At 39.0% G+C, this 288,358-nt stretch overlaps 12 protein-coding genes and 3 long non-coding RNA genes across 75 annotated transcripts in view; 9 read left to right on the top strand and 6 right to left on the bottom strand.

The window, feature by feature from the left end:
• LOC124180462 (calcium-activated potassium channel slowpoke) overlaps positions 1-8,751 on the top strand; it is a 110,534-nt gene extending 101,783 nt beyond the window's left edge. For 34 of the 50 annotated variants that reach the window (XM_046566017.1, XM_046565999.1, XM_046566011.1 and 31 more), the window contains 9 exons: positions 731-790; positions 1,552-1,948; positions 2,566-2,749; positions 3,297-3,362; positions 3,457-3,593; positions 3,671-3,783; positions 4,425-4,586; positions 5,351-5,444; positions 5,924-8,751. In XM_046566017.1, the coding sequence (XP_046421973.1) occupies positions 731-790; positions 1,552-1,948; positions 2,566-2,749; positions 3,297-3,362; positions 3,457-3,593; positions 3,671-3,783; positions 4,425-4,586; positions 5,351-5,444; positions 5,924-6,004 (1,294 nt within the window). In that variant the 3' untranslated portion in view covers positions 6,005-8,751. The remainder of the gene's footprint in view (positions 1-730; positions 791-1,551; positions 1,949-2,565; positions 2,750-3,296; positions 3,363-3,456; positions 3,594-3,670; positions 3,784-4,424; positions 4,587-5,350; positions 5,445-5,923) is intronic. The other 16 variants (XM_046566036.1, XM_046566034.1, XM_046566047.1 and 13 more) reach the window with 2 other exon arrangements.
• Positions 8,752-10,798: 2,047 nt separating this feature from the next.
• LOC124180461 (protocadherin Fat 4-like) lies at positions 10,799-19,743 on the bottom strand. Of its 2 annotated transcripts, none has more exons than XM_046565992.1 (33): positions 19,663-19,743; positions 19,133-19,316; positions 18,879-19,028; positions 18,538-18,794; positions 18,327-18,416; positions 18,100-18,240; positions 17,595-17,714; positions 17,448-17,523; positions 17,090-17,370; positions 16,733-16,906; positions 16,469-16,662; positions 16,164-16,368; positions 15,920-16,089; positions 15,689-15,849; positions 15,439-15,604; positions 15,160-15,313; positions 14,940-15,081; positions 14,659-14,853; positions 14,456-14,574; positions 14,138-14,365; positions 13,899-14,030; positions 13,700-13,817; positions 13,518-13,621; positions 13,202-13,439; positions 12,956-13,128; positions 12,753-12,854; positions 12,492-12,687; positions 12,302-12,411; positions 12,067-12,233; positions 11,782-11,985; positions 11,551-11,709; positions 11,363-11,468; positions 10,799-11,277 (listed from the first exon to the last, which is right to left on the bottom strand). In XM_046565992.1, the coding sequence occupies exons 2-33, from the start codon at positions 19,197-19,199 to the stop codon at positions 11,176-11,178; spliced, it is 5,001 nt and encodes a 1,666-aa protein (XP_046421948.1). In that variant the 5' UTR covers positions 19,200-19,316; positions 19,663-19,743; the 3' UTR covers positions 10,799-11,175. The 2 variants fall into 2 exon arrangements, with proteins under 2 accessions (XP_046421948.1, XP_046421949.1); XM_046565993.1 differs by having other exon boundaries at positions 19,133-19,256; positions 19,663-19,734.
• Positions 19,744-20,875: 1,132 nt separating this feature from the next.
• On the top strand, positions 20,876-25,946 carry LOC124180468 (lipid storage droplets surface-binding protein 1). 5 transcript variants are annotated; one of them, XM_046566052.1, is made up of 8 exons: positions 20,945-21,182; positions 21,251-21,380; positions 21,768-21,953; positions 22,798-22,993; positions 23,078-23,259; positions 24,180-24,437; positions 25,040-25,150; positions 25,286-25,946. In XM_046566052.1, exons 2-8 carry the CDS (start codon positions 21,252-21,254, stop codon positions 25,412-25,414), a joined length of 1,191 nt encoding a protein of 396 aa, XP_046422008.1. In that variant the 5' UTR covers positions 20,945-21,182; position 21,251; the 3' UTR covers positions 25,415-25,946. The 5 variants fall into 5 exon arrangements, with proteins under 5 accessions (XP_046422012.1, XP_046422011.1, XP_046422007.1 ...); XM_046566054.1 differs by having other exon boundaries at positions 20,949-21,182; positions 22,801-22,993; XM_046566056.1 differs by having other exon boundaries at positions 20,876-21,182; positions 22,798-23,259.
• A 314-nt stretch (positions 25,947-26,260) lies between these two features.
• Positions 26,261-29,413, top strand: LOC124180469 (lipid storage droplets surface-binding protein 2-like). Its single transcript, XM_046566057.1, has 4 exons — positions 26,261-27,238; positions 27,919-28,240; positions 28,324-28,570; positions 28,955-29,413. Exons 2-4 carry the CDS (start codon positions 27,929-27,931, stop codon positions 29,215-29,217), a joined length of 822 nt encoding a protein of 273 aa, XP_046422013.1. The 5' UTR covers positions 26,261-27,238; positions 27,919-27,928; the 3' UTR covers positions 29,218-29,413.
• A 31,942-nt stretch (positions 29,414-61,355) lies between these two features.
• Positions 61,356-84,181, bottom strand: LOC124181684. The gene is made up of 8 exons (XR_006870538.1): positions 83,916-84,181; positions 69,602-69,762; positions 69,398-69,524; positions 69,169-69,297; positions 68,903-69,082; positions 68,492-68,635; positions 61,829-62,371; positions 61,356-61,510 (listed from the first exon to the last, which is right to left on the bottom strand). It is a non-coding gene; the product is annotated as an uncharacterized LOC124181684 (long non-coding RNA).
• On the top strand, positions 62,365-71,636 carry LOC124181682 (serine protease nudel). 3 transcript variants are annotated; one of them, XM_046568466.1, is made up of 24 exons: positions 62,365-62,709; positions 62,773-62,928; positions 63,101-64,170; positions 64,354-64,639; positions 64,719-64,925; positions 65,003-65,163; positions 65,244-65,374; positions 65,449-65,976; positions 66,074-66,372; positions 66,466-66,610; positions 66,677-66,807; positions 66,878-67,171; positions 67,262-67,547; positions 67,626-67,795; positions 67,893-68,006; positions 68,076-68,250; positions 68,308-68,640; positions 69,120-69,308; positions 69,391-69,538; positions 69,646-69,808; positions 69,889-70,080; positions 70,145-70,388; positions 70,470-70,577; positions 70,655-71,636. In XM_046568466.1, the coding sequence occupies exons 1-24, from the start codon at positions 62,604-62,606 to the stop codon at positions 70,959-70,961; spliced, it is 5,943 nt and encodes a 1,980-aa protein (XP_046424422.1). In that variant the 5' UTR covers positions 62,365-62,603; the 3' UTR covers positions 70,962-71,636. The 3 variants fall into 3 exon arrangements, with proteins under 3 accessions (XP_046424422.1, XP_046424421.1, XP_046424420.1); XM_046568465.1 differs by having other exon boundaries at positions 64,318-64,639; XM_046568464.1 differs by having other exon boundaries at positions 63,101-64,639.
• Positions 72,592-78,913, top strand: LOC124181686. The gene is made up of 3 exons (XR_006870542.1): positions 72,592-72,663; positions 78,532-78,678; positions 78,774-78,913. It is a non-coding gene; the product is annotated as an uncharacterized LOC124181686 (long non-coding RNA).
• LOC124181681 (sushi, von Willebrand factor type A, EGF and pentraxin domain-containing protein 1) lies at positions 79,939-116,565 on the top strand. 2 transcript variants are annotated; one of them, XM_046568462.1, is made up of 37 exons: positions 79,939-80,423; positions 91,228-91,312; positions 93,941-93,974; positions 98,919-99,000; positions 101,182-101,348; positions 101,891-102,031; positions 102,118-102,347; positions 102,437-102,790; positions 102,875-103,249; positions 103,327-103,495; positions 103,581-103,943; positions 104,029-104,211; positions 104,298-104,474; positions 104,544-104,746; positions 104,832-105,455; positions 105,534-105,657; positions 105,745-107,067; positions 107,142-107,594; positions 107,677-107,894; positions 107,991-108,243; positions 108,327-109,168; positions 109,255-110,138; positions 110,217-110,464; positions 110,548-110,679; positions 110,769-110,934; positions 111,015-111,266; positions 111,355-111,896; positions 111,988-112,200; positions 112,290-112,445; positions 112,531-112,654; positions 112,933-112,995; positions 113,616-113,806; positions 113,886-114,523; positions 114,632-114,981; positions 115,087-115,289; positions 115,391-115,507; positions 115,667-116,565. In XM_046568462.1, the coding sequence occupies exons 2-37, from the start codon at positions 91,232-91,234 to the stop codon at positions 115,696-115,698; spliced, it is 10,707 nt and encodes a 3,568-aa protein (XP_046424418.1). In that variant the 5' UTR covers positions 79,939-80,423; positions 91,228-91,231; the 3' UTR covers positions 115,699-116,565. The 2 variants fall into 2 exon arrangements, with proteins under 2 accessions (XP_046424418.1, XP_046424419.1); XM_046568463.1 differs by lacking the exon at positions 112,933-112,995.
• Positions 84,511-109,783, bottom strand: LOC124181685. 3 transcript variants are annotated; one of them, XR_006870540.1, is made up of 6 exons: positions 109,671-109,783; positions 109,429-109,589; positions 109,247-109,345; positions 104,025-104,483; positions 101,873-102,095; positions 84,511-84,827 (listed from the first exon to the last, which is right to left on the bottom strand). It is a non-coding gene; the product is annotated as an uncharacterized LOC124181685 (long non-coding RNA). The 3 variants fall into 3 exon arrangements; XR_006870541.1 differs by lacking the exon at positions 104,025-104,483 and having other exon boundaries at positions 84,511-84,621; positions 84,703-84,827; XR_006870539.1 differs by lacking the exon at positions 104,025-104,483.
• An 88-nt stretch (positions 116,566-116,653) lies between the features above and the next one.
• LOC124181683 (ER degradation-enhancing alpha-mannosidase-like protein 2) lies at positions 116,654-119,513 on the bottom strand. Its single transcript, XM_046568467.1, has 2 exons — positions 118,580-119,513; positions 116,654-118,408 (listed from the first exon to the last, which is right to left on the bottom strand). The coding sequence occupies exons 1-2, from the start codon at positions 119,257-119,259 to the stop codon at positions 117,049-117,051; spliced, it is 2,040 nt and encodes a 679-aa protein (XP_046424423.1). The 5' UTR covers positions 119,260-119,513; the 3' UTR covers positions 116,654-117,048.
• A 4,930-nt stretch (positions 119,514-124,443) lies between these two features.
• Positions 124,444-211,712, bottom strand: LOC124179404. Of its 2 annotated transcripts, none has more exons than XM_046563720.1 (16): positions 211,624-211,712; positions 209,554-209,676; positions 151,204-151,368; positions 139,314-139,450; positions 137,733-138,021; positions 137,323-137,597; positions 135,940-136,092; positions 134,704-134,898; positions 133,261-133,655; positions 132,004-132,021; positions 131,397-131,633; positions 131,089-131,268; positions 130,227-130,374; positions 127,861-128,130; positions 127,403-127,737; positions 124,444-126,491 (listed from the first exon to the last, which is right to left on the bottom strand). In XM_046563720.1, exons 2-16 carry the CDS (start codon positions 209,558-209,560, stop codon positions 126,149-126,151), a joined length of 3,147 nt encoding a protein of 1,048 aa, XP_046419676.1. In that variant the 5' UTR covers positions 209,561-209,676; positions 211,624-211,712; the 3' UTR covers positions 124,444-126,148. The 2 variants fall into 2 exon arrangements, with proteins under 2 accessions (XP_046419676.1, XP_046419677.1); XM_046563721.1 differs by having other exon boundaries at positions 211,640-211,676.
• A 12,886-nt stretch (positions 211,713-224,598) lies between these two features.
• Positions 224,599-233,357, bottom strand: LOC124179403 (phosphatidylinositol 4,5-bisphosphate 3-kinase catalytic subunit delta isoform). Its single transcript, XM_046563719.1, has 11 exons — positions 232,788-233,357; positions 232,477-232,705; positions 231,758-231,987; positions 228,267-228,701; positions 227,744-228,174; positions 227,344-227,625; positions 226,996-227,274; positions 226,640-226,900; positions 226,240-226,554; positions 225,400-225,865; positions 224,599-225,104 (listed from the first exon to the last, which is right to left on the bottom strand). The coding sequence occupies exons 1-11, from the start codon at positions 232,929-232,931 to the stop codon at positions 224,973-224,975; spliced, it is 3,204 nt and encodes a 1,067-aa protein (XP_046419675.1). The 5' UTR covers positions 232,932-233,357; the 3' UTR covers positions 224,599-224,972.
• Positions 229,027-231,729, top strand: LOC124179406 (protein Spindly-like). The gene is made up of 6 exons (XM_046563723.1): positions 229,027-229,523; positions 229,688-230,003; positions 230,214-230,334; positions 230,430-230,742; positions 230,825-230,981; positions 231,077-231,729. The coding sequence occupies exons 1-6, from the start codon at positions 229,252-229,254 to the stop codon at positions 231,674-231,676; spliced, it is 1,779 nt and encodes a 592-aa protein (XP_046419679.1). The 5' UTR covers positions 229,027-229,251; the 3' UTR covers positions 231,677-231,729.
• Positions 233,358-233,476: 119 nt separating the features above from the next.
• Positions 233,477-238,698, top strand: LOC124179405 (28S rRNA (cytosine-C(5))-methyltransferase). Its single transcript, XM_046563722.1, has 7 exons — positions 233,477-233,741; positions 233,829-234,226; positions 235,124-235,391; positions 236,653-236,909; positions 236,974-237,089; positions 237,181-237,353; positions 237,464-238,698. Exons 2-7 carry the CDS (start codon positions 234,101-234,103, stop codon positions 238,483-238,485), a joined length of 1,962 nt encoding a protein of 653 aa, XP_046419678.1. The 5' UTR covers positions 233,477-233,741; positions 233,829-234,100; the 3' UTR covers positions 238,486-238,698.
• A 38,615-nt stretch (positions 238,699-277,313) lies between these two features.
• Positions 277,314-288,343, top strand: LOC124180136 (echinoderm microtubule-associated protein-like CG42247). Its single transcript, XM_046565243.1, has 14 exons — positions 277,314-277,626; positions 277,796-278,029; positions 278,717-278,833; positions 279,865-280,093; positions 280,387-280,682; positions 281,092-281,256; positions 281,621-281,716; positions 281,831-281,968; positions 282,421-282,681; positions 282,906-283,163; positions 283,913-284,075; positions 284,228-284,410; positions 285,273-285,368; positions 286,211-288,343. The coding sequence occupies exons 1-14, from the start codon at positions 277,606-277,608 to the stop codon at positions 286,477-286,479; spliced, it is 2,526 nt and encodes an 841-aa protein (XP_046421199.1). The 5' UTR covers positions 277,314-277,605; the 3' UTR covers positions 286,480-288,343.
• Positions 288,344-288,358: the final 15 nt, after the last annotated feature.

The raw sequence follows: 288,358 nt of genomic DNA, 5'->3' as shown, positions 1-288,358 counted from the left end.
CCCTGACAAACAATCGCTCTCGAATTGTTGCGCGTGCGCATTAAATCGTAGCAGACGACGCGGCATTCTATCGATAGATAATCGTTCTGTACATCTACATCTACTACATGCGTAACATAGACATACCTCCTCGCTGCAGGCTTATAGTAATGAATTTCTCGATTTTCGACGAGTGCATCTGTACGATGAATAATCTTAATTAATAACTTTTTGCACCAAAAAACAGCCAAACTGACTGAACTGCAATTTTACACAATAAACCCTGTTAAACCAAGTTAAAAAAAAAAAAAGCATGCAATTATACTTAAATTGCAAATACATTTTTCATAATTATCATTATCATCACTGTTGTCATAATTACACATGCGTTTATTATTTTCAAGCTCACTAATGGTATACCTATACGTTCAGCTTTGTTGCAATCCTGAATTCATTATATGCTTGTTTATGTTCATCTCGTTCTCAAATTACTGCGATTTTCATTAAAAAGAAAAAAAAAAAAACACCTGCACTTCAGACGTAAAGAGCAATGGTTACGTAGAAAAAATTAAATTCATCCCTTCTCCCCCCGCCCCGTCATTCATATCCACACGATTCGTTCCCGTATACTATCTGAATATGTAAATTGAATAATCGGAGGATGTTATGTCACGCAGAGATTGAGCTGTCGTAACTATACATGTACATATATTAGGAGGGACCAACGTGAAATCACACCTTCTGATTCCAGATCGCAAGAGGAATCTGCATACTCTGGTTACCATCTCGCCTACGAAGTCAAAAAACTCATGTACGCTTATGCTGTTAACACTGTTGTTGGTTTATTTTTTATTTTTTAAAAAAATTTATTTCTTATTATTGTTATTATTGTCATTATTGTATATACGTTGTATACGTTGTAGGTGGAGAGAAAAAAAAAGTCCGTCTGTGTTTTTGTGATACGTTGGTACATCTAACCACTCTAACGATTAATACGTTGCATTACGTACTGCTTGCACACTCTATTGTATGCCAATGTATACAGTAGCTAAAAAGCCCGCGTGTCTTGATTCGTACGTATGTACGTATAACAATATCTTGCATGCCTTTGCCGCTTTTGTAAAACTTTCCTAAAACTCTACCCTTACGCCACAAGTGTGCTATATGGAAAAAGGTATCGTAGAGTCGAATATCGGGTAAACTGATTGGCGATGAAAAGTATATAAATAATAGAAGGTGTAAAAAACGAACGATAAGAAAATTTCCTGCATGCGTTAAAAATTTCTCGGAATTGTGAACGGGTAGCCCTAATTTAAATTTTTCCACATATCGCGTAGATCGGATTTTTAACGAAGACGAGAATTCACGCGTATGGATTTCGGGATTACGTTCCGACGGTACGAAGAACGAGCATAATTATGTGTTTTTTTTTCTCTACCTTTTTTGTACTTTGTTACGCACTTTTACCGCGTGACGAGTCTCTTCCGCTAGATCGAATGTCGAGTATAATGATATCTATTACAAGGAGAGCACCGACGGATCGGTAAAACATTTCCGGCGCATTCGTTTCAGGCCGACGAGCCGGGGCTCGGGCGGTAACAACGTGAACAACAACGGGGGTCTCCAGGTCGGGATAGCCGACGACCAGGCGAAGGACTTCGACTTTGAGAAGACGGAGATGAAGTACGACTCGACCGGAATGTTCCACTGGAGCCCGGCGCGAAACCTCGAAGACTGTATCCTGGACCGGAACCAGGCGGCGATGACGGTGCTGAACGGGCACGTAGTCGTCTGCCTCTTCGCCGATCCGGACTCGCCCCTGATCGGACTGAGAAACCTAGTAATGCCACTGAGAGCTTCCAATTTTCACTACCACGAGCTTAAACATGTAGTTATAGTCGGTGCCGTTGACTATATACGGCGGGAGTGGAAGATGCTGCAGAATCTCCCCAAGATATCGGTTCTGAACGTGAGTGAAACGACACTCGCGAGCCTCGGGCCTCCCCGAGGGGTTGATCGCTCGTGAAATCTGGTGTACACTTTTACAGAAGTCTTGTGGAATCCCTTGAAATCTTTGAAATCTCCTGAAATCTTTAGGAATCGCTGTAATTTTCCCTTCTAAAAAATCCTTTGATATCCCATGAAGTCTCTGGTAATCTTTTGAAATCCTCTGAAATCCCTGAAATCTTTTGAAATCTTTCGAGATGCCTGAAATTTTTTGAAATCCGCTGAAATCATCGGTAAATCTTTCGAGATCCCTGAAATCTTTTAAAGTTCTTTGAAATCCTTGAAATCCCATGAAATCTCTTGAAATCCTTTGAAATCCCCGAAATATTTTGAAATTCTTGAAATCCTTCAAAATTCCACCAACTTTGTTGTAACCTTTTGAAATCCTCTGAAATCGCCTGTCGTTTTTTGAAATTTTTTGAAATCTTTGAAAATCCTTTAAAATCTTTTGAATTCCCTGAAAAATTTTCAAATATTTGTAATCTTGAAACGAGGTGTCCATCAAATCGATGTGTAATCAACCCCTCGGTCCTCCCTCTACGCTTCGTCGTCACCTCATGTCCTTCCTTGTTGTTTCAGGGTTCGCCGCTCAGCAGAGCGGATCTCAGGGCCGTGAATGTCAACCTTTGCGACATGTGCTGCATTCTGTCGGCTAAAGTGCCTAGCAACGATGACCCCACCCTCGCCGACAAGGAGGCCATCCTCGCGTCCCTCAACATCAAGGCCATGACCTTCGACGACACTATCGGCGTACTGAGTCAAGGTTCGTCCTGCAATTCTGGCCGGGCTCCCTTGACAATCAGCAGAGCCCTGTTCCACGTGTCTTGAGTACGGGATCACGTGACGGTTTTAAATATTTACATGAGAATCCGATCCCTGTTTTCCATCCAACATCGGGTAGATTTAACATTTTTCACGCTATATGATCATTTTGATGCTAGCAAGTGCGTTCCGATCAATTAGGACCGATCAGTTACTGCATGAATTCATAATCGAATAGTTTGCAAAATGTAACCTCAAACGACGCCCGTCTCGCGACGAAATTAATTGATAAAAAATTTGAACATTTTTTGTTCAACCGTAACCGACTAGATCGCATTTTCTGACAACGGCACGATCATTTTGCGATAATTTCCAAACAAATTCTTACTGTCGATAAAAAATTGTCCCGATACTTGTAAATGGTATTGAATCGGTCACGTGACACCGTGCTCAAGATCGATTGGAAAATATGATCGTTTCTATCCGACGTTACGTCAAGTGTGCTCCGAACTCAATCGCGCTGTTCAAATATCGTTCGATTGTTCCAGTTGGCAGTCCGATAGTTCTACAAAGAAGAGGATCCGTCTACGGCGCCAACGTGCCGATGATCACCGGTAAGCTGAGAAACTCTGAACGTTTAAACGCAATTTCTATACCGTATCCGGATCACTCAAATTCGACCGTCATTCCGTGTCCGTTATATTTAAGAATTGGTGAACGACAGCAACGTCCAGTTTCTCGACCAGGACGACGACGACGATCCGGACACTGAACTTTACCTGACGCAGCCCTTCGCCTGCGGCACAGCCTTCGCAGTCAGCGTTTTGGATTCCCTCATGTCAACGGTTAGTTTCCCTCGACATATTGTTATTTTTTACTGAAAAAAACGAACGCCTGGTGCTCAAATCGAGAATCATTTCAGACCTACTTCAATCAGAACGCGTTGACGTTGATTCGATCTCTCATCACCGGAGGGGCGACTCCCGAGTTGGAACTGATTCTTGCCGAAGGTGCTGGGCTCAGAGGAGGATACAGGTGGAGCTTTATTACTTTCAGAGCCATTGTTGCCCATCTACTTTCTCAATACTTGCACTGTAGACCTGCAAGTGATTTTTCTCGGTTATAACATACTAGATACTTACAAGGAAGTTATCCCAAGTCGAAAAATGAAACTTTCTCAATTAAAAACAAACAACTGCCAAATCGCCCCTTGACATACCTTACTTTGGAGGGTGGTTTCACTCCCTTAGAGCGTCCAGTGGCAGATCAAAAAAAAAAAGAAATAAATAAAATACGTTTCGCTTAATTTTTAGTCTACTGTAACATATTGCCAGAGAAATAAAATCGGAGAGATCGACCTTGGACACCTTCCTTGTTAGAAAATTCAGTCGGAAATGAGATATTTTCACTCTGGCAACTTCGGATTGTCATTTCAAGGACCTCCGAAAACCATTTCGAAATGGAGCTGAAATCAACCGCTGCAAATCCGTTAGTAAATTAGGTTCCACCCGACGGATATAAGTCGTAAAATTGAAAGATTCGCTTCAGATTTGGAAAAAGTATTCCTCCAGATCTTTTATACTCTTTGCCACGATCCCGGTGTATTGAAAAAGTAAAATTTCTCCCGTCTCTTCTGTTATTACTTACACTCATTTCCCACTGACCCTCTTCTTCAGCACGGCGGACAGTCTTTCGAATCGGGACCGGTGCAGGGTGGGTCAAATATCGTTGTACGACGGGCCGTTGGCTCAGTACGGCGAAGGTGGCAAGTACGGCGACCTCTTTGTCGCGGCATTAAAATCGTATGGAATGCTGTGCATTGGTCTGTACAGGTACAGGTACCGGACTTTTTTTATCTCGATGGTATTTATTGGATTTTCTATTTCTTATATACAATATATCACAATATATATATACATATATTGTCTAACATACGTTACGTCTTTTATGTATGTCACACATACTGCTGCGTATACATATAGACAATTATCCATTTTTTTTTTGTCAACATTATACTATATATTGTATTGTACAATTTGTTTCCTCATATCTTTTTTTATATATATATATACATGTATATAAAACATACATGTATATATACATATATTGTGAGTATATATATATATATGCATAATGCGCACAAATTTTGTATTTTGCATTTGTTTTTGTTTGCATCTCGCTACGCAGCACCGATATACACGCGTGTGCAGAGTTTTGCGTAAAAGTAAGAAAATGCAAAAGCCTACGAAAAAAACAAACAGAAACGAAAAAAACCGAACAAACAATGTTTGTAAGTTTTGCTCATCCAAAAAATATCATTTTTGAATTTTTGATCGCCAATTTATTTAGTCTTTAGTCTGTCGTATTGATTGTGTTTTTTTTCTTTCTTTTGAAACAGTTTTTTGTTGTTTTTTTTTTTTTTTTTTACACATATTTTTTCCTTTTTTTTAGTTAGCTGCTACTGGTTCCATTTTTTTGTTTTTTTTTTTTGTTTTATCCGTACTGTTAATTATTCAGCTTGTCGAATTGTAACGCAAACTACCACTCCTCGTTATCCGCTATTCTTAACACTTTTCCATATGTTTCCTCACCGCGCGTTTAGGTTTCGCGACACGAGTTCATCCTGCGACGCATCTTCGAAACGATACGTCATCACCAATCCACCTGACGACTTTACTCTGTTACCAACAGATCAGGTAAACACATTACATGTTATACATATATTACATAAAATGCACAGTAAGTCTGGTTAACAAGAAAAGGAAAAGAAAATCACTAGCGGGGTTACAAAAAGTAAAATTTCAAGTTAAATCTAGTCGAATTTTCTATCAGTTCTTTTATCAAATCTTTTTTATAAAAAGCATACAAAAAAAAAAAACGAAGCATACTCAACTAAGTGTATTAGTATACCAATAGATATGTGAAAATGATATAGAATTCCGATTGTTCAATATTTTGTTTTTCTATATACTTCGAACCTTTACACATTTTGTGATTACTCTGTGATAAAATTTCGGGTTTTTCAAAATTCTATATCACCACCCTCGACTTACATCGTGTCGACATATTCGACCTTTACATCCGCCAAACGAAAAAAATTCCGTGCGATATCGCTTGAGCGTCGATCAAATCCTCTGGTTGAGGTGGTAAAAATTCAAATACAATTTTCGCGCAGGTATTCGTTCTAATGCAGTTCGACCCGGGTCTGGAGTACAGACCGAGCAGAGGAGCCCGAGGGAAAGATGACGCCTCCTGACTGTTGCTGTGTAGCGCCCTCACCGACGGACCTTACTCCTACATCTAAATGAAACTGGTTGAAATCGCGTCGAAATCTTCCCCGTTATTTCATATATATACATATATACATATATACATATATACATATATACATATGTACATATATATATATATTTATATATTTAGATTTGTCTTAAGTTTTCACCACGCTTTAGGGTGTTTCTCATGCATCGATGATGATTGAAAAACTTGGTAAAGAAAAAAACGTTTAATTAGAGGAAAAAAAAGAACACACACACACACCTATATCAAAAAACGAAAAAGATAATTTTATTTATTTATTAATTTATTTTTTCGTTCTCATTCCTTTGAAACGTTATAAAAGCGGAGCTGGTTTTCTCGCGCAAAAAAATACCTACATCTATTACCGTATGTACCTACTTTCTCAAAATTTTCTCTTGTCACGCAAAAGAAGTGTTTTTCTTTTCACGTCATCCCCCCCCCCCCCCCCCCCCTTTCCGCCGTTAGCGTAGACAGAAATCAACGTTGAACGGTTTTTTATTTTCTATCGTCATCGCTAAGTACTCGCGTTTTTCTCCCTGTCATTTTCATTTTTCTACTTGTTATTATTTACGGAGAAATGAAGGGGAAGAATTATTGGCAAAGTATTTCCGGTCCGAGGGCTGCTACACGCTGCGAAGTGTCTCGCAAAGATATCGAGATTCTAAGGACAGCTGTACAGTAATAATAATGATATTATTAATATTGATAATACTAAATAATAATAATAATAGCAGTTATAATAATGGGTGAATAATGTGACAATGAGTTGACTGGACAGTGTGTGAAAAACAAAAAGAGAACCGATAAGAGCAAGAAATATAGAGGAGGGGAAGAATAAAAGTAATAATGATGATAATAATAATGATTTATGATTTAAAAAAAAAAAAATTAAAAAAAAAAAAAAAAAAAACGAACAAAGAGAGAAATTATCTAGTTTAAATTACCCTAACGAAGGTGGTGATGCTATGAGGAATTGGTTCTTAAGTAGAACGCTACAACCTGCAACCGCGTGTCTGCACTGATAATACCCGGTGGCGATAGAAAAAAAAAAAAAAAAAAGAGATAAAAATGGAACAGTGAGAAAGAAAACGAAGAAGCAAAGCAGCGTGATAAAAAATTAAAGAGAAGGAAGGAAAGAAAGACAATTTGAAAGTTAGGTATTGAATAGTGTATAGAATGATTATAATACTTTAATTATTATGTAGATAAAACATAAAATTATCGGCAATTTACGGGCAGATCTGAGACCGTGCTAAAATTATTACAACAGATTATACAGGTATATATACAATATATGTTGATGAATTGCAACTATTTTATTTCGACAAGCTACGTAATGATGTGTACGTACGTATACATGTATATTTGCAGTACGCATGCACAATTGTCGAGACTGAAAGTTAATGTAAAAATGTTGTTTATATATTTTCAAATCAACTTTCGGTTGTATTTTTTTTTTCTGTCTTTTGTTGCGTTCTTCTTTCGTTCCGTTCTTAATCGCCGATTATCGGTAATCCCTTCTCTCGTGATTCGGAGATCGAGTGAATTGCCGTAATAATTATGAAATAACAGCGTTCAGTGAAACGAGTTTATATAATATGAGTTATTGCAGCGAAAACAGAAAATTTCAAGATACTACGTGTGGAGTATTACACACGCATACACAGTCCGCAGCGGCGTATGCAATAACCGTGGGTAAATAAATGATAAGTAGGAGAGAAAAAGAAGAATACAAAGAATTTGAATGGGAAAATAAAGAAGAATAAAATAAAATTTAAATATATATATATATATATGTATATATATATACGATGTGCCACAAGCATTGCGAAGTTATATAATTACACACACACATGCATTATATTATATTACATGTTTAATAAGAAGTGAACTCAAGTGCGGGACTAAATGCAATCTTACCTCGTGTGTCTTGTTTACGACTAAAACTAAATAAATGAAGAAAATTAAATAAAATAAAAACTAATGAACAAATGAAAACAAAACAGAAAAAAAAAAAAAAAAACTATCAGAAATTGAAGAACTTTGTACAGGAGATGTGAAAAACAAATTATACGATATTATTATTATTATTATATATATATATATATAAAGAAAACGAAAAAAAAAAAAAAAAAACCCCTTTTCCACACAATTTTTAGTAAATCGATATGTAATATTGTAACTAGTCATCACCCGCAGAAAAGAGAGAGGAAAACGGAAGGAAAAAGAAAAAAAAAAAGAACAAAACAAAACCCTCATCGACGACATACTTCTCTTTTATAATAATATATTGTATATTATACGCGTATGTATATTTTTTTTTTCCTCGTCAATATCGCGAACGGTTCGACTATACGTACGTATTACGAATACGTGTACACAATATGTAACACACAAGTAAATAACAAATTACACATGTAAATGCGTATGCGTGCGTTTGTTTAAATGTATATACACGTATAGCGAATACGTACGTATATATCTGCCAAACTTATGAATATATACCTAATTGTAAAACGTATTAGGCGCTCGGCGAAGTTCAAAAAGCTCGCTTGTTTATCGCAAACGGCGCCCGAAATGAATGACGGAATCAACGATAGAAAGATTGCGTGTGCGAGTGCGTGCGTGCGTGTGCGTGTGAGGATATGAAGAAAATTTAACCCTCCGTTGCGTTGCTGTTCTAAAGAAAAAAAAAAAAAACAAGTTGAAAAAATAACTCGACGATGCGAAGAGGAGGAAAGAAAGATAAGTTGCGAATACGAATGAACAAGGAGGAAGAAAAGACGAGGGGGAGCGAAAAAAAACAAAAAACAAAAAAAAAGGAAAAAAAAAAATAAACGATTTAAACAATTAATTAAATGAAATCCATTTCGATTAAAAGACAACTAGCTGTGGTAGATGCTGCCGTGTTCGTATATTATGTATAACGTGTATTAACGTGTATAACTGCGCTGTTGCTGCTGCCGCTGTCGTTGCTGAATGCTACCGCTGCTGCCGCCGCAATTATAATATTCACGTGCACTGTTCACTGCCACTGCAGTTCATATTATCATTATGTATGTATGTATGTACAATTTCACATAACGATATGGTTTCATTAAGACAAGGGAAAAATAAGCGACGCTATACTTTGCGAGATATGTATGACGTTAATTATTATCAATGTGATACCTGGTTAAATATATCCGTGCAATGGACAGAGCGGAGCGCTTGTCTTTGTTTTCTTCTTATTCTTATTCTATTTCTTTTTATTCAGCACATGTATTACATTAGTAGAATTTTTCAACAATTCTTTATTCGTGTATAAACGCAGGTCGCGAAACGTTGTTTCACCTTTTTTCCACAAGTGACACGTCGTGATGAATATGTAAAAAAAAAAAAAAAAAATTAGAGTAAACACGTGATCCAAATAAATTGTCTATTTTAAAGATGATAGCTACATATATATATATATTGTTTTTTCCCTATCTTAATCGAATTATATCACCTCATACGCATTAGTGTTACGTACACAAATCGTTAACATTGAATTTCCAATGACATGTGGTTCTAGTATTTTACAAATGAACAATTTTGTATCTTACAACCAGCCAAAACAAGTCACGTCTAACCGTGAAACGTGTCGGGCATTGATTTTCAGGCACTATAAATTGACCTTATACTTGATACGTTCGCTTCTCACTTCGTTATTTGGTTTTATTGCCAATTGCATAAATAACTCACCCGTGGTATGGAAAGTATAAGATGTCGTTTGAAATAAATTAAAAAAGAAAAAAAAAAAAAACAAGCAAACAACTTTTCACGTATTCACGCTAATGCGAAGAGATCCTTGTTGATTCCACCTATGCTTTAATATAATCTCTTGAGAATTATTCAATGGAGGATGAGGTCGCCATTGCAGATATTAATAATCCGATTCAATTGATACACGGGAAAAGGAAAGTGAAGTTTTATTGGCTTGTTGTGAGGTACATAATTTATTCGCGCACTCTCTTAATAATATTAATATTAATAAGAACACTAAGAATAATGAATAATGATTAATAATAATAACGATAACGATAATAATAATAACATTAAATAATGTCATACTAATGATAATTATATTTCATGCACCGATTCAAATCAAGTTCATCGCATCTTTGTTCACATTCTCGTGTATTATGAGCTCGTGGTGCATTTTGCCTGTATGTATGACGTATGTATCTAAAAACAAACAAACAAAACCGGAAAAGAAAAAAAAAAAACAAATGATTTGGATATAAATAATTATGGTCACTGTATTAAATAATGTATAAAAAAGAAAAAAACTAAAAAAAAAAAACGAAGATGAAAAAAAATGCAAAAAAAAAGAATTATAATTAAGGCACGCGGCGTGCTTGCCACCTTCAATGCCTCATTGACCTCATCTAATGCTTTTTTATCTGTACATTTACAATTTGTGTACCAATGAGGAACGTTGTTTAATCATGTTGTTGATGTTATTGTTAAAGAATGAGATTCAATATTGTACATAAATATATATTCATTATAATTGATGATATAAATAATTATATACATAAAACGAAAGAAAAAGAAACAAAAAAAAAGTGAAAGAAAAAGAAAAAAAAAGAAAAAACTCGCGTTCTCGCTCATTTTCAACCCGCCTGAATTTAACAACCAGCTTTTCTTATCACCGTTAAGTAATCACACGTATATGTATATATGATTTTAATCGCCGGTATTTAATTTTATTAAGAAAAAACAAAAACAGGTATATAGTAATAATATTGTGTATAATATTTACATCGCTTCAAAATTAACAATATTTACAATTATGTCTTACGAATTTAATTTTACTTTGTATTCAAGTAACTTATACGTATATCACTTTACGAATATCCAGTGCTCACCAACTCCGTAATGTTTTAACTACAATGACTACAAAAAGAGTTGTATTGACTTTTATGGGGGAGAGTATTATACTTCATCCGAATGTTCTAATTATTTATTACCAGGACGATAAAGGTCTATTATTAGGTCCGTAGGTAACATTATCATTATCCCCGAATCTTTCACCTCTTAGATGTACGTTATTTTTTTATATCAATGCATCGTATGTACATACATCGGGTATTACTTATACTATCACAGCTCCGTCGTGGGGACGTTTCTGTTCTGCTGCAGAAACATCGGCATTCGATTGTCCGACCTCGCCTCAAATTGATTCATTACCGGGTTGACACTTTCCTGAAACGGAGAATGATGGAAAATTGGTAAAGTTAGAAACGCATCGAAAGTCACAGCGAGTTCTCCGAACGAATCAATTAATTACCCGCGGTCCCTCGGACCATGCGTTTTCCCCTAAAAATCCGTTGTTGGAGTATGAGAAATTCGGATGATTCTCAATCCCGATCAAGTCCGAATCGTTGCTGTACTGGCTGTGATTAGAAAATGAATAAAAAATTAGTTTCACGTTCGGTGTTCAGTTCGATCAATTATTCCGGTAATATTATATCCTACCTGATCCTGTCCTCGGGCATTTTTTCCTGAGTATTCCACATGGGATTCGAACCTTCTAAAGCAAACTTATTCGTCATTGGAACAGCTCCGATCTTGTTCAATCCCGAATTCTGCGAGCCGAAGTTAGTAACAGCCAGTTTGTCGAGCCGGTCGGTCAGCCTGAAATTGGGATAAATTTATGACACGGTGAAGAGGGATCACCTGAGGCTTACAAGTCGTTTCTTTACTAACTGTTTCGTCTTGATGATGTAGGCCGTGAGAAGAGCTATGCAGCATACGAATAGAAGGACGCAGAGGACTATGAGGACTGATTGAATGATGTACTCGACGGTGTCAGTGGTGCTGGAGCTGCTGGAAGGCACGTCGATCAGGATCAGCGATCTGGTGAGTAGGGTGACCTTCAGGTTGGTGATGGTTTGGAGATCGTTCGACGCGCTGAAAAGGCAAGAATCCTTAGTTTCTGAAACTCATTCCATCCGCTCCGGTATGCATAGTATATAAATCACGGATACTCACAGGATGATAACGTCGCTCGTGACCGGTAGATTGGTGTCCTCGTTTATAAAGTGGGTGGTAACGACTGTTTCGTTGTCCAGACTAGTGACCTCGTCATCGTCAAGAGCCTTCGTCACGTAGTCGATGTTGCATATGTATCCGAACGCGTCGGTGAACGACGATATCACCTGAAACGAGATGTTTCAACGAATGAGAATAATACTGTCAACCGGATGCACGAAGATAACAAACTTACGAAGGCCGTTTCCTCGGTCAGTTCGGTAACCGTGTTTTGGAAGGTGAATTCGACTCGGTTGCTCTCCGCGATCACGTAAACTTTGATATTTGCGGTATCGGTATTATTGACTGGAACAGTAATAACAATATCGATTGAGAGGAATGGCGCACTTCGCTTCCATGTTTGTTCAACGATGGTCAACGAATACCTGCGTCATGAACAGTGACAGTAAAGTCGAAGTACCCAGCCATGGTGGACAACGGAACAAACTGGAGCGTCAGTTCGCCGGTTTCACTGTCTAGAATGAATGGATCGGTGATGGAGGAAATCGAGTCATCTGAATAACTCATGGAATCGTCGTCCATGTAGTAGGTCAGCGTTTCGTTCAGATCGGGATCGGTGGCCTGATCGAAAAATCGAAGTGAGAATCAATCCCGAAAAATGTAAAAATCAATTCCTCATCACCTACCACGACGGTAAGAATCACTTTGTCGACCTCGTCTTCCGGTGAAACACCACCGTAATAAGCGCTGCTTTCAAAAGTGGGAGGATTGTCGTTCACATCGACCACCTAAAATGTACAAAGAAAAAAAAAAAAAAAAAAAAAACGAAAAGACAAATTGAATAACATCTTCGTGGATCAGATTAAAATTCGGATCCCTTAAGACTCACTATCACGGTGATGTTTAACGTGGCAGCCTCACGTGGACTTTCGGGAACTCCTTCGCTGCTTGTTGTCGCAACGACAAACAGTGAAAGAGTTTCCTGTTCTTCCCTATCCAACGCGGTGGTCAAGGTCATGTTCCTTGTTTCCGAATCCAAGTTGAAATACGACATGTCACCGTCTGTAAATCGGAAGGAAATATTGTCGTGAGAGTGTTTGGCGGTCTCAGTTCGGTATTGACACCGAATCGTCACCTTCGCTAGTGAAGTAGTAGTAGATGGTGACCAAGTCTTCCTCGTCCGCATCGATGTTTACCATATCCGTAGCTTCCGGTATAGTGACCGAAGTTCCCACGCCAGTAGTATTCTCTTTGAACCAGACGGTCCAATCGTTTTCAGAAAACTCGGGGCCTTCCGTTGAAATGAAGATTACCGTGTTGGTTTGTGTCGTTGTGCGATTCGGAGTTCCACCATCAGTGACAGATATCTCGATCTATAAATCGGTAAGACGCGACGCACAAAATTACTCATCATATCTTGATAGTGCAGGCATCATTTTATCTTGGCATACCTCGTAAGTGTAATTATCCTCGAGATCGGTTGGTACCGTTAAAAGCTGAAGCTGAGCGGTATACGTGCCAGTTGATACAAGAGTGAAGTATTCAATGGCAGTGTCTGTAACGTGATTTAAAATTTATGCATATGGTAGTACGTTTATCGCCAGCGTAAGAAAAATTGAAAAATAATCGTTACCCGAGCCGGTGAGAGCAAAGGTGACGGTACCACTGAGACCACTATCTTCATCAGTGGCCGTGAAGTCACTCAGATAACTGAGGTCGTATGAATACAGTTGTGAATTTGCCGTTTGAGTCTGGTATTGTGAAAAGGAAAAGTCGTTACTTATTTATATTACTATGAAACTGTAGTGTTTCAACAGCAGTCGAATACGTACCCGGCTGAGTCGAATGCTTTTGTTGGCAGTCGGGTAAGTTATAACTGGGTCGTTGTAGTTGTAGTCCTCGACGTAAATGTTGTACGTTCTGGTATCGTTTTGCGAGGAAGGATCAGTTCCTAAATCCTCGGCCTGTAATCGGAAATTATTATTTTAACCAGTTATTGCCGACTGCGGGTGATCTATCCAATCGAAATGCATTGAAGGGTGCAAATTTATTCTATTATCTTTCAACCTACGTATAATTCAACAGCCCAGGTACCATAGTAGCCTTTTAAACTGCAGTTCGCATATATCAACGCAGTTGTCTGATTTTGAGTCTCAACTATGAACGGTACGGCGCAATCATCGTCCAACACTGTGGAATTATCTTCAGGCGTGACACTGAGTATCTCATAAAATACTCTCGTATTATCCGTATTTGGTTCGTCGTAATCCTCGGCTACTACGGTCAGAACGAGAGTGCCCTAAAAGCGTTTACAATACTGCGTTAAAGTATAATTCTGTGAAAGTAATCGAAAATTTATACTACCGTGTGACATGAAAAATAGACTTACAGCCTCGGTACTTTCTGAAACGGTTGCCGCGGGATCAGACAAGTCAGGAAGTTCCGGGATTTGATCATTGATATCCGTAAGGATAACGTTGACGCTTGTCGTTATTGAGTTAGAATTCCCTAAATTGCAGTTAATTAAATGTCAAAAAACTATGACGAAATAACTGGAAAATAGGAGTCACATATAGGCTGTTCTGTACGCACATGTCACGTCCTCGTCCAAGTAGTTATCTCTGAGAACCAAATAGACCGTGAAATTCGAGGTTCCAAAGTCGCGATCGAGTTCGTATCCATCAGACAATGACACCTCTAGGAGGCCGGTGTATTTCCCCATACTGAAGTACTGCAATAGGGAACTGTAATCACTGTTGATCAGGTAGGATACATTGTTGTATGGAGCTGTAACAATTCCCGAACGAGGAATAATTATCAAGTGTCCATTCTCGAAGCATTCCACATTTAATGCGCGAGAATTTTAAACTCACATGTTCTGTCGTCATCTCCGGCAAAAACAGTCATTATCTCAGTTTCACTCTCCGATTTTTCCCTCAAATATACCGTGCTATTGTACTCGTCAGTGTTCAAATAAGGTGTCTCATCGTTCAAATCTGTCACGTATATTTCGATCTGAAACCGTATTACAAAAGCATTAGAGAAATTAAATACCGCGATAGTCGAGTACCGATTAAATCGTCACCAACTCACGTCCAGAGAAGTGTTGTAAAGGCTGTCGGATGCGTAAACAGTGAAATACAAATATTCGTAGGTCTCGGCATCGATGGCACCATCCGTATCTACCCTTATCACTCCAGTGGTAGAATTTATCCAGACAAGATCTTCAGCGGTATCGTTTGCCGGCCTGTGGTGGTAAGTTATAAAATCAGTTAATCGATTTCCTTTTGACATTCGCGTAAACGTTGAAACATCGTCGTGTCACCTGAAGCTTTTTTCGAAGACCCCACTCGTGGGAGTGGTAAGACTTACACGATATAATACGTAACAGTGTTGTATCCAGAGCCATCAGCATCCGTTGCATAAACGTTACCAATCAGCGTGTTAGTCACCTGGTTCTCAGTAACACTCATTGCGGTATAATCGTCAAATATCGGAGCGTTATCGTTTATATCGAGGATGCGGAGGGTTAGCAACGCTACGAAGGTTAGAGTCTTGTTAATCAGGAATCCGACTACAAAGAGGGGAGTGGAGATGCAAAACTCGTAGATGATCGGCTTACCAGTGGTGTAATTGTCGTTATGGACCGTCGTCTCGTCGGTGACGATAATCGTGAGGTACATGACGTCAAACTGTTCGTAGTCTAGTCTACCGGCCACCACCAACGTCGCCTCGGCATACAGGGTGCTGTTTTCTGGATAAGAGGTCTCAATTTCCAAGGTCCTATAAATTTTATGCCGTAAAAATTCCCGCTACAATTAATTCATTATTTACAATATACTAAAACACGCACCCCGTGTAAACGTCTTCGTCAACGATAACGCCACTCTTATAGGCGTACGAGCTGTCCCAGTCAATACTGAAGACGAGATAGGCGTCAGTGTCGACATCCGTCGCGGTGATCGTTGTGTTCACCTCTTCCCCGGTATCCCCTTCCTCGTATATTGTCGGGTTGGTCCTTGGCTGATTGTGAAAAAGAATTAATTATTGCGAAATTGATGGATTGAAGCTGGTAACAAGCACCACAGACCACTTACCATGGTAAGCGTTGGCGGTACGTCGTTCACGTCAATTACATTTATCGTAAGGGTGGCATAAGCAACGTGACTCCCAAGGTCGGTCGCTGTGACCTGGACAATAACGATGGGGATAGTTTCGTAATCCAAAGCTGCGTCCTGGGCTGTTGTGATGTTCCCTGTTACCGCGTCGATGGTCAAGGTCCGCTGGGATACAATCGCGTGTCTGTTTCATCGTGGAATTTACAAAATTTCGTCATGAGATTTGTCCGAGCTTAACCAGTTGTTGATTAAAATTGTTAATACGTAATCATTCGGATACTAACGTAACGTTATCGTCGACGTCGCGATCGGTCGCAAGCATACTGGCTATGTAGTAACCCATTTCGACGTCTTCGGCAACTTCTACCGACATTTCGGAATCTTCAAATATCGGGTATTCGTCGTTCCAATTTATCAGCTCGATAGTTACGTTTCTTACACCAATGTGAGAAGTGTTTGCCACTTCCGTAGCGACGATCTGTTAAAATTTGTGCGTGTATAGGCTATTTTCTTTATTAATAATTAACAGGAAATTAGCTGCGTCCTACCTGAAGAGTCATGCTCCTCCAGTCTTCATCCTCGTAATCTAACGCGGATGAATTTGACACAGATATGGTGAAAACACCGGATTGGTACCCACTCGTTGGTATGATCAAAAATGCCGAACTCCATCCAACCTCTGACTCATCTGTCAGCGCTACGGTGAACTGAGCGTTTTCAGCCTGTACAAAAAGCTCGCTGATAGATGAAAACGTCGCAGGAAAATAGTTTGTAAGGAACATAGTAATTCTTAATAATAATAATAATAATAATAATAATATCATAGTTGCGAGTACAGTCGTTTGAAATCAACGAATGACATGTTGAATTTGAAGTTGGTACCGTTGATTTGAAGCAAAACTTACGAGATCTGGGTCTGTGATTGTGATGGACTCGTTGAATGAAAGGGTCATATAAGTTTCCTCTAGGATTGATATGGATAGTTCGTCGGGTGCAATTTCGGGCGTATGATCGTTTATATCCTCGACGATGATGATGATCGTGGAATTGACCGACGAGGACTCGTCCAGAGTTTCGTAGGCTACTATGGTAAACCTGAATACTTCAGTCGCCAAAGTATCCCGGTCAATTGGATTTATCGTGATCTCTCCACTCGTCGCATTCACCACAAAGTACTCTTCTTGTCCTGGGATAAAGAGTATCTAACGTTTTGCCCGCCTTGGGAATAATTTCGGAACGTGGAATTTTATGGAACAAACTTACCGTCGGCTGTGGTGATCGAATAGCTTATATCCGCATTGATTCCGATGTCACCGTCAATGGCTGACACTTCAAAATACTGTGGAAAGTGATGTCTTTATAAAAACCCCGCGAGATTAATTCAAATCTAGATATCACCGTTTTACTCACATTCGTCGATTTCTCATAAATATTTGCCGCAGAGAATATGTTCGTCCATGTCGGTGCTTCATCCGGCATATCAATAACTTGCACGATGTAAGAAGCACTGCCCTGGTTTCCTGCCCCGTCCTGTTAAACATATTAATCATTGATCGAAGCCGATAATGATAGTGGAGAACAATTGAAACGTGAACAAATAACACGGCTGCAACCGCAATGTAAAAGTAAAAATAGACTATGATCAATTAATCGATTAAAACTAGAGCTTCAGGTTTCAAATACCCGTCCATTGTTAGACGCATCGGTAAATTAATATCAACAGCAGAACGTAGCGTGATTCGACGGTGTAGCGGATAAGAGCTGATCGAGTTTCAGATCAATAAAAACACGCGAATAAACTAAGAAAATAATCACAGGAAAAAGGTGTTTCCACATTGAAATATTTTCTTCTACAATTTGAAACAGCATCCCGAAATAGTGATCGAAGCAAAAAATATAAATGATAGATAATCACCTCTGCGACGATAACCAGCAGGTACATGGTGATAGTTTCGTAGTCAAGTTCTTCGTCAACTTGCAAGTAAGCATTTATCTGCATGGTTGTCGATGCGATTGCTTCGGTCACCATACTGAACATACCTGTACCACTTGTTGGCTGCAACAAACGTCAATATCGAGGGTTGCGTTAGAGATTCGAAAAATGCAACAAACCGAGGTACTTAATTAAGAACGAAAGCTCACAGTCGCGGTTATCGCAAAGGTGACTTCGTCTATCCACCCATCGGCATCCGTGACCAGAAACGAGCAGTTAGTTGTACCGCTCCAATTCTCCTGTAAAATATCGGGTGAAAATTATTTCTAATCACGCGTTGGGCCTCAAATGACGTCACTGATATCGTCGCGTCTGTATCGGCGATCACCTCGTCGTAAATTTTGCATTTTCAGACGATACCTCGACGGAGCAGCTCGTGCCGTCAGCTTGTATAACGGGAGCGTTATCATCGATGTTCTGAATGTTGAGAGCGATCTTGTGGCTTTCCTCGCCAGCGACAACGTAGAACCTGTAGTTTTGCATCGCCTCTGTTTCGTAGTCCTGGGCCTCGGTGATTACTAGCTGCCACACACCCTCTGTGTCCTGTTCGAAGACGGCTCCTAGGAGCAGGTTACTCTTGCTGTTCTCGAATCTCCCCAAGGTCGGTGTGTCCGTTCCTGCGAAAGACCATCGAAATCAACCTTGCGTGATTCGGTAACATTACCAAACAAGTTTGGATCCATCGAGGGAACGGTCGTAACCTGTATAAGCGAGCTGTGCGATCGTTACATTGTAGCTGACTTCTTCGTCCAGCAGAATGTTCGTCTGAGACTGAGTCGAACTGTAACCTGAGAAGGTAACCGCATCGTCGATGGGGTCTGGACTTACGAAAGGTGGAGTGCTCCAGTCAGCTGTGGACACGAGAATATTACGAAGATTACCGATCGGGTTTTGTGTTGGATTTTTACGTCACTCAATGCGACGTTACAATCAAGTGAGAAAGAAGAAGACTCACACGCCGTAGTTGTTCCAATACAGAATGCGAGGCTTATGAGCAGACCGAGACACACTTCGGCCGCCATGGTCTTTTGGTACTGATCTTTGGAAGAACTTTGTATCGCGCATATGTCGTCACCTCACTTGAAAAAAAATCAAGTGATGGAAGTTCGCAAACTCAGTTTTTAGCGAGTATTACGTACCTGTAAGTTTACGGTACAGTTTAGTTTCTTATCAAAAAATTATCTGCACATCCGACGCACTGCTGTTCGCAGTGTAATCTGCTAAAAATTCCTTATCTCGCGAATGATTGATGAAACAAAAAAGAAGAAGAAAAAAAAAAATAGAATACGAAGAGAAACAAGAATAAAAACTATAAATCTAATTCTACTGAATGCATTTGACAGCATGTCGCAATAAGTTGACTGATTCCATATTTCATCTGTCATAAGTCACCGTTTTGTTGCAATATTTTATTATTTACTCCGTTATAACGGCACTGTTGACCGTTATCTGTGCACTTGTAGAATGCACTTAGAAACTCCTCACCTTCTAATCAACGTATCCAAATTTTGCAGAGGAAATAACCCATACACCAAATACTTTGGCAGTTTAAATATGACTAGCAATATTATCGCTCATGTTCACTAGGTGCCAAAGATAACGTATACGTATAACAAAGCAGCGATAATGGGTTCGCTGATTATTGATATGGATGATATCATTCCAAGGCGAGGGGAATATTATTTTGGACTTTATCTATAGTATCTAAATGGCACCGCGAAAAGTAGGAATGCCGCCAATATCTTGCGGTTCCGGTCGCGATTCGCGAGATTAGCGCGTATTCACCCGAAAGTATCGCGAAGAACAAATTCTAGGGCATTCTGGGCATCTTGTTTTCGTTGAAAGAAAATTACAAATTTAGCGACCGTCTCGAAAAATCTCGACTAGTCTCAGAAATGGATGAAATTATGAGACACCTATATATATACATATCTATCGGTAGGATGTATTTGCAGATTGTCGGAACACGAGTCCCTGAATGGACTGTGATCTCTGATATGGGAAGGAATGGAAAAATTAAGTGGATCGTTAGAGGAAAATCTTCCGAGCTAATTAGTACGATTACGTATATTACGCGTATATTTTATTCGTCAATGATAGTGATGATGTTATAAAGTATATTAATTAACGTATCTATGAGCTCGTGTGTAAAGAACATTGTTCACAGAAATACGCCGTCCTGGACTTTGTGTTGTCATTAAAACGTCTGGAGGTGATAACTTCCGTCTTTCGCGTTTTTTTTTTTAAACGGCCCCGTTAGTCCGTCATGGTGCGTATATTTTTCCATCTGCTTATAACGAGATTGATTCTGCTCACGACTCTTCCCCGATTCACCGACCGATTACAAGAGTCCGAAGTTAGATAAGAAAGTCCAAAACAAAGGGCGCAATCGGTTAATCGTTTCGGAATTACCAGCCCAACGACCATGTTTACAAATGCTTTTCACAGTCGAGTTTGCAAACGACAGTGACGGAGCGTTTCAAGTATAGAGATAGGGTGTTTTTTTGCATCGGGCAAATCACCCACTCGAATCCACTCCGCAACTCGTGATATCCGTTTAAACAAAACCACTTACAGCCCAACCGGCAGAGATAATCGACGAACAGTAAACGGACATGCAGATGTAATACGCACAGTATGTGCCTGCTGCAGATAGCAGAGTACAACAATTTTCAGGATCTTTTAACCTCTCGTTGATTGCTGGTTGTAATCGACGAACGAGTTATCGACACAAAGAGGAGAAGACGTTGCCTTCCCAAGTTCAACGAGAATCTCGCATGCCTGCACAAGTGGCTGGAGCCTTCGGGCGTCATCGTCGCGCGTACATCTAGAGCGCTGGACCATTTAATCGGCAACGGTCAGAGGTCAAACCAAAGAGATATCTGCTGCTCGACGTCCCCTCGTTCTGCAGTTGCACGCAAGTCTCTCGTCCGTGCGACACGATCAACCCTCGGAGAAGCCTCAGCGGTATTTTCTGGATTCCAGAGTTGCGTTCCGAGCTGCAGGTAAGGATCGTTCGTTTTTCGCCAACTATTCGATCGTCGTGGAATCAAATTTTTCTATCGTGTCGCAGGATGACCCGGCCAAATGTGAGGAGGAGACACTCCGAAATATCGCAGTTGGAGTCGGTCATTAAAATATCGAGCCTACCGATCGTCGAAAGCGGTATAAACATAGCCGGAAACGTTTACCACAGGATCAAGGTACAGGATCCTGCCTAATATTTTCTACTCTACTTCTAGTGTCTGTATTATTAATGAGTTCACAGTTTCCCGTATTACGTTTTCGTTTTATATGATACAGTTAGCGTTAAAATATTCCTACAAGCTATATTTAATCCGTGACGCATTTTTGAACTTTGACCAGTTGCACAAGTCGTAAATATCCCTCTTTGAAATATATGTTGTATACCAGTATCGCCGACTGCCAAGTACGAACACAACACGCCGCAGTAAAAATTCTAACTGCGACAATTTCATATCACGGGGTATTTTGTCAAGTCATAGGCAAGACGGATTACTGCGTCTCTGTATCAACGATACCCTCCCCTTTCACAAAACACATTCATATATGCAATTCTCGCTCCACAGCGTTCGAATTCTCTCGTGAACTGGAGCCTCGATACTGCCGAGCAATCTCTAGCTGCGGCAACGGCTTCGGCGAAACCGGCTCTCCTTGTGCTCAATGGACCGATATCAACGATCGATCAGTTTCTCTGCAAAGGGATAGACATCGTCGAGCAGAGAGTGCCGGCGTTGAATCTACCGCCACAGCTCGTAAGATCAAACAAAATGAATAAAGAGAGACATAGCTCATGATCGATTCCAACTCATTATTCGCGGTCCTTTGTACAATATGTCTCAGCCAGCGATGAATACCGAATAACAATCGAGATAACAATATTCGTATACGCGTGGTGCAAAAGACTCTGCCACGGTGGTGCTCACGATACTTCACGTAGTCAAAGTCTGGTTTGCAACTTTTTTTTTCTCGTAGCGGAGTACGAAAAAGAGAATTATTAATAGTAGGACGTAGAAGGTCTTTTTAATTTTTTTTTTTGCACTGTCGCAGAAAATATTACACTGGTCGACAAACATTTACCTTTTGTATGTAACGTGAAAACGGTTGATAGTGTTATGTTAGAAACAAGGTTTAGTATAGCAGAATTGATATTAGAATGTTGTAGATACGAATAGTTTTATTGTGATACGATTTTTTTAGTTTTTACAAAAATACAGTTCTTATGTACGTAAATGAGATTATTCATATCGTTACGGTACATTGGTTAACAGAATTTTGTAACAAGGAAGGTGCTTTCACTGTAACTAAGTAATTGGAATTTGAAAATAAGAAAACACCTTGAATCAAACAAAAAGGTAGGTCAACACGATAAACATTCAATTTTACCGTTAGTATCTGTAACACAAAAACTATACCCGATCGAATGAAAATAAATATGATTATATAACGAGGGTATATATATATATATATGTATTTGAAAATTAGCGAGCACCTTCGGTGTTACGAAATTTTGTTGACCAGTGTTACCTTACGTACGGTAATGGGGCGAAGGAGTCGCGTGAACCATACTATTGTTAGATAAAATTCTGAAATTCCAAGCAGATGTACGTCAATACAAAACAATTCGTGAGCAAACGATTGGTCAAACCAATGCTGATGCGGGCTGGAAGCGTTAAGCAGATGGGCAGTAACGCAGCTAATCGTGCTGCGGATAGGCTGGACGGCGCCCTGACCGTCGCCGAGGAGTACGTCGATCGCTACTTGCCCCCTGACCCCTCGGACAAGACGGCAGACGGTAAGGATGCCACCAGCAGCACAGTCGTAGGGCTACGTGATCGCGGAAATTCTGTTCAACGCGACATTTTACGATTGCTTGAAGGCACTTCGGACCGCAACGACCCAACCGAGGGGGTCAGCAAGACGGCAAGGACGATACATCACGGGGCCCGTTTCTCAAGGAAGCTGCAGCGTCGGCTGACGCGTCGCACCCTCGCCGAGGCTCGCGCCCTTAAGGAGCAAGGAACGGAGTGCATTCACGTCCTTCTATACGTCGCGGAGTTGGTGAGTTACCACGATTTAGGAAGCATCGGCAGGGGTGGGGTGCAAAAATGCGACGGGACGGTATCCCGAAAGCCAAACTACCGGCGGAAAAAAATTTAGAAAGACCGAGAATACGAAAACATTAAACGTAAAAATGTATAAATTAATTTATACCGACATTTTTCTTTCGAGAATGATCGAGATTACGAAGGGTAAAATATTGAATTGCGAAAATACCGAAGAGTCGAAACGTCGACTTTTCAAACGTCAGACTCGTGCCTTTGTCGAAAATCTACGAATCCGAATTTATAAATAACCGTTGATTAAAGACTCGACATGTCGAAATCCCGAAACCCCCTAAAGACAGAATGGCCGAAATGCCGAAAGGCTGGACGACGTTAGAAACACGTATGTTCTTTGCAACGCCACAAGCATTCGATGGTCGGTGTATGGTGAAATCTGACATAAGTCTACGTAACTGTGACAACCGTATCGCGGCCTTTCGGCTTTCTGGCCCTTCTGCATTTTGCGGATCGTAATTTTACCCCTTCTCAACTCTGATTTTCCCCAACTAATTTTATCGGTTTTGCGGTTGTTCAAAGTATCAACCGTTCTCAATTTTTAATTTTGGAACTTTCATTTTTCTGTATCTCCACATACTGTGATTTGGTCATTAGGAATGACGACTGTTCAGAAAATACTTTTTTCTTTGATAACAGAGCGTTCGGTTAAATGAATTTTCGGGGAAACAGCTGGGTGATTTATCGAAAATCCAAACTTCGGTACGCTGATCATTCGTTGTTTTAAAATCTGTAATTCGACAATTTGGGGTTTTCGACCAGTCGACTTTTTGGTCTTTCGGGATTTTCACCCCCAAATGTTGGCGGTAGTGACCGACGGAGAAAAGAACAACACGTAACATGCTTACTGAAAAATTGCAGGTCGCAACTGACCCAATATTGGCGCTTCAGAAGGCCCGGGAATTGTGGAAGTCGCTCAGTCTTCCTGAACCCGAAAATCAGGCCCGTCCTGCGACCCTGGAACAGCTTCTGGTTCTTTTGACCAGGGAATCAGCTCGCCGTGTCGTTCATCTCGTTAACGGAACAGCGACAATTGCGTCGAGAGCGCCTCGACGAATCGCTCGAATCTTAGTCAGGACTTCGCATCAGCTTCTAGATGCCGTTGAAGCCACGGTCAAGGTGAAATACCATAACTAAGCATCGTGTAGGTCTATTTTCGGATTATTCCATAGTTTAACCGGCCATGATACAATTTGTTAGTAATTTTCAGTGCAAATAAAAAAAAAGAAAAATAAACGAAAATAACAATCGAAAGGAAAAAAGAAGGAACAACTCGTTAATAGTAAATCGTGACGTTAAAAACGCTTTGAATTAAAAATATTTCGGGGAAATTTGCGGAGCGGATTACTGTGCGTGCATGTCTGTATGATTAATTTCCGTTTGTTCTGTCTGTGTCAATGAAGCTTGCTAGAAAATTTACTTCCGATTAAAAAGCTGTGTTTTTTATTATCATAAACCCTCCGAGGGGCTCAGATCTCCCTGGTCTCGGAATGTTGAGTGTGAAGTGAGTCACTCAGCTAATTGCAGGTGAAAAAACACGGCTCATATCGGCTTGACGATAATCAGCCATTGAGCCTTCAGTGAAAGGTTTGCCTTATACACATATTATCACACAGAGTCGTAAATTCGAAGCTACCTTATCAATCGTATTTTCGTACAGTACGATAAAGCCGTTGGTATATTTTCGAACTGATTGTGGACGTTCATTTATTGTTATTCAGATGTTACCGATTACCAACAACCGCAGCAACCCTCTTCCTCAGATTTCTGCCATCCGTGCCGCCATCTTCAGGCTTCTACAATTTTACGGTTCTACGACTAACATTGCACTGGTAAGTAAGATTGCTGCAAACGACTCGCGGTATAAATGATTCTACTCTCGATTGTATAATTCGAAAGTCAGAGATTCGTGTACAGATTTTTATAATCCTGTTTCATTCTGCTAATTTCTTTTCTTTGTTCGACAGGAACAGTTCGCAGCATTTTTGGCTGGACGTCCGAATTCTGGAAAGGTGGTGAACGCTCAAAACCGGCAGCAAAATCACAATAATCACGTTATCGTTACCACCGACGTTTTGGCCAACGGTGTCGAGTAGTATCGTGACCTGCAGATTCATCCTTGTCGAAAATTTTCTTTATTCAAAAATTTGACGCCAAGGATTTCGGAAAGACACTTGTCCTCTCTGAAATCCTCCGGCTTATTTCGAAGTGCTGTTACTATGTTGTCTTTTTATGTTGCTGCGCTGATTTATTCATAATACTCAAGGATATTTTTGAAGGACGAAATTGCAGGATTTTGTAATTTAGTTTCACAGAAAATTTTTCACACAGCTATAGATCACTGAGGGTTCACACTCCTTTTTTTTATAATCGGTTTCTCCTTTGACTCACGATTATATAATCTGTCAATGGATGTGACTGTGGATACTTCGAGCGGTGGAAGTTCTGCTACACGAGCTTCCACTCACTTGAATCTTATCAACTACGCGTATGAATAGCTCGTAGATACGTAGCAGATACTAATATAAGGGGGGTAAAAAGTAGATAACGAACCCTAAGTAAAATATCCCGAGAGCATATTCTAATCAATAAATGCAAGACGTCAAAACGTCGTTTTTAAAACTGCAACACGTTCTGGTTTTTTTACTTTTCTTCATTCTTTTTACTTTATTGTCGGAAACTGTGAATTAAATATATTGTTTAGATGCGGAAAAAATTAGCGTGCACACAATGGATGGGCATATTGAAATCGCTGGGGACTGAGAATAAATACTTGCACGAAATTTACTTTTTATTTGGTACATTCTATTTTGTTTTTTTGACGAATTGGGACAGACGGATTTATACATTTGTATCATTACGATAAGAATTTGCCTGACTCATCCTTCGGTTCGAATTGTCGAGCTAAAACGACGGTTGCAATACATTGTCATGCCTGTAATCCTGTACGTATTTATCCAGGCGTCAGACTTTGTCCATTAGATAGCGAGATCCATTTACACCAATACCATTTTCAGTTTGCCTGATATAAATACACATTCAACCGCATCCGGCGTATCCTGACAGTGAAATGCGATGCTGACTGTAAAACTCGATCCGGGCAGAACGCCTTTCTATCACGTTCGTGCATTGAATCAAAAACCAATTCCCCAACGTTCCGAATAAGCGGTTCATTAACACGTGACAATATCCTAATAACTGACAAATCGAATTCCTTGCTTCATTTTGTTTACAGATAAATTTCACTGGTATAACTGCACTCCGTACCTTCCAAACTCCAGATGTAAGAACATATCGTATATGTAACAAACACGACAATTTCTAAAAAGATCATTTAGAATCTCGCTTCTAATACCAGACCTTTGTAACCATCTAAGAAGGCCGAGATGTCGTCTAATACGCAATAAATCTCTGAGTATTGATAAGGGCTGAAAGGTCCACGGTTTATCGGAATTCACGGCTGATAACAAGGCTCGCCTCCAAACCGAGGAGTCGGAGACCCGACTCTTTTCGGTTTTGTAAGACTCGTACTCCGGGTTTAAATAGCCCAGACAGAATAATCGTGTCTAGGTTTCCGCTATCGCATACGAGTGTTGCGCAGCAATGAAATTATTTCCAACACAGATTCGCCGCTGGCTAACTCAACTTCGGCGACGTCTTGTGGTGGAGGACGATAACACCGGTCACGTATTGTCCCCGAGTCTTTCCCGACGAGTCGAACTTTGTACCTGTTAACTGTTGAGCGACCGCAACGCTGGAAAGGATCGCCCCGGTCTGTTCTCTGATTAGCTCATTCAAATTCTATCCGTTGTCGCGCATGCTCGTTCCATCTTATAAACGTACAGAGTGCCGAGCCCCTCGTATTCTCCGTGCTGTCGTGATACTGTTCACGTGTTCCTCGTTAAAGCGTATCGCATTACGTAAGTACCGCTACGTGGTTCGTACCGCCTTAATTCGATGTTAATATAATCACTGATATTGCATGGATGTGAGTATGCAGTTCACGTGATTTAACGTACTGGATAAGGGTCTTTATCAGGCTAGAAATTTGTCGTTTTATTTTATTTTTATTTATTTTTTTATTTCAACTCGCCAACAACTTTCCTTCCTTCAAATCAGAGTTTACCGGTCCGCTGTATCGTTATTACACCAGTTTATTTCTCCGTTTATTTATTTGCCGCGCAGAAATGTTAGAGATGAATTGAAAAAATGAGCAATTCAATTTCTCACAAAATCGCAACGATCCTTCGAAGCAGATTCACGAACACCTCGGATTTTATACTTTAACGAATACGTTCGTTATAAATTTGTACGAGAGTCGTTAACGAAAGTGTTATTGATACGAGACGAGGATTATCCGAAAGTCAGACTTTGTTTTTCTCCGTAAATTCTGTGATCGGCGTGTACGCGCAATCACACGTATTAAAATACGTGACGTATAAGTCGTATATTGTAAATATTTTCGAAAATATTATGTGCCATGGCAGAGGGTGTATACAGATACTGACCCGACACCGTAACACTAATGTTCTCAATCGCATGTGTGATGTGACATCTTGGCAAGTCTCAGGTTAACGGATAAAATAAATTATCTGATTAGCACTTTTACGATGGCGTCCGAGACGGTTCAGCTACCTCAAATGGAATTGTTCAACCGGGTTTTGGGGCTGCCAATGGTCGAGTTTGCGCTGACCAAGTCGGCATCGACGTACTCTCGAGTTAAGGATTCTAACCAGCTGTTGTATTGGGCACTATCGAGTGCCGAGGCGTCGCTGTGCAACGCAACGACCCAGGCGGTGCCGATTGCAGCACCGATCGCGAAAAGGCTTGAGAATTCGATTCACCTGGTTGACCAGACGCTGTGCAAAGGACTTGACAAGATCGAAGAGAAGGTTCCAATTGTAAAGGAGAAGCCCGAACTGGTAAATACGAAAAACTCGAGTCTACCTTTCTTCTTTACAAATAATTTTAACGAGATATTTCATCCCGTTTTCGACGTTTCCAGATCCTCGAATCCGCTGTCGGACTCGCGAAGAGGACCGTCCAGCCAGCAGTCTCTGGGATTTCATACGTCAACGACGTTTTGTCGGCCCAAGCGGTAAGCCTGAAGACCTTAAGCTGGAACAAGGCGAACGACATTCTTGGGACTCAGATTGGGACAGTGGCGCTTCAGGGATTTGATAGCACCGCTGCGGTTGCCGACAAGTTGATCGACCATTATTTTCCGGCTTCCGGAGAGGAGGAGGATACAGGTGATTTTGCACGTCTGCATAGTTACTCGCAATTTGAAGATCGGACGTTCGGGTCATAGATTGGGGTGGAGTTTGAATTTCGAACTAGAAAAGCTCCGAAACCACCGAATTCCAAGTATTTTCATGGCGAAACTTAACGTAAAGAAATCAAGCTTTGACGAAAGATCAATTTTCGAAATTTTGCTCTATCGGAACTTTACTTTTCGAAACTCTGCGTATTTTGGAGAAAAGAAACACTTCCATAGAAGTTTCAGCACGATTCGTGTACCGAAGGTCTCATACTCTCCGTGTCAGTAATAACTTTTCGTTTCTTCGACGGTCCAATATTGTTTAGATTATATTTATTTAACGTCTTTTTTTCTGTATCTCCCCGTATGATTTCAGTTCCGGTTTCGTTGGAAGAGGATAAATTACTGCATACTGTACAGACTGTCGGGCGTCTATCCAACAAGGCTGCTCGTCGGGTTTACTTGAGTATCAGCCAGCGCCTCAAAACTCTAGGCACCGACGATTTGAGGGAGTACGTGAGTCAGATTGTCACTATTCTGCATCTGACTCAGTACCTCCACGCCATTAATGACAAAGTCCAGGCGATGACGGGACCAAAAGAGGGAGAGAAGAAGACTGCATCCCGGAAATCCTTATAATTGATATTTATTTTTAAATTTCATTTACATTTATTTTTCCTTGGCCAATGATTACAATTTGAATGAAATTTCTTAGAGCGATGTTTTCTGTTCATGTAATATTTTCGCATCAACTAATGTAGAATATGAATGTGACATTTGTCTCTTTGTTACTGTTACTCTACGATTATATTTCATACATTACATTTCACATGAATTGCTGTTGTTGTTATTCCGTTTGATCATAGTCTTAAGATGAGGTGATCAAATTTGTAAAACCGAGTACTTTGTTCTTTTGTAATTACAATAATCAAAAGTTAACGATTTATTTCACTGGGAGAATATTGTTTTAAAAGTATATTTTGCGATCCTCAAGTAACAATCAGTAAATAATTATTAAATATAGAGGGCAGCGGATCAATGGTAAAAGAAAAAGTCTCCTGGCCCCAATCATACCGGGGCTGAACAGATTTGACTTTTACAAAATTTTCTAACGGTTTCGAACTGCGCTAATATCAATTTTTACACTCGGTTTGTCAGCGTGATATTTCGGGAAAAAGAGTTGAACGAGAGATGTGTGAAAGACTTTCTTGTGAATGTGACTTGTGTGATTGAAAAGCTGCATGAATATGGTGATCATGCGTTGGTATTGTGACTCTGGATTACATGAATGTGTAAATCGCTTGGTGTAGGTAAAGAAATGAATGAAAATCTCTCATTTGACATTATCTTCATTTACCTTGAAACTAAGCTTCCACTTATGGTGAAGGCTCCAATTTACATAGAGCCTGATAGGCATCTCTAGGCAGAGGGCCTGATAATGGGCTATAGAACTTGAAATTTCAACTTCCGCATTGTGGAAACACTTTGTAACAGTGAGAGTGATAAGCATTTTTGTGCCGACTCTTGCGCTTGGGTGTATTTTTGATACCAGATGCAGATTTGTGTTCGAAATTGTGGAAACTTTGAATTCTACCACGATTGAGCGTTTGAAAGTGCGTTTATAGTAAGCTAAAGCAAAAGAAATTGAGGGGATTCATAGCACATGTTTATGGGGGACGCTATAGCAGGCACATACAATACGTTGTGGCGCTGATCATACAGGAACAGATCGGTGCTCACCTCTGACGGTCAGAGGCGCTCGACACTGGAACTCTGTACCTACCAAACTCCGGTCTGTCTCGACGCTTGCTGTTTTTGGACGCGATCTATGTCAGCATCTCTTCCGGACGGAAGAGACCCGCTCTTGATGGCGACTCGTCGTCTAGTCTTCACCACTTCCTTTTTCGCACGTTTCTTTGTTGCTGCTTTCTAAGCTTTATTCTGCTTTCTAGTCTTTTCTTTTCTTTTTCGCTTTTTTTCTGACATTCTCTTCACCGTCTTTCTCTGTTCTATTCTCTGTTCTAATTTTTTTTATCCCTAGATCTTGAATAGTGATATAGAACTAGGTTAAGGATTAGGAATTAAGACTTTGTTTCTTTTTAATGTTGCAATAATGTTTTCCAATATTGCCATTAAAGAGATAAAAAATAAACCATTTAACCATTAAACCCCTATGCATTTTTGACGAAAATTCTCAGGTTTCAAAATGTGCTGAAATAAATTCGTTCATGCACTATTCCGACGTAATTTTGCGAGAGGAATCGATTGGGCGCAGTCCGAATACGCTGCGAGCAACAGATAAGAAGTTAGAGCCGAAAAACAAGAACCTGAATTTTCGACATTTTTCAGCAGGTGCTTTTTCCTCGTATCTTCTCTCCTGTTGATCCCACGCTCCTATTGCTGCGTTTTCCGAGTTCCATGGGGTCCAATTGGTCGGGAAAGAGTCATACGAATCGATTCTGAGACGAAAAATTTTTTGGTCAAAAAAAAAAGAAGGTTAACCCCTTTGTATTTTTGGCGAAAATTTTCGCCATTTTCAAAAGTGCTGGAATGAATTAATTGTGGCACTATTCCGACGTAATTTTGCGAGAGAAAACGATTGAGCGTAGTCCCAATAGGCTGCAAGCAACGGATCAGAAGTTAGAGCCGAAAAACGAGCACCTGAGTTTTCGACATTTTTCAGCTGGTGCATTTTCGATCGTAACTTCTGTGCTGTTGATCCCAAGCCACTTTTGCGGTGTTTTCTGAGTTCCTTGGGGTCCAATCGGTCGGGAAAGAGTCATACGAATCGATTCTGAGACGAAAAATTTTTTGGTCAAAAAAAAAGGAAGGTTAACCCCTTTGTATTTTTGGCGAAAATTTTCGCCATTTTCGAAAGTGCTGGAATAAATTAATTGTGGCACTATTCCGACGTAATTTTGAGAGAGAAAACGATTGAGCGCAGTCACAATACGCTGCGATCAACGCATCGAAAGTTACAGCCAAAAAACGAAAACCTGAACTTTCGACATTTTTCAGCAGGTGCTTTTTTCCTTGTATCCTCTCCCCTGTTGATCCCACGCTCCTATTGCTGCGTTTTCCGAGTTCCATGGGGTCCAATTGGTCGGGAAAGAGTCATACGAATCGATTCTGAGACGAAAAATTTTTTGGTCAAAAAAAAAAGAAGGTTAACCCCTTTGTATTTTTGGCGAAAATTTTCGCCATTTTCAAAAGTGCTGGAATAAATCAATTGTGGCACTATTCCGACGTAATTAAGCAAGAGAAAACGATTGAGCGTAGTCCCAATAGGCTGCAAGCTACGGATCAGAAGTTAAAGCCGAAAAACGAGAACCTGAGTTTTCGACATTTTTCAGCTGGTGCATTTTCGATCGTAACTTCTGTGCTGTTGATCCCGGGCCAATTTTGCTGTGTTTTCTGAGTTCCTTGGGGTCCAATCGTTCGGAAAAGAGTCATACGAATCGATTCTGAGACGAAAAATTTTTTGGTCAAAAAAAAAGGAAGGTTAACCCCTTTGTATTTTTGGCAAAAATTTTCGCGATTTTCAAAAGTGCTGGAATAAATTAATTGTGGCACTATTCCGACGTAATTTTGAGAGAGAAAACGATTGAGCGCAGTCACAATACGCTGCGATCAACGCATCGAAAGTTACAGCCAAAAAACGAAAACCTGAACTTTCGACATTTTTCAGCAGGTGCTTTTTTCCTTGTATTCTCTCCCCTGTTGATCCCACGCTCCTATCGCTGCGTTTTCCGAGTTCCATGGGGTCCAATTGGTCGGGAAAGAGTCATACGAATCGATTCTGAGACGGAAAATTTTTTAGTCAAAAAAAACGGAGGGTTGACCCCTTTGTATTTTTGGCGAAAATTTTCGATATTTTCAAAAGTGCTGGAATAAATTAATTGTGGCACTATTCCGACGTAATTAAGCGAGAGAAAACGATTGAGCGTAGTCCCAATAGGCTGCAAGCTACGGATCAGAAGTTAGAGCCGAAAAACGAGAACCTGAGTTTTCGACATTTTTCAGCTGGTGCATTTCCGATCGTAACTTCTGTGCTGTTGATCCCAGGCCAATTTTGCGGTGTTTTCTGAGTTCCTTGGGATCCAATCGGTCGGGAAAGTGTCATACGAATCGATTCTGAGACGAAAAATTTTTTGGTCAAAAAAAAAGGAAGGTTAACCCCTTTGTATTTTTGGCGAAAATTTTCGCTATTTTCAAAAGTGCTGGAATAAATTAATTGTGGCACTATTCCGACGTAATTTTGCGAGAGAAAACGATTAAGCGTAGTCCCAATAGGCTGCAAGCAACGGATCAGAAGTTAGAGCCGAAAAACGAGTACCTGAGTTTTCGACATTTTTCAGCTGGTGCATTTTCGATCGTAACTTCTGTGCTGTTGATCCCAGGCCACTTTTGCGGTGTTTTCTGAGTTCCTTGGGGTCCAATTGGTCGGGAAAGAGTCATACGAATCGATTTTGAGACGAAAAATTTTTTAGTCAAAAAAAAAGGAAGGTTAACCCCTTTGTATTTTTGGCGAAAATTTTCGCGATTTTCAAAAGTGCTGGAATAAATTAATTGTGGCACTATTCCGACGTAATTTTGCGAGAGAAAACGATTGAGCGCAGTCACAATACGCTGCGATCAACGCATCGAAAGTTACAGCCAAAAAACGAAAACCTGAATTTTCGACATTTTTCAGCAGGTGCTTTTTCCTCGTATCTTCTCTCCTGTTGATCCCACGCTCCTATTGCTGCGTTTTCCGAGTTCCATGGGGTCCAATTGGTCGGGAAAGAGTCATACGAATCGATTCTGAGACGAAAAATTTTTTGGTCAAAAAAAAAGGAAGGTTAACCCCTTTGTATTTTTGGCGAAAATTTTCGCCATTTTCAAAAGTGCTGCAATAAATTAATTGTGGCACTATTCCGACGTAATTTTGAGAGAGAAAACGATTGAGCGCAGTCACAATACGCTGCGATCAACGCATCGAAAGTTACAGCCAAAAAACGGAAACCTGAACTTTCGACATTTTTCAGCAGGTGCTTTTTTCCTTGTATCCTCTCCCCTGTTGATCCCACGCTCCTATTGCTGCGTTTTCCGAGTTCCATGGGGTCCAATTGGTCGGGAAAGAGTCATACGAATCGATTCCGAGACGAAAAATTTTTTGGTCAAAAAAAAAGGAAGGTTAACCCCTTTGTATTTTTGGCGAAAATTTTCGCCATTTTCAAAAGTGCTGGAATGAATCAATTGTGGCACTATTCCGACGTAATTAAGCGAGAGAAAACGATTGAGCGTAGTCCCAATAGGCTGCAAGCTACGGATCAGAAGTTAGAGCCGAAAAACGAAAACCTGAATTTTCGACATTTTTCAGCAGGTGCTTTTTCCTCGTATCTTCTCTCCTGTTGATCCCACGCTCCTATTGCTGCGTTTTCCAAGTTCCATGGGGTCCAATTGGTCGGGAAAGAGTCATACGAATCGATTCTGAGACGAAAAATTTTTTGGTCAAAAAAAAAGGAAGGTTAACCCCTTTGTATTTTTGGCGAAAATTTTCGCCATTTTCAAAAGCGCTGGAATGAATTGATTGTGGCACTATTCCGACGTAATTTTGCGAAAGAAAACGATTAAGCGCAGTCACAATACGCTGCGATCAACGCATCGAAAGTTACAGCCAAAAAACGAAAACCTGAATTTTCGACATTTTTCAGCAGGTGCTTTTTCCTCGTATCTTCTCTCCTGTTGATCCCACGCTCCTATTGCTGCGTTTTCCAAGTTCCATGGGGTCCAATTGGTCGGGAAAGAGTCATACGAATCGATTCTGAGACAAAAAATTTTTTGGTCAAAAAAAAAGGAAGGTTAACCCCTTTGTATTTTTGGCGAAAATTTTCGCCATTTTCAAAAGTGCTGAAATAAATTAATTGTGGCACTATTCCGACGTAATTTTGCGAGAGAAAACGATTGAGCGCAGTCACAATACGCTGCGATCAACGCATCGAAAGTTACAGCCAAAAAACGAAAACCTGAACTTTCGACATTTTTCAGCTGGTGCATTTTCGATCGTAACTTCTGTGCTGTTGATCCCAGGCCACTTTTGCGGTGTTTTCTGAGTTCCTTGGGGTCCAATCGGTCGGGAAAGAGTCATACGAATCGATTCCGAAACGAAAAATTTTTTGGTCAAAAAAAAAGGAAGGTTAACCCCTTTGTATTTTTGGCGAAAATTTTCGCTATTTTCAAAAGTGCTGGAATAAATTAATTGTGGCACTATTCCGACGTAATTAAGCGAGAGAAAACGATTGAGCGTAGTCCCAATAGGCTGCAAGCTACGGATCAGAAGTTAGAGCCGAAAAACGAGAACCTGAGTTTTCGACATTTTTCAGCTGGTGCATTTTCGATCGTAACTTCTGTGCTGTTGATCCCAGGCCAATTTTGCGGTGTTTTCTGAGATCCTTGGGGTCCAATCGGTCGGGAAAGAGTCATACGAATCGATTCTGAGACGAAAAATTTTTTGGTCAAAAAAAAAGGAAGGTTAACCCCTTTGTATTTTTGGCGAAAATTTTCGCCATTTTCAAAAGTGCTGGAATAAATTAATTGTGGCACTATTCCGACGTAATTTTGAGAGAGAAAACGATTGAGCGCAGTCACAATACGCTGCGATCAACGCATCGAAAGTTACAGCCAAAAAACGAAAACCTGAACTTTCGACATTTTTCAGCAGGTGCTTTTTTCCTTGTATTCTCTCCCCTGTTGATCCCACGCTCCTATCGCTGCGTTTTCCGAGTTCCATGGGGTCCAATTGGTCGGGAAAGAGTCATACGAATCGATTCTGAGACGGAAAATTTTTTAGTCAAAAAAAACGGAGGGTTGACCCCTTTGTATTTTTGGCGAAAATTTTCGATATTTTCAAAAGTGCTGGAATAAATTAATTGTGGCACTATTCCGACGTAATTAAGCGAGAGAAAACGATTGAGCGTAGTCCCAATAGGCTGCAAGCTACGGATCAGAAGTTAGAGCCGAAAAACGAGAACCTGAGTTTTCGACATTTTTCAGCTGGTGCATTTCCGATCGTAACTTCTGTGCTGTTGATCCCAGGCCAATTTTGCGGTGTTTTCTGAGTTCCTTGGGGTCCAATCGGTCGGGAAAGTGTCATACGAATCGATTCTGAGACGAAAAATTTTTTGGTCAAAAAAAAAGGAAGGTTAACCCCTTTGTATTTTTGGCGAAAATTTTCGCTATTTTCAAAAGTGCTGGAATAAATTAATTGTGGCACTATTCCGACGTAATTTTGCGAGAGAAAACGATTAAGCGTAGTCCCAATAGGCTGCAAGCAACGGATCAGAAGTTAGAGCCGAAAAACGAGTACCTGAGTTTTCGACATTTTTCAGCTGGTGCATTTTCGATCGTAACTTCTGTGCTGTTGATCCCAGGCCACTTTTGCGGTGTTTTCTGAGTTCCTTGGGGTCCAATTGGTCGGGAAAGAGTCATACGAATCGATTTTGAGACGAAAAATTTTTTAGTCAAAAAAAAAGGAAGGTTAACCCCTTTGTATTTTTGGCGAAAATTTTCGCGATTTTCAAAAGTGCTGGAATAAATTAATTGTGGCACTATTCCGACGTAATTTTGCGAGAGAAAACGATTGAGCGCAGTCACAATACGCTGCGATCAACGCATCGAAAGTTACAGCCAAAAAACGAAAACCTGAATTTTCGACATTTTTCAGCAGGTGCTTTTTCCTCGTATCTTCTCTCCTGTTGATCCCACGCTCCTATTGCTGCGTTTTCCAAGTTCCATGGGGTCCAATTGGTCGGGAAAGAGTCATACGAATCGATTCTGAGACGAAAAATTTTTTGGACAAAAAAAAAGGAAGGTTAACCCCTTTGTATTTTTGGCGAAAATTTTCGCCATTTTCAAAAGTGCTGGAATAAATTAATTGTGGCACTATTCCGACGTAATTTTGAGAGAGAAAACGATTGAGCGCAGTCACAATACGCTGCGATCAACGCATCGAAAGTTACAGCCAAAAAACGAAAACCTGAACTTTCGACATTTTTCAGCGGTGCATTTTCGATCGTAACTTCTGTGCTGTTGATCCCAGGCCACTTTTGCGGTGTTTTCTGAGTTCCTTGGGGTCCAATCGGTCGGGAAAGAGTGATACGAATCGATTCTGAAACGAAAAATTTTTTGGTCAAAAAAAAAGGAAGGTTAACCCCTTTGTAATTTTGGCGAAAATTTTCGCCATTTTCAAAAGTGCTGGAATAAATTAATTGTGGCACTATTCCGACGTAATCAAGCGAGAGAAAACGATTGAGCGTAGTCCCAATAGGCTGCAAGCTACGGATCAGAAGTTGGAGCCGAAAAACGAGAACCTGAGTTATCGACATTTTTCAGCTGGTGCATTTTCGATCGTAACTTCTGTGCTGTTGATCCCAGGCCAATTTTGCGGTGTTTTCTGAGATCCTTGGGGTCCAATCGGTCGGGAAAGAGTCATACGAATCGATTCTGAGACGAAAAATTTTTTGGTCAAAAAAAAAGGAAGGTTAACCCCTTTGTATTTTTGGCGAAAATTTTCGCCATTTTCAAAAGTGCTGGAATAAATTAATTGTGGCACTATTCCGACGTAATTTTGAGAGAGAAAACGATTGAGCGCAGTCACAATACGCTGCGATCAACGCATCGAAAGTTACAGCCAAAAAACGAAAACCTGAACTTTCGACATTTTTCAGCAGGTGCTTTTTTCCTTGTATTCTCTCCCCCGTTGATCCCACGCTCCTATCGCTGCGTTTTCCGAGTTCCATGGGGTCCAATTGGTCGGGAAAGAGTCATACGAATCGATTCTGAGACGGAAAATTTTTTAGTCAAAAAAAACGGAGGGTTGACCCCTTTGTATTTTTGGCGAAAATTTTCGATATTTTCAAAAGTGCTGGAATAAATTAATTGTGGCACTATTCCGACGTAATTAAGCGAGAGAAAACGATTGAGCGTAGTCCCAATAGGCTGCAAGCTACGGATCAGAAGTTAGAGCCGAAAAACGAGAACCTGAGTTTTCGACATTTTTCAGCTGGTGCATTTCCGATCGTAACTTCTGTGCTGTTGATCCCAGGCCAATTTTGCGGTGTTTTCTGAGTTCCTTGGGGTCCAATCGGTCGGGAAAGTGTCATACGAATCGATTCTGAGACGAAAAATTTTTTGGTCAAAAAAAAAGGAAGGTTAACCCCTTTGTATTTTTGGCGAAAATTTTCGCTATTTTCAAAAGTGCTGGAATAAATTAATCGTGGCACTATTCCGACGTAATTTTGCGAGAGAAAACGATTAAGCGTAGTCCCAATAGGCTGCAAGCAACGGATCAGAAGTTAGAGCCGAAAAACGAGTACCTGAGTTTTCGACATTTTTCAGCTGGTGCATTTTCGATCGTAACTTCTGTGCTGTTGATCCCAGGCCACTTTTGCGGTGTTTTCTGAGTTCCTTGGGGTCCAATTGGTCGGGAAAGAGTCATACGAATCGATTTTGAGACGAAAAATTTTTTAGTCAAAAAAAAAGGAAGGTTAACCCCTTTGTATTTTTGGCGAAAATTTTCGCGATTTTCAAAAGTGCTGGAATAAATTAATTGTGGCACTATTCCGACGTAATTTTGCGAGAGAAAACGATTGAGCGCAGTCACAATACGCTGCGATCAACGCATCGAAAGTTACAGCCAAAAAACGAAAACCTGAATTTTCGACATTTTTCAGCAGGTGCTTTTTCCTCGTATCTTCTCTCCTGTTGATCCCACGCTCCTATTGCTGCGTTTTCCGAGTTCCATGGGGTCCAATTGGTCGGGAAAGAGTCATACGAATCGATTCTGAGACGAAAAATTTTTTGGTCAAAAAAAAAGGAAGGTTAACCCCTTTGTATTTTTGGCGAAAATTTTCGCCATTTCCAAAGGTGCTGGAATGAATCAATTGTGGCACTATTCCGACGTAATTAAGCGAGAGAAAACGATTGAGCGTAGTCCCAATAGGCTGCAAGCTACGGATCAGAAGTTAGAGCCGAAAAACGAAAACCTGAATTTTCGACATTTTTCAGCAGGTGCTTTTTCCTCGTATCTTCTCTCCTGTTGATCCCACGCTCCTATTGCTGCGTTTTCCAAGTTCCATGGGGTCCAATCGGTCGGGAAAGAGTCATACGAATCGATTCTGAGACGAAAAATTTTTTGGTCAAAAAAAAAGGAAGGTTAACCCCTTTGTATTTTTGGCGAAAATTTTCGCCATTTTCAAAAGTGCTGGAATAAATTAATTGTGGCACTATTCCGACGTAATTTTGCGAGAGAAAACGATTGAGCGCAGTCACAATACGCTGCGATCAACGCATCGAAAGTTACAGCCAAAAAACGAAAACCTGAACTTTCGACATTTTTCAGCTGGTGCATTTTCGATCGTAACTTCTGTGCTGTTGATCCCAGGCCACTTTTGCGGTGTTTTCTGAGTTCCTTGGGGTCCAATCGGTCGGGAAAGAGTCATACGAATCGATTCTGAAACGAAAAATTTTTTGGTCAAAAAAAAAGGAAGGTTAACCCCTTTGTATTTTTGGCGAAAATTTTCGCTATTTTCAAAAGTGCTGGAATAAATTAATCGTGGCACTATTCCGACGTAATTTTGCGAGAGAAAACGATTAAGCGTAGTCCCAATAGGCTGCAAGCAACGGATCAGAAGTTAGAGCCGAAAAACGAGTACCTGAGTTTTCGACATTTTTCAGCTGGTGCATTTTCGATCGTAACTTCTGTGCTGTTGATCCCAGGCCACTTTTGCGGTGTTTTCTGAGTTCCTTGGGGTCCAATTGGTCGGGAAAGAGTCATACGAATCGATTTTGAGACGAAAAATTTTTTAGTCAAAAAAAAAGGAAGGTTAACCCCTTTGTATTTTTGGCGAAAATTTTCTCGATTTTCAAAAGTGCTGGAATAAATTAATTGTGGCACTATTCCGACGTAATTTTGCGAGAGAAAACGATTGAGCGCAGTCACAATACGCTGCGATCAACGCATCGAAAGTTACAGCCAAAAAACGAAAACCTGAATTTTCGACATTTTTCAGCAGGTGCTTTTTCCTCGTATCTTCTCTCCTGTTGATCCCACGCTCCTATTGCTGCGTTTTCCGAGTTCCATGGGGTCCAATTGGTCGGGAAAGAGTCATACGAATCGATTCTGAGACGAAAAATTTTTTGGTCAAAAAAAAAGGAAGGTTAACCCCTTTGTATTTTTGGCGAAAATTTTCGCCATTTTCAAAAGTGCTGGAATAAATTAATTGTGGCACTATTCCGACGTAATTTTGAGAGAGAAAACGATTGAGCGCAGTCACAATACGCTGCGATCAACGCATCGAAAGTTACAGCCAAAAAACGGAAACCTGAACTTTCGACATTTTTCAGCAGGTGCTTTTTTCCTTGTATCCTCTCCCCTGTTGATCCCACGCTCCTATTGCTGAGTTTTCCGAGTTCCATGGGGTCCAATTGGTCGGGAAAGAGTCATACGAATCGATTCTGAGACGAAAAATTTTTTGGTCAAAAAAAAAGGAAGGTTAACCCCTTTGTATTTTTGGCGAAAATTTTCGCCATTTCCAAAGGTGCTGGAATGAATCAATTGTGGCACTATTCCGACGTAATTAAGCGAGAGAAAACGATTGAGCGTAGTCCCAATAGGCTGCAAGCTACGGATCAGAAGTTAGAGCCGAAAAACGAAAACCTGAATTTTCGACATTTTTCAGCAGGTGCTTTTTCCTCGTATCTTCTCTCCTGTTGATCCCACGCTCCTATTGCTGCGTTTTCCAAGTTCCATGGGGTCCAATTGGTCGGGAAAGAGTCATACGAATCGATTCTGAGACGAAAAATTTTTTGGTCAAAAAAAAAGGAAGGTTAACCCCTTTGTATTTTTGGCGAAAATTTTCGCCATTTTCAAAAGTGCTGGAATAAATTAATTGTGGCACTATTCCGACGTAATTTTGCGAGAGAAAACGATTGAGCGCAGTCACAATACGCTGCGATCAACGCATCGAAAGTTACAGCCAAAAAACGAAAACCTGAGTTTTCGACATTTTTCAGCTGGTGCATTTCCGATCGTAACTTCTGTGCTGTTGATCCCAGGCCAATTTTGCGGTGTTTTCTGAGTTCCTTGGGGTCCAATCGGTCGGGAAAGTGTCATACGAATCGATTCTGAGACGAAAAATTTTTTGGTCAAAAAAAAAGGAAGGTTAACCCCTTTGTATTTTTGGCGAAAATTTTCGCTATTTTCAAAAGTGCTGGAATAAATTAATCGTGGCACTATTCCGACGTAATTTTGCGAGAGAAAACGATTAAGCGTAGTCCCAATAGGCTGCAAGCAACGGATCAGAAGTTAGAGCCGAAAAACGAGTACCTGAGTTTTCGACATTTTTCAGCTGGTGCATTTTCGATCGTAACTTCTGTGCTGTTGATCCCAGGCCACTTTTGCGGTGTTTTCTGAGTTCCTTGGGGTCCAATTGGTCGGGAAAGAGTCATACGAATCGATTTTGAGACGAAAAATTTTTTAGTCAAAAAAAAAGGAAGGTTAACCCCTTTGTATTTTTGGCGAAAATTTTCTCGATTTTCAAAAGTGCTGGAATAAATTAATTGTGGCACTATTCCGACGTAATTTTGCGAGAGAAAACGATTGAGCGCAGTCACAATACGCTGCGATCAACGCATCGAAAGTTACAGCCAAAAAACGAAAACCTGAATTTTCGACATTTTTCAGCAGGTGCTTTTTCCTCGTATCTTCTCTCCTGTTGATCCCACGCTCCTATTGCTGCGTTTTCCGAGTTCCATGGGGTCCAATTGGTCGGGAAAGAGTCATACGAATCGATTCTGAGACGAAAAATTTTTTGGTCAAAAAAAAAGGAAGGTTAACCCCTTTGTATTTTTGGCGAAAATTTTCGCCATTTTCAAAAGTGCTGGAATAAATTAATTGTGGCACTATTCCGACGTAATTTTGAGAGAGAAAACGATTGAGCGCAGTCACAATACGCTGCGATCAACGCATCGAAAGTTACAGCCAAAAAACGGAAACCTGAACTTTCGACATTTTTCAGCAGGTGCTTTTTTCCTTGTATCCTCTCCCCTGTTGATCCCACGCTCCTATTGCTGCGTTTTCCGAGTTCCATGGGGTCCAATTGGTCGGGAAAGAGTCATACGAATCGATTCTGAGACGAAAAATTTTTTGGTCAAAAAAAAAGGAAGGTTAACCCCTTTGTATTTTTGGCGAAAATTTTCGCCATTTCCAAAGGTGCTGGAATGAATCAATTGTGGCACTATTCCGACGTAATTAAGCGAGAGAAAACGATTGAGCGTAGTCCCAATAGGCTGCAAGCTACGGATCAGAAGTTAGAGCCGAAAAACGAAAACCTGAATTTTCGACATTTTTCAGCAGGTGCTTTTTCCTCGTATCTTCTCTCCTGTTGATCCCACGCTCCTATTGCTGCGTTTTCCAAGTTCCATGGGGTCCAATTGGTCGGGAAAGAGTCATACGAATCGATTCTGAGACGAAAAATTTTTTGGTCAAAAAAAAAGGAAGGTTAACCCCTTTGTATTTTTGGCGAAAATTTTCGCCATTTTCAAAAGTGCTGGAATAAATTAATTGTGGCACTATTCCGACGTAATTTTGCGAGAGAAAACGATTGAGCGCAGTCACAATACGCTGCGATCAACGCATCGAAAGTTACAGCCAAAAAACGAAAACCTGAACTTTCGACATTTTTCAGCTGGTGCATTTTCGATCGTAACTTCTGTGCTGTTGATCCCAGGCCACTTTTGCGGTGTTTTCTGAGTTCCTTGGGGTCCAATCGGTCGGGAAAGAGTCATACGAATCGATTCTGAAACGAAAAATTTTTTGGTCAAAAAAAAAGGAAGGTTAACCCCTTTGTAATTTTGGCGAAAATTTTCGCCATTTTCAAAAGTGCTGGAATAAATTAATTGTGGCACTATTCCGACGTAATTTTGCGAGAGAAAACGATTAAGCGTAGTCCCGATAGGCTGCAAGCAACGGATCAGAAGTTAGAGCCGAAAAACGAGTACCTGAGTTTTCGACATTTTTCAGCTGGTGCATTTTCGATCGTAACTTCTGTGCTGTTGATCCCAGGCCACTTTTGCGGTGTTTTCTGAGTTTCTTGGGGTCCAATTGGTCGGGAAAGAGTCATACGAATCGATTTTGAGACGAAAAATTTTTTAGTCAAAAAAAAAGGACGGTTAACCCCTTTGTATTTTTGGCGAAAATTTTCGCGATTTTCAAAAGTGCTGGAATAAATTAATTGTGGCACTATTCCGACGTAATTTTGCGAGAGAAAACGATTGAGCGCAGTCACAATACGCTGCGATCAACGCATCGAAAGTTACAGCCAAAAAACGAAAACCTGAATTTTCGACATTTTTCAGCAGGTGCTTTTTCCTCGTATCTTCTCTCCTGTTGATCCCACGCTCCTATTGCTGCGTTTTCCGAGTTCCATGGGGTCCAATTGGTCGGGAAAGAGTCATACGAATCGATTCTGAGACGAAAAATTTTTTGGTCAAAAAAAAAGGAAGGTTAACCCCTTTGTATTTTTAGCGAAAATTTTCGCCATTTTCAGAAGTGCTGCAATAAATTAATTGTGGCACTATTCCGACGTAATTTTGAGAGAGAAAACGATTGAGCGCAGTCACAATACGCTGCGAGCAACGGATCAGAAGTTAGAGCCGAAAAACGAAAACCTGAACTTTCGACATTTTTCAGCTGGTGCATTTTCGATCGTAACTTCTGTGCTGTTGATCCCAGGCCACTTTTGCGGTGTTTTCTGAGTTCCTTGGGGTCCAATCGGTCGGGAAAGAGTCATACGAATCGATTCCGAAACGAAAAATTTTTTGGTCAAAAAAAAAGGAAGGTTAACCCCTTTGTATTTTTGGCAAAAATTTTCGCGATTTTCGAAAGTGCTGGAATAAATTAATTGTGGCACTGATCCGACGTAATTAAGCGAGAGAAAACGATTGAGCGTAGTCCCAATAGGCTGCAAGCAACGGATCAGAAGTTAGAGCCGAAAAACGAGTACCTGAGTTTTCGACATCTTTCAGCTGGTGCATTTTCGATCGTAACTTCTGTGCTGTTGATCCCAGGCCACTTTTGCGGTGTTTTCTGAGTTACTTGGGGTCCAATTGGTCGGGAAAGAGTCATACGAATCGATTTTGAGACGAAAAATTTTTTAGTCAAAAAAAAAGGAAGGTTAACCCCTTTGTATTTATGGCGAAAATTTTCGCGATTTTCAAAAGCGCTGGAATGAATTGATTGTGGCACTATTCCGACGTAATTTTGCGAAAGAAAACGATTAAGCGCAGTCACAATACGCTGCGATCAACGCATCGAAAGTTACAGCCAAAAAACGAAAACCTGAATTTTCGACATTTTTCAGCAGGTGCTTTTTCCTCGTATCTTCTCTCCTGTTGATCCCACGCTCCTATTGCTGCGTTTTCCAAGTTCCATGGGGTCCAATTGGTCGGGAAAGAGTCATACGAATCGATTCTGAGACGAAAAATTTTTTAGTCAAAAAAAACGGAAGGTTAACCCCTTTGTATTTTTGGCGATAATTTTCGATATTTTCAAAAGTGCTGGAATAAATTAATTGTGGCACTATTCCGACGTAACTAAGCGAGAGAAAACGATTGAGCGTAGTCCCAATAGGCTGCAAGCTACGGATCAGAAGTTAGAGCCGAAAAACGAGAACCTGAGTTTTCGACATTTTTCAGCTGGTGCATTTTCGATCGTAACTTCTGTGCTGTTGATCCCAGGCCAATTTTGCGGTGTTTTCTGAGTTCCTTGGGGTCCAATCGTTCGGAAAAGAGTCATACGAATCGATTCTGAGACGAAAAATTTTTTGGTCAGAAAAAAAGGAAGGTTAACCCCTTTGTATTTTTGTCAAAAATTTTCGCGATTTTCAAAAGTGCTGGAATAAATTAATTGTGGCACTATTCCGACGTAATTAAGCGAGAGAAAACGATTGAGCGTAGTCCCAATAGGCTGCAAGCAACGGATCAGAAGTTAGAGCCGAAAAACGAGTACCTGAGTTTTCGACATTTTTCAGCTGGTGCATTTTCGATCGTAACTTCTGTGCTGTTGATCCCAGGCCAATTTTGCGGTGTTTTCTGAGTTCCTTGGGGTCCAATCGTTCGGAAAAGAGTCATACGAATCGATTCTGAGACGAAAAATTTTTTGGTCAAAAAAAAAGGAAGGTTAACCCCTTTGTATTTTTGGCGAAAATTTTCGCCATTTTCAAAAGTGCTGGAATGAATCAATTGTGGCACTATTCCGACGTAATTAAGCGAGAGAAAACGATTGAGCGTAGTCCCAATAGGCTGCAAGCTACGGATCAGAAGTTAGAGCCGAAAAACGAGAACCTGAGTTTTCGACATTTTTCAGCTGGTGCATTTTCGATCGTAACTTCTGTGCTGTTGATCCCAGGCCACTTTTGCGGTGTTTTCTAAGTTCCTTGGGGTCCAATTGGTCGGAAAAGAGTCATACGAATCGATTTTGAGACGAAAAATTTTTAGTCAAAAAAAAAGGAAGGTTAACCCCTTTGTATATTTGGCGAAGATTTTCGCCATTTTCAAAAGTGCTGGAATAAATAATTGTGGCACTATTCCGACGTAATTTTGAGAGAGAAAACGATTGAGCGCAGTCACAATACGCTGCGATTAACGCATCGAAAGTTACAGCCAAAAAACGAAAACCTGAACTTTCGACATTTTTCAGCAGGTGCTTTTTTCCTTGTATCCTCTCCCCTGTTGATCCCACGCTCCTATTGCTGCGTTTTCCGAGTTCCATGGGGTCCAATTGGTCGGGAAAGAGTCATACGAATCGATTCTGAGACGAAAAATTTTTTGGTCAAAAAAAAAGGAAGGTTAACCCCTTTGTATTTTTGGCGAAAATTTTCGCCATTTTCAAAAGTGCTGGAATGAATCAATTGTGGCACTATTCCGACGTAATTAAGCGAGAGAAAACGATTGAGCGTAGTCCCAATAGGCTGCAAGCAACGGATCAGAAGTTAGAGCCGAAAAACGAGTACCTGAGTTTTCGACATCTTTCAGCTGGTGCATTTTCGATCGTAACTTCTGTGCTGTTGATCCCAGGCCACTTTTGCGGTGTTTTCTGAGTTCCTTGGGGTCCAATTGGTCGGGAAAGAGTCATACGAATCGATTTTGAGACGAAAAATTTTTTGGTCAAAAAAAAAGGAAGGTTAACCCCTTTGTATTTTTGGCGAAAATTTTCGCCATTTTCAAAAGTGCTGGAATGAATCAATTGTGGCACTATTCCGACGTAATTAAGCGAGAGAAAACGATTGAGCGCAGTCACAATACGCTGCGATCAACGCATCGAAAGTTACAGCCAAAAAACGAAAACCTGAATTTTCGACATTTTTCAGCAGGTGCTTTTTCCTCGTATCTTCTCTCCTGTTGATCCCACGCTCCTATTGCTGCGTTTTCCAAGTTCCATGGGGTCCAATTGGTCGGGAAAGAGTCATACGAATCGATTCTGAGACGAAAAATTTTTTGGTCAAAAAAAAAGGAAGGTTAACCCCTTTGTATTTTTGGCGAAAATTTTCGCCATTTTCAAAAGTGCTGAAATAAATTAATTGTGGCACTATTCCGACGTAATTTTGCGAGAGAAAACGATTGAGCGCAGTCACAATACGCTGCGATCAACGCATCGAAAGTTACAGCCAAAAAACGAAAACCTGAACTTTCGACATTTTTCAGCTGGTGCATTTTCGATCGTAACTTCTGTGCTGTTGATCCCAGGCCACTTTTGCGGTGTTTTCTGAGTTCCTTGGGGTCCAATCGGTCGGGAAAGAGTCATACGAATCGATTCCGAAACGAAAAATTTTTTGGTCAAAAAAAAAGGAAGGTTAACCCCTTTGTATTTTTGGCGAAAATTTTCGCTATTTTCAAAAGTGCTGGAATAAATTAATTGTGGCACTATTCCGACGTAATTAAGCGAGAAAAAACGATTGAGCGTAGTCCCAATAGGCTGCAAGCTACGGATCAGAAGTTAGAGCCGAAAAACGAGAACCTGAGTTTTCGACATTTTTCAGCTGGTGCATTTTCGATCGTAACTTCTGTGCTGTTGATCCCAGGCCAATTTTGCGGTGTTTTCTGAGTTCCTTGGGGTCCAATCGTTCGGGAAAGAGTCATACGAATCGATTCTGAGACGAAAAATTTTTTGGTCAAAAAAAAAGGAAGGTTAACCCCTTTGTATTTTTGGCAAAAATTTTCGCGATTTTCGAAAGTGCTGGAATAAATTAATTGTGGCACTGATCCGACGTAATTAAGCGAGAGAAAACGATTGAGCGTAGTCCCAATAGGCTGCAAGCAACGGATCAGAAGTTAGAGCCGAAAAACGAGTACCTGAGTTTTCGACATCTTTCAGCTGGTGCATTTTCGATCGTAACTTCTGTGCTGTTGATCCCAGGCCACTTTTGCGGTGTTTTCTGAGTTCCTTGGGGTCCAATTGGTCGGGAAAGAGTCATACGAATCGATTTTGAGACGAAAAATTTTTTAGTCAAAAAAAAAGGAAGGTTAACCCCTTTGTATTTATGGCGAAAATTTTCGCGATTTTCAAAAGCGCTGGAATGAATTGATTGTGGCACTATTCCGACGTAATTTTGCGAAAGAAAACGATTAAGCGCAGTCACAATACGCTGCGATCAACGCATCGAAAGTTACAGCCAAAAAACGAAAACCTGAATTTTCGACATTTTTCAGCAGGTGCTTTTTCCTCGTATCTTCTCTCCTGTTGATCCCACGCTCCTATTGCTGCGTTTTCCAAGTTCCATGGGGTCCAATTGGTCGGGAAAGAGTCATACGAATCGATTCTGAGACGAAAAATTTTTTGGTCAAAAAAAAAGGAAGGTTAACCCCTTTGTATTTTTGGCGAAAATTTTCGCCATTTTCAAAAGTGCTGAAATAAATTAATTGTGGCACTATTCCGACGTAATTTTGCGAGAGAAAACGATTGAGCGCAGTCACAATACGCTGCGATCAACGCATCGAAAGTTACAGCCAAAAAACGAAAACCTGAACTTTCGACATTTTTCAGCTGGTGCATTTTCGATCGTAACTTCTGTGCTGTTGATCCCAGGCCACTTTTGCGGTGTTTTCTGAGTTCCTTGGGGTCCAATCGGTCGGGAAAGAGTCATACGAATCGATTCCGAAACGAAAAATTTTTTGGTCAAAAAAAAAGGAAGGTTAACCCCTTTGTATTTTTGGCAAAAATTTTCGCGATTTTCGAAAGTGCTGGAATAAATTAATTGTGGCACTGATCCGACGTAATTAAGCGAGAGAAAACGATTGAGCGTAGTCCCAATAGGCTGCAAGCAACGGATCAGAAGTTAGAGCCGAAAAACGAGTACCTGAGTTTTCGACATCTTTCAGCTGGTGCATTTTCGATCGTAACTTCTGTGCTGTTGATCCCAGGCCACTTTTGCGGTGTTTTCTGAGTTCCTTGGGGTCCAATTGGTCGGGAAAGAGTCATACGAATCGATTTTGAGACGAAAAATTTTTTAGTCAAAAAAAAAGGAAGGTTAACCCCTTTGTATTTATGGCGAAAATTTTCGCGATTTTCAAAAGCGCTGGAATGAATTGATTGTGGCACTATTCCGACGTAATTTTGCGAAAGAAAACGATTAAGCGCAGTCACAATACGCTGCGATCAACGCATCGAAAGTTACAGCCAAAAAACGAAAACCTGAATTTTCGACATTTTTCAGCAGGTGCTTTTTCCTCGTATCTTCTCTCCTGTTGATCCCACGCTCCTATTGCTGCGTTTTCCAAGTTCCATGGGGTCCAATTGGTCGGGAAAGAGTCATACGAATCGATTCTGAGACGAAAAATTTTTTAGTCAAAAAAAACGGAAGGTTAACCCCTTTGTATTTTTGGCGATAATTTTCGATATTTTCAAAAGTGCTGGAATAAATTAATTGTGGCACTATTCCGACGTAATTAAGCGAGAGAAAACGATTGAGCGTAGTCCCAATAGGCTGCAAGCTACGGATCAGAAGTTAGAGCCGAAAAACGAGAACCTGAGTTTTCGACATTTTTCAGCTGGTGCATTTTCGATCGTAACTTCTGTGCTGTTGATCCCAGGCCAATTTTGCGGTGTTTTCTGAGTTCCTTGGGGTCCAATCGTTCGGAAAAGAGTCATACGAATCGATTCTGAGACGAAAAATTTTTTGGTCAGAAAAAAAGGAAGGTTAACCCCTTTGTATTTTTGTCAAAAATTTTCGCGATTTTCAAAAGTGCTGGAATAAATTAATTGTGGCACTATTCCGACGTAATTAAGCGAGAGAAAACGATTGAGCGTAGTCCCAATAGGCTGCAAGCAACGGATCAGAAGTTAGAGCCGAAAAACGAGTACCTGAGTTTTCGACATTTTTCAGCTGGTGCATTTTCGATCGTAACTTCTGTGCTGTTGATCCCAGGCCAATTTTGCGGTGTTTTCTGAGTTCCTTGGGGTCCAATCGTTCGGAAAAGAGTCATACGAATCGATTCTGAGACGAAAAATTTTTTGGTCAAAAAAAAAGGAAGGTTAACCCCTTTGTATTTTTGGCGAAAATTTTCGCCATTTTCAAAAGTGCTGGAATGAATCAATTGTGGCACTATTCCGACGTAATTAAGCGAGAGAAAACGATTGAGCGTAGTCCCAATAGGCTGCAAGCTACGGATCAGAAGTTAGAGCCGAAAAACGAGAACCTGAGTTTTCGACATTTTTCAGCTGGTGCATTTTCGATCGTAACTTCTGTGCTGTTGATCCCAGGCCACTTTTGCGGTGTTTTCTAAGTTCCTTGGGGTCCAATTGGTCGGAAAAGAGTCATACGAATCGATTTTGAGACGAAAAATTTTTAGTCAAAAAAAAAGGAAGGTTAACCCCTTTGTATATTTGGCGAAGATTTTCGCCATTTTCAAAAGTGCTGGAATAAATAATTGTGGCACTATTCCGACGTAATTTTGAGAGAGAAAACGATTGAGCGCAGTCACAATACGCTGCGATTAACGCATCGAAAGTTACAGCCAAAAAACGAAAACCTGAACTTTCGACATTTTTCAGCAGGTGCTTTTTTCCTTGTATCCTCTCCCCTGTTGATCCCACGCTCCTATTGCTGCGTTTTCCGAGTTCCAAGGGGTCCAATTGGTCGGGAAAGAGTCATACGAATCGATTCTGAGACGAAAAATTTTTTGGTCAAAAAAAAAGGAAGGTTAACCCCTTTGTATTTTTGGCGAAAATTTTCGCCATTTTCAAAAGTGCTGGAATGAATCAATTGTGGCACTATTCCGACGTAATTAAGCGAGAGAAAACGATTGAGCGTAGTCCCAATAGGCTGCAAGCAACGGATCAGAAGTTAGAGCCGAAAAACGAGTACCTGAGTTTTCGACATCTTTCAGCTGGTGCATTTTCGATCGTAACTTCTGTGCTGTTGATCCCAGGCCACTTTTGCGGTGTTTTCTGAGTTCCTTGGGGTCCAATTGGTCGGGAAAGAGTCATACGAATCGATTTTGAGACGAAAAATTTTTTGGTCAAAAAAAAAGGAAGGTTAACCCCTTTGTATTTTTGGCGAAAATTTTCGCCATTTTCAAAAGTGCTGGAATGAATCAATTGTGGCACTATTCCGACGTAATTAAGCGAGAGAAAACGATTGAGCGCAGTCACAATACGCTGCGATCAACGCATCGAAAGTTACAGCCAAAAAACGAAAACCTGAATTTTCGACATTTTTCAGCAGGTGCTTTTTCCTCGTATCTTCTCTCCTGTTGATCCCACGCTCCTATTGCTGCGTTTTCCAAGTTCCATGGGGTCCAATTGGTCGGGAAAGAGTCATACGAATCGATTCTGAGACGAAAAATTTTTTGGTCAAAAAAAAAGGAAGGTTAACCCCTTTGTATTTTTGGCGAAAATTTTCGCCATTTTCAAAAGTGCTGAAATAAATTAATTGTGGCACTATTCCGACGTAATTTTGCGAGAGAAAACGATTGAGCGCAGTCACAATACGCTGCGATCAACGCATCGAAAGTTACAGCCAAAAAACGAAAACCTGAACTTTCGACATTTTTCAGCTGGTGCATTTTCGATCGTAACTTCTGTGCTGTTGATCCCAGGCCACTTTTGCGGTGTTTTCTGAGTTCCTTGGGGTCCAATCGGTCGGGAAAGAGTCATACGAATCGATTCCGAAACGAAAAATTTTTTGGTCAAAAAAAAAGGAAGGTTAACCCCTTTGTATTTTTGGCGAAAATTTTCGCTATTTTCAAAAGTGCTGGAATAAATTAATTGTGGCACTATTCCGACGTAATTAAGCGAGAGAAAACGATTGAGCGTAGTCCCAATAGGCTGCAAGCTACGGATCAGAAGTTAGAGCCGAAAAACGAGAACCTGAGTTTTCGACATTTTTCAGCTGGTGCATTTTCGATCGTAACTTCTGTGCTGTTGATCCCAGGCCAATTTTGCGGTGTTTTCTGAGATCCTTGGGGTCCAATCGGTCGGGAAAGAGTCATACGAATCGATTCTGAGACGAAAAATTTTTTGGTCAAAAAAAAAGGAAGGTTTGTATTTTTTGTATTTTTGGCGAAAATTTTCGCCATTTTCAAAAGTGCTGGAATAAATTAATTGTGGCACTATTCCGACGTAATTTTGAGAGAGAAAACGATTGAGCGCAGTCACAATACGCTGCGATCGACGCATCGAAAGTTACAGCCAAAAAACGAAAACCTGAACTTTCGACATTTTTCAGCAGGTGCTTTTTTCCTTGTATCCTCTCCCCTGTTGATCCCACGCTCCTATTGCCGCGTTTTCCGAGTTCCATGGGGTCCAATTGGTCGGGAAAGAGTCATACGAATCGATTCTGAGACGAAAAATTTTTTAGTCAAAAAAAACGGAAGGTTAACCCCTTTGTATTTTTGGCGATAATTTTCGATATTTTCAAAAGTGCTGGAATAAATTAATTGTGGCACTATTCCGACGTAATTAAGCGAGAGAAAACGATTGAGCGTAGTCCCAATAGGCTGCAAGCTACGGATCAGAAGTTAGAGCCGAAAAACGAGAACCTGAGTTTTCGACATTTTTCAGCTGGTGCATTTTCGATCGTAACTTCTGTGCTGTTGATCCCAGGCCAATTTTGCGGTGTTTTCTGAGTTCCTTGGGGTCCAATCGTTCGGAAAAGAGTCATACGAATCGATTCTGAGACGAAAAATTTTTTGGTCAGAAAAAAAGGAAGGTTAACCCCTTTGTATTTTTGTCAAAAATTTTCGCGATTTTCAAAAGTGCTGGAATAAATTAATTGTGGCACTATTCCGACGTAATTAAGCGAGAGAAAACGATTGAGCGTAGTCCCAATAGGCTGCAAGCAACGGATCAGAAGTTAGAGCCGAAAAACGAGTACCTGAGTTTTCGACATTTTTCAGCTGGTGCATTTTCGATCGTAACTTCTGTGCTGTTGATCCCAGGCCACTTTTGCGGTGTTTTCTGAGTTCCTTGGGGTCCAATTGGTCGGGAAAGAGTCATACAAATCGATTTTGAGACGAAAAATTTTTTAGTCAAAAAAAAAGGAAGGTTAACCCCTTTGTATTTTTGGCGAAAATTTTCGCCAGTTTCAAAAGTGCTGGAATAAATTAATTGTGGCACTATTCCGACGTAATTTCGCGAGAGAAAACGATTGAGCGCAGTCACAATACGCTGCGATCAACGCATCGAAAGTTACAGCCAAAAAACGAAAACCTGAACTTTCGACCTTTTTCAGCTGGTGCATTTTCGATCGTAACTTCTGTGCTGTTGATCCCAGGCCACTATTGCGGTGTTTTCTGAGTTCCTTGGGGTCCAATCGGTCGGGAAAGAGTCATACGAATCGATTCTGAAACGAAAAATTTTTTGGTCAAAAAAAAAGGAAGGTAATTTTGGCGAAAATTTTCGCCATTTTCAAAAGTGCTGGAATAAATTAATTGTGGCACTATTCCGACGTAATCAAGCGAGAGAAAACGATTGAGCGTAGTCCCAATAGGCTGCAAGCTACGGATCAGAAGTTAGAGCCGAAAAACGAGAACCTGAGTTTTCGACATTTTTCAGCTGGTGCATTTTCGATCGTAACTTCTGTGCTGTTGATCCCAGGCCACTTTTGCGGTGTTTTCTGAGTTCCTTGGGGTCCAATTAGTCGGGAAAGAGTCATACAAATCGATTTTGAGACGAAAAATTTTTTAGTCAAAAAAAAAGGAAGGTAAACCCCTTTGTATTTTTGGCGAAAATTTTCGCGATTTTCAAAAGTGCTGGAATAAATTAATTGTGGCACTATTCCGACGTAATTTTGCGAGAGAAAACGATTGAGCGCAGTCACAATACGCTGCGATCAACGCATCGAAAGTTACAGCCAAAAAACGAAAACCTGAATTTTCGACATTTTTCAGCAGGTGCTTTTTCCTCGTATCTTCTCTCCTGTTGATCCCACGCTCCTATTGCTGCGTTTTCCAAGTTCCATGGGGTCCAATTGGTCGGGAAAGAGTCATACGAATCGATTCTGAGACGAAAAATTTTTTGGTCAAAAAAAAAGGAAGGTTAACCCCTTTGTATTTTTGGCGAAAATTTTCGCGATTTTCAAAAGTGCTGGAATAAATTAATTGTGGCACTATTCCGACGTAATTTTGCGAGAGAAAACGATTGAGCGCAGTCACAATACGCTGCGATCAACGCATCGAAAGTTACAGCCAAAAAACGAAAACCTGAATTTTCGACATTTTTCAGCAGGTGCTTTTTCCTCGTATCTTCTCTCCTGTTGATCCCACGCTCCTATTGCTGCGTTTTCCAAGTTCCATGGGGTCCAATTGGTCGGGAAAGAGTCATACGAATCGATTCTGAGACGAAAAATTTTTTGGTCAAAAAAAAAGGAAGGTTAACCCCTTTGTATTTTTGGCGAAAATTTTCGCCATTTTCAAAAGTGCTGGAATAAATTAATTGTGGCACTATTCCGACGTAATTTTGCGAGAGAAAACGATTGAGCGCAGTCACAATACGCTGCGATCAACGCATCGAAAGTTACAGCCAAAAAACGAAAACCTGAACTTTCGACATTTTTCAGCTGGTGCATTTTCGATCGTAACTTCTGTGCTGTTGATCCCAGGCTACTTTTGCGGTGTTTTCTGAGTTCCTTGGGGTCCAATCGGTCGGGAAAGAGTCATACGAATCGATTCTGAAACGAAAAATTTTTTGGTCAAAAAAAAAGGAAGGTTAACCCCTTTGTAATTTTGGCAAAAATTTTCGCCATTTTCAAAAGTGCTGGAATAAATTAATTGTGGCACTATTCCGACGTAATTTTGAGAGAGAAAACGATTGAGCGCAGTCCCAATAGGCTGCAAGCTACGGATCAGAAGTTAGAGCCGAAAAACGAAAACCTGAACTTTCGACATTTTTCAGCAGGGGCTTTTTTCCTTGTATCCTCTCCCCTGTTGATCCCACGCTCCTATTGCTGCGTTTTCCGAGTTCCATGGGGTCCAATTGGTCGGGAAAGAGTCATACGAATCGATTCTAAGACGAAAAATTTTTTGGTCAAAAAAAAAGGAAGGTTAACCCCTTTGTATTTTTGGCGAAAATTTTCGCTATTTTCAAAAGTGCTGGAATAAATTAATTGTGGCACTATTCCGACGTAATTAAGCGAGAGAAAACGATTGAGCGTAGTCCCAATAGGCTGCAAGCTACGGATCAGAAGTTAGAGCCGAAAAACGAGAACCTGAGTTTTCGACATTATTCAGCTGGTGCATTTTCGATCGTAACTTCTGTGCTGTTGATCCCAGGCCAATTTTGCGGTGTTTTCTGAGATCCTTGGGATCCAATCGGTCGGGAAAGAGTCATACGAATCGATTCTGAGACGAAAAATTTTTTGGTCAAAAAAAAAGGAAGGTTAACCCCTTTGTATTTTTGGCGAAAATTTTCGCCATTTTCAAAAGTGCTGGAATAAATTAATTGTGGCACTATTCCGACGTAATTTTGAGAGAGAAAACGATTGAGCGCAGTCCCAATAGGCTGCAAGCAACGGATCAGAAGTTAGAGCCGAAAAACGAGTACCTGAGTTTTCGACATTTTTCAGCTGGTGCATTTTCGATCGTAACTTCTGTGCTGTTGATCCCAGGCCACTTTTGCGGTGTTTTCTGAGTTCCTTGGGGTCCAATCGGTCGGGAAAGAGTCATACGAATCGATTCTGAAACGAAAAATTTTTTGGTCAAAAAAAAAGGAAGGTTAACCCCTTTGTAATTTTGGCGAAAATTTTCGCCATTTTCGAAAGTGCTGGAATAAATTAATTGTGGCACTATTCCGACGTAATTTTGAGAGAGAAAACGATTGAGCGCAGTCACAATACGCTGCGATCAACGCATCGAAAGTTACAGCCAAAAAACGAAAACCTGAACTTTCGACATTTTTCAGCTGGTGCATTTTCGATCGTAACTTCTGTGCTGTTGATCCCAGGCCACTTTTGCGGTGTTTTCTGAGTTCCTTGGGGTCCAATCGGTCGGGAAAGAGTCATACGAATCGATTCTGAAACGAAAAATTTTTTGGTCAAAAAAAAAGGAAGGTTAACCCCTTTGTAATTTTGGCGAAAATTTTCGCCATTTTCGAAAGTGCTGGAATAAATTAATTGTGGCACTATTCCGACGTAATCAAGCGAGAGAAAACGATTGAGCGTAGTCCCAATAGGCTGCAAGCTACGGATCAGAAGTTAGAGCCGAAAAACGAGAACCTGAGTTTTCGACATTTTTCAGCTGGTGCATTTTCGATCGTAACTTCTGTGCTGTTGATCCCAGGCCAATTTTGCGGTGTTTTCTGAGTTCCTTGGGGTCCAATCGGTCGGGAAAGAGTCATACGAATCGATTCTGAGACGAAAAATTTTTTGGTCAAAAAAAAAGGAAGGTTAACCCCTTTGTATTTTTGGCGAAAATTTTCGCCATTTTCGAAAGTGCTGGAATAAATTAATTGTGGCACTATTCCGACGTAATTTTGAGAGAGAAAACGATTGAGCGCAGTCACAATACGCTGCGATCAACGCATCGAAAGTTACAGCCAAAAAACGAAAACCTGAACTTTCGACATTTTTCAGCTGGTGCATTTTCGATCGTAACTTCTGTGCTGTTGATCCCAGGCCACTTTTGCGGTGTTTTCTGAGTTCCTTGGGGTCCAATTGGTCGGGAAAGAGTCATACGAATCGATTTTGAGACGAAAAATTTTTTAGTCAAAAAAAAAGGAAGGTTAACCCCTTTGTATTTTTGGCGAAAATTTTCGCGATTTTCAAAAGTGCTGGAATAAATTAATTGTGGCACTATTCCGACGTAATTTTGCGAGAGAAAACGATTGAGCGCAGTCACAATACGCTGCGATCAACGCATCGAAAGTTACAGCCAAAAAACGAAAACCTGAATTTTCGACATATTTCAGCAGGTGCTTTTTCCTCGTATCTTCTCTCCTGTTGATCCCACGCTCCTATCGCTGCGTTTTCCAAGTTCCATGGGGTCCAATTGGTCGGGAAAGAGTCATACGAATCGATTCTGAGACGAAAAATTTTTTGGTCAAAAAAAAAGGAAGGTTAACCCCTTTGTATTTTTGGCGAAAATTTTCGCCATTCTCAAAAGTGCTGGAATAAATTAATTGTGGCACTATTCCGACGTAATTTTGCGAGAGAAAACGATTGAGCGCAGTCACAATACGCTGCGATCAACGCATCGAAAGTTACAGCCAAAAAACGAAAACCTGAACTTTCGACATTTTTCAGCTGGTGCATATTCGATCGTAACTTCTGTGCTGTTGATCCTAGGCCACTTTTGCGGTGTTTTCTGAGTTCCTTGGGGTCCGATCGGTCGGGAAAGAGTCATACGAATCGATTCTGAAACGAAAAATTTTTTGGTCAAAAAAAAAGGAAGGTTAACCCCTTTGTAATTTTGGCGAAAATTTTTGCCATTTTCGAAAGTGCTGGAATAAATTAATTGTGGCACTATTCCGACGTAATTAAGCGAGAGAAAACGATTGAGCGTAGTCCCAATAGGCTGCAAGCTACGGATCAGAAGTTAGAGCCGAAAAACGAGAACCTGAGTTTTCGACATTTTTCAGCTGGTGCATTTTCGATCGTAACTTCTGTGCTGTTGATCCCAGGCCAATTTTGCGGTGTTTTCTGAGATCCTTGGGGTCCAATCGGTCGGGAAAGAGTCATACGAATCGATTCTGAAACGAAAAATTTTTTGGTCAAAAAAAAAGGAAGGTTAACCCCTTTGTAATTTTGGCGAAAATTTTCGCCATTTTCGAAAGTGCTGGAATAAATTAATTGTGGCTCTATTCCGACGTAATCAAGCGAGAGAAAACGATTGAGCGTAGTCCCAATAGGCTGCAAGCTACGGATCAGAAGTTAGAGCCGAAAAACGAGAACCTGAGTTTTCGACATTTTTCAGCTGGTGCATTTTCGATCGTAACTTCTGTGCTGTTGATCCCAGGCCAATTTTGCGGTGTTTTCTGAGTTCCTTGGGGTCCAATCGGTCGGGAAAGAGTCATACGAATCGATTCTGAAACGAAAAATTTTTTGGTCAAAAAAAAAGGAAGGTTAACCCCTTTGTAATTTTGGCGAAAATTTTCGCCATTTTCGAAAGTGCTGGAATAAATCAATTGTGGCACTATTCCGACGTAATTAAGCGAGAGAAAACGATTGAGCGTAGTCCCAATAGGCTGCAAGCTACGGATCAGAAGTTAGAGCCGAAAAACGAGAACCTGAGTTTTCGACATTTTTCAGCTGGTGCATTTTCGATCGTAACTTCTGTGCTGTTGATCCCAGGCCAATTTTGCGGTGTTTTCTGAGATCCTTGGGGTCCAATCGGTCGGGAAAGAGTCATACGAATCGATTCTGAGACGAAAAATTTTTTGGTCAAAAAAAAAGGAAGGTTAACCCCTTTGTATTTTTGGCGAAAATTTTCGCCATTTTCAAAAGTGCTGGAATAAATTAATTGTGGCACTATTCCGACGTAATTTTGAGAGAGAAAACGATTGAGCGCAGTCACAATACGCTGCGATCAACGCATCGAAAGTTACAGCCAAAAAACGAAAACCTGAACTTTCGACATTTTTCAGCTGGTGCATTTTCGATCGTAACTTCTGTGCTGTTGATCCCAGGCCACTTTTGCGGTGTTTTCTGAGTTCCTTGGGGTCCAATTGGTCGGGAAAGAGTCATACGAATCGATTTTGAGACGAAAAATTTTTTAGTCAAAAAAAAAGGAAGGTTAACCCCTTTGTATTTTTGGCGAAAATTTTCGCGATTTTCAAAAGTGCTGGAATAAATTAATTGTGGCACTATTCCGACGTAATTTTGCGAGAGAAAACGATTGAGCGCAGTCACAATACGCTGCGATCAACGCATCGAAAGTTACAGCCAAAAAACGAAAACCTGAATTTTCGACATATTTCAGCAGGTGCTTTTTCCTCGTATCTTCTCTCCTGTTGATCCCACGCTCCTATCGCTGCGTTTTCCAAGTTCCATGGGGTCCAATTGGTCGGGAAAGAGTCATACGAATCGATTCTGAGACGAAAAATTTTTTGGTCAAAAAAAAAGGAAGGTTAACCCCTTTGTATTTTTGGCGAAAATTTTCGCCATTCTCAAAAGTGCTGGAATAAATTAATTGTGGCACTATTCCGACGTAATTTTGCGAGAGAAAACGATTGAGCGCAGTCACAATACGCTGCGATCAACGCATCGAAAGTTACAGCCAAAAAACGAAAACCTGAACTTTCGACATTTTTCAGCTGGTGCATATTCGATCGTAACTTCTGTGCTGTTGATCCTAGGCCACTTTTGCGGTGTTTTCTGAGTTCCTTGGGGTCCGATCGGTCGGGAAAGAGTCATACGAATCGATTCTGAAACGAAAAATTTTTTGGTCAAAAAAAAAGGAAGGTTAACCCCTTTGTAATTTTGGCGAAAATTTTCGCCATTTTCGAAAGTGCTGGAATAAATCAATTGTGGCACTATTCCGACGTAATTAAGCGAGAGAAAACGATTGAGCGTAGTCCCAATAGGCTGCAAGCTACGGATCAGAAGTTAGAGCCGAAAAACGAGAACCTGAGTTTTCGACATTTTTCAGCTGGTGCATTTTCGATCGTAACTTCTGTGCTGTTGATCCCAGGCCAATTTTGCGGTGTTTTCTGAGATCCTTGGGGTCCAATCGGTCGGGAAAGAGTCATACGAATCGATTCTGAGACGAAAAATTTTTTGGTCAAAAAAAAAGGAAGGTTAACCCCTTTGTATTTTTGGCGAAAATTTTCGCCATTTTCAAAAGTGCTGGAATAAATTAATTGTGGCACTATTCCGACGTAATTTTGAGAGAGAAAACGATTGAGCGCAGTCACAATACGCTGCGATCAACGCATCGAAAGTTACAGCCAAAAAACGAAAACCTGAACTTTCGACATTTTTCAGCTGGTGCATTTTCGATCGTAACTTCTGTGCTGTTGATCCCAGGCCACTTTTGCGGTGTTTTCTGAGTTCCTTGGGGTCCAATTGGTCGGGAAAGAGTCATACAAATCGATTTTGAGACGAAAAATTTTTTAGTCAAAAAAAAAGGAAGGTTAACCCCTTTGTATTTTTGGCGAAAATTCTCGCGATTTTCAAAAGTGCTGGAATAAATTAATTGTGGCACTATTCCGACGTAATTTTGCGAGAGAAAACGATTGAGCGCAGTCACAATACGCTGCGATCAACGCATCGAAAGTTACAGCCAAAAAACGAAAACCTGAATTTTCGACATATTTCAGCAGGTGCTTTTACCTCGTATCTTCTCTCCTGTTGATCCCACGCTCCTATCGCTGCGTTTTCCAAGTTCCATGGGGTCCAATTGGTCGGGAAAGAGTCATACGAATCGATTTTGAGACGAAAAATTTTTTAGTCAAAAAAAAAGGAAGGTTAACCCCTTTGTATTTTTGGCGAAAATTTTCGCGATTTTCAAAAGTGCTGGAATAAATTAATTGTGGCACTATTCCGACGTAATTTTGCGAGAGAAAACGATTGAGCGCAGTCACAATACGCTGCGATCAACGCATCGAAAGTTACAGCCAAAAAACGAAGACCTGAACTTTCGACATTTTTCAGCAGGTGCTTTTTTCCTTGTATCCTCTCCCCTGTTGATCCCACGCTCCTATTGCTGCGTTTTCCGAGTTCCATGGGGTCCAATTGGTCGGGAAAGAGTCATACGAATCGATTCTGAGACGAAAAATTTTTTGGTCAAAAAAAAAGGAAGGTTAACCCCTCTGTATTTTTGGCGAAAATTTTCGCCATTTTCAAAAGTGCTGGAATGAATCAATTGTGGCACTATTCCGACGTAATTAAGCGAGAGAAAACGATTGAGCGTAGTCCCAATAGGCTGCAAGCTACGGATCAGAAGTTAGAGCCGAAAAACGAGAACCTGAGTTTTCGACATTTTTCAGCTGGTGCATTTTCGATCGTAACTTCTGTGCTGTTGATCCCAGGCCAATTTTGCGGTGTTTCCTGAGTTCCTTGGGGTCCAATGGGTCGGGAAAGAGTCATACGAATCGATTCTGAGACGAAAAATTTTTTAGTCAAAAAAAAAGGAAGGTTTTTGTATTTTTGGCGAAAATTTTTGCCATTTTCAAAAGTGCTGGAATAAATTAATTGTGGCACTATTCCGACGTAATTTTGCGAGAGAAAACGATTGAGCGCAGTCACAATACGCTGCGATCGACGCATCGAAAGTTACAGCCAAAAAACGAAAACCTGAACTTTCGACATCTTTCAGCAGGTGCTTTTTCCTCGTATCTTCTCTCCTGTTGATCCCACGCTCCTGTTGCTGTGTTTTCCGAGTTCCATGGGGTCCAATTGGTCGGGAAAGAGTCATACGAATCGATTCTGAGACGAAAAATTTTTTAGTCAAAAAAAAAGGAAGGTTAACCCCTTTGTATTTTTGGCGAAAATTTTTGCCATTTTCAAAAGTGCTGGAATAAATTAATTGTGGCACTATTCCGACGTAATTTTGCGAGAGAAAACGATTGAGCGTAGTCCCAATAGGCTGCAAGCTACGGATCAGAAGTTAGAGCCGAAAAACGAGAACCTGAGTTTTCGACATTTTTCAGCTGGTGCATTTTCGATCGTAACTTCTGTGCTGTTGATCCCAGGCCACTTTTGCGGTGTTCTCTGAGTTCCTTGGGGTCCAATTGGTCGGGAAAGAGTCATACGAATCGATTCTGAGACGAAAAATTTTTTAGTCAAAAAAAAAGGAAGGTTAACCCCTTTGTATTTTTGGCAAAAATTTTCGCGATTTTCAAAAGTGCTGGAATAAATTAATTGTGGCACTATTCTGACGTAATCAAGCGAGAGAAAACGAATGAGCGTAGTCCCAATACGCTGCGAGCAACGGATCAGAAGTTAGAGCCCAAAAACGAGAACCTGAGTTTTCGACATTTTTCAGCTGGTGCATTTTCGATCGTAACTTCTGTGCTGTTGATCCCAGGCCACTTTCGCTGTGTTTTCTGAGTTCCTTGGGGTCCAATTAGTCACGAAAGGGTCACAAAAATCGAATCTGAGACCTAAAGCTTCCGTAGATCAGCAGAAGTTGGAAGGTGTACTTCTGTCAGTATTTTTCTCATGGTACTCTTAAGCCGCAATTAATCTTCACACGTACCTTGGAGTTATTAAGCACGTTGTAAAATGACATTCGTGATAAACAGGTTTAGCCCTTGTGCTGTTTCATGAAATTTACGCACGATTCTGGTTAGGTGTTTTATTGATCATTTACAAGACTCACATAGAAATCAAATCACTTGACAATTACATTCGATTCATTAGTATCTACATCAATAATTCACTCTCACAATTCGTCATTCTCTGGATGCTGTGGTTTTCCTATACGTATCGACAGGCGGAATTCTCACCATCATTCGAACGTTCTGCAATCAAAAATATCGCAAATTTGCTGTCAGTCGATAAATAACGTACCTTAAACTCATAATAGAGATTCTAACCTATTCAGGAAAGTTTATATAGTTTCTATTCTTAAGCAATTTTCGATTGTGTCCTGAAAAGAATGCGTGAAAAATTTTCATCTTTCGAAAAGCTATGTATCAAGAAGCAAATTATCATTTTCCAAACATCCCACACTGCTTTCGATGTTATTTATTTCCATGTACTCGTACCAAATTTGAGAAATGTCCGAAGTTGCTTATATTTGTTTTATGCCCATTAAAAATTTAATACACCGCAAGTACCTTAGCCTGCTTCTCCAGTGCCAATAAGTTGACTTTCCACATTCGAAATTGTTCCAGTCGCCTTCATGAGCACCACCATGCGCCGCTGTTAGCCTCGTATTTTGTACATTGCCGCGCTGTACGATCTGCCGTCGAGGTAGAAGTGTCATGTATCTCGAAAAATATTAAAAATAATCGTGTAATGTACAATTTGAAGTTGACAAAATTCCGACGTATCCGAAATATGTATACGTCTTAGGTTTTTATTAAGAGTATGCAAGCCTGTTAGTATTGCTTTATTAAGACACAGCGTCAAATTACTAATGGCATGCACAAATATCACGCTGTGATATTACGCAAAATTCTACTCTCTCGGAGGCTCGCGGTAACACCTACCTACTTTAAAATATACTACATCCAACCCGTACCCTGTGTTGGAATTCCGCTGTCTATGACCTCCGAGTAATTGCTGACTTGTTTGAAATCTGATCGCTATAGTTTCGCTCTTTGAATTTCCCCGGTTAGTTACTGCATTTGGTGCTGGACAGCGCGAGCTGACTGGAGCTTGAAATTTAATCACAGAACAAAAGGTTGAATAAATATTTTAAGCGTTTGAAAACATTTAATCATATCATATGCATAAAGTATTAGTTTCATGTCTGTGAACTAGAATCACTCAGTGCTTCGAAATACATTTAAGTTGCTTCAAATAAACGTCTTCGATGTTCAACATTGTTGCCTATCAACAGTAATATACGCGTCCTAAGTTCACGGTGAATTTCACTCCAGTGGAAAAATGACAAAAAAACACGCCGGATATATGGTACCATCGGAAGAATTGGCCGAAATTCCAATCGGTAATTGTGAACCGACATGCCTGGGTTCCGGTCTCAACAAAAATGGTGAGTATTTATACATACGCGTATATCGATTAGAAGAGTGTTAGTACTGTAAAAAATTCCTAGGCAAAGGCACTGGTCAATATCCAAGAAAACTGACGGACGCTGAAGATAACTTGAAGATTCCAATTCGGAATCAACTTTCCACTATTTTCCGCACCCTATTGATCGTTATGCTTCTCGCCTTCATTGGATTCCTCATTCATGTGACTGTTACACCATGTATGTGAGACGCTATTTTTATTTGTAATAAATTAAGCTACGAATTATCCGATTAGTTGCGCATAGGCCGATCAGAAGATCGACAAACTTTTCCACTGTTCGACACATTGGTAGACAGCATGCTAGGAAAAAAGTGATGCGACGAAAGTTCATTTTCCTTATAATCTTCCAGATAAAAGTTACACCGAGGTAGAACTTACGAAAGTAATAGAGCTGGAGACTCCTGAAAATGAAATGACAACGGTGGACGATTCCGAGAACAACATCTTCGTTCAAATATCACCCTTTAGCGTAGAGGACGAAATTTCTGACGATATGGTCAGTACCCTCTACAAAGAGGCTTATGGAAATATTCCCGACCACCAGTCATCACGTTTGAAGCGTCAAGTCGAAGCTGAAACCATCGAAAGTTGCAGAGAAAGACATGAGAAATGTAAGCTTCTCTTGGGTGAGCTGAAAAAGGTGACAAAAGATGTCTCGCACCAAATGCACGAGATTCGGAAGTTGATATCGCAGATCAACTCGATCCATAAACAAGAAGTACTCACTATGGACAGTACAAATATTACCGCGTTGGACTTTGTAACGTGTCTGAAATGCGAGAAGCTGGAATCCCAAACCACAAACGTTAATTCCATCCCCGAAAATTCACAAAACAATAACGAGCCCAGTTCATTTTCATTGATTACCAATTCAACAAGTCCACCGTCGAATGAACCTTCAACGATTCCTGGTCATAAGAATGCTGCCGAGTACTCAAATCATTCTCGATTGAACGATAAGATACAGCAGGCCAAAGTAGTCCAAGACTCAAACACGGTACCGGAAAACGTCCAAGTCCACAGCGCCGAAAATGATTTCTTTTTCACGCACAGCCAATCAAATCGAACCTCAGGCTCGAAATTTCAATGGCCAGATAAACTTACGATAGATCCGCAAGTAGTCAATCCAGGTAGGAGCGGATTAATCGTTCCCGAACGTATCTCAACAACAACGGAGGATAATTCAGCGGTCTTGCCAACGTCAACCGCGAAGAATGACAATAATCCATCGCTCACTACCTCAAATTTTGACAGACGTATGACGCTGCATGAGCTGAAGTCGAACTACGAACCAAATGCAAACGTCATTCCGACGGCTGAGACGACGAAGACCAGCCAACAGGTAACCTACACCCCGAATGTGAGCTGGATGCCGTATCCTCTTTGCGTCTACGGGTCACCGAACCCTCCAATTCAGTCGGTAAGACAAACCTCATCTGGAGCAATTACGTTCCCAGTATCCTCGGCTTCACAAGTTGATCAAATTCATTACGGTCAAAACGTGGCCATCACGCCTGCAGTGACAGCATACGGAAAAACTTCATCTTTCCACTTCAACTCTGTTCAGCCTGTAATCCAGCCCCTTCAAAATCCCGGCTTCCAGTACGTCCCGGTGCAGTATCAGCCCACCTCGGTACCGGTTTTGCCGCAGCGATACGGACCCACGGGATCCGGAGTTCAGTATTACCCCGTTGCTTCCGGTGCTCAACAGACCAGGGCCACAGGCCCAGCTCGACCGTTCTATTGCACTTACGTTCCTACTCCATCATTTCAATTCCCGACGGTCCCAGGAGTGTCAGAGTTCCAAAGGTCCGTGCCCGAAACAGCAGTCCCAGAAATTGACCTCGTCAGTCAAGTTCAGTTCGAAGATGAACGGCCAAGGTCAAGAGGTAATAGTTCTTCTTACTTGCCAATTCGTCTTCTGACCACCGCCAAACGTCTTAATGTAAATCCCTACTGTGTGAATAGATCACATAGCTGGATGTCCTCCGAATACGCAAGCATGCAGCGATCTCAGTAAGTGTATTCCAAAATCGGGCTGGTGTGATGGTTCGGTAGATTGCATTGATGCCAGTGATGAGACTCGGTGTTCCTGCAGAGACCGGGTCGACAGAGAGCGACTCTGTGACGGCTACTTCGACTGCCCTCTCGGCGAAGACGAGCTCGGATGCTTTGGTAAGGGATCCAATGATCGGAGCGTTGTATTCTTTCAAAAATAATGGCACTGTAATCATCCGTTTATGTTTTTCCAGGATGCGACATCCATTCATTTAGTTGCGATGACGCGGAGAGGCGTCAACGCTGGGGTAATTGCTTGCCACTCGTTCAGCGCTGCGATGGCTTCCCACAGTGCTCTAACGGGAAAGATGAACTGCACTGCAACATCATAACTCACTTCATCGAAGAACGCAATGTGAGTTCCACAATTTCCGATGGATTCCTTTCCCATTGTACAAATGATAAGTTCAATCTAAAACCATGTGTCTCGTTTAGATGTTCGCAGTTGGTTACACAACCGGATACCTTCACAGGAACTGGAAAGGCATATGGTATCCGGCTTGCACCCCGTCAACAATATGGGCCAACGATGCTTGTCGAGCTGAAATCGGTGATGATAATTATAGGTACTTATTGCTATCATTTACGCTTTATTATCTTTGAACAACAATTCTAATTTATGTTCTTCATATTTCCGCAGAGATTTTCCATACGTCGAACAAATTAAGCTTCGACAGAATTACGCCGGTCCGTATGTTGTTCAATTATCTTCCAACGAAATTCAAATAGCACACAACTGTTCGAACAAAGCAGTCTTCGTCAGATGTCCTGAAATACCGTGTGGTACTAAAGTATCATCAGAGACAGTTAATCCGTTTTTCAGTTTTCTGCATTCTGTGCAATTTCCAAAGTCCAACCCATCGAATCAAGATTTTCGCAGTAAATTAGAAGGTCAAGAACTCGATGATTCAAAACAGCAAGAGTTAGTGAACGGCAGCAGGATAGATCCACTTGAAAATCACTCGGCATCGAGCCCTGATCGAAACGCCACCAGCGTAGCAAGTGACGATGATATTATCGTTAGTGAATCGAGAGTAGTTGGCGGTCATCCGAGTGAACCTCAAGCTTGGCCATCACTAGCGGCCGTAAATAGAGACGGCAGCTTTCATTGTGGTGGCGTAATTCTGGACGAGATATGGGTCCTAACAGCGGCCCATTGCATTGATGGGTGAGCCTAATGTCAATTGTATTTCAAAAGTACACAAAGAGTCGCGATTCTTTAGCGACACTGAATTCGATTGATGATTCTTCGAACAATTATTCAGCTTCGAAGGACACTACTACGACATACAAGCTGGAATGCTGAGGCGGTTTTCCTTCTCACCGATGGAGCAATCCCGTAAAGTTAGCCACGTTGTTATGTACCCGACTTATGACAGAACGGTCATGAAGAACGACTTAGCCCTCCTACGTCTGGAAGCACCCCTGCACTTTAACCGTTGGGTCAGACCGGCTTGTCTCCCAGAAATCACGACAGCTGGAGCGCACTGGAGAACAGGACCAACCCCGGACGCAACCTGCGTTACCGCAGGCTGGGGATCACTAGTTGAGCACGGACCTGATCGTAAGGAATAAATCTTATTAGTATAAAAAATTAGGCAGTAATCGAACACCGAAGAACTTTATAATTTTCAACCCATTCTGTTATTTATTCCAGCCGATCATCTTCGGGAAGTTGAATTACCAATTTTGCGGAACTGCAAATACCCGGCCGATCAGAACGAGGCGGAAATCTGTGCAGGATTACCATCAGGCGGGCGGGATACGTGCCAAGGTGACAGTGGCGGTCCACTCATGTGCAGGTATGTCAGTTCTTGTCACTTTAGCACTGAAACCGTGGTGTTAATTTGATACTGTTATTTAACCAGGAATCCGAATTCACCGTCTCAATGGTACGTAGCGGGAATCGTGAGTCACGGAGAAGGTTGCGCACGTCCAAACGAGCCTGGTGCATACACAAAAGTGAGCCGATTTGTTGAGTGGATAAACAGGACCCGCTGTAAGCATTGAAACGACTGATAGACACATGAATTTCTAGTAAACGGTTGGCTTATCGTTTCTTCTTGCAGTTCAACGCGAAATACCGAAGTACAAACCGCTTGCACGGTGTCCTGGATACTACTGTCACAGTGGATCGCGGAAGTGTTATTCGGCGAAAAGACGCTGCGACAAAATCGTCGACTGCATGGATGCTGAAGATGAGTTCAACTGCCATATGTTCCCAGATTTTTCGATACATCGGAATACTGATTCCAGTGACTTTGATTTTGTCGCGGCTACTCGGGAAGATCTTTCCACACAGACGGAAATAAATCAGGAAGAAACTGTTGATGCGGAGATGAGTACTGCAGCTTTGACTACAGGTAGACTTATCGATATTCGATAGAAACTTGGAGTTTGACCATATTTCCTCTGCTTGTCATTGGCAGTTCAATGGACGATTTTATTTTTAGAACCATCAACTACCCCTCAGAGTGTTATAATATCAACGACAACTATCGAGCCATCAACAATACAGCCTATAAAACAGATTGTTACAGAAGATGACATTCCGGAACAGAAGGTTATAGATCAGGACATTATCAAACAGAACGTTACACAAAAGAATATTACAGAAAAAAATGAGGAATATATTACTACTACTCAGCTAACTGACGAAATCATGACGACCGTTCCCGCAGAAGTGATCACTACTACTATTTCACCGCCAACAAACCGTCATCATTTCAGCTGTAGGATGTAAGTTTTTGTTTCCAGTCTGATCATGATGTAAGAAGGGTAGGGCATGAATACTTTGAAGAAACAATTATTTTTCAGAGTAATACAAACTATCAATTTGATAAAGCGGTGCGACAGGATAGTCGATTGTCAGGATGGTACAGACGAGGATGACTGCACCTGTAGAGATTATCTTAGTAGAATTTATCCGACGTCAATTTGCGATGGCCACATAGACTGCTTCGACGGTACCGACGAAGAAAATTGCGGTTAGTTTGCAATTTAGTGTCGGTAAATTTTTAATAGCGATGTTAAAAAGTGGTAACTCCCGGAGTGCATTTGTTACGTAACGTTGAATGTTTACAGATCTATGTTCACCGAAAGAATTCCATTGCAAAAGAAGCGGTGAGTGCGTACCGATGGATAAGAAATGCGACCGAATAGCAGATTGCGCATTCAACGAGGACGAGCTGAACTGCTGTGAGTGAATTGTCGATAGATAATGATCCTTTGATGCGAAAATCTTTAATACCGAATTTTCTTCTGCAGTCGCTTTGAGCAACGGGAAGTACGTGATAACCGATATCGACGGACTGCCGCATCACAAACGAGAAGGTATATTGACGTTGTATCAAGATCGTGAATGGGTGCCATTCTGTATCGATACGATAACAGAAAAACCAGCCGCACTTGCGAAACAAATGTGTTCCTACTTCGGGTTCGGGTGAGTCGATTCGTGGAATGGGTGAGGAAGCGTGAGTTGCATTGATCCGATTTTCAGCGCCTGCGAGTCTTTCAACGAAACACGGATGCAGAACGCGCCACTGGAGGTCAAAGCGTCGACGGCGATGAACTTGGTACCCTACGAGTACAGCACTCCCTACATTTTGTCGATGGAGGAACCCCAATGCACGGTTCTTTACCTGCGATGCCTGCCGACGATACATTCGATATCAATGACCTACCGACTGAAAGGCATCGACGGCCAGGAGGAGGACACTTATCTATGGCCATGGCACGCTGCCGTTTTTGCCGATGGCCGGTACCAGTGCTCGGCTGTTCTGCTTGAGCCAAGTTGGCTTCTGACAAGTCGCTACTGCGCCATGGACCTGGAGTAAGCAATATTCGCAATGAATTGAATGATGAAAGAGATCGAGAGACTGTTAGTTACGTTAACTGTAATCGCAAATCCATTTATATCGATGACTGACAATGAGTACTGATTATCGATTCAACGCCACCGTACAATCCATACGTCTGTCGATAGGTATACATATGCGTGAGTTCATTTACAGTTAAACTAATCGATCACTTCGAACCATAAAAGAATATTTTTCGAACGAATACGTAACATGAATTATTCAGTAAATACATACCGCGATGGGCAGGCTGGTCGCTTCACTCGATGTGCAAGCCGGACGGAAGCTACTTATGAGGGTAACAATATGCCAGACCCAAAGACTAATCAGATATCTCGGTTATTGTACTCAAACGCTTAGGACTGATCAATGTTCGTTGCACATTTTTATTTATTCTACTTGAGCTCGACCATGTTCCTGAAAAAGGAGAGTAAAATTTTAATCTGACTCACAGCTTGCAGCAAAATTACACCACGGCACTTATGGGTGTGTCACGCTCGTACCTGCAGGTCGATGGACCACATCAGCAGAGGAGTATAGTCGACGAGATAAGAAGCGTCAAGAATTCGGATGCGATCTTGATGCACCTCAAGCAGCCTGTTAATATGACTCGGCATGTGCAGCCGATGTATCTTCAAAAACGGTCGGTCAATATTGTATGCCGTAAGCTCAGAACTTGCGTTGGATTTACCGAACTTCCTTTATCATCTCTTATAAATTTTCAGAACTCACCCAGCTGCAGAATCCGATACTTGTGTAACGGTGGGTGTAGACAAGGATGAAGGAACGAGGAGCATTTTTCTAAGGGCGGTCCTTAACAACTGTCCCGCAAATCGTCGCTGTTACGAGAATGCCAACCCTATAAAATGCAAGGTGATATCATAATTATCACTACGAAAGCAACGTGCTCTATAGATCGGTGTAAGAATGACGTACCTTTGTGTCATGATCACTGACCATCGACAACCGAACTGTTTCAGAACGTAACATCAATGGCGTGGAGCGGGACGGTGGTTTGTCATGGATGCAGTGGATGGTACCCGGCTGCTGTTTATCACGTGAAAGAGGGACCATGCAGCTTTGAAACGAAGCAGAGCCTGTCCAGCATAGACTATATCAACACAAATTTGATCACCGGGATGCGTGAGTAATCAACTAGCATTTGTCTCTGTGAACCAATGTTAGTCGGTGATCTATAGTCAAAGATGTAATCCGTTCCACAGAAGAAATTCCGCAGTTAAATATGTCTGAGCCGAATTGCGATGGGTTCAGATGTCTGTTGGGAGAGTGCATAGGATGGCCGAAAGTCTGTGACGGTGTTCCAAACTGCAGGGATGGGGCTGACGAGGATCCAAAGTATTGTCAAGAGATAAGGGACCATTGCGCGAACGGAGTCGACGATACGATCGGATGCCGTAAGTTTCAATTTCCTGCTTATCATCATCACGATTTAACGAGTCTTCATCTTCACTTTCTCAGACTGTACGCAGACCGAACTTCGTTGTGGGAATGGCCAGTGCGTACCGAAGTCAATGTTTTGCGACGGAAAAAGTGACTGCGCTGACGGGACTGACGAGCCGGAAACTGGATGCAGCTGTGCTGCCTACCTCAAACTGACTGCGCCGAAACTGATTTGCGACGGAAGACGCCACTGCTTTGACAAATCCGATGAAAATCCTCAGCTGTGCTACTGCAAGGACGCCAGCTTCAAGTGCGACGGAAGGTCAGCAGAGTCTTGATGAGGCTTTTCTCCACTTCTGCATCGCATTCCTCATCGTATCATGTCTATTATGTTTTTTCGCAGAGGCGAGGAGTGCGTGTCACAAGATTTCGTCTGTGACGGTGATCAGGACTGTTCTTCAGGGGAGGACGAGAAGGAATGTCAGGCTTTGCGAGCTGTGCCATCATACTCGTGAGTTCATTTCGTCCACAACAGGCTCGCCACTCTCTGGCAACCGGTCGACTATAATGCTCGATGAATCATTTCAGACCCGGTTACGGTGAGGTTGTTCAAAGGTCGTACGGCATCTGGCACTCGCAGTGTTTCCCTGCCGGTTCTGTGGCCGAAAATGAGGGAATCGATCTTTGCACGGAGTTGGGCTACGAGTTTGCGAAAAATGTCACCGAGAGCGACGCCAGCGACTCGAGAAACTTGCCACTAGTTCCTGTCCTCGATAAATTTTACATGGTACGGTTGAATATGAAGGCTTGGATCATCATGCGAGATGACAAGGCCCTCGTCAGTTTACATCCACCTGAACAGACATGCTACCGTCACTACGTAACGTGCGCATGAGCGTTTGATCTTTTCTTTCCTTCGTTGCCTAGCTAGGTCTATCACCTAAAGTAAAATTTGAAAAGTAACAAGCCTCGGGGTGTTCACGTATCGTCAAAGCTGATATCATTGTTTGTTACATTATGTAACGTTACGCAACTCGCAACTTCGGGACTTATCTAATGCTTCTATTGAAATACACGTACTGACACCTCGAGCTCGCACGTTGATATATTAGTATTCTAAAATTGTTTTCGCCTGAGACGATTCTGCAAAAATTGCTTCACGTGTTTCTTTCTTTCGTCAAACTACTTGAATAGTCGAGCATTTTTGACAACTCAATTCAATAACGATATACGTTTACGTAGTTTCTTAAGCGTAATATTAGGAATTGTTTCCGTTGCGATAACAAGGTCACGTGTTATAGACAGGTACAAACGGCATCTGTTACTTCTTAAAGTACGCATACGACATATTTATTTATTTAAATTATCTATGTATTTATTCTCCTGAGTTTCAACACATGAGTTATTCCTCGTGTTGGCGCTCGACGAGCGACCTGCAGATCAAGTTCGTCGACATTCTTAAACACGATAAGGTATTTTCGTACTCACCGGTATAGTACCGAAGAAAAATATTAATATATTAGTAAGCTATAAGTGTATTTGTAGTATTCTATTATTTATATATATGTATTTAAAAAATTGTTTATTCATAATATGGGGCATCTAAACAAGATAATAAAAATAAAAATGACATGTATATGCCAATCCACGTAGACAAGAATTCATACAGTTAATAAAATTTTCGAATCTGTTTACAAATCGCATACAAAATCGAGCCACGAAAATTAGTAAATAATAATCGATCGCCACGCATTAGTCACCTGAGAATGTGAACGGATCCCGGAGCGAGCTGTTGGAATTGTTAGACTGTGAGTATTATAAGCTACACACAGCAGAGTGGTTCACCTTCGGCAGTGAAGTGACCCCATTTACGCTCTGCCTCAACGTTCCAAGACTTCGATAGCCGTTTCGATATCTCGTCTCGAATTTACCTCAACTCGTTTCCTCCCACTTTTCTTGCTCTTCCCCCTTCGCTGATGGTTTTTGGTCCGGAGTATACTACGGTAAATCTGTGAAATTCGCCAGGTGCAGCTGAGCATTAGACGTGGATCAACACGGCCACTTCGCCAGACAAGAGCTTCGCACATACCTTGCACTCATACATACACCTCCAATGTGATAATTTAGTACCCAACTGAGTACCGTTGCAGGTCCCCCGAGTTTTCAGCTTTTAGTCGAGCTTCGGTCACTCGGACGCGAAGGAGGCGAGAGAACGATAACGAGAGCAACGATGTAGTAGCCTCACGGCAAGACGAAGAGAGAAGGAGGGAGAGAGAAAGCTGGGTACAAGGAGGAATGCGGGGCCTTATTACGTGTCCGGTTGATCGTTTGTTCCTTCGTGCATATGGGGTTGATCTTTACATTCCATTTCCAGGCACCGCGGTTTTCTGGAAACCGACAAATTCGGCATAACGATTTGATTCAGGGTAGAATTAGAAACTTCCGAATCCAGTATTGGTCTCACTGCAGTCGTTGTTCAGACGAAGCTTGCAAAGTGGAGAACGGGAAATGATGGTTGGGCGCAATTGCAACGTTGATAGTGAAAAATCGGCAAAAGTGGCAGAGAGACTGCGGATGAATAAATCAAAATCCGTACGGTATGTGTGCATTAAACTTGTCCATAGGTTTATAAGCGTGCTGAGGAATGTGCGAAGAGCCTTTAACTGCGGGGCCACGTTGGCAGTCCCGTTATACTTGGCAGCTTCCTGCCGGCCTCCACCACCGTCAAGAGTCCACTTCTGCATACATAACGCGAGCTATCGATATCGAACGCGTCATACACGAATCACGTGACCCCTCCAGTCGTAGGAAAACCGTATTCAGAGTCATGACTATTCCAGGTGGATATTACGCAATTACAAATTTCCGGGACAAAGCGGTCAAGATACCGCAAAGAATCGGATAGCGAAATGCGGAAGGATGTCGCATCGCATGATATCACTACGGATAGTTGTAACGCCCGTTGCGTAACGAGGAAGATTTACAATGGGCAATTGGTGTTTCGATTCCCGTTCAATATTCGTTGTCTCAAGATTCCGCGGGAAAATGGTTACTTTTCTCCGACTGCTAAATCGAGATGACGGTGGTGCAATTTGTTCCACAGTTAACCGAGTGTTCGCTAATTTCGTACAAAAGACCATAACGAAACTGTAGGATTAACTGTAAAATTATAGTCGACTCGCTAATCACGGTGCATGGTGAAATCGACTGAAGAGTCAGCAAGTGGTTATTAGCCAAAAGCGTTTGTCGAAAAATACACAGCAGCCACGTCGAGCAGGTCTTACGATTAGTCAACCCACCTGATCAGCATCTGACACGGAACGTGAGAATACGCTTGTTAGATAATCGCGGGAAGAGATTAGTGAAGGAATGTGTGACGCGCGGTATTTCGAATGACAACGAAGCAGTTAGAGTCGAGGAGATTGTACCGCTGATCGAATATGCAAATTGGGTAAAACTGCTGCCAATTTAGGCGCGTGCAGCATGGGGTTACTTTGAATAGATATTTATATGGTTCATGGTGCGCGAGCATGTGAAGCAGTTTGCACTGCACATATCAAACAACCATCGAGAGGTTGTATTGTGCGAGAGATGTACACCAGGGTAATTGGTTTTTAACTTTTTTTTAAGGTGCCACCCGAAAAACTTGTAACAAGTATTGAAAAAAAAATTTTCTTAAGACCTGGCGAGGGTAGGAAAATATTTAGATAATGCTAACCAATTATTGTAATATTTTTTATTCATTTTTACGTGTATACTTTACGGACACATATATACATATATTAATTTATTTTTCGCGTATCATGGTCCAATTAATCATTATTCATAAAAATTAGTACTGAAAACGAAATAGAGACATTGAGGTGATGCGATACTCCTATTTCGGTATCAAAAACTGTTATAAAAATTTCTCCAAGACGATTAATTTTTCGTATAAAAGACGATAACGGCCAACTGTGGAATTGTTAAGTGCGGTTTGCTGTTGATTGGTGAACGATTGATTGGACCGCAATAAAAAAAAAAAAAAAAAAAACTAATATATATGTACGTCCGTAAGGTGTGCCTATAAAAAGAAATAAAAAATATTACTTATGATTGGTAGCGATCTTTAAATATTTTCCTACCTCCTACAGGTTTTACGACAATGTTTTTTTTTCGGTATTTGTAACACATTTCTCGACTGGCACCTTAAAAAAAAAAAAGAAGTAAAACACTAACCACCCTAACGTAAACTTTGCACGAGTACAGACGTAAGATTCGAAAGGAAACGAACGTGTCGTTGAACCGTTAACCGATTATGGAAACGTGCGACTATAATGGGTAAGGAAAAACGGAGACGTGCCAGTACCGCATCACGAATGTAAACCGTGTCCAATGGAGGCGGCATTGCTTAGATTGCCTAAGCTGATCAGTTTACTTCAGTCTGACGTTGACTGACCAGATTCGTTCCGAGCTTAGGCTAGGGTAAGATTGAGTTGGTTTTACGCGTCCTTTTATGTAGACTCGGTGATTACGATGATGCTTTGTTTTTGTACAATATTTGTGATCAATCGACACACGATAGATTTTCACATGATTATTTCTAACAGTGAATAATCGTCACAAACAGCAATCATTGACTGCAGCTCAATTGCACTACCAATTATTTACATTTACCTGCACGTTTTGATTGAACGGTGCGACGCTTCGATGCGGTTTGTAGGTTTTCGGTAACGGTAACCAGGCAGTTTGCCGTAAATAGATGGGGCCTAGATTATCTAATAGGTTCTGGAGTGGCTCTTGATCGTCTGTTTCTAGCAGAATAATTGGCACGTTGTGCGTGTATGGTTATAATTTTGTCGAACCTACTGACCCGAAATTACACCATAAATACAACAGGCAAACATAGGATCGTCGAAAAGAAAGGCACTTACGGAGAGAATATCTGCACGGTTTTGAGATACGCGTTCGGGTTACAAATCTTATCCAAAGGCAGTTTTACTTTACGTACGCCTATTGCTATATATATGTAGAATATTCTAAATAGTAGAGACAAAAGAGCCGCATGCGGTTTTTAACCCTGAAATCTAGGTGGACAGCGTACGTTCAGTCACGTGCTATGAAACGTAAAACGAACTGCAAAACCTGTAGAAAGCAGTCTGCTGCAGACTTTACGCGGAAAATGCACGAGCCGTATGGAGCCCGTCGTGTATAAATGCGTGCTAAACTGTAAAGTAGTTCCGGTGACACCAATTTCATCAGTGATTAATCATTGAAATACGGAAATGAAAATACGAAACTGACTCATCTTCGATTTTGGATATATCAATGCGTACCTGCGTTCGCAAATTAATTTAAACTATTTCTTCGGATAATCTTCATCTCAGTCAATCGCACAAACGTAATACCATTTTTTTTTTTTTTTTTTATTCTACTTTTCCATTTTCTTTCATCGAAATTTTTTTTTCACGGTTACAAAGCGACTGGAACATTATGTAGGACGTTAAAAAGTAGCACGAAGAATAGATTTTCAGCGTTTCGTTGTACTTCTTCAACGTTCTCCCCTTTTGAATTTCTACGAGAAACGAAGAGGGAAAACAAGAAAAAGTAAATTAATTATCCAAAGCAGGTGAAAATCGTATATCGAATTCGATTGGCGAACGATGAACGCACACAAAAGTGAGATCCACATGCCCACATGTCACGTTGCGATCAACGGCTTCTTTCCAGGTCGACGCCTCATGAACGCTTTCTGTCTAATCGCAAGTCGCGGAGGTTAATCGTTGCCAGCTATTCGTATTCTCGATTAGCTCTTGTCTTTTAGGGTCAATGTTAAACATATTTCTGTACGACAGTACTGCACAAGGTACACTTAAAACTTTATTCTTCTTCTTCGTCTTCACGGTTTATCGTTCTTATTCAATCTTTTGAGTAAAAAAATTACGTCCAACTCTTCGCAAATGATCCAAGAATTTACAGTCAACCAGGAAACGCTTCGGATCAGCGTTTAGATCCGTGCGCTAATTGTAAAAGGTAACTTGGCGTCGGCCTCGACGTCAAGGTCGGACGGCCATTACCAGTTATTTCTGCAAGCCCGACGTCGAAGACGTCAAAGAAATCTTCAATCGATATATATATATATATCTGAGTATAGGTATACACCAGACGTAATCCAGCTACATCGGCGAAGAGCGAAGCGATGCACCGTAACGAGTACTTATAAACAGTCCGTAACTTTGACTTGAATGAATTCCGTCACCGCGTCTCTGTATTCTGGTTCAACGAATGTGTTTTTTCAATTTTAGTGCATTTAGGATTACACGGGATCCATGAACTGCAAGTTCAGCTAGGGTCCAGCATCGGAGACCCGGAAATTAATCTCACAAAACGACTATACACGTAACATTATACTATAGTCGCATACAAAGAAACCTTCGAGCCGAATCAAAGCAGTTAACCGTGTCGAAAAATTAATCGATTTTTATATACACGATATTTTATAGTTGTAAATACATATAAGGACACAGGTATAATGGAATAGCTTGCTGATAACGGCTCTGATGAAAAACGTATTTTAGAATTCAGTACTTTTGTAAAAGAGGTCAGAAAAAAATGCTCCAATTAACGGCACAGTTAAGAAAAGAATGTAAAGGAAAAGTGTTGGAAAATGGCGACATTATTTGTAAATATAAATTATCTTTGTATTTGTAAAATGAAATAAACCTTTATGTTTTCTTTTTTTCTTTTCTGCTCGTTCGGTGTTTTTACTACGGTTAATCAGAAGAATTATGTCAAACTAACGAAACGTGTATTTTAAGCAAATCGAAATTCTTTTGTATCATTATCTATGACCTAATGGAAAGCAATAAACTTTACTATACTATAATAAAATAACGGTGCGTGACAAATGAATGGTTATAACGCGTAGCGAAAAATTACAGTCAAATTTTTGTAAGATGAATTAAATCCAACAAAAATGGGACAAACGAGACTCCGAAGAATCAATGGATGCAAAGAACAAACCGATTATCGAATTGCGATCCGATCTCTGCTTTTGGCCCACGGCGATGAAAAAGATGGGATAGTAAAAGATGAAAATACCGACGTACAATTTAAAGGCAAGGAAGGCATCGGTATGAGGTGTCTATTTGCGAACGACGATCCTAGAGGCGATGAGTCTTTCTCTCTATTCGAGATCTCATTGCCAGATGGTCACGGGTGTCGAGGAAGAACCGGACATGCTTTCTTTTCCCCATTTTACGATTCAACGTACACGCATAAACGCATGCGAAATTTTCTGTCTCCCTTGAATGGGGACTTCGTACTTTGTACGCGTACACTGGGAAAAAATTCATTTGTTAAAGTAGCTAGAAAAATTGAGTAAAACAGGTATCGTTAAAAAAAACTGTTTGAATATTGTTGGGATTACGAAAAACGAGCTACGCCTAACCATTTTGCGCTATGGTCGATCATTTTTTGGTTATTGCAACGCAAAATCAGTTTCTGAGGTTTACTATACTTTTTTAGCTAAACAAGGCTTTAACGTCAATTTATCGTTGCGCGAGCATTAAATTTTCGCAACAGTTGCCAAGAAAATATAGCAACAGCGATCGTAACGAGAAAGAATAGTAACGGATACTAGACTTTCCGGTAACAGCTAGAAAACTAATTTTCGTTTTCTACTTAGAACTATATTTCTCGATTGTGGTAAAAAATGAAAATAGTTAAGGACTGAGCGGTAACCGGAACTAAAAATTTCTCTCATTGTATTGAAGAATCTTTAAAAATACGTAATATCCGCATATAAACAAGGATGTAACGTTGATTCACTTCCTTCTCGGTTTTAGGCAAATTATATCAGAGGGATAGAAAAAGAAACTGCGTTACAAGCGTAAAATTATATTTTCTCAGCACTCATTGTCAGGTGCAAGCCCGTACATGGGAATGATTAGACACTGCAATTAAGTGCTGCTGTATTATATAACAACGCGTGAGGAGGAGTGCAGTGTTAATTGCACACTTGAGATCTGGAAATTGAGATAAACGATGCAAACAAGGAACTGCACTTTTAAAGTGTACCTATGCGTGTACAAAACTATACTTGTATAACGATTCGCAGTTGCGTTTTATCGATGAATTAATTTATTTTGCTATAAATCTCCTTTTTACACGAAGCTTCAGTAATTTCCGAGATTCGAAGACATATTATACATATATACAGGTAATTAAAACCAAATTAACGATGCATGTTTTTAAATTTTGGCTATCCAGAAATTTAAATGTTGTCATCAATATTATCACATATCCATATTGTATTGATACACAAATTATCTGTTATGAGATTTTAATTTTATTTTTAAAAAAATTCCCTCCTCGCTGAGAGAGACTTGGAGAAATATGTTTATTCCTTGTATCTCGACGAATTCCAAGCACTGCACGAGAGATTAAATTGTCTTCACTGCAGGTATGAAATGATATTTTTTCAGGTATTTGGCCAGAGAGGCTTTTGCCGAAAATAGCCCGTCTATCGTCACCTGCCAGTCAGTCCCACGGCCCTATATCTTGTTACGCACCTTACTGCAACGTCCACTATACAGGATGCAGTTTTACCTGCGACAAGGAACGCGTAAAAGGTACCTGCTCTCCCTACCTGCACCTTAACTCCGGTGCTGCCGGGTCGTTTGTTTAAGCCGTAGCATTATATTACCGAAACATTTTCTACCTGCAGTTTAAGAAAGGTGAATCACCACCTCGTCGGGTTTATTTGCATTTTACCAGGCGTCAAAGACCAGCAAACCTTTATCAACCGTAAATCACTTCGATATGTATCGGCTTATAACGGTTATGATCGGAGATCGTGGGGACAATAACAGCTGTGAAAAAAAATAATCTCTGTGAAGCGACAATTATTTTCTTGGTAATTTTTTTTTCTTCCTTTTTTTTATAATAAATCCTTATATTTACAGCATTCAGAGGTTTTAACGATAAAGAAAAAAAAAAGAACTCGTTTCATATCACGATGGGGTTGCAATTTATCTGGAAACTGTAATTTTTCATATCTAATTGGTTGACCAACGATGTAATATCGTTACAAGATTATCGTACGTTAAGAATTTATTAAATTATTGTGTTCTCGAGTTATTAAGGATATCTTTAATAACATAATAATAGAAAATACTGGAGTTATAAATGAAATTATAGATGTTGTCGACGTTTCATTTCAAATCGTTTCAAAATTGTTAAAACATAACAAATAATTCGTATGATTTTACTGTTCGACGTGAGATTTTGAAAATAAAAATAAAAAAAGGTATCGGTCTTCGGCAGATGAAAGAACGTAAATACCTGGATGGGTGTTAACAAAACTTGCAAAGCGCCAACATTTCAAAATAAGGATCAAAATAACGAAAGGTGAACTGATCGAAAATCGAGATTATTTTATTTTCACATGCTTGAAATCTCGATGTGTTCACCCTTTCCAAGTTTTAACCCCCACCAAAATACCCACCGTCTACGATTAACTTCGACGAAGCAGAGAGGGGAAAAAAAAAAAATAAGGGAACCCCACGAACGCCAGGCGCATGGTACGTTTGCCAGGCGGTGAAGTCCGAGTGCTCGACGTAGCTTACTCGGGCATCGGTATCTCCAGGATGAATGCCGAGGTGAAGGTAGGTTACACCTATACAGCACAACGCAGATGCAGCCGAGTTCGAAGCTCGCCTCTGGTAGGTACACCAGAGAGAAGAATCGTTCCTGTACGTGCAGAGTGACAAAGAGGAATGGTGCCCAATACCAACAAGCTCACCTGCGTCCATATAGGTAGCACAGTTCTTGCGGGGCCCAAAGAAGAAGAGTGGGGCCCTCTTGCTTTGCAGGCAGGCCAACCAGCCGAGCGACTCAGGTAGCGCCGTTCACTTGGACGGAACCATCATCGCGGTCCCCGTTCTTTAGTCTCGAGATGGTTGCCCGCGGGTAAAGTTCTCTCCATTATATTGGCCGCAGTGTGGTGACCCGGACTCGAATATTATTCGCCAAAATTCTCGTCCGTGATACGGGAAAAACATCCCCCCCTCGGTTATTGCAAGTGACGTGGTCAGGGGTGGAGAGTGCAGAGGACCTTCTTCTTCCGACAGCGTTCACCGTTTCGTTCTTTATTTTCAACTGATTTACACGACGGAGTGTTGCAGCCGATTCGCGGTTCTACCGAACGCACGTTTTGAGATACCAGAGTATTAAATTTGAATGCAATATATTGTACAGTGGTGGGTGAAATCGATCCTTCGGTTTTGCTGCAACGCGCTGCAGGTACAACAGGCTGAGTGTTAATGTGCTCAAATAAAGGACCGTAACCCAGGATCTAGACTAGCGCCAAAGAAACGTGAGTTCGGTATCTGTGTTACTTATAGCTTTCCATTCGTTTCATCATAAAGTAAGAATATTTTTCTTGTATGTGTTACGCGCGACAAATATTTATCGGCGTCCGTATGACACGAATTTTCGCAACGTGTTTGGCGAGCATTTTATCTCAGGGGAATTTCGCAACTTTTAATTTTCTTTTAGCTTTTATTCTTCTTATTATTTGTCGCCGAGGCCGACGAAATTTTCGGACCGCTGCCAGCCTGGCTTCGAACGGTAAAATTGCATCAAATGTTTGCGAACCGGTCCGGTGCCGATTTCTGTTGCCTAACTCGCTTTAGATATGTATGTTTATGCTAGAGAAAGAGAGAGAAACGATCGGTTGCGTTTGATGAATCCCCGAAGGTCCACAGAGCTTGCAGTTAATTACAGTAATCGACTCACCGGTTCGTTATTTGACACCAATTTTTATGTACGATGCTTGGATCCTGGCAGGTACATTAAACAAGTGCTGTCCATCATCCGACTGAATCATCGTACTTACTTGGAATTGAAAAGGAAAATTTCACTGGAGATGACTGTGCCTACAGGATACCGTACCGTGACCATTTTACAACATTTATCGAAACTTTTAAAGCCGCAAATATTATGAAGACAGTTAATGATCCGCTTTAACACGGTTGAGTAAAAGTAATTAAATCAGCCGCGTCTATTCGACTCGTGTCGAACAACAAATTAGTTAGACAAAATCTAGCTATCAAATGGTACTGTACGAAAATCTGTTGCTGAAAAGACTTGGCGAATGAACGCCAAGTTGCTCAACCGACGCTCCGAAGAGACTGAAAATCATCTCATTGTCAGAACCGATCATAAACCTGCAAACCCAAACCCTAGCTGGTCGGAAATTGTTGTCTATACTGAAGTTTCTAGAAGATTTCCAAATTTCAAAAAGCGGTACAGGTACCGAGAAATTCTTTCCAGCAATGAGGAAACTCTGCGACAGGTATTGGGATCCCAGGAAATCCCGCAAGTTTGTTATTGCAAAGAATTGATCGGCAAGCCGCAAAATCGAAGAGAAGATCGAAACGAAGAGTCAACTTTCGTGCCCAGTGTACACATCGGTGCGCAACCCTTTGTTCAGCTTCTGAGGATAATCATATGCACCGGAATTCCAAGGTCTGACTGTACGTGTTGGCGGCTACGGTTGTTGTACCGGGTAAATGTCAAGGCTGCGTACGTTCTCGGTTGACAATTGCCGCACAAGGCGTGGAAACCATCTGAGGTTAGCGAGTCGATTGAACATAGATATATATTTTGGACGAAGAGATTCCGTGCATCTAGTTGGTCTCATTTAACCATAGAAATAGGAAGAGACCTTCTTCCAAAGACAAGTGAAGAAGAAGTTGATCTCCAAGGATTCAAAACAAGACTTTTCTCATCCACCATGCATCGATGGTGATTTTCGTAAAGGCTTAGACAAGCCAAACTGCTTCACCGATTTTGGATTTCACATGGACGACAGTGGCTCCGAGTTAACGTTGAACGGTATCTTGCTCATTAGCGCCGCGCGTCGATCGAGTGAGTGGGTTAATTTGGCGGCTTGAGTTAATTTCGGTGACTCCACAGTAGTTAGGCCTGTAAGGTACGCCTCTGCGCTGCGGCACAGTTAAGGAGACCAAAGACTAAATATTAATAAGCGCATATACACTAACGGTATTGCTCGGCGGCAATTAGTGTTACATTACATTGCACGTTGAGGAACGGCACAATCGAGGCATGAGCATATGCGAATAACACACCAAGCCATTACCAACACGTAAGCACAAGTTACAGTTAAACAAACCCATGGGCAATTAGAAGACCATATTAACTTCGCGACGGTGAAATGAGCTCGCCAACTTGGTCGTTCCATCGAATGATACTTTCACAGCCTTGTTACGATTCTGCAATTTGATATCGAGTTAAAACAACCTCACTCTTTGACACATTAGGAACCCATTGTACAAACGTCTGCAGGGTTCCTTTTTCAGAAGACACAAGTTAGGCAGTTCTTTGAGACTATTCGACTCAGAGGATTAATAGACCTTGGACACGGTTTTGGCCATGTGTTAATAAGTGACGGCCGAACATTCTTCGCCCGTGAGATCGAACCGCGGCACTTTTGTAACACCATTGCATACATAGAGATTAGTTTGATCCGAAACTCGACATTGGAATAACGTGTCGGGTAAAGACGTGTGGGCGTCTCGTTACAGCGAGGTAACTAGCCATTGGAATTGAAAAGAATATTCAGAGAAATCACTCCGGAAACCGGCCTCGAAGGATTCTTACATGTGAAACGATGTCACGGTCGAACTGCACCTTTATGAATGACGGAAAGGGTGCCAAGATTTCGGTGATGAGAGTTTAAACTCCGATTTCGACTAGTCGGAACTTTTTTCAACTTCCAGACACGCGATTACGATGTTCGTTGGACGTTTGCCCTGTGTAATCATGCACACACGAACATGTACCTAAATATGTGCCTACTCACTATATATTCACAGCCACTTACTTCGTCAGTGACAAAAAGTAAGTAGACTTCCAGGTCGTTTATGGTTAACGCAAGTAGTTTCCTACCGGCTGCCCGTCACACAGTCATGTGTCTTAAGTCACTGCCAGTAAGGCTTATAAACCGTGTCACCGTCAGTCGTGACGAATTGCGTTAAGGCGTGGGTATAACGTGTAATCCGTCGATCTTATGTATTACACGCGTGAAGAAAGTTGGGTATTTGAAGAAGATGCGGTAAAACGAGCCTCTCGATCAGGGTACGGCGACCCTTCTACCGAGCAAACCTGCACTCCGAGTTTCATGTTTGTCGTTTCTTATTTCCCTCTTTTCTCCACGTTAACACCGCTCATGAATTCCATTCCCAGACTGAATCATCATATCAAAAGACCTAACGACGAGAGTATCTCGTTAGTGTTGACAAACGGTGAAAAGTGGATCATCGTCGCTGTGTGGAACAGGTTGCAGGTCCGTTTTACCGCTATACATGTTACAATCCGCTCGACGAAACTCCTCAAAAATAATTCGGCGCAGGTCGTGTTGTACGTAGTACCGTTTTTACATACCTCCGGATTCGAGGAGCCATTCAAATGTTGGGTAGTGGAGCGATATTGTGCCGGCGTAAAAAGTGTTCAACCAAAAAGTGAATTATAGGATGAATCAGTCGGCACGATCTTGTACCTTGACGTTACCGTGAAGCGACTCGGTCTGCGGACGAGCGGCAACAAAACCGAAATACTTTTTGATGGCACACTTTCAAAGTCAAACATAACGGCTATCAAGTGCACGAAGCACGGTATTTCTTAAGATGAAAAAAAAAAAAAACATGGATGTCGAGGATATTCATTCGTTGCTCGAGGATGAATGTCCTTCGACCATGCGATTATATGATCCTTCTTTCTCGTCGTGCGGGCTGTTGGAACTTACTTGATAGAAGAGCCTGCCCGGTGGACTGCGGATACCTACCTCTCTATATAGTCAAAGGCTGTCCAAGGGCTTCGGGCGAGACCATCTAAGGAGCCGGAAGCTCGTGGAAGCAGACAATGCCGACCCGATCGTTTGAGTCGCATGGGGATAGTCGTCTCGCTTGACACTTTACCCGCACATTCACCTTGCCTTGGGACTCTATGCTGGAAGTCATGTGTCTCGAGGCGAGAACAGGATGCAGTGTGAACAGCAATGGGCTTCCACCTTCTGCGGTCCGTGGTGAAAAATGGACCTTCGTCGTAATGATCAGCTTGGAAATTATGAATTCTGATAACGATATTTCGCTATTTGCGTGTAATAGCAAACGACAACGTGAAGTCTATCGGATGAATAAATACTTTCTTATCTAGAATCGGTCATTTCACCGTGTTTCATCAGCATAAATGTACGTTTATGTGCCTTGTTGGTTAATAAAACATAAAAATATTTCATATTACGTTTATCATAAATGTTTAGTTTCAGCTTTTGTCAATTCTATTACCAGTACGAAATATAAATAGCTCTGTATCCTGGTTACTAATAAATATAATGTAATCTTGTATACCCTTGTACATTTTCAATTCTTTCCGTAGTTACACCGTGTGTAAGGTCTGTAGATTTTGTTATTCATCGATGGTACAATTACACTTCGGCCGTGAGTATCTGTTTCCATAGTTCTTTCCATCACGTACATGTATAGAATTTGCTTAGAATTGTAAAACGCGGGAATATTACTCATCCGATGAGTGGGAATGAACTACTTTTCATATATATATTCGCTACTTACCGCCATCCACAGGTACTGGGATCATTGACATTGATCATTGCGCGCCGAAATCGCAGAGAGGATTGAGCAATTGTAATTCACATCTTGATTGTCCGATGCTACAGATGGAAAAATTCGTAGCTCATCTGCATGAAAAAATATATTATTTCTATTTATCACACAAAGGAATTTCATTCATTCATTCATTCATTCATTCATTCATTAATGCGTGACCCCGCAAAGTTGAGTAACACGTTATACGTACCATGATTATATATACGCTCATGCAGATAAAATAATTATACATCCAATCGCACGTAGGTTCCTAAGGCGTAATATCCTGGCATTACGGGTCATTGGCATGTAATTCCACCTCTTGCAACGTAATATCAGGTTGAAAATATGCGAAGCGTTTTCATTTTTATAAACTATTGGAGTATTTTTTGACGGTTCATCAAAGTATCGGAACAAAGAACCCCCAAAAAACATAAAAAAAATAAATAAAATAAATAAAATACAAGTCTAGAAAAGCGCGCTTGTGCTAATAATTTTGTCAGAATCTTCGAAAACATCTCATTATACTCGAAAGTAAAATACTGGAAGTACAAGTCTCTTACTACTTCGGCATGCATCTCAGATTCGAATTCGTCAAACACTTGCGTGGGTATACATCATACCTTAATGTACCGGGTAAAGGAATTAGCTTTCTCCCGTTGGAAACAAGCCCGCTTATATGCACAACCTACTACCATACATAACCATAGTATTTAATTATTGTAGGTACGGTGGGAAGGTATGCGAGTTGCGTTGCAGAATAGGTTCATTTCGTATCACGTACATACGTGATACAGGAACCGAGCTCGCCTTCCGAGATACGCGATTCTACCCGTATTTGGAGACAATTTAAAAAGACTAATCAACGACCGGTTGCATCACGGTTTGCTTATTCAAATCTTCACTGTCGTTATTTAAAAAAAAAAAAATTCTTTTTTTTGGTTTTTAAAACGTGATTGTTCAATGCACACAGCATCCGTGTTTCCAAGCGACCTCCATTCGCACCAATAATTACCATCTGTCTGAATGGTGCAGTTGAGGTGGAAAGATTGACATCGGTTAGTTTATTCTTGGCGTTAGCATCCGCGTTGGTGTTTCACTACTCTCAAGGAAGAATCACCGTTGCTTGTCCCACTGGCCATTTGACAGTTATTACTTATGACTTGAATGACTTATGAATACACGTTTGCCTATCGTTTGACTGCGTGAATCTCTTAATTGTCAAATTATATTAAATGCCGCGAGGGTATGAATATACATGTTTGTATTATGGTTTCAAGTTTAGGAAAACCTCGATTCGGGTTACATCCACCATCTCTTCTTTCTTTGGGACAGTTCCGTAGAGCTTTTGAATTGATTTCCATACCTCCATTTTCACAATTCGATTTTTTATTTTCTTCTCATTTTCCACTTCAATTAGCACTGCGTTGTTCAAATACTTTCTAGTCTTGACCTACACCGCACGCGCAGATGTTGATACACACGAATTCAGAAACGAAATGAAACGCCTCGCCCAAACTAGCCGTCTAACCAACGCCACCGATTATTGCCCATACTAATCATGTACAACGATTTCTATTTAATAAGGAATCACGATATTCAGGTTATGATTTTAGAATTTTTATATTCGTTCTCAATTCTAAGATCGTATGTATTCGCTTACCCTTCAGAAAAAAAGAGACACACGCATGTTAAGGTACGTAATACGGACAGTACCCCGTAAGTCGTAATAAAAACTAGATTTTCTTTTGCCCAAAATGAAGAATGTAGGCTTGAAAATTAATAACTTAAATTTAGATGTTAACCGAGATAAATTCTAATCGGATTAATATGATTATTTATTTACTAACAATAATAAGTAAATGTATTTTGAATCAAGTATTTTTTTCCATAAAATAGATCTGGCAACAGCGCATCTAATAGCTGTGCATTGTTTTTGTCAGTGCTCAGTTGAACTTCATTAGCAAATTTACAAAATGAGTAACGAAACAAGTCAATTTCACAACGGACGATTTGGAGAGACAACAAAGTATAAAATGGAACCAAAGTTTTTTCATCCGACGTTCCCACATTTCCACAAATCACATTCTCTAACGTCCGACCAGCCTTAATAAGCTTAAAAACTGTTACCAAGTTGATGATTATCAGAAACAAAAACTGTGGACCTTGAAAATCAAATAATTCCTTGGTAGGATAAGATGTTGGAAATACAGACGATAGAATTTTAATCGATGAAAGCCCGCTCGTGACCAATGAAAAGCAAATACGTATTTCTTGAATCTCGTTAATTATACAGCACGGGTATATTCATACCCTTAATGAAATAAATAATTATCGAGGACGCGTGCCTCGCCGCGTTGTAATAAGAATACAGGCGCATCATGTCCACCACTTGTTCGTTACCCCGTAACTATTTCAAGACTCGTGTTATATTCTCCTCGCTCCAGTTCGCCCCTTAACGAAGATCAGCCTAGCAGCAGCAGCAGTAGCAACAGCAGGAGCAGCAGTAGCAATTAACCGCACCTGTCCGTGGTAACGAATCGAAGGTAATAAGTTATTCGCACGCGTAGAATAAAGACGTCGAGCAAGTAGTTTCTGCGTGCTTAGATTGTTTGAATTTGAATTTTTTTTTGTGACCATGCATCGAGTCCCGAATGACATATTCCGGAGAAAAAAGCTAGGACCGGTTACTCCTCGAGGCTTTGAAGACTCGCTGCTAAACCGGCAGGCTCGAGGATCCAAGAGTGAATATTATTCGAGCCCAAGCGAAGCGATAGCCAAGCCCCGTTACTCCTCTACATAACAGCCTCGGAAAACAAGAATCGGAGAACCTTTTCCCCGTTTTAATTGTCGGCTAGATGCAACCAATCGCAGGTACTAGAACAGTTTTACAGTTGCACCGATTTTTATTCTACATTTAGGTAGGTATACTGCTTTTTTACTTTTGCCAAACCGCAGGGACTGTGCAAGCTCTGATTTTAGGGTCCAAATACCGAATTTGGAAAGTTCCGGAAGCGAATAATTTCGAATTTTTTGACGGCGAAACTCGAAGTAATGAAATCATACTTGGACAAAACCATCAAAGTTCCGAATGTGCGAAAATGAGAAAATTTCAAAATCTGAAACACCGAAATTCTGATTGGTGGAAAATTTTCAGTTCTTCAAATTTCACAACTTTGATCTTTCTTCGTTTACGTTCGGAATCCTGGTACCATTTTGATTTTAGGTTGTGAGTAAACTACACTGTGTGAGGATATATTAGATTTTGAAATTTTAATCCATCGGAACTTGAGTTTTCGGAATCTTGGAATTCGGAACTTTCTTTGTTGTTTCTCCAAAGTTTGATTTCTTTACTTCAAGTTTCGCTACGAAACAATTCGGAATTCCGCGCTTTCGGAACTTCTCAAAATCGGAACTTCAGCACCACCCCTGATTTTATGCCTTCGCGTTTAGACATATTTTACCTTACAATACCTTCTGTCAGTCCAATCTCAGTTCTGGGGCACGTAACGACTACGTGCTAGCTGTTTATAAACGGAATTGCCGGCAACTTCCTGCTTTGATTAGATCTAACGGACCTGCCTGCGTGCCTGCATGAAGGCACGGTATTTACGGCAATTCGCTATCAGTCTGACCGACCTGCATGGTCTTTGTATCAGGCATAATGGTACCTGATCATTTTTTCACTTCATTTCGTCGCCGCGCAGTCATCGCCATTTCGATCGGGCATTTAAATACAGTCCCTCGATACGAGACATTCATTTGATAAAATTTTTCATAGACGAATTTCGCCACAAATGTTGATGTTGAGAAAAAAAAAGAATAAAAATCCTTTAAATAATACAGAGAGATTAATTAGTCGAAAGGCGTTTTAAAACGTAATTATAACGAGCGACGAAACTGCAGGAAGATAATATCGTCGAACAGCCGTGAGATCGTTCTTACTTTTCGTATCACACTGTAAACGTGTTCATATATATATATATAGTTAAAACTTCTCGGTGTTATACGTACCTAGAGCGATTGGGCACGATTAGCTTTGAGACAAGGAGTCTGTGTTAATTGTGAATCCCATCAGGCACCGGTTATTATTATACGTATATGTATATATGCATTCGTACACGGTACGCGGTACGACGATTCTGAATCGCAAGTGTAAAAAAGAAATTCTCCTTTGAAAAACAATGGCGTTACATAAAGGAAAACCGATTGTACTCCGGGGATACGGGTGTAAGAGAACTGTGCGGGATGCACGAAAAGAAGAACTTTCGCGAGTAGGTATTCGCAGTGTGTGTAATGTGTTATATACAGCATTGTCGCGATTGCGTCGCGAGTTTAGACAATCCCACGCTCTGCGAAGTAGGTATCAACCACCATATGTTAAATTAACATTCGCCTTTCAATCTCTTGCGTAACGATGATCCAAACGAAACGAGCAGTCCTTTTTGCTCTTTTCATAAACGTCTCGTCATTAAATGTCACTCGATAGCCGAATTGTCCATATTTATCTTCGTCACTCTCGGTTAACCACGTCGAATTCCATTTTACCATCAGCTTAAGACTTTGGCAAGGCTTGTTTTATTCCGTGTTTCATTCGTAAGCATATTTCTGGCAGTCAAACGTCATTGGATTATTAACGATATTGATTTATCAGAGAATTTAACCATTGCACAGAGTTATCGTGGTGAATTAATATCAAATAACGTAATCGGTTCTCCTCTTCTGGTCCGATTGCCGAAATTTCAATCGAAGAAATTGACAAGATTTGAAAACCTTGGGACTGTCTGATTCGATCGTACGAACGAAAACGAATCAGGATCGAAGAGTCGAAACCAGAGATTGAATTTATCTGCCGAATCCTGCACCTACGTGTTTTAAGGATGAGTGGACATAGCCGAGGTCAAGGAACTGATAAGGTGGAAGCAAAGAGGCCGAGCTGCAGGCGAGCAGCCAACCGTGTGGAATATATTGGAGGCTGGAGGCCGAAGGCGCGCCTGTAGAAAGTTTTCTGATCTCGGATTCCGACGTTGCGAGCTGCTGACGGTGTTGAACAAATACTCGATGCCTCGAGAGTTCTGCATTCTGTGAGAGGCACGGGATGTATGCGAGGGGCAAATTGGCGAACCGCGAATTATAGCGTGATGGTGCCGTTTCACCGAGAACGCGATTTTCCATCAGACGCGCGGCGGAAGTTACGGGGAAACGGCGAGAAATCGGTATTTGAAAACTGAGAAATCGACAGAGACAGAGAGGGAGATTAAATTGTTACGGACCCAAAAGTTCCAAATTTGAAGAGTCCCGAAAGCGCTTAATTCCGAATTAGTCGGTGGCGAAACTTGAAGCGAAGAAACCAAACTTTGAAGAAACAACAAAGTTTTGAATGGTCGAAAAACCGACGGATCAAAGTTCCGAAATGAAAGATTCTGAAAATTCAAGTTACGATTGAGCAAAGTTCTGAAAACTAAAGTTTCGATAGAGTAAAATTCCGAAAATTAAAATATACTAATACACACAGCGTAGTTTACTCAGCAAGTGGGAGTAAAAAATGAGAAAAACAAAAATCAGAATGTACAGGATTCCAAACGTAAAGATATCGAAAATCCAAATCAAAGAAAGCTGTTTCGGATCTTTCAATTTTCTCAATCTCGAATTTTCGGAACTTCGACTTGTCGGAGTTACGCCCTTTCGGAGCTCTGAGCGTTGTGTTTCAAACCATTCGAAACTTAGATGTATCGTCGGAGTTTCATTTCCTTACGTTAAGTTTCATCGCCAAAAAATTCGGAATTAACTGTTTTCTTAATTTTTCGAATTCTGAATTTCAACCCCGCTTCTTCCTCTCGTCACTTGGCGCGTGCGAAAATGCGATTTTCCGTAAGTTTCTCGATGAAATGGGTTCCGAAATGCCGACCAGCGATCGATTTCGAACACGCCCGAGGCTGGCAATGAGCGTGGCACAATGTCTTGCCAATCGCAATCCCCGATTCTTGTTATAAAACTCTGACACACTCGCCTCGAATGAAAAAGAGAGAGCGGAATAAGGGAAGGAAAAAACGTACAAGTGCCACATGATGCGGGTCGGTTCAAAGCTGGTGCTGCCGTAACGTAACCGTGATACGATATAGGCGAGAGAAGAGATAATCAAGCTCTAAATCGAGTACAGTAATTAAGAATTACGTGTTCCGTCGGCGCTGTTGCGCCTTGTATGTATAACGTGTAGCTATGCGAATAATACACAAAGGTTGAAAAAAAGGAAATGACAGTCTAAGCTCATTAAGCGGAGACGTGTAGACAGCTAGTGAAGAAATTTTCTCCCGAGTTACGTGTTACGTTGTATCTATATTGTTACGTTGCGTTTTTAATCCGCCTACGATCGCTTCGACGATCATTGCAACTCTTCGTAATAATTAATTATATTCACTTGACGAATTGATCTAGCCACTCGACAATGTCGACGTTATTTTAATTCCTGCCCTTTTTTTTCATCTGTTGCAGAAATATGCTGATTAGAGAATTGGCGACCATCTGGTTCGCCATCCTCTTATCATCCTCACTGAACTTCCGGCCGTCCGATGCCCAGGTAAGACATATATGTACATATAAATTATTTATATATATATTTACACATAAAAAAATATCCGAGAATTTGTAACTCGGTCGCTTTTTACAGTTTATTTCACTATGCTATAAAATTATAAACAGCCAGCCGATAGGTACGATATTTTCTGAATTGACGGTCACGATTTACATCGAACCGAAAACTGTGCAGTAAAATCGATTCCGTACGGTTATAAAAGTACAAGACTCGAGATTCATTTCCTGCTACCGTAACTAACTCCGCGGTTTAAAATTCTCCCGTCAATATATCCAGAGCATATATACCAATCACAATTATTATATACAGGCGATTGACGGAGTGAATAATTTCGCCAACAGCGGTGATTACGATGTGAGTAAAAAATTTGAAAAAAAAAGGATGGGTGATTTCAAAAGTGAAAACTTTCCTGCGCGTAAGAAAACACCTGTGTAAATTTTCCCGCGCGTTTGCTAAAGAGTAAGACTAACACGAGTCGGAATATTACGCAAGTCGCTGGTTTGAAACCGCGAGAAATGAACTGACATTATAAGACACAGCTGCAGAGGTTGCGGCTAGGCGATTACGCACACGCAAATTCCTGAAGTTTGCATTATTTATTTACAAACCATGCAGCAGCGCATTTATTATCGAGCCGACATTCTTTGGCCCCGATTGAATATCGCTGATTACAAAGCGCAATTGGCCACAGTGACCGGCTCTTATACCCCGTTACTAACTGTACAAAGCTCTGTAGGTACCCGGTCAACTCGTAGGATTCACTTTGCTTTGCTTTACATTTGAGCCGTAGGTTTGAATAACCGCTACGCAACGCGTTCGCCGTTGTTGCAGCCGCGAATAAACTCGTAAGTCAAAAACCGTGTTACAACTGTAAATCTGTTCACCTATTCGCTTCCATTTACAATACGAACCTCATCCTTGACCCCCTTCGACGAATCGTCTGTCACAATCGCTAAATTTCGATTCGTTTCTCGGGGTTCGTACACTTTTTGGAATATGAAATTACCTCACTTTTCAAGGCATTCCGACCTGAAAGTTGGATTTTTCCAGCAATCTTTCAAGAAATATACAACTGATTAATGATAATTTTTTTTTTTTTTTTACACGTCAATACCAATACCTTTAATATTATCTAGTGAATATTCTGACTAGCAATTTGCAAATAACAACCTGTGATTTTCCGCAAGAAGGAAAAAAAAACGAAAAAAAAATTGGTATCAAGTAATATGCATAGAATGTATGAAGTTGTGGCAATTTTTTTTTCTTCTCAAGATCGATAATACTTTTTATAAGAACGAGTTCATTTCTTCCACAGACTCAAAATTCCACTCTTATTTTCGAAATTCCCTGAGTTTTCTCGATTTTCGAGGTTTGCCTTGTTTCTAGATTCAATTATTATTCAATCTTACTTTTTCTTCAAATTTCCAACTCGAAAATCGTTATTAAGTTGATTTTATGAACTCCACGCACCTGATTCGAAGTGCAATTATCAACATATGTATATCGACTACCGAAATATTAATAAAAAAACAACGATACAAACGTTATTTCATCTTACGTACGCACGTTCGTCGGTTAATGATCGTTGTATTTATCACACTCGCATTGGTTCGTTTGTTGTCGATTGTGAGACAAAGTGTGAGGCGCGATTCCGCGGCTGTTGTACCGGATCTGTGAGTGTAGATACACAGAGTGAAAGTAAACCCGTCTGCAAGACCTGCTCTTATGACCGTTCGTTCGTTCCTTGTCCCTTTACTGCCGACCGGCTTCAACCGCGGTTGCATGCAGCATGAATATTTGCCGCGAGATAAGCGGTCCAGCGGTTGTAAAAGAATATCGAAACATTTCACAAGACGCGTGGACACGATTGAATATCTTTATAATCTCTGTCGCGGAGAATATTTTCAGACAAAAATTAATCTCTTCCATATAGGAATCGGACAAGAGTTATTTTTTCGATTTTATTGACTGGATTAATCGATGCATGGATCATTCTTAGCTCAGTGACCATCGCTAATCGACAAGTTTTTCGAATAATTGTAACTCGATGTATCACCGTTAAATTTTTACTGAGAAACTTTGTTTTTCTGCAGAATACGTAAATCACCGCAACTCCTTCAAACGAGTATAGATACAAAATTGGTGAATAAAAATACGTTTGAATCGCTTTCGCCAACGGATTAACAGGCGTACCGATAATTACGGTGACTATGGGTTTCGGATTTCCCGATTAAATTCGTCCCTGGAAGCCGCATCGAGCGAGTATCGTCGTAACAGTAAAATGTTTATGTTGTACACTTTCGAAGACCAAGAATGTAATAATTTTATCGTTTACCTTAAGCGTAAAAAATTGCGGTGAAAAACAAACGCAAAACCGCGTCTGTAAAAGGCGATATAAAAATACCTTGCAAGCATATCCGGCACATCTTCTCCAAAAATAAAATTGATTAGCCACAATAAAATCTCGCACGTGAAATCTTTGTGCAGTTTCTCTCACATGCCGATGTGACTTAATTCTTCGCCATTTTTCCTCCTTTATTCATCGATTATAATTTCCCTGCATTTCTGGCGTGAAACTTGATAATAACTAAATATCTTCGTTTTTGATTTCAGGCTTCGGCGTCGAACATATTCACGTGTCCAAATGGTACGTATAAAAAAACCGTCCGATCTCCAAGGGCATAGCGAAAAAAGAAAATTATCATAAAATGGGAAAACTATTATATGTATAGCGTAGATAAAAACGGGAAGGTTATACACAAGGGTCACGGAAGAATTTACCTGCAGGAAATTGCAGGGGGATAAAAAGGTTAGATGATAAAAAGCTGAAGATGAGAAGGGAAACAAGGGATACAATGGGGGATTTTGTTCGTCGGTTCAACCGAGCAGACGGCGCCAAAGTGGCGGTAGTACAAGGTCGCAAACCGGATAAGAGAAGATCCACAAGGCGTGTAGCAGCATCCCGACTCTTTTTTCCTACCGCAGGTTCCTTCGATCGACTCCGAAGAAGGAGAACTCGTAAAAGTCGCGAATAAGCGTTTGCCAAGCCCTAAATTACGCGGGTTAAAATATATGATGTTAAAATTTAGATGACCTTCGCATTGACCTGAAGGGTGACCCTTAAACAACCTTCAAGGATCCTGTGTCCCGTTCTTTGCATTTTAGATCGACAATTAGAGTGACGAGAATATCGCCGTCTGACAGAATTATTTATACTCGCAATAATCTGCACGGAGAAAATGTGGTATTTTCTTTTTTTTTATCGCGTTTCTAGTTACATACAAATTTATATTATCGTGTTATAAGTTTGTGTATATATATATTTATGCAATAAGGTGAAATGAAAATGAAAGAGGAACTAGACTAAGAAATATACGAATAGCAAATTTTACGACTGCTATAAATGAGGTTCTGCACAATGTAGATCGTATTTTGACGAGAAATCTTCAACCGTGGTTTGGAATTTTAAACGTTTATTGATGCCATGTTAAATGAAACCGCTAATTGTCATTATGTACGTATAATTTATAACGGTTATTCAATTAGTTTTTCGCGATAAGTGAATCGTAATTACACGCATCGCATCATTCCTTGCGCCGTTATTTGTATAGGTGTCGGATATATGTATAATACATATAGTATATATATATATATATGTATATGTATATATAAGGCACAAATGTGTAAAGTGGGACAGTGGCGCTGAATGTTCATGGGTTGTAAGTTATTCGGTAACGGGATCGAAGTGAAGCAACGCGGGTTTTATACCCAGGATTCCGTCTCACGACACGCCCTCTTCTTCTTCTTCTTCTTCTTCTTCTTCTTCTTCTTCTTTTTCGCCCTCCTTGCAGATTTTATACATATCCAGTTACTTATTTCTCGTCTACGCTTCACGCGCGTTCGGTTATCGCGGTTTATATACAAGGTAATTATTCCTGAGTGCATCCGCGACGCAGTTATACCTGTATTAAACTGATTCGATTTTTATTTTCTTTTGTTGCACCTTTAAATGACGATTCTTGAGGATTTTCATTTGGATATCCAATTATTACAATTACAAAACTACCGACCTTAATGTAATCTCAATGTTTTGACATTTTTAAGATTTTCATATTAATACATATGTAAATTACGGTAGTTTTTGATTCCATTTTCTTTTTTTTTTCTTCCTTTTCTTACGCACCCTTCAAAATGTTAGTTCTTAGCCTCGAAAGAAGCCTCGTTTAACCGGAACTCGGTAGCAGAATAGCTCGGTGGCGATGGGGACGTAAAAATGGGATTGACAATGAATAAATCTTTATTGTGTATGTAAAACACATCAGATTTTTAAAAATGAAAAATCATGCATTCTGTACCATGTCAAACGATTATTCTTAATTATATTCTGAACCCTACCGGGTCTCGTGATTAATTGGAATAATTTAACGATGCGTTCAAGATCCGTCGGACAACTTGTATAAACTTTTCCATAATTTTCGAAATCACGCATGTTTTTTTTGTGCGCATATGAAATCAACAGACAGTATAATGTCCGGAAATCATAAGCGCGCGTCACCAGCAATCGATTCAAACTATTTATCAATATGTATAATATTCTCTTAGTAGGTATATGCATAAACTATACATCGTAAAACGTGAATCATACGGATCGATAAATTTAACCTTTGGGAACGATGTATCCTGGTCGAGAACCCGCATAGATATACATGTATACAATATTTATCATAAATGTAAATTGGCATGCGAAAAAGAATTGCCAGAATCACTCCTGCAACGCGAAACTTCAAGGTCAAAATAGACGCTACAACTACGGAATGTAAAAGATTTAAAAAAAAAAAAAAAAAAAAAAAAAAAAAAAAAAAAAAAAAAAAAAAAAAAAAAAAAAAAACACGTAATAAAATAAGAAATTACAGCATCAATAAAAATACTTGGAAATATTCGTACAGACTTCTTCTTCTCGGGACTGCGAAGAATTGCAATTTGACGACACAAGGACGCAAATGCATTTTTTTTTTTATTGCCATCGTTTTTTTCTTTGCTCTCTCTTGATGGTTGTATTTTTTTCCCCTCAGATCATAGTTCTCGCTGCAATTTAGCAATTGCTTCAATATTACCGACAATCACTCGGTTGCGTCATCGGTGCAATTCGATCATCCGCATCATCAGCGTTTCTCAAGATGCCCGATGACAAATTACTTAGCTCGTTTTATTTTGCTATTGGATAATAGCCGGTCTGCGAATACTCGCAAACTATGAAAACATGGTCGTTGAGAAATACTAAGGAAGACGTGCGCCGCGAGAAGAAGACACTTTTAAAACCGGGAGGACGAGACTGCATTCCACAACGATGAACACGCGCTCAGTTTACCGAACGAACGGTCCGAACCAACGATCGCAGAATTTTGTCTCGATTCGCATGGTCGAAAATACTCAGCATTAATATTGTTGTTGTTGTTATTATTATTATTATAATTATTAGTATTATTGTTGCTGTTGTCATTATTATTATCATCATCATCGTCAATCCGACAGTCGAATAGTGAAAGATTGCAAAGAGGAAAGAAAGGAAAGAGAACAAGAAACGCGCGTAATTCATTCTTTGCGGACGAATGAATGTAATATACAGTTAACTATGATTTGTCATTATTACTGTGGCCGGTGACACGTAAGCGTGAAAATATATATTCAAATAAACTCAACTCGCGAATCGATGCGTAACGTTATTCCTATAATCGAGGTGACGGATTAACCACCAGAAGTGAAAGTCGTACCTACATCATCTCCTATTCCAGCGGCACTTCGAGCTGCTTCCTCGACCTTTTCGACGATTAGGTAATTGTGAAAATCTATGCTCAACTGTGAAAAGGCACATCATCGCGTCTGTGAGAACCTAGGGAATGATTTTCACACGTTCCAGTCGTTCAATTGCAGGTTCATCGACACCGACGACAGTCGATCGGCAATTTCGTTGAATAACTGACAATTAATTTACAATCGATTAACAATCGGTTCATGCCAAATCGGAGGCTGTATAATCCCGTCGACATTTCCGCTGGATCGGTCCTTTCCCAACGTTCCAAGTCTACGTACCGGTTGTCGTGGAGCAAATGCGGGCTGGTTATTTCCGGAGAACTTCGGAGGAATGAAATGGCTCGATAGTGGCGCCACCATAACTGTACCGTTAATCCAACCGCGTCACGCGATCGTTGCCGATTCTTGGATAAAAGGACTTTTCAAATTGTCACCGGGATAACAAAAGTACGAGAATCTCTGAATCCGTATGATGAAAGAAGATTGATTTTTTTGTCTTTTTTTTTTATCAATAAACTGCTGAAAAATAATTCCTTTCCGCAACTTCAAACATCGTTTGTAATCCGTATCGGTGAAAATCGGCATTTAAATCGACTCGCTGTGCGCGGAACGTGCGCGATAAAAAAAAACAAAAAAAAAAAAAACCCTCGGCATCGAATCTTCTCGCTTACCTACCTGAATATAACAATTACGGCGTGGGACAGGTTGAAGGTACGGTTCAATAACGCCGGAGTCGAGGTATAAGGTATGTGTCTCAATGGGGCGCGCAGCATACCTTCGTTGCCGGGGTCCCTGACACGGATAATTTTCTCAGAAGCCTCCTGCACATCTCTGATCTCCTTCGTTCACTCTTTATATGTACACGCGCCTCTGACTTTCGGTCGCCACGGCACACTGTCACCGCATTTCCCCGGACGAAATACGAACAAGAAATTCGTTCCTGCAGCTCCGGCGACTCGCCCTGCGGCAAGTATAACTTTGAAAAAATAATCGAGGTCGTCCGCCTGCTCGTAACCACTATTTGAAATCCGATTTGGGGAGGAAAATGACATTATAGGTACTCGTTTCTGTGGATTCGAAGATGAGGGCGCCGTCTGGCGGCGAAAACGCGCAAGTAACCGCGTCGTATTTAGAGATAAAAGTTGTTTTTCTTCCCGATTTTTACTCCGAATCAACTCAACGCAACGAAACAAAGCTCTGACAAGATGCACAGAGTTTTACGTGCATCGATATTCGCGTTAATCGGTGATAACCGCGAACCGGTTAACCTGTAAATCGGTGCCATATTGGACGGTGTTGATCACAACAACGACGATAAAGTATTTCGACGCTAAATTTGGACGGATAACATATTTCATCGGGATTTACAGTTATCCACGTCCATCGACGATTATATTTCAAGCCTATATTTGCCCTGTCACCAATCGCAACCGGTACGCGTACCTACACCGATAGAAAAGGCCTACGTGATCCTTGTGCTTAATTATTTCCTTGACCGTGATATCGTTAAAAGTCTCCTCAGCGTCACTTCGACTCCGCGTTGGAATTGTAGTCTATTGAATTTGTTCAGGGTGTGACCGAGCCTCGCGCTATAAGGCCGCTCGTTATATATCCGCCGCTTAACGACTGGGCAGGGGGCTTCTCGCTCTAAATTTTTTCCGTCGCAGAACCGTCCGGAGTTTTTAGAACATCCAAAGCCCCGCGGTTGGTCTTATAACGAGAGCCGAGAGCGGAGTTGCCTTCGTACCTGCGTCTAAATCCTTTGTACTTTCCTTTTCAGGATGGGAGCTGAGGGGTATTCACTGCTACAAATTCTTCAACATCAGGCATTCTTGGGAAAAATCAGCCGAGCTATGCAGGAGGTAAGATTTACGGAAAAGGTTTTAGTCCCTGATGCTATAAGGGTGCTGCTCACATATACTAAGATAAATTTTCCGTCATTTCTATTGGGCCTAAAGACCACCTTCAGCGGTGGGTCTCCTTTTTATCTACCGATCGCCCCAGGCCGCAGGTTATAACCCATCTGAAAGGAGCCATTCGCAAAATGACAAGGCACCTTCTCTTCATTATTTTATTTTTGTTTTCATATTTTATTAACACGAATAGACATTTTTGAAATCCGTACAAGTTCTCACGATATTTCGCAATTGACAATGGAAAGAAATAAAGCGAATGAGTTTGTCTTCTGCGATTGGATTAATTATTTGCGAATGTTTCACGGTAAGGATGTTCATTTCTGCACATACGCAGCACGCTTCTATTTCCCAATTCATTGCCGAGGAGGCAATCGCATGGCGGATGTAACGTAATCTTGACAATCGTGATTGCAGTATGCTGGAATTATATAGGTGAACATGTACTTGGACTATACGGTTCTTGCCAGACAAGAATACGTTGACCTCGATAGTGCCGATCGAGTCTCGTCAGCGTTTCTTTTATAATCGGCTCAACTGCGGTTAAAAAAGTGGGATTCTATTCTGCTCAGATTGCAGGCTGAATCGCGTTTTCTATACATCTGTGTACATTTTTAGGCATTTCTATGTACGACTTTGTTTAGTCGAGAACACGTGCAAACGAATTTTCTGTATTAGCAATATTTACAACGATTTGGACATTTTTCTTCTACTTCTTTTTACAATTCCGCAACGAATTTCAAGACTACGTTTCGTCGCATGAATACCGTACGTGTGTAATCGCTGTAAACGCATGCTTGTACGAATTGTGTTAAGTAGATACGCATGTGACTCGAAAGAAACGAAACTCGTAGCGAAGACGAGGCAAGGAGGTCATTCCTCCCAGAAAACAGGCATGTCGACGACGTCCAGGCGTCCATCTACAATCCCTTCTTTTCTGATATCTTCCACATGCTACATACATACACACACACACACGGGCAAACAAGTTACATGAGTTGTATATACTCATACATACATCGCGTTTATTACAATCTGTACGAATATCTAATATATGTATATGTATGAACGCGTGTGACAACTTAAAGAAGATTTTTTTCCCCGTCATGCTCAGATAAAATACCGTAGATTGTATATATTTACTGCAGAAAAAAAGGAAGACGAGAAAAAACGAACAGATGATGTAAAAAATTCAGTATTCCACGGAATTTTCGGTTGTTTTGGACCTGGTTCAGGACCGGTTTCTGGTTTATTTCTTTCTACTTGTTTTTCTCGTTATAATGTTAAAATGTTATACGAAAAAATTATGATCGTTCGACAATTTTACGTGCGTATTTCATTTTTTCAAGTCCAAATCCAAAGTTTCAGGTCCATCAAAGCCTGTATCTAGATTGAAAACAAAAAAAAAAAAAAATTTCTCGCATAGTTTTACGCTTTCCAAAACATGGTTACTTAGAAAAATTTACTTCTTCAGTAATGGCCAAAAAAAAAATTCTCCTCAACCGAATACTAATGCGTGAGATGGAGAATATTAATTTGCGCAAACTAGACGAATGTTTGCCAGAATTTCTGTTAGGTTAAAAATCCAAGAACGTAGTCTTGGAAGGTGATGAGATTCGAATTGAGGTAGTAAATAAGAGGAAAGAATTTTTTTACTTCAACCTTTTATCAAAACAAGGCATAAGGACTGCCGGTATTAAACCGTTAGAAATAATTTCCGAGCTATATAGAGTTGTGCTAGGCATGACCATGGTAACGCTTCATTTAACATCCAAGGCACAGCGTTCTGCACGACGGGGATTTTCGTGTTGGGAATAGTACAACACAGTACGTAACACGTAGGGGGCTCGTTATAGCGTAAAACAAAAAGCAACATAAGAAAAAAAAAAACATGCAGATGTATTAAAAATGATCCATTATCCGATTAAAGTAATTTAGACATTAAACTGTCTCAGTTCGAAGACGAGGCGTGCTGCAAGACTAATAGGAAAAAACGTCTTGTAATGACGGAAGTAGTTTGAGCTTGCAGGTACGCACGCGACCGCGTTTTACCCTGATTGGATGGATAAACAAGGGATTAAAAAAGTAGAATAAAAATTGCCACTCCTTCTGATCCCTCGATATTCGCAGGTACGGCAGCGAAATGATGGTCGTCGAGTCCTACGCGGAGAACAACATGACCGCTGGTATGGTCGGTCGCAATTTGAACAACTTCTGGCTCGGTCTCGCCTCTCTCGACGATCTCAGAACCAACACCCTGGAATCGGCCGCTGGAATGCTCGTCTCTCAATATGCTGGTCCGTACAACGTTCTATCCATCTTATATACTTATGTCTACTCGGGCAAGCCCACCCACTCGCAATTATGCTGCGATATAATCTAAGGGGGCGTTGCTTACACGGAACAGTCACGGGGGAGGCAATCAGACTTACAACATGTACCGGAGAGCATAATGCTGCATGGATTGAATGCTGAAGAGCCAGCACACGGACATTTTTCAGCTTCGACTACTTCAATATCATTGCTGTAAAACTTTGACCGAAGTTGATAACTAGAAATTATCCTCGAAGTTACGCAGTTCTTTATTACGTGGACCATTTATCCAAATTCATGCTTATCAAAATCTCATGAATCGTCTTAGTTAAAAATTTGCAACTTCAAGGTCGAATTCGTAGCCAGCAATTGGAAAACAATTAACAACGTACCGTGAAAATCGATAGGAAAAGATTTCCAAACAATTATTTCAAGGCACCAAGATTTTCTCACCCTTGTTCACATTTCACTCACATCGTCACTGAGCCCAATTTTCAGAAAATCATACCTTTCAAACTGTGTTCAGGTTTCTGGGCTCTAAAGCAGCCAAATCCGCAGTCCGGGGAATGCGTTGACGTTTCGATCTCCGACGAGCAGCAATCCTGGGCGTTGACCACGTGCGAGTCCTTGTTGCCATTTATGTGCCGAGCTCGAGCTTGTCCTGCAGGTAATTGAGCCAGAGAAAACCAGTGCCACAGGATTCTCTATTCAATTGTGTCACTCGATGCACCCTGAAACATAAAATTATTTCAGGGTCTTTCCACTGCTCGAATGGAAAGTGCATAAACTCGGCTTTCAAGTGCGACAAACAAGACGACTGCGGTGATCTGTCCGATGAACTTGACTGCCCGGCAAATTGTCAGTTCTACATGGCCAGCAGCGGAGACGTCGTCGAGAGTCCGAATTACCCGCAGAAATACGCGCCACTCAGCAACTGCAAATGGACTCTGGAAGGACCTCAAGGTCACAACATTCTTCTGCAGGTAAAAAATCAGCTGCATAAAAGGATGTCTGAATTTTTACGGTCCACGTTCATCGACTGAGAAGTTCTTGACGATTGATCCATTTTCAGTTCCAAGAGTTTGAGACCGAGAAGAGTTTCGACATCGTTCAAATTTTAGTCGGTGGAAGAACCGAAGACAAGTCTGTAAACCTAGCAACCTTGTCTGGAAAGGAAGACCTAAGCAGCAAGCTGTTTGTATCGGCATCGAATTTTATGATCATCAAGTTCAGCACTGACGGATCAGTAGAAAGAAAAGGATTCCGCGCGTCATGGAAAACCGAGCCTCAAACATGCGGCGGTACTCTGAGGGCCACTCCTCAAGGACAACAACTCACTTCACCGGGCTACCCCCAAAACTACCCTGGAGGATTAGAGTGTCTCTACATCATTCAGGCCCAGCCTGGAAGGATTATATCTTTGGAGGTACGCATTGTATACGCTGAAAATAAGCTTTCCGTTAAAATTCCTGCAATTAACGACTTCTGTCTATTTAATACACCTAATAAGATCGAGGACCTGGACTTGGAAATGAATCGGGATTACATGCTGATCAGAGACGGAGACTCGCCCAAGAGTCGATCAGTGGCAAGGCTGTCAGGTGACATTGACAACAACCCACGCGTAATTATGTCAACGGGAAATCAGCTTTACCTTTACTTCAAAACCAGTCTTGGAGACTCCAAACGTGGTTTCAACATTCGGTACACCCAGGGATGCAAAGCGACAATAGTAGCAAGGAATGGCACCGTCGAATCGCCGTCTTACGGTCTCAGCAATTACCCCAACAATCAGGAGTGCCTTTACAAAGTGAGGAACGTAGACGGTCGACCACTGTCGTTAAAGTTTGACAGCTTCGATATCCACAAGACGGACGTGGTCCAGGTAATATTTTAAAAGAAAATTCCGAGTTCCAAGATTCAGCAAGGATGAGTCACGTTGTTTTTTTTTATCTTGCCCAGGTTTATGATGGGTCGAACACAAATGGCCTGCGACTTCACTCGGGAAACGGTTTCACTTCGAGCACCAGACCAAGGATCACACTGACCGCTGAAAGTGGAGAGATGCTGATTAGATTCGTTTCCGACGCTCTGCATAGCGGTCTCGGATGGCAGGCTACTTTCTCCGCAGGTTTGTGCCCCACACCATTCGGTTTGCAAAGAACCAGGCAGGATGGATTCTTCTTTCAACGCTCACATGACGTTCTTCGTTCCAGACTGCCCACCACTTCAGCCAGGCGAAGGAGCACTGGCGTCGAATCGAGACACAGCCTTCGAAACGGTAGTGACATTCTCGTGCCCGTTGGGTCAGGAATTTGCAACTGGAAAGTCGAAAATTTCCACCGAATGTCTGCCAGGCGGCAATTGGTCTATAACGTATATCCCAAAATGCCAGGAGGTCTACTGCGGACCCGTTCCTCAGATCGACAATGGATTTTCCATCGGTTCGACTAATGTTACGTACAGAGGACTCGCCACTTACCAATGCTACGCCGGCTTCGCATTCCCTACCGGCAGACCTGTGGAGAAGATTTCATGTCTGGCTGATGGTCGATGGGAAAACAAACCCTCTTGCTTGGGTGATTAATAATTTTCATTCCTCTGCCGAATAAAATCGATTTTGTGTTACTTATGAACAATTTTCTCATTCTTTGACTTACTCAGCTTCTCAATGCGCTCCACTGCCGGAAGCTCCACATGCGAATATGACGATATTGAACGGAGGCGGGCGCAGTTACGGTACAATTGTGAGATTCGAGTGCGAACCAGGTTATATTAGAACCGGACATCCTGTAATCCTCTGCATGAGTAATGGCACCTGGTCTGACGATGTTCCAATATGTTCCCGTAAGTGATGACAATGATTGTTCAATGTACTCTTCGTGAAGTTGCCAATTTCTTCATACATCAAGGTTCTCGACATTTGTTTCTAGGTGCACAGTGCCCAATATTACCCGTTGTCAACAATGGCTTCATTGTTGACATGTCGAAGGAATATTTCTTCACTGACGAAGCTCGTGTTCAGTGTAACAGAGGATACAAGCTGACCGGTAACAACATAATCGACTGCGGTCCCAACCAGAAGTTCAACAACGTTCCAACTTGTGAAGGTGAGTAGCCTGCGGTTACACAAAAAATTATGGAATTAATACATGACCACCTTACTTCTGATCAATTAGACATCAACGAGTGTGCTTCAAGTCAGTGCGATCTGGCCTCTACCGAGTGTGTCAATACTCCCGGAGCATTTAGCTGCAAGTGTAAGAGTGGTTTTGCGGCAACAATGGATTGCCGACCGGTTGGCGATCTGGGATTAATAAACGGCGGTATTCCTGACGATTCTATAACGGTTTCAAGCTCGGAGAACGGATACTCAAAGAACGTGAGACACTTTGCCTCAAGTCAATACCGCATTCCACATTTCTTGTTACGACAACCAAGCACTATTCCCATTATTTTCAATACAGGGTGTCCGTTTGAACAACGGAGGCGGTTGGTGCGGGAACAGCGTCGAGCCTGGAGCGAACTGGGTAATGATCGACATGAAGGCACCGACGATAATTCGCGGCTTCCGGACTCAGAGCGTGGTCAGAACTGACGGAAACATTGCATTTACGTCCGCGGTGAGAATTCAGTACACCGATGATCTGACGGACACCTTCAAGGACTACACGAATCCGGACGGAACAGCCGTTGAGTTTAGAATTCTGGAGCCGACTTTATCGGTTCTGAATTTGCCGGTTCCAATCGAAGCGAAGTACATCAGGTTCCGCATACAGAGCTACGTAGGCGCTCCGTGTGTGAAACTGGAAGTTATGGGCTGCACTCGGCTCGAATGTAGTGACATCAACGAGTGTGCAGTCGACAACGGTGGGTGCGATCAGAAGTGCATAAACACACCAGGCGGTTTCTCGTGCGGTTGTAACACTGGCTTTGAGCTGTACAAAGCGAATGGAACCGCTGGTTTTTACGTTGAAAAATCTGAAGACGGTCTGCGTGACGGTGACATTTATCAAAAGAATAAAACCTGCGTTCCTGTTATGTGCGCGCCACTGCCTCCCCCAGAGAATGGAAAAATCTTGTCCACCAAGGTAAGATGATTGACAGTGATGAGGTAAAACAGGACAACACCCGAGAGTAGCTGGCTCAAACCACATTCTCTTTTACAGTCACAATACCACTTCGAAGATGTCATTAGATTCCAATGCAACTTTGGATATGTTCTGTCAGGTTCAACTGCAGTGGTTTGTACCTCGACTGGTATGTGGAATGGTACTACACCTGAATGTCAATGTGAGTATTAAATGAATTCCATAACTATTAATCTTGGTTAATTAAATTCAGATAATCTCAACTTATCTTTTTCTTGCAACTCCACAGATGCGAAGTGTGTATCTCTGCCGGATGATAAGAACGAAGGTCTTACGGTGATTCGTTCGAACGAAGCGAGCGTGTTGGTACCGTTCAAGGAGAACGTTACTTTGACTTGCAGTAACAACGGTCGCTTATTGAGAAACACAGCAACTTCTGGCTTCCGTCAATGCGTCTATGACCCCAAGCCAGGTTTACCAGACTACTGGCTTTCCGGTCTTCAGCCGGCATGTCCTCGTGTTGATTGTGGTAGACCTCAGCCGACACCTGGTGCCGAGTACGGAAAATACTTGGATACTAAATACCAATCATCATTCTTCTTCGGATGCCAAAATACATTCAAGCTAGCTGGTCAGACCAACCGAAACGACAACGTGGTACGTTGTCAAGCTAACGGCGTCTGGGATTTTGGCAACCTGCGTTGTGAGGGTCCAGTTTGCGAAGACCCTGGAAGACCCAGCGACGGTATACAGATATCTCGCAGCTATGAGCAAGGTTCTGAAGTTCAATTCGGCTGCAACAGACCAGGATATATCCTGATAAACCCACGACCTATAGCTTGCGTAAGAGAGCCGGAATGCAAGGTGGTAAAGCCTCTGGGTTTGGCGTCTGGCCGCATACCTGACTCCGCGATAAATGCAACTTCAGAGAGGCCAAATTACGAGGCGAAAAACGTGAGGCTTAATTCGGTGACAGGATGGTGTGGCAAGGAGCAACCATTTACCTACGTCAGCGTTGATCTCGGCCAAATATACAGAGTCAAGGCCATCCTCGTGAAGGGTGTCGTTACTAATGATATAGTCGGAAGACCAACGGAAATTCGTTTCTTCTACAAGCAGGCGGAAAGCGAGAACTACGTTGTGTATTTCCCGAATTTCAATCTGACTATGCGCGATCCAGGAAATTATGGAGAACTGGCCATGATCACACTGCCCAAGTACGTTCAGGCGCGTTTTGTCATCCTCGGAATAGTCAGTTATATGGACAACGCATGTCTCAAATTTGAACTGATGGGCTGTGAGGAACCCGCCGTCGAACCACTCCTTGGATATGACTATGGATATTCTCCGTGCGTCGATAACGAGCCCCCAGTGTTCCAGAACTGCCCTCAGCAGCCTATAATGGTCCAAAAGGGATCCGACGGTGGTTTATTACCGGTAAACTTCACGGAGCCAACGGCAGTCGACAACAGCGGTAGCATTGCTCGCCTTGAAGTAAAGCCACAGAATTTTAAAACACCAATTCAAGTTTTCAACGACATGGTAGTCAAATACGTAGCATTTGATTACGACGGCAACGTAGCAATCTGTGAAGTGAACATTACGGTACCTGGTAAGTGTAGCATTGGCTCTGATTGCGATAGTAGATTCGTACAGAAATTCCCATCGCACGATTGATCATTTCAGATGTAACGCCACCCAAGCTGAGTTGTCCACAGAGTTACGTGATTGAGCTTGTCGAGAGGCAAGAAAGCTACACCGTAAACTTCAACGAAACTCGTAGGCGTATCAATTCTTCGGACGCTTCTGGACCAGTGAAAATAACTTTTGTACCGGATCGTGCCATCATACCAATTGGCGGTTTTGAGAATGTCACTGTCTTCGCTACAGACTCTTCTGGAAATAGAGCTTCTTGCCATTTCCAAGTTTCGGTACAAGCCACACCATGCGTTGATTGGGAATTGAAACCACCAGCCAACGGTGCACTCAATTGTCTACCTGGCGACAAAGGACTCCAATGTATCGCCACTTGCAAACAAGGTTTCAGGTTTACTGACGGTGAACCCGCGAAGACTTACAGCTGTGATGCGAAAACTCGCTGGTCACCTTCTTCCCTCGTTCCCGATTGCGTCTCAGAAAGTGAGTTGATAAATATTTCTACATTTTCAAGTCACATACGAGATCAAACGTCGAATTTTATCGTCAACTTCACTTTTTATAGACACACAGCAGGCCGATTATCACGTCGTTGCTTCAATCACGTACCGCGCCAATGGGGCTGTCACCAGAACATGCCTTCCACAGTATCAGGACCTAATGGCTCAGTATTACGTTAATTTGAACACCCTTTTGACGCAGAGATGTTCCGCGGTTAATGTCAACATGAATGTGACGTTCATTAAATCCATGCCAACTCTTATCGAAGAAAACGTTCTGAAGGTACGGACTTGATCCAAAATTGATGTAGTATTTAGCACTAAATCAATGGCGGTTAATTGACATGACGAGAGAATTAATTTTCACAACAATTTCCAGATGGACTTCATAGTGGCAATCGTTCCCGCAGTTCGTCAACCCCGATTGTACGACTTTTGCGGTTCAACCCTGAACTTGATCTTTGATTTATCAGTACCTTACGCGAGCGAAGTGATAGGTCCGCTATTGAACGTGTCATCCATAGGAAACCAGTGTCCACCATTAAGGGCGCTAAAATCTTCAGTAAGCAGAGGATTCACATGCAGTGTTGGCGAAGTGTTGAACATGGACACAAATGACGTACCTCGCTGCCGTAAGTGCGATGTCAGATAGTATCTTCTACATACAAACATGATCAAACTATTTACTTTATTTACTATTTTCATGATTTTTTAGTCCACTGTCCAGCCGGTACGTTTGCCGGGGAGAAGCAAAAGCAGTGTACATATTGCTCCAAGGGTTACTACCAGAACAGCGACCGCCAGGGTTCCTGTCTGCGTTGTCCATTCGGCACATACACTAAGGAAGAAGGGTCCAAGAGTATTGATGATTGCATCCCAGTTTGTGGGTACGGAACATATTCCCCGACGGGTCTGGTGCCGTGTCTTGAATGTCCGCGAAACAGCTACACTGGTGAACCCCCGATCGGAGGATACAAGGACTGTCAGCCCTGTCCAGCGAGCAGCTTCACGTACCAGCCGGCAGCGACAGGCATAGATAGATGCCGTCCAAAATGCTCACCAGGAATGTATTCAGACACTGGATTGGCGCCATGCGCTCAGTGCCCGAAGGACTTTTACCAGCCACAACACGGGGCCACAACATGTCTCGAATGCCCGACAAACATGTACACGGAGAGAAGTGGCGCCCTGGGTCGCGAGGAGTGTAAGCCGGCTCAGTGCACCCCAACTGCTTGCCAGCATGGAGGACTTTGCGTACCGATGGGTCACGGTATCCAATGTTTCTGTCCGGCCGGATTCTCAGGTCGCCGTTGCGAGATCGACATAAACGAGTGCGCTTCTGAACCGTGCTACAATGGCGCCAGCTGCATCGATCTTCCTCAGGGCTATAGGTGCCAGTGCGCTAACGGATACTCGGGTATAAATTGTCAGGAGGAAAAGTCCGACTGTCGTAATGACACCTGTCCCGAGAGAGCAATGTGCAAGGACGAGCCTGGCATAAATAACTACACCTGCCTGTGTCGGTCTGGTTACACCGGCGTCGATTGCGATATTACGGTAAATAAAACTTCTCGCACTAACGAGCGCAGGATCTCATGATTTGTATTTTGGTAGCAGTAGCTTAAATTTTTCTACCTTTACAGATAAATCCTTGCACGGCTAATGGAAATCCCTGCAACAACGGGGCAACTTGTGTGGCTCTTCAGCAGGGCAGATTCAAGTGCGACTGTCTGCCTGGATGGGAAGGACAAAGTTGTGAAATAAATACCAACGACTGCGCCGAGAAGCCTTGTCTCCTTGGAGCAAACTGCACCGACCTGGTTGCCGACTTTATGTGCGACTGCCCGCCAGGATTCACGGGTAAACGTTGCCACGAGAAGATAGATTTGTGCTCAGGAAATCCCTGCCTGAACGGTATCTGCATAGACAAGTTATTCAGACACGAGTGCATCTGTCATCCAGGATGGACTGGTCCGGCCTGCGAAACAAACATAAATGAATGCGCTAGTAAACCGTGTCGTAACAACGGTCAGTGCATCGATAACATAGATGGTTATACCTGCACTTGCGAGCCTGGCTACACAGGTAAACAGTGCCAGCACACGATCGACGATTGCGCATCTGAACCTTGTCAGAACGGTGCAACTTGCGTTGATCAGTTAGATGGATTTGTATGCAAATGCAGACCAGGTTTTGTTGGCCTGCAATGCGAAGCAGAGATCGACGAGTGTCTCAGCGACCCTTGCAACCCAGTTGGTACCGATCGTTGCGTTGATCTGGACAACAAATTCATTTGTCAATGTCGCGAGGGTTTCACTGGAGCCACCTGCGAAGTCAATATCGATGATTGTGCGTCTTATCCGTGCTTGAACGGCGCCTCGTGCAGGGACGATGTAGGTGGTTACAAGTGCAGCTGCCTCGACGGATGGGCCGGTGCCAACTGCGAGTTTGACATTGGCACTTGCCAGAATCATCCCTGTCAAAACGATGCCAACTGTATAGATTTATTCCAAGACTATTTCTGCGTGTAAGTAGAAAACATTGTAGACAAGATGGGCTTGTTTCGTCTCTTGCGTCTTACCCTGCGTCATTTTCTTCGCAACAGATGCCCGTCCGGAACAGATGGAAAGCAATGTGAGACAGCACCCGAGCGCTGCATCGGTAATCCCTGTATGCATAATGGTCGTTGCCAGGACTTTGGGTCTGGACTAAATTGCTCATGCCCCGAGGACTACACCGGTATCGGGTGCCAGTATGAATACGATGCCTGCCAAGCTGGCGCATGTCAGAATGGCGCTACCTGTATAGACATTGGCCCGAGTTTCACCTGTATTTGTCCTCCGGGATACACAGGTACAGTTCTCACCCTGGCGTGTTGAAAAATTAGAGTATGATGTTGAGAGGAATTTTCACCACCATATCACATCATTTTTCAGGTAAAAATTGCGCCGAGGATATAGTCGATTGCAAAGAGAACTCCTGCCCGCCGTCAGCAACATGCATCGACTTGACTGGAAAGTTCTATTGCCAGTGTCCTTTTAACCTGACCGGTGATGATTGTAGAAAAAGTAACCACCCATTTTTATGATTACAAAGCGAGTGATTTTCGCCGTTCTAAAACAGAACAATGAAATTTATTTTGTGAAATATTTTACAGCTATACAGGTTGACTACGACCTTTACTTCACGGACCCAACCAGGAGCAGCGCCTCGCAAGTCATACCATTCTTTACGGGGGCCAAGAAGAGCATAACCATCGCAATGTGGGTGCAATTTACGCAGAAGGATGAAGCTGGTATTTTCTTTACATTATACAGTGTCAGGTAAATTGATTTCAACCACTTACCTAAAAGACTCGCAACTGGTGGGACCCAGATCATCACTGTCTTAATTTCTACTTCAGCTCTCCACACGTTCCAATGAATCGTCGACCAATGGTCCAGGCGCACAGTAACGGTGTCCAGGTGTCACTGTTCCCAGATCTCCAGGATGTATACCTTTCATTCAAAGAGTACGCAACGATAAATGACGGACAGTGGCATCACGTTGCGATTGTATGGAACGGCGATAACGGTGGTGAACTTATCTTGATCACAGAAGGATTGATCGCAAGTAAAACAGAAGGCTATGCAAGCGGCAGAGTTCTTCCACCTTAGTAAGTAGTGAACAATACTAGTGGTATTCACCTTCAAACACATGCAGTCCATTAATTTTTGTACTTGAACAATTGTTCTCCCCTGCAGCGGTTGGACGGTGCTTGGAAAACCCTTGACCGAGAACACCAAAGGTTACACGGAATCCGGCTTCCAGGGTCACTTGACCAAGGTGCAGGTCTGGGGCCGCGCTCTTCACGTTACGAACGAAATCCAGAAACAGGTACGCGACTGTCGCACAGAGCCCGTCCTGTACCAGGATCTAATCCTGACGTGGGCTGGATACGACGAGATCGTCGGCGGCGTAGAAAGGGTGGTTCCGTCTCACTGCGGACAGAGAGTGTGTCCGAACGGATACAGCGGTAACAAATGCAAGCAGCTTGAGGTGGATAAGGTTCCTCCAAAGGTTGAACATTGCCCTGGTGACCTGTGGGTTATCGCCAAGAACGGATCGGCGATAGTCACATGGGATGAGCCGCACTTCAGCGACAATGTTGGAGTTACAAAGATCCAGGAGAAGAGTGGTCACAGATCAGGTCAAACCCTCCTCTGGGGAACCTATGAGATTAGTTACATTGCTTACGACCAGGCAGCAAACTCCGCCACGTGTAATTTCAAGGTCTACGTTTTGTGTGAGTGTTACAAGACATCGTTTGCGAATATTTTTCATCCAGTGTGAGGTAACAAGTATACTTAACCAAATTATTGCTCTGTGATTTCCAGCTGAATTTTGCCCAGAGTTAGATGACCCTGTAGGCGGAAGCCAACAGTGCAAAGATTGGGGATCTGGTGGTCAGTTCAAGGTATGCGAAATATTCTGTAACGCTGGCCTTAGGTTCTCGCAGGAAGTTCCTTCCTTCTATACTTGCGGAGCCGAAGGATTTTGGCGACCAACGAATAACCCAACACTGCCGCTGATCTATCCAGCGTGTACAAGTGAGTAAAATTTGATGATTTACTGTTGATGTTACTATTTTGCTTGCGCACTAAACGCGTTTATAACTTCTTTTTTATCTCTGCATTAGGTGCCACTCCGGCTCAAAGAGTATTCAAGATAAAGATGAACTTCCCTACCTCTGTTCTCTGCAACGAAGCTGGTCAAGGTGTTCTCAAGCAGAAGGTCCGGAACGCCGTAAACTCCTTAAACAGGGATTGGAACTTCTGTTCTTACGCTTTCGAAGGTATTGATATTGCCCCGTTTATCTGTAATAATAAGATATTGCGATTAGTATTACACAATTACATAAAAATATGAACATTTTTCAGGAACTCGAGAGTGCAAGAATTTGAGCATCGATGTTCAATGCGATCACCGAGTACGCAGCACCAGGGATGCGAACGATGACGATGGCGGCACTTACATCATTTCAGCTGCCGTACCTGCTGAAACGTGAGTATTCAGAAATTTATAAACATTATAAAGACAAATTTAAATATCTCTGCAATACCTTACAGTTGATTATGTCACATTTTGATTGAAACTTTCTCTAATTATTTATTTTAATGATTACCTTGTTACTTGTACTGTTGGACATTCGTACCCTTTTTGTCTATCGCTATAGCTATATTCTTCACGCAAAATATCGTAGTCTTCTACAGTGGTTTTAAACCTATACTGTATTGTAATGAAAAAACAAGCATGACCAAATTACTCATTTTATAATGTAGAACGAGACAAGCGCGCCAAGGAAGCGATACATACGAAGTGGAGATTTCGTTCCCAGCAATAAAGTAAGAATTTCTCGCAAATCTCAGCACAGCCACCAAACATTCAACTTCATGCATTACATCGATAACAATAATATTATTTTACAATTGAACACTCTTAATGCCAATAATAATTTCTAATATCCTCCCATTTTTAATACCCACAGTCATTCGTCATATTCGATTAAAATTTCGGCAATGGGTAGCATATTATATATATATAGCGTTAAAATGCATGTTTTACGTTAACTTTCAGGTACCGGTGGGATGCATGAGCAGCAACTAATTATTACTAGAATTGATATGTTATTTAACTCCTGACCCTACAACTGACTTTACTTAATTGATGTCTGCAATAGCAATCGATACAATATACAGATGCGATACCATATGCCATTTATTCGCGGATGACATTTTAATTTCAGTATTAGAATTTTAGAACCACGTTATAGATCAGAGTATGTTATGCATCTGTATATTATTCGATATAATCCAAATATTTAGAAAATGCATTTCCACGTTTTCACGGACGATGCCATCACTGTAAATACTTGTAAATATATCGCAACAACAAACCGCTGAGATGTTCAGTGATGCATTGATCGCAAAAAAAAAATTGTCCAACACCTTTTGAATCATTCCAGCGATCCAGTGCAAAACACGAATTCGAACGAACGAGCGAACGTCCAAAATCTCCTCGAAAAATTGATATTGGAGGAAGATCAGTTCGATGTTCACGACATCCTTCCTAACACTGTGCCTGATCCAGCATCTTTGATACTTGAATCCGACTACGCCTGTCCGATCGGACAAGTAGTAATGGCACCTGACTGTGGTGAGTACCTGCTCGATCTTCCGTCCCCCTTTCCCAGGATAGATAATAAAAAGATAACACGTACTTTGGGCTTTTCCAGTACCATGTGCTGTTGGAACCTTCTACGACGAGACGACGAAGTCCTGCAAGCACTGTCCAATCGGAACGTACCAGAGTGAAGCAGGCCAACTGCGGTGCAGTTCATGCCCAGTGATCGCTGGAAGATCCAGTGTGACGATTGGACCCGGGGCTCGAAGTGCGGCCGACTGCAAGGAGCGATGTCCAGCCGGAAAGTACTACGACGATGGCGATGGTCTCTGTCGCAACTGCGGTCACGGGTTCTTCCAACCGAACGAGGGAAGCTTCTCCTGCCAGCTCTGTGGACTTGGCAAGACAACGCGAACCGCCGTTGCCGTGTCCAGAGAAGAGTGCCGCGACGAGTGCGGATCCGGTCAGCAGTTGGCCGTCGAAGGAAAGTGCGAACCCTGTCCTCGGGGAACCTACAGAATGCAGGGAGTCCAAGCTGCCTGCCAGGCTTGCCCCCTCGGAAGGACGACTCCCAGCATGGGATCGGCGACCATCGAGGAGTGCTCGCTGCCGGTCTGCATCCCCGGAACGTATCTGAACGGAACCCTGAACGAGTGCATTCAGTGCAAGAAAGCCACTTACCAGTCGGAGACGCAGCAGACTTCCTGCATCCCATGTCCGCCGAATACCAGCACCAAGGGTCCGGGTGCTGTAAGTAGTACTATATGTTAAGAGATGATGATGCGATGATGGGATAGTTTTTGGGTATGTGTATATCAAGTTGACAAATTGATTGATTACGTTATGTTTACTTTTTAGACGAGCAAGGACGAGTGTACCAACCCTTGCGAAATAAACGGCGAAGAGATGCACTGCGATGCGAATGCCTACTGTCTCCTGATGTCGGAAACCAGCGACTTCAAGTGCGAGTGCAAGCCTGGGTACAACGGTACCGGTGAAGAGTGTACCGATGTCTGTAAGGGATACTGCGACAACGAGGGAACCTGCGTCAAGGACAGCAGAGGCCAGCCATCGTGCAGATGTATCGGAAGCTTCACTGGTAAACATTGCACGGAGAAGTCGGAATTCTTCTACATCGCCGGAGGAATCGCCGGTGGAGTTATACTGATCATCATCGTCGTACTCCTAGTATGGATGATCTGCGTAAGGTGAGAGACTAGAGTGAAATCAATCGACATGGGAATTGTATTATACCGGTTGGTGGAATTCAACATACCTCAAAATTGTCTTTTTGGTAACGTTTCTCCTTGCAGGTCGTCACGCAAGAAGGAACCAAAGAAGATGCTGACGCCTGCAACGGACCAGAATGGTTCTCAAGTGAACTTCTACTACGGTGCACCGACTCCGTACGCCGAATCAATCGCTCCTTCTCATCACAGCACTTATGCTCATTATTACGACGATGAAGAAGATGGCTGGGAGATGCCGAATTTCTACAACGAAACTTACATGAAGGGTATGACGATTGACTTATTGGTGATATATATTCATAATAGATCAACATGAAATCAACTTACCCCCCCCCCCCCCTTTTTTTTTTGTACGTCAAATTTTCAGAGAGTCTGCACAACGGTGGTAAAATGAACAGTCTTGCAAGATCCAACGCAAGTATATATGGTACCAAGGATGATTTGTACGACAGACTGAAAAGACATGCCTACCCGGGAAAGAAAGGTACATAATAATATGGTTTAAACAAGTTGATGTTAAAATTTAAGTATACAGCAAGAATCTAAAATTCAAATGTTGAGCAATGCAGGTATATGATTTATGAATTATATTCATATACGTGCAATAAGAAACTGTTCTACTAATATGGAGTTTCTCTTACAGACAAAAGCGACAGTGACAGTGAAGGCCAGTGACTTTGAACGTTAAATGTTATGTAAGTTTTTTTTTTTTTTTTAAATTATAAGTTGTGTAAAAACAATTATGACGCAACTAGGTGAAAAACATGCTCAACAACGAACAATTATTGTAAAAGTATATCCGTTCAACATCATGTAGATTCTTTTACATATATTATACGTACATTTTCATTAGGACGATAAACTGTATTTATTTTTTACGAGGATCATTGTATTCGCTAGAAGTTTATCAAATTTTTCGCTTCTTTTATATTGTATATTTTTTCTTTGCCCTCTATTTTATATAAAAAAAAAAAAAACATTCATTTATCGCGACAATGAATAGAATCATGCATTGTATAGGCTTCAAGAAATAATATGGAAGCATAAGATGAAAAGATATGTTTAAATTCGGATAAATGAGATACCTCATATTTTCGTTTTACAAATTTGATCAGTAAACTATGAGTGAATACAATTCAAGTCCCGGAGTAATGATTGCACGCGACAATCATTACTTTGGCACGTCTTTTTAATTTCTATTGGTATTTTCATTATCATTTTTTTTTTTAATTTATTTTTTTTTCTTCTCTTGGCGAATACGTATCTATTATAATAATAGATATGTTTGTAATAGATTAGGCCATTGATTTTCTTTCTTCTATCTTTTACCAATTTGATAAATTCATAACGGGAAAACTAGGAAAGTAGAAATCTTGGAATTTCAAGATTGAATAAACCGAGAACTGAACATATCCATTACGCGAAGGGTTTTTTTTTCATTTAAAACTCATGTACATCAGAAACATGGTTACCGAAATTTGTAACTTCATGTTTGCACAAACCGCATATTTTTTATCTATATATTTTTTATGTAAATATGAGGTCTGGACGAAAAAAATCATACTATATACTAAATACCATATTATTAACATGAACAAAAACTACACTTATAGATGTAATTTTTGTATTCAAAGAATACGAGTTATTGTGGCAATACACGTTTTTTTTTTTCACTTTTTTTTTCCTCAATCTTACCGACGGCTAATTTTAATATTACGTGCGAATGCGAGAGATATGTGTACAATATTAATACGTAAGTGGATTTATATTTTGTTATTATAAAATATGCATTTGTTTGTACAATACTTATATTATATGTATGTGTGACTTTAAACATATATAAACATATTATGTATGTATATAATATATACACACATAAATATAAGAATTTAAACATCTACACGCCTATTTCTTTCGTTGAAAACCATGAAAAATTTGATATTCCTACCCCGCTATTATTTTTAAATAGCTATCGACAATATATATATATATTACAGTACGCGAATATTCGTATTACATACCGAATCAAAAGAATTCACCGATAATCGATATACGTTGGAGAAACGGTTGAGACTGGCACGACAATAGTTGGTAGTCAAATCGCATTGAGTCATTGATAGGATACATATTACTGTTTCTAATATTCTCCAACATTACATCCGGCTCGACTTTGTTTCTCTTTGAGAATTTGGGCTTATCGTAAGAAGTTTGTGTATTGTTTTCCTCTGCCGCCATCGATGGATACTCTCCATTTACGCCGGCGGGTGCTTCGAAAATGTCTATCGTATCGCTGTCGTCAGCTCTGTATATGGTGTTTGGCGGAGCGATGACTTCGATTTTGGGCAATTCAGATCTGGATATATTTTGGCTATAATTTTTCGCCTCGGGTAAGACCTCGTTGTCCGCTTCCTCAGCTTCGATTTCTTCAGTCTTTATCGAAGGCGGCTCTTCTGGGTCAAGTTTGATCTGCGAGAGCTTGATCACTTCGACGGGATCGTTTTCGGCATCCCCCGATCCTTTCTCGGGCTCTTTTCTCCCCTCGTTATTGGCCACGACGAACTTCTTCAGCATCGATTTCTTGCTAGGAAAAATACCCTGGATCTTTTTGCAGCAGTGAAGAGATCCGGGATCGATCGGATGCGCCTCCGTGTTGAAGACGTAGCCACCGGCGTCAATTACGCATTGACCAGATTTGGTCTTGATGACGGTACCTCGTTGTCCGTCATTGTGGATGAAATTATCAGGGTCGAAAAGCAGGTAAAGATACTTTGTCGTCTCGGCAAGAAAGAACGACTCCATTCTGTCCGCCTTTCTGTGATCCCTGACATCGTTTATGGTGGCGTATCCGCAGCTCGTTTTAGCGCTGTGCTGTAAACTCCTGAGAATATCCACCCCGACCTCGATTAAGTACGGATCTTTCGTCGCCCTGTAGAGATACATCACGGACTCGATCAGCTCCGGCCTCAGAGGATAGCCCTCGCGATTTGCCCCAGCGTCGGCCTGCGGTATGTTGTAAAACTCTGGCGTGAATCCAAACTGCTTCCACACCTGATGGTAGTTGTGGAGAGATTTCATGGCGCTGCTTATGTCGCCAAAGAAGCTCAAAACGCCGGGCCAGTAGGCCTCTAGGGACTGAAAAACAGGCAGAGTGACCTGGCCCTTTGACATTGAGACCCATAAGTGCCAGTCCTCCTTTTTCATGTACTTCTCAATCGCCGCTTTGTGGTCGTTGAACATTGCGACGAGTAACGGATCCTGAAGGAGCAGCGCGCCTTTCGCCAAATACTCAAAGTATGAGTCGATTCCAGCCCCAATTCCCGAGTCCTGAGCCGTCCAATGCCCCGTCAACACGTCGATGTGGTTTCCGAGGAGCCCGATCTTTGATCTGCAAGGAAAAGAGAGTTTTCCTTGAAACAATCTTGAAACGATTTAAACTATAGCATTTGGGATGCGGTGAGAGCTTATGGGTTTACACGTATATTGGACTGAAATTCATTTTTCCGTTGCTTAACTTCCCATAACAAATAAATAACCCATGAATTAAAAAAATACAGACCTGTGATGATGCAGGGCCTTCATAGCGTTGAGGGCGACCTCCTCGTAGAGAGGATTCCCAGTCAGTCTCGATAGCGTTCCAAACTCAAGGATGAAGGTGCCGATACCGGCGGTGCAGGTGATGCTAGTTTCTCCGTCGGGAACACCGTGCTTCAGGTTTACAGTGCCATATGGCATTCCAGTCGGGGTATCAAAGGCAGGAATAATACGCTTTGCTACGTCTTCGGCAAGACGAAGCAGCGGACCCTTGCACGGCCATTCGTCGTCGAGGTCGAGTCCAGCCTTGTGAGAGAGAAGGTGAGCGCTGAGAAGACCGCCGACGACCCTGATGTTCGTCTCGAATACGGAGACGTTTATGTTCTCCTCGAAGTCCGAGCGAGAGCTCAAAATATCTACGACCCTCTTGAACTCCGTGTAGTTTCCCATAACGACCAGCGTGTCGAGCGCGTCTATCAGCGTCAGTGAGTAGCTGCCCCACGTGTCGAATCCGTCGCAGCTAAGCGAGCGAAGCTCGTCGTAAGGATAAGCGTACGTCAAGTAGCTCGAGTACGCGTGATTAAACATGGTCCGCACCTCCTCGCGGAGTGTCAGAAGGTCCGCTCGGGCATAGTTCCTCACTGCTTGACCCGTCCCAATGATAAATAAAGGGATGATCAGCAGCTGCGATGCGATGCGATGCATTTTCCATATGTTTCTAACCTCACAGTTTCCTCTTGTTGGAGGTTAGTTCTCAATCTTTTTCACCGTCTTAAATCGGTAATAATGAAACAGTTTTCTGGGTGAATGACGGACCGTACTTCTCTTATCGTGCATTGTTTAGACCGCACACAGAGATGGATTTTTTCCCGGTTATTATCGCATTTTCGGTACGATCAGCTGCACTCTGACAGTCGCCTCACTGACAGACACCGCAGCACAGTTTTGATCTAGCAGACGGAAATAGCAGACGACATTTCGCCAGGCGGACCGAAACTTGACGATTAGTTCTAGTTCCTGCCGATAAGTAGCAGCACTAATCGGGCATTTAAAATTCGCCCGAAAACGCGTTGGCAATTTTCGAATTTCTGCCACGCTGTTATTCGCGTTTTTCACGAGACATGTGAACGAGATTTAAGATTTAGGAAACTTTGTACCTGTTGAATGCACTAAACGAGCTGTATAAGGTAAATTTCAAGCAAAATATTATTTAAATTCGATCCGCGAAATAAAGATGCGTCTGAAAACAGACTACCTTACATTCGCATTTGCATATTTGTAGGTTTTTCGAAATGAGCGCGGTGCGTAATTCAATTTATTGCAAAGAATTCACTCTCTCCTAAAAGTGAATTCTTTTTAAGACATTCTTACAAAAAAACTTCGTAAAAATTTGATCACAAATTAAACTCATCGTTAGTAACGTTCTAATTAATTTTCGTACAATTTATTCGGGTATATTTTACTTTGACATAATTCTGTTCTTCTCTTTGCAGATCAGCTGAGGAGTGGCTGAATAAAAAGTTTGACAACCAACCTTCAAAATAATTTATTAAAAATGTTGAGTACTTGATATTTTTTTGGAATCGTCAGTAATATATGGCATAATATTATGTAGTAACTATGCGTATAGTGTGAGCATGTGTGTTGGCTAGTGGCTGTTACGCGTATGAACATATACGTCTAATGATAATAATTGATTATTATCGGTCTTGTTATCATTACAGTTATAAGATCATTGCGGTTACTATTATTGTTATTATTATCATTATCATTATTATTCATTTCAAATACACATTATCATTTTACAATCGTCGCCGCGTATAGTGACTGTTACGCGCTATAATAACAATTACTATTATCATTAAACTAAAGTAATCATTCAATCATAGTTGCAAATATTATTGGCGTGTGTGCGCTTCTGTATAATATATTATATAATTATAGTAACTTCTACATTATCATAGGTGTATGTCTGTCTGTCTGTCTGTCGCTATAAGTTTTTCTTTTTTTTTTTTTTTTTTTTTTATTGTCAGTATCTCCTGACCTCTCACATTGCGGGCCGCGATCCAGGTAAAGATTTTCATTATTCATCACGATGTGCTCCGTGCGCGAAAATTTTCTATGAAAGCAATATCTCAAGTGTCTACTTTTGCCATGGAAGTTAAAGGAAATACGCGAAAGGAGCCCGGCTGTTACGACAGTATTGGTCGACGAATATTTAATTGAAGGGATGCTGCTTTTTTATTTGCAAGTAATAATAATAATTACTACACCTACTATTTCAGTGATCAAAGGACTAAATGATTGATTGCTATATTTGTTAAGAACTATTATAATGATCAGCGTGTATATATTTTATATATATATATATATATATATATATATATATATATATATATATATATATATAACTATATAAGTAACTTTTTTTAAACTCGCACATACCGTTTAATATAGAATTGATTTTAAAACTTATCGTGTATTATATGTCACCTTATTGATTTACAATATTCAACAATTCTGACCGCCTCTGACTCGTACAATTGTACATGGAAAACGTGTAATAATCACCTAATAAAAGACTATTCATATGACCTCGTGATCCATATCTTTAAAAATTCAATTTCTCTCCTAGTTTTTTTTTTTTTTTTTTTCTTTTTTCACTTCTTACCTTTTTTTCTAGCATCAAAACCTTAACGCGTCGATAGATATGGTTTATATATATATGTGTGTGTATATATATACATATATATATATTATATATATATATTTATTAGGGTGGGCCAAAAAAATCTACTATTTTCTTTTTTTCACTTTATACTCCGAAAACTTGGTTGGTAAAGACCTCAAAAACATTCTCTCCAAGTATGAGCTCTTAATTTTAATAGGAAGGTCTTCCGCCTCGCAGTTTTCTATTCTTTTCTTATGGCGAGGAAGAAAAATACATATCTAATACAATTTTTTTGTATACCTCACTGTTCAGAAGTTATTGAAGGTTAAAGTTTGATCATTTTGAAAATTTGTACAAATTTTCCCGAAACTTATGAATTAAATTGGAATTGTTTGAATTATCAACAAAAAACTGTTGAAAATAGTGTGCATCGAAGTCTGACGGTGAATATCTTCTGAACGGTTAATTTAATCGACTAATCGTAAGAGACCATTATTGTAGAGCAGTAAATTTCCGACACAACCATGAGTTGCGCGTATTACAATGACTTTTTGCTGAAGAGTTATAAAATTCATAAAAAAAAAGACACGTACCTTAAAATGATCAAACTTTAACCTTCAATGACTTCTGAATAGTGAGGTATACAAAAAAATTGTATCAGATATGTATTTTTCTTCCTCACCATAAGAAAAAAAATAGAAAACTGCGAGGCGGAGGACTTTCCTATTAAAATTGAGAGCTCATACTTGGAGAGAATGTTTCTGAGGTCTCTACCAACCAAGTTTTCGGAGTATAAAGTGAAAAAAAAAAAAATAGTAGATTTTTTTGGCCCACCCTGATATATATACATCATACATTTTATTACTTATATGATCGTTACATTCGCTAGTTTTCTACGTATATCAACATATTGTTGAGTTATATCATTTTTCGCTACGTTTGAAGTTCTCACAAATGAATTTAATTACATATTTACAGTCAAGATAATTAACCGCACTTAACGTTCCCCACACTTGTTATGTGTGAAGAGTCGATAACTAAAATTCGGAACGCTAGTGTCTTAGCGTAAATATCCGAAATATTTATTTAATAATATAATGCTTGTCGCAATCCTTTACCTCTCTTTCTTGCTCCTTCATTTTTTTATTTTCATTTATTTTTTTTTGCAAATTTTTTTTATCATTACAATTTTATACGAAGTTAGTTGAAAAAACTTACGCTGAGATTGGCAGTATATCGGAAAGCATCGATAAAATTTTGTCTCAATTTGCGTATCATACATATTACACGTATATTCACATCCTGAACAACAATGATTAATGCGGTTCGTCTTTACATTGAATTTTTTTGTATTTTATTTTATTTCATTTTTTTTTCTCAAATTCCTCTAAAAGTCAATTCGCTAACACGTTTTTCGAAGAATAATTATATTAATTCAATCTATAACCCGTACGGTATATAATAAGACGCGGGTGAATTTTTCTATTTTCATTAGATTATTATAATCATCATAAATTTTCACAAAATTTCATCGAGTAGCGCACTGCGCGAATTGTGCATAATTTATTATTACGATTTTTTACAGCTCATCTACTTTTTTCAACGATATATTTGATATAATATTGCTGCGTTATGTACCTACATGGAATCAGGTGGAACACATATTCAATATATCTATGCGTAATACAACGTGTCAGTCGTTGAAAAAGGAAAGAAATATATACATGTAAATAGAAAATCCTGTTTTCGTCCCGCGGCGAATTATACCACAGGCATCGAATACGATAATTGCGTAAGAATTATCATATCAGAAAACGAATAAGGGAATATGGGACAACGATGGGATGTAACTTCGTATATTTTCATTTATTGTTATAAAAAAATATCTATTACGTATTGTCTCATATTCTCTTCTATGTATAACGACCGACTCACCGTTAATAAAATGCGTCGTTGCGCGCGTAGGTAATTTTTATGTAAATGAAAAATTGAATACAGTTATTTGTTTCTGGGATTTTGTTTTCTCTTAGCTTCGTAGACGAATCATTGAATTTAGGAGCTAAGAAAGCAACTAAGAAGTTTAAAAAATTAATACCATCTGTTGATATAAAATGCGACGTGAAAATTTCTATCTGGGATTGCCAATTGACGAAAAATGAGAAATTAAATCCTGAAATTACGACAGTCTTGAAAACAATTCGCGACGTAATGATATCTGCTATTCCAGTACGGGTTTAAAAATCTCTTCAACAATCTTATAAATTTAATCACGCTACACACAATTCGAATAGAAACCTCACTCGGGTATATTAACGATTGTCTTCCTTTTATATAAAAACACGGGATAACTACGACGTATAATTGTGATAATAATTGTCGTAATATAATTTATGATAATGTTTCTTCTATCTTTCAAATCATTATTATTTATTACTATTGTTATTGTGTACGCAATGTGTGACCGATGTCGAATAATGGCGGTGTGCTTCCGGCTAGCTGTTCGAAATGCTTTAATCTTCAACGAACCGTTCTTCAAATTTACGTAAATTATCATACGTATATTATTACAATATCTTTACTATCTTATCATGTAGTAGTTATTACGCAGCTCTCAACAACTTTCCTTCCACATGCAAAACCTTTACACAGCAGTTTATTTGCGGTTTTTTTTTTTTTTTCACTACTTAATATATGACAAATAAAAAAAAAAAAATCACCGTTCAATGATGAATTTTTGCCACGAATCGATGGCAAAAAAATTTTCTATTAATTACGCTGAGAGTGAAGATTCAGTATTGCAGTTTTTGATAAATTTTTCTTCCCATTATTCACTGTCGAATGGTATTACATGAAGTTATTTTCAATCGAGCAAGATCATTGCAAGTGAAAGCGCGTGAATAATAATAACGTATTGTTATTATCGTTACAAATTTTAGATTAAATGAAATATTTACAGGTATCTGTATAGAATGAGTAATAGGTATACGTGTAGATACATGAACAGGATGTAATTATAAGATGAGTTAAGGAGACGCGGTTGCAGCACCGGCATGTGCATCTAATATCATTCTCACGCCATACATTTTCACACCTCGGCGTCAACAACGTAAATCGAAGCTCTGCTCCGAGGGAAAACAGTATTATATATCACATAATTTCAGGCTACTTACACTACTATATAGGTAATTATTTATATGTATATATCTATACCGATTTCCTTCGATATTTCACCTAATAATCTGCATCGTTATATTCGTTATATAGTTGCATCAAATTTTTGTTTTTTTTTTTGTCGTTTTTTTTTTTCTTCTTTCTAGAACGATACGTATGCATGGATATTGTATACAATATACATATATATGCTATTCCGTGGGTGTGCTTTTTTTTTTTTTTATTCATATGTATATACACATAGTATCGCGACTTGGTCATATAGTGTATTACCTATAAATTAATTCAATAATCGCTTCATATATATATATATGTATCGATCAGCAATCGTTGCTATTCATCCCACTGGTTTACTTATATAGATTTATATTTATACACGTGTATAAATATTTTATATGTACCTATATCGGAAACAACGTTTCTATAATTATAATGTACAATGAAATTTACAGTTTTATAACGAGATCCCCCAGTGCTAGATTTTTCCCTTTATTACACGTTGTATACTTATTTATTAATTCAATCACCGTGAAGTTGATCCTTTCCGTATATGATTATTGTATATATGCCGAAAAATCGCGATGTTCAGAATAACCGAAACGAAGAAACTTAGTGAAAGAGAAAATGCGGAAAAATAATTGAAAAAAAAAAATGCCTCTAGATCGATGGCGGATTTGTATTATTTTCTCGATATTTTTCGATCTTGTCTTTCTCTCGGGAAAAATAAAAAAAAATCTACCTCGATTTGATCAGGATTGCGAAATTCTTCGCTATAATATTACGTGTGTTTCCTATTGAAACTTCACGTCATACACTACTTAATCGTAAAAAATACAAAAGGTTAAAATACCGCGTGGCCAAGATTAATTGCCTTGCATGCAGATGTAATTAAGTGAAACGAACTAACAATTTTTCATCCTATTCCATCCGCTGTTCATTTTTCCGAATAAAAATCTCCACCAATTTTAAAATTTCCATCCTATCCGATTTTCGTTTATTCGCATCTGTATCAGCGTGTGTGTGTGAGCGAGCATGTGTGTGTGTGTGTGGCGTGTGCGCGCGCGCGCGTGTGTGTGTGTACATATTACGCTACAAGTACGCTTAAGATAATAGTTCGTTGAATAAACGCAGTTCTGTACGCTGTCGGTGAGGGGTTCGCATTGGAACCGGCGCGAGAATGATCAACGAATGATCATAATGACATTTGTCATCGTGATCGTCATTAATCCGAAGGAACAAATAACTGCATCGGTATACAGAATGATTTCCTAACGACCGCACGGTCCGTCGTGTGCTAAAATTCAATGCGCAGGCGCTGCATTTAGCAAGCCAGAGTTTGCCAGGGTGACCAACCGCGACATAAACGTAACCCTAAAAATGCCGACACCTGTTCATGTTGAGCACAACTGCATGCCGGTGAAAATAGTAAGAATTTTGACGTTACATTTACGACGGTTGGTCATCCTGGCAAACAATCGCTCCCGGATTGTAGCGCATGCGCGTTAAATTTTAGGAGACGACGGACGATGCAGCCGTTAGAAATTCGCTCTGTACAATGGTACAGAGTTGTTAAAAACTCCGACCGAATGGTCATCGAGCGAATGATATCCAGCAGTTTGGTCCCAAGGATGACGAATTTCGCGCAAAATCCGGGGCGAACCTTGCTATAATCAATAGTAACGATACCGCACGCGGTCGTCAGACGGTCGTTACACGGTCAACCTCAACGTAGCGTACGGAACTGTCGCTTTGTCAGCAAATCACTTCCTTCCCGTCGATTATCGCCGTTTCCGATGATATGCTCTTAAGCCGATGCTGGGATATCGAGCGGTTCCTCTTCTGACGACATATCCGCCACGTCACGAACACCAGAACACCGATTATCGAGACCAACGACAAGAGGCCCAGACCAAGGTGCAACGGCGGCAGACGCAGTAGCATCGAACAGTGCGTCAAGGCTTCGTCGTAGCCTGACGGACAGTGCGACACGCCGTCGCACCAAAGCGACGCGTTTATGCAGGCGTCCAATTCCGGACACCTTTGTTCGCAGTCCCGAGGCCTCTGAAGACCGGCCGCAGGTGTCGTCACGCTCGGTCTGAGGGGGGAAAAAACGATGATGCCGCATACTCGATTTGGGCCTAGGCTCGCAAGGAACATCAGTTTGGTGACCAATTCCGATTTCGTCGCACTACTCGCGTATGTTGCGGAACATTGAAAACTAAGAAAACTAAGGAACTCGCATTTTGTTTATTTTATTTATTTATTTTTTTTTTCTATGGCCGAAAAAACGGAATAATCCTTTGTTTCACGGTGCTACGTTGTAACGTCATTTATGGATAGAATTCATTTTCTATTCACAAATACACTTGCGAACAGAGGGTCTGCCACATTTGTTCCGCCATTTTGGAAACGAATATTTCCAGCTTCGGATTCGTAATCACTGACCACGAAAACCACCGGGAAATTAGTAAAAATGAATTACCTCTTTTCAAAAATATGTGCAACAAGAGTTGCGAAACTCCCTAGGAAACAAGCAAAACATGAATAATAGTTTTTCGAAAATATATGAAGCGAAAGGTTCCGCCATATATCCAAAACCGGTTTTTTGGAGTACGCAAATAACGGTTCGGTAGCTGAAGCTTGTTCTGAGACAGAAATATATGGAAATTCATTTTCCAGACGTGTTTCGGGATAGAAACAAAACAGTTAAACATGCGGGATGTATTTTTGAATATGGTAAAGGATTGAAATGGATTTAAAACGTGTTGGATAGAAATAAAAATTGAGTTTCTGTTCCTCTTCTTCTTCTTTTTTTTTTGGTAGCTAGCTAGTTTGCAAATCGTATCCTGATTAGCGTGATCCCCTACGAAATTGCTGAAGGAGATAATTTTTCAATATCTGCAATCCAGCAAAGATTAAGAAAAAAAAAAAAAAAACATCCAAAGCATAGCGTTCACCTTCCATCCCCTGAGCTTGGACCTGACAAATGAAAAAAGCCATTCTCACCTTCTGGACAATTCGAGCCAAGTGACGGTGTAGGAGTCTATTTCATCCCCGATAAACTCTACGGCGATGCTTCTGGCCGGATCCGATCCTGGCGCAAGGATCATGGCGTTGCTACCGACGGCCCAGCCGTCGCTGAAGACCTCGACAACGTGATGCCGGAAGTCCGGCGGAGGCTTGGGGCAAACAGCAACGTGAATTTCGCCACCGGTGTGAACGACGACTCTGTTTCTGGTTGCGCAGTTGGTCTCGTTTGTCACAATAGTCCCGGGCATTTTTACATAGAGGTACCGATCAGGACCAGGATCAATCAGCCACGGATGGTTAACGCAGTTTTTCTGCAAGGGTCGAAAGACGGTGGTCGGCGTTCGAGTTACGGAAGTGCGGTTACACGTTGTGAAATGGTTATGTTTATGCGGTGAAACGGTTATTGTAAAATTTACATAATTGACGCAGCTCACCTCCTCGTCTTCGTTCAGTGGTGACCAGAACTTAATTTCCCCGCTTGGTCCTTTGACCCGCTGATTTCTCAGGCACGGGACAGCCTTGACGAAATCCCAAACCCCCTCGAAGTGAAGATTGTTGTAATCGTCGAGGGCGTCCATGCTGCGCACGGTAAAATGGACCTCCACGACGCTCGACGTCGATTCGATGTTTATTGGTAGGGAACGGTTCGAACAGAGACAGTCGCGTTGAATGGGAGGGGCGCTCGCCCAGTTGAAGTCGTAAACCTGACAAAGAAACAGGGAACGTCCTTTCACTCGATATTCGGGTGCAAAACGAGTCGAATCCATTGCAAGGCTTCGTTTCGTTTCACTGACCCGTGTGTAAACTACTCGAGTGCTAATTCTGATGTTAGTAGTAATGATGGTTACAGCGGAAATAGTAGGATTCGTGAGAATAGTGGGTATAGTGTGAATAGTAGGGATAGTAGGAATGGTGGGACTAGTTCAAATAGTGAGATTAGTAAGAATAGATTGTAGTGATCAGAGTGAGAATAAGCTGAAAACAGTGGAATTGGTGGAAACGATAAGGAGCAAAGTAGGAATAATAAGAATATTGGGAATAGTCGGAATAGTGAAAATAGTGGCAACGATAGGGATAGTGGGCATATTGGGAATAGTAGGAACAGTGGAAATACTCGGGAAAATCGTAATAGTGGGCATAGTGGAAATATTAGGGTAGTAAGGGTAGTGGGATTAGTGGGAATAGCAAGGATAGTGAAAATAGTGGGAATAGTTGGAACAAACTGAAATATTGGAAATAGCAAGAATAGTGGAAATACCGAGAATAACGGGTATATTTGGAACAGTGTGAATAGTCAGAGTACAGTGATATTTGTAAGAATATTTAATGGAATTTTAATAAAACGAATTTTAATGTATTTCATCGGTGACTAAAACTCTTTTTTTTTATTTCGCCGGACACAGTCCCAACTATTTTACGAGTAGATAATTCCCTCGCAAGTACTGCAAGGATCTGGAAGGCAAGCGAACCGGATAAACGATAATTAATTGCCCCAAAGTTGAACCCACTGATCCAAATGTTACCGTACAACTCAAAGAGCTATTTCTCCGCCCCGAATTCAACCCTCTGAGATCCGAGCGTCGGATGCTCGGCTAAACGACCCGACGAACCGAAACGCGAACGGAGAAGCCTTCTTACCTTGGATAAATTATACACCCAAGGTGCGAGCACATCTGTCACTGTCGATTTAACGACGAATAATATTTTTGTATGTTATATTCCCATCGCTCGTATCCCCCGTACAGGTTTGTTGCGAAATTCACAGTACAGATGATCGACGATTTTTCACGTGCGTTTTGTTTTTTGTCTGTTTTTATTTTATTTTTTTTTATCGTCAATCTTCTGCGAAACAAGAACAGTCGTTTCTTCGCACTTAAGTTGTAACAATTAACGCACACTTTTCTCCTCGCTGTATTTTTGAGCAATTTTCTTAGATTTTAAACCCGTTATATTACAAATAATTAATCGATCGAAGGAAATCGTACTCGACGGAAGACATAAGTTTTAATCCGATCAATTGAATAAATTATCTAAGGACTGTTTATGGTCGAGTAGAATTATTCAATCGGATCGGAAAATAATCTTTTCTTTTTTTTTTTTGTTTTTCATCGGGTGCAGTAGAATTAGGTAGTCAAAATTGTCGGAAAAGAGTAAAAATTCGACCTAATTCTGCCGATCAAAACGTAAGTTCCTTTTCTCGTGAGATGATAATACAAAAGAACGAAAATAAAAAGTAATCCTGAACACAATTCGACGTAAGAGGATTTCTCGTCGCAGTTTCAGAGGAATGACAAAAACCCAGAAACAATCATAAGCTGATTTATAACACTGCAAGAATACTCGCTAATATATACCTGTCAATATTTATGGGGAAAAGTGGTTAAATGTAGAAAATAAAGAAAGAAATTGAACGATTCGTCGACGTCTTTACGTCACGATACAAACTTATCCAGACTCTTATACTCAATAAAATTCTTTCTAATTCCCTCTGTAATAAATTTGAACATATAAAATTCCTTGTACGGGTATAATAATAACCGAGCCACGCAGAGTTTCTTCCTAACTGATAATCGGATTACCGTTAAGGGTCTCTGAGTTTCGGGTTTTGTCGACCGAAAAGAGCGCATGAGAAGCGCGCTCTACGTGGTATGTACCTACATATGTAATATACAACATATATACGTGAGTGAATAAAATATGTAATCGGTTGGGGGAGGGGGGGTGAAGTGAACTCGTATACACACATACTGATACACCGAGGAAAATACAGGTTATAGATTACGCAGAGGGAGGAAAGTACCTTGAGGGAAAAGCTGTTGGATCCCACGCAGAGCAGCCGATTAAAGTCTGTGCTTGAAACGCTGCGGCACGATCGGTTACCGTTCACCAGTTTGTTAAACCTCAGTTTCACCACCTCGTCATGTTCGCCCTCGAAACGGTAGACGCAACTGCAACATCGAGACGGATGAAAAGTGTTTTTCCGACTCCGTATAATCCCCCGGTTTTAGCATCGGGATCAGAGTGCCTAAATTCCTGATGTGACAAGGGATCAAGGGGAGTAAAAAGGTGATGCATATATGTATATAATAGCGCAAGTTTAAGCGAAACTTGAATTATACACTTTGCACAACTTCCTTCAACTATATACTGTACACGAATATATGTATATTGTGTAGGTAAACATACAATGGTATAAATATATGTGTGCGCACGCAACTAATGCAGACCGAAACTCTTCCCTCCAAAAATATATCGTCAAACGAAATTTATCCACAAGTGTAAGTGTATACATTGTATAATTATAATACGCAAAAAATGGGGACAAGGATTCGGTACACGTACAATTTTTCACATTTTCTTTCACTTTTCTCGTAGGCGAACTTTTCGCAGCCTCCTTATTCAAATCCTATTCCGACCGCAGGGAAGTAAACGAAATAAATTTTTTTTTTCTCCCAAGAATTCTTACCGTATACGTGCAACATTTTTTTTCTTTCGCATTTCTTTTTTTCTACGTATAAAAAAAAAGTACCTCCAAAAAGCATCGATATGTATGAATGTTTCTCCTACAATGTGCACGGAAACGAAAAGAATTCAACTCGACAAAAAAAAAAAAAAAATATGGGGGAAAATAAAAGTAAAAAGAAAACTATATCAGAACCCACCTTAAATTCTTCGATCCTCCTCTGCCGTACAGAAATATGTCACGTGGTGCCTGAAATTTTTTGTCGGCATATTGATCGCGATTACGGCTGTAAAACACCCTCGAACAAGGTCCCTTTCCGTAGGTATCTCCGTCCTGATGCAGATCAACGAACTCGTACAAGGCGCGAAAATTCACTGGCCTGAAAAGCAAGCCTTGATTTAACGTTGCTCACGGGTATCTGGATGTTTGGGATTACGAATCGCGTAAAAGGCACGATCGTGTCGGTTCCAGATTTTCCAACAAAAAAAAAATAAAAAAAGGACTTGCCTGAGAGCCGTCGACTCGATCATCCGCATTTCTATGGTCAGCGTGCTTCCGGAGGAGATAAAACTCTCACCGAGTGAACAGGGTCGACTTGTGTTTTGGAAAATAGCGTGGTCGCAAGTCCGCGGCACTCTGTCTTTGCAGTATCGAGCCAAGAGCGAGGTGTTTCCAGCTGGACGAGCGGCAACTGCTTGAATGGGATCACCGGTCCTCTCGAAGCTGCGTTGACGTTCTTTTTCGCTGTGTGAACAGTAGAAAAATACACTCTCGACTTTGAAGAGGGTAAAAGAACAAAAGGATAAAAAAAAAAAGAAGATGAGGGACAAAAAATTTTGATAACGGAACAGAAGAGAAGAGAACACACAGCTGGGTTATTGACTGCATTTTACTACGCTGACCGTGTGTAGAGGGGGTGAGGTGCGCCGAAAAGCGATTCTAAAACTGTCAGATTTATACTCTATCGAATCACTAGCATTGTTATTTTAGGCAAATAAATCATTAGCAGTGGATGCGAGTGAAGTAAGCGGTGAATATGGATAGCTGATTATGGTTGTATAAGTGTAGGTAGGCATAATATTTAATGTTTGTTATTATATGGAAGGAACTCAACTGGTTTCTGCTGCTTAGACTAGAGGAAAACAGAGAAAAAGAAAAGACAAAGATTAGTCTCGGAGCGAAGGTAATCGTCTTCCTTGGCTATTCATTCTACGCATTTTTTAGAGACACATATTTTGGTACAAACAAAGAAGCGCTGATACGAAAATTACCCGCAATTTTAGGATTCGAATTTCTTCGACGCGTCGCTCTTAGGCGTGACCTGCACGATGCAACGCTCGCTGAATAATAAACCGCGTGCTTCCCCCACTCTCATCACTCTGCGGACTCGCAGAGGAAACGAGAAGCGACTCGGAGTGGGGAAAACGCGTCGCTCATTCGTCGCTGAGCGTTGCATCGTGCAGGTCACGCTGTAGTGCGAACAAATAATCAGAATCCGTCTAGGAATTCATGAATTGAAACGAAAATAAAATTGGAAAAAATTTCAGTTTCTTTTCAGAAGACTAAACTTTGAGTCAACATGTTAATTGAAAGATTACAAATAATAAAACCGATATGGCACGTGACGATCAAGAGCGTCGTGGGATTTTGTGAAACCCAATGGAAGAGTAAAAAATGTTGGATTTTCCACATCTTTGAGTAAAATTTAAAACTCTTGACAATTGCTTTCTACATTAACAAAGCTTTTATTTGTCCGGAAAATATTTGAACATCTGCGCACTAATTCTGGCGTTCCTACGAATCAGAATATTAATGCCGTTGGTTGGCTGAAAATTCATACTATCCATTGATTTTATTACCATATTCATCGACAAATTATATTCGTAAGCTGCGAAATCTCTTCATAAATACGAAAATACTGAAATCACAAAGAACAGCTGTAAATCACTTCACTAAATTCGTTAGATTTCACTCTACTGTAGATAATTTTATTCAAAAAACTATTTCTACAAATTCACTGAGACAATTCCTTTCCAATCATGCTAATCGATGTCAATTATAATCATCAAATGGCAACATCCGATTGACTACTGCACAAAAAAAAAAAAGAAAAAAAAAGAACCTTTCATTAACTTATAGAAAATAATCGTCTGATTAGAACGAGCTATCGTAATTTGAAATCGAATTAACGATTTCGGAACGATTTCAAACGAAGCTTTCGTATGCAAACAACAATTCGATTATTTTTTAACTTCGTAGTTTTAAAGTCAACTTCGCAATTTACGAATACAACAAGTTTCAAAGTTCTCCGCCAATCAACATCACACTCGACGAACGGATACCGGGAATTGTTTCAACGCTGAAAACTCACCACAATATGTCGTTGCACTCCGTCATGGGTCGCATCTGTCCGTCCCAAATCATAAGGGTGGTAGCGCACTCCTCTTCCGACACCGTTGGGTTGATCGTACTGCCGACGTGAAATTTGAGCACCGAAAGCCATACCCTGAACTGCGGCTCTGGGATCCGGGGCGCCGGCTTTCTCCAGACGGTCCCAGGACGCTGTTCCGGAAACTTTGGCAGCGGTCTCGGAGGCGTTGGACTCGGCTGAGCCGGTCCCATTCCCTGGAGATGGTAGAGGCAGGTGCTGTTCCGAGGAAGCGTGTGTCTCGGGGATGCCAAAAGACCACCGCCGTTACCTTGGAGCCAAAATTCGCACCTCTTGTTCCTCGAGTAAGTCGGTGAATTGATGTCGACGAACTTCACCTGCGTGAGAAATAAAAGGGGGGGGGGGGGGTTGAAGTTCCGAAATTTTAAAAGAGCGGAACTTTGACTTGTCGGGTTTCAAACCATCCGAAACTTTGATTTTTCGTCAAAGTTTTGATATCTTTACCCGCTTCAAGTTTCGCCATCAAAAAATTAAAATTCAAAATTTCAACTTCGCTCCAAAAGAGGAAATAATTGATGCATAAAAATAGCTAGCCAAGATGCGGTTCTTCTTCACTTTCCTATCCATTCGATTCTTACATTTCGGAGCCCGCAGGGCATCGCAAACACATCGGGCCGAGTGTGAATTCCGATACTATGCAAGATTTGTTTAAAATTGGTTTTCACTCATCGACTTCCTATAGCTTGGGCTCCTTTGAACGACGGGAAGAGTTCAACTCCCCTCTCGGAAATCGAGCACATAGTTCAAATACCGAAAATCGCTGTGCTACATCGCACCAGGGGCTAATTCAATCGATTTTATCTCTCGCCAGGTTTGCGGAGAGAAGGGTAGGAAAATAATAATAATAACAATAATAATAACAGCGGGAAAAAAAAAACAAGAACGAAATTATTACACCGGGTGGTGAAAATATCCCGAATTTTCATTCAGATTTTTGTTCTTCACAAGAGTTGTTTGATTAAAATTTTATTCACCCCAGAGGCTCCGGTATATTCTCGATATTCGTTCGCACTTTTGATGGAAAGGGATTACACTTTTCAGTTTTTCGTTTGACTGAAAGGAAAAAAAAAAAAAAAAAAAAAACAACAGAACACAACACTCGGTTTTTGTTAGACAATAGAACTTTTCACGCGACTATTAACGTAACGTATACTAGACTTTCCGGTAACAACTATAAAACTAATTTTCATTTTCTACCTAGAACAATATTTTTCGATTGTGTTAAATAATGAAAATAGTTGAGGACTGAGCGGTAATCGGAACTGAAAATTTCTCTCGGTATACGACTCAACGCCAATAAACATTCATCGCTAGGAGAGCTTCGTCAATGATGTACATGTACGATACGGAGCGAGACTTATGTACCTGGACTTCAAGCTGAAACCCGTGGAGTGAGTGCACGGGCGTCGGGTGTAGGAAGGTACCAAAAGGCGAGGTGGTGAATTCGACGAGGAGTTCAGGCCCGCTGCTTATCGCCTCTGGTACCGGTTCTCCACCCCCGCAAAATTTCAGTATAACCGGATCCCGCGTTGTGTAGCCGTCATAGACGGTCACGTAATCCTGCAAAGTGTGCACGGAAAAAATATTAAAAAACCTCTATCGGACCTCGAAGTCGTGAAGAAAATATTTTTTTCCTACCACGTTTCGGCTTAGCTGTCTTCGTATATTATTATTATTATTTGGGTACATCGTACCTAACTTTCACTATAATACGATTCTTCTTGATGCAAAATAAAGAGATTTTGTATTCGTCAAAGAGCAAAATAAAAGTGCGACTACGTATTTCGTTATTTTATTGTTTATAAAAATATTTTCGAAAAATCATCGAGTTGATGATGTAAAGGTATAATGTCGGCACGTAGGTACACAGTTTTGTGGAAATTACGAAATATTTTCTGTCACACGTTAGCGCGAATCGTTAAAATGGAATGAGAAATAAAGATAGAGAAAGAGAGAAAGAGAGAGAGAGAGAGAGATAATTTAATTTAAAGAAGAACGGAAAGAAAAAAATGTAAAATAAAATTGCCCGCTGACTCGACGCGTGTCTAGAATATCTTTGACGTTATTCTCTCAGGGCCGACGCGAAATATATTCACATGGAAGATAACGTGATGATTTTATTTTATTTTTCATTTTTTATTTTTTATTTTTTTTCTTCCATTTTTACTTCCTCCGAATTAGCATAAACTTTTCAGAGTTGAATCCAATCGACACGCAGCCTCTCATCTTGAGATCTACGCGCCCTCAGAACCGTTGAAAAGGAATTTTGAAACACGCTGTTATATTGACAGGAATTTTATAAGCATACTATATTTCGTCCGAGTCGGCTAGAAAATTAAAGATTTTTAAGTAAAAATGAATATTTTCCACAACAACGTGTATAATGAATATTAAAACATTGTAATAGAACTGCAAATTTTTTTTTTTTTTCCTTTTCATAATACAACCGTTAAGCATAATTATTATTTTTTTTTTTTTATAAAACTGTATTAATTCATTTCATTTCGTTTTTTCGTGATGTTTTTTTTCAGAGGGACTGGATTTTTTCCTTCGCATAATTTTTCCCCCCACCGTTTCGGAGCCATTACAGTTATCTCGCACCTGAACGACGTCGCAGTCCTGCCAAAGTCGTAATTCCCGAGGCGGAGGTTCGGCCTGAGTCGCAGGTCTGGCCCTGACAGCGACGAGCTGTCCTCTCGACTGCCGAACGGAAATGAGAGCGTGCTTTCCCGGCGGCACCTCGTGCTGACGGACCTGCGATGCACCAGAACCATTAAATCCTGTATACAATAATATACAGATATACGGGCAAAGTGGATTTTCAGAGGCCGAGGGTACCTACGGTGTAACAATATGGCGCTCAGGAACAAACGCCAACGGCATTCAAAGTACAAAGCTGTACCTACGATTTATCCCAGAGCTTGCGGGAGCGAGTCGAAACCTCCGGGCTATCCGGAAGCTAGATCGATAGTTTTAATATACCTCGAAACTTTATTCATCAGAGCCTGCGAACTTGGCACGAAAGGAACGATGGAAACTGGGGAGGGGAAAATAAAAGATTTCCTGCAAAACGATGATTGCTCCATATATCAGGTTAAATTAGGTTAGGTTAAATCGACTCGGGTCAGGTTATATTGTAACGGTAATTGATCCATACACTAGATTAGGTAGGGTTAGGATTTTATAGGTTAGGTTGGGTTATATCATAACGGTAATTGATCTATATACTAGATTAGGTTAGGTTAGGAATTTGTAGGTTAGGTTACGTTAGGTTAGGACTTTATAGAATCCCGAGAGGGAAAGAAAATATCAACAGCTAAATATCGACTTGTCAGAATGAAAATTTTGAACACGGATGGTGAATTTTCGAAAAATAGCATACATTCTCATAAAAAAAAAGAAAATCGATTATCACGCAACGTTTGTAAAAATCGTATCGTGTATTCGTGAATTGCGACTTATATATGAAAGAAGTATATAAAATCTATCGCACAAAAATTCTGTATCATTGGATTGAAGAAATAAAAATTCCTCCGGGATCGTTTCCGCACGCTATATGGTATAGATTCCAATATTTAAAACGCGTGCAATCATTTTGTTCATTTGAGAAAAGTGGTACCTAGCGAAAAATAGAACCATTGGGCTACGTATAGTACCAATTTTGCATGTCGTTTTTCACCGACAGAGGAATCCAGCTCAGAGATGAGAATCGTAGCAGCCTTTTCTAAAAATCGACCACGAATCATAACAAGCACAGCCGAGTTTCAATTTGACTTCGGTTTGCGTCGGGATCAGGAAACGGTCCTTAGGGTCAGCCGCAATTAAGGAAAACCCGCAGACGTCCCTTCGGCAAAGGAATGGCAGGGTTAAAGCCCTGGTCAGAACGCATAAAGGAAGACAACGTTTCCCTGCAGGGAGTATTGGGGGGAATTATCTCAAGCACGAAGACGTGATGGTTCAGAGGTGAGGATTGAGCGAACTCACCGCGTAGTAACAGGTCAAATTGCGAGGATACAATCCGGGGAAGTTTGGCGATTGGAGTCTGCACTTCTTCCTGTCGCAGTCGCTGAATATACGCGAACAGTAAGTACCGGATATCAAATCCCCGAGGTACTGCTCGGACGATGTTGACCTAGTCGGCTGCAGCGTGTGGACCGGAAGTTCACCAGTCTGACCGGAAACCGTCATCGAAGAATTCTCCAAATCGGTAACCGTCTGATAAACCGTCGGGACCGGCGACGTTGTCAACTGCGTCATTCCTGCCAAAGCGTAAGAAATTCATCAGTTTTCCACCCCCCCCATTGAACTGAACATGAAGCTTATATTTTCATCCATAGACGACCAGGAATAACATAAATAACATAACGGGTGTACGCAACGAAATTAGGACTCACCTACGAACGGATTTCCGTAACGCACAACGGCGTCCGACTTCCTAATCATCTTGTACTCCATCCTGAAGTCGAAGTTATACCCGGTCTGGTCGTTGCTTAACCTCAAGAGACGTAGAGTCAGAGAAACGCTCGACGTTTCGCTGTAGTAAATGGCCGGTCCCCAAGAGGTTCCGCACCATAAACCTCCGACGTCTGGCCGCTGGGCCTCAGCGATCTGAAGGGAACCGTCGGGGCAACCCTCGGCCGTAAAAGAAACGAAACGGCCGAGAGTGAAGCTGTCGAATGTCAGCTGAAAGAAATTTTAATCTTACCGTCGTTTCTCGCATTCGTTCCCGACCGAATTCATGTTTTTTTTTTTGTCTTTTTTTTTCTCACTCTTTCACCTTCCCGGAATATATTTAATTATAATATAATCGATTCGTTAACCGTATTAAATAAATGCATAAATAATGTAACGCAGGAATTTCCCTTCTTTCCGTACGACGACTGTTCAGTTTTGCGATTTTTTTTTTCTTTTCTACTCCTTTTATTTTACTCCTCTACTTTTTTCTATTCCTTTATTTTTCCCCTTTTCCATTCGGTATACATTTTATAACGTATATATATACCGACATGCCCGTAACGGTGATAACGCGACGGATTAACTTCTCAACCGTTTCTGACGTGAAAAACAACGTTCAAGTATTTTATGCGTTTTAACAGAGGCTGAAGACTACTGCTCGTACATCTGCATACCTATATACGTAATATAGCGGATCGAGAGAAGCGCGCAGTTTTTTATAATAAGGCTGACTCGTGAAATCATATTTTTTTTTTTTTTCCTCTATTTCCTACCTTTCCGTGTCCGTGTTGCAGATATATTCCATTTATCTAAAAATAATGAGACACGGTAAAGGATTATCAACGTTCGTTAATCTCATTATTGTACAAATGTCGATGCTTCGAATGGGAGGGAATGTTTTTTATTCGTTCCCTTCCTCGATTTTTCTATCATAGAGGTAAACCGCTGAGGCGAGTGATTCTGATTTTGGTTCGAAAAAAAAAAAAAAAAATAAATAAATAAAAAAAAACCTGTGTTGGAACGCTTCCAACTCTCAACTACCGGTATTTTATTTTACTTTTGTTAGGTTACAGTGTGCGCGCGTGTGTGTGTGTGTGTATGCGTATATTTTGGTTCTTTTGTTTTTCTAGTTTTGTACGAATCTTTTTTTTCCCCCTCGATTTTATTTCCCTTGTTTCGAGCCCCCAAAGCGACCTGGATTTACGTCAATTCCAGGATATCTGTTTGCAGAGTTTCGCTATCTACAACAGTTCGGTTTGATCGCGGTGGATCCAATCGTGCAAAAAACAAACAGAAAACAAATGAGGAAAAAAAAAAAAAAAAAATCACGGAGAAAAAACAGGCTTATGGTATATTCCGTAGATCATATTGTAACGATTTAAATAAGCCCCGTTGGCTACATACTTTGCCGAATAATGCTTGAAAGGCTGTCCTGGACCGAGTTTTGCGAAAATGTAGAAAAAGAAGAAGGAAAAAGAAAACCAAAGCAAATCGTCAAAGTGTAAAGTTTTAAAATTCACCTGCACAATGTCGCCGAGATCGCCTCCGGGCGCGTTAAACGCGAGTTTGCATATGTAGGGCACCTTGTCTTCCTTCGGCCGGTGAAGTTCCAGTTCATAAGTTTTACCCACGTTACCGTAGTAAGTTTTGTTGCAGGCTGAAAACAGAAATCGATAAATATAACGTCTCGTGCTCACCGACTTGAAAACTTGTTTATCCCCCGTTCCGCAGTCCAGGTTAGTAAGATAAAAGTTCTTTTTTTCCCGAGCGTTTTTCGCCCAAGCTTTACAAACTCATTCCCGATTCAAAGGTTTTTTTTTTTTTTTTTTTTTTTTTTTTTTTTCCCGAGCAGAACTTTACGGCACAACAATCGATATTTCTACACAAACTTGATAAGAAAATCTTTACTGCGTAATTGATCGTCTGTCATCGTTATGTAACGAGAATGAAAATTGGTTTGATCCTTAAAACAGTAATTTAAACGCGATGAAAATTCTCTCTAAATCATTCTCTTGGTATGTATAAAATTTGTAATTTTTTTTTGCTAATTATGCTACACCACCGTGTCACTAAATTGATTTAGTACAACGACTTAATAAATTTCAAACAATCGCATAATTAGCTAACGAAATTACGGACAGAATTACCTAGAAAAATATACCGAAACCGTTTCAACAACGTTGCTAAATTTAACGACGCTAATATAATCAGTAGAATTGTCTGTAAAATCGTCGAGTAGATACAACCGATCAGTATGTGTAAAAAAATTTCTACCATCCACTCAAACTTCCACGATATCGCAAATTCATATACCTACTACGCGTACCTATAACCAATGTATAATGTAAAATTTGCAACATGAATTCCGCATTGCAAAAAATTCCCAGACGGTTTCGCATAATGCGGGAATTTCAAGTGCGTTATACATACGTCTGCGTATAAAATACTGCGAGTGCTTTCTGCCCGACGAAGCCTTTCATGTGGGTGGTACTGCATCATATCCAACCCCCGTTTCAGTTCAGAAGTGGAAACGTGCATATCAAACGTTCTCGGAAAGCGCGACGCTGTACACTGTTTTCAACAAGCTCCGATCGCGTTGAATGCAATTCACGCTCTCTTCCCTCATTTTTCATGCTGTTTCTTCTTCTTCATTCGTTTATTTATTTATTTTTTTTAACTCTTTCCATCTCCGACGTACACGGATAATACGAAGTACAAATTTGAGCAGAAACGTCGGGTATCTTTTAATTTCATCTTGTTTCTATTTTACGTTTTAATTATTGTTATCATTATTATTATTATTATTTTTTTTTTTCTTGTCTACAGGAGTTATGTGAAGATAAAAAAGGTTTATAAAGGAGAGAGAGAGAGAGAGATAAAAAATTTATGCCTAGAGGATCGTCATTCTCAGTTGTTAAAATATGTACATGGCGTCGTGTGCAAGTTTGTATAACTTTACGTAACCAACGGAATGATTTTTGTTTCTTTTCTTTCTTTTTTTGTTTTTTTTTTGCCGCGTTTCACCCGAGCTTGACGATGATTATTTTTCAACCACGCCGTGCGTAATGATCATTACTACGTGCGGCACGCGTGTACATCTTGTTAAATTCATCTCTTTGAAAAATATGCATTCTCGATTCTGCAAACAACTGCGAATAAAATTATACACACAGCGCGTCTGGGTATGAAGTCGAGATTCATTTTTCTACGTTTTGAAAATTCGTTGCATGTGTTTTTATTTTTTTTTTTTTCAATAAAATAAAACATTTCAAACGAATAATAAAGAAACGATTTCAAAATGTTGCAAATATTTCTGAGATTTGGAAAACTGTTTAGGTTTCGGGGAAGCCGTGGTTTTCTTATTTATTTATTTATTTATTTATTTTTTTTTGGTTTTTCTTTTTTATCGAGGGACAGGTCGGATTGTGGATATACTTTATTCACGTTAAGCAATCAGCCGAACTCCGGAGGCATCAAAAGCAGCAACACAACACGCCCTGCGATAGAATTATTCAACGAGTTGCTTCAGCCAGTTAAGTTAAGGAGCCATTAAAGCCGAACACGCGTTTCTCAGGGGCTCTCAGGACGATTGAGGAGAAAAACGTGCTGCCAATTTCAATGCGAGATTAAACCACGCGCGTTGCTTCGGATTTGCAAATAAATAATTTCCGTACGATATGTGCATTTTTTATAATAAATATCTTGTTATGCCTATAAAAACTAATAAACTATACACGAGGAATTCCTTGCGAAGTTGAGCAACGTCTGAAATTCGCCATTTTTCATTTTAGTCAAAATATTTTCTGCAATTGTTTCAATTTTCAAACAGTATCCTGTAATTTTTAATGAACATGATTGTGTGTATTATTCATTTCCAAACACGTGATTCTTTCTCTCTTGTTTTTTATTATCAACTTTCTTACTCAAGGTTTCAAAAGTTTTCATCTGACACTAAGTACAAAATACATTTCACCTTAAATGGCATGTTATAAGGTAGAACGTTAAAATTCGTATTACAGACACGTGTATTTAGTTATGAAATAGGTCGAGAAAAAAAAAAAGAAAGAAAAAACTTTTCGAATCAAAAAATACTCCCGATGACCAACACTCGACGAAATTTCACCTCATAAAAAAAGAAAAAAGAAAATAATAATGTTACCGTTCTAGGGTTAAATTGGCTGAGCTCGGACAGCCAGCTTTCACGGTACGGAGAAGTTTAGTTTAGGAAATTTTTATCGGCCTGTCAGAAACACTGTAAAAACTGTATAAAATGTGCAGGAAAATAGCGTGTGGTCAACGTGTACGGAATGCCTGCTGAGAACGCGGATATTCGCCAGGTTGCCCCTCCTGCATAATATTTTCGTCGCTTCTTCTCCCCGGAAATTTGAAATACATCTTGCTTTTAGCTTAGTGCGTATATGCGTACGCGTATGAAAATATCCGAATAGTCTGCGTGATTATCCGACGGCCTAACGGCCCGTCGTTTTGTGCAATCTAACGCGCATGCGCTAAAATCCGAGAGCATTTGTCCGCCACCAGGTTGACCAACCGTCATAAATTCGGACAACAGTTCGCCGCGATTTACGCAACCTCAAAAATCCTAACAGCTGTCTGTATTGGGCACAACTTCCAGCGACAACTGTGAAAACTTTTGAGGTTAAGTTCATGACGGTTGGTCACCCTGATCCAAACAAATGCTCTCGGATTTCGGCGCATGCGCGCTACATTGTTGATGTACGACAGACTATTCGGCCGTTGGATAATCGCAGATATATAGGGACCCGTTGTAATGGGAAATGTGTAAATATTGAATAAAATATTGAAACCTGAGTGAGAAAATGTTTTTCATGTATTTTAATTGAATAATAATCAGAAAACCCGTTAGACGTCCCTATTAAATATCAACTAAAGAGTTCCAGGAGTATCTTATTTAAGACACAAACTGATCGGCTGGCAGCTGTAAAGACGAAAAAAAATTTTACTAACAATTATCCATCATAAATTCGATAAAAAGGAAAAAAAACGATTAAAAATCAAATGTGCCCGATCTTCCACTCAACCGACAATGCTCATCTCTCGCGAAAAGTTTTGTTTCTACCTAAACTAACTATTTCAGGGAAACTTTTTTTATTTTGAAACACACTAATATATGTGTATACACACACAGACGTAGACATTCGCGTGCATAGATACATAAACGTGCGCATGACGCGAGTTTGACCCAAATGCAGGTCAGTTGGCGAAAAGCCAGCACGCTGTGTCTACTCGAAATCCATCGTCAACGGTCTTATTTTTCTCACGGATGGTGCTGCAGATCCATCTATGTATTTATGTACATATATACATACACACGTCCCATGTGTCTCTACATACACGTATATATGGATATATTTGTGTGTTTATTTATGCAGTTTTTTTCAATTTTGCATGCGAACGACGCGTGGAGGGTGAATTGTATTCGAACCGTCTACCTACGTATCTATAATATAATATTATATACCGGGCTTTATATTTCGCGAAAACTTCACCGAAAGGTACGTGGAGTAAGGTGCGCAAAAATGACTTAACCTTTCGTCTAACTTGTTTACACTCCGAAACAAAATGCGATATCGATTCCGTACGAATTTTATGACAACGGATTCCCACTTTCTCACGTCAGCTGCATGACCGGTCATTGCCGTATGATACGTATAGAATTGAACTCGCATTTTGTTTCGTATCGAAAAACAAGTTAGCCGTAAGGCTTGCTTAAGTCATTTCCGCATTTTACTGTAAATGAAACATTCAACCCGGGGAAGATATTTGTCCGCATTTCGACAAAGGACGGATCAGTTATAAATTATCACATTGAAATAACCGTAATGTGTCGAATGACGTCCGGTCTCGATGATAAATTCAGAATGAATAATGGCGAAATCCTGGGGTGAGGAGAGACGGACAGACAGAGAGAGAGAACAGAATTTATCGTAACTCCAGACACGTTTCGATCTCCTAAGGAATACGCAACGAGTACACGGAAGGAAAACATATATAAAAAAAAAAAAAGAAGAAATTAATGTAATACAGAAAAAATAGACAAATGTATTGTAGATGTAAAGTAACTAGGTAGACAAAGAGAAGAGAAAGAGAGAAAGAGAGAGAGAGAGACATGACGTCCAAGATCCTTCGGTAGCTTTGCTACAGGAGCACGTTCAATCCGTAATTGCGGTCCCTTTACCCTCTTCCCTTTCCTTCGCCTTAACCTGCACCCTTTCTCCTACACCCCTTTGAAAACCCACCCTCAACAGTCGCGATGCGACCTAGAATTTTGCACAACCGGCGTTTAACGAAACTACCCCGTATTACCTGCACATAGGTAAATGTCCTCACGTGTTTTGGGATTAAAATTCAGTTCGGATTTCGTGCTCCAATTCGCGGCCATTATTTAACCGAGCAGCCGTTATCGAGCTGACTCCACCGTCTCTCTCCCGTCCCATATTCCCTCTCCTCATCTCGCTTCACCGCGGAAAAATCATCCCCCCCCCCCCCCCCCCACCCTCCCCAACCACCCGCTTACTGGCCCGTCACTGCAATCGGCACCTTTATTATACATGTGTGTGTGTGTGTGTATATATATCTAGGGTATGTACAGCACAACAATAACTACTGCAGTACTGTCGATAACCTCGACAAAGTTAACGAGTTAAACAATAATAATAATAATAACAACGACGATAATAATAATAGATTTACCATTGGCCAAATTTTTACATTACACACACTATTCGTTGTGAATTTGTCAAATCGTGTAATTCCAACGTTGATAGCGAATTTGAATCGCGAACAACGTTTTAACAAGTCGTCATTTACTGCACGGATTAAATAACATTGTAATATTACATTGCGATACGTGATGCTCGGTATACGGAATTGATTTTCCCATCTACATTATACGTATATAATTTACAGAAGCTTTATCGTGACGATAAATCTACTCATTAAATTTATTACCAACACATATTGTAAGAATCGAGTCTATTTTAACCGTAGTCTGCAAAACTGGTTATGAAAAGGAAATTGAACCAAGCGGTTGATAATTATGTAAGAAGTTCTTCACCCGCGTAGAAGCTTTTCAAGCTCGTGCACGAGCTTTAATTAAACGTTACGTTATTACACGTTCTTACACGTGTTTTTTTATTTTTTTTTATTTCAAATTTGTTATTCACGTAATTCGGAAAGTTATATACCGGACCGATCGAATCGGACGTTCGGTCGGTTTCGATCGTTTTTGCATTATTCGATTACACCTCTAGTTTCGTTTTTGGAATATTCAAGCGGCAGGGAATAGAGAGTTCAGCCGGCCACCTTAATCGGATAATCTCGGTAGCTGCGTGTAATCTCTCTTCTCTCGTCGAACTGTGCGGATAATATACACATATAAGGACGCATAGACGAATTTACAGACCCAGGCTCGGTTGTGTGATTGCGGTAATATGCAAAATAGGCAATTAAAAGATTAGGGATATGATTTCATATTCATGGAAAGTCGTTGGTAGTTACTAAACCTGCCTGTGACAGCTCTACGTATATATATGTATATATATATATAGGCATGCATGTGTCATACTTATGCGGATAAATGACAGTGATATCGATATAACAATACGACTGCGTGAGTTGAAAATTTATTTGCCGGAATACTTGGTGTCGGTGAAACCAACTCCCTGATCACTCTGGCTTAATTTAAGTACACCCAACTCATCAGCCCTTACTCAATTTCCTCTTAATTTCTCTCCACCTCGGTATCGTTTTCTTCTTTTCCCTCTCTCTCACTCTCTCCCTTCTTACAAGGGTGGTATCGCGTGTCGATCACTCCGATTTCATTTCTTTCGTAATAAGTTATAAGAGACTAAAGACTAAGCGACACGTATTTTCTTTTATCTGCCATTAAACATTTTGAGGGGGTGAAACAACCCTCCGAAGTAAGGAATGTCAAGGAGTGATTTGCCAGTTTTTATTTACTTATTTATTTGTTTTTTTTTTTCAATTAAGAAAATTACATTTTTCATATCTCATTACGAGAAAACTTTTCCAGTTGGGTTGGTTAAAGAATGTTATGTTCTTGTGGATGAAATTACCAAGTCACCCCTTGACTTGCTTTACTTTGGAGGGTGGTTTCACCCCCTGAAAGTGTTCAATGGCGGATAAAAAAAAAAAAAAAAGCAATAGTTTTTACTCTACTATGACGTATTGCAAAGGAAATAAAATCGACGAGATCGATCTTGGATACCTTTCTTTCCGTCCTTTGTTAGACGACGACATTGATATCACACATGTGTTTAATCTTTGTTCGTTTTCTTTTGTTTTTATTAAAAATTTCAATTTTATATATACTTTTCCTTTGTTCAAAATTTAAACAAAATAGGAAACATGTAATCGGTACAATGGACATTGATATTCCATGGGAAGGGCGAGCGATTCTTGAGGGACTGATAACACTCAATTTCACCCCGATAACCTCGAAACATAAATCTTAAATTTTCACAGGACCCTGATTTACTTATTCAGTAATTTGTTGTTTATGATTTTTTCCTCTCAGCCTCCCTGTGCATTCTTTGTTTCCTTCTCGCCAGAAATACCACCCTTTTCATTCCGGTCACGTAATCGTTCCACCGTTTCGATATCCCTGCATCGATATTATCATCTGTGTGTTTACACTAGCGGTGCTACGGTTTTTCGTTTTTCGTGCGAAGAGATAAAGGAAAAACGGGAAAAAGAGACGTAAAACGCTGAGAGCAAAGAAAGGGGAAGGGGGAAAAGAAAAAAAATGGGTTAGGGCTCGGAATAAGCGTCAAGGAAGGAAAACTGACGGTTGATAGATCGTTATAAAAGTTATAAAAGAAAGAGGAGGAGGGGAACAAACGGAAAAACAAAATACAACAACAATGCGATCTCGCAACTCTTTTCAGCCATCCGACTCGTAGTCGGATCGTAGATAGATCCCTATCTGATGCATTAATGCACTCCCGATATTCATATTTCTTTCCACGACATAAAAAATGAAACTCCTCCATCTTCGGTAATAATAAATAAAAACAAAAGTAATAGTAAATAATGACGATGATTATGGTGGTAGTAATAATAATAACAATAATAATAATGACGATGATGAGAATGATTTGAATTGCCACCAATTTACCGTGACGACAAATTTTTTTTCGGCAGGTTCGTTAGATAATAAAAATACGATTAAATTCGTTAGTAGAAAGAGAGAGAAAAAAATAAATAAATAAATAAAAGGAAGATAAATCAATAACACGACTATACGATCGGGAAATTTGGCATAAAAATGATTCGCAACGCCTGACGATGACGATTTGCAAACCTCTCTGAGACGTTGCAGGGTGAGAGGGTGGGATGGGGATGAGAGAGAAGGAAGGTGGCATTACCAAACGATCCGTGCAATCTCTGGTCGCCAGGTCGACAATTTCCGGGACAAGCAAGAGCAAACTTAACCGGAGTGACTCCGTACAATCGAAGAGAATGGGAAGAGAGAGAGGGAGAGAGGGAGAGAGGAGAGGAAACTGCAGTGGAAGGACATCGAAGCCGGCAGCTGTTCTCTGCCAGGAAACTACCGAACTTTATACACCTATATAACATATGTATCCTTGCAGCATACATGTATATATATATATATACACACACACACACATATATATATATATATATATATATATGTATATACAACGTAGATCCTACTACGGAAGCGATACCTTCGAATTAACGAGTTAATTAACCAGACGGAGTCCCGAATAATGGTTTTGCTCGGCGACAATCGAGGCAGCCGAGGATATACCGGATGTGATAAAATCTCAACGAGGAACATAAAGCGTCGTACGCAGCTTGTCTTGTAACCACCTATACTCGTATATAAAGGAAAGCTCGCGAAAAGCTTTCGGTCATCCGCCGAATTCAGATGCGGCAGATGAGATCAGTCATTTTTTCACCCTTGTTTTTCTTTTTCCTGTACAGTTGCATTTTTTTTTTTTTTTTTTTTTTTTCAAATTTTGTACGACGATATTTCAAACTGCGATACGTGCGTAAAGAAGGAGGATTTTTTTTTACTCTACGAAATACGACGATCAATGTATAATGTTATTTTCGATCGGGGAGAAGAAAGGAAAAAGAGAAAAAAACGTTTAAAATTAGGATTATTTAGCGAGATCAAACATCCAGTAATTCGAATCGGCAAAACATTTCTTTAGCCACATTTGATCGCCGTATATTTGGTAAATTAAACGCATATTTTTTTTTTTTTTTTTTATGTTTGTTACTATTCGAAAGGATTTCAAAACATGTTAATTAATTTCACGCCTCGTTTTTTTTTTTTTTTTCTTTTTCTTTTTCAAGGAAACTTTTTACTCCCATTTATAGGTACGTGTGATCCTATAATTCCAGTGAGCAGACTTTTTGTCGATTTTGTTTTCTACTCCGTGGAATGGAAAAAGTTCGACTGACTAGGTCAAAACGGAGCTTTTATTGTTCCGCATCGAGGCTGAAGCACAAGCGTGAACAATGTTGACAAAGTATCGGAGAACCGGATTGAAAATTGCAGTTGATCAGGGGTTAGAATCGATGGTAAAACTGCAGTGTATTTTAGAGATTATTGTGAAAATAATGCAGGACCGATTGACTCGTCGTATCGACTGGTTAGTAGGCCAAAAATACGCGCGCAGTTTGATTGCGATTTTTCCGTTTTTGATTTTTTTCTCTTTTGTCCGACTGTCGAAACTGCTTATCAGATTCTACGCGCGATGATCGAATGGATGAATTACAGAAGAGGCGAGGAAAAAAGAGGAAAGGAAATCAAGCGTGGAAGGTGTGAAAATCTCCGGCTCCGGATTTTCCCTCGTGATTGATAGAAACGTTAATCCCCGGGGAACTTGAAGCATGTAACGAACTTTTCCGAGTTCCCCGTCTTTAATCCCCTGCATGCAGGAACTTCAAAGCATTAATCTCAATCAATTCACGATTTAGCCATGACCTAAAATAATTCTCACACGGAGCAGTTCATCGATTCTCTCGGCGTTCAATAAATAATCAAATATTTTAAGCGTATCCTGTCCGTTTCAAGTTGGCCGGGTAGATTGAATATCATGAATTAATCAGGAGGCTACACAAAGAGGAAGAAAAAATTAACGAATAACGGGGTAGACCTACGTGCATAATTAATAAAAATGACAACGTTAATAATACAAAATATACTGGCACAAAATTTTCACGTATTCGTATGTAAAATTGATTTTCTTTACGTTTACCAGGATATAACTTACAAGAAACGTTAAATACATATTTATCTTTGTTTTTTTTTTTTTTTTTTTTTTGTTTTTTTGTTTCGCTAAGGCAATACAAATTTTAATTAAAATCTCTGTGTCAACATCACCGACGGATAGAATATTTGTTCCCTTATACTTAATTTCCGTCTAGCATTTATTGTGTAAAGAAAGTAAACATTATTATTATTATGTGGAGGGTAACAAGCCGGAAAATCAGTTTTTTGAATCAGAAAAGCAAAGACTCTGTCGATTTTTCCGAAAAAATGAAAACATCTGAAACTTACAGGATTTTATAATTAAACGATGAGCATGAAAAATTTCCATGTCCGGTTTAATTTGAACTTCCGGTTCTACCGGAAATAAATCGATCTTCAACGTTTTACCGACAAACGTATACTTTTTTCTTCATATTACTTCTTTCCAAACGACCGATCGTCTTATTCCCAGTTCAAGTATTTGTTTTCAGAAAAATTTATTCATTCGCCTGCCAAGTCCTATCAGTTTAGGATTTTTCACTCGACCGTTTTCGAGATAATCGCGGAAGGTTGTTCCGAGTTAATTAGATCGACGGTCCAATTTGCCACCGGTGAAAGTTACACAGTTTACACACAAATCGCAGTAACGTCAGTAAAAAAAAAAAAAAAAAAAAAACACAAGCGCGCGAAGACTCCAAAGCGATAAATGCAACGGTAATTGTTTTTTTGTTTTTCTTTTTTTTCTTCGTGCGGATAAAAATTGTAATAAAATAAAAGAAAAAGACAGATAAACATTTCTCTTTCTCCGATGTTTCCAAATTTCTACCCCTCGCGTATAACTTATACCCAGCGTTCGTTAAGGTCCGAAAACGGTTCCCGGATTTCGTTCCAACGTTGCGTAACGCGTTGTAATCCACACACACACACGTGCACGCGCAAAGATATTCGCGAAGGTAAATGCATTAAACATGCGGCATAAATCAGGGCGAGCAAAGCTTCGCAGTAGAACAAACCGTAACGGTTGGACGCGCAGTAGTCCGACTCAGCGTTGGAGCCGCCAAACCGAATCAGCATCGCCGTTGGCCGGTTTGCACGCAAGGTTCAAATGTAGAAGAAATTCGAGTTGTAGAATTGAAAATAAAACGTTGTCAAAAATCGTCGATAGTTCGTTTCTTTAAATTCTCCAATCGCGATTACATTCCGAAGGATGAATTTTTAATTTTTTTTTTTTTAGAATTTGAATCTATTCTAGTTCAACATTACGACCTCTTTGTTCGATTCGACCGCATGTTTATGCTCGAAGATCGAAAACAAAGTTTTTAATACACACTAATCCCATTCGCTTGTTCAAATCCAAGCAATGTTTGGTTGTATCTAATATAAAATAAGGTTAATTATTAAAATTTACGAATATGTTGCCGGTTGATTCGGGTCAGGATATATTGTTGGACGAACAATTGGGACGGCAAAATAGTTTGAGAAAAAACTTGATGATAAGTGTCAATGAAAAAAGGTGAACTAGTTAAATAAGGCGAAAATTTGTTGAAACACAGAATTTTAACTGGAAGAGAATCTTGTTATTATACAACGACAACAACGTCACAGGGATCGGTTTATTCTTTGAAAAATTTTTAACCAAAAATTTGTACTCCTTGTGAAATTCCTATGCGTACAATAGCTGATTTAATTTGCGGATGAATTATTCGCCGAATCGTCAGAGCTAGAATTTTTACAGCAATAAAGTATTTCTTGCCAAAGGAAAAACTTTATTGTCGTTTCTAAATTGCAACGATATAGCGAATATCGGAATATTTTTAAGGAATTCGGTAACAACGAAGAAATAAAAGGAACAATGTTAAATAGAACCGGACGAAGCGTGAAAATTTTTAGCTAAACAATTGATAACATTTGACTTCTCCGACGTTGTTAATAATAATTAAGAAAAAAAATGTTGCTCACAGCTGGAATTTAGTGTTCAAACTTTTTTCTCTCACCATTAACACAGGGTCCTTTAGAATTTCATTCAATCCGATAATTTCCAGTATCGATTTAATAAACTTTGTTAGTTGACTTGTTTTTGCTTCGAGTTCGAATATGTTTGTACTCTGTGCATTACTTACGTGAGCACTGTCGAACCTCGTCAGAACTATCTCCGCAATCATCCAGCCCGTTGCAGACTCTGTTTAGAGGCACGCACTTTCCGTTACCGCAGTTAAACTCGGTCTGTTGACAGGACGAAACGGCGGTGACGAGAGCGTAAACAGCGGAGAAGAGTCGCCACATCTCTGCAACAAGAGAGAGAAACGGATTCGCTCGTTTAAACGACCGTCAAAAACAGGAGGAAGAAGAAGAGGATGACGAATGTGAAAAAAAAAAGTGCCAAAACTCGCGGGAATTATTTTCCCCCAACTACGGTACTAAACCAAAATACCCCAGGAATAACAACGCGAACAAAAATAACCAACACGAAAATATCACGTTAGAAATTCAATTTAGTTCAATTTTTAGGCAATTTCTTCTCTACGATTATTTCTGCCTTGGATTATTTTCGTCTTGGATTGTTTTTTTATGGGTTATGTATTTTTATTTGGGTTAATTTTGTCTTGGATTATTTTTTATGGGCTTATCTACGATAGATTATATTCGTACAAGTTATTTGTAGACAAGATATTTTTGTAAACATCTTTCGTGCTTTCGAGGGTTATTAAAACGCGAACCGAGCTTACAACGTAAGTCATTACAACGTAACGTGCAAAGCGTAAAGCTTAATGACTAATAATAATGATAAAAGCTCGTAGGTGAAAGAAAACGACGAGGAGCCGCCTCGACGAGTATGGAAAGCATCTTTAGGAGGATATTTACGAACCGCCGTCAGCGCATAATAACCGTCCTCAAACCGCTCTTGTTGACGTCGATGTCTCAACTGACGCGAGTCTAGTTTCGCCCCGCTCGATGAGTAGGTATTATTATTCCCTTGTGCTGAAAACTTCTTAACCTTAACTGTCACCCCCACTTCACCCCAGGGAACGAAAAATGGCTCCGTCGAATTAAAATACGCGTATTGTACTGTATCCGGTAACGAGACGCCTTTTTCAACGATTTTCACACTCCTACCCCCCTTATTTTTTCATTCAGTCTCTCATTTCTTGCGTATTTTCTCAACCACTCGATACGCTTCCTACTATCCCCTTATTGTACGAGTAAAAAAATCATTCCTGCATATACTCGTGTACAAACGGTTGTTTTCTTTTCTTTCATTTTTTTTTTTTTTTTTTTATTTCCTCAGCGTAAAAAAAGATACAAGAGAAACGAAAAAAAAAAAAATAAATAAATAAGTAAAAATTCTTCTTTCACGATTTTTTACACGTACGAATGTGATTGTATTTATACGGCAGCAAAACGACGGTAAATTTTCAGGTATAGATTATAATTATAACAAGTTTCATCAAAAATTAAATCAAAAAATATTTTTGTAAAATATGGGAAATGAAATAAAAAAAAAAAAAAAATCACATTCAATCAGAGATTATCAAGTTTGTCTTTTGCTTTCGATTAAGCTTCGCAATTTTTGAGGCACCACTTTTCTCCGTTCGTTTCTAGAGTAAAAAAAAAGAAAGGGATCGTGAATCAGAGTAAAGAATCTACGGACAAAATTAACAGGGGTTAAAAATTCTGTAAAAATTTCACTCGAACGGTTTTCAGACGAGTCCGCACGAACGAACCGTAATAAGCGAGGAAAAAAAGCTCACTCCCTGTGTCCACGTGATATATGTACAATACGTAAGGCGGGGGGGGGGGGGGGGGGGAGGAAAATGCGGGAAGCGTCAAATATCGGATATCCGGTGAGTTTGAAAGCGAGTTTAAAAATTAAAAGGAAGGCAGGACAAATGAAGAGAGACAGAGAGATGCACAAAACAGTGAAAACATCGCGAAGCTGGTTAGAAAAACGTTCGATAACCGATCTCTCGATTCTTCGGACAAACTTTCGACTCGTGGTAAAGAAAAACCCGGGTTTCGGAGACGCTCAGCGCCTTTCCGGCGTCGTTTAAATTTACATATCTCAACATCTCTCGGCTCCCTCGCGGGTTTTCCCGGCTATCTCTGGATGTTCACGGATTACCGTCGAGTGCCGCGCAACCGACGACGTTGAATTCTGTATCGCTAAAATGTAATCCGCGGTGTCGATGTTAAATTAACAACATCGGTATTAAAATAATACAAAAAAAAAATATATTGTCGAGCTTCTATTTCTCCTTGCGGCAAAAATTCCCAAACAGGATCTTCCGAGCTTTAAAGCTCAGCCGCGAGCCGTTCAACTATCCGTGTAAACGATTCGCAGAATCCGGAGTGTGTCGCTGAAATCAGAACGGGATAATTTTAACCCGAAAAAGCTCGTCGAGCCGCCCGGGATTCCCTCCAAAGTGGATGAAAATTAAAAGCTCTTTCGGTCGTAGGCGCAGCTGCGGGTTAGAAAATCGCCGCCTCCGTCATCCAACGTCGAGAAAAGACGGCACTCGCCTCTCTCTCTCTCTCTCTCTCTCTCTCTCTCTCTACAATTTCTTGAATAAGCGAGATGGGAGAAATTTCGCGGATGAAATTACCTCTCGGAGCTTGCGAGCTCCGCTAAATTCAACCACTTTTTCGAGCTTACGGCTTGCAGCGCCGTCATCCTGCAAGTTACGATTCCGAGTATTATGGGTGGGAACTTCTTTTATTTTCTGTTTTTTTTTTTTTTTTTTTCTTTTTGGATATTACATTGCGTATGCAACAGCAGCCGCGACTGAATTTAAATTCTTACTCAAATATAGAGGTTAAGAAGTTGCGCCGCTGATGCACCACCGCGTTTTGAATCTGAAATTCACTCCGTTTCTGCCCCACGGATCCGTGAAAATTCAATCGAATCGGAATATATTCTTTGATGAAAATTCTATATCTGCCGCCTCCTCGAAACTGCAAAGCTTTATATTTCTTACCGCGAGTTGTGTTATTTCACCGACGCGATGATACTTCGAGCTTTAAATTATACATGGATATTTATACGCCGTAAACTTTCGGCCACGAGATACTTGTAAGGAATTTCGCGTTATTGCGCGAGTAAATTAAATTCAAAACTCGTTCTGACGCACTCGAAGAATCGGTCCTTCTCTTCCTACCGTCATCGTCACCAAGTTTTCCCAACTTTCGAACAAGCTTGCGAAATTTCCACAACTTCTATACACGCATTAATACGACAGTACGACGAAACCAATGTTACGCAATTCCGTTCTTTTTTCTTTTTCTTGCTGTATTCTAATTTTTTCTTTTTTTTTTTTTCTTTTTTTTTGTTCTTAGAAAAAGGGAGAAGCGAAATTATTTTCTCATATAACAAAGTAGAGCGAGAATTTATTTCGGATGAAAACTGCGAAAGAACGTTCGCTCGAGATATTGGCGGCTGATAAAAAGTATATCATTCAATTTCCCCTCAGGATGATCCAGCCAGCCAGGCAGCGAGCTTTCAGAGGTAGGTAAAATGGAAGTGTGAATTTTCTGCGTACAACGCGGATTCGGAAGGGCGTTATGCCGCCTGCATTTACCAAAGAATTTTCACGATATTTCCACGGCAATACAACCGCCTCGCTGGTTATTCAAGTTCAGTCGCCATTACGAGCCGAGCTTCGCTGAAGAAAAGCTTGCTGCTTTGCCAGACAGACCCGGAGTGCAATCCTCACGCTTTTCTCACCATTAGTGATTCCGCACTCGCGCCCCGCGTTGTTTCGCGTTATTTCGCGTTATTGTTGAAAGGTGAAACAGCTGGGAAATGTAAAAACAGCAAAAAACCAACCGCAGAAACTCCTGAATATTCAGATTATAATTCGTACGATTAAAGAAACCCGAAATGAAATTTCGTTCGTTTTTTACGTGGTATAATTGAATATAATTCAATCTCACAATTTTCCTTATCGATAATTAATAACTGAGCAGGATTTCACAGAGAATCGGTACAACGAAGAAAAAGGAGGTAAAACGTAACGAGTTCGTTAGGGAAAGTAATTACGCTGTACTATTTGAAACTGGAACATCTTTGATACATAAAAAAAAATACGCGGCTGTCGACCGCAGGTTTCAAATTTACAGAGAAAAAAAACAGGATAACATCCTTTCGAATTTTATTATTAAAGGAATTGAAAAAGTACCGAACCTATCAAAGCCAAAATCTAATCAGTTCTAAGTTTGGAAAAGTCACATCGATTGTGAAATATTGATCATTGCTTCACAAGCTGAGCTTTATTCCCACTCTCTCTCTCTCTCTCTCTCTCGACGCATTTTCCTCCTCAAGGCTGAAAGAGGTTTCGCACAGAAAGTGGCAATCCTGTTTTAGAGCGATCGACCCTGGTCCATTCCGGTGTTCCGGGTGCGAGCTTTTATGGCCACAGGGTCTTTCCAGGTTTCGAGTACGGGGAACTGGCGTTAGAATCCGTCGGTCGAAGGTGGAGCAGTTTGTTTTCGACCAACACGCACTTGCGCACTTTCCCGAACAGCACTTCGCGAAACGGTCGTGTCGGCTGCTCGCGGAACCGCGAAATTTTTCACAAAGAATAACCGAAACACGATAAATAAAATCTAGGCTGTCAGGGCTAAGTTCTCTTCGTCATTTGTCCCATTCGTTTCCACGTCATACAATGATACATGTTTTGTATAATCAACGAAAAAATGATTAGAGTTTATATTTTTCCTCTTTCAAATCGTCCAGAAAATCACAGCTTATATGTGAAAAAGTGAAAGCAACAAATTTTTAACGTCACTCGTGTCAAAATACGTGACAACAGAAACACTGAAATTCAATTGCTGCCTGTAACATTCGGAGTTGTTGTATATTTTTGACGAAAAAAAAAAAAAAAACTATGTTGTAATTATTTAAGTCAATTACACTGCAGAAAAGAAAAATGATCAATATTCGAAATTCGAAAACTTAGGTACAGAGGCTAATTAATTTTTTGCGATAAGTGAGAGTTTTTTTTTTTTTTATTTCGCACAGCTTTACGTCGATCCTTTCATTTTTCACACGATATTTTCTCTCTGCACAGACACTTCGCTACTATTGGTATTACTGCTGATAAACAGCAAGCAGCTGAGAAATGCATCCAGTCGAGCGGACAGTGTCTTCCGATATGGAAAAAGTGGAGATTGAAAGGCGCCCTTATTCGTCAAGGGAGAAAGTCGAGCCTTCTTTTTTTTTTTATCTCTCTTTTGTTCGGTTTTTTTTTCTACCCGTGCCCGAAACCGAGGCCTGGCACCCGTCGAAAATCACGAATCGACGCAGTTTTTCAGTTTGTGAAAAATATTTCTGCAGTAGAGTGACTTTAATCTTTAAGCGCGATCTGCGTTGACTCGGAAGTAAATATTGAATATCCTTTTTTCGGTAATCAAGATAAAATTTTCGTTGTAAATTTGTACGCGAACGCGAATCAAACTACAGACAAAAAATTGTCGAAAGCTGTGAGGATGCTTTGCTTTCGAGAAAGGGTTGATATTTCAACATTTTAAGTTGATGGAAAAAAAAAAATAAAAATTGACATAATCGCTTCGTAATGAAACCGGTTTAAAAATGTTCCAAGTGAAAAAAAAGAAATTCCGAAAATTTTTTAGAATTTTCAGATTGTTTTAACGATTTTTTTTTTTTTTCTTTTTTTGCCGATCAAAGAAAATAAAAGTGCTGAAAGAGGAATGCAAAAAAATCGGCTCGTCACGGGCCTGGTCTTGAAATATTTGAAAAAGAAAATACAGTTTTTAAGAATGTTTTGAGAATTAAAAAAAAAAATTGCTCTTCATTCAGAATCACTCTCAATATTTGTAAGAACAGTTGAATAAATAATGTGAACAAATTCATGGTATTGTTTCAGAGTTGAGATAATTGCCAACAAAATTTTCAACAAAATCATAAATGATGAGAGTCAGAGGTTGGGATGAGTTCGTATGGAATTCCCCATATGCACACATATGTACCTGTGTGTGCGCGTATCCATAAATATGGAGATGATACATGCTTATAATAAAGAGGTTGAAATATGAGCACCCTAGTGATTCAGCTGTCCTGCGGGAACGACGAGACCCTCTTATTTTATCATTTTTTATATTTTTCCTCGTTTTTCTTTTATTTTTCTCTCTCTTCTCTTTCCTCTCTCTTTCGCTGCCCCGTTTTTGCTACGGGACAAGATCCTAAAAACATGAGGGTCTGGTGAAAAAAAAAAAACAGTCCTTCTCTACTAGGAAAGCCTTTTTGGCACTCGCGAGCTTCCCCCCTTTTTTTTTTTTGAATTTTTCCCTTATTTTTATTTTTTTGTTTTTTAGCGATCGATGTTCTTTTTCGCATCCCTCAGACGTGATTCGGGGTGACTAATAATTTTTTGTTTACGAAACGGCAGCTGCTTGAGCTTGTTTGTCAAAATTTAGAATACAGCCAAATGTATTTTTTTGTAAATATTTTATTCGTTCGAGAACCGAATCTTAATCTACGGTAATTATTCTCAGATCCGTGAAATTTTTATGGAAAATATTGTGTATCTTTAATACAGAAAAAATTCTAGCCGCGGGGGATTGGAAAATTTCGGAAGCTTTCACAATTTTCGATTAGCAAATATCCAAATATCACCAGGGGATTTTATTTATTTATTTATTTTTTTTTTTTAATCGTTTACGATATCGGTTCGTTCCTATGCTAAGTTTTCGTATGCAGCGAAACCTGTTAAATTTCAGAACTTTTATCGCGAACTGTAAGAGGTACGGGAAAGAAGGAAAAAAAAAAATTTTGTAAACCAAAGCCAACTCGTTCAATTAGCCATAATTACAACACGCATAGGTATACCTTAAAATACTTGAGCTTCGGAGAAGCGAGCTGAAGGACTTTATTATTCATGATGAAAAGTGGGAAAGAGCTTTTTGGATTTACCGTATACATATATATATATATATATAGCTACTTCGTTCAACGATTGCGGAAATTCAATTACCGTTTTAAGCGTTAGGTAAACGCCGGTAGGAGGAGAAAGCGAGAGAGAGAGAGAGAGAGAAGGGAGGGGGAGGAATAGAAGGTAAAGTGAAGAAGGAAGAGAAAAAATGGTCAGCCGCAAAGGGCTGAGCATTAATACGCATCGCACGGTTGGCGAAGAGGAATTTAAGCAGCTTTGCAAGCACGCCCTTTTTCAAACCGTTGCGTCCAGGGATATTTTCGCAGATCATCCCGTCGGCGCTTATCTACACAAAAATTTACGTTCATGCATAGACACACACACGCGGAAACGAGTGTGCTAAAAATTTGCGTAATCGCAAAACCGGGGTGGGGTTGAAATTCCGAACTTGAAAAGATCCGAAAACGCCAAATTCCAAATTTTTTCGTGGCGAAACTTGAGGTAAAGAAATCAAATTTTGAGGAGAAAGTTCAGTTCAGACCTGTGAAGTTTTCGTTTGGATAAATTTCACCACTTTGATGTTTCTTTGTTTTGGATTTTCGATATTTTTACGTTTGTAATCCTGGTCATTTTGACTTTCGGAATTTCTCATATTTTACACCCACTCGTCGAGTAAACCACGCTGTGTGAGTATATTTAAATTTTCCGAATTTTATTCCGTCGAAACTTTATTTTTCCAAATTTTTCTCCATCGGAACTTGAATTTTCGGAATCTTAGATTTCGGTACTTTGAGCAGTCGGGTCTCCGACCGTTCGAAACTTTGTTGTTTCTCCAAAGTTTGATTTCCTTACTTAAAGTTTCGCCACGAAATAATTCGGAATTAAGCGCTTTCGGAACTTTTCAAATTCGGAACTTCAACCACGCCTCTCAGGGTCTCTTACACATTTCAAGCCAAAATATTACATATTTGATATAGTATTTTATACATACATATATATATCTGAGTTACAGGAAGCAGCGAGCATTGTAAAAGACGTCCCGGAAAAGTTATCTCTTAGGACTGTGAAAAAATTCTTACTCCGCAAATCTTTATATATATTTCTTTCCTCGAAGTTTAGATAAAATCTTCTGCAGGACAAACTTTTTTAGGTGTGTAATATTTACATACACGTATAAAATAAATATTATACACACATGTATTGAATTTATTACACGTTGCGCGGTGTATTTATTCTCCGCTGTTTTCTCTTCTATTATTTGTTATACATATATTTATTTATTTATTCTCTGTATTTATCGTCACTTCGTCATAATTTCGGGTTCAACTTCTCAGCGTCGTATAAAACGCAAAGAGAAAATAATAATTGCACGGCAAACTAATAAGAAAGTGAATATTCGTTAAGAAGAGGTGGAAGTTCGTTGTATTCAAATTATTCTTGCAAAATTTAACTGCTATAGTGTATGGAGTTATAAATGGATAAAAATGTGCAATTTTTTTCCTACTAATTGTCATTCTGAATAACGTTTAATGAGTTTTATTATTCTTTAACCCAGCGACTCAACTATTATAACTTAAATCGAGCCGACGATTACTTTTTTAAACATTTAAAACGGAAGCAACGATTCCGCTTGAGCGCAGTCGCATTTAATCGAAATAACATCTCTCTCTCTCTCTCTTTCTCTCTCTCTCCTCTCTCTCTTTGCCCAACAGGAGAGGCACTTTGGAGTTGTTTAACAGTTGGCTAGATCCTCGACTTGTAAGGTGCGCTGCATAATGGGCAGAAGGTACGGTAGGTAGGTAAACAGACACGCAATTTGGAGCCCATTTTAGGTAATTACAATGTGAAAATATATGTATACGGTGGAACGAAGATACCTTGGATGCGGAAACTGAAAAATGACAGTGAAAGAAATCCGAACGAATAACAAAAGAATTTAAGATTAATAATAGGCAGAGGCATATTGCAAACTGAGAGAAATTTTTAGTTCCGGTTACCGCTCAGTCCGTAACTATTTTCGTTTTTTACCACAAATGGAAAATATAGTTCCAGGAAGAAAATGAAAATTAGTTTTCTAACCGTTACCGGAGAGTCTATTATCCGTTACTATTATTTCTCATTAGGATCACTGTCGCTATATTTTCTTGCAACTGTGCGAAAATTTAATTCTCGAGCAAGAATAAATTGACGTTAAAGCCTTGTTTAACTAAAAAATTAGAGTAAACCTCACAAACTGATTTTGCGTTGCAATAACCAAAAAAGTAAAATTGTTACGCGTACCTCGTTTTTCGTAATTCCAACAATATTCAAACAGTTTTTTTTAACGATACCTGTTTTACCCAATTTTTCTATTTACTGTAACAAATGAAATTTTTCTCAGTGCATGCGATTCGACGTGAAAAGTGGAAAATAAAATGGGAAAGAAAATAAACTAACAAAAATAAAAATAAAAACAAAAAATCAATAGCACAAGTAGAAATTTTGAGAAGAGAAGTGGGAAAAATTCTTTTTCATTACCACCGTTCGTCCCGCATCTTCGATAACTTATTCCCGTAAGTAGTAGACTGACGTAGTTTACAGTATAATAATTTTTAACGAACGTCTATTAATCCTAAGACGCGGAGAATTAGGGGATCAGTTTGGCGCCCGGGGCGCGAAGCTCCGCGTTACGTACAACCATTTCTCTCTCTCTCTCTCTTTCTCTCTTTCTCTCTCGCACTCTCTCGTTCTCTCTATATCTCGCAGAAAGGGGGCCACGTCGCCCATTCGGGACTTCATATACCGGCAACCCTCGGCATCGTATCTCTTCTTTGGATCTGAATATCCGTCGAATCTCCTCCCTCGCCCTTCTCCTTCATCCCCTTACGATACCCGCTTAAAGCTGATCATTCGGAATCGCGTCAACGAAGTAGAGCAGAATTCAAGCTCAAAATTGCGAAGTTCAAACTTCGAACTTACAAGCTATTAATGCGAAATTATGAATAATCGTATTAATCGCGATCGTTATATACGCGAATTTGAGAGGACAATCAAAAAATGCTGCGAGTATTTAAAACCGAAGAATTATTAAAACCAGAGAAAAACGGTTTCTTTCGTTTTTTTTTTTAATAAAAAATTAACAAAGTCTTTTTTAACTCTCCTCGTCGATTGCTCGTCGAAATAAATTCACCCGATGCTCATTCTGCAAATTAACGTAAACAGTATAGGTACAATAATGTTATTTGTATTAATTTTTGAATGTATCGTTTAGTTTTGATTAAAAAAATTGGAATAATGTTGTCTCATTTCATCGAATTAATGAATCAGGGAAGAACTATAATTAACCGTTAATCACATCGAATAAAAAAAAAAAAATTCATAAACTATACAAAGGACACCTTATCCTTTCTCTAATCATTCTAATATCCGGTAACTGGTAAATTTTCATCGCGATGGGAAAAATTTTCCGGAGTTTGACGCAAGCAACTATCGTGAAGAAATGAATATAAGAAATAGAGAAACGCACAAAGTCGAATGAAAAATTCAGAAGCGAAGGGTTTGAATTTTGCGTTACGGAATCGTCCGATGAGTTTCAAACTTTTACTACCCAAGAGACTAAAAGCGACCAGCGCATGTAAACCTCGTTTACTTTTCGAATACGACGAGAAGGGAGGGAGAGAAGAGAAGCTCGGAGGCATTGGAGCTTCGGGTTAATTCAGGCGAAACGTGTCCGCACACCCCAAAAGACAAGGCCTCTAAAACTTTGGCCCTTCGCCTACCGGGAGGGTTGAATACTGGGTAACTTGGCAAAGTGTACCTAGGTCCCTAAACTATTATACCTAGCCTGCATAGAGAAGCGATCCGACTAAACGGAGCGACGTGCCGAAGTCGAGAATTAGAGGCTTCGACGTTATATTTAAGCTGCTCAATTATTTCACCGAGCCGAAATTTTTATAACGCGCAATTTTTACAGCTAAGCGTCCAGTTCAAGTTCTCTTAATCATTTTCATTTCGTACCAAAACCTGTTAAATATATTGTGAAAAAAAAAACGGTCCCTGTTACATGATACAATTTCACCCAGACCTTGTATTGTCTGAAAAAAAATCTGCCAATAATTGTAAACAATATTCACACGATGAATCAGTCCGCCATTAATTCTGATCGGGGAAAAAAAATTACCCTATTGTACGAAATTTCATAAAATTAATCGCATTACAGTTATTACTTAATCTGCGAATATACGGTCTGTACATATACGTACCGATAAGTAAACAATAGCTAACGCGTTTCGCCCAAAATTATCAAATAGAATGTTACAAACGCTCGCGGCTGGTATTCTCTCTCTCTCTCTCTCTCTCTCTCTCTCTCTCTCTCTCTCTCTCTCTCTCTCTCAATCTCTCTCTCTCTCCCGCTCTCTAAAGCTCGGGTTACTGCTACCTGGGGTGAATTTTCCCAGTTCATTTGAGCTTTACACACGATGGCAGATTATTCACAGCCACGTTTGCTCTTCGTGCTTACGCGTATTACGTATACACGTGTGTGTAGGTGCGGGGATCGTTATTAGGTATAATTATACCAACCCACATCATCGTCATGCATACGCGACGGTTGTTGGCTGACGCGTAGCCGATTGTATAGAGCGATAATTAATCATGGCCCAATGGGAATTTGGTACAAAATATCGCTGAGAGAAACATTCTACAAGTTTTCGTCAAAATTTACATGCCGATTTTGCATCCACTACATATTTTACGTACGTGTATGGACGTCGCGTGTACGGGGCATTCCGTGTCAATTGAACGAATGATTTTTCCCTGACCATTTTTGATTTGATTTAGGATTTTTCCTTCAAAGAGCACTTCTTACATGTTTCAGATTTTTTTTTCCCTGCAACGGTTATTTTTTTTTTTTTTTTTTTTTACGATTATTCAAACTTGTATAAAAATTGGATTTTTTTCTTTTAAATCTTGAAAAATTCTTGGAAATCTTTTTTTTCTTTTTTTTTTTTTTTCTCTTCCTCATCATCTTTGTTTCAATTCCTTTCTCGTTATCTGTGTTTATCGATACGCGCGTGTTTTTACACGCTAACTTGCTCGAAATAATAACACAGTCGTGTACAAGCGTGCGTGATTGAGAAATCGTCGGATAAAATGGAAGACGGGGGTGTGAAAATAGAGGCAAGTTGAATATGCGAAAAGAGAGACTGGAATCACGGCGCGATTGTGAAATAGACGAAACTTGTGGATTTTTTATGCAAAATGATCGGGAACCAGTCGCAGGAGAATATATACATATATATATTTATATCGTTTTCCCATTTGATAGGTAATTAATGCCCGATTTCTATATCGCATCTGCACTGCAGCAAATCTCTGTATAATCATGTATAATTCATGTATAAAAACGAAAAGTTGAAGGTAATCTCCCGATAAACGAGGTTAGGGAATATTGGTTAAGAATTTTATCGGTTAATAAAGACTGTGAGAAATGAGAAGAAAAGGAAGAGGAAAATAAAAAATGACGAAGAAAAAGACGGAGAGGAAGAGAGAGTGGGAGGGAGAAGAAAATAATTCTCGATATAATGATAACAATACGCAGTTTAACTTAGTTTTCACCGTGCGAGAGTTTGGAATTTAATCTCCCTTGGGTGCACCTTGAAAATTTTCCCCCCTGAACTCTGTGCAATCTTGTTACATCCGTTTCGTAATACAGCTAATTTCTGTCGAATTTTACAAATATACATATATATATAATTGTGTTTAATAAACCCTGACAAATCATGCATTTATAACGGCAGACTTTTCGTTTCCAATTCGCAACTTTTCCTCCAAACAAAAAAAATAAGAAAACCCGTCCAGCCAAAGAGTAATAATGTTTACTCTGTCCGACGGTATTGGTAACATTTTCCTTTATTCTTTCCCGTCTGTCATTCTTTCACCTGTTTTTTTTACGTACGTGTGCCAATTTTCTCGAGAGAAAATAAAAAAAAAAACATTAAATCCTGGGATCGCCGAGATCTTTACAAATTGAGTTGGACAGGTGGTGAAAAGATATATTATACGTATATGTACACACCTGTATTTTCGGTCGCGCTGTCGTCATATTTTTTCTCAATAAAATTCAATCATCTCCACTGAGATGAAGCCACAGAAAAGGAAGAAGAGAATGAAAAAAACTTAAACAATCACACGCGTCTTATTTCGCTGGAAACTTGACGTATTCTCGTTTTGTTTTTATTGTTATTTTTTTTTTTTTCCTTTCCCCGCCTTGTCGCGAATATTTCTGTCGATGATTCCTGACCACGATCGATAAACCGAAACTAATATTTTCACTTAAAAGCCAATTGTAATGAAAAATGAATGATCAAAAAATTAACATCAAATAATAGATATATCAATAGATTATATGTATATATTAATATACAGCGATACAATTCTTTTTTGATTTCCTTTTTCTCGGATCATTATTATTATCACTTTTGTTGCTGCTGCTGTTGTTATGATTATCATTATTTTCTTTTGGCTCCAGATGCGGGATAAAATCCCCGTATAACCCGGGTAACAGTTCGTCGTTGTCTCCGGGAATTCTGCGCATCTGCAGCCACGGACGAGAGTATAATATAAATCTATACACGTATAAGTACACGAGGCGAAACGATCACGGTATAAAGATCTTGGGTAATTTATCCACGAATAAGATTTATATTGCTTTGAAAATGGCGCATCCCGAATTTCGAAGTAGAAAATAAGGGAGAAGAAGCCAGGTATTCGATGTACCGTAGGGGAGGAGGAGGGTTTTTCGATCGACAAATAAGCGTGTCTCTTTGTCACGCTCCGATCCCTTTCAATAAAATACCTGTAGCTACACACACAGACACGCGCACGCAATATATTGTCGAACGAGAACGATTTCTTTCGTAGCTTAGCTTTCGCTAGGTTGGTAAAACGGAGAAACAGAAAAGAAAGCAGAAACAGCGGAGTATCTCCGAGAAGCGTTTGCTAATCTCCCCGGGATTTAAAAAAATTTTTTTTTTGTACCAAAACATCGTTATTTCCAACGGAATGAAAAATATGGAAGGAAGAAAATCAATACTCAATTATCATCCCGTTGAGGGGAAGTACAGGTGTAGTCGGCTCCCTGCCAGCTGTCCCGAATGACAATAGAACAATTATTACCCATTAAGGTTATGAAAACCTAGTAAATTACTAATTAGGGCGAATGAACAAGTATTAATTTGAAATGGATCTCTCCGTGGATCGTAATAATTAGCTTCCAATCGACTAATGCTGATCCCTGCGTTGTTTCGTACGTCATTTTTGTTAATAAAAAAAAAAAAAAAAAAAAAATTGTTTCCTTCACTTTCAGCTCGAGTCGACATCTTCATTCGTAATTTATACGACTTCGTCGTGCCGGTACGTCACGCAGCTAAAGATTCGGCAGATTACTATCCTGCAAGGACGTCTGGGACAGCCGGGAAATACGAGCCACGAGTAATTCAAGCGTTATTTCTGTGACACGTCCCACAGGGATCCCTAATTATAGACAAATCAAGATACAAATCCACTCTGAGCCGCTCCGAGTTCTCGGAGCATCGAAGCTGCTCGAAGTGGACTTGTACTACGATTTGCCCATCATTAGGAGTATAGGAACCCCTAGTTACAGGCAAATCGGTATACGAATCCACTCCGAGCAACTCCGAGCTTTGCCGGGACGGTGTCGGCCGCGTGCTAACAAAAGAGCATCGGAGTTGCTCGGAGTGGACTTGCACCCTGATTTGCCTATAATTAGGGGTATGAAGCGACTCAAAGTGGACTGGTACTTTGATTTGCCTGTCATTAGGGGTCCCCGGTGTATTTTTTGTATAGACATAAAGTGACGGAGTAATTAATTAATTTCATTCTTTTCGGGATGTTCGCGACAGTTGGGAAATTTTCGACACGCGTTTGTCCAGCGTATCACGAAATGATATAACGACCATGATTTTTCTCCCCGGGAGGTTAGAGAAAAGCAGGGAAATCCGTGAAACGGGTAATTCAGCTTTCGTACTGTTACGCACGATGAAATATTTGTTTTAGGCAAGTGATAAGGCAATTTATAACGGCTTATTGGAAAGTTCGGGACTGTCGGGAAAATTCGGAGAAAACTCTAGGCGCGTATTACTGGCTGAGTTGTTATTATTATTATTATTATTATTTTCTGAATACGATCAAATGATTTTTATTCACATGTATTTGATTGCAGGTACCTCTGGGAAATATGGTAAACACGATCTAATTCAAGCTCGTATATTTCGATGTTTTTCTGTAAAACTGCGTGTAACGAAACATGTTAAAACTGCACAGCAATTATATCGACTGAAAGCAGAGTGGATGAATTTTCATTACTTCCCGGGTGAACGAAGCTGGAAAAAAGCTTAGAAATCGAACAGCACGCCTTTCATTTCGGCGGTATTTGATTCGCCATGCGTAGTTCGCTGTTTACATATGAATGTGTGTCTGTGTGTGTGTGTGTGTTACATACACCCGGGTGAAATCACTCCCGTGAAACAGAGGTTGAACGGGGGCTTGAATTCAACGTCGAGTGTGCGTATGCCTACAACAACGCTATCTGAACTCCTATTCGAGAGTCGTGAAACGTTGATATTCACCGGAAAGGAGTAACGGTCTGTATAATTGGGAAACGAACGCGCGGCTGCGGAAACGTTGTGCGGTTTAAGCGGGCAGGCCGCGATTTCACTTCGGAGGCATATGGAAGCAGATAACCGAGTTAAAACGGTGACAAGCCGCCTCGCGATTTAGTCCCAATTCGATCGGCGAATTCCCTTCCTGGAATACGACTGTTATACAGCTGTGCTGAATAAATTAACCGCCGCCAAGTCAAGCGGTATTAATTCGTGTTGCCCGAATTTCACGGCGTTAATTATCCACCCATGCCGCTGCAGCCGGCTCGTTATACACATTTTAACGTATATAACAAAATATATGAAATTGGCAGAATAAATGTGAGAATTATGTAGATCGAGCTGAAACGAAAAATTTGCAGCTTGTACTTCGACCAGCTTTCTGCATTCTCAATTTTTCATAATTCGTAATTCTTTTACAAAATAAGATTTGACCGTTTTTCAATATTCTATACCGTGAGACTTTGATTTCATGCGAGTACATACGGGGTACGTATGGTTAAATGCAAAATCTGACAATTGCAGAAAAACTTTTAAACAAAATCAAAAATTGTGAGGATCACACGTTGGTCGGGTTCTCATGGAATTTCCCATACATAATAATACAATCCAAAAAGTTCTCCGCATTGATTCGAGTCTATATAATTACTCCGTAAATTACAAAAACTTTTTTTTTCTACCTTTTACTCCCGATTGTGAGTCAAATTTTGACGAACTGAAAACTTCACTCGGGAACATCAAGCCAGGCAAGAATAAACCGAGAAAAAAATTGTCGCTTACGTAACGGATTAATAATAATAATAATAATAATAACAACAACAACAATAAAAATACCGTTGCAATTATTTTCCGACGATAAATCGTGACGTGGCTTATTTTTCCCAAGTCTTGAACCTAACGTAGCGTGGATTTGGCACTTTAACGGGAACCGAGAAGGCCTCTGAGGTTTGCCGGGTTGAACGAGTGGGCATCAATAGCTAATAAGCTTCTCACAAAGCCAAAAAGGCAAAAGAGGTGAAAAGGTGCAGGTGTCGAAAAGTTGCTGGCCCTCGTTTAATCTGCACATGCGTGCTGCTAACTGTGAGAAAAAAAAAAATTTTGTCGTTCCTTTTTTTCTCTTTTTATCCCTTTCTTTTAAATTTTTCTTCCCCTCTTTCATCGGCGACACTTTATTTTCTTGCTTTTGTGCGCAATTTTTTTTTTTTTTTTTTTGTTGTCGATACCATGTATTTTATACATAGATATATAATAAAGTATACGTATTAATAGAAGTGCGAGTCGACTGTTTTATATATATATATTCATACACTGTGTGATCGATAAGGTAAAATGAAGCGAGTTTTTTCTCCAACTGATATATATATATATATATATATATATATATATATACCTATGTGAAGAAATTTCAAATTCATAAAACGAATAAATGAGTAAATGAATATCAATTTTAACGTCTTCAAATCGAAAAATGTGCTTTATCGGATTTTGGAGTACACGTGTAACATGTCACCGATTACATTTGCGGAATTGTTAATCCAGTCTGATAATTCTTTATCGACGTTTGACTTATGTGAGAAATGGATAAAAAAAAAAAAAAAAAAAAAAAAAAAAAAGGTAGAGGAGAAAAATTAACCGAGAAAAGAGATGAAGGATGTAATTGTTAATCAATGTAATCCCGAGGAGTTCGGTTTCCGGGTTCCGACGCACGGAGGCGAGGAAAATTCGTTTTAAAATAACACCGGGGGAGACAAAATTGAATGAGACAATGCCGGGGGTGAGGGGCGGGGCACCGGGATATTGATCACGGCCCTGCGGCGAAAGAACGAACGAATGAACCTGCGTCGCGGTAATTTGTGGAACAAGAAGGGAGGGAAGAAATATTCGGACCCAAGTACAATGAGTGTGAAAATAGGAGAAAAATTGACAAATAAAAATCGGGGCGGGGTTGCAATTTCGAATTTGTTGGTGGCGAAAGTTGAAGCAGAGAAATCAAACTTTACGAAACCCGACGCTCGAAGTTCCGAAAGAAGATGAGAAAATTTGAAAAAATCTGAAACATCGAGATTCCGAATTTTTGAGTTGGAGAAATTTCACCACCTTGATATTTCTTTGTTTTGGATTTTTTGTATTTTTACGTTCTGAATCCTGAACCTGAATCGCCACCAAATAATTCCGAATTCGGTGCTTTTGGAACTTTTCAAATTCGGAACTTCAATCCCATCCCCAAAAACCACCATAGTAAACGTATATATATATATATATATATAAAATTCAACGTGTCAATATCACATCGATTTTTAATGGATCACATAATCGAAACGATACGTGTTCGCATCTCGAGTTCATGATCCTGTTACATGTACGATAGATTTATAAATAAGTACACGGGATTTGAAATTCTTTCAACCTGGACCAAAACTTTTCCCAGCATCCGAGTCTCTGGTATATATAATATAAGTATGTATGTATGTATGTATGTATGTATTTATGTATGTACGTATGTATGCACGTGCTTATGTACCTGCAACTGCAAGAGGAGCCTCTGGCATTTCTGGCCTCTGCTCGAGGTATTTCTCCGCTATTTCTCTGCAATATGTATATATATACATATATATGTATGTATATGTAGCGTATAATATCTTCTGTCCATCCCATTTCCATGTATATCTCACTGCAGATGCCCGGATTATTATTAAGGATGAACGAGCTTCACAGTCTAAACCGGAAAATAAAAGAAGGATCAGAAATCGTTCAATCAACTCGGACAACGTTAACCCCTTGAGTCATGGTGATAAGTATTCTTACTACCTATTTTATATCCTTCTTTCTTTTTATTTTTTTGTATATTTAGAGAACTTTGAAACGTATTTCTTTGCGGTTTTTTAGTATTTCTGATAGCACACTAATGGGTTTTCAATACTGGAAGAGTAATTATTGCGATATAATGTAAACTGTTACTGTTAGTAGCAAATTGATTGTAAAAAATTGTGATAATTGAAGGAATAATTCATTTCGGATAAAGTTGCCCCTCTACGTCTCTAAATTATATTCGCTGACTACGAGTCTGGAATCGAATTTCAAAAATTCAAGGTGACGAATCCAGTATTTGAAATTCGATCGAATCCGGAGAAAGAAAACTTTTCTAAGGCATTTTTCGATCGGCTGATTTCGAATCTGAAATTATATTTTGAAAATTCGGTACAGGGAGTCAAATCAGTTACCCAAAAAGCTCCCGCACAGAATTCTTTGACCACATTCGATCGAATTTGAAATTTTCAACCACCACATTGAATCCACCATCTTCAATATTTTCGAAATCTGATTTATGAGAATAAATTACATAATTGCGTAATTACTTTAATATTCGCGTTTTATTAACATCTATTGGTTTTTAACGATTATTATATAGAAAAAGGAAAACCTTTGGTGAGCAGCTTCTGTCTCTCTTTTCTTTTTTCCCTACATTATTATCCTTAAATTATTGTTCTTCGTTAATTATTACAAGGGTTCAGATTTGTCATCAGGCAAAATATACAATCAGACAAGCTCCCTTTGTTCGTCTACTACGTTTTTTCCCCGGCGTGTTTTACTTTTGTCCCTATAAAATAAAAACAAACGGGCCAGTCCGGAGAGAATGAGACGACACAGGGAATAAAAGGGATAAGAGAACGCGGCGGCGTCTCATCGCGAAAAAGAAAATGGCACATCGTGTCAAGCTGCAAGAGGATCGGATGAGAGGCATTTACTCTGTACGAGTACACATTTATACATACACACACACACACACACACATACGTATATATATATATGTATACATGTATAATGTGGATGCAGAGGCGCGGATGCTTTGAAACGTGACCTTAACTCATGAAAGCGAAAAGTTATACAGGCCGGGGATGAAGGAGGGTAATAATTTCATTAAAACTTACACCCTGCAGCCACGCACAGCTTATACACGTAATGTTTCTCTCCCCCGTCGCTCGCAAATAAAGTACAAGGAAAGAAACGGAGAGAAGGAAGAAGAAGGAAAACATGGAAATTGTTTCCTCTCGTCGAAAATTTAATTTAATTACAAATATTTTCACGCCCACCTTTGTATAATATATACATATATAATATATATTGTGTATAAATTATATAAGATGTTGAGGAGAAAATTTTAATACTCGTATTACAATTTTTTAAAAAACAAACGTACACGCAAATGAGTTTAAAATATTTTCCCAACCTGTAATATAATATAATATGCACACAATTAATATACTAGTTTGTCACGCCTGTATGTTAGGTTTTATTTACGCGAGTCGGATTGAATTTGTTATGTAAATAATTATGCGGTATATTGTAATTACGATGTGACAAGTTTAGGTTCTCTTTTTCCTATTTTTTTTTTTTTTTAAACTCCTATTTTGGACTGTTTGAACGTATTAATATTATTATTCCTCGTAGCAGGTGTGCTAGGAAAATTATTATCACCTGTCGGCTCGGCCCTCTTTCTACAATCATTTAAAATCATATCGAAGATAAAAGCAAAATTACGATAATTACGTATTTAAAAAACGTGGAGAAAAAAAAAAAAAAAAAAAAAGCGTTTCTTCGAAACCTTGAAACTAAGAAAACAGTTTAGAACGTGAAAATTAAAAGTAAATTGAATGTGACAAGATTTTGGAATCGTTACCAACGATAAAGGAAATTCACACTCGTGAATTTCAGGCCAAATATCGTATACCGACTGTGTCAACACATCGCCGGGATTCATTTAATTATAACAATTACCGCGCTGATGAGAGTTTGCCGAGATGCATGAGGGAGCGAAAATGTCGGCTAGAAATTGAAATCGTGACGACTGAAGATCTGAGAGAAAGAGAGAGAGAGAGAGAGAGAGAGAGAGAGAGAGAGAGAGAGAGAGAGAGAGTGAGAGAGAGAAAAAGCCGCAAGACGAACATTACACCCGCTAGGCTGGATGAGGGATGAAGAATTTACACTAACCTTCCCACCTCTACCAACACAACTCGTGCAAAGCAAACTATCAACGTTATTAGATTTCCTGCGGCGCCTTGAATCGATAATTTTGTAATTACGTAGGTATTCCCGGGAAAGGGGGGGGATACAGTCACCCGGGAAAACGTTATTCTACGGAAACCCCGGAAGTCGAGTTCCCGATACGCGAAAATCAATCCCAATGCAAATATTATATTGTCGTTGTGAACGAAGTAAGTTGTGTCAATATCGTCATTATTTCTCCTCAGACTTGACTGAGAAAAATTGAGTAAAACAGGTATCGTTAAAAAAAACAACTATTCGAATTACGAAAAACGAGGTACGCCTAACAATTTCGCGCCATCGTCGATCCTTTTTTGCTTATTGCAAATAATGTACCTAGTCGTCGATGAGTCCGTGATAATGGTATTTGTTAACAACTTTCCAATTCGTCGAGGTAGATTAAAGTAGGATATTTTATTTACTAACGAAGTTTCGGTCGGACTCACACTCACCAATCATCGTCGCACTGGACAACAATTTGCAAAAATGATTTTCCTTTTTTCGATTCTATTTTTAAATATTTATACTAACGTTTGGAAAACTGAATAAACTATTTTTAAATTCGATATTGCGTAAGTCGCAAATTTCAAATCTATAAATATATCTTCTTTCGTTTTTTTTCTTTCTAACAAATTAACGGGAAGTTGGTACAACAAAGTTAAGTTTGAAAGAACGACACAGCGATTAAAATTGATAAATATCGTTCACTTGGAAAAATTTTACTAATTTCAGGCTGAGGTGGTGAATTTTGTCAGAAATTATCGCATACAACTAGGAAATTTATGAACGTAGAATGACGTCACGTTAACATATCGTACATACTCGTTCGTATTATAAATATCGCGGAGAAATTCTCATCAATTAAATTAAATATGTAACGGAGTATATTTAGCCTCGTTTGTTAATTATATTCACGATCGTCGTTACGAGATCATTGAAGCGACGAGAAGAAAAATAATTATCTGATATAATTATACCCGTGACCAAAGGATCATCAATTTTTTTCCTCCACGCCTTACGTTGTACAATTCAATTTTTTACACCATCCTATGATAATTATCAATGGCTGATCACCTTGTCCCGGTTAATTGAATCCCATCGTCCCCTGTCGTTAAGGACTTACCGGCTATTGTTCCATCTTGCATTAACGTCTAACTATACACACACACACACACACACACACACACATATATATATATATATATACAAGGTAAGTGTATCAATTACTGATCTATTTTGGTTTGTATCTTTTTTTTTTATCCATGGTTCTAAAAATACAAAAAAAACAAATTTTTCGTGTGTAAAACCTTTGGAAATTGGTATTGATCGTTGAGAAATTCCGAATTTGCGGCGTCAGTTTAGAATTTTGATTGAAAAAAGAAAAAAAAAAGAAAATAAAGGGTCAATAATTGGATTTTAACGTATAAGATGCATCAAGTATCTAACCTACATGACGGATGTATCTCTCATGCACTAACGATTAGCTGCGGGCGTACACAGCGAGGAACGGAAAATTCTAGTAGCTATAAAGTGGAAAGTAAGTTTATCTCTCATATATATGTTACATGTGCGTGGGTGTGTATATATATATATAATACATGTATACACGTATATTCCTCCGGGGCTTCGCGAATCTTTGGTATTCTCGCGAACTCCCGTCGGCTCTTTATCGACTACTCGGTTCCTTATGTAATGTACATATGTATTATATGTACACCGATGTATGTATATTTATGTTTATACATACGTGCAGAATCGAAATAACGCATTCAAGCATGACTGTGTACCTATCGTACATGCGAAACGTGCAACTTACACGTGCGTACTTGCAAATATGAGTTATATATATATATATGTACGGATACATTTTTGGCTGAAGATATGGAATAAAAAAAAAAAAATTTGATTTTATTAAAAATATTGGAATCTTCGACGCGATATTTGTGCGCTCGGTTTCGAATAAATCCATCATTTTTTTGTTTTTTTTTGTTGCACGCGCGAGATAAACATGAAGAGTAAAAATAAAAAAAATAAAAAAACCAAATAGAAAAAAAACGCGTCGATTGCAGAAGCGATTAATTATTTGAACGCAGAACCGCGTGATAAACGATATTATTATATAGAACAGCCGCCCGACGATTAAAATGCGGAACGCACGTGCAATATAGACAATAGAGAGAGTAACCGAGGAAGGAATTAAGGTACAATGTTATTATTAAGATGAAAGAATGAGGGTGCGGAGGGGGGGGGGGGGGGAAACGGTCGTAAATTAATTGGTTAAAAGGTGGCGGCTCATGGCGGCCGGGAATTGTGTTTCAAAATTACCGGAAAATCGTCGAGGGGCTTAAGGGGCAGTTTTGTTCTCTGCCGTAAACTAATATCAGCAAAAATAATTCAACCCTTTATACCTGTGTCAAATCTACGGTAGCGCTCAAAATTATTTTGACAGAGATAATAATTGAGTTAATTAAAGGCAATGATAAACTACAAAAATCAATAATATTGTTTGTCGAAACAAATTCGATGTTCTACATAATTGTTGAGAGTTACCTCTCGATTACTCGAAAATAAGGTTAAAATAAAGATAAGTAAGAAAAACGATTCATCGATAAAGGTCGTTTTTCAAATGATAGAATCGGTGCGATTTTTTTCGGATTTAAAAAAAAATGGCCCTCCGGAAAATGGTTTTTGGATTTTTTTTAAATACGTTTCCGCTGCGCGGTTTTTTTTTTTAAGCTCGAATCGGCCCGTGTGTATTTGGCAGAAAAATAAGCAGCCAGTAACGTAAAAAGGAAATAAATTTTTCATTTCAAAGCCGTGACGGCATGAAGAATAAAAAAAAAAAAAAAGGGAAAAATTAATTAAAAAGCTAGACTTACAAATGTTTGAAACTTTTCGTTAGGTATTTAATCGCTACGTCGCATCTATTATTCAAATATTGGAAAAGCCACTCTGCATCGGATATAAAACGCAGAGAATTAAGTTGGCTCAACTCCACGTTATCCAATTGTCAGTATATTATATATATATATATATACACGTATACGTGAAATTCAATACAGCTTTTATACATTAAAAACCTATTTCCCTGCTTTTCAAACATTTTCATCTAAAAGCTTTCCGCATAATTAACACACCCGCGTTTCTATTTCAGTAGTCGTATTATCGTGGTGAAAATCCTTGGTGATAAAAAAAAAAAAAAAAAATGTGGTGGTCGACCGTTTACCGAATTGGCACGGAATGCCCCATCATACACGTGTATAATTTAAATAAAAACACGCGTACATGCGTTATGTATAAATATACGTGAATCGTACAACAATCACATTAAATCGAGGATCATATATCGTGTGTGTATATAAATTTATACCTATACATTCAATTATAATATGTACGAGTACGGAATAATATATTCGCAATATTGCGAACCGTAACGCAACTCGAATTTTGATTACTGTACCGTAGGTCGTTCATCGTTGTAACAATATTGCAAAATTCGCAGTGAATTTTTCGCTGGTCGATAGATTGATAAACGAAAAAAAAAAACAAAAAAAAAAAAAAACTTCGAGGAATAAGAAAAAAATTTTCACTTTACTACACTTTAATATCCTGACCATTTATCACCGTGGTGATAACCAGCTGCAGCGCGTGACGTCTGCAGTTTGCAAAATATTTTCGACCCACTCGTTTATAATTCGCGTGAGCAAAAAAAAAAAAAAAAAAAAAATGGACAAAAAAGTAAACAAAAATCACCGTTTTTTTTTTTTTCATTTATACTTCTATAATTTTTTATTATTCTAAATTCGAATTTCTGCCAGAATGATCGAGTTTCAATATTCGTCCGAAAAGGAACTGCGGTGAAATTCTTTCTCGGTGAGAAGAAAAAAAATTGACAAAATGAAGTGAATCAAAACTCGTCGGTGATTTGATTAAAAAAAAAAAAAAAAAAAAACAATAAAAAAATTAAAAATGCAGCTGTTTGGCGGAAAAGCTTAAAAGAGTGAAAACGTAGTCAAGAGTGCATATGATTGTGATAAACTGCAGAGGGATCGTACGGATATTATACATAGGTATAGATATATTGAATAGGTAAACACAAGGGGAGAAATTCATTCTATGCACACACACGTATATATATATATATATATATATATATATATATATATATATATATATATATATATATATATATATATATATATATATATCCTGTTGTTTGTCTACCGCAAAAACCGCGCACCTACAAACTTTCAGGGATGAAAGGAGGCAAAGGTGGTTACATACATATGCGTATATATATATATATGTATATATATACATATAGGACACGTATATGGATCGACCCTCCACCCCCCAAAAATTTCTATCTCCCCAAACTGCAGTCATGCGGCAATTTATAGACTCTGCAGATCAAAGTGCAAACTTCAGTCGGAAAATCTCATTCCTCGCGTTCATTTTCCGCATATTATACGATATCGCATACGCGAAAATTAAGTTTAAACGCGTTTAGACGAGAATTTTGACAGCATTTCCGGGTACGTGAGAAAATTGATAAACATTGTGAAGAAAATCAGGATCATTATTTCGTATCGTAGAACGTGACGAGTGTTTATCGTGATTGAGTAATAAATTTAGAAATCAAAAGTTGTGTGATTAATGTTTGACAATTTTTTTTTTTTTTTATTTTCATGTATTTTTTTTTCTTTTTTTTTTTTTTTGTTTACCTCCTTCTTTTTATTCAATGATTAGCCTGCCTCAATTACAATATTGTCGCGAGTTTTAATTTCGGATAAAATACGTCGAGACACAAGAGGTTAACATACGCTGAGAAGAATTTCATTTTTTACAGTAACTAGAAAAATTGAGTAAAACAGGTATCGTTAAAAAAAACTGCTCGAATATTGTTGTAATTACGAAAAACGAGGCACGCCTAAACATTTTGCGCTATTTTCGATTCTTTTTTGGTTATCGCAACGCGAAATCAGTTTCTTCGGTTTCCTCTACTTTTTTTTAGTTAAAGAAGGCTTTAACGTCAATTTATCGCTGCACGAGCGTTAAACTTTCGCAACGGTTGCCAAGAAAATCTAGCAACAGCGATCGTAACGAGAAAGAACAGCAACGGATACCAGAGTTTCCGGTAACAACTGTAAAACTAATTTTCATTTTCTACCTTCAAGAAACATTTGTCGATTTTGATAAGAAACGAAAACAAGGATAGCATTCCTTACTTGTCGTATACAAAAATATTACTTCCGTCATAGTTCGCCGTGGCTGTAGAGGTCCCGCAACGTCGTACGTACGTGACCGAAAGTTCGGCCAATTTGAGGAAAATCCCCGTATAAGGCATGGAAAATCCTTGGAGATATATTGCGGCGCAACGTACCGTAACGCACAAGGCTGCATGATCCGGTCGAATAACAAGATTCCTTCACCGTGCTTGGGATATTCCCGTGTCAAACTACACCCCGCGGGATCGGCGTTGCTTTCCAAGAATAAATTGCTTGTTATCTCGGAAACACACCGAACAATTTCCATCGATATTCCCGCCGTGCGGATCTCGCCGTCTGTTCTATTATTGTTATTATTGTTGTTATTATTTTTATTGTTGTTATTATTGTTTTCGTTGTTGTTATTGTTGTTGTTGGTTTCGTTGTTATTGTTGCCATTATTGCTATCGTTGTTCTCGTGTATAAGCAACGAGCAAACTTGCTTCGCTGATAACTTAATAAAACTCAACAACATGCAATATGAGATTTACAGAATTTCCAAAATTCCGGGTTAATAACAATGCCGGAGCTTCTGAACACACTCGATTAATAGGATTTTTCAAAATCGTACCGCGTTTGAATGAATACTCCGAACGATTTGATTTGTCAAGAAGTGAAATCCGTCATTTGATTGTTACAATTATCGTTTTTTTTTTTTTTTTTTTTTTTTTTTTTTCTACGAATCACTTTCAGCGCGACGGGTAAACGAAATCGAACAAACATTCGAATACAAGAAAAAAAAAAACAGTTCCAAACACACAAACCGCGGTCGCTAAAAACCGTCACGTTTGTAATTGTAATAAAACAAAAACGAGTTTGCTCGTAACAGAGAAACAATGAATGTAAAAAAAAAAAAAAATAATTTATGAAAAATTGCTATTAAAATGATTGAAAAGATTTTAATGAAAAGGTATAAAATTTGTAAAGAAAACCAACGTGAAATTTAAACTCACGTTCTAGTTTCTCGCGATTTATCGTATTGTATATTGTATAATAATTATATTATACGAAGAAACGAGTGAAATATTTTATGAAAATTATATATTATGTACATCTGATAATTTAAACGGATTGAAATGTCGCAGCAATAATCGGTCGCAAATCGAGATGCGACGGTATAACTCGTTAAATTCGGAAACATGGTTCCTGCATTATTGAACGCGGAAGAACCGCGAGCCTGAGTAACGCGTTTCCACCGAAAATCTCCTACCCTTCCCTTCTTCGTCCTCCCCCTCTCCTCGAGAGAGAACAATGTGAAAACCGTTTCGCGACATATTCAACATTTCGCTCGGTGTGTCTTTTTCATTGGCAAAAATTGTCCGTGCGCGCTGCGAGAAAGAAAAACGAAAAACGAAAAACGAAAAAAAAAATAAAAAAACAAAACAAATAAAAATCATGTCCCAGATGCTGCATAATACAAGTGAGATTTGTTCGTCTCGCTTGGGGATTGAAAACTTTCTCGATTCTTAGGGATTTATGGAACACGTGTATAGATAAATAATAAAGAAGAGTCTGATGGGGAAAGTTGGAGGATAAAAACTGGAAAATAACTTTTCAACGTTTTTTTTAACTTTTTTTTTATCACATTAAATAGTCGAAAAACACAATTCTATTTGTTGCCGAATTGTTGGTTGTTGTTGTTTTTTTGTTTTTCGGCTTTTTTTTCCCCCATCGAGTCTCGAGCATTCTTGGCGACGACGATTATTGTCCTTTTTTTTTTTTTTGTTTTTTTATTCGTCTACCTTTAACTCGCGGAACATGTTTGACGGATCCACAGGTTATTATTATACGCAGGTAAGAAGACTAATTAATCACCGCGAACCCTTGGAGACCATGGATTGTACACGGAATCCGAGTGCGGTAAATACGGGGATGAAAAGGGCGGAGGTTGGTGGACGAAGGGCGAAGGGCGAAGGGCGAAGGGACGGTATTAATTCGTTAGGTGGACAGACGGCGGGCAACCGGCCAAAATATAAGGCCCGCTGAACAATCAATCTCAACGAGCAGCCGGTCGGTCGTTTCACGTACCTTACATGCAACGAGAGGATGGAAAATTTCGAGGGCGATGAAAGGCCCGACGTTGAGTAAAGGACGAAGAAAGAAATAAAGAGAGGAAAGAAAGATACCTCGCTCTGCGTTTACGTTTCATTAAAATGCAACGAAAATAATGTCGTAAGTTATATTTGTATACCCACATCGTACGGCGTGAAAGAAAAGTCATTCTGTTCAAGCCTCGTGAGGGTTTTCAGTTGTGCAGAAAAAAACTGCGTAAGATTTATTTTTTAGTAAATTTTTTATTTCGACGATCTCTCCTAACCGATTTTAACTACTTGAAGGGGCCTTTGGGGCACGGGTCGATGTTAAAATTAAGAACGGATTTCACGTTTAACAATCGTTTTTTAGTATTTCGAATCAATTTAAGGGATGAGAGGAAGAAATTTCTTATTACCAATAATAAGGGCCACCCTAAATTGTATACGACAAAACGGACACGTAACGAAAAGCTCAGAAAGATGAACGCGCGTATATCTGGGAAAGTAATTGTCTCGCCTCTATCGCCAAGGTACACGGCTTTTGTGTCGTGAGAATAGAGAGAAAGAGAGAGAGAGAGAGAGAGAGAAAGGTAAAAGGGCCGAAGGGCTGAGGGAGGAGAGGGGGAAGAAGAAGGCACGTCTCGAAGCTGCAAGTGCGGCACGACGACACGCTGAACCAAGTATAATGGGATCCTTAATTGACGTTTCAATCATTCACAGGAGTCCGTCTCGGCCGTATTTTAGTGGAAAAGAAACCCAGGAATCCGGACGGAGTAAAAGGTGGGTGGAAAAAGAAGAAGATTGCCAGACGTGGAGAGATGAAGAAAACGAAGAAATGTATTGCCTGCGGTGAAAATTGGCGAAACCGATTTCATCGGCTTTGATACATATATACATACATATATATATATGTACCTTTATTGCCGTAATCCTCCGATTACTTTTCTTTTTTTTTTTTTTTTACTAGCATATTTTGACCGTAATTATTCAGACGGAAAGAATTGGAATTTGAGAAAAAAAAAAAAAAGAAAAGAAAAAACAATTCGAAAAAAGAAACAAGCCGCGGGAAAACAGTTTTTCATCGCCGTGAAAAGTGAAAGAATCCGCCGACTGAAAAATCTGACAATGAGACTATCTCGGAACTTGTCAGGCGAATGAAATATATTGAAACAAAAATTCGAACAAAGAAAAAAAAAACACCGTCGTTCGTTTATAAAAATTGATATAAGGAGGAAGAAGTATACGCTTGTCGGGGAAAACATTGAAAATTGATTTATTACCGATATAGAACCGTGAGTTCAAGTTAAATGAGACCTTGCAAATTTTTCACACTCATCATTTGATTGTGAAATCCCGTAAGTTTCAAATTTTTTCATATGTTGAAATTGGTGGAAAAAAAAAAAAAATGATTCTCTACCGAAACCAATACGTACGTTTTTTTTTACATCGCCAAAAGTGATATGAAATGAAAAAAGTAAGAATTTGAGTGGCTCTGCAGTGTCAAAACTTTCAAAAAATTTTACAACGCGTCAAGAAAAACTGTGTTATTGTTTTTCGAAAATTTCCTAACAATTTTCGACAAAATACTTGTTGTTTTTTTTTTTTTTTTTTTTTTGTTACTGCGCTCGTTTCGTTTCGTCAGCTCAAAGGAAGTTACATGTGAACAGCTGCTCTCTCTCTCTCTCTCTCTCTCTCTCTCTCTCTCTCTCTCTTTTTTTTCTTCGGTCAAGTCGTCTTTTCCCCTTTGCTGCAAGCATCACTGTTCGGGAGCTTTTCGCTCGAACTCTTTTCCTTCAATTTGTGCGACTGTTTTCACAGCCGATATCGATTCTCAGGGGCTGAGTTATATCGACTCTCTTCCAACCTCCCCCATTTTTCCTATACATATATATATATATATATATCGCGTGGTACCGAGAAGTCGGTAAGCATTGAGGGAGGGGGGGGAGGGGAGAGGTCAGCTGCACATCCCCCAGTTAAGTTTCCAACTCGATATATTTATTTTCCCTGCCTTTTCTCTGATCTTAGTTTTTTTTTTCCTTTTTCTCCTTTCGTGTTCACGTTCTGTGTTTTTTTTTTTTTCTTCTTCTTCTTTTCCTCTCTCTTTTATTTGTTTAATTTTTTTACTTCTTCTTCTTCTTCTTCTTTTTCTTCAACCCCGATAATACCTGCCGTCTACAGGGGTAAAAATTCTCCCCGTCTTTTTTCCCTGACCCGGGAGAACCCGTGACCTTATAAGCCGCCTGACCTGATCATCGCGCTCTTTGAAAACCAATTCCTACCTTCTTCCTCCCCCACCCCCCTCCCCCCTCCGTTTCTCCGCCCGGCCGTTTTTCCCCCCTCCGCCGTAATTCTTCGATATCGGCAAAATCACCACGCGAAATTCGCTTCCTCGTAACACGTAAAAAAAAAAAAAAAAAACAATTTTTCTACTCCCACTTTCGTACAACTGTCCGTGACTGCAAGGATCGTTTTTTTTTTTTCAAATTTTAACTAAGCTTTTTACTTGAAACAAATAAAAAAAAACGATTCCGCAATTGCACGTCCGTTAAAACATGACGCGGATGAAATTTTCCGAATCGGAATAAAAATCAGATCTCCACAACATCATTGCCGATTGATTCGATCATTTATCAATAAAGTACGTGCGCGTATATTTCTTTTTTCTCTTCATCTTTCCTTTCTCTTCCCCAATCAACCTGCCAAAAATCATTTCAACGAATAAAAATCATTTTAATTGGACGTTGCATGGGCGAAAAGGTCAATAAAAGTTTCTGGGTCACGAAGCTGCGGTCGTGGTTCCCTCGTCGCATGAGATGAGGATCCTCCCCCCCCCCTTCTTCATACCTTCCGTTGCCCGATGACGCGGAGTTGTGCCATATATACATATATATACACATATTATATACAACGTATATAGATATGTATGTATGTATGTATGTACCTGCTGCAGAGAATGACCCAGTTTGTCTGTACCGCTCGTCGACGTCACATCCGGGTGACTCGGGCGATAAACAAGAGCGTATTAGAAGAGAGGTGGTTGACAAGCCTTCTGAAGTTCATGGACGGTATAATAAGTTGTAGAGTCAGCTTTAAAACATTTCAAATAAAATCGTTTCGCCGATGTGATTTAGCAATTTTTTGCTGTAATATAATACCTAGATGTGGACAGTAGGGTGATCCTTCGGAGGGTGGTTTAACGATTTTAAACCATTCACCCCCTCAGATCTGTTCCAAATGAATCAAAAGAGAGAAAAGAAAAAAAAAAAAAAAAAAGAACAAATCTGTGTCAAATTTCAGCCTCCCATCAACTGAAAAAGGGTCGCCTGGAAGCACGGATTTATTACCATTTGAATAACGCGAGATTTTTGTCATGCGTTCGGTCGTTATTTATACCTTTCTTTTTTTTTTTTATCGTAAAATCAATAATTCTCTGAATCCAACGTATATTGTTTCGGCTATTTGTGATAAACTTCGTGCTACTGCGGATCCATGAACTTGGTGACATATTTTTTTTTTTTACATTCCTTTCCTTTATTCCACCAATATATTCAAAATTGAACAAAATTCGACCAGCCCAAAAACGGAAGTGATTGCAGCAATTCAAATTGGCTAATAAAGTTCGATATATTTTCCGTTGAAAAAAAAAAAAAAAAAAAAAACAAATTTGACACCGAGTTCATCGTTTGACACAGTCTTTGATTTTTTCTTCGATTCATTCGGTACCAATCTGAGGGGCGAATGGGTATAAATCGAAAAATCATCCTTTCAAGGACCAACCCTAACGTACAGGATGACATTATGGAATAACGTATTACACGCGTCACGTAAACGAATTGGACCGAATAACTTCGGCTGGACGAATTTGTTGGGGTAGTTCACGGGTTTGCTCTCGGAACGTTTTTGTATATAGATTCGGAACGTGGGAAGAAAAAAAAAAGGGGGGGGGGGAGGGGAGAAGGCCGATAATTGAGTAAGAGAGCGGGAAGAAAGCAACTGTCGGATGAAATTGACTCAGAGAATACTGTTCTCTTCTTTTACCTGTCTCCATATTTATTTAGTTTCTCTCTCTCTCTCTCTCTCTTTCTCTTTTTCTTTGCTCTTTTTTTCACGCCTAACTCGCAGGACTTTATTAATTGTTCGTATCCTCGATTCGGTTGAAACGATCGACATCCACTTCTAGATCGGCAGGAATAATTCTGAATTAGATTATAAAAAATTCTACAAACGTGAAAAATACGAAACGCAGTTTTTTGGTGGTTTGTTTTTTTTTCTGTAATTTTTAAATTCTGAACCAAAAGAGGCAGCCCATAACAAAAAATAAGACAGTAAAGGAAATCGAGCTTTCCTTGCTAAAATTTTCGTATACTTATTTGAGCGTCGGGTTTCGGACCATTCGAAACTTTGATGTTTCGTCAGAGTTTGATTTCTTCACGTCAATTTTCGCCATCCCAAAATTCGGAATTCCGTGCTTTCGGAACTTTTCAAATTCGGAATTTTAACCACGTCCCTTACAGAGCACACAAATTCAGACGCAAAGGCTGGGCATAAATCTGCCAGCTCTGAGAGAGTGGGAGAAGAAGCAGCGTTGTTAGAAAATTATTCAGTATATACGTATATGTATGTGTGTGTGTGTATGTGCATTTGTATTTACACGGTATGTAGCGTTATGACCTAAGGAATGGCTTATAACAATCTGGGCCGAACAGCTAACTGTAAATGGGGCAGCAGCTGGAATATAACCGTGTGACCTGCAGCTGGATGAAGCGATATCAAAGTTCAAAACGCACCCGTTACACGTATGCGGTATTTCCGACTCCTGTACTGGCTTTTGAGAAAATCATTTTTTAAATAGATCGTTTTTTTTTCTTTTTTTTTTTTTTTCTTTTTACGTATTTGATTTAATTTTTCCTTTTTTTCTTTCAAACCCAACCGATTTTGATAGCGTCGATATTTATTCGAATTTACTTTATCGATATTGTTATTGTTAGACAATGGTAGTTACGCGTTAATTATCCTTGCCGTGTTTAGAATTATTTATCGTCAAAGAACATTCGGTTATATTTTGTTCATTAATCGGTAAGAATGTAATTCACAATGATCATAATAACGAACAATAAGAGTATAAGTGATAATTTGTTGATTCGATAGAGGAACAATTAATTATCGGTAACGTGCGTTCGTCTCAGGTCGCAAAAAATTACCAAAAATTCTGCGTCCTTGCGCCAAATGATTCGGAACTGAAGACAGAAGTTTTGGTAATTTTTTACAAATTTTCTCGCTGCTAACAAATAACCTAGACAAAAAAATCGAAATCAAATATCACACAGGATATTCAATGGTCGAGTTGACAAGTAATGCCCTGTATACATAGGCTCAGATGTACGATCCTTTTGGCGTTAATTACTTTGTACGGCAGGAGAAGAGCGAAAGAAAAAATAAAAACAAAATTCCACCTTCAAAATTTCCCCAGTTTTCAAAGTTCGACGAGACTTTTCATAATATTATAATTTATATGCATCTGTATATAATATATACATATATATATATATACATGTACATACCTACATACATACATACACACATATGTATATATATATATATATTTTATACGATCACTAATCATCCAAGCAATAAATCTTTTCGTATACGTTGCAGCGGAGTTTCCGCATAATCAGTCATTCGATTTTCTTTCATATTCCTCTTACGTTTTTTTTCTTTTTTTTTTTTTTTCACCCCTCTCAGCTTTCACCACACTATTCATATTCAACGTCACGTCGTCGCTTCGAATTCAATGCAATAATGTTTACATAACGCAGGCTGCGGTGTAATTGGTATAACCATCCGCGAATCCCGGAACAAATTTATACCACGAGACCCGAAAAGCCCGGCGAGACCCTAACCTTGTCAACCTTAAACGACAAGGTAACTCTATAGACAAGTGTGTGTATATATATATATATATATATATATATATATATATATATGTATATATGTATGAAATTATTTGGAAGGGAGAAAAGAAGGTTGCGCAGGACGAAACCTTCGAAATCAATATTATTCACCGCGAACTGGTTTCAACTATAGATAACGTGAGAGACATCACGTACCCGTCACAGCATCGGTTTTCAGCTCGCATCGAAAGCTTTGGAGGAGCTTTTACACAACGCGAACATATTTTACGCGTGTTTTCGGTACACAAAGTAGCCGTTTCTACGACGGGTAAAGTGATTCTACGAATGCGCATGCGCGGAATACGGAAAAGACGACTTTTATGTCCTAGGAGTGTTGAAAGTGGTCTTTTCCCTACTCTGCGCATGCGCCGTAGCGAAGAAACCTTCCATCACGCGATCCTAACCTCAATTTCGTGCTTCGTGAAAACCGCGTAACATACTCGCGTTGTATACAAAGAATCGTGCGCAACAAGAAGGCGACGGTCTTTTCGCATCGCGTGTTTGCGATGTTCGTCTTCGGCTCCTTTGCCTCGGCGAGTTTTCCTCCTTGTTACACAATATACTATTTTTAACAAGTAAATACAGGCAGTTTATTACCGACGAAAATTTTGCAATCAGTTCGAATATCCCTCTTTTATCCTTGCAGGAAAGTGTATGCAGTAAAAGTGTCGCGGTTTAATCGGAATCAGGCAATCAGAAAAATCGAAGCATAACAATCCTAGTCCTAGTTCAGTCTAATCCATATTGCAAACGTACGTTCGATCCGAAAAGACCGAGTTTGTCTTATTTTTAGACAATACACTATTTCACAACCACCTTCTAAATAAGGAGAATAAAGAATGAGATAAAATGATACGATATTTAAAATACAACAAAGATTGATTTTCCGCATGTTTTGTTTTTTGGCTTGTGATTGTTTTAAAACTCATACGTGTGTAATGTATATATATATATATATATATATGTATATATAAAGAAATAGATAGATAAGTAAATGAATAGATAGATAGACAGATGGATAGGTATACGTGTAAGTAGTGGTATACTTATGTGTAGGTATGTATGTACCTAGTATATAAAAGGCTGAATGGGGTGGTAAACAACTTCGGACCGGCTCTGATCGAGTCTGGGGTGTAAATTTAGGAGGTGAAATGGTTTCGAGTTGAAAATCGAATGCGCCCTCACCCGGGTCAGATGTATAGTTTGCGGAGGGTAGTTTTACGCTGCAATACCCGGAAGAGTAAATACGTGAGTATGCGAATGTTGAATAAAAAATAAAATCACGTCACGTGTTACATATTTCTAACTAACAGAAATATAGAGAGTTTTTTTTTATGGTATTTTGACGGAATTATTATACAATAATATGAAATTGCGATTTTTGACACGAAAAATTTGTGAATAAATTGAATTATGAATATTCAAAATCACGCACACTGCGTGTATCATATTCGTCGATAAATTCTTCTTTTTTTCTCGCTCTCTCTCTCTCTTTATCTCGTAATCCTTTCACTCATTATACCCGTACGTATAACACATGATACTTTGAAAATTTATTTATGCTTGGTCGATATAATAGATTGAAAATTGACGTTTTTTATTAAGAATTTCACTACAATTTATTGCAGTATTGAATCGGAAAGAACAGACAAAAATGAAAGTGAAAAGAATAGAGAAAAATCAAGTTGGGTAAAATTGAAGGAAAACGATAATCGTTTGTACATTTTTGTATGAAGAAAAAAATAAAAATAAGACGTAAGAAAATTTCACAGAAAAAAATATTGTCACACAATACAATGAAATATTATATATATATATATATTATTGTACATGTACCGAGATTTAAACGTATAACAAAGGTTAAAAAGAAAAACCAAAAAACAAAAAAAAAAAAAAAAGTCTTTTCGCGTCTCGAAAACCCGGCATCCTGAGAAACGGTTGAGAGAACACCTGAAGTAAATGGTGGAAAAAACGGGGATGGAAGAAGAATCCGAAGAAAGGGATGTAAAAAAAATCACACAGAAAAAGGGAATAAAAAAATTTTCGTGCAAGAGTTTCGAAGCGAAGAAAGAAAAGGTAAAACGCCGTGTAAAAGATCGAGACGTAAGAGAACGAGGAGACGAAAGAAATGAAAAGAAAAAAGAAGAAAAGCTGCGCTGTCGGCAATGACGAAAGATCCCCGCTGCAGCATGTATGGCGCGATATCGAAAGATAAAGAGCTTAGATGAAAAAGAAGAAGAAGAAGAAGAAGAAGAAGAAGAATAAGAGGGTAAAAGCCACGCGGTCCAGAAAGCGCGGGTATTCCGACTGTCACTTTTTTCACCCGATCTTTTCCTCCCTCCCTCCCTCTCGCCGACCCTTTTCTCTCTCTCTCTCTCTCTCTCTCGCTCTCTCCCCCGTATTCTCTCTCCTTTACGCTCTCGCTCTGGTGGATCAATACAACCACCACTAAAGCACCGCATTCACTATAGCCGTCGGGTGCTGCCTGGCCGTTCGCATGTTAGCCTCTTCTTCTCGACTATCTCTGCGTGTCGTTGCCTGTGGCTGCTGCTGCCACTGAGATGAGATGAGATGAGATGAGATGAGATGAGTCGAGACGAGAGAGAGAGGATAGCTGCGCCACATGTATATATATATACATATATATATATATGTACGTACATATGTGGTATATACATGTATAATACGGGCCTGTTTGCCGTGCACACGCGGCGTCTGACTTAATCCCGGGTCACACTCCTTCGTTTAAGTGGTACGAATTAAATTACAACCCGTTGGTCGTGCCGTTTTCCGCAACGCGTTCTCGTCCCGGGTCCCGGGTCCCGAATCCAGATTCCTCTCCCCGCTCGGCGGGAAAGATGAAAATAATGAAAGATGGAAAGGGAAGGGGGGAGGGTGGGTCAAACCGCCTCGTCGGCACTCTGTTGCAACTTTTTCGGAAACAAAAGTGCGATGATCAATCGTCTTTATCGAGACTTGTCTGCGAAACTTCGTGTTTCGCTGTAGAATATTATACATATATATATAGTATATGCACACTGATACTCGTATTGGAATTTTTCGAAATTTAACCGAAAGACCGTAAAAATTTGTAAAAAATGAATAAAAATAAATCTTGAATGTGTAGAAAAAGGTTTAAGATTCTTTGAAATTAGAAGGAAGAAATGATTTTCGACGCAAAAACGAAATACTATTTTTTATATCGCCAACCGGGTGATGAGAGGTATAAGAAAATTAAAAATACAGCAACATTCTTCGTTTAAGAGTTTTTACTCAAGGTTTTTGGTTGAAACGAAATGCGATGTGAAAATGTTTATCGAACTAAACGACGAGCCTTGGAAAATAATTGCCCGATTGATTGATCGTAATTTTCTCTGCTGTGTAAATATTTTTTTATTCCACTTTTCTTCGTTTCAAACACGTTACGCGTATTTTGACGCAAAGGACAGTTCTTAATAAAAAGAAACAACCCTCTTCAATTTCTTGACTTTTTGAGTGGACTGGCAGAGAAACCTGTTACTTGGTGATGTATATAAAGTATGTAATATATAATATAAAGAATAAAGTACGTACCGATGTAAAAAGTATATATATATATATATATATATGTATATATATGCTACTCGAGTGAAAAATCTTCAATTCTAAACCTACCCCGAATAATTTGACTTTTCGACGGTCATTTTCCACGAGAGTTACCTTTTGCGATCTCAATATAAAAAAGCATTTATAAACTCCCTCCAGTTGCATTATGTATATACATATATTATATACATATATATTATTCCACAAAAGTGGCGTGGCAAAATTTTTCGTCCTACCGAACGCGAGGCGAATAAATTTATACATATTGTTGCAGTAACCGTTACTAAAACTGTCGACAATTAGCAATGCAGCGAACGTTTTTCTGAACAATGCAATTCTCGTTAATATACCTACCAATAATTATTATACTTGGACTGGATGCGAGAAATGAAAAAATAAAATAATGTAAAAAACAATTTAGAACGATTGAAATGAAAACAAAAACAGAGTGTCGAGAAAGAATTTCGGTGTCGAAAGTTGAAATTTGTAAATCAGCTCGCTTATACTTTTGGGTGTGAAAAAAAAAAAAGAAAATTCCAGCCAACTTTCGGAATAGCTGGAGAAACTGTGAGAGCTTGAAAATCTTGAAAGAAAAAACAAAAAAAAAAAAAAATAAATAACAAGAGGAAGATGAAGAAAGAAAAACCAGTTTATGATCCATATAGCGTATAAAAATTACTTAGCCAACTATAAATACCGGTACCACTTTAACTCGGGAGCGAGCTTGAAAACCATTAAAAAGCGCAACGATTCGCAGACTGTTCTCCGGCTGTTTACTCACGGTTTTATAAAGAGAAGTAGGTACAACCTACTCGAGGATTATTTCTGCAACGTTATGAAAAAAGTTTTAAAGTGCATTTCGCTGCAGTTGCGGGTCACCGAATCACGGTAAAAACACACACACCTGTGAACAAATTTCTCTCAGCATTTTGTTGATAAAATAAAGAGATTTAACGTTAATTTTGCCTTATACGTTTAACACGCGTTTAAAGATGCGATTTCAAAGCGAGCGTGTGAAAATAACGTCGTATAAATGAAATGTCAAATTTATTTTCCTCCATGCAATCATTCACTTAGTAGTCGAATTGAGCGAAAGAGAAATAAAATCATTGTCGATAAAGTAAAAAATTGAATACAAATTCAGGACGAGGTTAAATACGTACTGTTAATACGCAACGTTTGTAACGTTTACACATTTCACATACGGAAGAAAAAGTGAGCAACAAAGAGACGAACGGAAAGAAAGAGAGAGAGAATAGCGTTTATTAAAAATAGGAACCCCCCTAATAACAACAAAAGTGTATAATAAACGTGAAACTTTCGATGACGAATAGAAGAAAAGGGAACAAGAAAGAAGATAAGAAGACACATTTGAAGATAAAGAGATAGGCAAGAGAGAGATTGGGAGGATCCGGTGTATTATTATTAATAATAATAATAATAGTAATAATAATAATAATAATGATGATGATGATGATAATAATAACAGGGACGATAACTTTTGACGATTTAGGTCATAACTTGTGAATAGTGATCGCGCAGAAGCCCGCAGCAAGGTACTAACGTATGAAAGGAGAGGCGGGAAGAGAATAAAAAAGAGAGGATTGAAGGAGAGAAAAGACAAGAGCGTCAGCGTCCTGATTCTGCAGATATCGCGGTTGCTGCAGCCATATTACACAGAATGGGGAGAAATTTAAAGTGACGGAGTGAGGAACGTTGCGTTACGCGTCGTTTTTCATTCGAAGAAGAAGAAGAAGAAGAATTGAAATTTATACTTCGGATTTTATAAAAATGGTTATAATCTAGATTGATTTTTCGGAAGGAATACGAAATTGGAAAATTCATTCTGAGCTTGAGACTATTTTATATAAATCTTTTGTATGAAAAAAGATAATTTGAAAATATTTTTGATAGTTCCGACAGTATAATAATTGGTTTTCAATACTCGAGGGTAATTATTGCGATGTGATGTAAATTTTTATTATTGGAAATAAATTGATTGAAAAAAATCGTGACAATAGAAGGAATAATTCGTTTCCGATAAACTTACGTTCTACATAAATTGTGAGTTTTTGGGGTGACTGATTAGGAGTCTGAAATCGGACTTGAAAAATTCAAAATGCCGGACGAAAATTTCAAGTACGATCGAACCCGGAGAAAAAACTCTGTCCAGGAGTTTTTGGAGTCGCTGATTACGAATCAAGGACAATTTAGCCAAGATTCACGATAGGGGAATAAAATTTTACCGTAAAACAGGCAAAGCATGTTACAATAAACGTAAGACGAATACGCGAAGCTACGAGACGTATTATAGGTTAGGTTTTCCTTCAGCTCGATAAATCGCGATCTCACCTTGTTACTTCGAGGGTGGATCGTCGTTCTCGGCGGCCGGAAATAGCCAGGGGCAGTTTCCCTTTTTATTAAACACAGGGAAATAACTACGGATCGATCGTTCAGAGTCGAGTGTATAGCTATAAAATAACGTAAAGTGTACGGTGAGTAAAAACCGAGAAGATGGTTTCTTTTCTCAGACGATCTCTGAAGACCTGTGGACTATAAGTTTGAAAACGTGAGAATAGGATTTAAAAAAAAAAAGCAGCAAAGCTTAGAAAAGCAGTAAAATTTCTTTTTCATCAGCTGATTGACTCCGTTGTTCGAAATTTACAGTCAGATTTATTATTCAGTTTCGACTATATAATTGACGATAATATAACATCGCTGGAGGTTTTTTCACCCTTGTTTCGAAACTTTTTATCCACACCCTCGATGCTGGACTTTCGGCCTCTTTTATCGAAATTTTCACACACACACACACATTGACAGACACAGAGTCGACCAGAGTTAGGTGAAGTAATAATAACAACTGGAACAAACACGAAGCAGTTTTGCGGTAAGAAGAGTCTCTTCGGAATGTAAGGGGTCGGAATTAAACGGCCGCAAATTCGTTCCGGTTAATCAAGAAACGACGAGAGAGCAACGACCGAAATTTTTGAGGTGGCCGCAACTTTTGCCTCCCTGCAGCTTTCTGCTTTGCAGGACTTTATAGTGCAATTGTGTTTCAAGTATTTGCCAGCGAATAAAGGACGCGATGCCCGGAGGGGTGGAAAACCTCTTGGTTCGTTCTCTTGAGGAGAGAAGCTTTTAGCCGGTTAGTTGGTGACACTTTTTTTTTCTTCCCACAAAGTTGGCAAGGGCTTCAAGTTCCGAAATTGAAAAGTCCCGGAAGCGCCGTATTCCGATTTTTTTTTTTTTTTTTTTTTGCCGACAAAACTTGAAGCAAAGAAATCATTCTTTGACGAAACATCAAAGTTTCGAATGTTCCGAAACCCGACGTTCAAAGTTCCGAAAGTGCAAAAATGAGAGAATTCAAAAATCTGAAACATTGAAATTTCGAATGATCCAAAATTTTCAGTTCCGTGAATTTCTGGCTTGGTGAAATTTCACAATTTTGATCTTTCTTTGTTTTTGATTTTTCTCATTCTTTACACCCACTAGTCGAGTAAACTACGCTGTCTGAGTATATTTTAATTTTCGGAATTTTATTCTATCGAAACTTTACTTTTCGGAACTTAGCCCTGTCGTAACTTGAATTTCGGAACTTTGAGCCGCCGGCTTTCCGACAATTCGAAACTTTGTGTGATTTCCTTACTTAAACTATCGCCGCCAAATAATTCGAAATTAGTCGCCTTTGATTTAGGTGAAATAAAAACATCTGCATCCAAATTCTAAAAAACTGATTGAAAATTTCGTGGAAAAAGATGTCAGAAATGGATGGGTTGTACTGAAATTTAAAAGGCTAATGACCGTACGTAATTAACGCGCAAATCAATCAACTCCGATGAATAATCCCTTGGGGCCGATGATTTGAACATCAGGTGTAGGAAAAGCGAAATTGAAGAAACGATATTCGTTGGCAGGCTTGAAACGAGCAAGAAATCAGGGAAAATAAATAATGAGAAACCCGAAACTCCAGCCGGGAATTACACCGTCGACAGGTAGAGGTAATCAAGCTCTTCGCACGGGGTTTGGGGGAAAGATTCACCCCCAAGGACTAGCAATGAAACCTCGTTAATCCACCGCTCACGTAGCTCAAACACAACGGGTTAACTCTGCCAAGGTACTCGGATATACGTACGTATATATTCGCCATTCGCCTTTAGGTGGATACCTACAACCGCAACCTTTGCTATAAAGCTCTAGCCTAAGCTGTTGGTTTGAAAAAAGGGACGGGGTTGAAGTTCCTAAATTGAAAGGTCCCGAAAGCGGTAAATTCCGAATTATTTCGTGGCGAAAATTGAAGTAAAGAAATCAAACTTTTGAGAAACCACAAAGTTTCGAATGGTCGGAAAACGGACGGATCAAAGTTCCGAAAATTCAAGTCACCCCGGAAATTAAAATATACTCACACAGCGTAGTTTACTAAACAAGTGGATGTAAAAATATCGAAAAACCAACACAAAAAAAAAAAAAAATTCGAGACTTAAATTTGATGTTTCTTCAAAGTTCGATTTTTTTACTTCAACTTTCGCGGACAAAAAACACGGAATTTGGTGCTCTTGGAACTTTTCAAATTCGGAATGTCAATCTCACCCCGTTTGAAGTTGGTAGCGTCGACGCAACGAAACATCTATTAAATACAAAAGTCAAGTTATCGTTGTTTTATAACTTTTTCTTACCGACAGTAAAAAACTAAAAACTGGTTTGATTTACCAAATACGGCGAAAGAATAACGTTTCATTGATTCAAATGAATTTGGTTTCATTTGGTAAAAAAAATTGTTTATTGTTTTGACAACGCTTTTCGTAAAATTAGATCAAACGACGTTTCGTTGAATCGAAAAAATATTCCAATCGCCATATTTGGTGAATTCAAGAAATTTCGAAATTAAAAAAAATATCACCAGGCGTTGAAATACCTGAAACTTTGCGAATAATCTCCCCCATTTCTCTCTCTCTCTCTCTGCATGTTTGGGTAACATTGCTGCCCTTGCCCAGCTTATAAGCCCCCAGAGATTTGCGACACGCGTAGATACAGCAGGTAAAGTGGGCAAATTTCGCTCATCGTTGAGCCACTCGATCAGGTTACAGATTTGCAAAATCAAAATCGTGTAATCCACAGCAACTCTTTCATTATAAATGCGATTTAATCGCGTTTGTCGACAGATTAATTTATCAGTACACATTTAACGAGATTTTTGTTTCTCAGTTCTTTATTGCTCGTAGGTGAAAAGAATTGATATTTTCGTTTCGTTTTTTTTCCTTTTTTTTTTTTTTTTTTTTTTGAAACACAAATGAATTTTCTACATATGCGAAATCGACTGAAAATAAGGATCGAATTTAAGTTTAAAATTTTTAAAGCGGTACAAAATTAAGTACTCAAGTTTTTCAAAATGTCGAATCGAGTCGAACTCGAAATCTGTTCCTTTTCTTTTTTCTTGTCCGTCTTTTTTGTTTCTCGAGAGATTTTAAAATACGAAAAAACTTTCAACGCGCCGAACCGACAAATATCTTCGTTAGGCGGAGCGTTTGACGAGTACTTTTTGTTTTTCATTCTCTTCGTCCGTAAACTTAAAAAATCAACTCACGCGCTGGCAGAATTTTTTTTACAATCAATAGTAATAAAAGAAAAAACGTTTTGTCCGAGTTTGATGCAACAGAGGCGCGAGTTTATATTGTAGAGGATACCCAATTAAACTCTCGCGGGTTGAATGGCGGACGTGAAATTGCTCGGTCAAATTCTCTAGTTCGGTTTATTACCGCGGTCTAAAGGGAAGAACGTTCGGACAAAGAGAGGAAAAGAGTTCAGAATTTCCTCCGACGGGATACCGAGAATATTCCTTCTCGGTCAAACTGCCGCTGTAAAACCGCAACTGCGGGTACACGGCGGTTCGAGCAATAACCAAAATCGAATTTTACCTATCGACAAAGTTCGCCGGACTGAAAACCCGACGAGGAATAGCGTTTTTTTATTCTTTTTTTTTTTCACAGACTTTATCCTTCTATTCTTTTACGCTTCGCCGCATTAATTTGGCAAAATTTCGAAACAGTAGTTGCGACAATTTAAAAAAAAAAAATGTCTCTCCCACGATTCGTTTCCTCTTTTCTGCTGGTCGTATCGCTTTTTTTTTTTTTTTTTTTTACTCTTTCTTGCGTTAGCGAAAGAAATTCTGTGCTTTAGTTTTTGTCATAGATCGGAAGGAGAAAAAAAAAAAAAAAAATAACAACACCTATCGTCCCAAGTTAGAAATTTTTTTTATCCGAATTAAGATGCAAGCCGTTCAAATGAATTCGACAAAAATAATCTACGTGCACAAGTACGGAGGAAAATTGAAAAATGTTGTGTGCGTGTAATTTTTTTTTTTTTTCCCCCCCTTTCTTCTTCTTTCAAAAACATTTTTCTCTTCAGAAAGTATCGCGTATACAACGTGCCAAGGCCAGAATTTTCCATGGACAAAAAATATCCCTCTCAAAGCCGTCATCAATAAATTAAAAATAAAAATAGAAAATAAAATTAGCTGGAAAATTAGAAATTTTTTTCTCTCTCTCTCTCTCTCTCTCTCAAAGGGCACGGATTGCGCGCAGCCACGTTCACACCGATTATACACATATATCTTTCGAGTGCTCGGATTCTTCGCGCAAGGTCCGACGACGCAAAGAGTGCACTTGAATGCCTCGGTTGGATATTTAGCTGAGCATACTCGAGCCGACACCAACTCGGCGGTCACGAAACTTTCGCAAGCTCTGCGGTTAAAACACCGCGGCATATGAATTACGAACAATTCGTTCACACTTGTCGGTTTACACGGTGAATTATTTCTTTTACCTTCTTTTCGTTACATTTTCCTTGATTCATATGCCATGAATTACAGACAATATCATCGGTAGAAAAATATTTCTAATCGTGTGTACAAAAAGTTTTCGAACATTGGTAAATTATCGGATAAATGTCTGAGAAAGAAAAGAAGAAAAGGGAAAAATTCTACAACGTTGAGAAAAAAATCGCACGGATGAGGTTAGGTTGGGATAAAAAATAAAAAAATAAAAAATTTCGTCCGAAAGGGTGAAAAAAAAAGGGATTCCTTATCTGCGTTATATACGTATATATGTAGTCGGGGTATATATATATGTATATATATATATGTTATCATACATACAGGTCGGTAATGGCCGCATCATTGAATAAGAAGGCGCTTATGCAGCGCGATTTTGTCTGCAGTGTTAGGTAAAGAAATGTAGAACCTCTATATATATACATATATATATATATGTATGCATATATCTCTATAATATAATACGTTAAGGAAGGATAACAGGCACGGGTATTTATATCGAACGGCAAGATTGCAGAATTTGCTCGTATTACCACGAAGTTGTTAAGAAAAATGCACAAAGAGCGAGGGAATGCCGTCCATTTTGATTGTTTTTCCAAAAAAAAAAAAAAGGAAAAAAACCAAAAAACTATCAACACAATTCCCAAAAAATAATTCATAAACCTTCTTCCTTCTAATTTCTCAAAATGTTTTTTTTGTTTTTTTTTCTCGTTCAGGTATATTTTGCAACGTATGTACGAATAATAATAACAATGATAATTGTAATAATAACAATAACGACGGTATCAAGACCTCTTGACTTTTATACCATCTTTGCTCGTTTATTTTTATAATCGCGTGCGGTTTTTTTTTTTTTTTTTCTCCATTCTTCTGCTCTCTTCAATTCTCTCTCCTCTTCGTCGCGTTCGTTTCAACTTTTTGCAAAGTAGTTACAGGTTTACCCGCGTCTAGAAAATCGCGTGTCGGAATCGCGTGACGAGAGTTCTCCTGCGGCAGTAGTCGCGGGTATGACGCGAACCTTGATAAAAAAATAAAAAGAAAAACAACGCGGTAAATACGTTTCGTACGTGCGTGTAAATTCGCTGCGGTGAAGAGTAATAAGCGGATGAGTGAAAAAAAATAAATAAAATAAATAAAAATAAAGTAAACGAAAAATGAGCTGCTGGTTTGAATTTTTTACGACAAAAATTGATCCCACTTCATATTTTTAACGCGGCTTGATCAATCTTCCGTACGCATACATGTACGTGCGTGTGTGTGTATGTATGGGTGATTCGCGCGAAGGTCGAGTCACGTAGAAAAAGACATGTTTACGTATATATATATACGGTATATAATACATATGTGACAATGACATCTAGAATTATATACAAACTTAGGTGGTCCTGAAAATGGACACCGCGATGATTTCCCAGCGGGAAAATTTCTCGCAGACACAGTCAGCCTCTTGAACGGATTTCTTTGCAAAAAGGTTTACGTGTATACAGACGTATAGGGGGCATTCCGTGTGAAATTTTCAACCAATGTGCCTCACTCTTTTCGATTTTCATAATTTTTTACTGATATGATGATGCGACCGAGCCAAAAGGGACTCGGAATTTTTTTTCACATTTTTTCTCAAGCCGGAAAATGAAATATCGAAAAATTGAAAAATCAATTTCGAAAACGCCATTATTTTGTGATCTGAAAAAATTCACACGTGATTCTGCAGACCATTTTATACGTATAAAAATATATCCAGGTACGTAAAAGATATAAAAAGAGCAAAACGAATTCCAACATGCAACAAACTAAAAACTTGTGAAAGAAATTAGTAAATATTGAGATCCCATTATCGTGTAGTGCTTAAATATCATATTTTAAATCAGAAAATCAGTAAGAATTTATGAAAATGGCGTTTTTCGAATTGATTTTTAAATTGTTTCAAATTTCACGAGTGGCTAAAAAAAGTCCGACAAAATTCCGAGACCCTTTTGAATCGGTAGCCAACATCGTACTAAAAAATGTTCAAACTCGAAAAGAGTTGAGGTACACAGGTTACAAATTTGACTTGGAATGCCCCATACATACATATATATAAGCTCGCCTCGAAGTCTGCACTTTTATTTATAGATAGAGCTATAGCTTTTATGCGGATGACTCCGGCTGCATAATTTTAAACTTTTCCTACGCTGCAGACAAGAAAATTTTTACCCTGGACAACGACTCGGTTCGACTGTTGTGATTATTATATATTATACAAGCGAACGGATCGATATTACGCTATTTGGTATTTGTTCGGAGTTTTCATAGTTCGCCGATATTCGATCATGCGAATAAACATAAGTCTTTTTTATCGAGCAGAGGAAACCCGGGCAATTATTGATACAACAACTACGACGACGTGAAAGAAGTTTTTGCTTACCCTCGACGTGAATGGAAAAGAAAAAAATAAGATACCGATAAAATTCGAGTTCTTTTTTTTATACCGCGAGATAAAAAAAATAAAAAAATCCGCAATCACTGCTGAGATTGAAATATTTCAAAGGCACCGATGCGCGGTTGAAACGAATAGAGCTGGAGGAAAAATGGAAAAAGGAAACTAAACGATTTTCGAAATGAGAAAAAGGAGTAGCAAAAAGAAAAAAAAAAGAAAAAAAGAAAAAAAATGCAAAAAAAAGTCCACAAGGCTCGGACGCTTTGGGAATTAAGAAATACCACCGTGGCTCCTGTATCCTCGATCCTTTGCGACGTCGTTCATCCGCGAGCATCCAATTTCTGTTTTCATCTAGTCGTGTGGTTTTACCGCGTCTAAGGACGAGATTACACTCGTCAAACACTGTGTCTATACATGTACATGTACGTCTGTAGATCAGGATGGTCGTTAATTTCCAACGTATAATTCTCACCCACTGAGAAAAATTTCATTTGTTACGGTAACTGGAAAAATTGTTCGATTCATCGATATTTCGGTCGGAAAACAGGGAAACATAGATTTCGACAGAAAAATGTATTTGACGGTGTTCTTATCACGTTGAAACTTCGAACAGACTGATTTTGTTTTACATAAAATTCCCATCTATGGTATAAACGTTAAAACATATGACACGTCATTGATAGGTTTGTAAATAATCGCGGCAAAGTAAATAAAAAATAAAAAAAAAATAAAAACGCGGCGCGGTCGTTTGTAAAACGATTTTTATTTGTCTAGTTGATTTCGACACTCTTTCCAACTTCGAGACAAGAGAAAATGTTTTTTCTTTTTTTTTTTCAGTCTTCGAGTAAGCAAAAAGTCAGATTAATTAAACACTAGTTCTATTCTTTCTTATTCGATAATTGCGACATTTTTCAAAACAATTTCGGCACCGTTTTTACACTCTCTTTTCGACATTATACATCGATTTCAGGAGTTTAGAAGAATGTGTTGAAAATTAACGACCACCCGATATATGTATAAAATACATGGACTATTGAAAACTACACGAATCACTGAAACTGATTGAAAATACGATTGCGAAAAGAAAAGAAAAGAAAAAAAAAAAAACACGTTCGAGAAAGATGAATGAAAAAAAAAAAAAAAAAACGAAAAAAAAGATTCTCTGCGACTTGAGAAACGATCTGACCGTGAATATCAATTCGTTGTGTAATTTTACGGTATTGTGGGATGCGGATTCCGTTTATTATAAAACGACGAGGCATTTGAAACTCGACTAATTGTAAGTGTGGCGAGATTGCGGATGCAGGCGCGTCCCTTGATGCACGGCTCCTCTTTGTCTTGGGATCCCAGATAGAATCTGCATCCAAAACCTGGATCTACATCTCTGCGCGTCTCGGTGATGATGCGATGCTGAAATTCAACCGACGGCAGACTTCGTTTCATCTCGCCGTAAGCACTCCTGGATAATTGCAAAAGCGCGCGCGAGCAAGAGAGAGAGAGAGAGACAGAGAGACAGAGAGAGAGAGAGAGAGAAGCACCCTTTTCGGTGGGGGGGGGTAAATATTTTTAGAAACAAACGACGACGAAATTTGACTCGCGATATCGAATTTTCAAAAAAACACGCGGTATTCAAAATGTGAATTATTCAGCCGGAATGGGTGCATAAAAAAGTAAAAATTTACAAGTCTAAACTAAAGAAATTAAAAACGTCTCTCAGTGGAAGGTAAAATTTATATGAAGAGAGTTAAAATATATTCCGAATAATCGTAATTCTGTATTTTGTTTTGTTGTTTCTTTTTTATTTTTGTTTTTTTTTTTTTTTTTTTTCACGCCATTTGACTTTTCTACGATTCAAATTCATTCGCTTTAAAATTTTACGATAAAACCGCAATTTTTTATATTTTATTTGATTATAAATTCGCAATTGCAATAACTGTCGTAATTCATTCCATATGCAAAATGGAAATTTATCTTCCAACGAATATATAGAGGGTCGCAAATTTTCTCACGTTGTTATATAACGTTAATAATTATCCTTGGATTAAGTTCGTTGAATCTCCTGCGGTATGAAAAGATCCTCGAAATTCAGTATCAGGATGATCACGACGGTGTTATTTCACCGTAATTCGTATCTTGCATTTTACATTTGCGTCAGAAGTTGATATAATACGCTGAAAATCGGGAGAATTTAAGCTTTTAATTATTCAGTATACGCATATATAAAGAGTGGAAAAGCTTCCCGGAGTAATCCGTAATGAACCTACATCGTACATATATATGTACGTAATACATACTCGCTCTAATCTTCGTTTCAAAGAGAGCTGACATCGAGTTCTAAAATCACCGCCTCAAACTCGTAAGCACGTTTAATTAAATTCAGGCTCGCAAGATCGAGCGAAACGACACGATGTAAAATAAAAGTGGAGAAACCTTTTTCAACGCCAACTTCACGAGTTAAATATTTTTTAATTACAGCTGATCCACTTTTTACCCCTTTTTTTGGAAATTTTTTAATCCAAATCAGACGCAACGAAACAGAAGAATAAAAAAAAGAAGGAATTTTCCATAAAAAAAATAAACATAAAACAAAGAATTTCGTCGGGCGGGAAAGTAAGAGAACGTGTAAAAGCAAGGAAAAGCAAGGAATACAGATGAAAGTCAACGAAGAAGACGAAGGGAGGGATCGAGATTTATATGCATTATATCGAAGTGCGCGATATTCCCCAAAGAGCGTGCGGTCAAGAAATTTCCGCAACGCTTCGACGTCTCGAGAAAGGTGGAGAGGAAGAAAATTGAGAGGAAGAAAGAGAAGAAGAAGAAGTGGGAGGAGGATGAGGACGAGGTCCTTCGGCGAGACGCGAGGATTACAGAAATCCCCGGAGGACGAGGCGGACAGAGACAAAGATGGAGAGACAAGACGATCGTATAAGAAGGTCGGTGAATACAGGAGTCGTGAATTTTCCCTTGGAATTTCGTTACAAGCATGGATAAAGAGAGCTGCAGGCATCGAGGCGTACGAAAATTACGACCTCTGCCCGGATGAATTACAAACGGGAGGAATGAATTCAAGTTCTACGTAGCGCGGCGAACATTGAGAATAAAAAAAAACAATAAACAAATAAATGAACAACTATCAAATTGTTGTCGGAATATTACAGCTACATTTTTTATCACAATTTACGCTCTCGGATAATATTAGAAACGATGAAAGTTTCTACTGCTACAAATTTTTACAGAAATTTAAACATTTCGCATTGTTTCGTTTCAAATTTTCAAATTGTAAGCTTGCGTGGTTTCTCGTAAGAGAGAGAAAATAAATAAATAAACAAATAAATAAAACTTGCAGATTTTCGTGAAAGATTTTTATCTTTTCGGTAAAAAAAAAAAAGAATTTTTATGGTAGATATAAATTCGTTTAGGGTTCCAAATTCAAACTGTGTATTTCTTTGCCTTGTCAAAAAAAAAAAAAAAAAAAAAGGGAAAAACGACAATCATTACAAATCATTGATTTACATTTTACAAGGCGATTTTTTATTTAATTTTTTTTCCTTCCCATTCGTTCGTACCGCAATCTCGTTGTATACTTAACGACGAGCTTGCGAACAGCGAAGTAAAATATATATAAGGTAATACACCTAATGTTGCAACGCGGAGTTTTCTTTCCTCTAATTCCCCACAGCTCCTGAGTTATATTACCTCGTATTTTTGCCAAGTCGGTAGTTTTCGCGCACCGAGGCAAGATTCAGGGATCAGTCAAAATTTATGTCGCAAACTTCTCCGAGTTATTTTTTCGTCCTCCGACTCCTCCTTCTTCCTTCAAACCGAATAAACGTGTCGGAGAAAAATCTTTCAAAGAAGAGGCATGAAAAAAAAAAAAAAAAAAAAGAAAAGCTCTCATTCCCTTAAAAGTTTTCCAAAATTTTCTTTACCCCTGCGGTGAAAAAATCAGCCGATTGAACGAACGTAAAATATTCGTTCCCGTCGCTTAAAGTTACATGAGAAGAAAAAGAAAAAAAAAAACGTCAAGGGACAATAATCCGCTAATTGGGGGATGAAATTTCTTGAAAACTTTAAAATATGAAAGCTTGTCGATATCTTCAGAAGCTCCGACGCTGCTTCGTTGAAATAGCTTCGGGTTTTGCACGGCGGTTGGTTATTAAAAATGCCTGAATGAAAAGTCTCGTTTTATCCGTCTATACCTACATTATATAAAATAATCGAAGATAAACACGAATATAATAGATTTTATGTACACACCTATATAATAATAAATTTTAATTAATCAATTAGTCGCTACTTTGATGTCGTCCTATATTTATGACATGAATTTTCTTTGCCTTGTTGTTTTAATACAATACCGATAATTATTATACGTATAAATGTCACCGTGCAGAAACGATTTCAGTAAAAATTTTTACATGGAAATATATTGCAAGATTGTCTTACGATAATTCGGATGGATAAGAAGCTTGTTTTTTTATCCGTAGCTGGTTTTAAATCCACAAGATCGAAAGCCACGAAACGCATTTTTTCTAAGTTCTGAATTCAATTTCTAAGATTCAAATCACGAACCTCGATACACTCGGAATTTTTCTTTCAGCCACGGTTACAGTTTTGAAAATTTTAAAAAAGCTCCTTTACAAAATCACTTTAAATACTTGAAACAATTCAGGAGTTCGATGAAAACAAAATCTATAAAAATTCAGAACAGGTACTTTATCAGAGTTAGTAAGATCATATTTACGAATCTTTGTCAAGTTTCATGCAATTAAAATACACGTCAAGTCTGCAGAGTCACACGCGTGTCTGGCATAGAACCGCAAGGGAGCTACGATCAAAGCAGATGATCGTAAATTAGCCCTCGGTAGCAAAGTGCACGGTTTATCTATCCGAGTGGTGTTGAGATCCCGAGGGATGAAGCCTCGCCGTTCTACCGGCGTACAGGGACGTCGTATACAACGACACGTACGTGTACGTAATACATGTGCGTCTGCATGCGTGTATCTAAGCCGAGAAAAATTTCATTTGTTACAGTAATTTAACTAGAAAAATTGAGTAAAACAGGTATCGTTTAAAAAAAACTATTCGAATATTGTTGGAATTAGTTAAAAAAAAGGGGTTTCATTTTTATCGCGCATTTCCAACCCATCGCGATGAAAACGGTGCAGCAACCTCAACTGCATTCTTATCCGTATATATATATATATATACAGATATATATATACATAGCGTCGTATGCAAGGCTTAAAAGCGCGAAGCGTCGGAAGGCGTATTAATTGAAGGACCATATAAGCTGAAGGAGCGGTGCACACGAGGTGCATAAACAGTGTGCAGCCGCTGCAGAAATGCCCCGTAATAATGCAATCTATAATACTCAAGATCCGCTGCGCAGCCTCTTTTTTCATCCCTTATTTTTTCTCATTCTTCTTCCTCTTTTTATCGAGGGTTAACCCTCGAGCTCGGCACGCGTTTCATTTAATCTTGCATTCTACTGGCATTTTCTTACTTCCTATCATTCGTAACGCATATTTACCTAAGAGATAAAGAAAAGTAATCGGCTAGTAGAAAATTTCGTTTTACTGGGAAATGAACTTCATATTCCAGGTATTAACTATATTATAATGTTCGTGGATTTTAGGAACGCAAAGCCAAGAATTTGTATAATTAAATATCGCGGAAAATAGCGCGGATAGTTGCGAGTGAGCAGTTTTAGTTCGCAAAATGAGAAACATAAAAAAAAAAAGAAAAAGATTGTACGATGATCGGGATAAAGTTTATAAGATAAGCTTGTACTGGCAAAAATTTGGTTAGTTTGCGATTTCCGTACATAGGAGGTAAAGTATCCAAGCGACATTTAAAATATGCCTGAAATATGTAAAGAGGGAAATAATAATAACAGCGTGAAATTTGAATAAAATTAATTGTTCTGTTATCCATTCGACGACTTCGAACAGAGTCTGTAGATTTGTCTAGTTGTAAACGCGATTTTTACCTGAACAGTTTTTCCACGATGAGCAATGAATGATTTAAACGTAATAAAAGTAACGAAAGAAATAAAAAGGGAAGAAAATAAGAAAAAAACAAAAGCAGAGAGAATCTAGAAAAGCTGTAACTGAACAACATTTCCGAAAGATTTTTTTCGTCAATCATTTTTACCGCAGATAATAACAATCAGGAATTTCCCGAATGACGTAAAACGAGACGCGGAGGCTGCACAAAAGTTTAACCAAAAGAGGGTAAAACGGGGTTGATTAGAGGCGAGACTCTCGAGTGCTGCAGGATTTGCTCAAGAACTTGTCACACCCGAGAACCTTCATTTGCCGAAAATGATGCCACGAGATCCGAGGAGGGTTGTTACGTACGTACGTAGGGATACGTAACACAACACAGGAAGCGACGAGAATCGCGGAAACGAGTTTATGTTGAACCGAAGGACGGTGAGGAGGGGGAGGAATAACGAAGAGAATTGCGGCGAGGAGTATAATCTGGCGGAAAGAGAAAAGATTCGAGAGGGAGGGAGGGAGGGGGAATAAAACGCACGAAAAGCCTGCAAGCTCGCCTCCCTAAACTTTTTTCACCCCCCACTCACCCCTGATTCGAGAATTTTTGGGATCAAAGCGACGAAACACGAAACGGGGTTGCGGCCGGTTGAAATGAAGAAAGAGAGTCAATAACCAGAAGGAGGGGAAGAAAAAAAGAAAAGCTTATTGGTGCGTAACGCGATGAGGATTTAGGTGAATCCTTTCGGGTTGACTGAAGGAAAGTTAAACAGGTTGTGTAATATAGATGATGATAAAAAAAATTTTTCTTTGCTCACGGATTGAAATTTGAATATTGATTATTCCACTTTCAATTGGCAAGAGTTATAAATAACGATGAACGAGGATTGTTTTCATTTTTCGGAAACATCATGCATTTTTTTTCTTTTTTTTTTTTTATCAATTGTTACGGTTTGTTTAAGATTATGTCTTTGCGAGAGGAAATTCCTCTACAATTATCAAAAATTATCTTGTTAATACACAGTCTATAATTTTGCTGAATTAATGTTATGGTGTTGATTTAAAGCTGATGTTTAACCCTTTTTTTTTTTTTTTTGTCACACGTTATTATGCTGAGTCAACTTTTATGAAGAGATAGTATTTCATAGTTTTTGTGGTTTCACTGATTACGAATCTGAAATCTGGTTTAAAAAATTCAAAATAGCTGATCCAATATGGCGGACAAAAATTTCAAATTTGATAGAATACGGTCAAAAAATTCTATGCAAGGGTTTTCAGGGTCGTCGATTGGATTCGACATACTGAATTTTCGAAATCTGATTTCAGTTTCGTAATCAGCGACCCTAAAAACCCCCGGACGGTGTTTTTTCTCCGGATTCGATCGAATTTGAAATTTTTGTCCGTCATATTAGATCCGCCATCTTGAATTTTTCAAATACGATTTTAGATTCGTAATCAGCCTCTCATATACTTTGAATACCGGGTTCCACATTAATCGTCACACGCATGCATGATTATTTATTGGCATTACGTCCGTTTTACGTCAATCGTCTTTCGACAGGCTGAATAAAAAATCATCCAATCAAACCGAAGCGCAATATTTTAATACGCATAAATTACCGTATCAAATAATTTCTCGCGTTCCATTTCTTCAGAGTAACAACTCAAAGGTTGGGATATAATTTTCTAGCGTCGGTTCTCGGCACTGTTAAAAGGATGATATAATTTCTGCCTGATTAATCAACGAATGACTTCTTCTTATTAGAAAAATTACAAAACTCGAAAGGGAAATCAACTCACACACCTAATTCACGAATCTGTTCTTCAGGCATAAAAACAGTCTTATTCATCGTCAAACAATTTTTTTCACTGTTCTACCGTGAACCAAATTTCTTGAGATAAGAAAAAACATGAGAAAGAGATTTGTAGCGAGTGTCCTGGATGCGTACACGTGTAGACACGTATAACACGAACATATTATACCGGGACAATCTCTTGAAACTTGAAAACCAACCGCGCGTGCGCCGAATAATTGAATCTCATTGGTCGGCGAAATATTCCCGCAGCGATATTCTTGTCCGCGATACAGGCGTGCCAACCTACGCAAAACGTGTACGTTTGAATTTTCAAAGAGCGTAAGCGTTAAATTCCGACCGTTCTTTGAAGAATCGACTTTCCGACCCGACAACAAAACGCTTCCCAAACCTTTCCGAGTCGCTGCCTCGATTATTTGAGATTCTAACCTCGAAAATTCGTGTCAACCACATCGAAGGCAGAAACAGTTTGGCAGGCGAAAACTCGGGATGGCAAGCCTGCGCGAAGAGCCGATAAAACTCGCGCATGCGCGGTTGATTTTCAAGTATCAAGAGATTGTCTCGGTATATATTTGTACGATACTTACGCGCGTTTGGCAAACAAGACCGTGACACTCTGGTCGGGTAAACAAAAGGCGAGAAAATTAAAGCCTTCGAGTAAAGGGCGTGAGAGAGAATAGCAGTCGTGTGTTAACGTACGACACGCAACATACGTCGCATATATGCGTAACAACAAACCCGAAGGGAGTCTAACCGAGAGCGAAAGATCAAACGGAAATGTTTGCATCTGCGGTGGGAAGGAAAGAGGAGACGGAAATCGTCACGGAATTATGTGTACGCGTATATCTGTGTAGGTGTATCATACGCGTTTTGGGTAACAATTAAAACCCTCCTCCCCCGCCCCTGTAAATCAAGAAGCCCTTGCGCTTTCAACATTTCGACACCCACGCAAATGTTCTGGTTCTACGTTTGTTCTCGATATTCGCGTTATTAGGCTGCTCGGGTTTCCTTAATGGGAGAAATTTTGCGTGTAACAATTGTGGGGTGATTGGAGGAGAATTTTTGCGGGTTTTCTGCTTTTGTCGTTTACGTGGGAAGATACCGACGGTGGAAAGGAGTGCAGAAATAAAAGAGAGGAATTCGAAGAGATGAAAGGGAAGAGATGTTGAAATAAAATTATTCGATCTCTCAATGTTGTAAGAGTTACAAATTTTTGCGAATTTTGGATCGGAATAAAGGCTCGTGGTTGTTGTAAATGGCTGGAAACTTACGCGGGTGATATTTGTAGTCGAAAATTGTTGTACGATAGAAAAAGTTGAATACAGATGATTCTATGTGAGTATTCAGTTGATGAATATCGAGCTTAATTTGCAGATTTGCAATTCAATAAAATCGTGAAACTTAACAATTCATTTCGGGCGGGGTTCAAATTTCCGATTTGAAATGTCCCGAAAGCGCGAAATTCCGAAATTTTTGTTGGTGACAATCAAGGTAAAGAAATCAAACTTTGAGGAAATATGAAAGTTTTCAATGGTCCGAAACCCGACGCTCAAAGTTTCGTAAGTGCAAAAGTTGGAAAATTAAAAAATCTGAATTTTGCTCTATCGTTACTTGAATTTTCGGAACTTTGAGCCGCCGGCTTTCCGACCAATCGAAACTTTGTTGTTTCTCCAAAGTTTAATTTCTTTGCTTCAACTTCAACCAGCAAATAATTCGGAATTAAGCGCTTTCGAAACTTTTCAAATTCGGAACTTCAACCCCGTCCCCTTAATTTATTTTTCCGCTTATAATTCCATCTTTTTTTTTATTCAGACAAGAAACCGAATCCGTTTACTTTCACTCCCGACTTCGTGCATTAATTGAGATGGCAAATAATTTACCTGTAGATACAGCCATGCATACAATATTGTAGAGTGATGGGAATGCCAATAATTGCTGCAATGATCAAGGACTCACCGCCAACGTTGGAAAATGGAGAGAGCGTTCGTTACATTATTAAATTACACACAATTTTTTTAATATCCGGAACAGTGAGCAAACCTGTTAACGGCTCGCGGTTGTAGTTTAACATGGTCAACGATTAAAAAAACTTGCGAGTATTTCTCTCTGAATTTTGCGACTGCTTGTTAACGCCTTTGAAAGAAGTACGAGCACGTATATTTTTACCTTTAAATAATGTATAACAGAAAAGCCATCGAATTGGGATCGACTATACGTTTCGCGCGTTGGAAAAATTTTTTAGGCTGAATTTTCCAACAAGAATCATAACAGCAATGTTTTTTTCTCTTTTCTCTATTTTTTTCTAACAATTTCTACAGTAACTTTTTTAATCGTCAAGGAAATTTTAATCGGCCAAAAATCGACATAATTTTACTATTATTAAATGAGTATTTATCAGATTATTAAGATACAGTAAGCTGTAAAGTTCAAAATTCACTGTAAAACTTTTTTTTCCGTTACGTTGACGTGGTTAATCATTTAATTTCTCAACATTTCAACGATATATAATAATTTTTTAAACAATCTAAAATAAAGCATCGACGTATTGTATACATATATACTTTAAGCTTTTGTTTATAAATTACAATATTGTCTAATTTTGTACTTTCGAAGCTTGCTAACGTAACAATCCGACAAATATACTCAAAGTACGATTTTATCACAACAAAATTAACAAATATATAGATTCTTATCCGATCAATTTCCTCAACTTCGCAATATTACATTACAGTGTAAAAATTTTCACCCTGAAATCAGGTTAAACAATCCGCAAAAAATTTTTCTCCGCGATACTTATCATCGCAATGAAAAGGGAAGAGTGTACAAATTTTTGCCATCATTTTGAAAACGGCCGAGTGAAAAAATCTGAAATCGATCAGACTTGGCAGCAAAATGAAAAGGTTAATTAGAATTAAACTTTTACCACAAATTATAATTCTCTGCAATGCTTAATCTCTACATATTATTATTATTATTATTATTATGCCTACAAGAATCACAACTTCTACATGGTTAAATTTTTTTTATTATTATTTTGGGTTGGGTATAGAACGAATATTTTATCTGGAAATACGATCATACAACTGTGAAGCTTATTGACATCCCCTATCGAATATCCGATAATCCGATTGAAACCTCCAGCCGAGAAACCGGATCGCTTTTCTGATCGGCGTCTGGTTCTACATTAACACCAAACGGCTAATAAATTCATAGCGAAATTGCAGCCTCACCGACTAATCGATGAATTTTTTATCCGCCGATTTAAACGTTTTATATTATATTTAAGCCGGATTTTCGACGGACGATCTCTGCCCGTAAGAATTACACCATAAACACATTATTGTTTACCAACCTACCGGCCGATATTTTTACCTATAAAACCAAATGCGTAGAAGAGTAAGCGCCGAGAGTTTTACTCCGCAATAGTTGATATAATACGTATAATAAAGATAAATGAATTCTGGATAAATAATCGTTGATTATTCAAAAGGGTTTACCGAGTCTCGACGGGGGTAAAAAAGTCCTGAAATTATCGCCCCGAGGGATGCATCCGAAGGACTCCCCGGGAGCCACTTTGCTAAATATTTGCATATTCCCCGAGTTCCACGGCTTTGTGCAACATACATATTACATGTGTATATTACATATACGTACATTAAGCGTGTATAATTCGCATTACAGTGAAAAAAACCAACAAAAAACACGGTGACATACAAAAAATATAAAACAAAAAGCAAAGAAGACAATGATAATTTGTCGACATAATTCGATGTTGGGATGAAAATGATTGAAATTATTAATTCTGTACACTGAGGGAAATTTTTAGTTACGGTTACCGCTCGGTCTTCGACTATTTTCATTTTTTACCACAATCGACAAAATATACTTCTAGGTAGAAAATGAAAAGTAATATTTCTCAGTGTACGAGGTTTAACGGTTGAAACATTGTAAACTAATCAATTGCAGTAATTGAGCGTTCACTCACCGTTCATTTTCCACGCCGCCGTTGATTTCACAAGTTTTCCAGGGAAAAAAAAATCCTCCACCTCCTCAAATTCGAACGAAGAGATCCGTCCGTGTTACAGATGGGGAAAATAACTTATCACCACTGAAATCACCAAACGCGTATATTTAGGTACAATTTATACACATGACATACGAAGAAATATATTTAGAAACACGACGAGAAATTTTTGTAATACCGACACTTCGATTAATTATTATTATTATTATTATTATTATTAACAAACTCGCAGAATTTTTTCAAACTCGGAATACGGATCAATCTACAGATTTTCACATCAGCTGACGATGAGTCGGTTGAAATTGCACTTGATATTTTTATTGAATTTTTTTTTTTTTTTTCTTCTTCCTCTCTCTCTTCTTTCCAACTTTTTCCCCTCTTTTATTTTCACGACTCAAAGTGACAACTAGAACAATTCCGCTCGCAATTAGTTCCCCGATTCGTGCTGCTCCGCGTGACGACGAACCGATATTAAAAGTCAAGTGGCTTATTCATCGGATCCTCAAGATTCGGTTTTCTTCGTCTCGAAAGCGTCAAGTTAGGTATAGCTGAATTTTAATTCGGTTATCAACATCAAACCGCGAGTTTTGTAACGTCGAGAAATTTTTATAATTAAACCGAATTTATTTATTGCCAAAAATTATTTACACATTCTGTTTTTTTTTGTTATTTTCAAATCTTTTTTATATCCGAATATCCGCGGTAATTCCTTCGCACATCCTGACACGCGTAACGCAAATTGCAATGAAATAAAGTAATTGGGTTACGTTGAATTTTGAGAAACGGAACGAGGCGAAGAAGAAAAAAAAAAGAAAAAGAAAAAAATAAAACAGGAACGAGAAATAAAGAGGACGAAAATTACGTTTCAAATTTTTTCAACTCATTCCTTTAATTCGATCGTTTGAATCGATGATTTTCTTTTTTTTTTTCTTTTCAATCTCCGGGTGAAATTCGCAAGTCGCGGCGTGATTGAAAACCGTGTGTAAGGAATTTGAAATATTTCGTCAGGTACTCGGTATCTCGTCAACGGTGTTTTGCGAATAGTGTGAAAATTGTGGAAAAAGAGAAAAGTGGGGGAACAAAAAAAAAAAAAAAAAAAAAAAAATCAGGGAAAGAGGCAAAGAGATGAGAAAAGAAAGTGAAGCTCTTCAGACCCTCGTTGACTCGCCGCGACGCGACGGTATTCATTGTACGAGAAAACGTGCGAAAAAGCCAAGGGGTAGAAGAAGTCAAAACTCTGCACGGACGATATACACGCGTACATGTACGATGATGCATACGAATGCCTCACCATATATATATATATATATATATATATGTATATATATACACGTGCACGCACAAGTAGCACGAAAAGGTTGGTAAACGCTGAAGAGTCGTCAGTGGGTTTCATTCTGCCCGGGGATGAAAAAAGCGAAATTTGCTCACTCGAGACGCGAGCGTGGTAAGAAGGAAGAAGTGGACGAGAAAAAAATAAATAAAAATAAAGAAACAAATAATCAAAAGTGGCCCCCGGAAAGAGGAAGAAGAAAATAAAAAAAAAAAAACAGAACATTAGCCTAACGAACGAGTTTATACCGCAAAACTTTCGATATCGTCGAGGAATACGGATGAAAGAAAAACAATATTGCAGCTGTTAAAAGTTTTTAAAGACACAGTAAATCGTGTGCGTAGATTTTACACGTACAAACGTACATGGTACGAGTTAAAATTGTAATTTGAACCGAATATCTCAGCGCAATAGTGTCGACTGCGTGCGTGTGTGTGTGTGTGCGTGAAAGTTGAAGAAAAATAAAAAAAAAATTAATGACGAGTCATGGCCGAAGGAATGAAAAAAAAAAAACAAGATGAAAAGTCGAAAAGGTGCGGGAGAAGAGAAAAAAAAAAAACAAAAACGACACATAGACGGTAAAATCCGCGCACGTGAAAGGTACGGCGAAGATTAACAAAGCGGGACGGACGTTGTCCGACGTTTGGTAAACTAATGAAACGAAAAATCTTCCTCCAATAACGTATGTTCAAATAAATTACGTGATTATTGTTATACCGTTTTCGGGACGGTCGACGAAACGGGAAAGACGCTGTTACGACCTGCAGAAAAGAAGAAGAAGGAGAAGAAGAAGAAGAAGAAGAAGAAGAATTTTGTCCGGACCAAGCGAGTCGTCCCCCCCCCCCCCCCCCCCCGACTCTTTCTCTTTTTCCCTCTCGCCCTCTCTCTCCCTTTCCGCCCGACGTCACTCTCTCTCTCTCTCTCTCTCTCCCTCTCTCTCCCTTCCACTTCCCCCCCCCCCACCCTTGGCCGTATTTTCCTCCGTTCGCCGCCCTCGCAGTTTACCCTGCGTGGGAAAAGTGACCCAGTTTTAAGGGGGTCTCAGGGGGTTGAGAGACTCGCGCGTCGGTCGGCGTTTAGCTTCAAACCGAACACGAACGCGGCGCGGGACGAACTGAGCTCCGAGCTATTCGGCCAGAGCCGGCAACCCCTCCTCTCCCCACCACGACACCCTTCCACCACCGTCATCCCCCACCACTTCATATCGATCACTGCGCAGTCCGCTCGTCCGGCAGCATCCCCCTCAACGAGAAGGGCAAAGCTCCGTTCAACCCCGACCCGTCTTCTTCTTCATCTTCTTCTTCTTCTTCTTCTCCTCCTCCTGCGCCCGTCGACGCCGGTGGATAAACCTAGCCGAATGATCCGCGGACGTCGTCGATCGGCGAATCGGTTTTTTACGCGACGCCGTTTTTTTTTTTTTATTTTTTCTCGTTCTTTAAAGGAAATTGGAACCGATTTTCAAAATTGTGCTAAGCTTGACAATGGAGAGCGAGTATGTAGGGGGGGGGGGGGGGGGGGGGGGGGGGGAGTATCGCGAGAATTTTAACCGACAACCGACGTCTGACGCTCATCGTTTTTTGATTTTGTTGAAAATTTTTTTTACGCAAATTGGTCCAAACTCTGAAAAAGTTACCCCATTTTTTTTTTTTTTTTTTATTCTTTTCTCTCGATTTTCTTATTCAAACCGGTCAGTTATTCGTTGCGAATATTGAGAGCGATTTTGGTGAGGATCCGATTCTGAAATTCTCAACGTTTGCTCGGAAACTGTACTTTCTTTTGCAAAAACGTTTCGATGGCCGGGTTCGCGATGGGTCGATTTTTTTTATTCCTTTTTGTTTTCTATACGTTGTCGTATCAAAAAATTGTCGAAGACTTCTGGCTTTCGATCGAAACATCCCTGCAGACCGGTTTCGTTGCGAAGATGATGGGAAAAAAAAAAAAAAAAAATTTAACTCAAGTCGTCCCGTCTCACGGACTCGGTTTTGAAATGTTTCGAATAGAAAATACGGTTGCTGAAAATTTTTTTCACAGTTTTTGAAGAAAGATCCTTTTCAAAATCACTCTCAATATTTATAAATAATTCACCAGTCGAATAACAGTATGTATATTATACAAGTACACAAACTTCTATATATATATATATATATATAAATGTGTCATGTTCACCGATGTTTATAATGGAAGAAAAAACAAAAAAAAAAAAAAAAAACATTCGCAGAAGAGTATTTCTGGACCGATGAATAATGACACCGACATGGATTGTCTTGTTCTCGGTTATTGTTTAGCTCTTTTTTTTTTCTTTTTGTTTCCTTATTCGTTCCGATATTCGTTTTTCCCCATTATATTTTCTACCCACACGTATTAAATTACAATATTACATAGAATACTCAGCGCGTGTCTCGTATCACGTCATTACACCTACACGTAATATAATATGTCTATATATATGTGTGTATATATATATATATATATATATTGCAGAAAACAATTCGTCGTGGCGATTTTCGCAGGATTGAGAAAACGCGAGTGTACAAGAAGAAAGAACAATGTCGGACATCGGGCAAAAGCAACGATCACTTTTTTTTTTCTTTTCTCCCCACCCCCCCCCCCCCTCTGCCGCCGGGCTCTTTTCTTCCATCTCTTAAATCTCTTATCTATTACATGCGATAGATTGCGAAATTTTTTTGCTCGCTCAGCGTTTGACTGCGACAGCTTTATATCGTAACAAAGTCATTGTACACGTGGCGAAAAGAGTGGCTCGTTACGAGGGTGCAGAGAGATAAGGGTAAATTTCGCAGGTATTTACGTTTCTCCCACCGTACCGAAATAAACCTAGAAAAAAGGAAGAAGTAGAAAAAAAAAAAAAAAGAAAAGAAAAAAGAACGCCACTCGAATTGGGTGCAAGAATTGCGGTGAATTGCTTTTTTTCGTTCTTTCTTCTATTTCTTAATTTTTTTTTTTTTTTTTTTATTTTTTTTCTTTAGTTAGAAAAAATTTATTACCCCTGCCCTGCTTAACTCTCGTTTCATTCATCTCCGGTACTTCTCTCGCCTGTATAACCGATTTCCTTTCTGGCTCCGCGGGACGGACGCTGTAATAAATCCTTACCGGGGAGCTTTTTCAAATGCTCCATTACCTCCCCCCCTCCCTTAGGGTCTTAGCCATCCTCCCATACCTATTAACAAGGTACCTCTACGCGAGAAGATAGCAGAAACGGGGGGTGGGGGGAGAAAAAAAAGACGGGGCAAAGGAAGAAAGAAAAGGTCGAGTCTGGTGAAAGAAAAAAGAAAGAGGAAAAAATTCGTAAAGCAGGAGAAAAGAGAAAAGAAGAGGAAAGAAAAGAAAAAAAAAATCAAACAAATCGATGAAATCTATATTGGATGGAAAAAAAAACGCGATTCTATTTTGTCGGTGGGTTTTTTTTTTGTTTTCCTAGGCGACGGGGGAAAAAGGCGAAAACCTTTGTTACGTACGACAAATTTATAACGAACGTATTTAATTTACGAGCGTGCGTAACGTATAATCAATGATACGTTGATATAGTTTGTTGATGAAAATTTAATTTTTGCATATCGAAACAATTCTAGGATATTATACTTCTCTATTTGCGAACGTAAAAAATGGATGCGCAATATAATTACGCTAATCGATTTTTCGACGAGATTCGTGAATTTTTGAACGAAGGTACAAATAAAAACATATAAATGAAAAAATAATTCAATCATTCTAAAAGCATATTGATGAATGTTTTCTGTTTATCATTCTATGCAACGAATAATTCGTTAGATTATTTCAATTCTCCTTTCCAATTGTTTGGGGCAAAAATTCATTACCGTGAAAAATCAGTGCCCATTGATTCTAATATTTATTAAACAAGATCAACGTTTTCTACGGAGGATTCTATCGCGTTACCTGTAGCCAATTATAATTTGAACTTTTAACGCGTTCGGATGTCGGAGGACAATTGTATCGTTGAATGAAAAATTCCATCAGGTTCGTCAGATAGAATGAGGAAAAATAATTGACACATATTTTTCTTTTCTCAATTCAACGTTCATTAACAAATATAACAGCGAGTTGAATTAGCGCGACGTCACGATGTTCACATTGTATTACAACCATATCGACGCGCGATGTGACGTCACGTGTCAATGATCAAACCGCTACATCTTTGTTAACGAAAATTGTATTGAAAAAAGAAAAATAAAATACGTATGAATTATTTTTCGACTTTTTATCCGACGAACCTAATGGAATTTTTTATCAAACGACCTAAACAATGAAAAATTTTGACATTTTTCATCAAACAGTAGCATCAACGCTGATTGATTTTTTTGCAAATAGTTATTCCCACGATTGAAAAATATCTGTGCTAAAGGTTGAGTAAAAATGTGTACATTTATAACGACAAGCTTTTAATTTACGGTTTGGATGGAGTACCTGTACTTTTTTCACAAGGTCTACGATCCTGTTATTTGTAAAAAATAAAAAAAAAAAAAAAAAAATAAAATATCGTCAGCGTCCCGGTAAAATTTCAAAATAGCAAGAAATAAGAATATGCCTGCACGAATACAATTACCAAAACATTATTTTGTATCGATTGGCGAATAAGAGTCACCGCTGCACGAATGCCGCGACACGACGACGCAAAGCAAACAACAAGATTAAACACGTCGACTGAGCAAGTAAGGCGAACAAATCTCTCCAGGGTGAGATACGTGAAGAGGACGCGAATAAGGGTGAAAAGTTAGAAGAGAGGCGGGATGCTGGACAGTGAGAATAATGATGATGATGACGACGATGACGATGACGAAGAAGAAGAAGAAGAAGATGAAGAGGAATAAAGGTACAGGGACTGTGGACGAGTCGCAAAGAGGAGGTGAGGGAGGAGGGGGGAGGGGGGGGGGGGGGGGGGGGGTTGCGGGCTACCCTTATATAATTACGCTCGAGTGGCGAGAGGAAACGCGCTTTGTTTACGTAACCCGAGAAAAATTGAAAGCTAATATTATCGCACCGTATATATATATATATATATGTATATTGTATATATGTGTCATTCCGCCTATAAAATACGTATATTCGATGTGCGGTAACCCGGCGAGTCGAAAAATGACGAAGACAAGATCCCTCGTTTATTTCCCAAAAAAAAAAAAAAATACTTACGATCAGAGAAAAATTTCGTCGCTGATTATACAGTTTACATGCCATTAGCTCGATTGAGATTGGATAAGAAAATGTTGTACGAGTGGTTTTTTTTTTTTTGGATGTTTTACACTGAGAAAATTTTCATTTGTTACAGTAACTGGAGAAATTGATTAAAACAGGTATCGTTAAAAAAAACTGTTGGAATTACGAAACATGAGGTATGCCTAACCATTTTGCGCTATTGTCGATAGTTTTTTGGTAAACGCAACGCAAAATCAGTTTGTGAGGTTTACTCTACTTTTTTAGTCAGACAAGTCTTTAACGTCAATTTATCGTTGCACGAGCATTAAATTTTCGCAACAGTTGCAAGGAAATATAGCGAAATGGTATATTGTGTAACAAGGGGGTAAAAGACCGTCGCTTCTTTGATCCGCACGGTTCTTTATATATAACGCGAGTATGTTGCGCGGTTTTTCACGAAACATGAAATTCAGGTTAGGATCGCGCGACGGAAGATTTTTTTTCGCTACGGCGCATGCGCGGAGTGCGGAAAAGTCCACTTTCAACACTCCGGAGTTAAAAGTGGTATTTTCCGCACTCCGCGCACGCCCGTTCGCAGAAGACGATACGCTCGCGTTTTGTAAATACGATTTTTATCGTACACGAGGTTGACAGTCACTGGGAAAACAGTTAAATGCAAGACGGATAATACCGGGGACTTTTAGCCACCCTCGTTGAGTATTTGATATCGACGCTTGGCCATGCTGACCTTTTCTGGATGGAACAGAAGCCGTTGCTGTGCAGTTAATTACGAATAGAGGTAGAAGCTTCGTCACGCAAGCTCGGACAGCTAGTCAAATTAATGTGAATCACTGTTTTCTGCTTTTACCGCGCGCCCGTTACGAGACGGAAAAGAAAATGAATCGACCAAAGTTAATCGTCAGCTCTGACCAAGAGAGAATAAAAAGAGAATAATAAAACACCGTTTATTCTGGAACGGAATATTATTTTCGGAAATAAAACCGTTCCTTTAAAGCTCGGGAGCACGAAATTCTCGAACAATCGTTTCGTCGTTACAAGCGCGTACAGAAACCGTGCGATCGATGCTAAGCGTAACGATAAAATAATCGCTGTATAATATTTAACAAAGGGACAAATAGAACAATACAGACGCGTGTATCAGTTTTCTAATTTACGTAATACACGCGGTAGCGTCGGCGAGGGTTTAAGATTGCGAAACAGGGGAACAAACGGAAAATTTAGGGACGAAAGCGCGTTTCGAGGTCAAGAGGATCAGATTGCACGGCACGGCGTGCAACCACTTCTCAAAATAAGGGTTCGAGGTGTACATTATTAAGAGATACTCCGATACGCGTGATATACTCACGCAAGCCGACTGCCAGAGATTTGATAATTCTCATTTCAAAGGGTAAAATAATTTTTGCAATACGAAAGAAACGTTTCAGATGCGTAACTGCCGAGTTGGTTGATTCGATAAAAATCAGATTGATTCGAGTAATTAATTAGTTGCGACGTTTTCTTTTTTCTTTTTTTTTTTTTACATAGATTTCAGCCAATTTTAATATTATGTTATACTTTGAACTCGCAAACTCGATAGTACTTCGTTGTTCCTTAATTGCGAGCAAAAAAAATAAATAAATAAATTATAAAACGAAACTTAAGGATTACCTTAGAAAATAGTTGAAGAGTTCAAGATAAGATTTGTTTAAAATTTTTTTTAATCGGTCGAAATTTGTATAAAAATGATCCATCCTTTTTCTTCACGCGAAAAAAAAGTAAATAAATTTCTCCGCGCATGTTTGTTTGTTTATTTATTTATTTATTTTTTTTTTTTTGTTCTTATTATCATATACTTACCGTACATTGGATTATTTAAAATGATACCGAGTGATTATAAACAAGTAATGAAAATCGTTACAATATTCGATGTATCCTACAGTCGTTTGTAAAAGAGACAATTAAATTAGCCAACAAGAAGATAAGTTCCGGGAATAAATTACGACACGAATTGAATTTTCTGTAATATTACGAAGCACTGAATTTTCAGCTCCGTGATTTTATTTATTTATTATTTTAATTTTTCTCAACGAAGGAAAAATCGAAAAAAAAAAAAAAACATTCTCGTCAAATCTTTTCGCTAATTTATTTATTTATATATTTTTTTATTTCTCTCATACCGCAAATATCTGCCTAGAAATATGATAAAATTTTCAAACAATATGATAAATAAAAACAGGATTAAATAAAATAAACCGTGAAAGAAATAATTGTTACACTCTCATCGGCATATTTTTCTCTTCTTAATATTTTTCTATTTTTTTTTTTTTTTTTTTTTTTTTATTTCTCTCTCTCGTTCTCTCTCTGTCTCTCTCTCTTTCTGCTTTCTCATTTCTTAATTCATAATCCATTTTATAAATAGGTTGAAATACATTGCATTTGGTATTTTTAAAAGCTAACTCTGTATTTACAATGATAAATGTTGTTACGATAGAAGATAATTATCTATATATATATATATATATCCTATGGATATTAGATTTATTTAGAGAGTAAACTCGATTAGCGTGTATAATTATTATACTTTAAAGCTATTACTACTAGATTATTTTATACATGTACTTAAAAATCAGTTTACCTGGTCTGTATCTATACATGTTTACTTGAAAAACGATCCGATTCAAAAGTATTCTCTGATATTTATCGTCCGATCTTTCGCCTTCTATACGGACAAAGCCTAGCGGAAAGTAAGGGGGGGGGGGAGGAGGGTGTAAATAAATGAAAATTTATGAAAAAAAAAAAAAAACAACAAAAAAAAAACCGAACATTATCCCGATAGTATTAATAATTAGATTTGAACGTAAAACGTATATAATATCTCTCTATAATAAATAAATGTTCTATGTTCTATGTTCTCTCATCATTTCCAAAATACTTTCTTTTTTTTTCTTATTCGCAACTAATACACACGTTCTTAAATTTCGGTGCGCGAGCTTCTCCCGTTATATTTTTTTTTTTTCGTCTTTCGTTTTTCGTTTTTTTTTTTTTTTTTTTTCCCTTTTGTGACCAAAATTCATTCACTCGCCGAGAAAAATTTCATCGTATATCGCATTGGTCGAAATTTTTAGTTGAGCACTGTCATTTTTCTTTTTCACTGCAATATTCTGTACAAATATAGACACGTGTTTCTCATATTTCATATTTTTCTTTTGTTTTTTTCTATTACACTTCGCCAGCGCGAACGCTATATTTCAAATTACCGGATATAATATGGAAAACCGATGAGCTTTCGTTTTTTTAACGATCACATAAACCTAGGAACTCGAAGTAACGATTTTCGTTCGATTGAAAAATAACAATAATAATAAATTTCTGAATAATAATAATAATAATAATGATAATGACGACAACGTGGAAAAAAAAAACAAAAAAGAAACCCAAACGTCACGATTCAAATGAAAGGTAAATTGACTTGATCATTAGCGTTTACAAGGCGCGAGATTAAAATCGAGGGAGTGAAAAAAAGAGTGAAAAAAATAAATTGAATTTTTTTTTTTTTTTTTTTTTCATCCAAACGTCGCCTCGAATTTTGTTGAATTCAATCATTTCGGTTGGGAGTTTTTAATCGTTAAATTTTCGACCATAGATTAAATATATTAATAAACATATAACGGTGAATTTGTGATTTGATAGAGAGTTTAACAACGCGTACTCGATACTTTATGGAAATATGGCATATTCAAGTTGTCATAAATTAAACGATCGACCATCGTCGTTATAATCATCGATGCTTTGCAATATTCGGACCTAAATTTTTAACATTTGCTGAATTCAATTTCTCCTCTTAAATACACGTAACCCATAAAATAGCCAAGAAGTCATAAGAAGAAGTTACACCGACTACTAACATTAAATAATAATAATAATAATAATGATTTGTTTTGTATGTATAATATATGACAGGTATGATAAATACAATGCCCAAATCATTGTTATATCGAACCTAAAGTCTACTTAATACTAATTCGAAGATGTGGAACAGGATCACCGTCAAAATTCGTAAGCGATTGATAGTTTCTGTACAAAGTTTACAACAATTTCATCAATTGTCACTGCTAAATGGTAAGTTACTTTTTGTTCGTTTCAAAATTTGACTCGATGTTTCGCAACGTTTTAAAATTGAAACAATAATTCTCACTCGAGGTAAGAAAAAAAAATTTTCACACGCTTGTGCGCAAGGAAATATCACATCTCTCATTCGATCTTGACGGTACCGTTCGTTAGCTTATATTAGATAAAAAATACAACGTCAACGTTAAATAAATCTAATTGTATACACTTGTATTCAAGATTTAATATTTAATTGCATTGTGCTCGGTTGCATTGCGACCAAAGCTAGTTATTTACCATTCCTAGTCTTTCCATTTATTTTAATCTAGATATTATCGTCGTTACAATACGTATAAAGACCGAAATGCGTTCACCTTATGCCAATTCGACTAAGACGAGAATAGATTTAAGGGAAAGGAAGAAAGAGAACAAATAAAGAAAGAAAAGAAAAGAAAAGAAAAGAAAAAAACAAATACTCATTGACTAATTTCTTCCGACAACAGCGATTAGCCTAAATGTCACAGTTCATTTCAGCGTCTTTAGTCGCCCGCCCTCCCCTCCCATCTAAAATTACTCCTTTCTATGAATTTTTTTAAGTGGTTAAAAACTTTCGATTCAACCATATTATACTCCACGCGTCGTTCCATTATCTAGTAAATGAAAATGAATGGTAAAAAAAAAAAATAAAATAAAAAACAAATCCTCCCGTTCTACTTCGGTATTAATCTAATTATCTATGATATTGAAATCAAAATGAGAGCGAATGAAACATAGCATCGATAGGGCCTTTATTAACAATGCTTGGGCCGCGTGTCTTCGGAAGCTTAATATGCTATTTCTTTTTTTTTTTTTTTTTTTTTTAAATTGAATTGTTCATTTATTATTTTCGTCGCCAACTGGAAGGATATCAAATCGGTGAAACCGTGATTTTGAATATTACGTGAAAAATCCAATCGTAAACCACAAATGTACCACGAGTGTAAGAAAATTTGATAAAAATCATCGCATTCGCTTGGGACAGAGAAATTTTAGGTAGACACCGAAAACAATTCGCCGACTATATCCGACAGCCGATATCTGACAGCGATTGAAAAAAATAAAATAAATAAGATACATGAATTATCGAAGTACCCAAAAATCAGTATGATATAGAAATTGAATTTTCAATACAACGCTTGCGATTGGTGATATAAACGTGAATTTGAATTCTTCCCTGAGAAAAAAAAAAAAATAAAAAGAGAGAGAAAAAGAAAGGAAAACAAACAATAATAAATTTAAAATAATACAGAACTAGTTTTTTGTTTCTTTGCGAATAATTACTTATTCTTGATGAGATCATAACTTCTCGTGTACAATCTATTTGTCTTATTTGTGTTTTTTTTTTTTCTCTACATCTCAAGTAATAATTCACCAACGATCCGAGGAGGGATAAAAATGGAAAAAAGAAGTGAAAAGTGAGGTGGGGGAGAAGGGATAGTAAAAAAAAAAAAAAAAAAAAAAAAAACCACCACTCTTCCAAATATTTCGAATTATAGCGTTATTAGATAACGTCTCGCACAAATAATGTACACGCATTAAATGTTGAACAAAATTGCAACCACGATTCAATTACGCAGTCTCCTCCCGTGATAGAAAAACGTGCGAATGATTATAATCTGGCCTGAGCAGGATGAAACCATAATCCATCTCAACAAACGATTTTTACCTTGACACACGTAATTCTAAAATTTCTAAATTTTAATATACCTAATTATACCACACGACTTTGTAATGGGTATCGAATTACTTAATCACTAGACATACTATATGTATATACATATAGTATACGTATAGTATATCGCTAGAGAATGGATGCCATTATCATTGTTATTATTATGGTTGTTATTATTATTATTATCATTATCGTCATTATCATCATCATCATTATCATTATTATTGTTATTATACTAGAGACAAATAAATATTACCTAATTGAAGAATATGAAACGATACTTTATAGATTGATGATGATGATTATAATAATAATAACAATAATAATAATAATAATATACAATTATAAGGAAAGAAAATAAAAGAAAAAAATGCATGTACATGTATACATGTGTGTGTGTGAGAGAATGCGTTACGCTGTTACAGTTTTACAATATTACAGTTTTAAACGCCTAGTTGACACATTCTTGATTGTACAAATCTTTCGAGTTGCATATGTATTATTGCAGTAACGATAGTAATAGTAATAGTAGCAAAAAAGAAAAAAAAAAGAAAAAAAGAAAACATTAAAAAAAAAAAAAACATGATACGCTATTACGAATCATTGTTCTATTCAATTCATCTATCGTGTAATATTATACACCTAAATATGTATATACTTGAAGCTATTATCATCTCATCTCCGCGTATTACATTCAAACTAGCAATTTTCGTACGTACCTACGTATCGTGCTACATCACTTTTCTTTTCTTTTCTTTTCTTTTTTTTTTTTTTTATTTATTTTGAAAAAGAAGACAAGACTTCTCGCTGCTGAGTAATTTTCTAATCTTGTCGCGGTCGGGAGAAGAAAGAAGGAGAACAAAAACAAGAAAAAAAAAAAAAAAAAGAAAAAAAACAACAACAAAACAACAAAACGACAAAACAACAAAACAATGCCGTACATAATTAATTCCGCCATGTGTTTATCAAACGTGAACTCTCTGTATAGTGTGCATTCTGTGAAAATATTTCTTGACATACGCGACGGAAATGGAATTTGAGAAAAGAGATTGATAAACGAGGAAAAGAAAAAAAAAATAAAAATAAATAAATAAATAAAAAAACAATAAAAGATACTTTACTAGCACAGAATGATTAAAATTTTACCGACTAAAGTAATCGTAGCAGTAATTGCAGCAATAATAATTAATATAACAACTATACTTGGGTGACCAAACTTTGATCAATGTGTGTAATTCAAATACATGCGTAACCGCTTTACTGTAATGGAATTGTACATATTGCTTTGGGTATCACATTGCCACTATCGGTTACAAATCATGACACCTGTTTTTATTCCGGGTCTAATCGGTTAATATCAAAATTGATTAGGAAGAAATAAAAAAAAAAATAAAATTTAAATAAAATATGAAAAAAAAAAAAAACAAACAAACATATAGAAAAACAAAACAGGAGTTTTTGAAAATTATAGCTATGTGAAGTAAAAGTGAAATATACGTTTATATGTGTAGAATAAATTTTCGGACACGTAACAGGAGAAAAAAGAAAAAAGAGAAAAATAATAATAGTGAAAGCGATAGCAATAACAATAATAATAATAATAATAGTAGTAGAAGTAGAAGTAACGATAATAACTGAAATTTTTTTTTTTTTTTTTGCTTCTAAGAAGACAAGAGACCTAAAAACTCATCGATTTATTATTTCCTCGTAATTTTTGTCTATACTATATTTAGACTATATTGTATGTATACGTAAATTTTATGTACATATACATATGTGTATACATGTATACTTCATCTATACATTAAACGTAAAAGCGAGCTTTGAAAACTGTTAATCCAGGATAGAAAAACGTTTGGATCTAGTCACCTGAAATAAAATTCAATTCTCATTGAACCTCACTGCCCTAGGAGCAATTCACTAATATTCGAAATAATGCATTTCTTTGTGATCCTACCTCTTTCTTCTTTTTACCGTTTCCAATCTCTCGCCAAATATAACAGCAAGGCAACATAAATAAAAATTTATGACTACGTAGAGTGGATATGTAATCTCGTGTCTAGTTATAGCTATTCGTTTAGGGTGTTTCGATAAGCAAAAATTAAGTCAATCGCAAACATTTTAGTCATTTCTCAGATGAGAAACTGAACACGTGTGGGCGATAGTACGGGATAATCAACGTTCGTCTCAAATTCATTGTGCCTACCCGATTGGCGTTGCGCACATTTGTCAAGTGTCGTTCAATTTCCTTTTCCTATACCCTTTATCCAAAAGCGCATCTAGTATTCGCATGTCTAGGCAAATTAGCCTTTTTTCACAAGACAAATTTCACGATGAAAGAAAACAAACTTTGCACAATCGCAAGACACGGTATAAAAATAACGACATGTTTGAGAGATAAGATTTCGTGTTTCTTTTTTTTCCAATTGTCTGTTTGTTGGTTTGTTTCTTTTTTAGCGTAAAGATACACGGTTTGCGCTGCGCATAAATAATATACTTAATTAGGATTATTTAAGGTTTGTGAATTATTTACATTTAAATATGAAACGACGTTGCGAGAAATAGACTATTTTTTGCAACAACTCGGAGATACTGAGTTTCCCCTCAGGAACTTAGAATAATGATTATGTTACAATGTACGATGTGATACACGTATGTATAAGATAAATATACAAGATTTCTTGTTGGTTTGTTTGCTTGCTTAATTTTTTCCTTATCACTTATCAATCTTACGATTCGACAAGTGAGTGAATATAATTCTTAAAATCTAAACGTTGACGGAATAAAACTACCGTCGTTAACGTTTCTCATTTTCCCTTAGTACATAGATCTAGTAACGCCGTTTTATTTATTTACTTTTTTTTTTTGCTTTTTCTTCTCTTTGTTTTATATGTAAATCTGAGTGTATGAGATCTTCTTGTGAATAAAATATTGTCCGTAATATTTCATTGCATTTCTACGTAATAGCTTAAAAATTAGGAAGGGGAAAGAAGAAAAAAAAAAAAAAAAAAAAAAACGAAACGAAAATGAGACAGTCTTACCTAGTATAACGAAATGAGAAAAGATTCATGCCGTTTTGTTGTTCTTGGCCATATTGTGGGAAGCCCAGTTCAACGAAGTTTTCCAAGAATTGCACAACGCCTCGTCAAATTTACTACGAAAATGCATCTGTGCTTCGTTCTCTGACATTTCTAAAACCTGGAATAATAAAACGAGATTTACAATCGCTATACATTGAAAGCATTGAAAACCTACCACAAGGTATATCTACGTGTATATATAACTTAGGGTGGCCCTTGTATGGAGTCGAAAATAATACTCCTTAATTTTTACAGATTTTCATATCATTTCCCTAGTCTCCCTGTTTAAGCGGGAAGTTTCAAAACTATTCATAAAATATGCTTTTTCGCTATATTTTTTACTGAATATTATTTCAAGGTTATTCGTGTATATATATATATATGTGTACATATTGGGAATTTTTTATACGTACTAGGGTGTCTCTCAGATAATTAAGATCCTTTTCCGACGAGAGCTCAGGAAGACCGGTAGAGATCATCATAGCAAAGAGTGATAAAATAAGTCCACCGTGTCTCCTTAAAACGAGGAAAGCTTGCTCGCAGTATCTTTGAAATCGTTGAAATTCCACCACCGCCTGACCTTTCTTTTGCTGACCTTTGTTTATAACGTGTACAAAGTCATGCGTCAATACAAAAGGGACCCTCTCCCTTCTGAAGCCAAATTTTTCTTTAAAGTGACCCAATATGTGACCGAAATCAATGTGAAATAACTGCCCCGTCTTTTTCACCATAATGTTGTCCGAATGACGGTCAGCTATACCTAACACATATGTAGCGACACAATATCCCGCACAACTCAGCGTAAACTCTTCAACGGCTTTATTCAACGCAGCTTCGGTTTGGTTGTGATCCTTTAGCCAAGCGAGCAGCGAACCTCTCCTGCATCATTGTCAATAACATACGCAAATCAATTAACCGCGTACCATCACAGCAGGCAATATAGATACTTTCAATGCAACATCAACTTTCAATCAAAGAGGACCTATACTATGACATTGGAAAATTCCCTAGGGACTGTATTACTCATGCGACACTCACGTTTTCACATCATGAAATTAAAGGTACCCTTCTACCATTATTTGCATTGCTGTATCACCTTTTTTTTCCTACTAGAAAAAGCACTCCCTGTTATCAGACTTAAACAGGGATACCGTTTTATGTACAATCGACTGGATATTCTGCTTTGCGGATAAGGTGAGTGGCCGGAAATTAGGTGAATAGATATGAAAACGGTATAAAACATGAGGGTATACCTGAAAGCCGATGTCGCCGAAAACATTCCTTTCTCTTTTTGGATATTGGCTATAGTTTCAGCGTTAAGAACAACTTCGATCATTCCGACTCTGTGCTCCGTAGATATGCAGCCGTAGGGACTCATGCGCAGGTCTAAACCCTCGTTCTTCCAGAGCTTATCCATTATTCGCAGCATTTGAAGCGTCAACATATCTTGTCTAAGATCGTCACCGTGTTTTAGTATCAAGTATATATCGTCTCCGTACGGATCTGCGTTTTCAAAGACCAACCAAAGGGGTCGCATCTTACTGTCCATTACCCTGCATTTCTCCATTCTGTCACGAGTAGGATATCGAATTAATTTCAAATCTTCGTCTGTTGTATAGGTTTAACTTTAACGACACAGGAGTGATTACTCACTTTACATATTTCCATCTGTAACTTGGATCGAGGGGATTTAGTATATTAGAAACCGCTTCTCGGCAGTGAGGCTCTTGGAGAAATTCTTGCAGCGCGGCTTTGCGGTCTTTTCTCTGCCTCACGAGGTCTGAGGTCGTTCTCAATTTGTCTAAACATTCCATTTGCTTGGTAAGGGCACGCATATGTTCCTGACTTCCTCTGCAGTAAGCTTCCAAGATTAACCCAAAACGCACGGACACCGAACCCACCTGCATTTCGGATCTGTAAAAGCGAATCATGCGTGAACTCGATATTTATCAGCAAAATTCAGATAAGTTTTATCGATATTTCGCAAATTCGCTTTCAAGAAAACTCACCTCAAATGCCAGAACAGGTAGTGTCCTATGCGCTGATTATTTAGCGCTCTTCTGAGCAAAAATTCTGTTAGTTCACACGATAGATAATTTTCGTGCTTCAGAGCTTGGACAAGTTGTAATAAATACAGGCTCAAATCTTCGTCGCTAACATCCATCAGGCACCGTACAGCAAAGCTCCGTACAGTCTGATCGGCGTACGCATAGTCCAGTAACTCTAAAGCTTTCTCCACGGGCAGCTTAGGCCACTGCTGAACCAGCGCCGTCACCTCTGCCACCTCCCTGGAATTGTGCAATCGTATTTTCATTAGTTTTCATTGCTAATTGAGCAAAAACTCTCTTCAAGCATACCTGTGATCATTCCACTCGACGCAATGTAACAGCTCTGTTAATAGTGTAGGTATTTTCATTAGGCAGTGATACCGCAGCGCCCACATTGTTTTCCTCTCCTGCTCGTGCAGTTCATGCATCGGATCGCTATCGGCAAGCGTTCTCAACTGTTCCAATTGCTGAAACTTGTTGCTATCTAAATCCTGATAAAGTTCCTCCTCGTCTTCAGTTTCCCGCAAGCTGTTAGCATATTCCACAATTTTCTCCAGGGTTGGATAAAGCACTGAATTTTCATTACCGTAACTGAAAAAAAAACCGAAATGTGATGAGCATATTTATCAAAAATAGAATTAAGCAAAGTATATTATCGCTTCGACGAAGTTCCGTGATTGAATGAAAATTTTAATTGTCAAAAACTTGCTTCGGAAAGGTGAGCATAAGTGCCGCGGCGTGATCTATATGCGGATTGGAAACAACGGTTCCGAGGGGGTGGAGCAGATCTTCGTTCTGCATGTCTTCGGCGTACGTCCACGTGTAGAGTGTCATAGCGCCGGTTTTGAGCTGAGATTTAAAGTCGTATATCGTCGTGTTCGCCCAACACAATGGATTTATATAATATTCTTGTTTAGAGTCCTTGACGAGCCTCCGACTCTTCAGCCCTCGCGCAGTCTTGCTTATCTCGTAAAGAACAAAACAAAGTCTCGACATCCTAGGTATGTCTCTGACTTTGATGTCGAATTTCAGAGTTTCTTCCCATTCACAGCTTCCCTCGTTTCTCACAATATTTTCACCGGTTTTCTGACTTTCACAGAGGGATTTACCGCCGTGAAAAAGACCCGCTTGTACGCCGATCTGTGGAAAATTATGAAATGTCGATATCGCTCATTAGTTGTAGAGAAAAAAAAAACAAACTGTGCATATTAGTCAACGAATACGGAAATTACCTCTACAGTATTGTGTACAGAGTCGCAATTCAGGCGAGATATGCCATTTACGTTGAACATAAACTGATCCTCCAGTTTCCAGGCAGATATATGCTTGCCTTTTTTGCGCAATGTGAGCGTGGAAAAAGACGGCCTGGTACGTTTAAGACTATCAATTTCTGGCAATTCACAAATACTATAGTGATTGATGGACAGATTAATAACGCTCAATGTAACTAGAGTCGGCGTTATATCTCGAGCCAGACAATCCTGAATATAGAAGAATTGTATAAGCGGATGATCTCCGATCAGGTACTCTTCCTGACCGCAAACTTTGAGTATAAAATCCCCAGGCCTTTCGCCCCGCGAATTTAAAATGTTAGCCTTTTTATTCAATATTTGCGTCAGTAGTTGGTGCGGTGTGATGTTGTGCGGTATTTGAAACGTGAATGTAGTCTGAAATAAAACATGGTAATGTAAAAAAATTTATTCAATTTCTTTTCTTCATGCATCTTCAGGTCAATGTCAATTTTACAGAAAGTGTGTTAAGGCTACACTATGCTCTGCTTTAAATAACTAAAGGATCACTTTCATAAAAATCCACTTTTCAATTGTTTTTGTCCATCAATTGCTTGCTAAAAGTAAAACTGTAAGCCCTCGAGTTAATAAATTAAATGGAAAACAAATAGGTTTAATCCAATTTGAGAATTGAACCCAAGTGAACTTCTTTATCGACTGAATCAGAGAGGTAAGAGACGAAAGGCGAGGCTAGCAGCTTGCAGGCTGGTAAACAAACCTCGATTTGAAATTCAATCCAGTGTCAGTTGGGGCTTCAGTGTAATATAAAATTTCTAACAACCGAGGTTTCGGCGAAAGTTAAAAAAACGCAGGTTGAAATTATGAGTTGAAAAATTGTCTCTCTACACTCGTTAATTTTTCATTCCGTAGCTTTATTTTATTATAAGTTTGAAATTCGTAAATCAAGCGATACACCTAACCTAAAAAAATGCTCGACGGCGGGGATGATAGCTCGTTAAAAACGAATCAGAAAAAAACTAACGAAGAATTAAAATACGAGATGAGCGAATTGAATAAGCTGTTAAACGCGGAAACAGAATACAACGAAAAGTACCAACAGGAGATGCACGAGATGCGACAAAAGTTGGGAGCCGCTCTCGCCATGCAAAAAGATCTTTTCGAAAGCAACGAATTATTGGAGGAAAATCTCACCCGGCACAAGTTGGATGCGGAAATGAAGACAAATCAACTTTTAGAAAAGTAAGAACATATGAATTTAAGACCTGATTCTCGTTTGTCAATAGGAAAGAAAGAAAGCACATATGCAAGAAGAATTGAATAATGTTTTCCGTTCTATTTTTATTTTCCTTTTTGTTCTTTTTTTTTTTTTTCTTGTTGCTCAAAACGCTCAATGATTATTCCAGATTTGCTAACGAGAAAAAGGATTACCAAGAACAACTCTCAGAGCTTGAGGCAAGCCTGGCTGGTGAAAAAAAAAAGAATCAAGAGTTGAAAGAAAGAATTGCCGCTAAGGAAAAACTACTCTTCGTTACTGCACGATCCGAAAGTTTAGACAAAGGTGAGGAATTACTAACAACGAAGCAAACGATCGCTAGTCTCAACGAGGAATTAGATAAGAAAGAAAAAGTTCAGGAAGAGTTGTTATTTATACAACAGCAGCTTGAGGAAACTATCGTGAAACTTAAAAAAGACTACAATGAAGTTGCGGAAATATTGGAGGTACCTGCGGTTAAAAAAAAGTATTTCATACTTTTAGTCAAATTATCATAACATGATTTAGTATGATTAAAATATTTCAGACATTGCGCTAAATTTTTTTTTCAACGTGACGGGTCTCTAATATCGATTTGATTCTACTGCCTGTTTTGCATTGAATCTTGTACTATCAACATTTTCACCCTGTAATGCAATCCCGATTTTTTTCTACAGTTGAAAAAAGCAGATATAAAATCACTGAATGAGATTTTGGAAACTACCAAGGATGAACTTGTTATATGTCGGTCTGAGTTGGAGTCATTGAAAGCTGTTCCCGCGAGTGATTCTGTCAAGGGTATTTTTTTTTTATCCTCTGTACTAAGATTTGTGCAGATTTCTCAACTCTTGATATAACTCTTTCGTTTGTTTACATCTGATTTCTTTTTATAGGGAATTCGCTGTTTGCCGAAGTAGAAGATAATCGGAGAGAATTGATAAAAGACTTGACATCAATGAAGGAAAAATACATGGAAATGAAAGAAACTTACAGAGCAAAGGAGAATGAAATTAGTGCACTCAAAGCTGAGAGAGCGACGTTACTTAAAAGATGGAAAGATGACGATGCAGAGATGATAAATCATAACGCTAGTTTGATAGAAACGTACAAAGCGCGTATTTTGGAGTTGGAGAATAAGTTGAAAGACGAAGCAAAAAAATTGAAAGTTACAGACGGCAACAAAGAGCCGGTTAACAATAATTTCAGGTGAACGACCATTCGCATTTTATCTGTGATACTAAATACTGCAATTATTGTTTGCCTAATGTATTTGAATATTTCTTTATAGCTACCTACAATCTCTGTTGGCAACAAAGAAGAAAGAGATTGAAGATCTGCAAAGTCACCTGGATGAAAGTTCAACGCAGAAGATTATACAAGAAGAAATTAAATGCCATCTTTCAAAGCAGCTCATACAGTGGAGACGCAAAGCCATGTCGTTTCAGGTGATCATTCATTTATTTATTTATTTATTTATTTTATAAAACTTCAGGAGCATATGATTATAGCTCGAAATTAACAGCGATTGAATTTTTCACAGGCACAGGCATTGACTGCGCAAAATCAAATCAAATGTGAGGACTGTTTGAGACTGAACTTAAAAGATTTTGGGGATGCTAATATCTGTGGAGGAATTGAGCATCTAGATGGAGAATCGATGGAAAATATCGCGTCTAATTTAGGCGAGGCGTGTCACGTCGATGATACTTTGGAAAAACTACTCCAAGTTCCGAGACTTTCGACGGATGAATGGAAAAGTTCAACAGCTTCTGTGAGCGGGCTCAATAATGATTTGGAAATATTGCAAGAGTTTAATACACTCGGGGAATCCAAGGAAGCAATTCGTTCAAGAAAAAGTATTGAAACCTGTCGGGTATCACTGTCTCCAAAAAAAAGCATTGGTTCACAAGAGTCGAATAAAGAGAACACCGCCGATACTTCAAACGCGATTGACGTAACTCTAAAATCAGCACTTGTCAAACCGTTAAAGAGAACTACGTGTCCCAAGAATCAAGAGAAGACGACAAAGAGTTTGAGATTTACATCCGATACAGTCGATGTGCAAAAGCCTAAACTAATCAGGCAAAAAGTCGAGAAGAAATGTCCAGTTGTTTTTATCAGTACTCAACCAAAAAAATGATTTCTTACCTAATTTTGAGAGAATGATTTTTATACACTATTATTCAAATAAAATAAATATCATGTAATTATAAACCCTTACCTCTGTGTTCTCAAACTTAGTGACCAGCACAATATTACCATCCTTGAGTCGAGATTCAATATTCTTAGGTATAATATGCAGAGGTGCTAATCGCGGAGGAAATTGATAGCAGACTTTTTCCTCCCAAGATTTCTTCTGTCTACTTTGAACTATTTCGTCTCCCAGGAGTCTCATTTTCCATCGAAAGTCATTCACCTCTGAATTTTTTAGCGCGACAAATTCGTGCAGCCCTTGAATAAAAAAATCACAAGTTAGGAGCAATTTAAAAATTTCCAACACAGACGCTGATCTTGTATCTCATGATAATTATTCCCTTTTCCTACTAAAACGTTTAGCATCTTTCCTCGGTACTTGACCAAGAATAGAAAAACAGATATTGTTTATGTAGTTAAGAGCCGTTTTGCTTCTAAATTGTTTGAATTAATTTATCCTGCATGACAGATGTTTAATCAGTACAATTCATTGAATCTTCGTACGGAGTTTCGTCATGTATTTATTTACGCAAACTCATGCAAAGTACAGAAAGAAAAGTCTTGTCTCTCCGATTGGAAAAATTGAAACGAAAATTGTGGAAAATGTAATTCGATCTGAACTCTGGCGTGTAGATTTGTCAATGATTCAGTTAATACCATTAGATGAAAACAATGAGAAACGTAGGATGTAAAATGTGAGTTTAAGTAGCGACATTTATATCCACGGATGATTGAATTAGTATTTACCTTTGCCGATGAGGTGACTTATTTGATTATCTAATATTTTGTCCCCTTTCTCTCCCTCGCGTTCGATAACCTTAAATACCGCGCAGAAAGGTTTGATATCACAGAGTCGTCTGTTTTCATCGCGCAATTCCTCAGCCTCGGCCATAGAATTGATGCACGAGAATACATAGGAATTGGCATCGCGCAGTGTTCCATGTAGCGGGTACTTGCTCGCCTCGTCCCAGAGATCCTGGATAAATAAATATTGAAAGAACAAGAAGACGAATGTAAGAAAGTAAATCGACGAGCCCGAACAACCGGGGTTTACAAACCTCCTTGATCTCCGCGAGGGTGGCATTCCGATTCGTCTCGAGGGGTATGACGACCCCATTTGGCATCAAGCACGTGAGCTCGACAACCTCGGTAGGTGGCTTGAACCAGTAGTTGTAGGTGTAAACGCTGGGTACCTGAACCATGGTGTTTCCGTGGGTGCGAGATCGGGGCCTGAAACCGAGGATAATAAGGTATTCGAGGTCTCTGGGGGGTCTTAATCACATCTCGCGATTTAGAGCCGACACGTTAGGGCCGTGACACAGTTCCATCCTTTCCATTGTAGTATCGTGAAAGCAGGACGACCGACGACGAACAACAAGCGGCTAGTGTCACTGCTACATTTTTCCTTTCCACGGTTCTCGGTAACACCGGGATAATAAATAATTCTCGACGGCCTTCGATCCCCCCTTCGTGTCTCGTCTCCCTGTCTGAGGATCGGTCGGAGATTTCGGAGCTGAGGGATCCCGACGGCAAAAAGAAATCGCTCGAGACAACAACGGACCAGAAATGCAAATAACTATCACTGCACGCAATAACAACACTATCGGCCATTATTCATTTTGCTCTCTCTCTCTCTCTATCTCACTCTCTCGCTCGAGACTCTTGCGCCTACTCTCTCGACTGACGGACTATACGGGGGTAACTTCACACGGTTACCACTTTACCAGTTGCGTCTGGGTTGTTCGTTCCATGTTCGTGACTGACGCAGAGCCATGCTGCATGTTCAACATTTTCTCCACGGTTTCAGGCTTATTTCTCGCAGTTATCGACTCGCCCCGAGAGAGCCTCGAGCGATCCAATCTATTATCCTTGTGAACTTTAATCTATCGCGTCATCGTCTCGTCAATCTATTCGAAAATAAAACATCGGAATGTAACGTCGCGGATGAAAAGTTGCGTGACAAATTATTATCTATGACTGCATCAATATATCACAGAGTAGCAGGCACGCGTGTGGGTATACAACATGTATTCATACTACTCCGTGAATACATGTTGCACACATTCACGTAAACGCATGTCTATTCATCCCCACCTTAGGCAACTTCAGACGAGTCTTTTCACTCCTGTGTTGTTGGTAACATCGGCTGCTAGGTGTACGAGTAACCGGCGCAGTTCACGCTGGTAACAAGTAACAAACGAACAACGCCGAATGTGTTTTCCGAGCCGCGACGCCCCGTTGCAACGTCATGTGATATCCTAACCAACATTCCGCAACAGCAGCAGCAGCGGCGTGATCACCGTTAATCTATCCGCGTTACACCCTGCCTGAACACCTACCAGCGGCGATTGATCCTGGAAAATGCGATAACATGTCGGGCGTATTCGAACACTCAATAAAAGTACCGAGGCTTTACAAAACCGTTGCTAAAATTGTACAAACTGTTAGGGAAGACGGTGCCAGCCTCAAACAGTTAGTTTATCTCAAACAGCATCCCGTAAGTACTTAATTACTGCTGGGGTCGCCTCGTGTTTTTCAAATATGAACGAATACATGCATTTGTTTTGTCCGCTCTTCTTTTTTTTTTCGTTCTATCTCTCCTTCCTTTCTTTGTCGCGCCCGACGATAACTACGTTAACGAACATTAACAGTTTGTCAGAATTTCTACCAATTAATGCCCATTTTTAAAAGAATGGGCGTACGATACGAAAAATTACATTAACAAGTGGGTGATAAATTAAAAAAAAAAAAACAGTAAAAATAAAGAAAAAATTATTTCAATACTGAAATTCCAGTTGACAACTTCAGAGAAGTCATATTTTATCAATTTATATGGATTGCGCTTATTGTCGGTTTCTTTTCTTATTGCTACAATGATTTTTTTGTACAGATTTTCCTTTCTCAGAGATTAAAAGCTGAACAATTTTTACTCATTAAATACCAGTATTTTAACAATTATGCATTCTTTGCATCGGAGAAATCAGAGAACCGAGTGATGGTTTTAAAACATCAGTAACCATGATTTTTCCAGTAAAATTATTTGTCTCGCTTAATTTTGCATACATTAAACGAAATTTCTTTAATCGAATGAAGTTTATTTCACGTCGGATTATGTTACATATGAATTTTTGATCCGACTTTTTCCTTGCGGTCAAGAAACACTTCTGACCAGACCGTACGTCTGATAAATACTACGGAAGTAATTTTATTTTTTTTCACAAACCTTGGTAACGAATCGCTGAAACCAGATGCAAGAATAATTTTTCCTCAAAGAAAAGCATTTTATTTAGTTATTCATGCTCGACCAACGCAATTATAACGCTTTTTCCTCATTCCTTATCTTTGCTAACATCCTGATCATACGGTCTAAATGGGACATTGGTATGACACACAGAATATTAAGGCGTTGTATGCTCTCGCGCTCACGAGTCTCCAGCACGCTTCTCAACTGGATCAGCTTATTCGTCGAACAAAGATACTGGTAAACGAGCCCCGACTTGACCCATGGCTAGCCAGAGTTTTGATCACTGAATTATTGTGGGGAAAAAAGCACTTGAGCTCAGAATGCAAGCCAGTGTTAACGGTTCTTGCCTATGAGAAATCATTGAAGGATGAGCTAAAGAATACAGAGTCATTTGTAAACCCTGAGAATAAGCTAAAAGGTAAACAGAATTTTCAATCTCTAATTGTTAACCGGTTGCATGTTGTTTTTGCAGAACATTTGCCGCATTGAGAGTGGCTGCGTGAAGAGACAGAGACTTAGCACCTTTTCCCGGTAACGAAACGGTTTAAAATCCAACGTGCAGCGCTGCCGGTTTCATGGTTCTAATCATCCGTAACAACAGAATACAATCGAGAAGACATTCTAAGATAAAGCAGTTCTGGTCCTGCTTCGTTAATGATTATAATAGGCAAAACTCTAATAGCTTTGAAGTTGTGCAAAAGTCATCGGACGTCGGCGATAATATGTACGAAGAGAGGAGAGAGAATGTGCGTCAACTCAGAGTCCTGGGATTGTTGTTCCTCTACAGCACCGCCATGTTCACTTTGCCGTTTGCCGCATTTTTTGGATCTCGGCATATCCTGAACACCGAATTTCACACCGACAAATTCACTACCAATTGCATATCTGCCTTAGCCGCTGTAGTTACAGTTAATTTAATCATAGCCAGTTACGCATATCGGGCACTTTTCGAACCTGAGCCTGCGACGGGAGAAACCATTTCTGATAGTCGAAGCGAAGTCGACGATCGACCTATGTCCAAATCTGACCTCAATTTGAAAGAAGACTGAAGGATTTTGTAATACTGATGATATTATTACACAATATCTTTCTTATTTTCCTATTCTTAGCATTCTTAGGGTTTTTTTTTTTTTTTTTTATTGTTTTTCCTATCTCAACGATAATTGTTTTCCCAATCCGGATTATCCTTTATAATTCTAAACCCATTGACCCACTGCTATAAATAGTATCTGATCTATTCACATACCTCTTTACATTTTTAAATTTAGAGCAATGAGTTCTAGCCAATGTACAGAATATATTCAGGTCCAACTGTATTTTTGTCAAAATAAACAGTGTCTAATATAAGTGAGAATGACCCGTGAATTTCATTTCAACAATCTTCTATCCGGGCACAATCACGTTTGAACTGTAAGACTCTTTATGTAAGATGATTAATCATTCAGATTTCTGTGAACATGATTGTGCCCAAAATTTTCCTCCCACGCATTGTTCATTGTCCAGAAATCGATGAATAAAATTGAAACGATTACAAAAGGCAAAAAATCTACCATTCACCCGAATCTCACATTCCAATGCAATTTGTGTCAGTCGCTGATAATTTTGAGAATGAAAAGGAAACGATTGCTCAATACGAATGCAGTTAATCGGAGCATTGAGTACTGAATTTTGATTTTCAGTTGAAAAGCCAAGATATGTCAGAGTCAATACATTGTCGATGTCCGTGGAGGAGGCGATCGAGTCTTTCAAAGAAGAAGGATGGCGTCAATTGCACAGGAGCAAAGATTATGTTGAGTTTATCGAGGCTGTGTCAAAGCTGAGCGGTGCGGCTTTCATCCAAGACATACACGTCCCGGAATTAATGATATTTCCGGCAAAAACGCAATTCTACAACCACGCCGGCTACATTAGCGGGTCAATAATCTTACAGGACAAGGTGAGAAAATTTTGACAATTGCAAAGTCTCTGTAACCGAGTATAGATTATTTTCATCTTTACAGGCAAGCTGCTTGCCAGCCTATCTACTCGATGCTCGGCCAGGATCTACTGTACTTGACATGTGCGCTGCGCCAGGAATGAAGACAACGCATTTAGCTGCGATGCTCAATAATAAAGGGTACACTCCAGCTAGATAATGCTTCAAATTTGTTTCACCAAAGTTTTCGAGCAAGTTGCTTCTCTCTAACTACAGGATCCTCTAATTCCAGAAAGATCTACGCGGTGGAAATCGACAAACGAAGGTATCAGACGCTCTGTGAAATAGTCGCATCGACAAACTCTCATTGCGTAGAAACCATCAATGCCGATATAATGACGCTGGACGCCCGACAATGCCACGATGTTGAATATATTTTGGTAGATCCAAGCTGTTCTGGTTCAGGTAACTTGCGTTTTGGACTTGTTATTGAACCGATTACAATCAGAAATTTGTTAATTTTCCAACGACACGCAACAGCTTGAATGAAACGTTACCCTTGTTCATTTTTCTAGGAATGCTCGACAGGCTGGACATCGATTCCAATACCGAAAAATGCGCACCCGGAAGATTAAAGAATCTACAGTCGTTTCAGGTGATAATACTTCGTCATGCTCTCCTAAATTTTCCCAAGGCAAAGCGGATTGTTTATTCAACTTGTTCTCTCTATCCCGAAGAGAATGAACAGGTCATCGACGACGTTATATCCCAGGTTGGCGATGCGTACAAACTAGTATCAGCGAAAACACTTATGAATGAGAACTGGCTGAATTACAGTTCGACAGATTATAATTGTAAGGATAATTGCTTGTATGCTAGACCCGAGACTGACTTGAGTAACGGTTTCTTCGTGGCTGTTTTTGAGAGGAATTTTGACGCTCCGTTACCAGATATTAAACGCAAAAAGCATAAACTTGGAGCTGATACAATCAAAGGACAAAACGGTGTGGAGTCAAGTGAAATTCAATCTAACAAGAAAGATAAGAAAAAGAAGCAGAAGCACTCCAATGAACATGCGTCGAGTAATGAAAACGGTGGCGCAACTGTTACGCTGGGAAGTGAGGAAATCACTGCCGATTACGGAACAGTAATTCAAGGAGGAACAGACGTAGTACGAAAGAAGAAAAAGAAGCGAGCGAAGGACTTTGACGTAGCAGAGAACGCAGGTGCAGAAAAAAATTCTCAGAATGATTGCGACAAAGTTAACAAAACTGAAGAAAAGATATCAAAACGCAAACACAAACACAGCGGTAGCGTGGAAACAATTGCAGAAAATTGCGACGAGTTGTCGACGAAGAAAAAGAAATGTAAGAAATCGCGAACGGAAGACAAAGAAATTGACTCGGATGCACTTCGAGGAGATGAAGAAAGCGTTAAAAAGAAGGCAAAAAAATCAAAGAAACAACGCGATCGTGTAGAAACTGAAGACGATGCGGAAAATGAATCGAAACACAAGGTATCCAACGATCAAGTTGACAAAACTGCCGACAGCGCAGACTCGGCGTCTCGCAAAAAACGTAAAAAGAGGAAAGTTTGAATTGTTGCAGAAATACTGTACCTAAATATTTCTCTAACAATGACACAGCCTGCAATTTCCTTACTATATCTTTCTCGGTAAAAACATTTTGGCAATGGAATGGAAAAAAAATTGAGGAACTCATGAAAACAAATAAAACAAAAAAAAACAATAACAAGAAAATCTCTGGTCACAGTTTTTGCGCAAATGAAGATGAACAAGAATTAAACACTATGTAATAGAACACAGTAGAAATGATTTTGAGCAAATCGAACGAACCGAGCCAAGGTTTTTGGCACTTTGAGAAAAGGTTTCACAATTAGAACGTTCAAAATCCTTAAACTCGGATTAAAACGGGTGGTTTTGATCCTACTCTGCTATTATCGGATTCATTTTGTTCGCTAGAAAGATCTCCAGAGTTCGTCTATCACAATATCTAAAGCATCGCAGTATAACAGTTGTAAAATTACCTTGGCGGCGCGTACATCTCGCTAATATCGAACAGCTTCCACATGGAACTGCGTGTAAAATTGTACGACAAATCGTCGCGGCTTCTCGACTTGTTTAAAATCGTACAGCGATCCATTGAGAAAATGGCGTAGGACAACCGATCACCACATTAAGCAAAGTTCGATTCGCACCGTGTTTTGTTTTATTTCGCGTTTGTTACATGAAAATGGTGCAGGTCAACCGATCACCAAATTAAGTTCGATTCGAACCGTGTTTTATTTTATTTCGCGTTTGTTATGTGAAAATAGCGCAGAAACAACGAATCACCACATTAAGGAAATTCCAATTCCCAGCGTGTTTGACTTTATTTTACGTTTGTTACGTTAAAATGATGTAGGACAGTCGATCACCAAATTAAGCAAAGTTCAATTCGCACCGTGTTTTGTTTTATTTCGCGTTAGTTGTGTGAAAATGGCGTAAGACAAGCAATCACCAAACTAATCAAAGTTCAAGTCGCAGTGTGTTTTGTTTTATATCGCGTTTTCCCACCGTCCGTATCTCTCTTTCTGTCACTTAAGTTTTCTCATGTTATGATCCATCCGTTGTTTACACTGCAAAGCAGCGATGACGCGATGACCAAACACGCAGAACGTGCTTTATTGGAGATTCAATCTTTTGTAATATCTCAATGGCTGTACGTTTTTGCTGCTGGAGTTCGCGGACATGTGCTGAGCAGCATCCGCCTCGTTATCCTTAGCTTCCGGACCGTAGAGTACGTATTTTTCACTTCTGTCAGATGCCAGGAATATTTTCGTGAGCAGCGATTTTATTTCGGCGCATTTACTCATCCTCGTGATTCAGATATTGCACAAATAACATCGACAAAAGCGCTTCACTTTCCACGCTTAATTTAAACAAATGAACCGAACAATAAGTTACTGTAAACACGGTTAATACTATATAAGTTATGAAAATTGTGTCGCCCGAATTTATTATCGCCGTTTCAAAGTCGTCGGCCGATCCTTTCTGCTTTCCTCGTATGTATCACTCCGATGATTGACAAACGACTCTGGTGCATAATTTTTCGATGCGTTCTCTTCAGCCGCGTAAACGCCTACCGACGTCTTTTACTCGGCGGGTATTTCCTTTCTCGACCACACTCGTCCGGTTTACAATCAAGACTGTTCAATTCTGCCGCAAACTCTGTTTAATAAATATAAATTGATCTTCTTTATCGTTCGATTCTTTCGTTTGAAAAACAACAATACACGTATAAAAAAATAAATAAACAGAATTTAGAGTATCGATAAATGTTTATAATTTTTCATCTCACCTCGAGAATTGCTTGGTTCTCAAAGTTGGCGCTGCTTTTAACTTTTTGAACTGCAGTTTAGCGCGCCGGAACGTGAGAATGATAAAAAATAATCGTTTATCGATTATCGATTAAATCGATTATTTTTCCTCATAATTGGCTTTTCTTTTTTACTCCCATGAACCAACCCGTACAATATCAATTTATATAAATTATAATTATTTACAAATTAATTTTTTCATACCGGAACCTCGACCGAATTTGTGTGACTTTATTTTTTTTTTTACCCTAGAACCTCGATCCGTGCCACTCTGGCGATTTTTTGGCGATATTGTCACACATATTGGAAGACTGTAATTTTTTCAGCAAAAAAAGGGTCCTTTTTGAATAAAAAAAAATTATATCTTCCTTTTTTGGTAAAAAATCAGCTTTACCGGAACGTAAAAATTTTTTCAAAAATTCCTCTCGAAAGCTAACAAAAAACTACAACTTTTATGTAGAGTCATTTTTTTTTATAAAAAAAAATAAAAAAAAAAGTCTAAAAATAATAATGAATAATTAGACGATCTTGCACAGTCCATTCAATTTATTTGTATTTCGTGAGAAAAGAAAAACAACGAAGTAACACGCGGGACTTGAACCCGGGACCGCCAGAGTCGGAGCCGTCTACCTTGCCCACTGTGCTGGGCCCAATTGCTCCGAATCGACGTTACTTTACTGTTATAATACATACGAGTCAAATTTCGAACGATTTTTCTCGAAAACTATGAGCCGTTGAAAAAAGTCCCTGTACTCAGGTACTCAGGGTAGGTCACTCTACAACATATCTGAGACCCATCAAAATCCGTAAGTGACAACCTGTAAGGTCCCCTTTTTTAGTGGCCTTCGTTAGCCGGAAGGCTTGGGAGTTTTTGTCGAAAATACGTCTGGCGTTTCACCGCTGGAACGTTTTATGTGCTACATTTTATCACTCTTCACGCATACTTAGTTTCACAACAAGGTTCACTCATTCGTATCAGACTAAGATAAGATTTCTCGACTTTTCACGGGAGTTCCTCAATGACCAACAAGGCAATTTCATACCGAATGGGGATTCACGGAACCTTGTTTACCTCTTTCACACACAGAAGCCACTGTAACGGTCCCCTTATTTTTCGTCATTCTCTTTATATTTCATTCGAAATCCTTCTTTTTTTTTGCATTTTGAGGTAAAAAAATACTTAAACTTTGGAATTACTAGGATTTTTTGTGACTTCATCATTGCTTATAATTGTTATAATTGTTGTATAAATGAACGTATGCAAAAAAAAAAGTATCTTCATGAATGTAATTCGTTGGCGGAGAAACTTGATAATAAACGTATACTAAAAACGCTTGGAATTAATTGGTTCTCAAACGGAGATCTCAGAATGACCGTTAGATTTACAAAATTCAATGCATAAGGGTAGTTTTCACCCTCCTTAGGGATGTACGTAGATAGTGTTGGGGGTTGCACGTATTCTCGGCCTAAAATCATACTCTCTAAAAATAAATATTCATACAAATCTCAATCAAGAACACTGTCTAAAACAATTTTGACAATTCACCCTTAAATTTTCGGCATTAGATTCACATTAAGCGTCGAAAAACACATGGGAAATGTACAATTACACACCCGTGCCAAAAAAAAAAAAAGAAAAGAAAATCTCAATTGCGTGATTAAAAGGGTTAAATCAAAAATTGATGTGAAAATGGTGCCGAACGACATTTAGAATATTGTAAGATAAATTTGTCGCATCAATTGATATCGTCGAAACGTACCGCCGAGAGTTGGAAATTTGCAAAAAATTTCCCTACGATTAATCCCACTTCTAAAATCGTAAGGATTTCAAAAAATAAAATCTACCGAATAAAACTATTTCACAAATAAATTTCTAAGAATATAACAAGCCTGCTACAACTGTTCTTAGTTCATCGATCACCGGAAGGCGAAGCTTTCGAGTTTGTATCGACGAAAGAAGAAGAGTTGAAAAAAAAAAGAAAAGAAAAAATAAACATTGTACTTAAAAATTACAAAGGTGACGTGTCGTCATTAATTAATTATTCGATCTTCACGCCACAATTTAATCTCTTCGGGATATAAAAAAAATAATAATAGCAGTGATAAAAATAGCTGCTGGTTTCTCGGTTTCAGTCCGTTCCTATATCGTTGTTATCTCTTCCGGTCTTTTGTTCCCGATAGGAGAATGAAGGGACTGACATTATCGCTTCAGTTCTCTGAGACGACGGACCGGACGGTCCAAGTTTTCGGTTGCAAAAAAAAATTAAAATCACTCCCGCCCGTACAGTGTGTCGGAAATTTGAAAACGAACCGAGTGATACTAGTTGCATTAATTTTGCGCAACTTTCTTACGTAACTTTGTTCAAAACTTTATCTAATTCGTGGATAAAAAATATTCGCACGCATTCGTTCGAGGAGACATTCAACGATCGTTGGAACGAAAACGACATTTTGCCCTCGATGTCAAGCGAAATGAAAGCTGACGGCGATCCGGAAACGATTCGAGTCGATGTGCCGAACGGCTGCTTCGAAAATCCAACCTCCGTGATCGAGGAGGAAAATCGAGCGATCGAAACGCATCTGGAGAACATATTATCCGGATCGAATTCAAATTCGGAAAATTGCAACGATCTTTCCAACCGCAACGAAACGGACAATTTTATACCCAATGATACCGATTCGACGGATTCGGTAATTAGCACACCGAGTGGAAACTCGTGGATGTCGAAGTTTTCGATATCTTGGACAGGTCAGTTGATTACTTCGGACCGTTGAAAATGAAGAAGTTTTTCTTTTGCCGTCACGGGAACTTCGTTCAGTTTTTTATTTCAATTCCAAACGATTTGCGTGAATTATTGTTCGCCCATTGTGGAAAGAAAAAAAAAATGTTTAATCACTTGATACTGAAGATATCTGGTATTTTTATTTATTTATTTATTTATTTTTCCTCTTAACCATTCGGCATGATAATAAGAATATGAATCTGTTAAATCTGATTTATGTACACGGAATAATCGCTGATATTATCAAGCGTCGGGTAATTCGTTATTTTTTTCTTCCTCAACAAGGACGTGCGGAATAATGTACGAAAATCGATTGAAATTTCAATAAAAAAGAAAACAGAACATGGCAAACTACGTACAGATTTATGTTATTGTGGTTTATTTTTTAGTCGTCTACATCTTGCTAATCGCTTTCTTGGCTGTCGGTGCCGTAATTTTCACCTGTCACGTTGCTCATCTCGACAAGAAACAACTGCGACACGTGCTTAAACCATCCGGTTGAATCCTGTAAAAAGTGATTGATTTTGTAAAAAAATATTTTATCATATATCTACTATTTATTCACACAATTCGTCGACAAGACGCATTTTTTGCTCTTTACGATTTACACATTTTCATTATATAATATACGTATATAATTAATCAACGAATCGATTTCAATTATTTAATTTTCTATAATAAGTGATCAATTGCATCAATTAATTATTACCGATCTTTGATTTAGTTTTTTTAAATTTATTTTACACGTATTTACATTGTATCCTACGGTAAAATAACGTATATTAAGGAAAATTCAAATACGTATATATATATACACATATATTATATATCGTTAAAATTGTTAATAATTATACGATTATACGAGGAGATGATAATAAATTAATACACGTGTAGCTTGTAACGCAACGAACAAACTAAAGCTATTTATAAAATCGTGGTTTTATATTTTATCTTAACATTAATGCGGAATTTTCCCTTGGATTATTCGTTCAATTATTTAACAAACGCGGAAAAATTACGGAAATATTTTTTTCTCTTACCCTTGCGGTAAAACTGTAAAATCACGCTCAGAATTTTCTGGTTTAAAATAATAATTTCCATTGACACAAGTCTTTGTTTCAACCGCGCCCCCGACGATCGAAATTTAAACAAGCTTTTATCGTCCGCCGTGAACCAGCGTGTGTTAAAAAGCCAGAAAAGAGGCTGAGAAATCGAAGTGTAAAGACTTGGAAATATTGTGTATATTTTTGAAACCTCAACCTTTAAGCAAATCTGTGCAACGCCTTCTTATTGAAGCCATTTTAGTATCGTAACGTTGACCGCAACGGCTTAAAATGGAAGAACGCTCGTTTTCTGAGATAATGATGTGATAAGAAACACGCGAGTTGGTAAACCAATTTTTCTAAATTTCATCGCAAGTACAATTGCCAGAAGAACAAGCGGCTTTAGGCCGCTTATAGTTTATAAAGAAAAAAAACGAACGATATCCAATTCGATTTTCAAACTACAAATTCAGATTCGTGATCGACGATTTTAATCGAGACTTGTCTTAAAAAGATTTAATGTCAACGACCCTTGGAGTAAGCTTAGCTTTTCGAAATTGGCTCCGGTTATTTATTTTATCGACACTTTTGTACACGTTTTAAAAATGCAATATTAAGATGAAAAATTCGTATTCTTCCGTCTTCTTTTTTGTTTAACATCTAAAGTGAGTCAAAAAAAAAAAAATAAAATAAAAATAAATACTACAGAGCGACACAAAAAAAAGAATTTTAATTTTTTATTCGTATCCCTAATCTTTTCTGTAAACTTTCATGTTTGAGGACGTAGAATTTGCGAATAAAATTATGATTATAATCAGAAACCACAATCTTCCCCCTTACAATACTACGTGATAACATAAAAATTAGAATCAATCAAATACAATCATAATTTTATTCGTAAATCGTACGTTCTAAAACGATAAAAAAAAAAAAAAAAAAAAATTTATGAAAAAATGATGGCAACAAGAGAAATTCTTTTTTTTTTTTTTTTTTTTTTGTCGAGCCTTGTTGTACGAACACCGATAATTAGGCCGGAGCGCGTATAAGCGAACGGTATCTGCAATAATGCATATAACATTCGCGTTATGACGAAGTTGGAAAAAAGTTGTGTAAAATATGTAATACAGGTATATTTATAATGTATTCGAGGTTGAGTCACGTGAGATTCGAACGAGCAAGCCGCAGCCTAAATAGCAAGGTGAAGGGCGGAGGACTGGAATTTGGGTCAGCCCGTTCATAAGCTCGCCTTCTACGTTACTTTCAATTCTAATCGCCTCGCGACGATCAGTTGTGTAGAAATATATATATATATATGTATATATATGTTTTCAGATGCCGGCAGGGGTGGTTACGTATATACGCATTTTACATGCATCTATTAATCCTCGGTCAGGGTATTTATATTCACAGGTCTGATTTTCAAACCGAGGAAGCTCGATCAGCGACGATTATTTCGTCATTTTTTCACCTCAAAACCATGCAGCTAAGGGTGGGGGTAGAAGACTAATATGGAGGGTCGATAGAAGGAACAAGGTATCGAATTTTCAATTACGCGACAATCTGATTCGAGTAATCGGAGAAAGTCGAAACGCAAAAACAGAAAATGTGCGAATCTTGAAATGTAGAATCTGTATTGTTATCGAAACGAATTCTGATGTCTCTAGATTTCGGAATTTTGTATTCTAAACTTTCTATTTTTACTTCTTTGATTCTCCATACTTTGACTTTCAACATTTTTTAATTGTATAAATTGAATTATCGCATCTTCGAAAACTCGATTTTGTGGGAGTTTCGTTTCTTCATCCCTCTATATTTTCACCCCCTCATCCGCCTTGAAATTTTCGATCTACCCAAAGTGAAAAATTCTATGTCTTTGATTTACAAATGACAATTTTTGTCAAAGCATCGATACCTTCAAGTTTTTCGTTCTTTCGATATTCAAATATTTTCTTTTCTTTTCACGCATATCATATAATTGGTACAGAGCTTGTACAGAGCTTGCGAATACAACAATTTGATAAACGCACGGTGTGCGAAAAATCTGTCAAAATATAAAATCGATTGAAAATCGTACGTATAATAATAGAATTTTGAGCAAGCGGTCTCCTCGAAGAAAAGAACAAATTTTTATTTATTTATTTATTTTGTTTTTTCTGTATTTTATCACAAACCCGTGCGATACATCATTCATCTTTGAGGAGTGGTTGGATATTTCGTAACGGAGCTCGCGTAGTGATTTATAATTTCGATCTATGACGTCGGGTCCAATTACCTCACGGATTTATGGCCATAAGTTGTGATTGCGGGACGTGTATTTAAATATACGAGGGTAGAAAATCAGCAGCCAGTTTTTCATTTCCATTTACGAGGCGAACGGCTTCGATGCGGTTCCGCAAATATTTCGGGCCTTTTGTAATTCAGCTGTATTCCATAAATATTCATGCCATGTGTGAAATAACGGCGAAACATCGGCGTAACTGGGACAATCCGGATTCTTCACACCGACGCCTCCCAACGTCCTGGATACGTTTTTTCGAAACTTAGTAAAAATCAAACTCAAGGTGAACGTTTCCAATCTCTCATCTTCTCTCTCTCTCTTCAAGCTCAACTCACCCTTCTTCAAAACACCGAAGGATCGAATTGCTTTTTAGCGTGTGATCCTCACAGGCGAGGAGAAACGCGAGTCGGCAACTCCATTTTTTTTTTTTTTTTATATGAGCACCAAAAACTCGAACCAGGAACTCGGAAATAGAATCGAAAAGCGCCGACTCACGGTTCTGAATTTAGAAAAAAAAAAAAAATACCCAAATTTGGGACATGTTTTTTCTTTTGTTCAAAGTGTACCGAAACACTCGTAATCGAAATACCAAATTTTGAAACCGTTGATCACATTTAAAAAAAAAAAAAAAAAAAATGGGAAAACACAAACTTGAGGCACTTCAGTTTCTCCCTAAGAGTCTTAGAATATTCGATTTTTTTTCATCAAACAATTTGCAGTTTGCACTTCGACAGATATAATATAAAAGTAAAGTGTCGTTTTTAATTTTTCACATAAGATCGAATAAATGTAAAAATTTCAAAGTCACGTTGGTCAGATTTTTATTAAACTCAAACTGCATATTTCTTTTCAATTTACGTGCGGTGAAATAATTGTTATTAAAATTACATAAAACGATAAGTTTACATTTTCTTCATAATTTCATTGTACCTAGTTTAATTCGATTTTCCCTGCATTTCCTTGCCAGCAGATTGTTGCGTCTCGTTAAGCTTCGTACTTTATCCAACTATTTCCATTTAGTTTCTTTCTTCTTCTTCTTTTTTTTTTTTTTCTTTATTTAAGATTAACATGAAACGAGGTGTATCACAGGTGCGGAGTATATTTTTTTCGCCAAGTGGGTCGACGGGCGTCGTTGGTTGCTTAATAATACGTTAAATCTCGGTTGAAAATCTCGGATAAATATAATACGTACTTCTTTTGTTTTTCTTTTATTTTTTTTTTCTTCTTCTTATTCTTCGTCATGGAAAAATAAAAAAAGAAAAAGTATTTATTACCCCGGGACATGCACTTTGGATCACGGGGGTGTGTAATTGTCCGAATGACTACGGGGCGTTCCTTGTTTTTCTTCCTTTCACTCTTTCATTTCATTTCTTTTTATATTCTTTTTATTTTCTTTTGCTCCTCGATTTTTCATCGTTTTTGTTTTTAAAACCCGGAACAACACTCCCCGTTATATCCAGACGATTTTTATCCTCGATCTGCGTTCCCGTTTTTTCTTTTTTTTCTTTTTTCCCTCCCTCATTTTACGCGGATATCGTACCGAATAAAAATATCGTATCTCGGTAAAATCAGAATTCATACACCGCACGTTATTGTTTCAAAGTATAACTAGGCGATGACCACGGTTGTATCGCCGTTGTTATTATTGTTATTATCGTTTTTATTATTTATAAAAATTTTGCCAGTCGAAGAAATTCCCCCCCCCCCCCCCCCCCGTATTGTGAAGTCAATTAATTTTTTGATTTTATACGTTTTTGTTTTCGAACGTTGAATAAATATTTTCTTATCCTTTTCTTGCACGTTCTTGTCGAGGTGAAATCATATATGGATACGGATCCGTTTTGCATTCTTCCTTTACCGATCTTGAAAAATTTTGTAAATCTTGCACCGTCAATATTCGCCCGGTTTTTTTTTTTTTTTTTTTTTTTTTTTCATCAACGGTGATTTATCGAGGGATCCGTAAAGCGCGGTTTATTACCGATGTAATAAATCTTGGTTTATATTATATTATACCTCGAGAAGGAGTAAAACTCGGCTATAATAATGGTCGGTGTATCGAAAGTGGAACGCGCGTGACGAAAAGTTTGCCGGGGGTGTGACATTTTCCCCGGACCACTTTGGAGCGGCTCGAATCAGTCACTCGGAGACTGAAGTGACGAAGAAATATATTTACTAATAACAATTCAGAGTTAAAAACGAACTGGAATGAAATGTAAACGATCCAAATTTTCTACACGGCTGTTGAGAACTTTACGGAAGGAAATCGATTTCGGGATTCGAAAATTTTTCAAACTCATAAAAAAAAAAGGGTCTCTTTTAACGGTTTTTGATTTTTTATCGCGGATAAACGTTTGTATTCGATAAATTCTCCGGCTTATCCGTATTGTATGAATTTATATTTTTCATAATTGTCAATTTATTATGTTTAACACGACAATAATATGTGGAGGGAGAAAATTTTCAGACAACAAGAAAATAAAGGAGTATTTCATCCTATTAAATTCAATGTCAGGATATTTATTAAAGAGTAAAGTTTCGATGGAGTAAATTCCAAAAATTACAATATACGTTTTGTCCTTTCGGAATTTTAAACGTTCGGAACTTTGAACGTCGGTTTTCGGATCATTGGAACCATTGATGTTTCGTCAAAGTTTGATTTCTTCAATTTCACCACCAAAAAATTCGAAATTAAGCGCTTTCGGAAATTTTTAAATTTGGAATTTCAACCCAGCCCGATAAAGTGACTTGTTGGATTTTTTTCGGCCTGAGGTATACGATAAATTAAACGTCAACTGTGACACAAATTGTAATTCCAGCAGAATCGTATAAGCCTCTTTTTTTTTGCAACGCTCGTTATTCGCGGTCGAGTTAGCAATAACAGTCAACATTTGTACGTCTTGTATATATTCATAGGTATACACACAATATTAGCATTCTCTCTAAAGCGTCGCGTTTTCTTCGCAACGCTATAATTCCGATGCGTTTTGAGATACGTCAATCACGTCGTTTCAATTTATTATTATACATATATTACACACACAATCATCGGCCTGTTTATTTATAATAATCTGAGCTAAAGATCAACGCCACAATTGGAATTAGAAATCGAATCTATAACCTCGATCAATAATTACACTGAGAAAAATTTCGTTTGTTACAGTAACTAGAAAAATTCAGTAAAACTGGTATTGTTAAAAAAAAAACTGTTTCAATATTGTTGGACTTAAGAAAAACGAGGTACGAAAAAAGAAGGTAAAATTTTACCGCGGAGCTTATAAGCTTCTGCATGAGAATCGTAAAAATACGATATAGGCAGATCTAATTTTTAATTCGCCAACTTCAAAGGCTAACGTTTTATAACGCATAAGTTAGAAATTATACCTGCTGCAGCCTTGGCAACAATAAACGCAGTAACAATAAACCCTGAATACCGAAAGTTCGTTTCGTTAAAGGATAAAATGAGGTCGAAATCTCCGACAATCAGATACGCACGCCGTTTAAACGCCCAGCGAGTTTTGTTTCCTTTTACTCTATTTATCGTCAGAGCCTGCAGCGTTGCGTTAAAACAGCCGGAGCCATTCGAAAGTTGTCGAAAACGTTCCGAAATCACGCCAACCTCTGTTCGTTTCGCATCCGTTTCTCGTACAAGAAAGCGACCCTATTACTCTCCCCTCGCAGAATTCCTTTTTCTCAGCGTTATGCTCGCTTCGCTCTCCCCGTGCAAAAAATCCAACTGAAAAAAAAAAAAAAAAAAACTTCAAAGGGTCAAATTAGCGGTACTTGAATGCTCGCTAATTTTCGGTCGCGTGTAGAGAAGAAAAAAGTAAAAAAAAAAAACAACCGCGACAAACAAAATCGATCAAAAAATATAAAGAAAACGAGAATAATCGAAACCGCGATAAATGAAAAACAAAAAGCAATAGGGTGTTTTTTCCGCACCGATCGTCGCGAGACGCGGAAGGAATGTATGAAACAATTGCAAACACGGCAGCGATGAAAATCTGGAAAAATCTGATGCTTGCGAGAAATTTAATTTCCCATAACCGCCTATTGTTCAATTTTCACCGAATCACGCCTCTCTCTCTCTCGCGTCGCTTTCATATTTTCCACACACTACGTCCACCGCGTACAATTCACCCTGGCATCCGTAGGCCGGCTGACAGGCCGTCCCGTTTCTACTCGGTGAGTTTAAGTAGTTCGGCCCGAGATTGGTCAGCCGTCGTTTTGGCCGGCTGGTAAAAGCTCTACAATACGGTGGAAAAAACGGCCGTGTCGCCCTCCGTACACGCGAACCTTTAAGAATATTTACCCCGCTTCACGCACGCATACACAATACGTACTTTATACGTACCTACATACCTATATATATATATATATATTATAATGGACTCGAATGTAATTTCATTAATCGCATTAATAACACGAACAACAATTTTATCGTTATTGTTTTACCAATTTTATTGTATGTACTGTCGAAACAAGTATTTTGCTGTCGTTACTGTTGTTGTTGTTGTATCGCGAGGAACAAGGCCAGACGTGTAATAAATCATAGATTGTACACACATCCAGCCGAATCTTGCTCTAGATTATTTTTCAACACGTATAATGCTGACCCGAATCAGCGGAAGTGTAGTTCCTGTATTATAGATTGAACCGTTCGTTGTGCTTATAAATACATTATGCCCTTATAATACGCTAGTAGATTTTAAGATTGAAATATTTTTAGTCCACTTGTTTCGTTGGAGAAAAACTGTGGATAGCGGTTGCGCACTTGTGTGTCTTTAAACATTTCAAGTGTTTAAATTTTACCGCCGAGGTACTTGATTTTTATTTATCTTAATCAGATTCTTCAATCGTCGTCCCTGATCGTATGGTTATTTCAAAATAAAAGCTCGACTTTTTCGTTCGGAATGGAAACAATGTGTGTTTAAGAATAAAATTTCTTTCGCGAAAACTGAGGTACGTGTGCATGTAATGTTTGTTCAAGAGATATCTTTTTTAATCAATTTTAACATCGACGCGATACGGATTTGTATTACGGATCGTTGATGGCAACGGATTTATAATAATAATAACAATAATAATAATAATAATAATAATAATAATAATAATGGTGAACAGCAGAAAAGTAACGACTAATAATCGAAGAAACTTGAGTCGTTATTTTAACTGCGAGAACGATGACAAGTAATTGTAATAAATGAAAGAAAACAAACGAATCGATCAGTTAATAATTTATAAAAGTAAGTGGAAAAATAAAATACCGATAAACACATGACGTATAAAATGAGTATACAGCAAAATACAAATTAAAAACAAAAGATTACAATGAAAAATCTCGAAAATATGGGATAACGACCTTTTCGTAAATTTTTATACTTTAGTTTTCCAATCTCTGCAGTGGGCGAGAATTTTTGTATAAAATCACTTTGAGGGCGAATCGTGCCGCCTGTCAAACACGCTGCAGCTTTAAGTATAGAGAATGTAATTTACGACGTAGGTGTAACCTTCTTGAAAACGCGTGACGATGGGGCGGATCGTTAAAGAAATTCGATGCGATTTCCCTGCCCGGCATTATTATTGCCCGTGTATTATATATATTGTGGTGTAAGTCTGATTTGATCGCTATAGCTTCATTGGAACCAGAAATCGAAATAAATCGCGATGAAAATGCTCCGGGACGTTGAGAAATCAGTGTAAATTAATCCGTGAGTTGGAAATCATCGCGAAAATAATCGGAGAAGATATAGAAGCTGTGAAAAACGATAGAACGTCGAGAAATTAAAATGATTTCCCATTTATTGCAAGACGGAAAACGATTTTCATGATTACCAGGACGATTTCCTAAACGCTGCTGCGTCGTAATATGATTGTACAAATGATTCGCAATGATTTTATTTACGCAGATTGATCGATTGTTTCTTCGATTCGCAATCTAATATCGTTAAATAATTACGTGAAATTGAACGAACGGTAATTTTCGAAGAGCTGCAATTCACTTTTTATGATACCCAAGCACTTTATAAAAAACGATCTCTGAGAAATCGATGAATCATCCGCAATTAACCCTGGTATAAGTCACGTAGAATTTCACCTGAAATTCCTTAAATCAATCACGATTGAAGTTTCCTCGAAATGACTCGAAACTGATATGATCGAAACGAAATCATCGAAACACTTTCATCACTCGTCGTTTTTTTTTTGACCTCGTCGACGAATTGAATTTGAAAAATAAAACAAGTCAAATCTCGACTCATTAGTCGATGGTCCATAAATGACGTCATCAATCTCGAGGGTTTTTGACTCCCTCCCACCCTCCCGCCCCTTTGTCATTTTCTGTTAAATTTAATATACCTCCCCCCTTCCTCCTATCATCATTTAATTCTGTAATACAATTTCTCAGCTACGAAATTTATTAAAACTGGCACAAAGAAACCGAAGTACGCATATTCATCGCAGAAACTTTATCCTATGCTTGAAACGTTTATGTAGAATACTTGCGTAATTTTTATTTGTTCACGTACATTTTACAAATTTCATTTTCTGCATATGACGTCATAATTTCTGCCCGCCCCCCCCCCCCCCCCCCCTCCCCCTCCAAACCGACGACGTAATTTACGCGAGCCCCCTCGTTGCTTGCCGAGAGCCAAAATTACGCACTACGAGATTCAGCCGATGACACCGAGGCTTTTTGTCAGCCATACCGAGGCCGGAAATCATCCAATAAGAAGGGTGGGGGTTGTCCGCATTAGTAGTCGGGCCAATCGTAAATACGCGCGAGAAGTTTTTGACCAATCGTATCGTCCCGTAGGGAGCTTGCGTCGATAACAGCGCGAGAGCAACAAGTTTGAGGAGAGAGAAGGACGAAGAGAAAGAGGTACGGAGAGAGAGAGTGGGAGAGAGGGAGAGAGGGACGAGGAGTGGGGGAGAGGGAGGCTTCGGGCACACACATCGGTTCACTGACACGTCGCCGAGGGTTGAAAAGTCGAGGGAACGACACTCGACGTCGAGACGGCATCGGCGAAGGACGCGATTCGCATGAATATGCAAAAAACCGCCTTTACATAAATCGTAACGTTGTTGTTATAATAATATTAATAATAATAATAATAATAAGAACAACAACAGTTTGCGTTGAAATGAAGAAACCGTGATACGGTGTGTCGAATTCTCAAGACTGTAACGTTGTTGACTGATTCCGGAAAAAGATCGTTGAAAATAATATTATCGCGTCATTGTTTTGTTCCATTTTGTTGCTACTTTTTTTTAATACCTGAGACGCGGTATCGTTTATTTATTTATTTATTTTTTTTCATATATTCCTCCCTCGTAGTTACAGTGCTTCGAGACGGGAAGAGATCTTCCTGGGCGCGAGAATTTTTTCCACAAGGACTTTTAGTATAATCGGTGAGTAATTGGCGAACGTTTTAAATTAGGTAAATATATACAATATATATATATATATATATATATACATATATGTAGGAAAAAAAGATTATTTTAGTGAGGATTTTTTATGATACGTCGAATATCGCGTCTCAAGCTATCCGCAGAGGCGGAAGTCCGAGTTTTGTGAACCGGTTGTAATATTTGGGTAGTTGAATTTTTGAGGAAATTGGAAAATCGTGCGTGAAAACAGGCAATTCGAAGACGCATTTTCGATATTCAAGGCATTGCCATTGATTTCTCGGTTTGTTGCGTCGAGTGCGAAGTTTTAGACAAAATTTTTTTTTTGTCTTCCACTCACGATCATTTGTGTACGACGAATGTTTGTCGCGGAGAGGATCGTCCGGCCAGCTTGAACGTACACACCGAATGATAATAAATCGAGTCAGCCGCAGTGTAAGCCGCAGTTGTAAACCACGTCGCATAGAAAATATATCGTAAAGTTCTACAACATCGAACCGATCGATTCCGAATTAAATTCCTCTTCTGTAGTACGTTTAAGGATTTTCAGAATCGGACACGCGACAAAACCACGTGGAATTATTCCAGCAGATTGGCAATACATATATATATATACCATATATGCATGTATACATGTATGTATAATTTTCGACGATCGTTAGATTCGACTACGCATAACATCAAGGAAAGATTGTTTCCTACACCCTTTCGTACGAACTTTCGATGCATCGAAAACTTGAATCAAAATTGTTGTAACATAAAACACGCACCGTGTGCAAAAGACGAATCTCCGACTATTGTAAGAAGTCTAGTCGAAAAAACGAGGAAACGGAAAAGTTAGAGAATTAAATTGTAACATTTTGTTATTTTGATCAAATAAATTAGAAATCGTGTATTTTAATTGAAATGTAGTTCAACATTTTTGCTTAATACAAATTTGCGTAATAGTTTGTCCGATTTCAATAAAACAACAGTTTAAAAACAGAGCTTTTTTCGTACACATGTTTTGCTTATTTTTTTTTTTTTTTGGTTCTTGTTTTGATTTCGCTATATCGATTGGACATCGTTTTGACTGAATAAAACCTCTCGGTTTGAAGCTGGTGAAACTTTTTCAAGAAACTTATCGGCAATGTTTCGAAACTCTGCAGTGAGAGATTAACGATTGTGCAATGGAAATAAAAAATAAGAAAGAGTATCAATAAGACCGGAGAAGCATCTTCATAACTTACTATAACTTTTTATCATCAAGTTACGAATTAAAAAAGGTGATTTTTTTTCAATATCTCCAAAAAAAATTCGAACCTAGTTTAAAATTCTTTCAACATCAGCTGTAGTAGGAGTTGCAATGATTTTCAGTATTGTGAAAGCTATGATATACGGTTACTGGTAAAAATGAGCGAGGAAACATATTTAAAAAAAATTACGTGGGAATTCGAATTGTCTAATGTTAGAAGATGTTAAAATTTAAGTAAGACGTCAGAACGTGTAACCGAAACATTATTTAGGAAGAAAATTGGACAACGTAAAATTTTTAAATTACCAATTTAAAGTACAAGTTGAATTTTCAAAATAAATGTTGAACGTGATAAACAAGCCCAAAAGCAGTTTTTTCGTCGGTCTGCCCGACAAACTTCCGCTATCTGAAACTGATAGTAGTTGGCATGCACGTGAAAAAGTTTGGAAAGAAAAATAAAAAGAAAAAAATGTTTCTAAAAAACAAAAAATTTGTACGTTTTTTTTTAAATAAGCATACAAACTGGGAAAAACATAATAACGTTTATTTAGAAAAAATAATAAGATGGAAAAAGCATATGCTTATCAGCTAAGAATTTAGAATCGATTCATTTCCGGCAGAACCGGAAGTTCAAATTAAACGAAACGTTGGAATTTTTCATGCCCATCATTTGATTGTAAAATCTTGTGAGTTTTACATTTTTTTCATCCAATCGTCTCGGAGATCATGGCAAAAGTTTGTCGGACAGACCGACAGAACGATATTTTTTTTAAAACGTGTTTTTCGGATTTTAGAGGTTAGAAAACGTGAAAATACCTTGAAATCAAATATCAGACGTTTTACCACAGAAACGAATAATTTTCTTACATAACCAAAGGCGATGAAAAGTAAGTATTGCGCAAAAGAATAAATAAATAAATAAATAAAACGTACACTGTTAAAAATGATTGTGAATTTTCAGTACAAAAGAGTTTTCAAATTACAAAATCAGTTTGCAAATTTACCAATTCGGTGTAGCGATATAAATTACAATGTACCCATTTTCCCTAAATTCACGATAAAGATGTTTGATTTCACTAAAAACTTATAAAAAACAGACACACGCACATACAAATAAGTAATTCGAATTTACTAAATTGTCCAGTAAAATTATTGCATTTGCGAATTGAAAAAACAGCGAACGTACGACGAATAAAACTTAACCCAGTGGAGTGTAGGAAGTTCCATACAGAAATGTTTAGCATTGATACACTGAGAACAATTTCATTTGTTACAGTAACTACAAAAATTGAGTAAAACAGGTATCGTTAAAAAACCTGTTCGAATATTGTTGGAACTACGAAAAACGAGGTACGCCTAACCATTTTGCGCTATCGTCGATCCTTTTTCGGTTATTGCAACGCAAAATCAGTTTGTCGGGTTTAGTCTACTTTTTTAGTTGAACAAGGCTTTAACGTCAATTTATTCTCGCACGAGCGTTAAATTTTCGCAATAATTACAACAAAATACAGCGACAATGATCGTAATGAGAAAGATCAGCAACGGATACCAGACTTTCCGGTATCGGGTAGAAAACTAATCTTCATTTTTTACCCAGAACAATAAAAAAAATGAAAATAGCCAAGGGTGAAATAAAGATTACAAGTAACGTGTTTCACCCCAAAGGTGGCGAGGATAGAGATGATAGCAGCGCAGGCGGTTTCGCGGGCTGGATCGCGGCTGGGTCAGTACGAGGAAGGCGGCGGCGGTCAGGGGGCGGCATCGTCGGGGGCGGGGGGCGGCGGTATACCGTCGGAGGATCAGGGGGCAGCACGTAACGACGACTCGCCCCAGCCGTTGGTTCCTATGGCCTCCGGCATGCCGGGACGCGGCGCTGCCGACACCGACGAGGGCGACGGCGACAGCGACGAGGAGGGGGCGAACCTCGGGGGCGGTGGGAGCGGGGGTGGGGATGCCCCCGGAGGCATGGGTGGATACTGGCGGCAGCAAAGCAGACCTTCTAGTCCTCGCATGCCGCCCCCGGAGCAGCCGGAGAACAGGCCTAAGAGCCGACAGGATCCGGCGCCGCCGAGGTACAACAACCTCGGATATTGGAGGGCGAGACGCGTCACGTTCTACAAGAATGGGGACCCCTACTTTCCCGGCGTTGAGTTCAGGTCAGTGCTCCTTGATCCGACTATGCTCGTCGTTGCTCTCGATCCGATCCCGAAACCCAAATCCCATCGAAAGCTCTCCGCTTTGTACCGTCAAAACTATTTCTCTCTCTCTTTGCTCCGGCAAATTTTGGTTCAGAGGTGAAATATATCAGACTCGATCACTTTGACGTTGTAGGGAAATTTTTATACCGTGGGTAACACGATCCGCGAAACCCAAATATTGTCGAAAGCTCTCGGCTTTACTGTGAAAAGAATTTCCTTCTTCTTCTCTTCTTTCTCTTTATCTTACAAATTTTGGTAAAGGGTTGAAATGTGTCAGACTCGATCACTTTTACGGTACAGAGGAAAAAATCATTGCACGAGTCTGAAGTTAGTAACGTTAACGTAACGAAACATTTGGAGAAGGGGGGAGGAGGGGGGTTATTCTTAAATTTTATAGTGATTTCGAAGAAGTAGCTAAGCTTTCAAAATATGAATGCTTTTTGCCTTGTTACAATTTACTGAATTTCAGACATTCCTTGCAATTGTTAAATAACGATTTTCCAATACGTTAATCATCACGATAACGTTACTAACTTCAGCCTCATATCGTTAATATTTCATGCAATGACGTATCATTAGTCTGTGGTAGAAGTCGAGGATAAAAGTTTTCGCGAAATTGTAAGAATTCAGATCAGTCTTCTATAATAACAAATCGTTATTGTTACTCCTGTCTGTCTACATCGCACCCAGAGAATATTCATGCTCGGAAGCTTACATCCTGACAGTGAAAAGAACAAGAAAGAAAAAAAGAAAAACGTTATGCACATGCTGCTAAAATTTAACTACGAATGACAATTATTTTTATGTCCTCGATTTGGAAGGCCAGTATCAGATGTAAATAAGAACCGAAGTTTTCACATTATTGGTATATTAATTACTGGTAAACGATCTGCACAATCGCAACTGAAATACGTCGCGGTATGTTTGAATTTTTTTACACTTGCAAAGTGTCTAAATTTTGCGTACACTTGTCGCGATATTTATTTCCAATGTCGCGTTCTTTGACTTTGTGGGATAAACTTGATATTTGAAACGCATTTCTTCTTTATCCTAAAAAATATCTTAATCTACTGTTTTCATCAAGTATACACGGTGTGTTGTATAGTTGTTACATTATCCTAGTTGAAGTCGTTGCAAACATTCTTGCAGCATCAGTTTCTCCTCTCTGGTGATAAATTTGAAGTTTCTTGGTTCAGACGATGCATCGCAGCGTTACTGGATACGTAATTTTGTGGAAAAAAACGAACGCGGCACGGCGATTCCCGACTTACCTAGAATTCCGACGATTCAAACCTTCCAAAGCCACGTTGCTGCAATATTTCTGCACCATTGCGTGCTGTGTGCTCAGTTCGCGGATATTCCGATATATCAAGTTGACCCAATTTGTTTCCCAAATGCGAATGTGACGTGCGAAACGGCGTTGGGATAGTTAAATCACACATGCATGATATTTCCGTTTGACTTTGCGATCTCGTTACTTTCACACTTTGAAATTCGATCAGATTCCTGACTCTCGGTTACTTTCTGCTCACGTTTTACTTTCCCATCAGCTTGGAATTCCCTTATTAAATTCTTCCAGTCACGCGGCTTACACTTCGTAAACATACTTAATCGAACCGCTGGTGTCTCGGTGAGAAATTTCAAGCTTCAAATATCACGTGTAAAGTTGTAAAAGTTGTCTAAAGCACAGCTGTTACACATTTAATGATTCGCACTTGTGTTCAAGCCTGTAGAATATATGCCGCTGATTGCGAGTCTTGACCCAGTAATTCATTTGTTTACCACACGGAATCGAAAAAAAAAAAAACTTACAAAAAACTGATCTTCGATCGTCTTAAATTTCTGCTAATCAAATTTTGCTGTACTTTTGATCCTGAGATTCTCATTCGTTGCGAGCTTCTGTTCTTTTTTTTTTTTTCTTTTTTTCTTTTATACTAGTTTTACTTCTATTTTTCGTCGATGCCGCGCAATTACGACCGATCCTTCGTGTGTGCGAGGGTGAGGCTACACGGTGACCCAGATTACGCCACGTGCTTACTCGAGTCGAGCTTTCTTTTCTTTGATCAACACCCGCGGCTTGATAACAGTCGACAGACATTATAAAGCTTCTATCGTACCGTTCGCTGTCGTTTTTCGTGCGTATGAAAAGAAGAAAAACCGATCAAAGCTTTCGTCGTTTTTTAAAAAGCTTTCCATTTTCAAATAAAAATATCCTATCCTCGTGACAGATTTGACACTATTCATAAATCTCAATGTCGATTACATTCTCAATCTGTTCTTTGAATTCGAGCCTGCGATACGAAGAAGAGTCTATCGCTATATCGAATTAAGGAGAAAACAGAAATAAATATAAAAGCACCTTTACAGTATGTTACACAACGCGAGCATATTTTATGCATTTTTTCAGACACGCGTGTTTTCCGTACACGAAGTACCCGTTTCTATGACGGCATGACGAGTGATTCTACGAATGCGCATGCGCGGAGTACGAAAAAGACGACTTTTATGTCCTAGGAGTGTTGAAAGTGGTCTTTTCCCTATTCCGCGCATGCGCCGTAGCGAAGAAATCTTTCATCACGCGATCCTAACCTCAATTTCGTGCTTCGTGAAAACCGCGTAACATACTCGCGTTGTATACAAAGAATCGTGCGCAACAAGAAGGCGACGGTCTTTTCGCGTCGCGTGTTTGCGATGTTCGTCTTCGGCTCCTTTGCCTCGGCGAGTTTTCCTCCTTGTTACACAATATACTATTTTTAACAAGTAAATACAGGCAGTTTATTACCGACGAAAATTTTGCAATCAGTTGGAATATCCCTCTTGTATCCTAGCAGGAAAGTGTATGCAGTAAAGGTCTCGCGGTTTAATCGGAATCAGGCAATCAGAATAATCGAATCATAACAATCCTAGTCCTAGTTCAGTCTGAACCCTCCATCAGAATCCCTACCTCAAAGAAAAGTCTTGCGACGGTAAAAATGTATAATTTCGCAATCCCTAATTACGCCTTGGGTAGGATAAATGACTAACCCATTGAGTCATACATTTTTCAACTCAATATTTTGCCCTGCGTATTGTTAGTCGGGGATTTTTGGGATCGTTGATCACGAATCTGAACTCAATACTTGATAATTTCTGAATCCAAGACCGCGGATTCAAGATTCCAAATTCAATATGGCGTATCTAAAATCGAAAAAACTATCAAAATATGACGAATATAGCCGAAACTTGTTACTCGGAAGTTTTTTTCTCACCGTGACTGAATCAGGTTTGAAAAAAATATCCGAGAACTCGCAAGCTCGAATGGCACGTTGTAAAATATTCGAAGGACCTTGAAGGTGCGTAGCAAGGGCCGTGAAATGTAAATCATGTGTAAAACGCTCTGAGTATTCGTAGTAATCATCCGACCGCTTGAGGTGAGCTCAGCTCGGTTGAAAGCTCACCATTGCCAGCGTCAGCGGCGTTGTAATATCGAAAGCTGCGAAGCCCGAATTTCCCGCAATTTAACACCATATTTTTCCAGGTTCAAACCCGGCCGTGATATCGGATCCCTCGAGGCACTCCTGGACCGTCTTTCCCTTCGCCTCGACCTTCCCAGGGGCGCCAGACACATTTTCTCCATGGACGGGGACCGCAAGGTGACCCTCGACGAGCTGGAGGACGGAGCTTCGTACGTCGTCTCAAGCTACAAAACCTTCAAGGTGAGTGGGTTGGTGAAAAAGTTGAAACTGAGAGCGGTGAAGTGGGAATTTCAACAGTTGGAGATGAAACTGTAAACAATTGTGAGAAATAACGAGGCGAGCGGATTCGATGTCATGGAAATCGTCGTAATTCGCTTCAAAGCTGACCAAGCGATTTTTCATGATCTTACACCAGTCCTGAGAACGAGTGCTTTTTAGTGATTTTCAGTAATTGTGTCGGATCCACAGCTCAATGAATATCATCTAAAAAGCTGCAAGGAAATCAATCGATGCAAATGATGCGCGAAGCTGAAAAACGCACCCGGCGAAGCTAGGATATTCGAGGGTGAAAGCTCGAGCTTTCTTTCCAGCCTTGTTTTACTCGGCGTTTGGCCTAGGATGAGGAAAAAATATTTGAGCTACTTGTAGACTTGGTGTTTATACATGTAACGTGTATAGAGGGGTGTTGGCGACTTGCGTGCGAGCCATTGCCCTGCTTACCGTTTTGATCTGGGCCAGATACAAACGGTGACTGAGGTTTTATGCGCCTACGCAGCTTTCTTATGATACGCCTAAATCGCTTTATCGCTTGTACAACTTCCGCCGGCTCGTGTTTATCACGAAACGCTTATACGTGTGTGAATCGTGCCGGAAAATAATTGTTATTCCTGCAAATTCGCAGTTCTTGGCTGCTCCTGTTGTGTATATATAACCAATATTGACTATCACGAATTAAACATGTCAGACGTGGGTGTGTATATTGGGAAAGTCCTTGATAGGGTTGATTTTGAATTTTTATAAACGCTTTCAAAGTGATAGAACAAAAAAAAAAAAAAATCACCGTCAATTTAAGCTCTGTATATAATATCATGGGAAAAACTTTCATTGCTCTTTGAAATTTTTCAAGTCGTCGACGAATATACAGATAATAATGGAGAATATAATGTAACATATTTTGTTACACAGTTGGTTATTTCGTACCTATATTTGACAGAATGATAATTTTACAGGAATTAAACCTTGAACGTTAATTAAAATATGCACGCTTTCATTCACTAAAAAGTGTTCAAATCTCCACAAAAATATCTATTCGTCAACGACTTGTAAAATTTCAAAGAGCAAAAAAAGTTTGTCCCATTTGTTATTTCTATAAGATAATTCGATCACAAAGCTACCTTAAAGATGATATAGGAAGCACAAATTTTCAGGGGATATTTTTTTTTATCAATTTGAAAGCGTTCAAGTCCTTGACAGAATAAAAATTAAAATACAACCCTTATTATGAATATTCATCCTGGGGGTTTCAGAGGCACAATCGTGACTGATGTCGTGTCACATTTTGATTTTTAATCATGACGCATTTATCATGGCAAAAAATTTCCGCGCAGTCTACTCGAATCGTCGAAAGCTCGAATTTTAAAACCACATTATTCATCGATTATTCATCTATATCTGGGTAATATCGCTGCAGGACGATGATGAGGATGAACTCTTGATCCGGTATGCTGATTACGTAATTGTTTGGCTCAAGTTAACGCTCGTTAATATTCCACCCTCGTATAATTACCAATCAATACTGATTATACCTATACACCCTGCATCGTTATGTCGGAACGAAACAAGGTGCGGCTTGAATATCGCAAAGATTACTTAAAACGGAGACACCTTAATGTTGGATACGATTTTACAAATCGCACATACTTTTCTTAACGCAATCCAGAGATCTCACTTTCATTTAAATTCACATCTGTATTATAGATTACAGATGAAAAAGAAGTAATTTTTCGCCACTGTACAATATACGTGAACACGATACGCGCGGTGCAAAAGGTGCCTAAATTTTTCGTCCTTTCAGAACTTAGAAAACGTGACGAAAAAAAGCCTTAAAAAAAAAATTCCATTTATTTGAAAGAAACATTTTACGATCGTTTCGGTAAAAATGACAATCGTATTTTAGATCTAAAAATAAGAAAAACTCACTTTCCGATCAAATTTTTCCCGAACATCAACGCAAGTCAACGCGAAATTTTTGATTTATGTATATTACTCGTGTCTTTCAGCCGCATCGCGTCCGCCATTTACTGTTTACTCGGGAGCACGTGGCACGCAGTGTTGAGGGTTGGGGGGGTTGGAGGTTCAGGCTCTCAGCTATAAACGGGGTGGAGAATCGGCGATGGGCGTGCGCGAGAAACGCTATAAACCGCAGTCGCAAACTATTTGCCGTGAAAGCTCCCCCGTTTCCATGGATATAACACAGGCTGATCCTGCTGCAGATGCGCAGAGTTCAAATGATCGCACAGTTATTATATATGCGTATAAATCCGGCCCTTGGATCATTGCGGCGAATGAAATTCAAGGAACGGTATTTTTTCCCTTCCCCGAATAGAAATTTAACCCTCCAACTGTATAAATTCAATTTTTATCATCTTTGGCAAAACGAGAAAAGTATTGGTTTCGATCTCGGTCGATCTTGGTCGAAATAAATCGACTCTCAATGATTTACCAACAAACATGTAATACCTTTCTTTTCAAATAAAGCATTGGATACAGTTGATATATTTATTTAAAAAAGAAATTATACATTTCCTTCTAATTTTTCTTTCAATACTTTTTCATCTGCCTCGCCAAGTCCTGTCAGTTTCAAATTTTTCACTCGTTCTTCTCAAGATTGACAAATTAACAGACTCTCTCCTTTTCATGGTGATAAAAAGTATCCCAACGAACGGTTTTTCTGACTCGTCTTTCACCATTTGAATCGAATTCTCCGCTTGAATTTAGGAATATATTCCGAGTCAGAATTCGTCATGTGAAACTAGATATGCAGATAATAGTCTAAAAGAAAATAATAACAATAACGATAAGCAAGTTTGACGAAAATGAAAGTAAGGTTGGGCGAATTTGTTGCTAATACAAAATTTCGGATCCTCATTTCGTGCGTAATTTATCGTATGTAAAAGCCTCCCCTTAATATCACCGAGTCTGGTTTGCGAAGGACTATAATCCTTACCCTTAGCCCTTAAGGTCTGCAAAGTTCTTAAGGATGGTTCACCGTCTGCGTGCTTTTGAGGGGCTAGACTCGCGTGTCCGAGACTCCGGCAAGGGCAAGTGAATCACGGCTGACCGCGGGAAGTTAAGTAAGGAAAAGAAAAGGGACAGAAGGGTGCGGAGCGGGAAACCACACACAGCTGTATCTCATTATAACTCGCTGGCCATGCCAGACCGGCTACCTTGAGGATCAATAAGCCACGTGGGGTGGTCGATCTCTCGCTAACGGTAGCAGAGACTCGGCTTGGGGGGGCTTAGCCTGTGTCGAAATCTAGGGGGAAGAATTCGTCATTGACATTTTACTATTCACTCACTTGTTCGTTTATTCGTTGAATTATTTCGTTACTAGCGCAAAAAGAAATCGAAACCGAATACAGATAACACAATACACAGCGGATTGTCATAAGTCGTTAAAAACGATAGAAAATAAGAGGCCGCGTGTAAATGTTTATTAAGATCAAATTAGAGACAGATAGAAAAATAGGATTATACGCGACGCTGATTGAATGTGAATTTTTTTCACGTAACTAAAATATTCCAAGAACGCGGGAATTGATTGGCTGTAGTTGGTGAAATTCTTGAAAACGTATCTAAATTTTGTGCATCTACTTGGTGTTCGAATGTTTGTTGTCAGTATTGGAAGTGAAAAACGGAACGTTTATTGAACAACGATTGAAAACTGTCTTCGGGTCAAAAAATATTGATCGACTGTTTTCTAAGGGCGTGGAACAAGTTTTTGTATGATTGAAAACATATTTCCAAATTTCTAACGAGTCTTCAAAGTATACTTACTACTACTTAAAACTATTCTTCACTATTTTATTGAATATGATTTCTTATTTTTTAAAGTTCTCAACATTTTTAATTTTAGAACAAGCGATATCATTGCAACTGATCAGCGATATAAGCAAATTAATTAAAGCCTGATAGCGATGATTGAACAAATGAATGATAAGATTCGGTTTAAATTCTCAAAAAACGACGTCAATTTGAAGGAAAAAGTTTTATTTGTTACGAAAAATCGGCCACACATCGGTCATAAAATGCTCAAGTTTCATTAAATCGAAAAAATCCTACACACTTCATCAGAAAATATCATTATAAAGCTGCAGTAAAAATTTAGAGTCGATCGATTGAAAATCGAAGTCGCTGGTTGGTCAACCGCCTTGAAAAAACATAATTTCATTTCATCAGCCACTCCACCGCCATTTTGTTTTAAAATAGCTAAAAACAAAAAAAAAAAAAAAAACCCTGTACCCCAAGACTTATACATTATCAAGTATGAAAAATAGAATCGAAAAATATTACGTCGTTCTTGTTAAATGAATTATTATATATAAAATGACCCTTGATTTCGCTTACACAAAGTAGTATTACCCCGTAACGCTCCGCCAGCCACCTGCTGCGTAAACGCAGTAGAAAATCCCGCGTACGTCGGGCGAGGCGGCTAGTAGAAGAAGCCGGCGATGGTCCGGCCGTCAGTAGTGAAAGACGCCCGTGAGCCTTGAACAGCGTCCCGCCAGACGGCGAGTAGATAAAGCGGTGCATGACCGGACGGTCTGACCGAGCGACGGCTCGACTACTGCAGCATTTCACCGCGCGGCTGCGGCTCGCGTGTCGCCCAACTTTAATCGGCCGGCTTCCCTGAGGCCCGAGGATATTTTCTTTTCTTTTACTTTTTAAGCCGCAGTATCTGTAGACGACGAAGTGAACGATGTATCTGCGAAGATCTTGGGTCGTGTAGAGTTTGGTCACATGACATGTGATGCACAATTTTTGGGAAATTACGTGTGAACCCAACCAGCATTTTGTTTCACGATCAAAATCTTTTCGGCCACTCTCCCAACTCTGAAACAGTAGCTTGAATTTTTTCATATTTTTTATTCGGCTAATAATTATTTATAAATATTGAGAGTTATTTTGAAAAAGACCTGTATTTGCTTTTCCATACGTTTCAAAACCGCGCACATGACGGGGTGATTTTTTTTTTCTATGTTTTTCTGGCACTTTTAATTTTTTGATAGATGAAAACATTGTTTACACAGTTTGTAAGATTCCTAAAAGATTCTCAAAACTTGTATTTCTTACTGGAACACTTCTAGACTGATTTCAGTCTATGAAGATGATGAACAAAGTAGAATGTGTCAAATAAATAGACAAGAATCGCTCTATAATAGAAGCGGTCTGGAAATGTTTGGAAAAGAAAATACAGTTTTTAGAGAATTTTTAGACAATGTGTATAACTTCGAATAATGAATATTATGAAGAAAATCAGAGCTTTGAAAAAAAGGGGCAGGGTTGAAATTCCGAATTTGAAAAATTCCGAAAGCGTCTAATTTCGATTTTTTTGGTGGCGAAACTTAAAGTTAATATATCAAACTTTGACTAAGCGTCAAAGTTTCGAATAGTCCAGAAAACCCAACGCTCAAAGTTCCGAAAGCGCAAAATGCTGAAATGAGAAAATTTCAAATTCTGAAACATCGAAATTCCTAACGATCGAAGATTTTTAATTCCGTGAGTTTCTGGCTTGGTGAAATTTCACCTCTTCGATCTTTTTTTTGTTTTCGAATTTCGATATTTTCACGTTCGGAATCCTGGTCATTCTAATTTTTACATCCACTCGTTGAGTAAACTACGCTGCATGAGTATACATTAATTTTCGCAATTTTACTCTATCGAAACTTTATTTTTCAGATCTTTGCTCCATCGTAACTTGAATTTTGGGAATCTGCATTTCGAAACTTTGCGCCGTCGGCCTTCCGACAATTCGAAACTTTGTAGTTTCATCAAAGTTTTATTTCTTCACTTCAAGTTTCGCCACGAAAAACTAGAATCACAACTTTCGATCAATCCTAGCGTCTTCTTTTCGAAGATCTCTGGCCCGAAGCTTTTGCACCGGAAACGTAACGACAATGCGGCAAGATTGTCGCGGCGAGGTTTGCCAGACGTAATAAAATGTGGATCGCGTGATGGGGAAGAAGGGCGTTATGGGATGTATTTGGGACGGCCTACGGCGAGATGTAGGCCGCGACTTGTGCAAAAATAGCAATGGTCGAGAACTCGTCGCTCCCTCCTACCTCATACAGTTCCAACTTTATACTAATCAGCGACAGCGAAACTGCACGCAGGGTTTTCCCTTACCCTTATTCTCGGCGGTTTTACCTCCGATTTCTCGTTGCGTATTATGATGTACAAGGTACTCGATCGTAATCTCCGAAATAGATTAAACCGTGCACGAAAACTGCACGTTACAAACAAAGTAAAATATGCAAATCGGAGTTTGAATAACACGGTGGAGATTTTCGCGGTACGAAGTACTGATAAAACTGAAATTTTCCTCACAACAGATTCGTGAGAAAAAATTGGTTTCTAAAACTTGAAAGATGGGGAATTTATTTATTTTTTTTCTTAATATACCGAGAAAACTGCTTTGCATGCACAGTTTTGGATGAAATTTTTTAAAAATTCGTAAACTATTTGAGAATTTTTGAAAGAATTTTGATAAAAATTGAAATTGTGAAAGAAAAACTAAACATTGCTGCTTACGTTTATCCTTCCACTTTCCCTTCTCAAGACGTCGCACGAAACGAACGAAAGCAAAATATTCTTAAGGTAAAAATCGTTGATTATGGAAGGGAAAAAATACGTGACCGAAAAAATTGAGGAAACGGGTTTACAAACGAGCCGTTGAAGTATCGCGGTTGATGTCGTTAAGGTGGTCAGGAACCTCGGTTGTGTTAATGTTGAGGATATATAAATTCAAATGAAATGCGAGAACGATTAAGCGTTTCTGGAACGGGATGAAACGCGATAGGAAAAGAACCGTGACCAGGCTCTGCATTGTGGAGTTTTTTTTTTTTCTTTTCTTTTTTTTTTCAAATCGAATCATTAGCATCCCGAGTTATAATACACGTATCCTTGTAAGGTAACATACTTAGATACGTGAGATTTGTGCCAGAGTGAGGGAAGCATGCGATATGCGTGTGCGCGACGAAACCCTGAAGGAAAATAAAACATAAGGTGAATAAAAAAGGTGGAGAAGAAAAGTGGAGGATCGGCGGAACGAAAGCGGCGTAAAAAGAGGGGCGAATCGGCTTCGGGAAATTTGCATAGAAATACGAACAGCACTTTTATACCTAATTAGTGTAAAAAGAGAAATGAAAAGGAGAAATTAAATACGTCGTTTTCATGCCGCGCGAAAAATATGCAGCTATGAAACGATTTTAATAAGCTCACGTCAAAAGTAATTTTTCTGTTCGTTTTTTTTTTTTTACCTTGAATCTAAGGAGAGAGCGAAATTTACTGAAATTATTCACTCGCTCTAGTAAAAAAGAAGCAAAAGTTTGTTGTAAATTTTTTCAAACATTGACAGAAATCGCATTATTAGAATTAAAAACAAGAACAAGATTGGTTTTGGATTATTTTGATGATGAGTCATCGATTTATTGGTGACGAATTAGTTGTTGTATTATTTAATTCATAATTTCGATACATTTTTGATCAGATATTATATTGTTCTCGAAGCGAAGTCCGTGAGGGAAAAAAGAATTTGAGGTAGCGTAAAAAAAAAAAAACATAAATAACAAACAGGAACATTTTTTCCCGCGTACGAATTTTAATCACCGGCATAATAATGTTACATGAAATTAACCCACATACCGAGTCTCGAGTCGTAAACGAGACATTAATTGCGTCGGTATAACAAGGAAAGCGATGCATCAGCGTGAAACAGTTTCTCGTACTGTAATTAATTTTTCATACCCGGACAGCGCCGCGGCTTGATAAGTGATTCGTAAAGCAGCGCGACACTTTTCACCCCTTGGTTCAGCAATTAAAAGCTCGGACCTCGATATAAAGACCGTCAAATAAGGGTGGAGAGCGGAGTTTTGACTATGAGCGGACACGCGTTGCATAATATGCCAGGCATTAGCATTTGTTGTAATAATTGTTATTGCTATCTTTATTATTATCGTCATTACGAGTGCCGCGTTGAACGTTTCATTTTTGAGGGGAGCGTTTCTTCCATTTGAGCTCAACGCTCGGCGGATCCTAAAGTCGTCGTACTTTTCGTTCCTCTTTTTCAACTTCTCGTTTCGCTGTTTCCAGAGATAGAAGTAAGTTATTGTAATCACCCCGAGAATGAGACGTTGAGTTTTCGCCAGATCTCCACGTTTTCCAATAACAAAATTATAAAAATCACATAAAGATGACGATGTCTGGTGAATGGATGAATGGATTTGAATGGAAATTGATACTGTTAGGTTTTTTGGGTCGATTATCACGAATCTAGCCTGAAAGTTCGAGGGCTGGCTAAAAGATGGCCCCTTTAAACCGGCTTGTTCCATTACTGTTTACAACCTGTAAACCTGTAAGGACGATGAAAACGTCGACAAATTTAGGGAAAAACAAACAGACACGAATAGTTCAGAAACTTGGAATAGAAATTTTGTCCCAGGCGAAATCGAGACGCTTCTTAAGATGATCGATCGGTCAAAAAAGCAATTGGATCGAGTTATTAGACGGCTTACAAGCTCTGCCCTGATTCCAATGAAAAATCAATGAAATCGCGGGAGCTTTGTCAGGGTGTGAAGAGTTCCCTCTTAGTGTTTGCTCGTTACCAGCTCGGTTGACAATGAGCAAACTGGGTGGTGCTCAAGGTCGGTGTGCTTTTGCATTATTCAAACTAGAACCTGCCCCACGTGACGAGCGTATGATCGAACAGGGAAGGAATTAAATCCGAGGATTATTCGATTTCGAAGCTTCATTTAGACGCTGCTGTAAAGAAAAGCGATTGTATAAAGTTGAATATTTTCAGACAGCAGAAGTTTGCGAAGAGGAAACGAGTTTGCGGAATGAAAATTTCAAACAGTTTTCCAAGTCCATGGAGAATTTGTTTTATTTCACGACAAATATTGATGATTTAAGAAAAAGAGTGTGTGCCAATAATAACGTATGAAATTATTTAACAATCTGCAGCCTTGATTTTTGTCCTAAATACTATGTACGGGGAATTCCATGCGAAACTAACCAGCTTCTGACCCTCGGTATTTCTGATTTTGTTGAAAACTTTTTCTGCAATAGTCGTAATTCTGAAACAGTATCCTGAATTTTTTCAGATTTTTCGTTCAACTGCTAAATTATTTAAAAATATTGAAAGTGATTTAAGAAAAGGACGTTTTTTTTTTTTTTTAATTTACAAAAACCGTATTTTCTGTTTAAAACATTTCAAGACCAAGCTGACTTCTTTGCCTTTTTTTTCAGTATCTTCAATTTTTTTGGTCAGCCAAAATATTGTTTCAACTGTCTAAAAATCCCCGTAAAATTTTTAAAACTTTTATTTTTCACTTAGAACATTTCCAGACCCACCCTTTGTCCATTTTTTTGACAAATTCAACTTTTTTTATCATCTTCGTAATGAAACCGGTCGGATTTAAAAAAGTTCTAATTGAAAAATAAAAATTTTCCACAATTTGTTTGGGAATTTCGAAACCGTTTAAACAACGTTTTAGTTGCTCGAAAAGATTAAGTCTGTTAAAAAAATTGGAGAGAAAAATCAATTCGTCACGGGCCCGGTTTTGAAACGTTTGGATAAGAAAATACAGTTTTTGAGAATTTGAAAAAAGTTCCTTTTCAAAATCACTCTCGATATTTATCAATAGTTCACCAGATAAATAAAACAAACTAAAAAAATTCTAAAGTATTGTTTTAGAGTTAGAACAATTGCAGAAATATTTTTGAATAAGATCAAAAATTTCCCACACGTGTAATAATAATAATAATAATAATATGATACAATATTTTGTTTAATACAAGCACGTAGCTCTCTCACTCTCTCTCTCTCTTTTTGTTCCTGATTAAAATTCGTCTTGCGCATATCTTACGAAGCACGTTACGTATTTTTCATCGTCATCAGATTCGTAATTTATAACCGTGGAGCGTCTGAGGTATAAAAAGAAATGAAAAATACTTGAAAATAAAAAGAAAGTAAAAAAAAAACGATAAGAAAAAACCACATTCTCTAACCAAACGGATCAAAATCTAAGTAGATGTAAAAAATAGATCGAGGTTAAACCAGCGACGCGTGTGAGTTTCGATAGGAAGTAAAAATGCGTGAGAAGTAATTCGGATCGGAGCGTGCACACGAATCGCTTGAGGAAATACCGTCGTTCGTATCACAGCCTATATTTGTTTATGTTTCGCAGAGGAGTGAGAAGGAGAATGAAAAAAAAAAGTGAGAAAACGAATAGGTACCGCAATACGCGGCGTTGCGATAAAAGTCGAGGCCATCTTTTGCCTGTTATCGCCTGTTCTTATACTCCGCGAAACTTTCGCAATTCCCCTCCACCTGCCACCCCTCTTACAAAAGGCTGCAAGCACCTCGTTTCGGACTTTAATTTCGAGAGCTTTTTTTTTACGTCAGGCATGCAACACCGACTCCCGTATCGTTTTCCTCGGCTTTTTTCGTCACGGGTAATAAATATTACAATATTTTGATAATGCAAATATAAGGAATGTAAAAAAAATTATTACCGTCAAAAACGCAATTGCCGCACTGAGAAAAATTTCATTTGTTACAGTAACTGGAAAAATTCTGTAAAACAGGCGTCGTTAAAAATTGTTCGAATATTGTTGGAATTACAATCACGTATTTTTCGACTACTTTTAATGAGAAGAATCTGATTTCTTACGTAGGTTTATAATCACTGAGAAATTTTAGTAAAATTGATGTCATTCTCGTTACTACGGTTCGAATATTTTTTCAATCGCTTGGATCTGGAAACCTCGCGTTAGTTTGTAAATCGCAACGATCAGTAGCGGCAACGGCCGGGATGCAAATTCGAGGTGCACGACCGAATGCAATGCTGCGATACGGTGAAAGGCCAAGGGTTGAGCACCAGGAGTGACCCTAGCGTTAATGGCGGGCTTAGCAAGCTCCGAGATTTACCCAGCGACGGTAATACTGGCGTCGCGACGCCTGCGCGAATTTATTCAAGGATCCTGACTCGAGGCTCCCGAACGGGGAGCGGGTGAAGTTCCGATTTTGAAAAGTTCGGAAATTGCTTAGTTTCGAATTATTTGGTGGCGAAAGTTGAAGTAAAAAGATCGAACTTTGGAGAAACGACAAAGTTTCGGATGATCGGAAAGCCGACGGTTCAAACTTGTGAAAATTTGATTTCTTCGCTTGTAACTTTTGCCACGAAAAAATTTGGAATTTGGCGTTTTCGTAACTATTCAAATTCGGAATTTCGACGGGAATCAGCCTTCATTTTTGAGGCTCTGTAAGGATACAGAATGAATTTTCAAAATCTCGATTCTTGCCACAGATTCTATATCCTGAAATATGAAATTTGATTCGCGCTCAAGTTGTAGCTGAAAATTTGAAATATTTAAGAAGGCTTTGACCAAATAAATTATTTCCAAAATAACGTGCATATATTTTTTTTTCATCACCGCGAAAATTCTAAAATTTATATATATATATATATATATATATATATATATTAGTGATTCCGAATACGAATAAAAAAATCATGAATTTCCACACCGTTTCTCTTCTTTTGAATTTTTCTCAAAACCATATTCTTCAATCAAACCGGTTTGCTCTCATCTCAAAATCTATTCGTCCGATTGACTTGAAATTTGGCTAGATCCAGAAACAAGAACACGATTGTGCGTCACTGCGAATTTGCGAAAAATTAGAAAAGTCGCAAAATTATCAACTTGGGGTGGCCGGGGGGATTATTCTTCCATGTTGGCACGTCACGTACAAACTGACAATGAGACACGTAAATACGTCGAGTGTCGGGACTCGTGACTAGACGCCATCAGCGGTGTTGCAACGCTACGCATAATATTGCGAAGCCACATTATCATAAGTATCGCCTCTCGTTATTACACGCTTCGTCTGTTTGCCTTGATTTCGACGATTCTCATTTCGACTCTATTACTTCCGGAACTTCGCTTATTCTCCCAGAGTTTGTTTGTTTCGTCGAATATCATCAAGAAATATAATACTACCAAAAATAATCTATTTTTGATTAGAACAATTGTTTTTTCCTGATTAATAGAATATAACCGATTATTTTTCAAACTCGATTAATCAATCGACTCGGTTTTTTTTTTTTTACTCTCACGAAAGACGCAATAAAATATCAATTAATATCGATTATCATTACTGTCTTACTTTGTAAATATCTATTTCATATAACAAGTGAAGGATAAATGAATATTTTCACCTAAAATTGAAATATATTTAGAAGGAAGCTTTGGATTATCAAAAAAAACTTTTCCGATACCAAGACTACGTTCTGGAATTTACGAAATTTTGTTTCCGAATGCACCGTTTCAAAAAAAAAAAAAAAAAAATACGAACTGATCGATTAGATGATTCATTTTTACCGATTCAATCGAGTCGTGTTCGATTATCTTTTTGTACTCGATTAATCGATGCATCGATTATGTTTAGCTTAGTGGCAGTCGTACATGGAATATCTATCGAATTATCATATCGGTGTGCAACTGTTGAGATCTTTTCAAAAATACGAAAATAGAAAATACTGAAATTACAAACTAGATCTTTTACAATCGTTAAAAATCTATTAAATTCATTCGATTTCACTGCACGACTATTCGTATCTATTCATTCGGATGCACTATTTTCCACAAACCTACCGAAACAGATTTTCTTCTCTCCCAGCAGTCGATTCTACGTTATCGTTATTTGTTGACCTCGATCAATATCGTCACAGTATTAAAAAATGAAATATTCATCGATGTCCGAATAATTAAAAATTAAAGTAAAGTGTTTCTGAAACTGTTTATTTTTAATTCCATCGCAAATATCGTCAACAATTATTCTATTTCTAAAGAAATCTTAAAAGCAGCGATCAACGATTACACAAATTCGATAAACGTTCGTAAATCATACACGGCGATCTCATCGATTTTTAACCGACAAATAATTAACCTTCGAAAGTCCGTTTCTCTTTGGCTCTTGGAATAATCTCGAATACCTTGCAGAGTATGCGAAACCTGAACCTCGAGAAAAGGAAAAAGAATCAACAAACCTAATCGTTCGTTCCGAAACGCTACAACGAGTTTAGGGGATGGGGTTCGAACGGCGTAACGCTTTCCTTCGGCGGTTTGGCGATCGGCGAAGGGGTCGAAGGTGGGGGGGTGGGGGGGGGGGGGGGGGGGGTTGACCTTCACCCTGTGTTAATTCATACGGCCATTATCATATGCGGGTTCCGAACCCCGTTAGCGGGAAGGAAGGCAACAGGGGAGAAGAAGAGGCGAAGGCGAAGCCGAGGAGGAGAACCGTGATCCGCTTGGCAGCTAATCGAATCCCCTCAGCGCAGAGCTGGCAGTGCAGTTTTAATGGAAAATTGCCATCCATTATATCAGCGAGATACTTTATACCCACGTATAAAGTACCCTTGCTCTACAAACACGAGGAATTATTATACATGCAATTATAAATATACGACAACTTGAACAAATCATCTCAGGTCAGCTAATTTTTCGTAAAATTTTTTGTAATTTACTTAAATTTTTGCGAATGCTTCATACCTTGAATCTAAATCTTGATGTATTTTTTAGCGTATAAGTTTGCGAGTTTTTATTCTCTTTTCATTTCTTTCGTTATATATATTTCAATTCTATGGATACACTGAGAGAAATTTTTAATTTCGGTTACCGTTCATTCCTTGACTATTTTCATTTTTTACCACAAATGGAAAATATTGTTCTAGGTAGAAAATGAAAATTAGTTTCATAGTTGTTACCGAAAAGTCTAGTATACGTTACTGTTCTTTCTCATTACGATCGCTGTTGCTATATTTTCTCGCAACCGTTGCGAAAATTTAACGCTCGTGCAACGATAAATTGACGTTAAAGCCTTGTTTGACTAAAAAAGTATAGTAAGCCTCAGAAACTGATTTCGCGTTGCATTTACCAAAAAAGAATCGACGATATTAAAAAAGAAAATAACGGAGACACAAAATTTGTATCCAGTTTTCGTGCTTTATTTTTGTTTTTGTACCGTGTATAACAAATACCTGCATCATGCGCATGTGTATAATCGCGATGTTCGATTACACGTACGTATGTGTGCGTGTGTGTGTTTGTCGGGGGTGGTTATACAGAGTATCTCTGTATACGTGTATTGTAGCGGGGATTTGTCGACTGCAACCTTGGAAGTCGCCAGCCAGCTGCGTGTTTAAGATTCATAACTTTACCGCCTTGAGAAACGATTCTGATATTATTCGATTTCAGTTTTAAATCACTCAGAAATTGCCTTTTCAAAATAATTGCTGCACCCGCGCAACGGATTCGTGATATTTTATCACGTACCTGCAAGGATCTTTCCTTTGATTCAACAACGATATTTTCAAAACCGAATTTTACAATCGATGTCCATTTTTCGTTCCTTCGGCAGATTTTTTTTTTTTTTTCGTTTTCTCTTATTCTTCTCTCTATCTGTCTTTTCTTCTTTTTTTTTTCTGTCACCGTATTAAACCAGACGTAATTTTTCCCCGGTCATGAAATTCTTAGCTGCAATCTTAACGCACGAAACTTGAAGAATAATATGACATAATAAATACAGTATTTTTATTTTATGTTTCGCGTAAAGCGATCTTTGAGAATCGGTGTTGACTTTTTTTTTTTTTTTTTGACATCGAACATCAGTCTGAAACGAAAGAAGAACAATGAAGAAAATGAATGAAGTAACGCGATCGGTTCCTGTTTTTTCTTAGATTAAACATTGCCGTTTATTTTTTCATCCGATTACTACGTTCATCATCGGGTTCGTCGGGCAAAAGGATTGGCACAGACCGTTCCCCTAAAACTCTAAGCCCGGATCATATAACCGCTGTCCATTACCAAGATTTAACCAGCACTTTGCGCTTGTTAGTAAAACGCTGAGCCGTTGGCGCCGGAAGGAATATGAGAAATCGGTGAATTTACGATCCCTGCCTTTTTATAGCCTGCCACTTTCTGATGTATCAAAATTTATAACCCGTCATCTGATAATTGACGTTGAAACGGCGATTTAACACCGCGATTCGTGATAAATTTGAGAAACGGGTAACGCGAACTTTCCAATCCGCAAGCAGCTCAAAAAGATGGGTATAAAAGGGTATAAAAAATAAGAGGTACGTAAAAAAGATAGAAAAATATATTACACGGTTTGGTCGTTTGTCGAGGAAATATCTTTTCGCACAATTCGTCGACGCGCGAATTGACTTTCGGAGTTGTCGAAAGGGCAAAAAAAAAAAAATAAATAAATAAATAAAAATAAATATTGCGACAAAATCGAAAAAAAAAATGAAACGAAATGAAATTTTTAAACGAGAGTCCTATTAGAGAGAGAGGAAGGGTGGCTCAGAGACAAAGAGAGCTGTTTTTTGATTAGCATGCATTACGCGAATGGTGGGAGGGGGGTGGAGGGGGGGGGTGGAGGAGGTTCGGCCTTGGCGGGGGTTGGCGGGGGTTGGCGGGGTGGAACATCCGCATCTCTGGGGGTTCGAGTCCGGTTCGCAGTCCTTCAGTACAACACGAACCTCGAACACCGTAGCACGTGCAGAGTCCACGTATCGTTTTTCTACCCACATAACATATGAACATATATACGTATACATATAATATATATATATATATGCGTGTGTAATTCGGTTTCGGGCCAACGCGGTGTTCTTATGGCGTGAATTACAAACGATTCGTCGGAAGCTGTATTATTTGTTGTAAAAAAAAATCCCCCCGCCCCCTCCGACCCCTTTCGGCTTTTTTTTCCTTTTTCTCGATTCTCTCTCGATCAATTATTCATCATATTTCAGTGATTTTATTTACCGTTTTCTTTCTTACGTTTTCTCGCGACGTGATCGTCGGTGCTTCGAACGATTGAACTTTTTGTCGTATAATATTATACATCTTCATACGTGTAGATATATTATCGCTATAAAATTATATACAAAATCCCAGTGTTTCCCTAGCGCGGGTTAATTGTTATACACGATATACATATATATATATATATATATACGTATACACAATGTGTTTATACGCGTAAGGATACAGGCATAGGTGTATATATATATATACAATATACGTATACCACAGTCAGGTATAATTCTCAGTATATCAAACGCATCGCTGATTTTCTGCACCCCTTTCAAACGCAGACGCTGGCTTGTGCAGTTTTTATACACACTCTCTATTTTCCTCTTTCTGTCTCTCTCTCTCTCTTCATATTTCACACACACACAGTTTTTTTCTCCGGCTGTATCTCTCTCTCTCTCTCTCTCTCTCTCTCTCTCTCTATCTCTCTCTATCTATCTATCCATCTATCTATCTTTTTCTCTCCTTCTCTCTGCCCATCACTTTCTGACTGCGATTACACCGATCCGCCTGAATATCCGATTTCAAACCCTGTGCAAACGATTTACTCACTATCTCGAAGCTACGTGTTTTCTCACCTCGTTCATCATTGATCCGTCAAGTTCCTCGTTCTCTCCGGGAGAGCCGCGGCAAGTGTTGGGATTAAGTCTGACAGACGTGGATCATCCGAGCCGCAGCTCGTCCTCCTGCTCGTCCTCCAACTCGGCCTATTACTCGTCTTCGTCCTCTTATTCTGCGTATTACGAGGAGGAAGAAAGTCTCGAGAGTTTCCTGGTGTTGATGAGCGTCTCCTTCGAAGTGGTATCGCAAACCGTTGATATGTTGCAGGTCGTCTAACCGCGCCACAACTAAATATAAAAACTTATACCTGTGTATTATTGTTATTATTATTGTTGTTGTTGTTGTTGTTGTTGTTGTAGTTTTTTTTTTTTTTTTGTGGCTTACTTCACGCTTTCTCGTTCTCCTGCAGCCGGCGAGCTACGGCAAGAAGAGTAACACGTGGTACGCGACGCCCGGCGGGGGCGGGGGTGGAGGGGCGGCGACGGCTGGAAGAGGCGGAGGAACCGGATGGAGCCGACCTCCGGCGGTCGGAAGCCTCAGCCGCAAGGCGTCCATCAGCGACGAGGCACCCCCGCCAGGGGGTGGAAAACCCTCCTCGGGCCGAGTCATAAGGATCGTCAATAACCTCGATCACACCGTCCAGGTAGGTGCTTGAAACTAGCCGGCGCCGGCGTTTTCTCGACCTTTGTATCCCGTGTTGTCGAGTAAGCGACTCGGTGGGTCGGGTTGCCTATCACCGAGGAGATCAAATATCGGTAATACATACCTACCCAGTTATCGGTAGGCAGCGCGTTTAAAGTCATAGCGAGGGAGTCGGAAGTACCCGTTTTGTGAAGTTGTGCGAATTTGGACAAGCAGCTGCTTCGTTCATTGTAAAATATACTGAAACGATCGGTAAAAGCGCGTTTCGGAGTTGCGTTAAAGTGATTTCGAATCGGCAGATCTGCTTTACCGATATTTCTTACCCTAACTGGTAGGCAACTCGACATACTGAAGTGCTTACTTGTAAACACCGGGCGTATCCGAATAATAGAAACGCAACGATTCTAGGCTTTTTTGCACCCTTTGAATCGAAACGCTTTAAAAGTAAGAGAAAAATCGAATTTTTCTCCAATTCATCAGCACTTGCAAATTCGAGTAACACAGACAGGCTGTGATGCATTGCGATCGAGAATTTGAGAAAATAGTTTTCGGGGATGTTATAATATCACCTTACGTTCGTCTTAATTCGAGCTATTTTTCAACTAACTATTCTTTTCTTTATAATTCGTTCATCCCTTGAAACTCTGTGTATGTATATACATGTAACTATTCCATCAAAATATCGCAGTGTCGAGTACTGCTGAATTTGAGGACCTCGCAACCCTTCGAAGAGGTCCTGGAGGATTTGGGTCAGGTACTCAAGATGAACGGGGCCAAGCGGATGTTCACCGTCACGGGTTTGGAGGTGAGTTGTTTTTCTCTCTCTCTCTCTCTCTCTCTCTGTACCGACATAATTATTCATGCAAAACGGCTTAAGAGGAGTGAGGGTGGTAAGGAGGGAGAAATTATTTCCCTTTCACGCAATTTCTCGATCCCCCCCGATCTAATTTCTTTACCCTAGCACGGCGCCGCGTGCAGATTGCGGTTAAGGTTATACTACAAGTTTTAAAAACACGCCACCCAATTTCTTCGTACGGTTAATTCCACAACGATATTATAATATCCTAAGATACCTATCATATCGCAGGGCTGATTTTCTTTTCTTTGTTTCTTTTACAGTTTTTTTTTTTTTTTTCTTTCTCTCTTTCTTTTTATCGCTTAGTTACAAGGCTGATCGTGATGCTAGTTGGGCATAATTTCTGCGGCTGTGTAATTGCTTTTTTTTTATTTTTTTTTTTTTATCAGTCCATCTTTTTACACACCGAGTGATTTTCAGGTGTAATATACCTAACGTATAGGTATAACGAATCGATATTAATTACTTTCATGGATAGAATGTCTCGTGTGACGCTGATGGGTTATTGTTTATTCGTGCTAATAAAAAACAAACCCGATTGCCTCCACTCCCTCCTCATTCCTACTCTGTATAAACTGACTATAAACAATGTGCCTTATTGCACTAATATACGTGAATTCGGATTAACTACTCGAAATAATGTAGGTATAGTAATAAAAAAAACACTGTGTTAAATTCTCATTATTATCTACAATGAAATGACGTATATCCATTCAATTTTATAATTCATAAAAATCTTACGTTATACGTATAACGTCATACAACGCAGATGTGAAACGAAACTTGTTAAAAAATTGAAAATATAAAATTCGAAATTTTATAAAAAATGACACGTACATCAGAAGGCAAAAAAAAAAATAAATAAATAAATAAAATGGAGTCAAATGAAATAAGAATCAATCGTGATGATTTTTGCTTCAATTTTCAACATCTTTTCGTCTCAATGTTTAATAATTTTTTTCAAAACCTTTTCACCGCAGGTGCGAAGCTTCTCTCAGTTGCGAAACGAATTCGCCGACGTCGATACGTTTTACCTCGGCGGTGGGACGGGTGTTCAGTCAGTCGCGATCGCAGCTTCTCCAGCTCGAAGATCGAGGTCTCGGGGCCCTCCTACGGTCGTCGAAGACTTGAGCCGTCAGCGACGGGCCCGAAGCAAAAGCAGGCCGCGGGCCCTTTACGCGCCGGAAGCGGAAGTCGTCCGAGTGAACGGTGAGAAACCGAAAAGCGAAGACGGTGAAAGGATAAAAGATTTCGAGCAGAGTGACCAACAAAATAAAACTAACAGAAAACGGAGAAATTTACACTTTTTTCTCAAAAATTGGAAAAGGAAAAGAAATTTTTTTTCCAACTATCGTATTGCATTGCAATGAATTTTTTACAGTCGATTGCGTCGAGGAAATACGTTTGTTTGTTTTTGCTTTTTTTCTTTCGGTTCTAGCGTTCGACAAAAAAAATTGTTTAATTTTCATCAAATAACGAGTAACGTTTCTTGTTTCGGGCAGATTACAGCGTGGTCGAAGTGCTCAGGGAAGAGCCTACGAGGGTTACAATCAGGGGGTTGCGCCGGTCGTTTTATCCCCCGTCGCTTCTTCCGCCCGTCGACAACTCGCCGCCGGAAAAAAAGCTCCAGCTCGAATGGGTATACGGTTACAGAGGCACCGATACGCGGAAAAATCTCTGGGTATTACCGAGTGGCGAACTTCTCTACTACGTTGCCGCCGTCGCCGTTCTTTACGACAGGGAGGAAAACGCTCAGAGGCATTACGTCGGGCACACGGAAGACATCACTTGCATGGAGGTGCGTGTCGATGAGGGGCGAAGAAGATTAATCGAACAATGTCAATTTGGTGCCAGAGAATTTACTCGATTCGAGAATAGCACAGCTTGTTTTATTTCACACGAGGAAACCGCGTTCAGAGCTTATTTAACCACGATAAGTCATCATTTTTATCGATAAAAATCAAAATAAATATGTTTCATTTATTTGTTTGGATGTTTGAAGTTAAATCGAAATAAAATTTGAGTATATACCTGTATCAGGGTGTTCCAAAAGGAAAAAGTCCGAAAGTTCGATGCACGTTTGGTGAAAAAAAATTAATTTTTGGTTTGGCACACCGTCATATACATATACATACATATATATATGTATATACTCTTTTTGTATCGAATCGATTGTTGCAATCGAGGGTTAATCATTCGTTGTTCAGATTCATCCTAGTCGCGAGCTTGTGGCGTCCGGTCAGAAGGCTGGGAGACACAGGAAAGCTCAACCCCACGTCAGAATTTGGTCAACGGATACTCTTCTCACCCTCTACATTTTCGGGATGTCAGAATTTCAGCTGGGAGTTGCCGCTCTTGCCTTTTCGCAGCTGGTGAGACAAGCCAAAAAATGACAATCCGACAAGTTTTCCAAATTTTCACCATCCCGAATCACATTGCAGATTTTGTTTTAACGCAATAAAAAACAAAAAAAAAAAAAACGATAAAGAAAATAAATCAAAGTTTCTTATTTCGATCGTTATTCAATCAGAGGCAAAAAAGTCCTTCTTCAGAGTTCTAAAACTTGCTAACGTTGCGTACAAAAATATCGTTTGGAAAATCGAATTTCCGAGTTTCTATCGGTTCAAAAATTGCAAGCAAGCAAAGTTTACGAACAATTCCCGTTTTTTTTTTTTTGTTGCACTTATTGCACAAGAATATTTCCCCAACCAAATCGATCGCAATATTCAATTCCAGAACGGTGGAAGCTACGTGTTGGCCGTCGACTCGGGGAGAGAGGCTATCCTCTCGGTTTGGCAATGGCAGTGGGGTCATCTGCTGGGAAAAGTTGCAGTCAGTATCGTTGTCTCAAAATTTTTCAACAAATTTCCCAGAAATTTCACTGCACCGAAAGTTTATGGCATGTAACGAATCGGCAAGGATTTAAAGTCGTTACTATCATTGCAGACTCTTCAGGAGGATCTCACCGGAGCCGCGTTTCATCCTCTCGACGATAATCTACTGATAACACACGGCCGAGGTCATTTGACATTCTGGAATCGTCGTAAGGACGGATTTTTCGAAAGAACGGACATCATAAAACCGGTAATCGTTAATTTACCATTGATGTATACCAACTTATTGTAAATTGAATCCTTATCTTTGAAAAACGCTTGTTATAGAATTGCCGATTTTTTTTCGAAATCGTTTTGCTTACACAATTAAAAAAAAAAAAATATTGTTGTGATTTCCCGAAATAACAGATTCGATTAAAGTTTGTAAAAATTTAAGTAACAATCTTATAGCCTTGATTTCTTTTTTATCAATTGTTCCGAAATCAACCATTGAAAAAAAACTTCTTCCGAGTCACCTCGAAAAAAAAGAAAAAAAAAAAAAAACGTGCACAAGAACGCATTTCAAAGAACTGCACGTTCGGAGATAATTATCGGCCTCCCGCATTTGAAGAAAAAAAATTCCCTAGAAATGATAATATGAATAATTATCCATTTCATTTGCATGTTATTTTGTTTTTTTCTTTTTTTTTAATTTCGATCCAGCCTTCACGGACGCACGTGACGAGCATCCAGTTTGAACAGGACGGCGACGTCGTGACGGCAGACAGCGACGGTTTCATAACGATCTATTCGGTCGACGCCGACGGTGCATATTTCGTAAGAATGGAGTTCGAGGCCCACAACAAGGGTATCAGCTCCCTGGTTATGCTCTCCGAAGGTACCCTTTTATCCGGGGGTGAAAAGGACCGAAAAATCGCGGCTTGGGACTCGCTCCAAAACTACAAGCGCATAACCGACACGAAGGTGAAACGAAAGATAATCGAATCTTTGAACAGATTTTCAACGCGGTCTCGATTTTCAACCCCTAAATTGTAAAATTCAAGATCGCAGCTTGACTCGAAGTGAACATCGCAAAAAGCTCCAACAAAATTAGACTTTTTATATCCGTAATATTATACGGAAAAATCCCAAGTTCTAGTCCCGACAAAAAATTACCCAACTTCACAATCATCCCCCTAATTTTTTAGTTGCCCGAGGCTGCGGGCGGCGTGCGAAGCATTTATCCCCAACGTCCGGGGCGGAATGACGGAAATATATACGTCGGGACCACTAGGAACAACATTCTCGAAGGATCGTTGCAACGCAGGTTCAATCAGGTGGTTTTCGGTCACGGTAGGCAACTCTGGGGACTCGCCGTTCACCCCGATGACGAGGTTTTCGCAACCGCCGGACACGACAAGAACATCGCTTTGTGGCGACGGCACAAACTCCTCTGGACGACGCAGGTGCGATCTTCTTCTTATTTTTCGTCTCCCTTCTGGAAGTGCTTCTAATAAAAGAGCGATTTTTTTTACAATTTTTCACAAAATCATTTCTCATCCAAAAAGTTATACCAGCTCTCCACAAGGAAAAGAATTTTCTTCAATAGACCGTTTGATTGTCAAAATTTGGCGCAAAAATTAGTACAACCCGTTATCGGATTTCAAAAAAGAATACAAAAAAATTCTCCATATTTCGGCTTGAGGGAACACTTCTGTACAAAAAAAAAAAAACAGAAATGCTGGAACTTTCCGGTTAACCCGCATTCAGACGACCTGTGCTTTTTTTTTCAAGAACACAAATTTCGAGATTCCTCTGAAACCGTTTTTCTCCGAAAGTCTCTCTTAAAGTTATCCGATTTATTTGTCAAGATAAAAGGCAATTCTTATTACAATATATATATATATATATATATATATATATATATCATTGTTATACGTTTCAAGCATTTCTGCGTAACTTTGTATTCTGAAGGAAAATACCGCCGGTTATTTCCAAACTATCTTCAAGACCTGAGTTCCCTCAAGCGACAATGCATAATAATAATAATAATAATAATAATAAGTTTAGAAATTGGTGAATTTTTATAGAGAATTGTAAAAGAAATTTGCCATATACTTTCATGATCTGCAGAGTAATTCGAAAAAACCTTGGAAAAAAAAAAATTAAGAAAAGAAAATCAACTGATCCACGAATTTACGAGGGTATATTTCAGGTCGGTTTCGAGTGCATCAGCATCGCTTTTCACCCGTTCGGTGTTGCTTTGGCGGCGGGTTCGTCGGAGGGTCATCTTCTCGTTTTAGCCGCAGACACGGGAGCGGCTGTGGCGACGTTGCGAGTATGCGGATCGCCGCTTTCCTGCATCGGCTACAACCCGAGTAAGACGATTTGCGACCCTTGAACTCTACCGAGTTCTACCGAAAAGCTGGAGGGGGTGAAAATACCCTCCCCCCCCCCTCCTCCTAATCCACCGTTGGCCAATAGTTATGGATGTTATTTATTGTTGATGTTGTTGTTATTATTTCTACAGCCGGTGAAATTATCGCCTTGGGATCCCAGAACGGCAGCGTATATCTCTTCAGGGTTTCGAGGGACGGTTTTTCGTATAAAAAAAGCAACAAGATCAGGGGAGCTCAGCCCCTCGTTCAACTCGACTGGAGCTCGGACAGCAGATTTCTTCAGACCGTCACGCAGGATTACGATCTCGTGTTTTGTGAGTGACTTGTGGTATAAGATAAACTCGGATGGAAAAAAAGCTCCGATATACACCACGCTAGAGTGTTTCGGAAGAAAATAATTTACGATTTTCCACCGTGACACACCCTCATAAGTTTGTTCAGGTTATAAAAGAAAGATTCTGTGAAGAGATGAGCGGTTAACTTTGTGTGGAAGTTAGCGCTCGTTTGATCTTTCACATTTTTTTGAAGAAACACGTTGTAGCACTTGAATTATTATTTCTTTCCTGATATTTATATTCAACCCAAAGATCACGTGCATAACACAAGAATATATCAACCGGGCATATTATTCTTCTAAATTAAAATTCCATATTAAATTGTAACTATTTTATGATATTGAATTAATAATGAAAAAACGGAGACTTAATATCACAAGTCTGGGTCTTTTTTGTGGTATAAATTAATACTATGATTGAAGTAAGTGACAGAAAAAAAATTTTATCCACTATAATGAATAAATTTAAAATAATGTGTAATAGTGCAGGAATATCAACTGAGCGCAATGTTCGAGCTTTTAACAGGAATTTCTCTTTCAACCTAAACAAATTTGTTAGGGGGTACCATGTTGAAAAAACTTAAATTATTTTTTTTTGAAACACCCTAATACAAACACATAAACGCACACATATCATTGATAGTAATTTCAGAACGTTAGTTAAAATGATTTGGAATTCGTAAGGATTTTATTGTTCTTTCATCACATACAATGAAGTTTCATTGGAGATGCCTCGCCTACCTGATATCTAGATTTATAAACTGCATCGAATCAAAATGACTGTTGATCTGATTGTTGTTTTCTTCTTCTTCTTCTGTTTTATTTCAACATAATCGCCCCAGGGGACGTAAAGGCTTTGTCGTCGGAAAAGAGTCCACTGGTAATGAAGGATGTCAAATGGTACACTTACAACTGCATGGTCGGCTACATGGTTTCTGGCAAGTATATAACGTACAATAACGATAACCAAATTTCATTTTCTACTCACCTCGTTCCATAAAACTGCGCGATTAATCAGTTAAGTAAAAAAAAATAAATAAAACCATCGATGCGGAAATGTAAAATTCATAAGGGTATAACCAGAGTAGAGGAATGAAAAAGTGAGTAAATTTTGGGAATTTATCTCTCAACAAAAATTTGTCGATTAGATTGGATTTTGTTTTATTCAAAAGTACGTAGATCGGGCTATATTCAGAATTTTTGTTTCGCAATTAAATTTTGGGAAAAATTGTTATTAACAATAACGTCGACCATTTAGCTCGAAGTCATTTTTTGGTTTGCTCGTGATATCTCAAAAATGTTAAGAAATTTGGCAACAGTATTCTTGAATAGACAACTTTTTTTTATCATGATCCGGATTTTTTTTTCTCCTTCGCTTCGCAAAGCGACGATCATTCAAAGTTGAAATTCAATTTATCGTGAGAAAGATTAGAATAACTATTGAAGTGTGATAACTAAGACATAAACCTTTTTTTTTTAAAGGGTGGGGAGGATATCCCTGCTCTAATTGACTTAGACTATATCCTAATCTAATCAAGGCGGGTAATTAAGCTGTATTCTTACCGATCATCGAATCATTTCGTTGGCCAAACTTGCCGATAATTTACCCTACCTTACCGACAATTTGCTCTGCCTTGCCGACAATTTGCCCTACTTTACCATACTTTCAATCCTTATCGAGAAAAATAAAGCCAAGCAAATTAACGGTGACGGAATCTATAATCAGAACTCTCGTAGCTATTCCACACTCGTAACGAGTTGTCCTTCGACGGATTCGTAGGTATGTGGAACAATCGTTACTACCCTTTGAACACCGTCTTGTCGACCTCGAGTCGTTCGGCAGCCCACGACATGCTCGTTTCCGGGGACGCCGAGGGTTATCTGAGGCTTTTCCGGTATCCTTGCACCAGTTCGAAGGCCGAATACATCGAGGAAAAGGTTTACAGCTCGCAGGTTGCCTGCGCCCGTTTCCTCTACAACGATCAAAACGTTGTCACAGTCGGCGGTACAGACGCTGCTCTAATGCTGTGGGAACTGGTCGACGAATAGTTATTTTTTCACATTTCCATCGTACCTATAGTATGAATTACCGTTATCGTCGTTACTACTGTAAAAGAATTCAAGCAGGGTAGAATCGTCAAATATTTCAAAAATCAAATTGGACGAACAATTATATGTTTTTACATTCATTATCTCGGTAAATTTTTCAGAAAAAATGGACATCTGAGTTTAGATTTTTTTTTCTTAATCGAAAATTACGAACTTTGCTAACTTTGTCTCGTTGCTTTGTTTTTTTTTTTTCCAAGGGGGTGGTGGAGGTAGAGAAACTAATGAAAGCTGCCTTTGAGATTTGATGAATAAATACTAAATATACACAAATGTAATAATATATAGACCAAGTATTTGAAGAACGAATCAGTCTTAGACTAGCAACAGGTAGGTACCTACATACATAACAATAGCAATGGTAATGATACGTAATTCTAGTTGTAATTGACTATTGATAAAAAAAAAAAGTTTGCTAGTTGATTACAGGGGTGCAGGCGCTCCGTCGTAGTTTGTTATTATATCTTAATTCCTATAATCGTACAACCGATTTCGATGACGGTTGTAAGTATTTTCAATAAATACATACATTATTGTATGTATATATTTAAATCTTTGAGACGTAATTATATAATACATGATAATATAATTGAACTAATTTCAATCGGACTCGTATAATAACATATAATGCATACTAACATAGTAAAATATTATGTATTATTATTCTTCTCGATTATATTATACGTATAACCAATATTATATAACGTATACATAATCCCCTTTAATAACAAATGTAGAAAGTATACGACGCATCGTTAAATATTGAAAAAAAAAAGATAATGAAAATGTTGCCGGACAACGTGGAAAAATTTTTTTTTTCTGTCGTCCTCTTTTCTTTCTTTATAATGAAAAGAGGGACAGAGTCATATAATAACGCAATATTTAATAATTCATTCAATGAACATCAGGAATTATTCAAGATGATGATGATAATGATGATGATGATGATAATGCAATAATTTTTTAAATCTTAGTATTATAACACATGTACACGTATACGTATTATACATAGAATATGATTAATTTTTCAAACAGTTCTTTCACGGTTCTCAAAAATTCACGTATTCTAGTCACGTGTGTACGCAATACACATGCACATACGGTATAATTCTTAGATAATTGTTAGCCCAAGGTGATCACTGCCAAAAATTCACTTTCAAGCGTATAACATATGCATATACATATTTACAGTGTATGTCGTGTATGTAAATCTTGTTGCTTCGTGATCAAAATCCACCTATTATAAATTTCAAGGCTATGATGCGACTGCGATTTTAATGGACTTCATTATAATTTCGTCATAAATTGATTTGATTTTATAGCCGAATTTGCATATCGTACAACAGTCAGTAAAAAACAAAAAAACATTCCCGTAACAACGAAAGGTAAAGAAAACGACGACGGCCAGCATTGAGAATCTTTAACAACGTTCAACAACAATGATTCACGGAATATTATTAATGCACATACTTATACCTATATGCATTTTTTTTTTTTTTTTTTGACATCAACGTATTATCGAATGGAGAAGAAAGAAAACTTTGCCGGTGAAAAGGATGTACGATAAAATTATTAATATATGCTGCACCGCAGAGACCTGCTGTGTCATAGATTTAATTCTGAAACACCCACCATATGATTCGTAGATCTAAAATTAGACACGTTATACATATACGGAGTATAAACGAGCGGTATGAAATTACGCGCGGTATAATATAATTTATAACATACGAAAAACCAGCTAAGCTGCACTTGGCATGCTATTTGTATAACCACGTATAATAATTATAGCCGAAATTATCTTGTATCTTCGCAATAAATG

This window comes from Neodiprion fabricii, chromosome 4, assembly GCF_021155785.1.
Source record: "Neodiprion fabricii isolate iyNeoFabr1 chromosome 4, iyNeoFabr1.1, whole genome shotgun sequence".
NCBI lineage: Eukaryota > Metazoa > Arthropoda > Insecta > Hymenoptera > Diprionidae > Neodiprion > Neodiprion fabricii.
Note: the sequence above shows the minus strand (reverse complement) of the source record. Positions and strands in the feature narration are given on the sequence as shown.

Coding starts and splice junctions, on each gene's coding strand:
- LOC124181683 (XM_046568467.1), bottom strand. CDS start 119,259: ATGCATCGCATCGCATCGCAGCTGCTGATCATCCCTTTATTTATCATT. Junction 118,409..118,579: donor AAGGCCCTGCATCATCACAG/GTCTGTATTTTT, acceptor TTTTCCTTGCAG/ATCAAAGATCGGGCTCCTCG.
- LOC124179405 (XM_046563722.1), top strand. CDS start 234,101: ATGTCGGGCGTATTCGAACACTCAATAAAAGTACCGAGGCTTTACAAA. Junction 237,090..237,180: donor GCGATGCTCAATAATAAAGG/GTACACTCCAGC, acceptor CTCTAATTCCAG/AAAGATCTACGCGGTGGAAA. Junction 237,354..237,463: donor TCCAAGCTGTTCTGGTTCAG/GTAACTTGCGTT, acceptor TCATTTTTCTAG/GAATGCTCGACAGGCTGGAC.
- LOC124180468 (XM_046566056.1), top strand. CDS start 21,252: ATGACCCGGCCAAATGTGAGGAGGAGACACTCCGAAATATCGCAGTTG. Junction 21,381..21,767: donor ACGTTTACCACAGGATCAAG/GTACAGGATCCT, acceptor CTCGCTCCACAG/CGTTCGAATTCTCTCGTGAA. Junction 25,151..25,285: donor CTACGACTAACATTGCACTG/GTAAGTAAGATT, acceptor TTTGTTCGACAG/GAACAGTTCGCAGCATTTTT.
- LOC124180461 (XM_046565992.1), bottom strand. CDS start 19,199: ATGGCGGCCGAAGTGTGTCTCGGTCTGCTCATAAGCCTCGCATTCTGT. Junction 17,715..18,099: donor TGCTGGTTATCGTCGCAGAG/GTGATTATCTAT, acceptor TATGTTTAACAG/GACGGGGCAGGAAACCAGGG. Junction 15,605..15,688: donor TAACGACAATTACACCACTG/GTAAGCCGATCA, acceptor TAACCTTCGTAG/CGTTGCTAACCCTCCGCATC.
- LOC124179406 (XM_046563723.1), top strand. CDS start 229,252: ATGCTCGACGGCGGGGATGATAGCTCGTTAAAAACGAATCAGAAAAAA. Junction 229,524..229,687: donor ACAAATCAACTTTTAGAAAA/GTAAGAACATAT, acceptor TGATTATTCCAG/ATTTGCTAACGAGAAAAAGG. Junction 230,743..230,824: donor CCGGTTAACAATAATTTCAG/GTGAACGACCAT, acceptor ATTTCTTTATAG/CTACCTACAATCTCTGTTGG.
- LOC124181682 (XM_046568464.1), top strand. CDS start 62,604: ATGACAAAAAAACACGCCGGATATATGGTACCATCGGAAGAATTGGCC. Junction 62,710..62,772: donor TTCCGGTCTCAACAAAAATG/GTGAGTATTTAT, acceptor AAAAATTCCTAG/GCAAAGGCACTGGTCAATAT. Junction 70,578..70,654: donor CGAGCTGTGCCATCATACTC/GTGAGTTCATTT, acceptor GAATCATTTCAG/ACCCGGTTACGGTGAGGTTG.
- LOC124179403 (XM_046563719.1), bottom strand. CDS start 232,931: ATGGTTCAGGTACCCAGCGTTTACACCTACAACTACTGGTTCAAGCCA. Junction 232,706..232,787: donor CCCTCGCGGAGATCAAGGAG/GTTTGTAAACCC, acceptor TTATTTATCCAG/GATCTCTGGGACGAGGCGAG. Junction 226,555..226,639: donor TACAGATGGAAATATGTAAA/GTGAGTAATCAC, acceptor TACTCGTGACAG/AATGGAGAAATGCAGGGTAA.
- LOC124180136 (XM_046565243.1), top strand. CDS start 277,606: ATGAGCGTCTCCTTCGAAGTG. Junction 278,030..278,716: donor ACCTCGATCACACCGTCCAG/GTAGGTGCTTGA, acceptor AAAATATCGCAG/TGTCGAGTACTGCTGAATTT. Junction 280,683..281,091: donor AAGACATCACTTGCATGGAG/GTGCGTGTCGAT, acceptor TTCGTTGTTCAG/ATTCATCCTAGTCGCGAGCT.
- LOC124181681 (XM_046568462.1), top strand. CDS start 91,232: ATGCTGATTAGAGAATTGGCGACCATCTGGTTCGCCATCCTCTTATCA. Junction 104,747..104,831: donor AGAACGGATACTCAAAGAAC/GTGAGACACTTT, acceptor TTTTCAATACAG/GGTGTCCGTTTGAACAACGG. Junction 105,456..105,533: donor GAAAAATCTTGTCCACCAAG/GTAAGATGATTG, acceptor TCTCTTTTACAG/TCACAATACCACTTCGAAGA.
- LOC124179404 (XM_046563720.1), bottom strand. Junction 139,451..151,203: donor CGAGGTTCGACAGTGCTCAC/GTAAGTAATGCA, acceptor TTCTGTTTTCAG/CCTGCAACAAAACTTACTAC. Junction 133,656..134,703: donor GGTTTCAGCTTGAAGTCCAG/GTACATAAGTCT, acceptor TTTCTCACGCAG/GTGAAGTTCGTCGACATCAA.
- LOC124180469 (XM_046566057.1), top strand. CDS start 27,929: ATGGCGTCCGAGACGGTTCAGCTACCTCAAATGGAATTGTTCAACCGG. Junction 28,241..28,323: donor TAAAGGAGAAGCCCGAACTG/GTAAATACGAAA, acceptor CGACGTTTCCAG/ATCCTCGAATCCGCTGTCGG. Junction 28,571..28,954: donor CGGAGAGGAGGAGGATACAG/GTGATTTTGCAC, acceptor GTATGATTTCAG/TTCCGGTTTCGTTGGAAGAG.